Source organism: Hemibagrus wyckioides, linkage group LG11, assembly GCF_019097595.1.
Source record: "Hemibagrus wyckioides isolate EC202008001 linkage group LG11, SWU_Hwy_1.0, whole genome shotgun sequence".
NCBI classification, from domain to species: domain Eukaryota; kingdom Metazoa; phylum Chordata; class Actinopteri; order Siluriformes; family Bagridae; genus Hemibagrus; species Hemibagrus wyckioides.
The window spans coordinates 16,169,985-16,414,330 of NC_080720.1; the positions used below are offsets into that span (position 1 = coordinate 16,169,985).

Here is a 244,346-nt window from a genome sequence, read left to right on the forward strand (position 1 = left end):
TTATGCTCACAGAGGTATCTGGGAGTAACTTTGAGCAGACTGTCCAGCAGACACGCATTCTAGACACAGAGAAAATTACATTAAAGTTGACATTTTACCTTGCAATCAAGTCGATAGCAACATATGTAACAACAATAACAACAGCTACATTTGTTCCATTAGCTATAGTAGTGTGGATAAAGATAAACATGGAATTTCTTAATGTCCACAAATGTTCTAGCAGGCCTTATAGGTTCCCTTCTGTGTAAATATGATTAACTGCAAACAAAGAACAGATTTAGCAGTAAATAAGAACATCCGCTCCATAGCACAAGGTTCTAATGAGACAGAAAATCCATTTGGATGGCACAATTTTGTGCCATTGTGCTTTTAATATCCAGTGATCCTAAAGCTATGGTTCTCAAAGTATACTGATGTGTAACCAGAGGGTCACAGATTATACAGGCATTTAAAAATATTATATGATGATAGCTTAGTGGTTAGCACATCTGCCCCCAGGGTTGGGGGTTCGATTCCAACCTCCGCCCTAGTTGTGTGGAGATTGCATGGGGGTTTCTTGTGTGTGCGATTGTGCCCTGCATTGGATTGTGTTTCAGGCCCCTGGCTCCAGGTTCCCTATGACCCTGTGTCAGATAAATGGTTCAGAAAATGGATGGATATACTATAAATTACTCCATAAAGGCACATTTTAGGGAAATCCATATGCTTTAATGCAATATGAATAAGATAAAATCCCAGAATAGGTTCTTAATGACTTCATTTTAGTCATAAGCAAATGATGCTTTGCAGCATTGGCAATTAAATAGCTGTGGTAGTAATATTAGTTTTAGTAATGAAACTCATTTCACACAGTTGATGTGTAGTGGGGCTCCTGGCTACAATCTGACCACTGAGAATGGAAGAGAATGAAAAGGGCATAAAATACCAACAAGCAATTTTAGATGGATCCATTTAGTGTGTTTACATGCAGACTAATAATTTGATCATAATCCAATATTGGCTGTTATTAGATTATTGTGATATTATGTTATTAGATAAGTGGTCATGTGAACATCATAGTCTGATGTCAAATTAAGGCTGTAATTAGATTTCAAGTATTGGGTTATTCATGTATCCTATTAATCAGATTTCTTTCATTTTTCTACATCTGTGCATGTGTGGAAACGTTGATGGAGGTGGTTAATTGGAAAATGGCTTTTATTTGAGTTATTATTTTTTGGGAATACTGAAAGAAATCTGACTGAGGCACTCATCTCGACTGTTTTCCTGTTATCAGATTATTGGTGTGCTTGTAACGACAATGATTGGATTTCCTGCAGTTATATTCATGGTGTGCTGGAGGAATTAGGCTACTTTGGACTCACTGTCATCCTTTGATTTTATCTCTGGGTGGAAGGTTAGACATTTTGCATACATTAGGACTAAATTAATGTTTTACACGCCTAATAGATGTTACTTTGTGAATATTGCAATATATGGTATTTGTCAGTCAGATTAAAAAAACGTCATTTTAGCAGGCTGTTTTTACCTTCATGTGGGCTATCAGTTAAAAAGATGCCATGGTACAAAATATTATTAATTTATTTACATTTTGGAAATTAGAACCTTCTAAATTGGTTAGAAAATTGTGCGAGCAAAAAATAACATGAAACAACAAGTGCAGGAGTGGGCGAGAGTGGGCGAGAGTGTTTGTGGAATTTGGTGGGATCAATTAAACTTTCTGTTTGAGTGGGTGGGATTGGTTAGAATTGCTGCAGGAGCCTGTGGGTATGGTCAGGAATAGCTGTAGGGGCACGCAGGATTAGGTCATGGGCGTGTGATCGGTCAAGAGTGTCTGTGGAAGCGATCGGGATTAGTAAAGTACATCTGAAAGAGTGTGCAGGACTGCTCAGAATTCCTCCTGGAGACAGCGGGAAGGGTGGGTTTTATTTTGAGTTTGGAAACAAACTAATTTTAATTGGCAGAGGTTGTTTTTGGGATAGTTTGGAATATCAACTGGGCACATTCCAGATTGAAAAACTGGCAAACCTGGTCTACCCTGCATCTACATTTGTTCACTTATTACTTTGTGGAGAGATAACGGAGAATAGACTGTGCTGTATCATGAAGGCTCACAGTGCCATCATTACTGTCAGATCGCACATAAGCATGCACAGTTCCACCCAGCAGAGCTCCAAGTCAGCAGAGGGGAGTTTACAAACAAACACGCCACACTAGCTGCCTTTTCATGCCGCTTAATTAGACCACTTCCCACCCACCCACTGATGCTTTATTTCATATTGTAGCCAAGGGGGTACTGTTCGAAAATAGCTACAGTAATTAATATCTCACTCTATTTTACCCAAGATGAGTTTGTATTATATATATATATATATATATATATATATATATATATATATATATATATATATATATATATATAGGCATGATTTGCACTTTTATGCTGTTAATCTCTCATTTTACAACATCCTAAAGGTGTTCCACTTGATTCAGACCACTAAAGAACACTGAACTCATTCTCCTGTTCATTAAAACCAGTCTGAGACAACTTTTGCTAAGATGACTTCTGGGACATGGTGCATTATCATGCTGAACCCTTTAAAAGACGGGTAAATTGTTGCCATAAAGGGATGCACATGTGCATACTCAAATAGGCTGTGGCACTCAGGTGATGATTGATGGTAGAACTTTTTGGCCCTATTACCTGTGTGCCTCAGCAGAAATTAGGCTACGTTTTTCCCATCTTTAGCTGTCCTGTTTTGGTGAGTCTGTGCCCACTGCAGTCTCAGCTTTCTGTTCTTGGCTGACAGATGTGGAACCCAACATGGTCATCTGCTCTTGTAGCTCATCTGCCTCAAGGTTTGAGTTGTTATTTACATTTCGGTCAGCTCTAACTAGTTTGGCCATTCTCTATTGACTTCTCTCATCAACAAGGCACTGGATGTTTTCTCTTTACTTCGTCAGAGACTATCGGAGATCAGCAGTAACAGAAAAACTCAAACCAACCTGTCTGGCACCAGTAATCATGCTACAAACAAAATCACAACTTTCTCCCTTCTGATGGTCAATGTAAACATTACCTGATGTTGCTGTCTTGCATTTGTATGATTTTATGCCACATGATTGGCTGATTAGATAACTAAGTATGTAAAGGTGTTCCTAATAATGTGCTGATTAATATTTATGCTGATATACACATACATATCCATCCATCCATTTTCTGTACCACTTACCCTATACAATGCAGTGAGGAGCCTAGAGCCTATCCCAAGGGACTCGGGGGATAAGGATATAGTGGGGATACAATCACACACACACACACACACAGCACAGGCAAATTAAAGATGGCAATCAGCCTACAAAGCATGTCTTTTCAACCCAAAGAGGAAACCAGAGTGCCCAGAGGGAACCCCTGAAATGTAAGGAAAACACCATGCACACTAAGACTGGAACCGAACCCCCAACCTCAAGGTGGTGTGAGGCAGATGTGCTAAATATAATGAAGTACAACTTCTCAAGTAATTTCCAGTAATGCTTTTGTATCACTAATATCGTGAATGCTATGAAACTTTATGCTCCTAATAAAATTGCTTTGTGAATGTATATAAACTCACAGCCGCATTAAAACGCATGTGATAACTCATTGCTCATCTTTCTACCATAAGGTGGCAGCGTTGCGCCATAAAATATATTTAGTTGTCCTCAGACATTGCCTGTTGGGCCTCTTTAATCCAACTTCGGTTCTTTGTTATCATTCGATTTAATCGCGTGTCAGTAAGTAATATCAAAGCGTTCTATCTGAAATGCTATTAATAATTTCCTAATATATATTTAGAAATTGCCTGAGTCATGGACGGTATGAAATACGGTCAGGCAGTCGCGATGACGTCATCTTCCCGCTTGATTCGGCAGTGAAGTTTTGGCGCAGCTCGCGCTTTCGCGGGGTTCGTATATATACCGGCGAGCTCGAGACGAGCAGAAGGAGAAAGATGAGCTGTGAAGAGCTATGCGGGAAATAACGAGTATCTATCCGGTAGTTTGCTCGTTTGCTCGTTTTGGTTTTCCTTAGTTGTCTTTTGTTGATTTCAACTAGTTTCAGCTCAGTGTTAGGACGCTGTTTGGCCCCAGTCTGAGTCGGAAGAGTTCGGCAGGAACTTTGCTAGCTACCTTCCCACCTAACTCTGGTCAGCGCTCACGCGCGCGGCTTGTTCCGGTCTAACCATGCCGCCGGTAGAGAATGACAACGCTCAGATTAAAGCTCGACTACAGGAGTTCATCGACAGCAATCTTGTTGTGATTTTCAGCAAATCCTACTGTCCCTACTGTAAAAAGGTAAGTGTATGTTCGCTAGATGTCTGATAAGTGCTCCTGTCGCTAGCTTGGCTAAGTGACTATAATTAGCTTGCAAGAAATGGCGCCGCATAATTCAGCTTAAAGCCGTGTGTAGGGATACACAAAGTTAGGGTTCAACTCTAAGGTGTATTTGCTAGCTAGTTAGATGACACGATCGCTTGTTTACGCATTTACGTACCTGTTATTAACCTGTTACTCATTTGCTAGGTCTGAAAGAAAGGCAGTAGGAGCTCTAGGTCTAGGAGTGTAGATGGTGTAAAGTAACACTGTACCCGGAAATGGAGTTTCTCACTAGGCAGTGTATTAAACAGGAGCTGAATTTAGTATGGTGCTGCATCAGGACCTGACACTAAACTGACTGGAAACTTGTGGTCCTGCTGCTGTAATAAATCCTCACGGACCGTGTTAAATGACATGCCTCCTGTATTACAGTAGTAGGTAGTACAGAGCTGTGTGAGAACTGTTAGTAGTTTTTAGATGGTTGTGGAAATCCACCCCAGTGTCTGTCTTCATTTATGGTTTGCTCATGTCTATTCACGTGTGGAAATGCTTTTGTGGTCGTGAGACAGCTTGCTGCAAGACCCATCCAAATGGAAACAAGAGTAGATTCATCTGGAAACTTCTGTGTGCCAATATTAATATTTCATAACACGATTATTGGCTTACTGTTAATGTAGGTCATTCTATTGTTATGCACAATAAACATTTAGATTTATTTCGCCTGACTTTATGTTGAGAACACTCCTGAACGTCTTGGTGTTTTAATTCCAAATGCAGAGATGGTGGATTTTCTCTTTTTTTTTTTTAGGAAAATAATACACCTCTATAACATGGTATATCCTATAACCTTGCGGTGCTCACAGACTACAGCTACTAATCGAACTTGTTTAACACTTACTGTCCTTCCTTTCGATTATGAGCACACCTGAGAAATTTCATTTACATTTCTGGCATTTGGCAGACTCCCTTATCCATAGTGACTTGCATTTGATCTCATTTTATACAAATGAGTAATTGAGGGCCTTGCTCAGGGGCCCAGCAGTGGCGGTCCTGGGATTCGAACTCGCAACCTTCCAATCAGTAGTCAAACACCTTAACCACTGATCTACCACATAACCGCATTTCAAAATATGTGTATAAACCTTTGTTTGATGCAGATGGTGTTGCCAACAGCCTCTTTTTGGTTTATTTCAGGTGAAGGAGCTCTTTAAAGAGTTGAATGTGGCATGTGAAGCTATGGAACTGGATCTGATTGGTAAGCATGACTTGACGTTCTCAGAATAGCTTTGTAAAAAATATTAGTTTTGCAACATTTATTGGTTTAGGAACACTCCTGCAAACAAATTACTTGTGACTAGCAACAGATAAAAAAGACCGGTGACCGATAAGATATGCATATTACGTTGTTGTCTTTGCTCCTGGCTTACACAGTACTTTCTAAGTTGTTTCTTTTACAAAGCACACAGCATTATTGCACATAATGGCATCAGAATTAATAATAATAATAATAATAATAATAATAGTGAGGAGTGTTGTGTTCTCCATGTGCCTTTGTGATCATGTACAACGAAAGTAAATGTACTAGGGTTCAATAGAATCAAACATGGCCAGTGTGGAGACGTCCTAAATATATTACGCTTACTAGTGGTGTGACATGCTGCAATGTTGTACCAATAGCACACATTTCCCAACCTAGGCTCACACATTGACTGAGCCATGCTCTCATTTTACTAGACTGATTAATTAGCGTGCCTGGATGACCGATTACCTTTCCTGAATCAGGTAGCTGCATGTGTGTGTAAACTAGGACAAAACTCAGCAAAATAAAGTCCAGGGAAAAGATGACCTACAACTAACTCTCCTGCTCATGACGCAGTAGTATGGTAGTTCAGCTGTTACTGCTAGTCGGGCTTGAATAATATCTCAAGAATAGAGTGACGAAACTCGTAGCTGAAATTTCACCAGGGATTATTTGTCAAGGTTAAAACACTACATGCCCATATTAGAAGCTAAAGGCTAATGATCATACAGACTCTGTTTTAAGTCTATATTACTCTGTTGTGTTAATTATAGCTTTGCCATACGTTATTATATTGCATTAGCTGCCACTTTTTATGTGGTGGGAGGGACAGCCTTTCTCTGACTTGGTCATAAAATAAAATAAAAAAATATGACACTCGCAGCATTTGTGCTGAGGTGCAACTTGGTCAATTAATCAATCATTGACAGATATGACCAAGCATCTTGTATTGTATAGTCAGACAGAACCCAGTCAGAATTAGCCAGATCATTGTGAAACCTGCTTTCATGGAGTTGTGGCTTTGTTCTAATTATCATGAATCTTATCCTGCTGCATCTGTGAAATGCCTAGAAGGCATCAAGCCTAGACAGTATTACATTTAAGGTAATTACAGCTTTCATGTCGACAAGTATATTGCGGAATGTTGAAGAGGTTTCTGGAGTTAAACTAGCAATACAGTGTGTGTAACATTCTGTAATACAGCATCATCTCGGCCTCGGATTTTTAGGAGCAGATTTCATATCATTGTCATTTCTGTCTAATACTGTTGGTCCTTACAAAAACCAGCTTGAAATTTGCACATGTGATGTGCAATTGTTTGGGATACAGCACATGTTGGTAAGAACAACACTCCAACCGTAATGCTAGAGGTAATGTTTTTTGTGGAATATGGGTAGAGGAATAAATATACTGAGTTTATAGACAGCATAGTTTCACTTTGTGAATGCTTGTGAGGTGGAGCATACCTCCTGTAGTACATATGAAATGTCATTCTTTGGAGGCAGACTTTATTAGACTTTACAAATAGCTATTGGTGGCTATGTCAAGTAATAAAGTATAATTTGAAAAACATCCATCCCTCATTCGTTCATTCTCTACACAGCTTATTCTATTGGGTTGTGGGGAACCTGGAGCTTATCCCAGGAGACTTAAGGCACAAGGCAGGGTACACCCTGTACACACACACCTATACAATGTGGACAATTTAGAGATGCCGGTCAGTATACAACGCATGTCTTTGTACAATATGCAAACTACACACACACAGCAGAAGTGGGAATCGAACCCCTAACCTTGGACGCAAACTTGAAGCAAACATGCTGATTTAATAAATGTCATTTTTGGGGGGGTCTAATGGCTGATCAAAGTAAACATTTGTTGGTTGCATGAGAATTCAGCTGACAGTTGTGCCCATTCTTAATGACAAAATTAGTCAAGCTTTGTCAGATTGGATGGATGGTATGGATGAACAGCAAAAGTCTTGCTGAAGATTCTCAAGCAGATTGAGGTCTGGACTTAGACAGAGTCATTCTAATACAGAGGTTTTGAACCAGTTCAGTTTGGCTTGGAGAGTAATGATGAAAGTTGTTCTGTTGGAATGTGAATGCCCACTTCAGTCTCAAGTGGGAGAAGTTTTTTCTAGGATTGTGTTGTATTCTGCATCCACCGTGTCCATGCTAAAGAAAAACGTCCCCACGATGTGATTTTCTTCACCACCACACATTTTAGCTTTGGTCTCATCAGAAAGAGAACCTCAGACATGTGATTTCACGTGGCTTTTTTTCCCCGTAATGGCTTTCTTCTCTTTAATCTTACACAAAGCCCAGCTTAGCAGAGTGTCTGGGCTATGGTTGTCCTCTAAACAGCTTTTCTTATATAATATGTGGATATCTCTACCCCTTTCAGAGTTATCCTTGGCCTCTTGGTTGCCTCTGTGACTAATGTCTTTCCTACCCGGTCACTGATTTCTGGTACATGGCTTCCTCTAGGCACTGCTGTACAATAAATAAGTTTGTTAAACATGGTCTTCTTTTCGGATATGGGGCCATCACAGGAAACATGCTTGTGCTGTTTACTCTTCCTAACATTGTTTAGCTTTGCTCTAATGTGATTTAGGCTGCTCTCTACTTCCATTTTGGTAATTGATGTAATTATTGTGTCAAGTTTGCTTGCCTGTTTTGGTTATTTATTTATTTATTTTTTCTAATTGATTCCTTGCCTTTCCCTTGTCTGCTGGCTTGGGAGCAGGCTGGCTGTCTTTTGTATGTTATTTGGAGACACTTGCAGTGCAACCCAGGGATGTGTTTCATTAATGAAACAGCACAAGATCATAGTAGGTTTTGTATGAAATGTAATGCAGTTGTATGGATTGTGTGGTTGATGTTCAGTAGACAACAAACCCATGAGCAGGTTTTTTAATGTGAAATATATATGTATGAAAAGAATATTAATACCCGCACCAGCATGCTAATGATCAACAGTATAGAGTACAGAGTCAGAGTATAGCTGTTTCAGGCAACTTGCAAAACTTGCTGAGTCATTCACCACTGCTCTGCCTCGCTGTGCTTATCTGATCCTGTCTCTCTTTAAACTCTCAAATCGTTTATTACTCTTTCTCTCTTCCTGACTACTCTGTCTCTCTGTATCTGTGTCCTGTTTTCCTTTCTTATATCTTTTATTCATCTTGATTTTCCTTTATATCTCACAACAAATGCATGTGTTGCAATCGTATCACACTTGCAAACCTATTAGAAAGAAACTACCTTGCCTCACATACTGTATATATTATTTTATTTTTATTATATTACTCGTCATAATTTACTAGCTTAAATTCCCAGTAGTTACTTTCAACATGGTTGTTCTGATTTCTTGAACTTGTCCTGTTTTGGTTCAACAAGTTAAACTTGTAACTGTTTAAAAAAACTAAGCTTGTGATAATGTGAGACACCCAAAGCTTGTTGGCTGTAAAAACAGGTAGCTTATCGGCCTGTCCGCTTATTGTTCACCAGGTTGCTTATTGTTCCTATCCTAACCTCATCTTTCCTGGAAGGTGCAAAGAAAAGATCTCGGATCTCAAACAACAAAGTAAAGAGCGGATAGAACAGGAGGTCACTGGATGGCTTACCCAGAGTTGGCACACTAGAGACCCGAAACATGAGCAGCCGTATCACTCTGTCTGTCTGGCATGTTTTTTAGAGAATGGTTCCAGCTACCAGGATGTGCTGATGGAGATGACTGGGCAGAAAACTGTCCCCAATGTCTTTGTCAACAAGACACATGTCGGAGGCTGTGACAAGACCATACAGGTAATGGCTCCTGCCAAACATGAAACCTGAAGTGCTGATATGATTATTTTGTGCAAGGTCTGTAGGATGTAGCACACAAGAGGGACAGAAAATTTGTTTTCTTTTGATTTTTACTAGAAACGAGTTACAGTTTTAATGCATTTCAAGTTTCAACTAAACTTTTTGTGTTCTGGCTACATACAGTTCTTCCTGAGGTCCAGATAAACAAAACAGAATGATGACATTTACATTATAACGTTTAGAATGAATAAAATGATTAGATCATGCTAGAATTAAGAGTTTGAAGTGGTTTTGTTCTGCAGTAGCAACTTATCTTTAGCACCATTGACCTTTTGTTTTGAATTTCTGTCTTCGTTCTGTTTTTGAAGCAATTTTAATGCTTCACTGAGCAGACCAGAAAGGGTAACTGGGAGGGGGAATCCATCAAAGTCTGGTTTTCAAACTGCCTTTACATACATTTATATAAAAGCATGTGAATGGCCACAAGAAGTCACAATGATTCATATAAAACAAAAAAAAAAGAGTCCCTGAACTACTAAGTTAATTGTTGTGTTTATTAATTAATTCCATTTGATCTTCTGAAACGCTTTGCTGGCTTCACACACATCATTTTGAAGCTTTCTTACTACTTTTGAAGCTTTCCAAACTTCCAAATGAACTTTCAAGTTAAAATAAATAATTGGCTGTTTTTTAACAGGGAGCCAAAGCACACCATTTTTCTTCATTAACTTTGCATCGATTAGATAAGTTATGCAGCCTTGTTTGTCAGTGTGCACTGAAAAGCAGGACAAGTACAGTATCAAGCCTTTTCACTGGTAAATCTAGGTTGAAGGTTGATTAACTTGGTTTTGAAAGAACTCCAGATCAAAAGATTAGATTGTAAAATAGCTTCGGTGCATTTAGTTGGACTTGAGCAGGCGGCAGTAGACAGTAGCAATCATGTTGTGTAGGCATCACAATTAAGATCGACAAATATGACAAGGCAGGACCCTTTTTTTTTTTTTTTTATGGCATTCCCTCTGCCGCTTTTATCTCGGTCTTGGTTCCAACAGCTTAATCAGCCAACAGTGCAGATATGTGCCCTTTCAAAATGATTCATTTAAAGAAATGAGGAACAAAAGACCTTTGTAATTGAAATGAATGATACATGAGCACCCTTGTTGTTATTACCTCTTATCACTGTTTTTGTGCCTATGATAATTATTTCTCGGTATCATGGTAACAGGCACATAAAGATGGCTACCTACAGCAGCTGCTGGGAGCGGAGAGCACAGCGTACGACTATGACCTCATTGTGATAGGAGGTGGCTCTGGAGGCCTGGCCTGCTCAAAGGTGACTGCTCACACTGCATTGTTATTAGAACACCATATAGATATACACTAATGTTAATATTTTATTTTTAATATTACGTATCTTTTATGTTTCACGGTGTATAGGAAGCAGCTGCCTTGGGGAAGAAGGTCATGGTTCTGGATTATGTTGTCCCCACACCTTTGGGCACATCTTGGGGTAAATAGTGCTGGCTGTTGTACATTTGGTGCCTAAAGACTGCTGAGTTCTTGAGTGTAACTGAACCTGTCTGTAATAGAATAAGGGAGTTTTTCCTTGCCACAGTCGCCTCAGTCACCTCAGGCTTGCTCACTTGGGATAACATCTAGGACTGTTTGTTTATATGTTTGTTGTTTTATTATGTTGTCTCTCATGTAAAGCTGCTTTGAGACAATGCTCTTTGTTAAAAGCGCTATACAAATAAAATTGAATTGAATAATGTATCCAGGTCTGGGTGGCACGTGTGTGAACGTGGGCTGTATTCCCAAGAAGTTGATGCATCAGACCGCGATGCTGCACACTGCTCTGGAGGATGCCCGCAAATTTGGTTGGGAGTTCAGTGAAGCAGGTGAGAACTGCTGTCAGACCTGTGGTGCTGTGTATTACATGGCCTAGCTACAGTTTTCTCAGAGAGGAGAGGAAGAATGGATAGTTTTGAAGGTGCATTAGATGTCTAAGTATAAACAATGGTGAATTAGTATTATCGTAATAAAATATAGAGCAAATTCATTAAGTTGTGTTGTGGTTTGTCTACAAATCAAATGTTCAACTGTGTTCTCTAAAAGTCAGTTATGATGAAATGTCCTCTAAAATAGGAACTGTTAGATATGATGTTTGTAATCTGTTGACTCACATTTCTGCATAGATTTTGTCTCAAGTACTTTTTACTGAAACATTTTACTACCTTGAGTAAAATTTAATGAATTAATTTAGCAATCAATAAACCTGACCCTTTCTACCATGCAGTAAATCATAACTGGGAAACGATGAAGAGTGCCGTGAATAACTACATCGGCTCTTTGAATTGGGGCTACAGAGTCGCCTTACGTGACAAAAATGTCACCTATATGAATTCTTATGCAGAGTTTGTGGAGCCGCACAAAATCAAGGTTCGTGTCTTGATTAAATTCTTGGATGTAAATAGCGGTTTCCTATTGTGGGTTAAGAACTAACATAGATTTTTTTTTTTTTTTTTGCCTTTACTAATTCACAATGCCTGACATTGTTTTCTGGACTATATCTGACTGATTGTTGTGATTACACTAACTAAAATAATCTTGTGATCTTTCCCATCAGGCCACCACCAAGCGAGGCAAAGAGATGTTCCACACTGCAGCCAAGTTTGTGCTGGCAACAGGAGAGCGGCCTCGCTACCTGGGCATCCCTGGAGACAAAGAATACTGCATCACCAGGTGAGTGTGTTATTAAAGAGCAGAAATGCACAGGAAGGCTCTCGCACGCAGAGATAAACTCTTGTCTCCTGAGAGCCTAGCTTAACATTGAGCATCTCAACATAGAGCTTAGTTAAACTGCCTGGGCCTTGGAGGGGGAATAGATGTGGAAGCTTTATTCCTTGAAGGTGGTTAGGGAATGGGCTTATGGACATGTACATCAACTTTGAATTCTCAATAGTAATCAATAAGCTTTTTTCTTGGCCCTACCTACTCGCTACAGCTGTTAAGGGTTTGTTTTTTTTTTGTTTTTTTACTTTTATATCTTAACATTTTTATAGAACCCAAGACTGAAACCCATGTAGGGGCCATCACACAAACTTACACCACAGAACTGGGCAAAGTAATTTACTGAGTTACTTTTTCAGATTTGTTGCTTTTACCATCTTTTGAGCGTTTTAGATAAAAATGGAAATCTAAACTCTAGCGTTTTTTTGTGATATGCGTTTCTGCTGTTGCTGAAACTGGCTTAGAAAATTAATGATCTTCCAAACTGTCTAGCTGTTGTGAAGTCAGTGTTCAAAAGCTCAAATGAAACCTGTGTAACCATTTGACATGCACTATATGGGCAGAAGTATCCATATAAGTGGACACCTGACCCCTTTTGAACATCCCATTCCACATGTAGTCCCCTGTTTTCTGTTTTTCTGCTTCTCCACTAGGTTTTGGATTGCATCTGTGGAATTTGTCTGTTCAGCTACAAGAACATTAAGTTTGGGTATTGATGACAGATGAGGAAGCCTGGGGCACATTCAGCCCTCCGGTTTATCCCAAAGATGTTTAGTGGGGTTTAGGTCAGGCCTCTTGCACTTCTGGCCTGTATTCAACAGTGTAGTGTCTTCTCACTAGCTTTCTAGTCATTTTATAAAATGAGTATGTTGTCTCATGTTGCACAAGTTCCAGTTTAGTTGATCCCATTTATTTTTCAAAGTAACACTTGCTGAAGATCAGTTAATTCGTTACTGATTTATTAATAATGAATGAACGCATGCAGATTTTTATGTCCTGTACATTCTGATGGTGCGCTTATGCTCACTCACTCGTATGCACGTGTCTTAACCTCTCTTGCAGTGATGATCTCTTCTACCTGTCCTACTGTCCTGGTAAGACGCTAGTGATCGGAGCGTCGTATGTGGCTCTGGAGTGCGGAGGATTCCTGGCCGGACTGGGGCTTGATGTCACCATAATGGTACGCTCCATTCTGCTGAGAGGCTTTGACCAGGACATGGCCAACCGTGCAGGGGACCACATGGAGACATATGGGATCAAATTCATCCGGAAGTTTGTTCCTATTAAGGTATGTTTGTGTGTGTGGGGGGGAAATGGGGTGGATATAAAATGTTCCTGTGGATGTCATGGTTATGTAATAAACCAAGACAAATGTTTTGTCAACTGATTATGAATGAGAGTGCATATTTCTGTCCCTTTCTGTTTTTAAATAAATTGTGTGCGTGTGTCTCAGATAGAGCAACTTGAGGCTGGCACTCCAGGCAGATTGAAAGTGACTGCCAAGTCTACAGAGACTGATGAGATCATTGAAGGAGAGTACAACACTGTGAGTGTGAATCCTGCTGCTTGCTTTATTACTTTTAGCTGTTTATGAAAATTATGTACAATTATTTAAGTCTTGTCTTCTGTCATAGGTGCTGATAGCTGTGGGTCGTGATGCTTGTACAGGAAATATAGGTCTAGACAAAGCTGGAGTGTTTGTCAACCCAAAGTACGCCCCTCTCTCTGTTATCTGATTTTAGTTCTCATAAAAGCTTTGTGGTTGTGGTCCCTCCTTCTATTCAATTTATCTTTTGGGTGGGGGACACTTCACTGTAGTTGCACTGTCGGTGTGATTCAGCACTTTTACTACTTGGGGTGTGTACATGTGAGCAAGGAAATCCTGTCAGACTTCTGAACAAAGTCTGTTTTGACTTAATGGGGTTGTTTAAACAAGGCAGGCATAAAAGAGAAGCAGCTTTTCTTAAAATGTTACTCATCCACACATGATGATGCACAGTTTATCTAACAAAACACATACATCTTTCAAACAAGAAGCCCACTGTGCAGCATGGGGAACAGATTAGCATAAGGCCATGTGACTGTCATATGCCTCTTTATAATCTATGACTCCCTCATGCAACAAGCATGTACTCAGTTATGTTACAGTAATCACCCCGCAACTGTTCCACTAGCAATCTGAAGCTTGATTTCTTCCTCTAATCTTGTTGGATATTAGCAGTATAGTAACATTCTTGTCATTAGTGAGTAATTCCAGCTTAGTCACTGTTCTAAGCTGTGTTTACTTTGGAAACTCATCGTGTGGGGGTGGGCTGTGATTAATTTAGGAATGGGAAGATCCCAGTAAATGATGAAGAGCAGACCAACATTCCACACATCTACGCAATTGGGGATATCCTGGAAGGCAAGTGGGAGCTGACTCCTGTGGCTATTCAGGCTGGGAGACTGTTGGCGCGAAGGCTGTTTGCAGGTTCCTCTGAGAAGGTGCTTACACACAAATAACTGTTATGAGCATTTAGATACTTTTAATTTCATGATGTGTGTGTGTTATTCTTGATGTAATACAGAAATCAATAAACACCCTTGCTAACTTTAGATAAGTTTACATCTGCCATTTCATAGTTGCCTATGGCCAGTTAAATATGAAAGTCCAATTGTGACTTTCCTCAGTTAATTATGATTTACTCAATTTGTCGTTTTTTTTAAAAACACATGATCTGTGATGTTTTTTTGTTTGTGTATTTTGCTAATGTGTGCTTCTATTTGCAGTGTGACTATGTGAATGTTCCTACCACTGTGTTCACCCCTCTGGAGTATGGCAGTTGTGGTCTTTCTGAGGAAAAGGCCATAGAGCTTTACGGAGAGGAAAACCTGGAGGTGTGTGTTAAATTTTTCTCTTCCTCTGGAAGGATTCTGTTCACTATGTATAATGTATAAAAGACTTAAGAGTATGTTCTGTGGTGTGTAGATTTTCCACAGTCTGTTTTGGCCTCTGGAGTACACCATACCAAACAGGGACAACAACAGATGCTATGCCAAGATCATTTGCAACAAGTTGGACAATGTGAGTGGTAACATTTCATTTCCACCTATATAAAGAAAATAGTTGTATTCAGCTTAGAAAATGAGTCACCGAAGTTTCTGCTTATTTTCAGCTTTTTACTAAGGTCTTTTTCTTTAATTATTGGTATTACATTTCTTTATAAAAACTGTATCCATCTTCAAAGCTCAGGCATTCAGTGAATAAACGATCAAAAGTCAGGGCTTGTACAAGCCTGTATCTTGCCTTCATATACCCATGGTGAAATTAGATGCCATGATGAATATATTAATTAACATGTTGATGTTTGATGTAAAGTAAGATGCAAAAATTCAAATCGTGTCACATTGACGAAACATCTTTTCGCACCATCTCTGAGTCCTTACAGCTCTAGTAAAAGTGCTGATTTTGTATGTCTGTGTCTAGGAACGTGTGATTGGTTTTCACTACCTGGGCCCTAACGCTGGAGAGGTGACTCAAGGCTTTGGTGTTGCCATGAAGTGTGGAGCTACTAAGCAGCAGTTAGACAGCACCATTGGGATACATCCTACCTGTGCTGAGGTGTGTCTTAAGATGAAGCTCAAAATTATAGCTTTGGCATTTTTTGTCTTCTGATATGGCCTTTAAAATTAAACAGTGTATTAATGGATGTCTCATCTCTCTCTTCAGATCTTCACCACAATGGAAGTGACTAAGAGGTCAGGTGGTGACATCAAACAAACTGGTTGCTGAGGTTAAACCCTGCTCGTTTAATAGGCTGTCCTAAAAGCATATGAACTGGTTCACACTAGTTTATACTGGCCTCATCCATCCTTTAAAAAGTTTCTCAGCTTTTTTCCTTCTGCATTCAGAATAACTTTTCCACTAGATTCCTAGCTTTTGAGCTTTTAAGATTTACTCAAGGTTAAACTAAGTCTCCATAGACGGTCATCCACAGAGCAATAAAAGAAGGAATTGGATAAAAGCGCAAGCTAGCTTAGAGAGCACTTAAGAGTTTAAATGTAGTAAAGAAACATAGGTTAGCTGTGTGTGTGTGGGATGGGGTTTATGGGGGGTCTCGGTTTGTAGACATTCTTTAAATTCAGCTGCTGGATGCTACTCAGAGCTTTTAGGGGTTCTCCTTAGGAGTGAGTGTCTTTAGTAGTTGCATTTAAGGAAATCCTCAGACCATGGTCCTTCAGGACTGAACTTAACCTGCTGCAGAGGAAAGAAGCTGAAGAAATTAAATTCCTGTAGGACAGCCTGTTAAACAGCGGGGTTACTCTGCTGCTCCAAATCCTCCAAGACTAAGTCAGAGATGCACTGGAGGAAGATGCGTGCTATTGCGCTCACACTCCTAAGTGCTGTGTGACGTTTTGGCCCTTAACCTGAATTCTGAGGTGGGCTAAGACTGATAATGATCTGTGCTTAGACCTAAGAGGTAAACACACTTTCTTGTACAAACACTCTAGTCAACCTCAGCTCCAGGCTTATAAGTAGGACCTGGGGCTATCGATTTCTGAAATACTGCAGTGCTGCACAATCATGACTGTTAGAACTGGGTCTCTGGAAAGGTGGCTAATACATGTAAAAGCCACCTAAAATTACTCTTAATGATTTCATCCACCATCCCCTAGGACGTTACCAAACATATTTAGGATTAATGGATATTAAACATTACAACATTTTTTGGGGAACTCAGGCCAGATTATTTTGTTTACCTTAAAGTTAGTGGTGTTTGGTCTATATTTTGTTTGCCTTCTATTGTTTTGTCATTTATTCTTGTTTCCTTACCAACATTCCGTCCATCGATTTAAAAAAAAAAAATCATTTGTTTGTTGGTTCTTTTTCCTTTTGGCAGTCAAATGTCTATTTGTAAGCTTTTTACTAAACCGCCATTTGAGAAACTAAATTGTGCTCTTAGTAAATATAAAAAAAACCCTATAATATAATTTGGCAAAATATCTATATGTCCATTAAACATAATTAAATATAAATATCTGTGTACATTAAATAGTCATCACTGGTTTTGATTTAAATGCATGCAAATTTCAGAACTATTTAAAAGTTGTTCATATCCTAAACAAATGCCTTGCTTTTCTTTTTTTTTTTTTCCAGTTTGGTTTCACTGTTTTTTGAAATATATCGACCCCCTGGTTGTGTGGACTTTATTATATGTAAAGCCCTGCTGATGTGTTACTTAGCAACAATGCTTGCTAAATGTACAAAGCAGTGTTTCCATGGTATCATTGTTTTCTGAGTAATTGAAAGAACTTTTAATAAAGCTATGTACACTGAACCTTATCTTTTGATTGCATTGGCCTTTTTTTTTTTTTTTAAAGCATAGTGTAGAGAATTAACTCTGACAAAATACCCAGCTTTTAGCATTGTTCTAAAGTATAACAGTAGAAATTAGTGTTGCTGTTAGGAGGAAAGAAAAGCAGAAGGCAAACTGGCTTAGGAAATTTGGGTTTCAACAGAGAGCAAACAGGAAACAGGTAAACAATTTAAAATGATGAAATATACCCTCTTCTGTCAGAGTTAAGATGTGTTACTTAATAAGGGAGCTCAATACTGCTTCCCTTCACAAAACCTGACCCTATTGGGGCTTAAGTGTGGCCTTGGGATTGGTTATAAATATTTGGATTACAACCCTGAAGAAAAAGATGCACTCGTGACACTGGAGGATGTTCACCAGGCTTACAAACAAATGACAATGTTTGTCTGAACTTGTCTTTGTGAAACACAAATGAAATTAAGTTACTGTAATTAATGCCATATTTTTCTGATGAATTTAAAGGAAACATTTCTCACTGGGTTGAGGGGGAGAAAATGGAATTATCAACAAAATATTCAGTAATAATTCACTTGAGCGTTTATGACCGCCTGAATTCTTTGAGGAATCCTTTTCATAGACTTCCATCCACCCGTCCATCCGAGATCTTATCCCAGGGGATTCTGGGCACAAGGTGGGGGACAACCATCACAAGACAGACAATTTAGAGATGCAAATCAGCTTACATGTCTTTTGGAGGAAACCCCCAAAACATGGGATTGAATTGAACCCCCAAATGCTGAGGTGAGACAAATAGGCTAACCCCTATGCCACCATGGGCAAGAAATTTGCCACTTAAAAATGGAGATCTGAACTGATTGCTGACTGTGTCGTTGATCTGATATGCCTTTCCGTAAGAAAGGCTTTAACATTCTGGCAAGATTGTTGAGATAATGACGGTCATTTCCTCTGGTTCTTTAGCTAACAAGAAACCTCATACCATAAATGAGAAGGGGAAGTTGATGTTTGTTCATGTTTATATATTTCATTAGAATAACCACACCAAAGTTTCAGCATCATCTCCTTGGCCAATGCAGATTTATGATTTATCACTGAATATCACTTTCATTCAATTATCCACACTCCATGGTTTAGCCCTCTTTAACATATTTAGGTTTCTGTATAGGTGTCTGTGCTAGTCTTCCTTTGACTTTTCCGTATAATCAATCCCATTTCATTCTCTTATAAACAGCTGACTTCTGTTTCCACCCCATTGTTTTGTTGTGCATTTTCCCTTTTCATGGCAATTTTCAATCCTGACACTTTTTCTTGGTCTACCTATACATTTTCCTTTTTTAAACTTCTCATGTTTATGCGTCAAATTTTAGACTCAGCTGAGTGGAAATGGCCGACACATTTTGCTATACTTGTTGGATTTCCTACTTGAAGGAGTTGTATAATCCTTTCCATTGCTTCAGTTGACAGCTCTCATGTTGGGCAATGCTTCCTTTCAGTTAGCCAAGACATCAACCTGCAACTGTGAGCCCTCTGTTTTGCAGACAAATTGTGCTGGTATTTGTTTTGGACCTGCAAATGACATGATTCCATAATTTTCCCCTGATCTATATAAATTATTTTAATTAATTAAACTAATTTAACTTCATTTTTGCATTCTGTTTCACAAAGCCAAAGCTATAAAACAATTTGTCATAATTGTGACTTGTTTATGTGCTATGAAGAAAGTATGGGTCAACATCCTGTGTGGTTATTCTATATTTTGCAAACAATATTACAAACATAATTTTATTAATGAGGACATAGATGTCAATATTACATACACTATATTGCCAAAAGTATTCACTCACCTGCCTTGACTCGCATATGAACTTAAGTGACATCCCATTCCTAATCCATAGGGTTCAATATGACGTCGGTCCACCCTTAACAGCTGCAACTCTTCTGGGAAGGCTGTCCACAAGGTTTAGGAGTGTGTTTATGGGAATTTTTGACCATTCTTCCAGAAGCGCATTTGTGAGGTCACACACTGATGTTGGACGAGAAGGCCTGGCTCTCAGTCTCCGCTCTAATTCATCCCAAAGGTGTTCTATCGGGTTGAGGTCAGGACTCTGTGCAGGCCAGTCAATTTCATCCACACCAGACTCTGTCATCCATGTCTTTATGGACCTTGCTTTGTGCACTGGTGCACAGTCATGTTGGAAGAGGAAGGGGCCAGCTCCAAACTGTTCCCACAAAGTTGGGAGCATGGAATTGTCCAAAATGTCTTGGTATGCTGAAGCATTCAGAGTTCCTTTCACTGGAACTAAGGGGCCAAGCCCAGCTCCTGAAAAACAACCCCACACCATAATCCCCCCTCCACCAAACTTTACACTTGGCACAATGCAGTCAGACAAGTACCGTTCTCCTGGCAACCGCCAAACCCAGACTCGTCCATCAGATTGCCAGATGGAGAAGCGCGATTCGTCACTCCAGAGAACGCGTCTCCACTGCTCTAGAGTCCAGTGGCGGTGTGCTTTACACCACTGCATCCAACGCTTTGCATTGCACTTGGTGATGTATGGCTTGGATGCAGCACAGGTGGCATCCTATCACAGTTCCACGCTGGAATTCACTGAGCTCCTGAGAGCGACCCATTCTTTCACAAATGTTTGTAAAAACAGTCTGCATGCGTAGGTGCTTGATTTTATACACCTGTGGCCATGGAAGTGATTGGAACACCTGATTCTGATTATTTGGATGGGTGAGCGAATACTTTTGGCAATATAGTGTATAAGGCAGCATATAACACAGAACTAGAATTGTCAATTAGTGAACAGTGGTTTAGATGCAGTACCAGCACAGTATTATAATTATATATTATTATAACACAATAATTGCTGTGGCATAGATTATAAATAGGGAAAAACCTGGCCATTGTTCAGTGATTTTTTTTTTGTTGAACAGAAGCTATTTCAGCTTCTGTAGAGTATACTTGGATTTTCTGGTCAGCTTTTTTTCCTTAAAACTGAGCGGATTTCAGGAAAAAATGAGAGAGATGAGCAGTTCGAGTTTAAAACAAATGTCTCATCTGGTGCTAGTCAAATGTAGGAACATGAAGTGCTTCTGTGAATTAACTCAAGCTGATGTCTTATTTATAGCCATGAACTAATCATACTGATCCATAAAATCTAACTGTTGTCACCCCTTGGACCTTATTAAAGCAAAGCAGAATTGCATTTACCTGGAACTCTGCAAATTTTAGCAGAATACCCCTGACTTAGAGGATTTGTTAACAGAAGCATATTCATCATAAATCCAGCCTTTTGTGACCACAAATGAATATTAATACACCTCCAATTATACTCACAGATCCAAAACACTTCAATTCCTGGACAGTAACAAAGCAGCCCACACCTGTCCCTGTGAAGTAGGCTCTGTGTTCATTGATATACATCAGAGAAGACCTGGCAGTCTAATAATATATCGCCTCCTTTTAATCTGCTCTTATTCAATGGGTTAATTGTGGTGGTACTTACAGGCTTGAAGATCAGACGTGGTTTGACTGGTGTGAAGCTTTTGTGTGTCTGTGTGTTTGTGTTCTGTCTGTTTTTCTCTGTCTGGGTGGTCATTTAATATTGGACAGGAAAATGTAGGAACCTTGACTTTGGGAGCATGCTTTACTGCTCTTAGTTTTATCCTTACCAAACAGTGAAGGTGGGTGTATTATTATATAAGGGAGGCTACAATCTAATATCTATCAAATAACTTTACAGTGGAACTATTAAAGTTTAGTGATGTACTCTATCACAAGGTCTCATCAATGTAGCAAACTATGACACAAAAATATATATTTATATTCTATATATATATATATTCTATATATATATATTATATATATATACTACCGCTGAAAAGTTTGGAATCACTTGCATATTTCACCTTGATTGGGGTGAAATCTCATGACTGCCAAACTCCACTAGATCCATGAAGGTGTGCAGTGGTATCTGGGACCAAGATGTTAGCAGCAGATCCTTTAAGTCTTGTAAGTTGTGAGGTGAGGCCTCCATGGATTGGACTTGTTTGTACAGCACATCCCACAGATGCTGGATTGGATTGGATTGCATCTGGGGAATTTGGAGGCCATGTCAACACCTCAAACTCATTGTGCTCATCAAACCATTCCTGAACCATTTTTGCTTCGTGGCACAGTGCATTATCCTGTTTAAAGAGGCCACAGCCATCAGAGAATACAGTTTCCATGAAAGGGTGTACATGGTCTGCAACAATGCTTAGGTAGGTGGTACATGTCAAAGTAACATCACATAGATGGCAGGACCCAAAGTTTCCCAGCAGAACATTGCAAAAGGCCTTCTTCCCATAGTGCATCCTGGTGCCATGTGTTCCCCAGGTGAGTGACGCACACGCACCCGGCCATCCATGTAAACAAAAATGTGATTCATCAGACCAGGCCACCTTCTTCCATTGCTCCGTGGTCCAGTTCTGATGCTCACATGCCCATTGTTGGTGCTTTATACATATACTTTATATGTATTAAATACATATATGTATTTATATATATATACAGACTTACAGTTTGTATTTTATCTAGTAATTACTTTCAGTTTCTCTTCCAAAAGCATTTTTTGGGGAAAAGGGAATGACAGTATAATTTGTTCACATTCATTACACCACTGACTGTATTTCTCCCATGCGCCCTCTCAATCACTGATAATGACATGTTATGGATGTGTCAGAGAAGCAGATTGTAGAATCTAGGCAGCTTTTCTCTCTGTATATATGCCTGATTTGACTGTCACTTATAGAGTCGCTGTATGAGTCTTTTCAACTAGCTCATTTATCCCAGCAGACCTTGCTCCTAACCCTGCACTCCCAAACTGAGGAAAACAGCAAAACATGTTTGAGTATTTTAGAATATGTTTAAGTGGGTATAATAAAAAAATATCAGACACATTGTACTTCAGTATTATTAAAGTCAAAAGTATTATTTTGACAGATTTGCACTTTTGAGTGTTCTTGAAATTGAATACCTGTACTTTATTGTACTTTATTGCTTTTTTTAAAAGGTCAGAAGTAATTGAACAATTGGATACTAGACTGTTCTATTGCCAGTTGTATGTTATTTCCTCATTATTTCACTTACAGGAAGAAAATAATAGATGTAAGTTTTGATTTCAGGTGTAGGATTTGCATATGTTGCTGTTACCTCTAAATATAATGTCCAAAGAGTTGTAGCAAGTGAAGCAAAATCAATACAACCCCATCAGAGAGACAGGAGAAACTTTAGGTATGTGGATCTCAGTGACTTTGACCACATTGTGATGGGTGGGTGGCTGGGTCAGAGCATCCCCAAAACTGCAGGTCCTGTGGAGTGTGGATGATCTCCAGCTATGCAGTGGTTAGTACCTATTAAAAGTGGTCCAAGGAAGGACAATAGGTGAAATGGTGAGAGGGTCATGAGAGCTCAAAGGCCCATTGATGCGCATGAGGAGTGACGAATAGCCCATCTGGTCCAATCCCACAGAAGAGCTACTGTAGCACAATTTGCGGAAAAAGTTCATGCTGGCTATAATAGAGAGGTGTCAGAACACACAGTGCATCACCCTGCTGTGTTTGCGGCTGTGTAGCCACAGACCGGTCAGTGGACTCATGCTGACTCCTGTCCACCACCAAAAGTGCCTACAATGGGTATGTGAGCATCAAAACTTGACCATGGGGCAATGAAAGAAGGTGGTCTGAGTCACATTCATTTATATCATATGCATGACTGAGAGCATGTGTGTTGCTTACCTGGGGAAGAGTTGGCACCAGGACTATGGGCAGAAGGCAAGCTGGTGGATGCACTGTGATGCTCTGGGCAATATTCTGCTAGGAAACCTTGGGTCCTGGCAATCATGTGGATGTTATTTTAACACGTATTACCTACCTAAACATTGCTGCAGACCGAGTACTCCCCTTCAAAGCAACAGTATTCGCTAATGTTTGTGGCCTCTTTTAGCAGCATAGTGCATCCTTGAGGAATATGACAAATAGTTCAAGGTTTTGACTCCAAATTCCCCAGATTTCAGTTCTATCGAGCATCTGTAGGATGTGCTGGACAAACAAGTCACATCCATGGAGGCTCCACCTCACAACTTCCAGGTTTTAAAGGATCTGCTGCTAAATTCTTGGTGTCAGATACCACAGCACACCTTCATAGCTCTTATGGAGTCCATGCCTCGACTTGTCAGAGCTGTTTTGGCAGCAAAAGGGGAACCTATAAAATATTAATCAGGTGGTTTTATTATTGTGCCACAATGTTCTTACAAATAAAGTTATTTTAGCTTATGGTTGTGAAATATGTAAATAAAAAGCAACTGATAGCCATAGTTTTGTGGCTGGTTGGCTCTAGTCACATATTTCCTATTACATTTGCCTTATTGATATTCCTTAACTGAAACTGGCCTGCTGTGTGTGTGTGTGCGTGTGTGTGTGTGTGTTGTAGGGTAGGGTTGGGGGGTTTTGTTTGCATAGGTTGGTAAATATTTACATTTTTAAATGAAAAGGAAATAATAGTCTTGACTCTTTTTTTTTTGTCATTCTCATTTGTGTACCTTGTCTTCCTACTCCCACACCAATCCTACTAGTGTCACACTCAGATTACTGTATGCTTTGTCATCATGAGAAGTGCAGTCTGAGTTTCATAGAAAAAGGATTTAGAACAATCATATCATAATAATAATGTACTCAATATAGGGCTTGGGTTTTTTTTTTTCTGCTGAAGAGTGTGTTGACACTAAGAGACCAGACAGAGATTTTAAGATGACAGAGATAATAGCTGTGTGTGCTTTAGGCGTCATAGTAGACTATTCATTCAACTGAAAGTATGAAGTTCCTTTTAAGTTTGCAATCGGGGAAATTTGCATTGGTGACATTGCAGTTTGAATGTTAAAAAGGATGTGTGATTTCCCAATATTTCACCCCTATAGAACAGATAGGAACTGGGTTTGAGTTGACTCACAGTTTTCTATTACGTCCATTCAGTCCCCTCCTTCAAATTCAGCATGCCTGAGTGTCTGTCTCCACCTGCTGATCTAGACAGGCAGTGTCTACTACTAACTACGAGACTGCAAAACTGTTATTTACTGTTTTGTGCTATCTATCCTTTATTACATTTATTAGCATTATTTTAAGAAGGGTTTAGACCGATGAGACAATAAGACATTTACAAGTAAAGTGTTAAACAGAAACAGAACACCATTGTCATCTAGCGAGGAAGTTCAATAGGGAAGTATGATAATGTTTAATACATGTCTGTGACTCACATCTCACCTGATACTGGAAATCTCCCACTAAAAAAAGGCTTCCTTTACAGCATTGTGTCAGTTAATTCAAAGAATTTGATATGCCAATCTATGTACTTAATAATTCCTGTTTTTAAGAAAATACTATTGCTCAGGGACATTTTGATCACCAAATCTAAAGTGATCTACTAAAGCATGCTTTACACCTGACACTTTGTGTATTCTGTATTAGTAATTCACTAGTTATTACTCATTCACAGAGATTCACAGAACAGGAATTTCACTCCATGGAGTACATCTGTTTCTGTACATATGTCAATATACTTTCGAATATTGAATATCAAGATAAATGTCTCGTCTTCAGATTATTTATATTAGAGAAAATCACATTTCTCATAGTCATACAGTATTTGCATACATTAACAAAATGAATAAACATTTTATTGCCCTGTCTGCTCTATTGCCCACTGTATGTATGTACAGTATATGTGTTCCAAATACTTTATCAATCTTTTAGTGTAACTTTCAGCATGTAAAACCCAAGCTGAGGATTTACCTCAGGATACTGTGCACTTTACGTGGCTAAGACAAACTTCTGTCCTAGCTCTGTGGTGGTGTTTTTTTGTTTTGAACTCTTTGTTGTTGTATGTTTATGTAGCACCAGGTCCTGGAGAAACGTTTCATTTCACTATGTACTGCGTCTGCTATATGTGGTTGAAATGACAATAAAGCTTCTTGAATCTTGACAAGCTTTAGCTATCTTGGAACCCTAGACTTGGCAAGGCTTCATTCCTTTATTCATCTTCAGTAACCTGGTCAGGTTCACAGTGGATCTGGAGCCTATCCCAGGAAAACTGGGCAAAGGAAATTGTGGTCAGCTAGAGTGGCCAATCCATCTGTTTTTGAGAGGTGGGAGGAAATTGGAAAAAACCTGAATGAAACCCACATGGGCACAGGGTGAAAATGTGATACGTAGCTCAGTGGTGATATGGCAAACGTCAGTGGTAACTAAGTGGTTAAGATGTTGGACTCCTGACTGGAAGGGTGTGAGTTCAAATTCCAGCATTGTCAAGCTGCTACTTGAGCAAGATCCTTAACCCTCAATTGCTTAGTTGTGTAAATGAGATGTAAATCAGTCTGGACAAGGCTGTCTTCCAAATTTCGTAAACAGTTTTCCGTTCCCAACCTGACTGGTTTGCCATCGTTACATGATGACAGGCACGTAACCTGCCATTTTTTTTTTTTTGCAAGCTGACTTTCGCAACATTATGGTTGTAACCACACAGGTGTCAGGGCCCTATGCTGCTTGTAGCATATGTTACTTATTAAGTGAGTCAGCTCTGAAGTTAGGAACAGTACAATCTGTTGCTGTAAGAAATTCTCAAGTTCTACAAGTTCTCAAGTTTCATTCCTTTTCCTTAGAACTATATAGAATTTTTAAATGTTTGGAATTTCACTACTGACTACAGTAACTACTACAGTGCTTCAGCTTAGTCTCCTCTGTCAGAAGTGTTTACACTGCTGAATGCACATTCCTAATTCTTTAATGATGCAACACAGTTGTTTTTGTTGTGGCAATGAACTATTTGGTTTTTTTCAGCCTTACTTTTAAATAAAAAAACGCAACTTCTCATCTCACCTACGTCTTGAGGACTGAACCACATCAAAATGAACACTCCAGATACACAAAAGGTTGATGCACCAACTGTTAAAAGCTTCAGGACAGCAAAATTTTAAGTAATATTCACACAGTATTTACTCGGATGCTCCGCTATTTGTGCTGCAGGGCTTCCCAGTACTTTTGTGGAATTGTTGACTCCTGAGCCATTTGATCCATTTAGTTGTACAGATTCCACCTAGTTTAAACCTTGTTGTGAAGTGTTTGTAATCCTTATAAAAAGCAAGAATGTGTGGTGCATTGTAAAATTGCATAATATTAGTGTTCAGCTATTTTTTCAGCAGGTGGCAGCAGAGTATTTAATAAAATAACTTAAATATTGCTTCTAAAGGCCCAGTTTCTATGGTATGACTATATAGCTACAAGCCCTTCTGTAAAGGCTTCAAGAGCAGCGTGGTCAGCATGTGATTAGCTGAAGTCAAGAAAAAAAATGTAACTTGAGCAAATAAGCTTGAGATTTACTGCATCGAGAGTGTGTGTGAGAAAACAGGGTGAGGGGGGAAAGCTGTGTTTGAAGAGATCCAGGGAAAGGGAGGAGGTACCTGGGTTTGGTGATCTAATCTCTTGGAGCTAGAAGTGGGCAAGTGTTAGGAACATGAACACGCACACTCAGAACACAGAGAACCTACACACAAAAAACAACTCCATGATAAAATGGAGGTTCTGCTTTAACCTTCAAATGTCAATTTTGCGAATAAATTATTTACCACTTAATAAATTAGTACCAAACTATGATCTGCAGTTGTCATTTACAATTAACTGTATTGGTTCTTCCACCAAATGTAGGAAGGCCTCAAAAGCTTTGAGAAAGGGGCAAATTCTGAATTTAAATGATTGAATAAGATTATGATGAAAATTATGAGGAAAATATGGAATGAATGGCATCCCAAACCTGGCCCACCTGTCTGATAATTGTCAGATCTAAAATGATGTATTAGAAGTAGATATTTGCAGAATTAAGTGCTAAAATAAAAAAAAAACGATTTGACTGACAGAGCAAACTAGATGTCATTTAGTCATTGTAATGGCTATAAATTAAAGACAAAATGTCTCTTTTCAATATTGAATCCAAGAAAGCATGCGCTTAACCTTCCAAAATTTTATAATTGCCACATTTTGCATATAAGTGAGTAGGAAAAGTTGTGGTGTTATTAGCAAACACACACAAAAAAAATAGTTAACTGGAATCAATCTAGAAGGATCCTGTTAATAATTTCGGTGGTTCTTTTAACGCTTATCATGTTTACGTCATACCTCCAGGATTGGGGATTCAATTTCCACCTCCACCCTGTGTGTGAAGTTTGCATGTTTTCACTGTGCTTCAGGGGTTTCCTCCTCCAGTCCAAAGACATGTGTTGTAGGCTGATTGCCCTCTCTAAACTGTCTGGAGTGTGTGTATGTGTGTGTGTGTGTGTGATTGTGCCCTGCAGTGGGTTGGCACACTATCTAAGGTGTCTCCTGCCCTGTGCCCTGATTTCCCTAGGATAGGCCCAACTTCCCCGTGACCCTGTGGAGGATAAGTGGTACAGAAAATTGGTGGGTGGAATGAATCATTTACTTTCTGTTTGTGCGATGTAATATATATTATACACAATGAGCTTTTCTTCTTCCCACATGTTCAGACGTATGCAGCTTGATTTAGTGATTTGTGAATTATTCCAAATAGTTCATTGGGGTTTAAGTCTTAGTTATGTGAGTAAACATTACTAAAAGCTACCATTTGCATAACATATGCAAACATGGATGAAACGATGTGTCAATGAGTTTCTTGTATTTCAAGGTAAAGTTTAGTAGTGGACCAGGGCAGAGAAAAAATGCTATTTTATGTGGTTTTGTTTTTGTTAATATAAAAAAAAAATTAAAGATTTATATGAAATATTCATTTAGGCTGTTGTGAAGGACATGATACAAGTCAAATGTTTGCCTATTCTTTAAAACTGTTCAATGTAATAACAGCAGGCTTGATACAAATTAGCAGTAGCCCAGAGTAATCCAGGGACTGAAATGGAGAGGTAGGTAAGTCCAGGCTGCTGGCCAATAAAAGCTATTCTGACAGGATTTCTGGGTGGACGTTTAGCTGGTGTGTACCTAATTACTGTCTGAATATAGCATATAATACTGCCAGAGCTACCCCTTTTTATATTTCTGGCCCAAACATAATGTCTTAGGCCTACAAATATTTAAGGGAGTAGCCTACTAATGGAAACGTTGGCTACCATCGTCTTTTATACATATGACCACTCCGTCCTGTCTGCCACATTCTCTCACCGACTTCCATCCCTGCTGATGGAGCGGTAACTGCACGCGACCGGCGGAAGCGCGTTGGCTGCCATGTCAGGACGGGCTTTAGCCAACTCCTACTTTTCCCTTTCCTAACAGCGTCCAGCTGATTAGTTGGCAGCTGCTAAGTAAGAAGAGGCTCTCCCTCCTCCAGCGCTTTCACATTCGGACTATTTCTACTCCATACCGGTTCGGGACACACACACACACACACACACACACACACATGATCACACACCGTGATGAAGAACTGGCCGAGTGAGGAGCGACTGCTGGCTTTCCAGGGGATCCGGGTGGGTTTTCTGTGCGACTCACGGAGCTCAGCGGCTCACTGAAAGCAACGCAAAGCCTTTACACAGTGTTTCTCTATGAAGTACAGAGCCACAGACACTGAGCAACATGAGAAAACCGAAAATCAACCGCATGGTGCTTGCTATGTGCCTGGGGTCCTTCATAATGCTCATATTCTATTTTCAGAGTCACTTGAAACCAGGTGAGTGAACTGATCTGTCCTGTTCACGTTCTGCACGGTATCGATTCCGCTTTGTTAAGATTCTGTCCGGTACTTTTCTGTTCTGACTCGATTCCGTTTTGTTCGGTTCACTTTACTAACAAAACCTCTGATACGCTTCCACGATTATCCTGAGGCTAAATGCCCAAGGTTCAAACTAAAGATGGCATTGTTCTCTCATTAGGCTGTGTTTAAGACATATGTGTTTGAGGGGGTGGACTCTTTGAGTACCCCAAATTCTGTATGTTTCTTCTGATCATTCGTAAGATAATTCATATATACTATAAAGTAAAAGCATGGAAAGTTATGCCATTTATTGGATTTTCTACTCACATTATTATTACCATCATAATAGTGCTGCATATTTGAGATTGAGGTATATGTTGTATAGACACATGCTTTCCCAGGAAATAGACTGAATTAAGAAAACTAGACACTGCCAACACATCAGTGGAACATTTCCCATGTGGAAACTGCTGAGGTCTGTTTAATGAGTGTTTAATTCATCAAACAGTGTGTGTGTGTGTGTGTGTGTGTGTGTGTGTGAGAGAGAGAGAGAGAGAGAGAGAGAGAGACTGTGAAAGTAAACTAATTGTAAAATAATAAATAATTGTAAAAAAAAAAAAAATTGTAAAAAAGTTTGAACTCTCTCAACTCATCTTTCTTTCCCTTCTCTCAGCCCTCACCCATCTGCAGTCCTCTTGCCCACAATGAGAGCTTTCAGACAGACTAAAAGTGTTTAGATTTGCCAGCAGGATAGTTGTGCATGTAGAGTCAAAATTTTATTCTAGTTGCCTGTAAAGACGATGATGGCTTTAAGATGGATTCAAATTGTTTCTAGACTACATGATCAGAAATGAGGATTTGTTATACTGATTTGATTTTGCACACCGTTAATCATGCTCCATAATGGCTTCGGGTAAATTGATGATTCTGGTGTCAGCCACATCAACACGTGTAGCCAATTGGTAATGTGAATTACTAGTAACCAGTGTAATAAGTTTATTATAACTATATATATAAGTTTTGTAGTTATGTTTAGTCATTTCAAGCTTGAAATAGTCTTGTTGCTAGATCATTTTGCCAAATATATATCCAGAAAGAAGCAAAAATGAACTGCCAATAAAACAGAAAATGTTAAAACTAGAAATAAAAAAAATGTCTAGAAATTGACCTTATTACAAAATATAGACTTTTGGTTTATTACAATCTGGTTGTAGGAAATACTAGATGCATTTGAATATATTCAGGATATCTTCACCTGTTACTTTGGCATATTTTTTGCCATGCAGGAAGAAGGAGGGACTTCAGCTGTGGTCTTTCTTGAGTTATTCCCTATCTCCACTGAACTGTAAATGGACAAGAAATTAGCATTAAAATATATTTTTGATATAATGACATTTAAATGTATTATGAATTATGTATATATGCTGGGAAATATAAAATGCTGGCAATACACAAAGCTTTCAGGCACCTTTGAGTAATCTTTGTGTTTCTAAGCTGAACTCCCAGCATGACTGGTCTTTTCATCCTCCCCCTTTACCTGAACTAGGGCACTGTGAGGTGAGGAATGTTGTTATTAGTCAGTGTTGTCTAATGCTTTGTACACAGTCTGGTGTGCTAAAATAGCTGTAATAGCTGACTTATTGTTTTATTTAGCTGTTGATAGAAAAAGCTTTTTTATTTCAACATTATATCTCATGTTAAAGAATTTATAGCCTTATGTCTAAAAGAAAGTTGTTTTGAAAGGCAGTAAAAAATACATTCAGCAGTCCTTGACTGAATTTTTCAAATCAGACTAGGAAATAAAACATGTTTTATGGCCTTCTTTGATTCGATCTTTGTTGGCATTCAAAATAAACTAACATTCAGAAAAAAATCTTTTTGGTACTGGATATAGAGCAGCCCTCAGCCCAACACTAGCTGTTATACGTTTGCAGAAGTCCTTCATTCCCTGAAGGGTCTCCATACAGAACTCCCTTCATAGCCAGCACAGGGACCCACATTATCCTCCTCAAACTGCCTGAAAAAAAGAGAGAGAGGGGGAGAGAGAGAGAGAGAGAGAGAGAGAGAGAGGGAGAGAGAAGGAGGGGGGGCAGGATGTTGGTGGGGTGAGGCCACAGTGAATCTAGAATTCTCTTTCTGTGAATAAGCTGGGCCTCAGTGAACATGGCAAAGATTTCTAACAACAGCTAAAACATGCAGCTATATCAACTGCCATGTACAGACTCAGAGGAATGTTATTTCAGCTAAAGTGAAATTCTCGAGGGAAATAATGCCACAGTGGTCAGTTCTCTTTCTTACATACACTACTGCTATTCAGCATCACAACTTCTAGTTTGTCCTGTGTGTTTGTTCCTCTGCCGCAGTGCTGGATACTGCTTAATCAGGGAATTTATATATAGTGCTGACACTGATGTATGAAATCTACTTGTGGAAGGATTCGGTAAAACACGCACACAGTAAAGGTTCACAGTGACACGGCCCACTTGGCACCAAGCCAAATGACCAGACCCCCAAGAAAGTGTCATGGGTTAAAAGCATGGTGTAGAAAGGTGTATAGGATCGTTATGGATTTAGGTGAAGTGAAGCTGACAGACTGAAATACTGTCTTATGGTGGGCTGGTTATCAGTAGAGTTGTGTGTTAAAAGAGAGACTATTTTCTGTAGTCATAGTTCAAATATTTGCTCTTTTCCCCCATTTTATATTATGGTTGGAATGCTGTGGATTAGAGACACTTTGTTGTTCTCATGTGGCTTAAAGCCATGCTCTGATAACTGTCTCATACCTGCAAATTATAGCTGTAACCCAAGCCAACCTGCTCACATAAAACCCATGATTCACCCTGCACTCAGTCATCCACATGGAGATTATTTTTCTCATTAGGCGTGATGGGTTTAAAGATATATTAATGATCTTGGATCAATAGCTTTTCTCTGTGTTGATATTCTGTCATTTGTTGGCTTCACATTGCCTGCTGTTAAGTCTGTGTTTCTACATCACTAATGCAACTTCTAACCTTTAACGGATGAAATCTCTAAGAGCATCTTTAACTTAAAATTCAGAGACCTTGATTATGAGCTTTTAGGTCTTTAATAAGTATGCTTTGTCCAATGTAGTGCTCTTTGATTGTTTGTTTTACAGGATAATATAACGCTTTCCAGATGTTCAGACTCTGTCTACTTTTGGGTGGAGGCTGCTTTTTCAGACAGTGTTAAGAGCTGATCATTTTTTACGTGACGTACATTCACCAGCCACTCTATTAAGAACATCTGTACACTTGCACATTCGTGCAATTATCCAATCAACAAAATCATGTGGCAGTGGCGCAATTCAGAGAATCATGCAGATACAGGTCTAGAGCTTCTGTTAATGCTCACATCAGACATGAGAACGAGGAAAATCTGGTGGTATCTGGTTAGCCTTGAGTATTTCAGACAACTCCTGGGGTTTTCACACACAGCAGTCTCTAGAGTTTACACAGAATGGTGTGAAAAACAAAAACATCCAGCGAGCAGTAGTTCTGTGGGTGGAAACACCTTGCTGATGAGAAAGGTCAGAGGAGAATGAACAGATGGTTTCCACTCAAAAAGCCATTCTTTACAACTGCGGTGAGCAGAAACACACCTCAGAACGGCCAAGTAGAGGAATCGGAGGCTACAGTGGACACAAGTTCACTATTACTATTACAAAGTTTGGAAAAATGTCATTGGTTTGATGAATCTTGATTTTTGCTGCAACATGCCGATTGTAGGGTCAGAAGTTGGCATGAATTCATGGACTCAACCTGCCTTGTGTCAACAGTTCATTGATGGTAGTGGTGGTGTAATGGTGTATTGGTGCGGGGAATGTTTTCCTGGCATAGATTAGGCTTCTTAAAACCATTGAGCATTGTTTGAATGTCACAGCCTACGTCAGTATTGCTGCTAATCGCATGCATCCCTTTGTAGCACAATATAGGTGTGTGTATTTGCAGGTACTATGTCATATAAGTGTGGCACGTTGATTTGGTGCAGTGAATGTAATTTTTTAAATGACACTTTGCAAGTCTTTTTCTCATTACGTGTTTCAGGCTATCATTGGTGTGGACAGGGTGAGTGGGTTCAGTGTTCACAGACAAGTGCAGTACTGCTTTGCCAAGTCTCACTGGAGCGTGGACACACACACACACAGAGTAAAAGAGCTAGAACCAAAAAGAGACCACTTTTCTTCTAATCCACTTTCCTAACTTTGACGTTCTCTTGGCTGCTTCACATTTTCTCACATTCACCCAGTTTCCAGAAACTCATTCATTATGATAAATTCTTCAATACCTAAATGTATAGTATACTGATTTATATAGCAATGAGTATAGTAAGTAATATTTCAAACAGGATTTAGAAGAGTGTAAAAAAAAAAAAAGGTTGAAATATTTGGATTCTGTGGAAGCCGGAAACATTGATCATAATTAATAGACGTGAACTATTTTGATAGTGATAATTTGGCTGACGGTTAATATGCTACATATTAAGTGTGAAAAGTTAATATGCTCCATATTAAGTGTGCATTGTTTTGCTATAACCATCTGTATGTTCCCACATATATGAAGATACCTGGCATAGGAGTAGATCTCATGGCAACTTAGTGAATTTAAATACATAGATTCTTGTAAATGTTGCAGCATGGTGAATTTCACTTCGACTGAGACATGATTAGATGCCTTATTTAATGATATTGAAATTATTTAGATATTGCTCTGCATTCTAAACAAACGTATGAAGAGTAGGAAGGAAGCATCACCTCAATCCCGTACAGATGCTCCTGATTGGTGGAGTACATCTTCAGAAAACCCTGCTCCAGCTCATGGTTCCTCTCCAGCAGAGGTTTTTATCTGTTATGTGACTGGAATATGGGTCTGGATGTGCCACAATAACCACAATTTGCAGTCTCTTCATCCAACAATTTGCAAATTTCTACAAATACAAATCTACATTGAATGAATTTGTGTCGAGATACTTCTGGGTTTATAGTACAGTGATATTTGATTCATTTGTTTACATTCAACACTGTAAATATATGGATGCTGCTAGTTAAGTTACAATGGTGTTTAATACGAGAAAAGTGAATCAGTGATCTTAAACATAAGAGACAGCAGTCAGGTTTTGCTGTTAGCACTATTGGTTTCCTATGTCACTTAGAACATCCTGGACAGGAAACAATTGAGCACACACTCTGGACAATTTAGAGATGCCAGTCAGCCTACAATGCATGTCTTTGGATTTTGGGGAGGAAACCGGAGTACCCAGAAAAAAAATCCTGAAGCACAAGGGGGGAAAATGCAAACTGCACCAGGGAGGAGGCAGCAGTCGGATCCCTAAGGAGAATTCGCTAACCAATAAGCCTCCATACACCTTGCTGTTAGTTCCAAAACATCTTTGATTTTCCCGACAGTATTCAATGCGATATTAATGAGAAATCCAGTGGAGAAGTAGTAGATAACAAAACGTTAGAGGTTCCAGAATGCAATGCAGTCATGCTACACAGTTGCAGCAGAGACGTGGCTGGTTAGTGAGCCATGAGATGACGAACGATGGCACAGATGGTGATATTATTAGCATGAAAGTTGAAGCCTTGGATTCTTATCTGTGTGGCCAGAATGTATAGATGAGGAGGTGAGAGAGCTGGATAGATTAAAGGATTAAAGCACTGCTGCATCAGTCTTTTTAGGTCGAGTTGAAACGGGAGCTAAAAAAGACAGCAACATGTTAAATGAAGTTTCAGCTGAAAAATACAACTTCATAAAAAATTTTGTACATTAATTTTCAAGACTAATTGTTTAAGGCAGAGACTTCCTTGAGTTGTATGTTTTTGTCAAACTTTGTCATCGATTTGACTGAGCACTGTAACTAGATTAATGAACATTTTAGCATGTGAGACCTCCAGGTGAGTTGAAGAGTGTAGTGTGTGTGCTCAGTGTGTGAGTGTGGTGTACACAGGGTCGAGGCCAAGCCTTGGAAGGAATCCATTTACCCTGCAATCCATCAAAATTCAATCTACACCCTGCACCATAAAATACTCGCTGTAAGCATACGGTACTTGGCACAGACACAAATACATGCTGGTATGGAAGGAATGTAGGCAGTGTTTCATTTCTGAAGCTGGTTGAAAGTAAATGTGAGTGGCCAGTCAAGCCAAACTCTCCCAGAATACATATTGTTTCAGGCTGAGGATTTTTCTTGAGGTCATCCTGGGATTTGTATGATTAAAGCCTCTGAACTATAAGAACTCTAATATTAGGTCAGCACCTGGACATCTCTATGGATACCGACCTTGTTTTGCTCTTTTATCTATCCTCAGTTCCCCATTCAATCTTAATAGACTCATTGTAAAACACTTGAGCGACTGTATCTCACCCTAAACACAGTCTGGACTACTAACCTATTTAATGCTTAAAACTCTATTTTCTACCTCTAACTACAGATACATTATTAGGTTTGCTAATAATCTTAGCTGTTTAGGTTGACATTTTCAATACACTGGAAATGATGCCTGGAAACCATGTATGTGTAGGTAAAGCTTAGACAATAGCCCCTGAAAATCATGTTTGTTTTTAGCCAAAATGATTGCCCTTACTAGAATGAATCATAAGAGCCTGTTAACAGCCACAATCAAATCAGTTCTCATGGACACATGTATTAAATGTATTACAGAAAAGCGACCTCATCATATTCACTTATATTAGACACAAGAATTTAAAATAAACAGATAACATGTTTCTGGCATTTGGCAGACACCCTTATCCAGGGCAACTTACATTTATCTCATTTATACAACTGAGCAGTTGAGGTTTAAGGGCCACTTCCAAGCAACAGTCTAACATCTTAACCACTGAACTACCAGCAACTATAAATAGTTGCACTGGACACTTAAAGGATTTGCCCACCTCAACCAATTATTGGGTTTTTAATTACAGTTACATTTATATTTACAACATTTAACAGATGCCCATTTCCTGAGCTACCTACTGAGGTGCTTTGTAGTCTCCATCAAAAAACAAATCTCATGCTAATTCAATAGGTCAGGGTCTAATTCTGGCTCAAATAAAGCTCCTAACTTACAGTGTCAAAGCTCCAACTAGGAAAAACAACAATAAAATGCCCTGGAATTCGTACTTAGAGCTCAGCATATGATGTCATGTCAATAAACAGCACTAAATAAAGCTTCATGTCACTATTCTGTATTGTAGTATTTGGTTTAGAGCAATCAGCATGGACACATTAATTAGATAATTATTGGTATGCTACAGGATTTTAGTTAAGAAAGCACTTCATCTGATCCTTGATGTTAAACCCATCTGCTTTCGATAAAGTCAGTGTTAAAGCTGGGTTGTATTGCAGAGGAAGGATGTGGCAGTGAATAGGTTATATACACATATTTATGGGCTGTTGCAGATGTTCACAAATGAAAATCGTGAAAGCAAACCTAGACTCGTTCTGTTGCAATGTGACTGATTTGGCTGACCGTGGTATCTATCTGTCTATCTGTCTGTCTGTCTGTCTGTCTGTATGAGTGTGTGATTCAGCGGGTACACTGTTTCTGTGTGTGGATGATGCACAGATAAGTCAGAGAGTATCTGTGGTCAGTCTGTGGCATAGTAACCTCTTACTCACGCAGCACACATTCAGACAGTGCCAGTTATTGTCATTTGCTAAAAGAGAAACAGCATTACTTTTAAGAAAAGTTAAAATCATTTGTAAGCTTCTCTGGATAAATGCTTTTAAATCAAGTGGCTTTATTTTTGTGTATCAATCTTTATCAGTAATATTACCACGATTTTCTGGTCTGTTGTAGCACCAGTATTTGTATTTGTTTTAAAAGTCTTGTTTCTCTGTCTTTGCCACCAGCACAGGACAGTGGGCAGGCCAGAGGAGGCAGGAAATCAGTGAGGAGTCCACTCCAAGCCCTTTATACTACTGACCCTGTGAGTATCAATCACAGAACACAGCTGTCTCACGTGGCACTTTATCATCTACTTCACAGAGACATATTAAATCCAAGAGACATGAAACAAAGGTGGTAAATCCAGTGCTATCTAAATTGAGTCTGTGAAAATGTATTCACTTTAGTAATGCAGAAGACACACAGAGAGACGGGGAATAGTAATAATAGTAATAGTAATAATTTCCAACTCTAAGATGAATCGTTATTTTGAACTGATTGTTTCCACTGAATCAGTCAAACCAAACTTTCCCTCCTGTCTATTTTTAACACGCAATCTACGGTATTAGAACTATTCTTTTGAATTTGCTTCTATTTTTTATCTGAATGATGATTTTTAATCTACCGGCTTAGCTTCCTTTTTGTGCTATGTATATACCAGTCTGCATGATAGCTGAGCGGTGATTAGCCAAGACAAAAATGCACACAGGACAGATTGAATAGGCAGTTAGTCAGTAAACCAAATGTTAATGATTTGTTTAGCAGCCATATTTGTCTAAAGAGAAACTAAAATTTGCCAATTCCACGATCCACAAAAATCATCAGAAAGAAGCTGAGTAGTTTTTTGTCTGTCATGTTTTACTTGAATTCCTCTGATTAACACAAAAGAACCCAGTCTATTCTATAAAATCCAATTCTATAAAGTAATGTAAGTCATGTTTGGTTCCACAGTGCCTGGCCAATAGGTATATTGTAGCCTATGCCAGTTTAAAAATCTAGACAATATGTAAGAAAGACCTTTTTTCACTTATTTGTTGTTTATCACACGTTTGTATCTTGAATTCATGAATATGGATCATAGTGGGAAATTTCGTATGTACTAAAGATGCATGCATAAAATTATAAAATTAATCCCCTAAAATGAAATGCACACACTATTAAATGTCTTATTCTATTGGTTGGCAATTTTGCTTTTTCTAGAAATAAAATAATAATAATAATAATAATAATAATATTCATCATCATCATCTTATTTTTGGTTTATGGTAATCTTATAATAGGAAATACTAGCTGTGACAAGATATTTTACTTGCTAAGATATAATTTTTGCAGTGTTTATATGCTTCAGTCCAAATTTAATTAATCAAGTCAGTTGTTTGATTTATTGAAATCAACACAGTCGGCTCAGGAAATTGGTTCAAATTGACCATTTCTAACAGAGAACCCAGACATAATAACAGGGAACTCAGCTATAATATATTTTTTCTTTTTTTCTTCCAGGCAAAAAAAACATTAAAAAAAGATCCAGTTAGGAACAAAACAAGAGTATCACATTTTTTATTCTTATTGCTTTCATAAGCCAGTTATAGGGAGCCAAATACAACAAAGATTAGAAAGTTAAGGATATGCTTAAATTTAACTGCGTTTAACAGTTTGTAATTCTTTATGTCTATCTATGAATTGTAAAATGTAAACAAAAACTGTTGCATTCAACAATTTAATCAGCTTTAACTGCAGCCCATTTTCATGCTTGCCAATTTTATAACACCTTGCCCTAACCCTGAAAAAACCTCTCTTTCTCAGTTCTATAAAGTTCTGTCAGTAGCATTCATTAGCCTCTACCGTGTCATTGATTTTTCTGGTTTTTAATGTAATTTGCGAAGCTGGCTTGGTTTCTTCTTCTCCTCTCTCTTTATCCAGACTGCTTCATTTGGGTGGGAGCTGTGCTGCGTTCTCGGGTTTCTCACTAATAGCTAATAAATGTCTTTTAACAGCGAGCTCATCTGTATGTTCAGGCCAGACGGCGCGTGAGGGAAATGCTTTTTCCACGTGGCCACATTTTTTTCCCCTCTACCTTCACACAGGGAATGAACAGTTCTTTCACATCACAGCACACACTGTTGAGAGGCATGGATGTGTGCAAGGGTCACTGAGACAGCGTATGTGTGTAAGGCTTTTGTAGGCTCCGAATAACTAGAAAGAAAGAGAGCTGGAGTGAAGAAGAGAGAGCGTAATCTGTTTTGACTTAAACCCACCAAGTCCAGGAAAACACCTCCACTTCAAAAGATTAGGCATATCTCAGATGTAATGATAGACCCAGTTGATTTTCAGTTTGTTGCTGTTTTTCAGTATAATTTATAGATTGCTCTCCTACAGAAAGACCTGTGTTGAGGTTATAACTGTGTACAGGCTGAGCTTGCTGCTAACCTAGGAATTTCCCAGCAATTAAGTCTGTCACCACATTTCAGCTTATGAAATGTTTTCAGTTTACTGCAATACAGACAGCTGCACGGTAAATAACAGCCTCAGGATAGTTTTCCCGTCTTTGCTTAAAAAGACAGGTAAATATGTGCTCCCAGTGTGCATCTGGTACTGAGGAAAAACACATCTGACTCAGTGGGTAAACGGAAAATTACTCAGCGCATGACTTTAATTGGAAGACATTGGTGCCTCGTACTGTGACACAGTGTTGAGAGAGAGGGCTTTCTCTGCTGTCTATGCTGCTACAGATTTAGAGCTAAACAATCAGATACAAACGCTCATGCACATCAATTACCCTGACAAGTTTGTCATACTAGGCAAAAATGATCAAACTGAATGTGAAAGATTTGACAAGCAATTTAGCACAGATTGAAGAGATGTCAGGGAGAAATGATGAAACACACAAATGTGGTTGAGCTTGCAGGGCGCTCTGTATTACAGCTGAAACCCAAAAAGATGAAGAAAAACTACAAGTTGTTATAAATTCATAGGTCATAATAGCCTCCACTCTTCTGATAAGGCTTTCCACTAGATTTTGGAGAGTGGTTGTGGAGATTTGCTCATTCAGCTGCAAGAGCATTAGTGAAGTCAGGGACTGATGTTTGGTGTGGAGGCCTGGGGTGCAGCTGGCGATCCAGTTCATCCAATTCATCATGGCAAAGCATGCCTTCATGGAGCCCACTTTGGACACAGGGGCAATGCCATGCTGCAACATGTTTGGGCCTGTTAGTTCCAGTGAAATGAAATCTACAGCATACAAAGACACTCTTTGCAAATTTGTGGCAGCACAGAAGAACCACATATGTGTGTAATGGTCAGGTGTCCACATACTTTTTGCCATATAGTGTAATATTTGATTTTAAAACTTGTGTGAGGATATTTCAAGGATATTGCTTTAAAAATGTCACAGATGGTTAAAAACCTTTACAGATTTATAGGCTTTATAGATTATGGAAACATTATTTGTCCTTCTCTTTCACAGACAGAACTGTCTCCACTTCAGCTGATGCATCAAAGTCGACGTGACCTCCTGGAGGATGTGTGCCACTCTTACACTCACAAACGTCGTGTCCTGATCCCAGAGGATCTCAAGCACCTGATTGTGGATGATCGTCATGGCCTGCTTTATTGCTACGTGCCCAAAGTCGCTTGCACAAATTGGAAGCGTGTCCTGATGGTCCTGACAGGTGACACGCAAAGAGACCCCCTTCAGATTCCAGCCAATGAGGCACATGTCCCAGGCACGCTGCGCACTCTGTCTGAGTATTCTACCTCTGAAATCAACCAGCGTCTACGCACCTACCTAAAGTTTGTGTTTGTGCGTGAACCCTTTGAGCGGCTTGTTTCAGCATACCGCAACAAGTTCACGCGCAGCTACAACACAGCCTTTCACAAGCGGTACGGCACTAAGATAATCCAGCGACACCGTGCTGAGGCAAGTCCCGAGGCTCTGGAGCGTGGAGATGATGTCTCATTCTCGGAGTTTGTGCGCTACCTGGTGGACCCGGGCACGCAGCGTGAAGAGCCCTTCAACGAGCACTGGGAGCGTGTGCACTCTCTCTGTCACCCCTGCCTCATACACTACAACATTCTAGGCAAGTACGAGACGCTGCAGCAGGACTCCAGCTACGTGCTCAAACTGTCCGGAGTGGACGACAAGGTCACATTTCCCACCTCGGCCAAAAGTACACGCACCACGGCAGACATGGTCGCCAGCTACTTTAAGGATATCAGCTCAGCCTATCAGAAAAAGCTGTACAACCTGTACAAGATGGACTTTCTGCTTTTTAATTATTCCATGCCCGCCTACCTGAAGTTCAAATAAGGCCTGGTGCCTTTAACTAATATTTAGAGAAAATAAAGAGTTTTATTTTTGTTCGCACAAGTTCATCTGTGAGTACTGAAACTGTTTTGGTGGTTACTGTATGGTCCTTTCAGCGCTGAATGCAGTGGAACTGCAGTTATCGATTTGCACAAAGAGCAATTTGACTCAAAGAGACTCACTTTGAACGATCTGGAAGTTCTAGTTCTTTCAAGCTGAGGTTTCATCTTTGCTTGTCTCCTCAGCCTTTTTTGCCTTTCAGTTTAATTAAGGTTGAATTGAGAGAACACATTACAGTGCTGTCATTTGAGTTGCAGATAAAACAGGGTTCATGTTAGGCATCTATCAAGATGAGGTTTCTGAGAAGACTGTGTTCTGTTCTTTCTTATTTCCTCGTGAATACTGACTTTGCCTTCCCAGGTGTCTGTCCTCTGTGGAGAATTTGTTGGAAACATACCAACTGAGCTGGAGGTGATGTATATATATATCGTGTTACCGATATTAATCGTCTCGGAAAAAGCGTACTGACTTCTGCTTGTGCCTTGAGAACGAGGATTGTAAGGAATCAAAAAAAGTGAGGGAGAACTGTCACTGTTTGCCAGAGCAGTATTAGAAACATGTCATATTCACTTTGATACAAAGCATGAATTTTACAGTTATTTATTACGGCATTTAATACTGGAGAATCTCTCCACTCGGCACAGTTTAGACTAAACAGCTCTGTTTTTACAGATAATAACTCAAATAAAGCAGAAAATCAGACCTCTTTTTGCCCACTTTTGGGATGGAACCATTGTATTGTGTGTGTTTCAATTACATGTGTTTTATGGAAATATTTACTTATCAAATACATCAGTAAATCCCAAAACATATATATTTATACAAGACATTAAACAATATTTCAGAATATTTCAGGAGCTGGATGCAGGATGCAGCTGGTACTCTCTACAAGTCTGGACTTTAATCCTAACCTCTGGTTACTGCCTTGGTGAAGTTTAACACCTTGTCCCTGTGTAAACACTCTATTTTTCTCCCTCCACCTAAAAACACACCAGCTACTTTAAATCGCCCCTAGGTGTGAAAGTGTGTGTCCTGTATTCTGCCTTGCCCCCAGTGTTCTCAGGAATAGACTTCAGATCCACCAGTTGGAGATAATAATAATAATAATAATAATAATAGTAATAATAATAATAATAATGATGATGGAATAATACAATGGTTCACTTGTTCTAAATTACAGAAGGATCAAGACTTTTTGGGGAGTTTTAATGGACTTGACTGTGAATACAGCTTTGTGCAATCTATTTGTAACCTGAGGCAGATACCAGGCTTGATGAGAAAATTGAAGTTCAGCAGTGCAAAACATATCAGTGCAGCTGTTGGCTATGATTCGTAGGATATTACAAAGCCAGCTGAGCTCATGATTAGTTTGAATACCATTTCAGTACACTTAAGACTGTTAAGACAGCTTTTATTGGATGGCTACACTGGAAGGCTCTGCCTTTTGAGACTGTGGAAGACACTGCAGCATATAGGACAAAGACATTTAAGTATAAAAAATGCAACAATATAATTTCTTTTGCATAGTCTATGACAGGCAACTCAATTTGTACAATCAATAAATACACCATAGTGCACAGAAGTAGCTTGGGTTTTTCAATTCACAAGGTTAATACTAAAGGCCACATTCATTACACACATTCTCTATCTGCATAATGGAAAACGTTGCACTGTTTAATCAAAAAGTCTACATCCTCACAGCAATATAGTGCTATGTTCTAGATAAGAACTGGTACAACACAGAATAAAGCATCTATTTTGCTCACAACATTAGCCTGGTAGTGTTAGATTACGTCTAAGACATGTTAATAACACCGTATGATGCATTTATTGCCTTCATTGGTGAGGTGAAAGAACTTTGTCACTTTTGGGATTTGTCTGCAGTAAATGGCCTCCATAAAACACAGTCACATGACAATAACACACTTCAATCTGTAATTTATAGGACATAGACAATATTCCTCTTCACTGGATCTAAAAGAAAACAATGATGTTGAAGTTAAAGTACAGACATTCTGCTTTAATTAGATCTCAAGCTTTAAAACTGTACTGTAAAACCATGGATCCCCTTAGTACAGATTATGTGAATGTGTACAGTAATATTTATTAGGGTCAGGAGGGTTGATGGGGATACAGATAGGCTTCTACTGCTATATAATCTGCCTTTTACCTCTTTTTTTTATGGAAGTACAAAGGAACACTGGACTGTATATATGCTATGTGCCATTTGTTCTCATATAGGTGTACTTGTCTGTTTAGGAGAAGCACCTAGAAACTACCAATAAGGCAATCAACTATGAAATAAAATGATATTTTTGAACTGCAGACATTCATCCATCCATCCTCTACACAGTTTATCCGACTGAGTCACATGGAACCTGGAACCTATCCCAGGAGACTCGGGGCACAAGGCAGGTTACACCCTGTACAGGATGCCAGTCTGTTGCAGGGCACAATCACACACACACACACACACACACACACACATTCACACACTATGGACAATTTCGAGATGCCAATCAGCCTACAACGTATGTTTTTGGACTGTGGGAGAAAACTAGAGTACCCAAAGGATGGCCCCAGGCCACAAGGAGAGCATGCACACACATGGCGGAGGCAGAAATTAATCCCCCAATCCTGGATGTGTGAGCCAAACATGCTAGACACCAAGCCACCACACAGAAATTCTAAATAATGTATCACAGTGGTCTGCAAAATCTGTCTAGTTGGTCTAATACATTTTTCATGATAAGCCACTTACAGTGAAATGTAAAAAAAAAAAAAAAAACCTACTTACTTTTATTTTTGACCTATTTCTGTTTCTCGTTAACTTGTATATGTTAAACAAATCTAAAACCAGGGAACTGATCTGATCTCAGGTTGCTCTGAAAGTGAGGGCGAGGAGGCCGGTGCCCAGCAGGTCCCCCAGTGCAGTCAGGTACGGGATGGAGTAATTATCAGGGTCCAGACCACGTCGCCAGAGCAGCCACACCAACACATCTGCCACGTACAGCAGTATTAGTACCTGCAGTGAGAGGGAACGAGACAGAGGAGAGCTGTGTGCTACAAGCCTCTAGTTTACATATGTCTCAGGTTTGGAGCTGGGTGTGAGCCAGCTTTAGTAATAATAACAACTTTTTTTACACATGGTATAGTATAGTATACTTTACTATGAATAGTATACAAATCAAAAAGGGAATGGCATTTTCTTCAGAATCAATTGCAACATTCAGTTCCTGCCAAGATTTGAAAATCTGACTTAAAGCCACGTTTTGGGTCTGCTGTTCATCCAAAGTGATAAACTGTCCTCAGGTAGAGTGTGTTTACAGATTGAAGATGCTGCTACAGTTATTTAGCTGTAAAAAAATAATAATTTAATGATAGTAATATTAATGTAATAATAATAATAATAATAATAATAATAATAATGATAATAATAATTTAACAATAATAATAATAATTCCCCCATTTTCACCCCAATTTGGTTATGGTAATTCATATCCATTAGTTAAATACTTATTAAGTAAGGAAGCAAATTCATGCTTCCTGTGAGTCACAGGGCAGCGTAATAAAATTCAGAGGAAAGTGTTATCTCCCCTGTTGCGCAAACATCAGCTCACAGACACCTGTGATTAGCTACAGTAGTGTCACTTTGATTGACAAGGGAGAGAGCAAGTATAAACATTCATCCAATCTCTCTTGACTCCTGAGCTCCTGAAGACAGTCAGACAAAAGACTCTTTTTAAAATGTATATATAGCTAACAATGTTGCAAAGTGGCAGAAAGCACAAGGAAAATATAATCATCACTATGTTTTTATACAGATTTAAGCATGTATATGACACTTCAGGCATGTTGTAGCAAAATAACTTAGTAACCATTGAAATCTTCTCCTAAAGGTATACCCTTAATTGAGTGTGTGTTTGTGTTTGCTTCAGTGGCCCCAAACCTGCAGGAGTGCAGCACACAGGTAGCAGCAGACAAATGCAGCTGTCATGGCAGTATGTCCACCCTGTAGCAGCCGGACAGTGTAAAGGAAAAGCAGGTGACCTGGAACCACCAGCAGCGAGAGAACTCTAGCAGATCTGGAGTTCACTGTTAAAAGAGTGAACATAGACGTATAATTTAATAATCCTGTTTCCTGACATTGATTATTCAATCCCTGGGCATTTGACTAGAGTCTGACCTGAGGAGCAGAAAGTCATGCCAGGATGAGGGCAGCGTGTTTTAATGTGTCGGGATGTGACTCCAGGAACACTGATGCAGTGCAGGTAGGTGGAGATGCGGCTGGCCTGAATGCCCACCAGATTCCCACCTACACCTGAGACAGAAACAACAATGAGTACAATAAATGAGTAAACAATAAATAGTGCTTCTAACATTGTCTCAAAGCAGCTTTACAGAAATATAAAAATATAGAGAGTTCAAAATTAAATGAATATTTATCTCTAATGCCAGACAAAATCCTGTTCACATAAATCCTGAACATTATCCTACTTCAGAGTGTTTAAGGCTGAATAAAATTGTGAAGTAGCTGTTCTGTTATCTAACCTGAAATTAGATCCCTCTGGTTCTGAAACATATTTCGGTTTTCCCGGTTTAATACATCTGATCCATTTAATCTGCTAATTAACACACCATAAATTGGCATAGGTGTGTCAGAGCAGGAAAAATCACAAAACATGCATGTTTCAAGCAGATTAGAATCAATCACTTCCAGCATTATCCATGAGACGGTCTGTCTCTGGGCGAACTCCAAGCTAATCTGGGGATCCTAGTTTTTGTTTCTTTTAATCACATTTACCCCATTCCAAAATAAGACTGGCTATAATCATCAGTCATATAGCCCCAAGATTTAAGTGTGCAGATTTACAGCCATTTAAAAAGAGCAGCATTGTGTTCATTTCTGAAGATGATCTTGAAGGCTGCAGGCTAGGAAATGAAGCTTACTCAAAGTGGATAATTATAGGCTAGAAAGAACAAACAAAGCTAACATTTTTTACATGATTGTGTACAGCTGCATCTCCTGGCATTTTATAACCGTCAGGGTTGGCATATTGCACCTGCCTCTGAGACAGCTGACAATAAGAATGTTAACGCTGATCTGATCAAATCAAGTGGAACAAAAGAAGAAATACTGTGTGCGTAACTGAGTAAGAGAGATGTTAAATAAGAGAAATGGAATGTGAGAGCCAGAAAAAGAGATAGGATAGAGAGGATAAAGCCAAAGCAATGAGCTGGATCAGTGGATAAGAGGAAGTGCTGTGAAGAAAGATTACATGGTGGAAAATGGGATAAGGATGTGGGCACAGTGCACTACAATAAAGCATATCTTAGCAAGAGAAAATATTTTGAGTAAAGGCAAATGCTACTAAAATTTCTTGTTTTCAAATCTAGGATTATTGAGCTTATTTCTAGATAATTGTACTCATTCAAAACTCTAAATCGTATTCTAATAACAGATACTTGTGCTCATTATAAGCAATCATTACTAAAAATAAGAAAATGGTCTGCCAAAAGTACTAAAACATTCTAAGAATCAGTAATCATGTCTTGATGCTTGAGGCTTAATGACTTTATATTGTTAGAACAATCTCATAATGAGAAATATGATAGAAGTCTTCCTTTATTCAGGATCTCTTCATGTGATAAAAAGGCAGTGTGGAAGAATGATAAAGAACTTTTTGAAGACAAACACTTTTGCATGCAGGTATCATTATATTATATTAAAGATTATTTTATCATTTTAATCCCATAAGCAGAGTGGAGAAAGTTTAATAAAATGGGACATGGTTGGTTAGGAAATTACATCAGATAGTGGGTGGAAAGAGTGATAAAATATGAACAAATAAATTGCTTATGGTGCCAAATGTCACTGAATGAGTGTTAGGAGGCTTTGAGAAATGTGGTAGCATTTGGTTGAAAGGTGAATGAGTAGGAGGAGGTTGGAAAATGAACTGAGGTGAATATAAGGATGTCAGAACAGACTGAGAAATAGAAAATGGAGAGAAAGAATATAAATAACTGAGACAGAATCACTGAACCATTATCTGATATTCACCAGTGCAAACCTATAACCTAAACTGACACAATAACAGAAAGGAAGCAGATTCTTGTTTATAATCACACTTTTCAGTGTCACCTAGATGAGGGTGGCTTCCCATTTGAGTTTGGTTCCTCGCAAGGTTTCTTCCTCATATTGTCTCAGGGAGTTTTAAGGAGTACATTTAAATTTAAAGTGCAATTTTTAAGATATTTTTATATTATTTAAGTTTATATTATTTAAGCTTTGTGACAAAACACACTGTTAAAAGCATTATATAAAATAAAATTTTATTGAAAACAACCTTATTATTGAAAACCCAGAATCTATGCTCTGTAAACACACTGTAACCTAGTTTGTTGCAAATAAATAATCTTTCACAGTTCATTTTAGTAGCTGAGAGTTAAATTAAAAGAAAGGAAAAAGCATCACATGGAGTCTAGCCTCACTGTACTTAATTAATTGATAGTTTTAATTAATTATTGGTCTTTATTGTAGATTTATACAAAAAATATTTCCTTTTACACTGACCAGGCTCTACTTGGACACTTTTGTACTTGTTTTGCTGCAAAATGATGTTTACAGTTCACAGTGCTTACAGGAAACGTAGCCCAGGGCTGGTGGACCTACCGTTAATGATGGGTGTGAACACAGCCATGCCTTCAAACCGAGAGTCACTTACAGTCTTATCCAGAATCAGTCCTCCTGCACTGTAAACACACCAGAGAACCAGAGGTTTACTAAGACAGCCTGGTTTCTGATTCATCTCAAATTTGCACAGTTTAACAATATACTTATGGATTATTACCAGACTCACTCAAATATTTTCACAGGCCAAAGTGACTACCTCCTTTTTCTTTTCTTTTTTTTTTTACTATTACACAGTATTTGTACAAATACGTTAAAAAGAAAGGCAATAACCCAAGAAGGGTAAAATACATGGACACCAACAGCAAATGCAACATTTGCATTTATCGACACCCACAAAACTCCATAAAAGGTAAAGATCACAGAGTGCTGCATAAAATGAGTACATGATGGCTAAACAAAAGGAATTTTTCTGAAGCAGATTTGGAAGTCATTTTGACTTACGTCTACTTATTTAGTAGAAAATCAGCACTTGAAAAGTAAAAGCTGGACACAATTTACAAAAGGTGAAGGTTTGAATTATGAAGTGTTTTCAGTGATTATCAGCCAGAAGTCTCTGACATTGCTCCTCTCTTTACTGACACCCTCTCTCTCTCTCTCTCCCTAATGGATTTGTATTGGCTTCTTTTCTTTAATTATATTAAATATTTAATTTAACAATATTTAATGCTTCTTTAATTAATGGCAATGACATAAAACAACTAAGTTTCACAAGATTCATTAAATTGATTATGTTAAATATGTAATTTATGATCAATGTATAAAATAATTCACACACACACACTTTACATTAATGGGTCTCATACCCAGAGTTCTGGTAAGATGCTTACCAGAAATTTATTAATGCCATATTTCTTTGTAATTTCACCTATGCACAATTAATAAATACATTTATTTTGTGTGTAACTTGATAAATGAGCCACTTTGTTGCAAAATAGAAATTATTATTCTTGCTTCAAGTTTTACCTGCTGATTAGCATAGCAGTGATAACCGGTTGCCAACCTGACTTTAGCACCTCTCTGACTGGTGGACTGCGGCGAGCAATGATCACCCAGAGAGGAATAAGCAACAGGAACACAGCACATATCAGCAGAAGTAAATACCACATCTCTGAAGCTAAGGAAACAAGAACAAGAAATTAGCAGGTCCAAAGACAAGCAACAAACAATTAGCATGTTTTATAATTCTAAACACAATGTCCAGGGAGCCGTGTAACCATGTTCCACTTCCCTGTAATGTAAACACAGTTGTGAAATTTTCCAAAACCCTATAAACCTTTTTTTTTTGACATTTTTAACCAGTGTTGCAATAACATGGGCCATACAGGATACAGTGCAAAACTTTTGTCATCCTCTGCTGTCCTCTAGTGGTAAATGGGCATTAATACTGCATTAGTTAGAAGAAAAAAACCTCTTAGGTTTGTCATCCCTTAAAGTCAGTGAGTATTACTCAAATATTCTCTACTGCTAACTACTGAATAACCATAGGTAACAGAAAAAATATGTAGTTAAGACAATTCACCAAAACCCAAGTGTGACAACACTGGATAATATAAATTCTGACTCTACATGTCAATAAAAGTCACCCACATTCCCATTTCTGACAGTGTTGCAGCCACTAAATTAATTTGAAAACCTACATCAGTGAGTGATTTATACTGTGCCAGGCAGCTGAATGGATTTGGTTGGTTTTATTATGTAAATCAATATTGCACCAAGCTGAGATGCCCACAAATCTTGAGTCAAAGTAAAGAGCCAAGGCTGCATTAATATTTATTAGCAAGACAACAAAACTAAAACTAGCACCGATAGCTTTGTCAGAAAATATAAATCTGAAAGCTTGCAGTTATGGAACATGGCTTGGCAGCCAGATGAAACTGTCCCTGCTTGCACTCTGCACACAAGGTACATTGTCCTTGACCATTACGTGAGCACAAGCATACCTAATATCCTATGCTTCTCTCTCTCTATCTATCTATCACACTACATCTGAGATACCACCGCTTCTGCTCTCTGGACTTGCCTGCTTCCTTCTCATGCACTTCCTGTTGGAGTTCTCGTCATGTGTAAACTGTTCACTGCTTTTGAGGCCAAACATGAACAGCCTACTGATACCACTTGTAAACCATCATCAATTGATGGTTATACAATTGGACTTTTAATTTTTAATAATCACAATATCTGGTGTCACCCTTTTGAGTCTGGTTCCTCTCAGTGTTTCTTTTTCACAACTAGTTTTTTCCTGACCGCCGTCATCTCTGGTTTGCTCATTAGGGAATAAATTTAATTTTAAAATATAGAATTTATATCCCTAATAAATATATTTCTGTAAAATTGTTCTGATGTTAATGTCCATTAAAAGAAAAAGTAAAATGCACTATTCAAACAAAACTGAATTGAATCAAATTAAACTTATCATTTTTTGAAAGCTAAATAAGTTTAAAGAGCCTGGTTTTCTGGAACTTAGCTCTATAACATGCTTAGATGTCAGGATGTTAATCATTTTGCTCCAATAATGATTCAATGATACTACAATGCATTGTAGCTAACGCATGGAGAAATGCTTATTCACTCTGATCCAGCAACCAAACCATGTCCCTGTAGGACAACAGGTGTATAAACAGATACCTCTTAACTGTAAGAAGAAGCTGCCGATCCCTGCCAGCAGTGAGAGGGTAATGAGGTCACCGAGACTGGCAGCTATGGGGGTCGCTACATTATCAGGGTTAATGCCCAGCTTTCGAGATCCAATGATCACCCCCACCATCAGCAACCCTGTATAGAGAAAAAAGTAACTGAATCTGTGTTCTATATAAAGTATGACCTATGAGGTTTAACACTTGAGAGTAACTGCTAAAGTGACTGTGTAAAAAAACACACACACACACAGATCACTTATTCCAGCAGCGGAAAATGTTTGCATAGAGGCACAGAAAGAAGATTAAGTCACACTGTGAGCTGACCCAAAGTGAGAGCAGAGATGAAAGCTGTGGTCACACTGCTAACAGAAAGTATAGCAGCCTGAGGAAGGTCCACACGGCCCTTAATCAAGCCTCCCAAGCCTACTGCAGCCAGTGCAGCCAGAAAACCAACCACTATGGCCTGCACCTGTGAGAGAGAGAGAGAGAGAGAGAGAGAGAGAGAGAGACAGTAGAAGAAACATGTCAGTCATAGATGGGGTCAGAAAATGAGTATGTGTTTTTATATGTGCATTTGTAAGTGTACAGCGTGAAAGACCTGCACTAAAGCTAGATTGGTGTACAACATCAATTTCCGCTGCCTGGGGTTGTCTAACTGCCCAGTGTTGGCCTGGATGAACAGGAGATAAAAATGCAACAGGTAAAAGTTCATTTGTGAGTTTATTTATGTATTTTTTTCATATACCATCAAATATTAAATCCAAATTCTTAGGTTGTAAATTGACTTATAAAATTACACATATTGTATATATACTGAATCTCGGCAACTCAACTATTCATTATAAATTATGTTAATAGTATAATATATAATCTAATTAATGTACTGTTAATGATCTTATTTGAAAATAATCATACACACACACACACACACACACACATATATATATATATATATATATATATATATATATATATATATATATATATATATATATATAAATAAAATATATATATAAGATACAGTCACTTGCTGCATTCACTTTGCATTGTATTTGTTCTTTGTTTGTTTACTAAACCAGTGATATTTTTTTTGCCTTGTGTATGTGTCTGTGCTCACTGCTGTGGAAAGTCTGGATGCTAAAGTCATCTCCAGATTTCCTTTCAAGCCCACTAGTGCAGGAACCAAGATAAACACTTCTGAGATTTCTTTAAACATTTCCCAGTGCTGAAACAAACAAAGACTAAGAATCAGTGCAAAAAAGGAACAAAACAATTTAATCTATAATTAAACCATGCACCTTTTTGCACACACACACACACACACACACACATACATACTTGTACTGTATTCATGATCATTCCTGCAAACACCAGACTGAGGCCTGACAGAAGGTACGGCAGCAGTACATGAGCAGCGATTCGTGTGGAACTCTCTGGAAGGTAGCCACTGGCTGAATGTGTCAGCCTACAGGTGAACCCTCGCAGCTTCTGTCCCACAAATGATCCAACAAAAGCTCCAGGTGCACAAAAACTACCATAAATTCGGACATGCAGCTCGTCCCGAGTCTGACACAGAGTGTATAGTGCTTAGCATTGTGTCCTTCAATATTCTCCCAAAGCTTTATGAGATAAAATTCTAGAAGAATGAAACATGGAGGACTGTGGGGCCGTGTAGTAGAGAAAACAAATAAACATTGTCTTTTACAGGTGGCATATTTTCAACGATCAGCAAGAACTCTGAGGATCCCAAAACAAATGCATTGTTCTGATGTAAAGATGATGAGATGAGATGATACACTTGTTGATTCCCTGTCCTTTACTCGTTTTACTGTCCTGTTGCTCAGCCATTTTCCATCACTTCCTGGATCAATGTCATTGTATTTGAAGGGCAGATTTGGTCTTGATCTCGAGGGGTCATCTCTATGCATACAAATGTACAAATGTCTAAACTTAAAAATGTATCGTTCTCTCTCTCATACACACACACGCACGCACACACACACTCTTACACTTCACTCCTTAGCAGCCCTGCTACAGACGGACTCCTGTGGAAGCCACTGCGTTGTCCGAGTCTAAAGAGCATTCTGGTGCGCTGGGAGAGAGAGACCCAGAAGGCAGCCAGCTTCTTCTCTGACGAGTGTGTTCTCCGTTGCTCGGCGGTCACATTTTGCAGCAGCAGGTCCCCCCTCATCATCTCTCACACACGGACACCAGGTGCAGGCAGCTCACAATCCTGCAGATTTTTAATACAGGCTCCTCTTCAAGCACGGTCTATTCATCTAAGGTCCTTGTCTCTGCAGAGTGGGTATCCTCTGATCAGTGCAGTCTGTTCTGTGGCATAGTCGTGAGTCCTAAAGTGACGCAGGTATGAGGATGCTGGGTGGTTGTGTCCTCCAGAGGCAAGCTCTCTCTCTCTCTCTTTCTCTTTCTCTCTCTCACACTCTCTCTCTTGTTCTTTCAGGAGTGAGTAGGGGAGAGACAGGCAAATTCCAGCCTATGGTTCTTTGTTCTTTCTCATTTTTTCTGCTCAATCTATTAAAAGCCTCCACTCCTCCCCTCTTATAAATCAATTTAATATCTTCTTGTCCTTCCCCATCCTCTTCATTTTACTGCAGAAAGGTGTGAAACTGCATGTGCATACACATACATTATTATCTCAATTCTCCTTCCGTAACCTCTACACTTTAATCACTTCCCCTGGGCACATTAAATAGATTCATTTTGTTAAATACTAACAGTGGTTGGTCTCTGTCTCGTAAATTCAGAGGACAACCAGAGGACAGCCGGTGAGTCAGCAAATATGTCATGAGGTATATGGGCCAATAACTGGCAGGCTTCTCTCCACCCTCTGCAGACATGACGATGCTGTGATAACAGATTTTCTAAACAGTTCCTTTGCATAGCAGTGAAATCATTCATCTAAAAATTCTAGCTGAATGCTATGGCAGTTAATGTGGCCTAAGTGCGTCTATTAATGTCAGGATGCATTATGTATTAAGGCACCTATAACAACATTGATGTATCTGGGTAATCCCCGGTACATTCATAATTCTTTCATCGTCCGCACTCTGGCACACACAGTACTCTACATAGCTACTAACTTTTTCACATAACTCAGTCTCATAAATAAATTCGGACTAGTGACTTGTTTCACAGTGTGTGTGTCAGTGAATATCTGTGAATATTCAAATATCTGTTAGTGTTAAAAATCTATGATGCTAGAGATGCATAAAAAGACTTAACAAACAGACCGAGAAGCCTGACTCAGCCTTGGGCTGCTCTCTGGATGGTTTTGAGGTGGTGGTAGAAAAGAGGAGGCTCAATAAACTCACAGCTATTCCGGACAATAAACAGCATCCCCTCCATGACCTACTGGTTAAATCTCAGAGCTGTCGTCTGCTGTAGAAAGGAGCAGCGCAGGAGGTCATTTGTACTAACAGCAATCACACTGTACAACATTTCCTCTCTGTGCTGGGACACTGTTTTGCACTGAGCCACAGTCTCAGGATAAGAATATGGAACAATAGAGGAATTTTTCCACCATTTTCATTCCATCCATTGTTCATAACCATAAGCACTGTGAGTGTACTTCTTTTCATATTTCTTTTTTCTTTCTTTTTCTTGCATCCACTCTATACAATGCTGTATATCCAATCGATCACTGTTCATTTTTACACTGCACTGCCGGTTTAATTCCATTTAAATCTGATGCTTGTTTCTACAATGTTTGCACCCTACTGCACTACCACACTGCAGTGGTTTCAACTAATGAAACCCTGTGTAATTTATAACGTTAAATTACTTTTAGTATACTTCTAACTCTCTGTGCTGCAGTAATAGGTAATAGTAAAATGTACCACAAGGAAGAATTAAGTGAACATTTGTTCAGTCAAAAGTCTATCTATCTATCTATCTATCTATCTATCTATCTATCTATCTATCTATCTATCTATCTATCTATCTATCTATCTATCTATCTATCAATCATATTTACAGTTCAGAGTCCAGTTCTAACATGGAACAGATCTACCTTTCCAGAAAGCTAGTTATTAGGTTAACTGTTAGCACCAAGTATCCAAACTTCTTTATACATATATAAGTAGAAAACAAATTCATAAAATGGTTAAGACTGTTCCATTTAAATTAAGGACTGAAATAACAAGCTTTGTATGATTCCTGCAGCTTGGACATGACTTTTGTAGTATATGTCTTACTTGGCCGGAGAAAAACGTATATAACATTTTACTATACAAAAGTTAAAGTGATTTCAAATAGCATTTTATCTCCAATGCCAATGAGCCTAAAAACCAGCTGCTAAAACAGAGAGCAACTTGGTTAAACTGATAGCTCAGGTTTATCAGCTGTTACATTATTTTTCAGCTTCCATATTATTTAAATTGCAAAATAAAATAAATCTGAGTAAATAGTAAAATAAATGGCTTTAATATTATAGTCTGGGACAGTTTGGTTTCTAACCAGGCATATGCTATAGTTCTTTAAGCACTGACAACTTGTGATGAATGGAAAATGTTCATTAGAGACTTAAACCTATCAGGAATAGATAATAGGCCTATGTTTAGTGAGCTGTGCAAACAAAAAGCTGTAATAGAAGTTAATTTCATGGTCCAGTGTAGACTTTTAGAGTCACAATAAACTGGGTCAGGGTGATCAAGACATCTAGTGATGTTGAACAACTCTGACATGCTAACATCTAGTGTCAACATACTGTAGCTAAACTAAGCATTTCTGTCTTTTCCAAACTATGCATTTCATAGGATGTTAACAAGATGTAAATTCATGAAAATAGAAAAAAAACAAACAGATAAAACAGGATATAAATTCAAACAGAGATGATTAAGCACATATACAGTGTCAGCACTAACCTGTATTTCATCCAGCACCATTCCAGCTGTGACTGTTCCTAGTCCTGCAAGCCAGAAAGGAACCAGCACCTGCTGAAAAATGACTAAAGAAGACTCTGCAGTCATTAGGCTCATCTTCACACCAAAACCAGCTGTGTCCTAAATTCCAGTTGTTGGAGTATGCAGCTAGGTGGTTCCTGTTCATTTAAAGATTGTTCTAAAGTTTAGAAATATGCACAGAGCTTGATCATTTAGCTTACAGAACTGCTCAGATTTCCATAGCTTCCATTAATGTCTTATTCTGTAATCCTGTAATCCATTGATGAAGCTTGGGCAGTAAAACACCTGGAGTGCCTTGCCCTTGTGAACTGGACAGCAGCCTCATGGTGCACTGGGAAGAGCATTGTACATGTCCTGTCCTTTTGCACACACATTGGTCAGTAATCTGTTTGGCATGGTTTATATACCAGATTATGGACATCAAGAAAACTAACAATTATTTACAAGAAAAACATCAAGACACTTGATCTATCAAGACACTTCTATCTATCTATCTATCTATCTATCTATCTATCTATCTATCTATCTATCTATCTATCTATCTATCTATCTATCTAAATTATATGGAAACATATATACAGTAGAAATATATATAGATATTCTATAGAAACTATTTTCCCCACTTAACCAACTAGAGAAATTAACTATGCTTCCTCGATTTACTCTAACCTCTAATAAAATGATACTTGATTTTCTTGATATAAGAAAGAAAGAAAGAAAGAAAGAAAGAAAGAAAGAAAAGCATTTTCTCTCAAAGCCAAAATTCTCTCAAATATCAAAATTATTGGCATTGCCTAAAAAATATTACACTGAAAACCATCCAAAAATAAAAATCTGGGACAGTCAAAAGTAGACGCATGAGCATGCTGCTGCAGTGTACACTGAGTAAGAGAGAGGCAAAGAAGTACACAGTTTCCATTTAAGACCAAGACTTTTTGTTTTGCGGCATGAAGCCTTTAGCTTTAAAGAGAGCCATAAATACTCTTCAGTAATGGGTTCAGCAGATATTAATTATATGGGGTGCTCATTATTAAAAACATAAAAATGTTTTGCAGAAAAATATTGCACCAAATAAAACTTTTTTTAAAAAAAGAGTTATGACTCATTACTTAAAAAGTTTTATTTCTTGCACTCCCAATACTTAATACTGAAAGCCAGCCTTTATGTGGAAGCTCAAAACAACACTCATTGCATTTTTTTTAATACAAATTTTTGACTTATATTTATGAAGTTAAAAAGTGATAGAGTTGTCAGTATTATTAATATTGCTATCAATTCAGGTGCAATTTCTTTCTCTTATAATAAATTTATTTATGTGGGAGGCTCATGAGTGAGGCAGGATCCCGTCCATGGAAATAGCAGATTAAGTAGATGATACAATTGAAAAGGCTGTTTGTACTAATAACACCAACAATTACAACAATACCAACCGTAAAATCACCATACAAACGACCGAGTGAGAAAATATTAGATTCAATTTATTTCTGTGTGGCCTAAGACTAAAATACATCAATTCATTTACAAAAAGCAGTGATAATTATAAATGATAAAAACTATTGAACATTAATAACCATTCTTGCAATATAAATACGTGAATGTCCTTTTTCAGTATTCTCATTGTTCTCCTCAGAATATAGTTTAAAAAATTAAAATCATGTCTGAATCGTTGGTAAAATGAGTGAAAAATAAGGAGAAATATCAAAGGCTTTGTTACAACAAAGGTGTAATATTCTTTAAAATAGCTATGCATTTCATTTTAACAGTTTGTCCCTTTTTTCTCTGAAATAATTAAGTACACTCTTACAATTTTCTGATGTTTCATCTAGACAATTCAGTACTCTATTGTTACAGCTTTCGTCTTCAGATATTCATTGAGAGCTTCTTGACCTGTTGGGAAGAAAAAACAGAGAAAATGTCATTTTAAAACATGAAGGGCAGATATACATACACACACATATACACACACACACACTTCAGTCTTACCCAGATCTTTGCCAAAACCAGACTGCTTGAAACCTCCAAAGGGAGCTGCCACATCAGTCTTGTTATAGGTGTTGACAAACACTGTTCCAGCTTGAAGCCTCTCACTTACATACAGAGCCTTACTGATGTCCCTCGTGAACACTCCTGATGCCAAACCATATTCGGTAGCATTCGCCCTTTGCAGCACCCCATCCACATCACTGAGAGAGAGAGAGAGAGAGATTTAGTAGAGTTCAAGTCAGCAGTGTAAAGATAGAAGCTTATGATTAGTTCTTACCCTTCCTTAAACCTGGAGATGATCATGACAGGGCCGAAGGACTCCTCAATAGCGATGTACATGTGGTCCTGCACATCAGTGAACACAGTGGGCTCAAAGAAAAAACCTGAGAGAGGAGAAATGTCAAAAGATTTCTTCACCATCTAACTGCCAAACACAGTAGATTTCAAAATCTATCTAAGCACCAGTGTGACCGGATCTCTTTTTTTTTGTGACCTGAAAACCTCTGCTGGTCTTGGACATAAATTGCCATAATAATATATGTTTAAGAGTCACAGATTTATTGGCAGATTTTACAGTCAATGTCCGAAAAAGGTTTCCTTCTTACACTAATTTGATCACTCTTCTATTCAGGCAGTTTGTGATGCAAGCTTTGTTTCAATGACTAACGAAACATTCTATGGTCCTGCTGTGTTTATGTTATTTAGAGGACTGTAAAGCTTGGGAGTGCTATATGCAGCATGAGAAAGCATGTATAGTCCTTGAGACCGGTTGCTCTCACACTCTGGATGAGACATGAGGTGAGGCAATTCTTGGAGCTGACAAGATATCTTATCATTGATGTCTATCACAGGCTAGAAAGCAGCAGTAATGTTGTTACTGACTACAGTGCCAGTGGCATGAGCCCAAATAAAATTCTTACTTGTTTTTATTCTGGGTCTGCTGTGATCACTAAGCACTATTACATTTAAAATGCAGCTTGTCTAGGAGTCTGTACATGTCATAGTTTAGCTACATTGGGGGTAAATGAAAAATTCTCATACATTTTGGACTTGGCTGTGATTAGCACGTGTCTCTGTCTCTCTCTCTCTCTCTCTCCCGCACACACACACAATTTTCACCTGGTCGGTTGACTTGTTTCCCCCCACACACAAGTGTGGCTCCCTCTTTGACTCCCCTCTCACAGTATTCTACTAGTTTGTCCATGTGAGCTTTGTGGTTCTGGGGCCCGTGATCAGTGGAGCGGTCCAGAGGGTCACCAATCTTCATCTTCTTTACCTCTTCAACCTACAAACATACAGTACTCTGTTGCAGTCAGAACCATCAAAAGCTGCCATTGATTCAAATCATACACCACTGACAGGAGGCTCCACCCTGTTACTGGTTCACCAGTTGGACTTTATTGGAACATTTTTTTAAAACTATAATTAAGTTAATAATTATATTATATTTATTAACTATAATAATTATAATTAAAACTTTTTTTTAAAGCAGTTTTCACCAAGGGTGCCAATAATTCTGGAGCTGATGCTGTTATACAACTTATACAAGCTAATACAACAAAATATATACAACAGATACAAGTTAAGACTTGTTAAACTTTAGGGAAAAAATGTTCACTTCTATCTTACCACTCTTTGGACAAATGTATCATGCAGGGATTCTTCTATAAACAGTCTGCCTGCAGCGATGCAATTCTCCCCCTTGTTAAAGAACACTGAACTCATCCCCTGTACATACAAAGAGACAGTGACTGTGTTAAGCCTTTTGTTCTTAACAACAGGCCTTCACAACATTGCATATATCCTTATAACCACTTTCATAACTCTAAGCAGAGAGGCTCTCTGACCATTCTGACTGCTTTGTCCAGGTCACAGTCACTGAAAATAATCAGAGGAGATTTACCACCCAGCTCCAGAGAGACCTTCTTCACATTACTGATCGCACAGCTGCAAGACACAAACACACAAACTGACAAACTTCGCAACTACCAAAATCATAAACTCAGCATTGTGAACTGTGCTGTTTGTAGCTGAGGGTCAGAGTTCACTGACCTCTTCATGATCTGTTTGCCGATCTCAGTGGAACCAGTGAAGCCCAGTTTGCGCACGTCAGGGTGGTCTGACAAACGTTGACCAACCAGAGAGCCTGAAAGATGCGTGTATGTGTGGAGAGGATTACGTTCTTTGAGACATGTTCTTTGCATTCAGCAATTTTAGACAGACATTAAGATATACAATATACAATACAACTGGAAAACCAAATCCTATTTCTAACCTACAATTACTCAATCCCACATAGTTTAAGGGTTGTGGAGTACCCAGTGTTAGCACACTCATAACCAATACTTATGAAAAACATGAGCTCTGCTCAGCGATAGCAAAAACAAACATGGTTTGCAGTTGTATGCAACACTGTGCGTGTCGACACACACACACACACAAGAAAAGAGAAAGAAAAGAACTGATAAAATCAAGTGGGTGAGGTTATGGGTGGAGAGAGGTGTTGCACAGATGTGTACAGTACAGGCATCCAATACCCTGCTAAAACTTTGCAGTTAATAAGTCATCTATTCAGGAGTTCTGAATCATGCTTGTTCACCATTACATAAAATATAACAATCTTCTCTCTCTCTCTCTCTCTCTCTCTATCTCTATACATATGTAGAGATAGATAGATCTGGTAAAAAAAAATAAAAAAAAAATCAAACATGCCTGTTATACAACTCATACCAACTGGCCTGAAATTAGATCTGGAGGCAAGAAGCTGGACTGTGGATATAATTATGAATTGTAAATGTAATCAGGATAACACTCGTTTTATACAACAGCTTATCTAGATTTAACAATGCTTATAAAGACCTTTAGCTCAATCTGGTGTCTTGAGACTGTAAATTCCCAAAGACAGAAGCAATATAGAGACTGGATTAGTTTTACAGTATATGAGCCAATGATGGTGTGTGTCATTTTGAAATCTGAAGGCCATAAAACAAGTGAAAAACATTTCAATTGTTTCAGTTCATTTCAGACTACTTCTAGAGAGCCCATTTATTTGACCTTGGCTGTGTAGCGTACATGAGGCAAATTAATAATATATATTCACTCCCTGTCCAGGACCACCGTAAAGCATACCTGATCCAGGCAGGATGTTGATTACTCCTTTAGGAAAACCTGCCCTTGCGCTCAATTCTGCAAACTTCACAGCAGTCAATGGGGTCACCTAGGCACACACACACACACACACACACACACACACACACACACATACATACATACTCAGTAAACAAGACTAAACAGTTTTACCAGTCAACCTCTGCCATAATAAAAAAAAATGACACTGTTTCCACAGGCCATCACAAGCCCCTCACCTGTGCAGGTTTCAGTACCACAGTGTTTCCAGCTGCCAGACAGGCTGCGGTTTTCCAGGCCAACATCATCAGAGGATAGTTCCAAGGAATTACAATGCCACACACTCTAAACACATACAAACACACCATTTAACTATCTAACTGCTAAAGCACTTCCTAAATGGGTTGCCATAGTGTTTTAAATTCAGTACAACAAAATTAGCACATATACTGTATATGTGGAATAGTGAGTTCGAGACTTTACCCAATTGGCTCTTTTTTAGTAAAGGTGAGGTTGCGATTGGGCCGAGCTTGATTGATTGGAATAGTGCAACCCTAAAGAAGAAAAAGTAAGATGGTTAAACACAGTAATGTGTTATAAACAAGAAAATCAGGGTTAAATAGAGATCTCCTTACAGAAAACATCATTATATTTGACAATTAGAGATTTGTGTTTGATTAGTCTTTTTATTAATGGTCTTACATCAATAAGACAGTTACTACTGAAGCAATTCTTTTCACAATGTTTAAACATTAAACACTGACATAAAATGCTCTTCTTACATGTAATTACGCAGTTATACACACTCTTCTCTAAAACGTCATAAAGCGCTGTCTCAGTGATTACACTTCAGAACAAATAATCAGAAAGCAGCGTACTTGACTGTCTATTCCTCAGCATTATGCTAATTGTATCCTGTCTAATATGCAGATTTCTGGCAAATGTAATAATACTTATTTTCTTTTCATGGGCAGTCCCCCATTAAAAGTATACATATATTCTAAACATAGCCAAAAAGGCCTGCAATATTTGGTAGTTTTGGTAGACACACTTTAAATAAAACACACACACACACACACCTGTATCTTGTCACACCACCCGGCAAAGTATCTGAATGTCTGAATGGACATTCCAACGTGAGTTTTGAGGGCCAGTGTGTAAACAGCTCCTGAATCTATCGACTCGATTGTGGCCAACTCTTCCTGATGCTGTTCCATCAAATCTGCCAATCTGGAATAGAAAGCACACACACAAAACACAAACACACATGCTTTGTAACACTAATATAAGAAAACCTGTTCCTCTATATGAATATTCGCTCATATGGACATTCCTATTCACTTGCAGTTAACAGTGAGATTTCACTGCGTTTTGGATTTTTATATTTATCTCACTTGTAGATGAGTCTGCCCCTGTCTCTGGGGTTCATTTTGCCCCATTCACCATCCTCAAATGCCTCTTTAGCAGCTGCCACAGCTTTCTCCACATCTGAGATCTGAGCTAGAGATACATCACAGATCGGCTACAGAGAATAAAGCAGAAGAGAGACAGAGAACAAAAGGGAGAGAGGGCACAGTTATTAAATATGCACTGTGACAATGTGAGAAAAATGAGTGAGAGGTAAGGTTTGAAAAATTCAATAAAGGACCATATTTAAGAGAAATAAAAGAAGAATTTGCTGAATAGGACATATCGATTTAAATCACCTAAATGGAGGCTGAAAAGCAGCTTATTACCAAAAAACAAGGCTGGGACATTGAGCATATTATCACAATAGAGGTGTTATGAAGAAGTCCTATTCAGAGGGAAAAGAGCTGCAGGCCCTTTGCACAGCAGCTCCCTTATGTCTTCCACTATGGACCTTTAATAAAGAACATAACATCTTCACACTCAACCTGTGCAGTTGTAGGGTTAATGGTCTTGTAGGTTTTTCCTCCTTCAGCATCCACAAACTCTCCATTTATAAAGAGTTGGTGGGGCATTCGGATAGTCATGTTGTTGATATTCATCTCTACCTGCAATATAATAGTTAAAATACAGTTTTACAGTGTGGCTTTCATGGAAATCGATTATGAAATGAGAAGAAAGTGATTAAACTCTACAAAAATGTGAGACCCTCACATAGTCTACAGCTAGTTCTTCCTCAGCATCCTCTCCTCTCAGCTTCCTCACACACATCTGGATGAATTCCTGAAAGGTTGTGGCCATGTAAACATCCTCATTCTGTAGCTGTAGCTGACTCGCCCTCAACTTCACCTCCTCCACCAGCCTGCAGGAGAAAAACAGATAAATATCCGGCTAGAAAAGAGTTTATTACAGATGGAAACATGTACAACAGCAATAATATTAATAATAATTTACATAACGAATAACAAATCATAAAATATGTTTACCTGACTACATCCATCGAAGCAGCACCAGACTTAAAGAAATCAGTGGAGTCGTCAATCATTTCAACATTAGTCAAAATGCTCTTCCAGACCACCTGGATGAACACACACACACACACAAACATAAACACACACACACTTTGCTCCTCCTTCTTACATCATCACATCTGTACTTCATTCTAAACTCTGTGTTGCAAGCCTATGTGGGTTAATGATATCATATTTTATTCATCTGGCAACAAGGTATCATACTTCTATCATATTTCTATTCTGATAGGAGACACGAATAACACAGATTACTGAACTTTAATCACTAATCTGTGTTATCGGTGCCTCCTATCAGAATAGAAATATGATAGATGTATGTTTATGTTAAAAGTGACTATTATAATATGGCATCATTTACAACAGAACAATCTATTTCATCAGCTCTTCAGAATGAAATGCCAGTCATTTTGTTTTGCCCAGTAGTTGCAGAGTGAACTGTGCTTCAGTGTCTCACCCTCATCTGCTCAGCAAAGTTCTTCTCCTCCTCTGTGAGCTCCACTGCAGTGCTGGATGCAGCCTTGAAATACTGAGCAGCTGCAATCATCTTCCCATCATCAAACTGCAGGTTCTTCACCAGCAGCTATAAACACACAAACACATACACACCGTGTGCAACTATGCAAATATCAAGTGCAAAACTGGGTAGTACTCAATGTGTACTGCATAATGCATGTGCTTTAACTCCATCTTCTGTGCTGCCACTCACTCTGTTATTCAGGTTTTCCTTTATTTCTCTCTACTTTGTACTTGCCTTCTGTTCTCTAACTATATTCACTATTCATCCCCCTTCTCTCTCTTTCACTGGGTGATTTTGGGAGTTAAAAACAAAGAGCTTTTTCAGCACAAGCAGGAATTAATTCCAGCTCATGTAGTGACTCACTGCAGTTAGCCAATATGGTCAAGATGAGCTGACTGCAGCTTTATTTTGGACTGATGAGCTGAGATAATTGTGTTCAGTGCTGCTTTAAGGAAAAATGAGCATAATGTCCTTTTATGGCTAAGGTTGCATTTATAGACTAGGCTAACTGAAATATGCCCATTTTTGATTTTTCAAATTTTCCATGTGCGTGCTTTGATTGTACCCAAAATTACAAACAAACAAAACAAACAAAGGTCTTCAGAGATGACTGGATTGAAAGTGTGAAGAGCTCTGCCTTTAATCATTACGGGCAGACTACTTTAAATTCTACTAGCATTGTAGCATGTTCTCACCGCTTTGCCGTCGCTGCCAAAAAGAATCAAGCCGTTCTTGCTGACCAGACCTGGTCGACTCGCTCCGGGGATCTCTAAAGGCTGCCCTTTAGCTGTGGATCCATTATCCACTAATGTAGAACCATAAAATGTCACATTCTATAAGGCGGGAAACAGAGCATAGACAATCCTGCTAATTAACCATTACTCAGCATACTTGCAAATGAAGAATTTGATTTTTGTTCAGTGTGTGGGTGCGGTTTTATTTAACAGGATTTTCTACAATGCTTTTTTTTTTTTTGGTAGACAAAGCCATGCACAAAGAAGCTTCTGGTACATTACTACTAAAGCGTGGCTCAATAAAAGCATAAAATGTGCATGACAAACCTTTCCATCAACTTCTGCCCAGGCTCCAGGGACTTTATCATTTCCTCGGATCCAGTTATGAATAGCTTCTGCAGGCTGGTTCCAATCAATCTACACACACACACACACACACACAGTATGCCTTTGTTCAACACACAAGCACTCTACTGAATTTGCTTAAGGGTTGAGTTGTGGGTATTAAATATGTTCTCTATAATTTAAAAAGAAACCAAATTTGACACCCTAAACAAACATGAGCTTGTCTACCTTTGCATTGTCCTTCTTCTGAATGCACTCATATGTGGCTCCTTCCTCCGGCTGCTTAATTTTAGGAGCTTTACCTTCAGCAATTAACTTCACTGCCTCCACCTTAAACATATACAAATGGTCACAAAAAGTATCATCAGCACATACAAAGAGAACAAGCAAGAGTGTGAAGAGCAAGTATATGCCTAAAAACAATGGATACATTCCATTAGGACATACCAAGAGTAAGTGGTTGGGCTGAGCACAAGAAAATATGTGTTACCAGGATATACACTCGTTTGATCCCATATTGCTAGTGAAACTTTACCATTATACTATTATACATGTCTTATATTTCGAGTATAATGATGACATGATATCTTCGATCCATATTGAGTTTAAGAGTTAAAAACAGTTGCAGTATCTTCTGGCACTGTTTCTCACCATCCCATTGACTCCCTCTGGAAACAGAAAGCGTTTATAGATGGTATTCACTGTGTCATCAGGCTCAACATCACACTCTTTCTGCAACAGGATTGGCCCAGTGTCCAGTCCGTCATCGGCCCAAAACACTGTAAATCCACCCTTTTTGTCACCATGAATGAGAGTCCTATAAACAATGCAAGAATGACTTTTTGATACTGACAAAATGTCCTGTGGATGTGCAGTAAGCAAAGAACATGTTAACTCACACACATACACACACACACACACACACATACACACACTGACCAGTTAATGGCCGAGGCGCCTCTATGGCGGGGCAGCAGTGAGGGATGGTAGATGATGGAACCGTGCTTTGGATGGTCGATCACCTCCATCGGGATGAATTGAGAGCAGAAGGGCAGTACATTGAGTTCAGCTCCCACGGCCTTATACTGTGCCACCACTTCATCAATGGCTTTGCCCTTTACCCTCCAGCGTGGAAACTTAAACACCGCCACGCCATCCTTCTCTGCTTCAGCACCTGAGATGTTCCACATTCAATCCATTTTATTTCATACATGATGTTGAAAAGTTTATTTCACTGCAGAAGTGCACTAACAGATTTGGAAACTAATCAGCTTAAATAACGTCTTAGCGGCACCCTATAAATAACAGTCAGCAGCAAGATTACAACTGAAATAATACTCAAATGCAAGGTGGTGTTATACAATATCCCTTTATTTCACTGGGATGTCACACTGATTAATCACTGCCATTTTTAAGGTGATTTACTTTTATTTATACTGATTTATAAACTTCACTACATGCAGTACAACAAGCATGAGGGCTCTTAACAGTCTAATCTTAACTGTCATGCTGCTTTCTAGCTACTGATACAGAACAACTTTCAGAAGTGATTTGAAGTCTCGAATTGGTACTTGTTCACTAGGTCACAGACTTAGAATACAGTCAATATCAGTCTAAAACTGTGTTTTTGAGTAATACAGCCAGAAGAACTTTATTTACTTTTCAGACAGTTTTTAAGCTAGCTACCTTACAGGACAACTAGAAAGCTTATCTTAGTAGCAGGTATTGCTAACATTACCAAAAGATAGCAAATAGCTAGCAGATATCAAAATATACGCTCCTTATACTGACAAAGGGTATTTTTCTTTCAAAATTGTGTGGTGAAGCCAGAAAGTCAGCCCCAATAAGGGTGACTGCCATATTTGTCATGAGACCAATATGCTAGGAATGTTTTCTTTGAGATTTCACTGAGATTCAGGTGTGCTGGGAGATATGTCCAAAGCTGGACTTTGTGCATCTATGGATCTCTAGCCTGTCAGTAGAGCTGTATGTTAAAAGCTTTCAGTCATTCAAGCTACGAAATTAGATTATATAATTCTGCAGTTCTCAATTTGTACCTATGCCAAACACACCTGATCCAGCTCCTGAAACACTTAATAAGTAACTAACTGCCTGGTTGAAACAAGTGTATGCATGTCAGGGGGTACAAATACACAGCTGCTGAGCTCCTGCACACACCATGAGAAGAGGAAAAGAGAGGAATTAGTCTCACCTAGTGGATCAGCCTTGCCATCTTTGTCAGGTATAGTAAACACCCCAACTATAATGTGGCCCTCCTTCCTCAGCTCTTTATACACTTCTTGTCCAAAAAGGCTCTGGCCGATCACAGCGATCTTCATCCTGAACCCAAACTGAACCCTAGGTAAAAAAGCAGAATCAAACTGAACAGGATATTTATGCACAGAAAGACTACAACCACTGACACCGAGCAGAAAGTTTGGAAATATTTACAGCTGCTCTGAAACACACCCTTTCTGCACTTTAGTGTCACACTTGCATAATCTGACTGATACAGATGGACCAACAGGAGTGCAGACTGGAGCTATTTAGGTCGAGCGCTTCTTTATTTCTCTATTTTGAAAGAATAAGTAAAAGAAGTGGTATTTAAATGCTTCTTGTACTACCTGTTGTCTCAGCTGAAGTGTAAAAATTTGCATGTGAACTGCGGTGATAATTATTGTGTCACTGACATAGAAACCAAACTAAGAACCAAATTTAGTCAAATTTAGATTTAGATCTCACTAACTCTAAAAGAACTTCCTTCTGGTTGATTATACCATGGAAATCAAAATCTAATCAACTCTTCAGATAAAAAAATTCTCACCTATATGTAAAGTTGTAATCTCCTAGATTGCTGTTTACAGACAAAATTCTGGTACCATGCCTGATCCTCCCTAACATCAATACCAGCCATTTTCAATAACACACCCTGTCTCCGTCTCATTAAATAAAATACATGACATGTCATTTTTTTTCATCCTTACAAGCACGCCAAGATATAAATCAATACGTTTTAATACACTGGAAAAAACACTCAGCATTTGATATTCACCAGACATTGAAAGATGTGTAAAGATCCACATCTGGTCCACAAGCACTTTTGAACTCTAAAGACATTTCTAAATAAAGGTCATACATCCCAATGCCATGCTACACAAATTAACACATTTATTGCATTACTAGCCTACAGAGGATGGGCAAAGCTTTCAAAAACATACAGCTGAGACACCTATTTCAGTAACCTGTTGAAAAACACATAAGGAGAAATATATGAGAAATATGTTGAGAAATGTGTGAAGATTTTCGCATATTTTACATTATTGACGTGTTGTAAAAAGAAGGGCTTCAAAAAAACTATTTTTTTTCAGCTCATGGTACAGATTCAGGTTCCACAAGAAAAATGTCTGTCAGTGACAGCTGATGATTAATGAGAGACAAAAACAGAGGAGAAAAAGAGCAGCGTCATCCACACTGCCTTGAACGTGGTGAAATGTGAAACACAAGAAGGTTAGCTTTTGTAAAAGCTGTAAACATTACGCTTTACTTGTCAGAATTTCTTTACCGGATATTATCATTTATTTAAATCATATTTTGTGGATTTATTTACAGCATCTTTACTTTTCCGCAAACGCTGTGTGCTTTTCTTAAAAAGCAAAAGATTTATACAGTTAGCAGTCACTGTAAATGAAATAAGGGAATGGAGGGGGTATCAGGGGGTTTCCCTCAGATAGATATCTAACAATACTCATTTTCTGCAGGCCACAACTTCCTACCCACACATTGTCATAAATCACATGTTCAGTTACACATGATGTAAGGCAGAAATAAGTTGCCTCAGTCACAGATATTTTGCAAAATATGGTATCACACATTCAGTTACACATGAATTGTATTTCTACTTTCTTCAGAGGACTTTAACAGGTTTATTAATGTGTAGTGTTGCGTGACCTTTATTTTGAAAAGTCTTCACGGCGCAGAACCGCTTGCACTTATATGATTTACATGTAAAGCAGACAGATCACTTCTACACATCTGCTAATGTTGAAACTATAGCTTTGCTCGTAGAGGGCGAATGTAGCGTTTCAAACGTAGAGTCTTTATCTTCTTGCAAGAAAACAAGTCAGCTTTTCTCCAGGCTGCAACAATGTAATTATCACTGTTTGGCTGATTTAAAGGGACTTGTTTACAGCGTCTGAATCTCTAAAGTTTTGGAGGTTCGCCATCAGCGTCTCCATCACTATCCCGTGAGTAAGTGAGTTATTTTAGGAGTGAAGTTAGCCTGTCATTGCTCGACATGGTACGCCATGTCCATGGAGCTAATTCATGCATCAACAATAAAAGACGAATCGTTTCACTGTGTTATTGTGACTGATCGTTAACTCGACCTGCAAACCTGTCAAAGTTCCCTTTCTCTAAAGATTCCTGCAATCCCCACAGCTGTTACTGACCCACAATGCACTTAGCACAATATACAGTACTCCAGGCTGCATATGATCAGTTAATCAAGCACGGGTTTGGTTTTGTGCAAAACAACAACAACTTGACTTTAGATAAGAGAAGTGAATACCTTTGCAAGTCTTGAAGACCCTCCTCGTGTGTGCAACAGCGATCCAATGGGAGCGGTTGAAATTTATTTCTGCGCCTGGTCGGACAACCTGAACAACCAATCAGATTAAAGTAAATCTCTCAGCAGCCAATGAGAGGAGGCGAGAAGAGCCACGTCCTAAAAACACATACTAACGGTAAAGAAGAAGATTAAAGTACAGTAATGTCTCCATACTCCATAAGCAGTATGGGGGTTTAGATGTCGCCGGTTTTCTCTTTCCATGCCTCCGCCGCTAGGGGGTGTTTTTGAGTTGGTCAAAACATGGGTCAAGGCCACAGTGAGGTCAAATGCCTGGAAGAAATTTTCTTCAACAGCCTTCTTCCTGTTTGTCCTGCAGAGCTGTTACTTCCACCTGCATGTTCAAGAATAAAGCACTCATTTCCTGCCATAATGAGATTTTATCTTATTCTTATCTAAAGAATAAGCGCTTAAATGTAGGATTTTGACTTATCCTTGCTACAGATCCAAACATGCTCAAGGTATACTGAAACATATTAATAAACACATTAGTAACAAGTCAGACTAGATCTGCTTGTGGAGCAGGTGTCCATGTAAACATCAACGTCTGCTTGTTTTACTTATTTCTCGTACTTCTGCTGCGGTCAAAACAGAACCTGTGTTCACCGAATTATGTTGCAGTTTACAGCTTAGTCTAGTTTAATAGTAAAAAGGACATCCCAGCCCATCTTAGTTTGACCCACCGTGTAGACCTCCCCCAGCTGGAAACCATGACTTTATTATGGTACATTGTAAAGTTATTTTTAATGAAGGGTAATGATAAATAAGTCTCAAACCTTCGTTGATGAATTTGGTCAAATAAAATAAATAGTGGAAGGAAGAAATAGCTTACCAGCTGGAAAAGATGGTCTACTAGCTTGACCTGTGTTTTGGTAGTAACCGCAACCCCACCGAACACCTTTGGGATGAACTGGAACAGAGATTGCGAGCTAGGCCAACATCAGTGCCAAAGCTCAGAAATGCTCTGCTGGATAAATCAGGCAAAAATGACCACAGAAACACTCCAAAATCTTGTGGAAAGCCTGCTCGGAAGAGTAGAAGCTGTTATAGCTGCAAAGGGGAACCAACTACATATTAACATCTATGTATTTAGAATGTGATGTCATTAAAATCCCTGTTGGTGTAATGTTCAGGTGTCCCAATACTTTTGTCCATATAGTGTATGTTGCTTCATCAGACTGAGTAAGAAAGATATTTCATTGCTTTATACATCACCACACAAATCCGTCTATAATTCATTTCTTACATCATCCCATATTTAACTAGTTTACTATTAATAGAGTGTGTTTTGATTTGCCAGGGGTGTGGAATATCTCAGTAAAGATACTGGCTGTGGTGGAAGTCAATCAAGCAGTTCCTGTTTCAGAAGGAAATACTTCAAATTATAGTATCAAGTCACAGCTAATAAGCCATTTCATGTGAAATTTAACTATGATGCTGCATATATTTACTTTTCTACACTTGTTATACTCTTTTATAACATGACTTGGAGTTTTACTGTGGTACTTTTGTTACATGGTATGCCAGTAATGATAAAACTTTTCTTAGTTCTTACTGGTAATTAAGTGTTAATTCATCAACAGATTTTTTATGCTCCCAGTTTAATATCTCAGCATTTATTTATTCTATTTTATATAACGGTGTATATATTTCTATCAACTGTAACATGGCAAAGAAATTTCCCCCTGGGATTCATAAAGTTCTTTGAATGTTGAATCTTGAATATGCTTGTAAATCTATAACAGCACATAAGTGCTCTAACACATACCAAAAAAGTAGATTTTAAATGTGGGGAATTGTTTTTATGGTGGGGATTTATCTGAGTTGATGTTTATAAGCCATTTTTAGGAGAATCTCTAGTGTCTCTGGAACTTTATAACAGAAATAATGTTTTAACCTAAAGTTTTCTGACACTGGAGAATCTCAGTTTTTGAGAGGAAGAAAAATAATAAAGGCTAGTGAAGGAATGATTGTCCATAGTTACTTTAACATGAATGATAACATGACCTAGCTTCTTGGATATTGCACAATATGAAATGTAACTATAAACAGATAAAAAAAATGTAACATGCTGTGTTAAATAAACGGAAAATGTTGCTATAATTGCTGCGCTATATGAGGTATAAAATATTTTGTGACATGCTGTTATAGGTTAAATGATTAACTTTGGGATGGTAATGGCATCTTACCTCTGCACTGTTGATTCATTTGCTTGAACAGCACCCTCTATTGTGTTTCATTAATTACATGGTCGATTCTCCATAAATATTGTGCATTTTATGTATGATTTCTTATAAGTGTAATATGAGGATATTTCCAAAAAAGTAATAGAGAACCCTTTACTGCAATGACTTTATGGTCATTTGAGTGACCTGCAGTAACCTGCTCAGTAGACAGTCAGACCAGGTAAAGACACTGCAGGATTTACTTTGATCTGGTGATCCAGTACAAATTTTGATATTGCCTAATATTTAAAGAAAATTATACTGAGTTGCTCAACACAGCTGTCTGTGCCAGTGCGGCAGATGACCTGAATAAATTTATCCAGTGTTTGATGATACTGCCGTTACTGCCATCATAAACCAGGTTTAGGATCAGAGATAATGCAGTTAATGTTTTGGGAGAGAGAAAGCACTAATTGAACGAAGGTCATGAACCCGCTCTGTTTCCACACATATAATAAGGAAGAAGGAATAAGCAGAAAGCTCTTGCAGTTTTTTTTTTTTTGCTTCCACATGATGACTATGAGCGAGTATCTTTCAAATTGGTCCCCAGTTTCATGACTGTTTAGACTTTGTACTATTATTTTAGCTCCAAATACACTTTCAGGAACCTTGAGTATGTGGTCATAAAAAATATATATAAGTCAAAAAATATATATAACTATATATATATATATATATATATATATATATATATATATAATATATATATATATACACTATATTGCCAAAAGTATTCGCTCACCCATCCAAATAATCAGAATCAGGTGTTCCAATCACTTCCACGGCCACAGGTGTATAAAATCAAGCACCTAGGCATGCAGACTGTTTTTACAAACATTTGTGAAAGAATGGGTCGCTCTCAGGAGCTCAGTGAATTCCAGCGTGGAACTGTGATAGGATGCCACCTGTGCAACAAATCCAGTCGTGAAATTTCCTCGCTCCTAAATATTCCACAGTCAACTGTCAGCTGTATTATAAGAACGTGGAAGTGTTTGGGAACAACGGCAACTCAGCCACGAAGTGGTAGGCCACGTAAACTGACGGAGCGGGGTCAGCGGATGCTGAGGCACATAGTGCGAAGAGGTCGCCAACTTTCTGCAGAGTCAATCGCTACAGACCTCCAAACTTCATGTGGCCTTCAGATTAGCTCAAGAACAGTGCGCAGAGAGCTTCATGGAATGGGTTTCCATGGCCGAGCAGCTGCATCCAAGCCATACATCACCAAGTGCAATGCAAAGCGTCGGATGCAGTGGTGTAAAGCACGCCGCCACTGGACTCTAGAGCAGTGGAGACGCGTTCTCTGGAGTGACGAATCGCACTTCTCCATCTGGCAATCTGATGGACGAGTCTGGGTTTGGTGGTTGCCAGGAGAACGGTACTTGTCTGACTGCATTGTGCCAAGTGTAAAGTTTGGTGGAGGGGGATTATGGTGTGGGGTTGTTTTTCAGGAGCTGGGCTTGGCCCCTTAGTTCCAGTGAAAGGAACTCTGAATGCTTCAGCATACCAAGACATTTTGGACAATTCCATGCTCCCAACTTTGTGGGAACAGTTTGGAGCTGGCCCCTTCCTCTTCCAACATGACTGTGCACCAGTGCACAAAGCAAGGTCCATAAAGACATGGATGACAGAGTCTGGTGTGGATGAACTTGACTGGCCTGCACAAAGTCCTGACCTCAACCCGATAGAACACCTTTGGGATGAATTAGAGCGGAGACTGAGAGCCAGACCTTCTCGTCCAACATCAGTGTGTGACCTCACAAATGCGCTTCTGGAAGAATGGTCAAAAATTCCCATAAACACACTCCTAAACCTTGTGGACAGCCTTCCCAGAAGAGTTGAAGCTGTTATAGCTGCAAAGGGTGGACCGACATCATATTGAACCCTATGGATTAGGAATGGTGAGTCACTTAAGTTCATATGCGAGTCAAGGCAGGTGAGCGAATACTTTTGGCAATATAGTGTATATATATATATATATATGTCTGTAAGTACAGAAAATAACACAAAACCTGCTGTTAAACAGTTTGCATTTCCCTTTCTAAAAGTGATGTTCATAAAATAAATTTTACATACCCTTTCACTTGAAAAAAACAAAACAAACAAATCCTATCTGCTTTCATAGTCTCTGGGGTTGGGATTCTTTCAGTTGTATAATATTTGATCCCTTATAACCCAGCCAGTGCCTATTTTATCTGACATCTCTGTTCTCACCTTTACAGATAGCTTGTAATTTCTTTTGGTATATCTGTAGTAACACTGCTGTATTTATTACACTTATTTTCTATTGTTCTCTTGTTGTATGTCAAATCCATATTTCATTTTTTTTTAACATAGTGGAATTAATTGGGGGTCATTTTTATAGAACAGGTACAAGCCACATTACACTTTCATACTCAAACTTTTGCACTTGGAAAATAAGCTACTCTTATTTTTTCCCCATTGTGGATATGCAAGAGCAAATCACAGAGGAAAGAAACTTCTATCCTCTCTTTCAGTATATTCTGTCCTTTACTGTTTAATTGACTGCCATGTCTGCGAATCATACCCGCAAAGCAACGGAAAATAATTACATCTTCGTAGGTCAAAAGAAGTCGAACAAGAAGCAAGATCACTTTAAACAAATCTAAAAAAAAAAAAAAAAAAAAAAAAAAAAAAAAAAAAGAGGGATAAAGACACTCCATTCCAAGATGACTATTTAATACTGCTCATTATTTAGTAACTCATATTACAGAAATCATGCTCTTTGTGCTTTGTGCTTAGTGCCGCATATTCACTATTTCTGTGAGAATATGTATTTTGGTTGACCTTGACATTTCAGATCAAACATTTCTAAAGGACTTTGCTCCACATCTACACCCGTCATTGACTAGAGAAAGATTAACCATGTAGCAAAGCATATTGCAAAAGCTGACCTCAGTAATTGGACTAATCGTTTAGAGACACACAGCATCTTTACTATCTCACTAAGTACATATCAAATTTCAGCAATTTTGGCATAGCTTCACCAAATTTTGAAATGTGTAATTGGTTATAAATTAATAATCCATTCATTTTTGCAAAATTTGCACTGCTTTCCCCTGTGTCTGTTTTCCATAACTCAGATCTGGCCACAAGTTACTGATTGACAGCTCTGATGTCAGCTGGACTTAAGCAGACAAACACGTTTAAACTAATTGATTCTATGACTTTGCATGCGATTTTGGTTAGACTATGAAGCAATATGTAAAATTAAAGAGGTATTACTAGGTGCTAGCCCTGCACACCTCAGGAGATAACATCCATAATGTTGTATGTTTATTCACTTATCACTGGTTGAAGGAAATGTATGGAAGAACAGCTGCATTACTCTTTCTGACCACATGCCGGTGCTACTGCTACACAAATAGCACTAACTCACTCACACCCCTCCCACGTTACACAAAGTGTGAGATTAGTGGACTGCAAGGAGCAGACTTCACATGGACTCAGTATAATGATACTTAATTTACATTTATATGAACAGACCCACACCTACATAAAGTTCCAAAAGGTGTAGAAAGATGTAGAAAATGTGCAATGATAATAAGTACAAAGAGAATCGGTATTTCAGGGTTTGGATCCTAAAAGAAAAGAGAATATTGTGAGTTTATACCCGTGCTGTAATGTTTAACTGAAAAGAAGACATTTAAATAAGTTCATAAACATTAAAAGCTCATTCATAACTATTAGCCTTTCTACATCTGGTTTAAACTAACCACGGGCTCAAATCTGATACATCCGATCAGCAAGCACCTTACTGTGTTCCAACCTTCTGCAGTCTAAACCAGAACTCGGCCATAAAGGACTGATTTGAAAGGAACAGTCAAAGCGATGCCAGGAAACACACACACACACACACAAACTGCTGCGTAATTTCCATTGAATGTTAACCCTACTAGGTTTTGAATGCTAGTCACATGTGAGTATTTGTTGCTGTGTGAAATATGTAGTAAAGAAAGTCATAAAAATGTTTCAGTGTGGTGTTTAGTGATGTCAGTGATGAAGTATTAATCTTGTATAAGAAGGTTTCACCTTGTAGTTTGCTGCTAACACACACACAAACACAAATACCACACAGCTCCCACTTCCACACAAGTGAATGATAAAAATATTAAGTCACTCTCTCCACAAGTTCCATAAAACATCAAAAAACAGTCCTGTTTGAAAATCAAGCATGGGGAAATAAAACTAAGTGCACGTTTCCATCTGACACTCGATTCCTCTCCGTGCCTTCCATGACTGGTTGGTGCCGGTAAGGCATCACCCGATACAGGGCCCACTGTTGGCAGGGGCAGCATTGCAGCCTGACGTCTTTACTGGTATAAAAATAATACCCACAGTCATTAGGAATGATCTGAGATCAGAGCCTGGGAGCAAAACCAAACAAACTGGCTTATGTAAGAGGGTTAACATCAATTACTGGGGAGAAAAAGAAGAGAGGGGAGAAAGAGATCATAAGTGAAGTCTGAATTCAAACAAAGAAACAAAATAAACATTAGTGAACAAAATAGGATGTGATCAGACTTGGAGTTTGGAGGACCCAAAGGTAAACAATCTTCCACTCTGTCTACACACCTCTGAGTGTGCTTCCCAGCATTTCTGAATGCCTCTCATCTACAGACTGAAATAAAACCCATCGTTACTTCACCACATGTTCAGCCACAACGGGCATTTCAGAACCAGTTTGTTCTGCCTCATTCTGCTCTCAGTGTGCTTGTATATGTGTGTGTTTTGTGTGTGTGTGTGTGTGGGTGTGTGTGCACGTGTGTGGGCATGTTTTTATATCTTGGTGGGGACCAAACCTTCCCTATAAGGACAGGAATATAGGAGTTCTTGTGGTGACATCTGGCTGGTTAAACTATTTAATTTTTTTAAACGTTACGGTTAGATTTAGGTGTAAATATAGTGATCTACATTAATAATTCTGTCAGTGAAAAAGCTCCTCACAAGAACATTAATACAATAGTATGCGTCTTAAAATTTATGACCTCATCTTTGGCCCACTACAGACAAATACACACCCCAGCTCTGAGTGCTATTTATTGTGTGATAGTTTATGTAAAACTGAGGATGAGGAATTTGGAAATGTGCTGCAGTGTCTTCTAAACACTGCTTTACACACTTATTTCTAATCTATTACCCATTTCTAATGAACATTACTGATTTGTTTTGCTAGACAGACACTGTTTTTCTACCTTCCTCATTCCATCTGGCTGACAGTAGTGTTTAAAATTCGTTATGACATTAAAACCCTGAGTTTCACAATAAACTGAGCAGGCCTGTTCTCCAGAAAGCGAAAGATTGAGATGAGCTGAACATAGTGTGGTTCAGTCTGGACACAGATGTTTGTTTGAGTAAATGCAAAATGCATAATCCTGGGAAGCTGCAAGGACATCTACATGACACCACCCTTAACACACAGTCTACGAGTGTTACTCATACACTGAGGGGGCCAAGCACGCTAGGTCTATTTAGAGTCTTCTGGTCAACGTCTGTCCACCTCTGCCCACAGACTGGCTATAAAAGTGTTCTTTCCCTTAAATTCTTTCATGTTTGGTGTTTTGACTGACTATGTCCAAGAACTGCATATGGCCATACTAAATAGCAAAGTCAAAATAGAGACAGAGAAGTATTTTGACATGCAGTAAATTTGGACATTGTATGGTGTGTGGTTTTGGGATTTACAGCATATCAAGTACCACATACTTTTAAATACACACCTTATCACTGTAGAGGTGCAAACATGTTAATGTGTATTATCTTCATGGCTGAAAACATTCTACATGTGAATTATGTGTATTATTAGCTGTAATTCCACGTTTCTCTGCTAACTTGCTACATTCTGAATTTAACATGATCATTTTTTTAGATTTTACTTGTGTAACTCTCACCTCTGCTTGAGAAGTATGTGTGTGTGTGTGTGTGTGAACATTAATCTAATCACACACAGATGTCAGTGCTATATTTAAAGATTCTCTATCCCCTTTCCCCTGTGATGAAGCTCTTGTGTCATGTCACATATCATCCTGGAGTGTTAAGTTTCAACCTTAAAACACACATGCAACTGAGACACAGCTGTTCCCTATTTTCACATAGTTTTTTGCATTTCATTTACAGTCAGGTTCTAAATAACAACTAATTTCAGTAATTGTACTATACTTAGGTTATGAAAATCTGTGTGTGAGCTTTGGGTATTTTAGATTCTTCTGTTTTAGCAAATTAATATGGATAAGAAAGCACTGTGGATTTGCATTCTAGAAATATTTTCACAAGAGAAACTTAGCTTTGAAACCCTTTTGTGGCTGCAAAAGCTTCAGTGGCTCCAAATTTGGTGTCTTCATACTGTATAACCAGCTTCACTCTGAAAGATTGGAGTCACTGTGCTCAGAATTAAAAGCACATTTCCCTGCCTTCACCACACTAATGTTACCTTGTTCACAAGCTATAAAATATATCACAGCCTGCCTATTTGATTTAGTTCCACTTCTGCTCAAAGTGAAAGAAAAACGATGAAAGTGTTTAAAAGCAGCATCAGTATGAATTAGTTTCAATCTTGTCATCAGCTGTGGCTTTTGTATCACGGCTTCCTTCAACACCCGTCACTAATATGTGTGAGACATCAGCTGTGGTGTAATAAGACCTATTACAGTGGCTAAGAACTTGGATTGTGCAAAAACACAACTTCTATGTGTACTGTACACTGAAAACTGTACAAATTTTAAATAGATTCGTTTGGAGTCTTGTTTGTGTTAAAACGTATGCGTCAAACTGATTCATAATCAATGAGATAAAGCAGAAGCATTGAGGTTTATAGTGTGGATGGCAGACATTGGCACAAAACTGCTTTTAATTCTAAAATGTGAAAATTTTTTAGCACATTTTTTGGTATTCATAGAGTATCTCTTCCTTAATGAGCACAAGGTGTCACATTGTGAGCAGAAAACATTGCTGAGATAATGAGATTACGGACAAGAACCTGGCTATTTTTGGTAATGATATGAAAAAGATAGCTTCCTGGTCAGGCCATAATTTTTCTTTGACACTGAGTCCGTTGTATACACATTGCTGAGTCATGGTTGCCAAATGCTGGTTGTGCCACAGGGAAAAGACTGCATGCAGGTCAGAGTGCGATGAACAGAACCCAGGACGGTTACTCTTTAAAAAACCAGAACAGCTGATGTAATCATTTTGCCTTTTCAAATAACCTGCATCTGTATTTGAGGACATAGTTCAACTGTGAAACTGACACACGCATACACACACACACACACAGGCACAAAGCAGCATTTTAATCAAGTTAATCAAGATAAACATAACCACATTGTGTGAATTGAACATGACTGTAACACACACACACATCACACATTCTCTCTCTCTCTCTCTCACACACACACACACACCAGACATGATGGAATGAAGGATGCATTTGAAATCAGCTTTTTATAGCAGCTCTGGTATGCGGTCAAAACAGAAAGCTCACTAAATACATACACATACATACTGCAAGACAACTAATAAGAATCTCTCTCTCTCTCTGTTTCTCTCTCTCTCTCTAGTTATATAGATATCTCAATCACTCCCTCTCATCTTCTGAAAGAAGAGGCATGCTCCTGGATCATGTTCTGCTAGTGTAAGTTCACTGGTTGTGTTTCTTTGCCTAGCAACAAGCATAACACACACCTCACTCTTGGGTCCTAAATCCTTAACATATGAGCCTCATTTGCTCCAGAAACACAGAATCTCTCTCTCTCTCTCTCTCTCTCTCTCTCTCTCTCTCACACACACAGACACACACACACACACACTCAGCTGTACTAAGTGTAATTGTAATATAAAGACATTAATTTGATATGTACTGTATTTATAGCGTTACAGAAATATAAAGAACCAAAAAAGGAAGCAATGAACTGCACAGCATTAATTTACTCATTTTGTAAGAGTTTTTGTTCTATTTTTTAATTTTTTTGTGTGTGTGTTTAATGAGAATTTTCTCATTATTTATATGGCGTAGCTGAAGGAAATGATTTTCTTTGGAGGTGTTTTGGAAAGAAGAGAAGAAAGAAAGGCTTGTTTGGTGAGATGTGGCAGAGACTTTCAGACTTTTCTGTCTCTTTTTTGCTTATCTGAATTATTTGTCCATTGAGTTTAGGTTGTTTACTTCTTCATTCTATTTCTTTGTCTATTTCTAAAGTCTGGGAAGCTCTGTTTGGAAACCCTTGGCCTGTTCTCTCAGATTTTATGCACTACACTTCCAGGTGCATTTATAGTGTCATAATGGCATGCTGCTATTTTGTTGGATGCAAGCCAATTTGATCCTGTTCCTGCTCAGTTGCAGTTTTTGACAAAAAAATCAACTGTGCAGCATATTAGAGGTAGTGACATGTGAAATCTGCTGCAGCAGGCCTGGTATTGTCCAGCTTTTAAATCCAAATCCTGTTTAAGCAACTAAGTTGAATGTGAATCAGATAGAATATCACATAGAGAATATAATATTGGCAAACCAATAAAATGTCTGACAAACTAAGACTAAAAACTTTACACACACACACACACAGAGCAAACTGACTGATTCTGCATAAAACATACAGATACCACAATCTAAGAACCAGACTAGAAGCAAAAACTGACACTAACCACATCACACCTCTAATGTGACATAATCTCTCTCTCTGTCTCTCGCTCTCTCTCTCTCTCTCTCTCTCTCTCTTTTGCTCACTTGCTCAGGAAGCTTTTTATGCAGCAAAAAGAGGAGCTTAACATTTGTGTTCAATTTAGTCCTGTTGGCCTGTCTGAGACCCAAAGGCAAGATTTACATCCGACCCCAAAAGGAAGCAATCTGCTTCTGTGTGTGTGTGTGTGTGTGTGAACAGGAAGAGAGTAAGAAAAGTGTGATGGCAAGAGTCTGCTTTGCATGTACCCCATATTTCAGCTGAAGGCAGCAATATGGTAGTTCAAGCTAAACAACAGGACAAAGACCTTTTAAATAATTGAATACAGGCACACACACACACCCACACACACACCACACGCACACTATAGTTTCTTACACTGTCATTTCTGTTTCACACTGGAGTCCTCCTACTTCATGATTTGTTCAGCCAAAAGAATCTGCAAAAGAAAGAAGAGCATTCAAAGAATTCGCAGAAATGGTTTGTGCAGAACGAACTCATTTCTGTTGATTTAGTCTCAAATTTGTACAGACAGGCACATACATGGTACTGGTTTTGAAACTAGGGCAAAACCATATAAACATGGCCTTTTTATGGGTCTTGGACCCAGCACAAGTGGTTTTAGTTTTGATGTATGATCTGTGACAAGACCACAGTGGTCAATGCTGCTTTGAAAATTTCATGGGGTAATTATTTCTCTGTAAAGCTAAATGTTCTGTTGTCAATATGTGTAAAAAAGTCCTATACTGTGCCTTTGCCTTGTCTTGACGGTCTACTCCTTTAGTGGCAAAAAGCTCACTAAACTACATTGCACCTTATTGTGCTACAACTTTAGTGTACATGCAGCTAGACTATCAACAAATACATTGAAAGTGTGTTATTACACAACAACTACTGCACAAAGCTAGTATTCTGTATTAATTGTGTATTTATTCTGGCTAAAATGTAAATGTATGCCTTATAGTGTTATTTAGAGTTACTTTGTATTTCCAGTATACTTGAATTGTGATAGTAATACTTATTACTATATATTATATATATTTATATACTTATAACTATATTTATTATATTATTATATTTATTATATATATTATTATTATATATTATTATTATATTTCATATTAAGAAAAGAGAAAGAACAGAAGTATGTGGAAAAATTATATATATATATATATATATATATATATATATATATATATATATATATATATTTGAATGCAGATCAGTGGTTGAGTAGTATAACTATTATGAATAAAGTTAAGATGTGGCAGTGTGTCTAACTGTAGTGCAATATATGTAGTAAATATATTTACTATGAGAAAAAAAAAGCCCAGAAGAGATTTGTTGTTTTGTGTAGACAAGTCCAGAAAAGTCCAGGTTCTTTGTACTGTCCTGGTTGAGGTCCCGAATGGAAACTTTCAAGCAGCACTTTTACTTGACCACAACAGAGAGAAGAGTCCATTGTTCAGATGGTTCAGTTCTTTTACTGTCTTTCGGGCTTTGATACAGCACCACTTGCTGTAGATAAACTGCAGGTGAGGAAACTCAGTGTGGATGATACAGTCAGCTGATCACACCACCTCTGGAGAGCTGCCTATTCTGCTTAGTGCTGTTCCTGGACTGTTCTGTGGTGCTTTCTATCAGCACATTAACACCTTAGAGGGCAGTCTGAAGTCCCTTAAGCATCTAAGGTGGTAAAGAGGCTGACAGGATTTCCAGGGTGTTGATGTGACAGGACCGTGACAGGTCCGGCATAATGTGAACACCCAGGTACCTGAATCTGTCCACTCTCTCTACTGAAGTCCTGGTGACATTAAGTGGCTGGTAACTCCTCTCCTGCTTCATGCTGAAGTCCACTATCAGATCCTTTGTCTTATTTATGTTGAAGAGGTTGTTCTCCAGGTTTTTAATCTCCTCCAGGTAGGCCATTGTCAGAGATCAAGTGTCCTTAACAAACAAGGCACACAACTGTATAGAATGTCTTTGTATGCTATAACATTGTAGTTTTCCCTCATGACAATGATGCTGTGTACAAAATAAGGTCCATGGTTTGCTATGGTTAAAGTGGAACAACTTGAGTGGCCTTCACAGAGCCCTGACCTTGACCCCACTGAACACCTGTGGGATGAACTGAAACACTGACTGTACACCAGGCCTCTTCACCCAACATCTGTGCTAATGCAAATCCTATTGTGGCTGAATGACACCACTGAATTTCACTGAACAGTATAACTGCATGTTTTATTATACACAGTGGTGGGCTGTCAGAGCCAGCAAGGCCTTCTCTGTTGGCCTAAACAGCAGTGATCTGAATCACTGGCTTAATATAGCAGTTTAATATACTTAATATATTTTTCCATGAATGTGTATTAAATTATTCCCAATAGTCTATTCTCTACATTTCATAGCTTTTCTCTCAGTTGTGCTGCTTCCAGTAGTGTATATTTATGATAAGAGTATTTATCCAATCATATTTCAGCCAGTAGCTGACATCATGTGTTGCCAGGGAAAAGAAATCTGCCTTAAGGCCTTCAGAATCAATAGTGCAAGGCGCCCGTAGCTTAAAATAAGTGGCAATGAAATTGTTACCTTAACCAATCAGATTTTGAGTTGGCGTCACTGGGGCCATCTAGCAGGCATACAATTACGTCAGCAATTTCCCGCCCTTTGATTGGATAATTAGTGTAGTCAGAGGCAGCGAACCGCACAAACTAAATAATATATATATATTTTAACTCACAATGGCCGACAGAGGAGAAGAAATCGATTTGGTTGCTGACGTCCTTACAAATGCATTTTCAAGGCGGACTGTAATAAAATTGACTATTCCTTGTGAGGTGTGAAATACTGTAGCCTAATTTCTTTATTACTTTGCTATTTAACGGTTGATTAGTATCTATTGCCGTGGCGTCATAATGATGGTATAGAGATGGATTAATTCAGGAAGGACACCAGTGAAGGCCTAGGTGTGAAATGGAAGGCCTGCCACTGATTATACATATACATATCACACTCTTCAGTCTTGAATATGGTTCAGTCTATTGATGAAACTCAGGATAAGAAAGTAGGAACATTTTTATTTTATACACTTAGAAATCTTTTACCTTTGGGATGATTAAACATAGTCAAATCTTTTGTTACATTTTCACAATTTTACTTAATTAATTAAGTAAAATTGTGAATTAATTACTTAAATGTAATTTAAGTATTGAATGAATGAATTTTTATCAATACATTGAAATGGGGAAAAAGATACTAAACTCATATGATAGTCATACTCTTACACATTTTCAGCACAATTACATAAACATTTAAATAATCTAGTTATTTTCAAAAATAAAATAGGCAACTATTTGTACAAGGTCAAAACTCTCAGCTTTTCCTTATCCTTTGGAACATTTTGTCTCCAGAAAGATGTAAAAACATGGTGAAACACACATGGAGTAGCTCACAAAGCACTTCCTGTACTAACATATAATTAAGTTTGTTTATCATTCTCCACGGTTACTGTGTGTGTCTGTGTGTGTGTGTATGCGTGCATGTATGTGTGTGTGTGTGTGTGTGTGTATGCGTGCATGTATGTGTGTGTGTGTGTGTGTGTGTGTGTATGCGTGCATGTATGCGTGCATGTATGTGTGTGTGTGTGTGTGTATGCGCGTGCATGTATGTGTGTGTGTGCAGGCTTTTGGCACTTTGCAAGCACTAATGTGACACATTGTGATAACAATTTTTGTGTAGATTTTTAATGCTTGTATTTATGTAATAGAACTTTTTATGAAAAGACTTTTCCAATTTTTCTGCCCTGGAAAAAGGTGTTTCATGAAAAAGTCAGCCTTATTATTACTGAATAAACAAAACTACTTCAGACATTCCTAGAAGTGTAAAGGCTTAAAGTTGAAAGTTGCTGCTGCTGACTCTCTTGTGCGTGTCAGGATGCCTTCTCCGTTAGATCATACTGATATCCAGTTTTACACAGAGTAGTATCTGCAGCTAGAGCAGCATCTGAGACCAGAATGCAAATGAGTCAATTAGAAAAACGAATTTTATAAGGCTGGAAAAAAAATAGTTGATTTAAAATGCATGTGTTTCATATTAATGTAATCTTTCAGATTATATTGAATTCTTATTTTAAATGAACCTTTTCCCCAGATTGCAGGAGTTAATTGCTTGAATCTTTTTTTGTCTCATGAAATGATTTTGCGTTAGGTCAGGGAATAAAAAGTGCAGTATAATATAATGTTCCTGCGATGCTTTGTGTTACCCTGACATCCTGTAATAATAATTCACAGTCTGAGCTGTGTCAGGTGTGTCAGGTGAAAATTGATGGGAAATTTGTATGCAGACATCATTATATGCCAGCTCAGATATGTTAAAAGTCACCATTTCCTAACTTTAGACACAAAAGAAGTCTGCATACACAGTGACAGGCTGAATCATTAGCCAATCACGAGTAAACAAACAGTAAACAAACAGTACACAGTGTGATATTAAATGAGATGGAAAATAATTCAGGACTGACAGAGTTGTAGCTTTTTTCTTACAGAGGAGGTAAGACATTTATTTATACTTTAATTTGGTGGGAAACTTGTGGAACTTATCTTTGTTGTGGAACTCTTATCCATTTGTGCGGTAGTTTTAGCTTAGAACTCACAATAGGCAGCTAGCGCCTAATAGGGTGTGTTTGTATTTCTGTAGATTTTTGTATTTCAAACTCATTTATATCAGGCGAGAGTGAGTTATTCAAGCTGGCTGCTCGCCCTTGGTCTGTGTTTATTACTCTGTGTTTTGACTGGCATAGTAAGGTTTGTGCCTACTGTGTACAATATACACAGATAAGATAATAAAATACATGAGGAATATGGACTGAGTAATAAAATACAACAGTGAGTCAAATGAAAATCTTGCATATAGGTGTCACAAGTATACATATCAATGTACTGTAAAACAATGGCCCCGGGGGCGTGTTGGATTTTTCCTTGTTGCTGTGATAACCACATTGATGTGCACAGTAAAGGTTTTTTCCTAATTATGCTTCTGTAATATTGTGGAAAGCATCAGATTATTATATCCTCAGAGCTGTGAACAACTGGGCCAGATCTTAAATCATAGCACTACCATACTAAATAGCTGGTCAGTATGCCTGGGGTGCCATTACTATTTCAACATACTACTTTGTGCACTTTGTATCACACAGTCCTGAATCTGTATCCTGAAAGTGTGTTGATTTTGCAGTGTGTGTTGGCACTGACAAACAAGTTCCTATTTTCTGCCTTTTAATAACACCATTGTTGGAACATTTTCAGTCCAAGATATTTACACTACATTGGCCTGTTTTAAATTGAACACGAAATAAATGAGTCACTATAAAACTAGTTATATACAGAATTTTAAAAGGTGGATTTTAAAACCAATCATTTTAATTAACATATTTAATTATTGTATATGTTTAAGGTTTTGTTCTTGAACTGTTTTAAATATTGTTCATTAACTCAAAGGAAAGCTGTTAAATACTTTCAAGATGCCCTTAATTGGGCTTGTAAATGTGCTTTCACTGCACACACACACACACACACACGTATTTTGCACCCACAAACAGCTTGCAGTTTCAGTTTTAGAGAGAGAACATGCTAATTCACTGACTACTTAAGCTTCCATAAACATGTGACTTCACACATATCTTAGTGATGCCAGACACGGCAGCTTCCTTCCCAATCAAAATGCAGAATCCTGTGTTTCCATGGAAAGCCAAACACATAAACAGCAGTGCATTGAGTGGCCTTTAAAGAATCTATTCATCAGCCAACAGAACTAACACACAATTAGACAGCCGATGGAGGAATGGACCACTGCTTTCACAAGAAGCCATCTGTGCCATGTGTTTGTGAGTGTGTATTTGCTTTATGAGTAAAAAGGTTGGATCACAGAGTTTGCATAGGTGTTGGTGTTTGTTTAGGGCCAGAAATCAGAACAGATCAGAACAGAGCGAATGCTGTGGATGGGTCAAAACGAAAGTAAATGCGAATTAAAGAAGCTATAAGCATTTAAACCATCTCTCTCTCTCTCTCTCTCTCTCTCTCTCTCTTTCTCTCAAAACTGCTCTGTAGACCAGACAAGCAAAAATAATAGAGGAATAAATGCTGGTTAGTTAGAGCTTGTCACAAAAGAGCTTTTTCTCATTCCCACATTCTCATATCTATCTATCTATCTATCTATCTATCTATCTATCTATCTATCTATCTATCTATCTATATGTATGTATATATATATATATATATATATATATATATATATATATATAGGACTTTGAACTTTACCATCCTGCCTGATGGAAGAGTCCAGCATCAATCCTCAGTTTGGCTAATGGGCTGTTATTAGACCTCCCTTCCTGGTGTGGTAAAAAAACAGACTGCAACTTGAACAGAAATCTGAGAGCTCCCTGTTTAATTCATTTTTAGAACTGACTGGTTGTTTTTGTAAGTGAGACCACATGGCTAGATATATCACATTATGCCCTATTTATCTGATTAAGCCCTGAGTAAGCAGCAGTTTGTGCAATAAGTCAAAACAGAGTTACTCAAAATTGGATGGAAAAGTAAAACCAAAGTGAGGCCAAGGATTCCAGAGATACAGAAACTGAGCTACTGCTGTTCTCCGTAATTACACAAGGCATTTAGAAAATGTTAGACTGTCTGTCTTACACACACACACACACACACACACACACATTAACCAGATTGTTCCAGCCAGTTCCAAACCAATATGCTCTTCAACATTATTAATCAGAAGATCTTTAAAAGTTTGAACACTGCTGATTGCATCCAAGTCTCCAACCCCTTATTAATGGTTGGTTGAACCATCTTTTGTTGCAATAACACCTAGCACAGTGTTTTAGAGTGATTTTCATCCATTCCTTCTGGCAGATTTGAGGCAGGTTCTTCATACTGCAATTTTTTTAAACAATGCTACAGGTTCTCATTAGGATTCAGATCTGTATTTTGACTATAAAATGGTCAGCCTTTTGTTTTAATCAGTCCTGTTTTGCTTTGGCCTTGTGTTTGGTTTCATTGTACTGCTGATTGGTTAACTTTCTATTGTAATATTCCCCTGTATTTTGCTTCATCCATTCTACTATCCTTCAACTTTGGCACACAGCCCGGTTGTGAGCATGAAAAGCATGGTATGGTCTGCATTAGGTTTGTAACACTCACATCGCTTTGAAACTAGCCCAAATACAGTATAACAATCTTGGGCTCATCGCACAACAAAAAGACATCTTTTCTGGTTCACTCTAGTGCTTTCATATGGCTATTTATGAGCAGCGGTTTCTTTCTAAGCCACACACCCACCCATACAGTCCTCAGTCATGCAGAGCCCTTGAAATGGTTGTCTGAAGTATCTTCTCTCCACTGTCAGCCACTGTACTTTGTAATTCCAAATGAGTGTTGGTTTCAATGTGGTTTCTTTCACCAGCCTCTTTCATATTTTGAGGGACCGCCTTGTCAAGGTAGTGCTTGGGTTGTGTGATGCAGTTTCCACTTCGTCACGATTGATCCAGCAGTATTTACTGGGATGTCCAACCTCTTAGATGTAATTTATACCCTATTTATACCCTCACTCCTTTTATTCAGACTGATAGTCTCTTCAATAACAGTTAACTAAAAGTTTTTATAACAAACAAACAAATAAACAAAAAAACAATGTTTTAATATTTATAAGTCTCAGTATATTTCAATAAAAGACAATATATCTTAGACTTATGCAAACAGCATTTTTGACTTTGAAATAGCAGTGCAGTTGCAGTGTCTTTATCATTAATTATTCAGATAAATTTGATCTGTTCCACTGAAAAACTTTTCAAAGTCACTATATATACACTCACTTTATATCTTCTCAGCCACATGTACATATACAGTAGGTACCTTTATGTGTACAACTGCTCATTTAGTATAAGAAGTCCACAGTGTACCTCATCTGTTGCTATGTTTCTCAGCCCATTCATTACTGGAATTGGACCACTACAGGGCCACCACAGAGCAGATATTAATGGAATGGTGGGATATTTTCAGCACAGCAGTGACATTGGTCTAGTAATGTCTTTTCTGGTGGTTTGAGTGTCAGGCACAGGAGTGATGCTTGTGTTGTGAAACACCTCACCAGAAACAGTCTTCCAACCAACAACGTCCAAAAAAACACCAGTGTTGTGCTCAGTCAGTGACACTGAGGTTCATTAAGAAAAATGTTCAGTGCAAAATAATGAAAGAAAAGAGCTATAGACTGAATCTGTACACATATAAGGCATACTAAATAGGTCCATTAGATGGAGAATGTAGATGGCCTCTGCTTTGATCTGAATAACATGAATGTCTACATTTACATTCTCAAGTTAAATTCCTTTCAAGATGCTGAATTACATCAGAGTGAAGAAATAAGAAGTACTGGGAGTTCAGATATTTCTCTCTTTTAACCAACAGCAGTTGAAAAGTTGATATTTTTATAATATAATATAATATAATATAATATAATATAATATAATATAATATAATATAATATAATATAATATAATATAATATAAAATAATAATTAAATAATAATAATAATATTTGCGTGTGTGTGTGTGTGTGTGTTAATTCCTTATAAAACTATATAAACCTATGGGTGCTTTCTAAAGGACAGAAATAAAAGCCTAGTCAGATATATGCAGTCTAAGCTGGCAGTTTAAGTAGTTTAGCCAAAACACTGATTCCACAAACACTCCTCCCTCCTCTGCTAATTCAGTTCTGTTTAATAACATCCAACTCCCCCGAAAAAAAAAGGAAAAAGATACTTATTCACAATTGATGCCCTTCTTCTTTAGTTTAGTGTTTTCCTTCAACTGCCTTTAGCAAGGTTTGACCCTTGACCTGTAAGGAAGCTCGTTTTGTGCCACTGCTGGGAAGTTAGGTATGGGGAGTTTACTGCATCCTATGTAAGCTTGTTATTCCTGTCATACAGACCGAAGCTTTTTGACTGGCAACTGGTGTGTGTATGCTCCAGTGTGTGCACAGCGCACAAAAACAGCCTGTGTTGGCAGAGTCTATTTAAATAAATGTATGATCCAATTTAAATAAAATCAGACGTATACAAGACTGGTGATAAAGTGCAATGCAAATAAAGAAGTGGCACAGTACAAAGATAAACTGGCAACAAATTTATAAATGTTTTTCAAGGGGAGTTTGGAGTTGGGTGGGGAAGTACATTGGTATTTGTGCTCAGAACAGATTTGGACATTCATCTACATTTATTTTTTTCAAACATTAGCAGAAGGAAAATGGACTAGAAGCAGAAACTAAGAAGAAATGATCATGCTGAACATTTAAGAGCAGCTAGTAAAGTTTTAACATACATCAAGACAAACAGTAATGATGTAAATGATCTTTAATCAGGCCATAGCACCTTTCACAGCTCTGACATCTAAGGTGTTTCTTATAATAGGCTATGTTTACAGTAACATTCTAACAGATTTTATTTACCATCTTCCTATATCAGAAATATTACATTGATTTTAAGCTAAAAGTTTCAGTTTTGATTATTTGTGACAGGTTTAAACTTAACTGACCGGCATCCACATTTCTGTTTATGAACTTAAAGGGAGCCTCATATCATTTGCCTCCACCTTCAGGTTTATAGCTCATACCACAATCTGTGAATCACTCTGTAAAGGATGGGTTTGCTTGTTTGAAACTCGACTCCTCTTCTTCCTTATTTCAACTCAGGAAGTTTTTCCTTACTGCTGTCACTACATTGGATTTCTGTAAAGCTGGTCTGTGACAATGTCTATTGTGCTATATACCTGAAAATAAGTTACATTTGAGTTAAATTTTTGCTGTCCCAAATATGTCCAGCTATTCCTGTCAGCGACTTTCAGGCTTTCCTCTGTAAGTTACTTCTTGTTTGAAATATCATAGCTGCATAGCTGTGATGCCTTAGTTTTAGACAGGTTTGTCTAGATGCATTAGTGTGGTTCTGTGACTGACACACCTGCAGTACTGAAATATTTGTTTATTTTCTAACATGATACACCTTTAGTGGCTAATTTTTGAGGTACGTTGAACATATAGAGTCATATAATTATGAGCTGTAGTCCATCTATTGCTCATCATGATTTGTCAGAAACATGTCTTTGCCACTGCTGAGAAACGGGACAATGAGCGAAAATTATCCAGTTCTGTGGTCAGAAACTGGCACTACTGAAAGGCTTAGTAATAATTATAGCTATATTATTCAACTTTACACCTACAAGGGGGTCTTTAGCATATCTAAAACACTGGCTAGTAAGTACACAGGTTTCAAATCCCAGTGATGCACCAGCTCCATACACATTAAGTTGTCTTTATTTGTCACATACATTACTGCCCAGTGAAATTCTTTCTTAGCATATCCCATCCTTGGGAGTTTGGGGTCAGAGCGCAGGGTCAGCCATGATGCAGTGCCCCTGGAGCAGGGCAGTTAGGGGACTTGCTCAAGGGCCCAACGGTGGCAGCTTGGCAGTACTGGGGCTTGAAACCCAATCTTCTAGTCAACGACCAAGAGCCTTAACTACTTGAGCTACTACCGGCCCAATGGACATTACAGTATCAATGTCTAATAGCCTAATTGCTTTTGGTCAGTGGTGCTTCTAAGATCGCTGACAAAATGTGCAGAGCAACAGAACAGTCAGTAAAGTTCTACCCATATATTTCTATCTGATAGTATGACAAGTGCATGTATAAAAGTAATAAGAAACCCATTTGTATTATTTTTATGTAATATAAGTCCTTATAAATAACGATCAACTGGGCTACAAATATATTAGATTTCCTTTGTTGTTATTCTGAGATTTTTGCTTTGACATTCGGTTCTGTGTTTCCTAAAAACTTTCTCTTCTAGCCAAGACAGAGATGAATGTGTAAGGACCATTTAGGTCTATGAGTGAAAAAATAAACACAATACAAAAGTGCACAATATGGTGTTGTGTTCAGCCTGGCTGCGCTCTGACCGCACACACACACACACACAGATAGCTTTCCCAGAAAAGAGCACAAAAGAATCGCACTACAAGCTTTGTTGCTACTGGCGAGCAAAAGAAGTATCCTATTGCTACTCTCTTCTCCTAAAGTGAAATATCATATGCTGGCTCAATAAAGATATGCACAGTGGGCAGAAAATGAGAGAACACATCTACTGAAAGCACTTAGGCATCAAAGCACACACTGAGCAAACAGTGATATCATTTAAGTAAAAAAAAAAAAAAACCTTTTTTTTTTTTTTACAAGAGATGTGTTGCACTACTGGATCTGTGTGAGGCACTGATGAGAAAAGAGAGAGAGAGAGGACAAAGTATTTCTTTATAATCCTTTATAATCTGACCATCAGGAAATCCTATTTCAGCCAAAACAGCACAAACTGTATACACGATAGTGATTCTGCTCCGTCCTTTGCAAAGGGGCAGAGAGATAGAATGAGAGGATGAGGCAAAAGGGAAAGAGGAAAAAGGGCTGACTAACATTCTGTCACTGGCCCCATCATCAACTGACCATGGCATCAGCACAGGCACATGGCTCAGTTTCCATCATGCCACAGTCTAGAGGGGATCAACGGAGGGGCAGTGTATGATATTTTCCATCTTAACTTTCTTACCAACACACACACACACACACACACACACACATAGTAAGACACTTTGTCTTACTATTCTTGTGAGGATCATCCATTTACATGGAAGCCTTTTGGCTCTTGTTTGTTTTTAATAAAGGCGGTTTTCGTCATGAGGGCCAGCCAAATGCCATAGAGCCACAAGGTCAAAGCTGTCAGATACTCTGGTCCTTCTGGGGACACACACATATACACACACACACACAAATTGAGCAACCTAAGCCTAAAGTAGGGGCTTGCTCTCTGGTCTTTATGCCCATATACCCTTATACAGTTCATTTAAAAGTGTTACAGAGGTATTAGAGAGAGAGAGATAGTAGAAGATGAGAGCAAGATCTTGTTAAATGTAAGGTTGGGAGAGATATTTTGATATATTGATATATAATAAGTATTTATTAGCTACATAATGATGCTGTTCTGCGCTAAACAGGAAAGAATCCACATAATGTTTATACGCATACATTGTTATGTTAGCTCAAAAAAAAAAAAAAAACAGCTGGTTCCCATTCCAAACACAATCGTGTTCTCTCTCTTTTTCTTGCCTTCTCTCCAGAGCTGTTTTAAAGCACATTCCATATGTCATTTTTGAAACACACACACACACACACAAAAAAAAAATACACACACACAGGCTAATCATATTTATGTGATGCAGTAATGAGATTTCTCATGGCGGTTTTTTAAGAAAGCCCCTGAACAGCTTTCTGACAAAACCATTCTCTCAGTGTCTCAGTGGCCACTCAGGTTTCTCTCATGGATCAACATTCATAGTGCACGGTGGGTTGAGATTTGGTGTTGAAGAGAGCATTGCAATGGGGTGCAAAAGAGTGAAACCACTCTCAAAAAGCACAGAAATGCTTTAAACTATGACTTTTAGATTCTAATCCTTCCAGTTTTTAAACTATTAAACTTTATTATGTTTATATATTATTATATATATTTATATATTATGTCTAATTTATTTCAGAACTAGATGGTGCAACAGCCTGGGTTGTGTGTCACTGCTGAACAAATTCAATTCAATTCAATTCATTTTTTTCAATATAGAGCTTTTAACAATGGACAATGTCACAAAGCAGCTTTATACCTAATGAGTAAGCCAGAGACGATATGGTGAGGAAAAACGTCCTGAGATGATATGAGGAAAAAACTCAAAAGGGAATGTATCCTCATCTGGGTGACACCAGATTATTAACAATTTCCTACTATAAAAGAATTTTAAAACATTTTTAAAGTATATAACCTGAAAATGCATTGTACTTTTAACATAAAATATATTTTTTTTAAATTAACTGTTGACTGATGGACTTCAGAAGGAGTTTCTCAATCTTATCATACTTGTCAGGACTATAGTATGTGAATACCTTTAAATTCCTTTTGTAATATTCATATAGCTACAAGTTCATCTAAGTACTTTGCCAGTAAAGCACAGTTCTGAATTTGATAACATAGAGCATATGATTGTTCACTATAGTACAGTGCAGTGCATAGCTAAAAGTGCACCCCATAAACGAATTAGTAGGCTGGTTACTTTTGCAGCACCTGCTTGAGTACCATTTTAACCTAATTTAATGAGTTTATCTTCAAATGAACTGCCAGAAGGTCTCTTTATCTGCAGTACCCCAATAACAACAAGTAACTTTCCATTTCTGCTGAAGCTCACCGGAGTATACACCAATCAGGCATAACATTATGTCCACTTTTTTTTATCAGAACCAGCATTAACCTCTTCAGCAATTTGAGCAACAGTAGCTCGTCTGTTGGATCGGATCACACGGGCAAGACTTCGCTCCCCACATGCATCAGTGAGCCTTGGCTGCCCATGACCCTGTCGTCGGTTCACCACTGTTCCTTCTTTTGATAGATACTGACCACTGCAGCCTAATATATCCCACCCACTAACAGGTGCCATGATGAGGAGATAATCAGTGTTATTCACTTCACCTGTCAGTGCTCATAATGTTATGGCTGATCGCTGTATTTCTCAAAAAGTGAACTCAAAAAGCACCCTTTACTATTTAAAATTGTACTTTTGTATTCAAGTAAGATTGGGGGGGGCATCAGTTGTAAGTTGGAGGGGTATCACTAGACCCTTTTAACTCAGGCACAAGCCCCAGTAAAAGTTTCCTTAATTTATAGTTTTCCTTATACTGTTATACTGTAAGTTGTCTGGTGGGAAGATTACAATAGAGACGTCTGAAAATAGGCTTTCTTATTAAAAATCAAGTATTATTAAAAAGTCTTATTAAAAATGATCATTTACATCATTTGAACTTGAACATTAACTTAAAACATAAAGGCTGTTTGAAGAGGATGCACAGAATATTTTAACTTTCATCAGTCATACGCCTATATTGTTTGGGTCATACCCCACCATACACACCCCCCACCCACAAAAAAGATAATGAAGCTAATTACAGTGTTATAAAAAATAATAATAATGTATTTCAAAGGATTCCCAACATTCAGTGGGAGGCCATTACATTACAGTGAATGAAAGGTGTAATTAGACGTGCATTTTTACACAAAGGTTCAACCAAATAGAAAGTGTGGTGGAAAATTTGTAAGGGTAAAAAGTAATCCCTACTAAAATCTATTCATATAGGTAATGTAATTATAAAGCTACCACTACTTTTGTCACATTTTACACAAAACCTGGAGCTGACAATTGAAACAGAAATGCTTACAGAGATGTGTCTATACAGTTCATAACCAATTTCTCCTCACTTACCTCCTTTCTCTTCACTATTTGCCCCACTCTTGGCATAATACCTCATTTTTTTCAGGCTAATAGCTAATAACAGTGCGGGAACCAGCCAAACGTCCCCACATGTTCATAACTCTCAGATATTCCTGTGAATGTTTAGACATTTGACTGGTCCCTAGTGCAGCCTTTGATTAAAAAAACAACAACAACAACTAATAAACACACACAGAGCACAGAAATATTACCCACATCTACTTATACATGTAAATGGGTCTTTATGGTAGGACATTATTCAATACTTTATTACCCATTTTTATCGATTCCACATAATTTTAATGTGGAAGTTTAATGTGGCTGGAGCCAGAGAAAACTCACTGACCAGAACTGGCTACAGGTCACCATTTGATGAACCTGGACCTATAGGAAACATGTTTAAGCACATTTATTTCATTATTATATCCCTCCATACTGTATATGGCTTTTTGATGGTGTAAGATGTAAAGGCGGTATGTAAAGTTTGAATGATGCTAAAATTTCTTTTAGGTTTTGGCCAGCATGAAAGCAATACAGGTACATGCTAGACAATCAAACTTCACTAAACTCCAGCAACCCACCAGCTGACATTGTTCAACAACACTGTGCAGAGATCTCAGATCAGTCTCAGATCAGCTGTGAACAATTTAAATGTCATGTCCTCAAAGTAGATCCATGTATCCATGAGTATGCATAAGCTACGCACTATTTAAAAGTTATTTATAACTTGGCAGGAGGTATGAGGATGACAATGGCAATGTACTCTGCATGGTAACTATTTTCTTTAGTCTTTATAAAACAACAATGATGTGGTTTTATGCATAGGTTTTGGTTGTTCATTTTCCTTTAGCAGCATTCCTTCACACTTTCTCTAGAAATGGACCCCCATGTTATTTCCCTTCCACAGGGAAGTTGTGTGGGATTATGCAACCACTATAATTACCACACTCCTTTGAAGTGTGGGTGTGGAGGTGGGGGGGGGGCTTGCCCCAAACAAAGAGCACTGCTTTTTTCCCCCTGACACTCTTGAAAGTTGTGATGGTGGTGTTTTAAGGTGGCTGCCTTCAGGCTACTTCCAAACAGCTTTACAGTGCAGTTAGTACAAGTTACCTGATCATTAAACACAGACTATGTCGTCGTCACTCACTGACACAAACACACCCCTCTTTTGCCTCTAAACATATTAATTATTATGACAAAACACTTTCAAGATTCAAGATTCAAGAGGCTTTACTGACATTTCAACCACATATAGCTGACGCAGTACATAGTGAAATGAAACAACGTTTCTCTAGGATCTGGTGCTACATAAACATACAACATAAAGATCAAATACGAAAAAAAAACAACACAGCGCTAGGACCAAAGTTCTTTAAAACCTGTCCAATATTCCTATTGTTGCAGGACATTTTGTCCCTACCATGATATCAAAACATGCCTCCAAATTTACACACAGAATCTCTCTACAAGGAAGTGGAAACCTTGTTGTCCTTGGTGCCACGATGTCCCCTATAACTCACTCAGTGTACTTCCAGTCCATGTGAGGCCCCCGGAATTCCAGAACAGCTTCGGATCACATGACGTTTTTATGTGGGCACACAAAGGCACAACATTGTACCACACTGGAAAGTGCTGGGTGAGGAGAGGAAAGGAAAGGAGAGTGCTAATAAGAACCTACTGCAACACTCAGGCTTGCTCAAAATACAGTGCATCTGTTAGAGGTTTTATGAGCTGAGAACAAGTTCTTTGACTTGAATAGTCTTAAAGCCCCAAGAATAAACTGCAGCATGAGAGACACATGATCTGCCTGGAAACATCAGCATTAGTAGATGGCATGAGTGCGTTGACCTGTGAGTGTGGTGTGAGCATGAGGCACACTGTCGCAATGTCACCTCTGAGCAGGAGCATTAACCTTGGTAACAGATATACTGGGCATTACTGCTTGATAAACTAATATATTAAATGAAAGGTTGCATTTCTCTTTGGCAAAAGTAGTAAAAATAATAACTTCAAGATCTATTTAAGATTTGAGATAAAGAATAGATAACACACTGTAGAAGGTACTACAGAGTAATGGTGTGTCACAGTTCAAAGCCGGATGAGCCAGGAAAAAACCCTGAACTGGCAACAGTCTTACAACTATTGCACAAAGATAGCAATAGAGATTGAAATGAAAGTTTGCTAAATGAGGCAGTGTGTTAATATCTATTTTAAACCTTGTCAAGCCAGGATTTCTTATGTCTAGATATAAAGTGAGCCCATGGATGGGAGGGGGACTCTCTGACTGAAGCTTCAAAGCATTCTTCCTGTTAAGGGTCATGTGCTACGTAACTAGGGACCAGTTTGTTAGCCAGATGACCCTGCAGGGATAAGCAGCCCTCACTAAAGTCCAAATCAGGAACCTAACTGGAATTGGAAGACCTTAATGATTTACTAAGGATTTTCTTTGTAGCTAAGTGCATTATCCCTGTTAAACTTGTAAAAAATACCATTTAAAGGATAAAACTAAACTCTTCTCACACAAGCAGTTTTTTTTTCATAGTTGTTCTGGCTGAACCTGAGCTGGACTTGAAACGACAGAAAAGTTGCCAGGCAGTTTGCCAGAACCAGACCTAATAAAAGCTCCAGTAATGTTCTTGGTACGCTTGAGTGTGAACAAATGCCAGAGCATTACATCTTAATCTTATGGCTGTGATGATTTTAGTTGATGATGATGATGATGATGATGATGACATGCTTTTAATCATCAGATTCAAACATACACCTAAAGCTAGTAAACCAGTTGAGTAGTACTGCACAAAATGCAGTGTTAGATGTCTCATTATTGAGATTTTTGTGTAAAAAAAAAGAAGAAGAAATGGCTACAAATGTGAAAATCAGCTAAATGTATGTTTTAAGTAATTCATCATGTTTTGAGTGTGAAATTCCTATTATTTGCTTGAATTTAGCACAATCACCCTTAGATAGAACTGGATAGTGTACTTGTTCCCCTCACTATGCACTTAGCATAGTATCTTGATCTTCAGTAGCAGTCAGCATGTTTCCATATCGTGTAAAGTCACTGTGAGCTCTAATTCTGCTCACTTCCCTCTTGCCATGTGAGAGGAGCAGCAGCTGCATGCTCAGTCACGCCACCACATATGTATTCCCATCAGTCATCACTCACGCCTCTTCATCCAACCCTTCCCACTTTTGTCTCTCGCTTTGCTTGTCATGCCTCTTTTCATCTACTGCCATGATCTAATACCAACTGTCATATAACCATGTTGGCAAAAGCCACAGTTTTCACTGTCTCTGTCTATTGTTCTGTTTCTCACTATCAGGAGGTTACCTGTCTGAGAAAGTTAATAGGTGTGATATTTTTCTTCTCATGTGTTGAGCTTTTAGGTGGAATGTGTTAAACTCTTGGATTCAGCTGCATTGCACTACAGATGGATACCACACCAGTGTGAAATAATATTCAAATCCTAGATCCTTTTCTAAAACAAATCATAATTGTTGAATTATACGACACATTTGGGCTGTTGAGCTTTATTTGTGGTGCTTGACCACAGTGAAATAGTGAACAGATAAAAGTGGCACAGATGAATGTTGGCTGCTCTTCCTATACAACCAACAGTACAAAACACTAGGATGTTAGAAAAAAAGGAAAGGCTATAACAACTCTACAGAGTGACCTGATATAAAACTTGAGCACAATAAAACATACTTTTCTCTCACCTGGTCTGGAAGGAAACAAAGTGAAAGTTCAAGGTTAAGGTGTTCAACCAGTGATCCAAACACATGAGAAGTGTCAAGCATAACACAAGAACAACCAAACCTTTTTTGGTTTATGTCTCACATATTTATACTTGCAATTTATACATGTTTTTTTTTTGAAAACAGATCTATAACATTCATATTCAAAAATATTTTGAAAAGCTGGATGTCCTAAATTTTTGTGTTCAGTAATTCCCACTGTTCGGTTCCCTGTAAAATGCAGTGGCTGGTCTGTGTTAAGTCAGTTGTATGGAATGCTGAGTATTGAAAGAAGTAATTACAAAGAATGCCTCAAATTATACACAATTACGGTACACACGAAACATAACACACATTTAGGGGTGGCATTACATGGTGAGTCAAAAGCACACCATGCACCATGCACTACATGCACACAGAATTAACTGCAGGGCTGAGGAATACTAATTTAAAAAATAAAATAATAAAAAAATAAAATTAATACCTGACCTGTGTTGGTTGTGGATTTAAGGAAATGAATAAACAAACAAACAAATAAATAAATACCTTGCTGCACACTTAAGAGAACAGGAAAATTCTTTATTACACATCATACACAGTGAAACTCAGACCAGCTTGGGCTACCAGTGTATTTCTCGGTTCTACTTTATTTCTAGTTTATTATTCATTTATTCATTGTGAAGAATATTATTCAGTAATGTGAACTGGCCAATTGGCACAGGAAGTTGTGAAGCCATGGTTTCACATGGACCAAAACATGCTGGCTACTCTAAATGTCACCAAGTACTGAATAATATAAGTGAAATCTGTGTGTGGTGTCCTGATATTGATGTGTGTCCTGTCTGGGTATATACCTGCAATCTGTGTTCCTGAGATAAACTTGGGATCTTCCCTGACTCTGAATAGGATAAAGTGCCTACAGACGATGCTGAATGAATCGATGTTATGAATTATTCGGGCTCTCCAGTGTAACTAACAGGGAAGGTACGAAAATTCTAATTCAAATTTTAGTTGTCATATACACAGCATACACAATACAAGGTGCTTTTCAACTCATGTCATAAAATGTAGAATAAAAACAGAAATAGAATAAGAAGGCAGTTATAAAAGAAAATAACGTCCATACACACTAGGAGTTTAAAGTCTTACATCTGTAAGGCAGTACAGATTAATCACACCATCACTAAGACAACCTGAAAATGGATAATGGAGCAGGAAGCAGACCTCATGTATATCATAATGCATATGACTGAGAAGAGATAGAGAAATGTACAATCTATAGGATCAAGTCACCACCATGTCACAGTTTACTCTGCATTTGTAAGGACTTGCATCCCCATGGGAAGCCTCATCAGTATTCTGAGGACAGAGCACTTCAGCTACACCTCAACCTCATCTCCCAATTTGAGCGAAAGTGTCAGAGAAAACAATTCAGTCAGCCACAAACGCTCCAATAGATGAGGTAAAATGGTGAGTGGATGTGTTTCCACTCCCAATCACCAAAAAAAAAAAAGCTTTGGTTTGACACTAATCCGCCTGAATTTATGAGCAAACATTCTGTATGTGTAGTCACGCATGATCTTTTTTCATTAAAAGTCCATTATTTTTCATTATTGCCTCCCATCCTTTTATAAAGCGTAATTCTGAATCAGCAACTACAATACAGCAAATGGTTTCCATACAAAAACATCAACATAGACCACAATTTTACCTTTCACCCGGAATGTACTGTCAGCTCTTTCTTTACCCTTCGCCTCACATTTCACCACTAACACCTCACTTATTCACATTGCTTTAAGCCAGAAGTGAACAAGCATCAGAGAATGCCACACTACACCACTAATCTCCCTATTCTGTCTCTGTGCGCTTTAATCTTTCTATGTGCTTGGTTGTCATTGGAGTTCTTGACTCTCTGTTTACCCGTGGGAGTGGAAGTGAGATCATGTAAAGCCATCTTCTATTTTTTCCTTACTTTTTTTGTCAGTGCTTCCTTATTATTATTATTCCTTCAGCTCCTACCGTCTCAGATCTACACATCTTTTGTTTTTGTTCAGTGTAAAATCCTTCAAAACTGCACTGTGTGTGTGTGTGTGTGTGTGTGTGTAGTCATAGTAGTAATAGTAGTAGTAATAGTAGTAGTAGTAGTAGTTTGTTTATACAAACAACTTCAGGTAACTGGATCCCCAATGTCACTGTCAATTAGCATTAAATTAAATGAAGGCTTTTGGCACAGTTAACAGTCCTTGACTGTGCACTTGGGTGTCATTTATTCCAGGACAGTTTAAAGATTGTTTTGGGTTTAAGGGTGTAAAACTGACACTGTGGAACATTTACAGAAATATGTCCACCTGGACGGGCAGAATCTTCTAGCAGTTTTCAGTAGGAACTTAATCTCTCTCTCTCTCTCTCTCTCTCTCTCTCTCACTCTCTCTCTCTCTCTCTCTCTCTCTCTCTATCTTGCTTTCTCCTTAAGGGAAAAGTTTAGTGTCATTCCAACATAAAGGTCTATACTGTATATTGTATTTGCAGTTACTATGGCTTAGAATTACATAAATGGAGAGATTTGTAAATTCAGCTTTAAATCCAGAATTATGGGACTACATTTTTTTGTAGTAGAAAGAATTTGTGGTTGTGCCTCTACCGATGGACACATGGAAACAGGAAGGTGCCACATGTATAGCATAAAGCTGTAGGACTGCAACAAACCATACTGATGTAGAATGACTAATACAATCAAGGCTGACAGAAAGCTGCCTCTTGTGTCTTCTGTGAGAAGTTGCACAGTACAGACTACACCTGATTAGAAACATTCACATACATTCTGTACCAGTTTGATAACTTGCCATACCAGTAGAGGGCAGGAGTCTGTATCCTGTATCATGAGTCTGTGTGCATTTGCAGTCTCTTTTTTGTAAGCATTAGCACTGAAAATAACCTGAGTTAGAGTAGCACATTTATAAAATTAGAGTGAATGAATACACTACCGAGGTTACAGCAGTTATGTAATCAAATCACCTCTTCTAATAAATGCTCTGCTCTGGCATTTTTGTTGTTAAAAAAAAATAGTGTGTAGATGGATAGATAGCTATAGCCAATGAGATTATGGAATAATTTGGAATTATTGCACAGAGGAGCAAAGTTGAAAAGGTAATATGTTGTGAGTGTTTTCTCTCAGGAGTGATTGCTTGCTTTTCATTGATTCATTATATACTAAACAGACAATCAGAGAACTATCTCCCACTGGCCTTTGACTTTGACGCATCATGCTCAGTTGACAATGATTCCTGCTGACAAGGGCCAACTGGTAGGAGATAACTGGCCACTAACACTGGATGGTTTCTAACAGCTGAGGGTCATCATGATAAACATAGTTATCAAGGTCCAAAATTTCCCTTTATTACACACGTTTGCAACATCATAATACATTGATGTTTAGAGTGTAACAATTGTTTGTTACCAATTAGTTTTGAATTTGCGTTATATAGTTATATATTTTATTAAGTGCCGGTATATGTGAGTTTCAAACAAACAGCTTCTTTGTTCATTTCTTAATACAAAAACATTTGGCAAAATTGTTGTTACAGCACATATCTGGTAGACATCTGATTAGGCTGAATTTAATATTAAAAAAACAAAATATTCATCACCTTCCAGTTGAATGTTGGGGCATTTTTAGCAGGTCAAAACCATTCACGTACTGTCAATGATCACAACACATTCTAATATGCATAAAGAATCAAGTAATGGTAAAATATCCATACTTTGGCAGAGAATAGTCCAAGAAAAATATAAATTTGGGGCAATTCTGATAGTTATGACATTAGGTTACCTTTGCAGATAACTGTTTCCAGCTGCATAACATCAACATGCTGTTAACCTACGTACCTATCCAAGGACAACTCCATATATCTACGACCGTGCAACAGAAGAAGGTGAAAATATATCATTTTCATCCAAAATCAGGAAATGAATTTGCTTTTACTGTGGTGAAAGAAAAAACAGGCCTTAGCATAAGGGGTAATTGGGAGAACTATCACACCTCTTATATTATATAATATCTGAGGATTCATTACATCCCAAAAGCGAAATACAAGAGAAAAGAATTAAAATGGGTCTTGAAAGCAATTACTTTTCAAAAAAAAAAAAAAAAAAAAAAAGCTAAAGCTGCTATGGGGGCTTCATTCTGTCTTATCAGTTCTTCTGGCCAAAGCGCAAGAAGCCTTATTACAGACAGTGTGTTTTTAAAAGAACTCATGACTGTCACATAGCTGACGCATTATTCACAGACTTTAAAAACAAAGAAGAAGACATAAAAAACAGCAATTAACAATGTGCAATTTAGTCCAGCAGCAGTAATGAGAAGATTGGAGTTGTTAACTCAAGATATTTCTGATCTGATCAAGTATTTGTAAATACTTTTTTACAAATGAAAATTATTGAATCCATGCACATGTGATAGGTGCCTGAATGACTGCATAACACTGACAGTCTCAACCTATGCTCCAAATTACAAGGCACTGACTGAGAGTTCAGGCACAACCATCTAAATAGATGGAAGATTATTAACACTGTGGCCCAGGCCCATATCATATCAACTGTGCATGTTGTATTAACGGTATTAACATGTTTCTATACCTATTGTTGCTTATGGATATTAAAATGGTATTACTGTGTGACAGTAATGATCGAATCCTGTATTGGTAGATTAACTGCTTTACTGTGAAGTAAAATGGCATTACTCATAGTAGGATTTTGGCTAGTTAGAAAGATCACAGTTCAAATTTTGACTTCCAATGTGACCAGGTGCTCGGAAAGGTTAAGATCACTGTCATAGACAATCACAAAGTAAATTAAACAGAGTGTGTTGGCAGTGTTTCATGATATAAGCTGAAATGAGGTTTAGCTTTTAAATACAAATCTTTTACCATACACCCTGTAACACCAGCTTAGGTGCAACATCTGACCCCTGGTCTCTTTCCTGTTCACTTCACCATTTCACATGTATAAGCTCTTGCCTGTCCTGTGCCCTGTTTATCCCTGTTTATTCCTGCAAGCCTTGAATGAGTCTAGACCATTTGGATTATCCTCTGGTCCTGCTGTTTGAGGCCAGAGTGTCTTTTAACCCTTACCTTTATGGTTTTGGATTTTGGACTGGTTTCTGTCAATAAAGCCCTCCTGCAAAGGGCTCATAAACCTTCTCCTGGGTCCAATGTGTTACACACCACTATCTTGCCCTAAGACTAATCCCCATCACAGCTGTAGTGCGGTTTACCTCTGTGAAATACTGACCAGGTAAAATTGTCCCAGATGTGTGCCTGCTTGTATTTTGCAGAGGAGGGTTCCTTTTGCAGAGGAGCCTCAGGGCTCCTCTACAGAAGGGAATGGAATATGTCTTTAGTGGGAACTATTTTCCTTTTAACAGATCTTTAGCACAGATCTTTAGCAGAGAAAAACAGATCCTCTCTTATGTAGTGGTGTACAGAGTGTGTATGTGTTGCACTATACATCACTGCCTGTCTAACAGGCCACTAGTCCTCTTCTAGGATATGTTTACTGTGATCTCATATCAAATAACCATGTCTGTTCAAGCTATACTGTAGATTCATGTTCATTTCACTTAAGGAGGTACACACATGCTTTCTTACATGTAGAAATGCACACATCTGTACCACATACGTGTTGTCGTTCTTTTGTTTGTCCTTCTTTTGCTACTGAAAATGTGTGTGTGTGTGTTTTTTTTTTAATAGAAAAGCCTCATGATATAATCAAGGATGAATTACAAACCAAAATCCCTTGCATGGAGTTAGCTATTATAGTGTTCATTTGTGTCAGGAAGGCCCAAATATAAACTGTATTGATGGAACAATAGGGATTTTGTCCTGTACTTTGGCCAGGTTCCTGTGGGGCCTTGTTTCATTTCCAAAATAGGCGGTAAGGATAAATTAGAGTTTTGTTCTCTCCTCACTTCTACAGTTGTTATTAAACACAACTGACTGTCATTCACTTCCAGTCATTGTGGGTAAGTTTAATGTGTTTTTGGGCAAAAATGGAGAGAATTCAGTTGGAGGTCGTTTGATTTTTGTTTTTGTTAATGACAGAGAGGTTTGCAGGACGCTGACAAAATGGTTGGATTGAAAATTATTGCAGCATCTAATAGTACACAATAAAGTATGTCTCCAAGGCCATTTAAAAAGACAAATGTTTGTGGTTACTTGTGTTGTGGTTACTGAATATGATATTAACGATTGTCCAACAATATCTGGTTCACTTGCAACCTGCTCATCTTGCTACCTGCTGGCTTGTTAGTTAATTAGCATTAGAATAGTTCATTGCGCTCTTGTTCATCTGCACATTTTGGGACTATATTCCCCCCAAATCTGATATTCTCAGTGGTACTATGTTAGGTAATCACTAAACCCGAACTCATTTTCCCAGCTACCACTGCAGCCTACAGACATGGCCACCATAGGCTACATTCCTCGTCACACACACTCTCACTCACACACACACACACTCACACACACACACACACACTGCCTTGTTCACAGTCATGAGACTTTCATTCTCAAACATACTGCAATGTATACGCTCTGTGTATCTTACCAATCTTTACCACGCCTTTGGAGTTTTCATTGTCTGTATGGTTTTGACTCAATTTTTAGTTGACTCCTTTTCTCTTGCCTGTCCTAGTTCACATTTTTTGCTGCTCATCTGTGCCTTTCTTATGATATTGAGTTTGCTTATTGCTTTGGATTATTGCCTTTTTATTAAACTTCCAAACCTGCACTTGCATCTGTCTCAGTGTCAGTGTCAGTGCCTGACATAGAAAAATACAAAGAAAATACTTTCCAAGACAGAAATGTTACTAATACTACTACTACTGCTGCTACTACTACTAATAATAATAATGGAATAAATGTTGAAGAAAAAGTAATCATGGAAATATGCCAGTCAAGTATTTATTACCTTCTTGATTACAGCTCCAGTGATACAACAGAGATGAATAGGTCTGTGTGTTTAATAGAGAATGAAGGACATAAAAGGGGGAGAATAGAGGAACAGGGTTATTGTCTAGTAAAGAGGACACTGCTCAGGAATTCCTTGTCCTCTTCTCTGCACACACACAATAACAGAAGTTATACACATTTATACACATGTATGCGAACTCATGCATGCGAACTCATGCATGTCCACAAGCCTGTACACACACACACACACACACACACACAGGCTTTCTCTCTTATTCTCTCTCTCTCTCTTAGATACTGATAGAGTGTACTGTCTGCCTGTTTGCCCACAAGCATTAACAGGGTTAGCAGGAAAATAGGTCATAGTGCTCTGGAAAAGGAGGTTTGTTGGTTTGTACCATATTACCCTCTCAGTCCTGTATGTGTATTGGGGAAAAATATCACACAGTTTCTGGCACATGAAGACACAGGAAAAAGTTGACTTCAGATCCCAGGGTCCAGGCCGTTAATCGCGTAGCTTAATCACTGAATTCAGAAAATTCAAGAAATCAGTAAATAAAAGGCCAAATTTCATTTGATATCATGCCACTAGGATGGCTCTTTTTCAATTTTTTGTTATTGTTTTTATTTTTTGTGTATTTTTATGTTTTTTGCAATGCCCACTGAAACAGGGCCTTTGTATTTTAAATGCTTTTTAGCATAAACAAGTGCAATAAAATGCACATAGAATGCAGGAATGTATATTAAAAAAAAATAGAATAAATGCCTGTAACCCTCTATTGCATGGGCTTGGACAATCTCCCTGATTCTGAGGTCTCAAGATTGGCAAGTATATTTCTGCTGTAAATCACATGGCCAACCAAATGCAGGCCATTCGATTTCATTAAATCCACACCTTAATCCAAACTGTAATGTTGATATCTAAATGAATGCATTAATAGCTTTAAAAGCAAGACATATGGTTGCATGTGGTAAAATGAGCATGACAATTCACTCCTGTGAGCCACAAGCTTGTTGGTGGTTCATTTTCCACACAAATATTTTCCACCACTATGCTGCAAATGTGTTTTGAGCCAGACAGGATTTGAGGCAAACACCCTTAAGCCTCATCAACAGTTATAATGGAAAGAGTTACAGGAATGCAAGAATACATACAAACACACACCACATGCTCCCACATATGACGGTAGCCTAGAGGAATATATTTACACTTTGTCATGGATCAGAGTACGGACAGAATGTATGAAGTTCATTTTATCCAAAGCAATTGTGGCACTAAAGGAATTACTTGACCTTGATCTGATAATCAATAATAATGTTTAAAATAAGAAAAATGAACTTTATATGTCTGTGAAACTTAACTAAAACCAGGAAGTATAATATAAATAAAGTAACTAATATAAATAAAGGATATTCTTTGTTTACTGTGATCTTCCAGAGATCAGAAGCTCCAGTTTCATAATCAGTGTCTAGAATAATGAAGAGTACAGCAGTAGGCAGTTGAACTTTTTCCATCTAAGCATCCCAGGTATGGAATAGCCTTCCTGCTACTATTCAAGTTTCAGGCACAGTCTCAATATTTAGGCTGAAAGACAACTTAGTTACTGAGGCATTCTTTTAAGCTCCTCAGATAAAGGTGTATTATGGAATGTGCATGGACACGGACAGTTATGGTAACTGTCATCATGTTGGTGCTGTCGCCCACATTCTCTCACATGATCACTCTGGTTTGTTGACGGTTCAGTGACAGGATGCTTATTGTCAGCTCTAGACCTGCCACAGTCTCTGTCTGCACTGTGATCACCATATACACCATTTTAAAAGTGCACTCCCATTGATGCTTTTCCTGTAGTGTTTTCTCTCACCCTAAGTGATACTCTCCTTCTGCTTCTGTTCATCCTGCTTCTCCATCTTGGGGCCATATAAACATGATTTGGCTTAACATGTTCATATTAAGATTCCTATTCACATGTGCTATTACTTTACTTATTGATTTATTTTTTGCCCCTGTTACTTTTAGCTTGCTCATTCTGGTTGTAATCAAGATTTCAGTAAAAGTGCTTTGTTGAAATGTTAAATATGCTACACAGAATGTAACTGAAGCTGAACTGAATTAAACATGAAATATGAACACTGCTACAGAGCTCTTGTCTTTGTTAAAACTGTTAAGCAACACTTTTAGTTCACATGATGTACACATATAATCTTTATATAAGAATAGTGAAGCGAATAGTAACTAGCTAATAAGCAACCTGTTGCCTTCCTGACCAAAGTCTGTTTTAAAGCAAATGTCCACTCTGACATCACACTGGCAATGTTCCCAGACAGGTATTTTGAGCCAAATATGACCTCTATTTATGTGAATTATTATATAAAGGATATGTTTAGAGTATGAGTTCTTGGCTTTAACATTTCCATAAACCAAAGGGCAGAAGATTAAGAAGTTACATATAATGAAGCATTAGAACGCTGTTCTTTTCATCCAGCATTGTTATCAGTACAAACAATAATAATTGTTTAATACAGTACATATTGCGTTATTTAGAAGGAATAAAAATTCTGTTCTACTGCCTGTTAAAACCCTAACGAAGAGAAAACGAAGCTTCTGTGATTCTTTCTTCTTATGTGAAATTTACAAACAGTACCCAAGGTACCCATCGGTATTTTAGATTAAAAGAACTTGCCAGAAAAGATCATTTAAAGAGCGTGAGTTATGAGATCGTTTAGTTATGACCTAAGGGCTGTGCCTTAAAAAGTGGAGTAATGAGCACTTGAGCACCAAAATGGTTCAGAGCAAGTTCACTTTCAGCATAACCTTCTGAAATTAAAGTGAGTAAAGTAAACTATTGCTATAGTGAGTTACAGTGTGTGCTTATGGCTAGTGTAATTGTTTTGCTGTGTCCTAGTCATTTGATGCATGTTAGTGCCTATACAAACAGACTGAACCTGGAGTTCATGGCCAGCACTGGCTGCTGCTTTCAACCACAAACATTTACAGACACTTAGCTGTCAGTGATAAGAACTGGGTCAGTAGCATGTGGTTCATTGAGAAAAAGCAGGATGTTTTTCATTGGCAAAGAGTTGAAGACTGCACCATGGTTGTAAAACTCAGAATGAAAAATTCTTCCTGAAGGACATAGTTTAATATATTTCAACCATCAAAAAGAAAAAACAATCCTTGAGGAGCACATAAAAATCATTTTCAGAAGTTACTAATGTCCTGAAAGATATACTTAATGCAAATCATTTGAAACAACTGGTTCCTAAACCTGATTTTCAGATTTTTTTTAAACCAACCATTCCCATGAATCAATCATTTTTATTATGCATCACACACTAGTTCCATAAAGCTTCATTGTCAGACCTGTCACTAGTCTACAGATGACTGCACATTATCTTTACAGCTGAGATGTATTGGCTGCTTTAATGCCCCCCCCCCCCCGTTATAACTCTGCTTGACTATCTTTACTGGGTATGTTTTAAAAACCACTTAAAGGCAACATACTGAGCCCAGAATGCATATTCATTCACATATGGAGTTCTTTTAAATCCCTGTTTAGTGTTTTGGCTTTTGCTAGTTCTTCAGTGCATAATAAAAAACATAAGCCAAAGAAGACATGCTTTATTTTGAGTCTCAGGGCTGCCTATCAGAAACACATGCAATTCTTTCTGTACATTTTCTGCATACGTGCTTTAACTTGCTCTTCTGCATTTAAATGATTGCAGGCTCAAGTGAGAATTTGTCTCACGCAATGTTATATGCACAGAAAACCCTTCTCCTACCATCCAACCCCCAACACACACACACACACACTCACACACACACTCACACACACACACACACACACAAATATACTGACCACAAAGTAATTCTTAACATAATACTGTCAAAGTAACACAGACATACAGAAAACAGACTAAGATTTATTAAGTAACAGCTCTCACTTGAGCAACACTTTCCAGTTACTCAACAGAGTGCTGAATTCAGCTGCTTTTTTGCTCAGTACTGTCTTGCCTTCAGCACAGTCCTAGAGTCACATCTTTTCCAGCTTTTCTGTCATCTTTAACTGGAGAACGTCACTGCACAACAACCTTTCAAAATAAGATTTCTTGGCAGTGACTGGGAAGGATATTATAACATTTTGCTGAAAATTCATTTTGGGAAGACCCTGTCTGACATAAGACATCTGTCATAGAAACTCCATCTGTACATCTGTCCAGCCAAATGATGGTGATGATAGTGCTCAGCCAGATGCCTTCAGTAATATAAATGAATATGTTGAGCCTAAGATGATAGTGATTTAAACATTTTCCCTGTTATATGTTATAACAGAAATCTTCTTTTTAGGTTTTTGTCTAGCAGAAATATTTACACTTGTGTCTCTGTGATGCAGTGCTTTTGAGTGTATTTAACTAAGAGACTTCTGCAAATAATTACAGTGGACTCTAATCCAAGATTTGTTTTACAACGCACCATATAGCCATATTTGCTTAACCTGCACTTTAATGGAAAACTAAACAGGATTACTTAATAAGGAATAAATTCAAAGGTCAGCTAAAGATTAGACATTCAATATTGTCTGTACATTCAGCAACTGCACTGCTGCTATGGAATGACATGATTAAACAACTGGTCAAGAGACAACTTTATAATTATTTGTGAAAATAAAACAATGAAGAGATTCAAAAGTGGAGATTGGGGAGCTGGAGACAGGTACAATGAAAGTTATTTACAATGTCCAGTACTGCAGATATTATCTTAGGGTTAATGTTTTAATCTGATATTATTTCATGTTGGCCCTGTGCACTTCTAAATAAAGTACAGCAAAAAAAAAAAATTATTTATTACACATGTATCCTAGAGATAAGTGACAAGAGTTTATCTCTGAATCTATTTATATTGACCTATTCTTTTTTCACACTTATGCACCTGTGCAGCAATATGCAAATGATGCAAATGCTCCAACACAATGATTCAGAGAGATAAATTCAGAACAAAAATACACACAAGCACACCTGTCCAGGTCTAACCGATCATCCGATTATCCTGCAGGACCACTCATAGCTGAGCAAAACTAAATTTCCAACATCTGAATGCAAGACATAAAGCCTGACACACACACACACACACACACACACAAACATGCACATGTATGTGCACCCACGCATACACAAACATCTTGCATATGCCCAGTTTTCCACAAAGCTGAATCAGAGAAACATGGGCAAAATTTAAAACATGCGCAAATGACTGTGATACTAATCCTGTGAGGTTGTAGATGCTGAAATAGTCTCTATAGTAAATTATTTCAAGTCTTAAAGGGAGGTAGCTGGCCACTCTGGACAGCCTTATGCAATTTCAGCCATCTTGTTTTAATAAACCTAAATAGATTTCTAACGATGGCCCCAGGATGGTTTTGATGAAAGTTGTACAAGTTGCATGTTTATATCATAACAGTCCATCTGGCACGTCAAAAAATGAAATAGCCAAAGATCAGCACTTTGGGGTAAATATTGCATAGTTCAGTGTTTAAGTCTTGGCACTGTAAATCATATTGCGGTGTTCTAGATTAGGAAACCCCAGATATATTTCCATGGATAATGTATGGCCATGCAGCCTGAAACAATTCCCCAAAACCATCTGTATACTACATCTATAACAGTGTATTTGTAATAGAACACTATTATAAAACCAGAAGGCATGCCTTAACCTTCCAGACTATTACAGTTAATCATTTATACATATTTGTGTATTTCTTTCTTCCATCCTGCCCCCAACATTCCTCTCATTTTTGCCTCTTAGACAAAGACTTAAATAAGCCTTGTCAAGTGACTTGAAATGACTTGAGATTTGGCTGAGACATGAGCTTAATTTTTTTTTTCCAATATTACCTTCATTACTCAACCAGGGCTATTCATGTATGCTATATGGCCAAAAATTTGTAGACCTCTGACCTTCACACTTATTTGTGTTTCTTCTCCAGACTGTTGTCACAAAGTTGGGATTACCCAATTGTATAAGATGTCTTTAAATACTGTAGCATTACAATTGCCTGCTCCAGCATGACAGTGCCCCTGTGCACAAAGCAAGCTCCATAAGGACATGATTTGCCAAGGGTGAAGCGGAAGAACTCGAGTCAACCCCAGTGAACATCTTTGAGATGAACTGCTCCACAGTTTAATGAAAAGACTTCCCAGAAGAGTGGACCTTATTAAATTCAACAACAATAAGATATATTGTATATGTTAATATATAACATTAACATTTCAGTAACAATGGTAGGGAATCTAGAGACCTATGAGACACAGGGAACTCAGGAGGGAATTAGCCAACCATTTCCTATCTCTAATATGATCTAATAGACTGAGTGCACACTGTAATTTATTGCCAGACGTAGCCGGTAATGTACTTTAGTTGCTACACTTCACTCTTATATGACATTTTGTGAATTGTTCTTTTAATTTCCTAAAATTTTAGTTTATTACTGGCTACTGATGAAATTTCTAAGGGAAATTTAGAAGCTAAAGTTATTTTACTTTTAAATTAGTTTGCATTTTATTATGTTTATTTATTACTTTTTTCTGTATCAAAGGTACTATAATATATATATTTATTTCCATTATCCTATACCTCAAACTGAAACTGTACACATTCAAAGAAATCATAATGTACATACAAATACCCAGAATTGTTCCCTCTGCTGAATGGAAGATTTGTTGTGCCTACAGCCTCATACCAGCCTCAATGGTAAACCATCATGGCTAACTACTTTTTCCTTCTTCTTTTTTTTCCTTTTTTTTCCTTAGCAAAGCAGCTCAGCTGCATGCATGCAAAGCAAATGCGTATCTTTCCTTCCCCTATACACACAGCCCCTATACTAGCATCCACAAAACATGAAACAGTTCTCTGTAATCATGCCATGTGTTCATGATAAGCTGTAAACAAGCCTTTCCTAGTTCACATATGACTTTGACTCTCTCCTTATGGTCAATGACTAAGCATTTTTACACACATTGGAAGTACTGCATTTGATATGGGGGGGGAAGCAAACACAAGGCAACAAATTCTCTGAAATGTTATGTACACTCTGATGTATAGTCATTTTTCCTCTAACAGTTACAAAATTCTCCAGGATTTTAATGTGGGCAGAGTGAGTTGTTCATGTTCATAATGTAGCTGGTGGCTATCATGTGAAACCTCTCATCATCTGTGAATGTTTAGCAACAATTAATGTTTTTGCTCATGTGAGTGTACAGTTCTTGTTTAATTCCAATAGCGCTTTGTATGGTCACATTCCATGTGTCTTTTTAATGCCTATGAATGATGTTAGACTAGCAGCTCATTATTCTTATTAACCTGACAACAATGAACAATGGTTAAAACTATAAATGAATCTTTTGGTTTTAAAAAATGGCATATTGGAATGACTCTCATTTTCTAAAAGAAGATGTCAGCACTGTCTTTATGATGATGCCTTATCACTACACTGCTTTTTTTTTTTTTACCTCAGACTCAACAGACAGTCAAGTAATTATCAAGACCCTGAAGATTTAGAAAGAGTTAGAATTTTAGAAAGAGTTAAATATATATATATATATATATATATATATATATATATATATATATATATATATATATATATATATATATATATCACACATTTTACCGAATAGTCTCCACAGTTTTTAGTTATTTTGAGGAAAGGTAAATCTAGGTAAATCTACTTGGACACAGACTCTAGACATTTTTTTTAAAATGTATTCTTTTATATTTTACAATGTAGACACAACCACAAAACACATATCTACATTTAATTGTTTTATTTGTAAATGAATTCAGTGTACAAGGGGGAAAAATATATATATATATATTTATATACTTATATGTATGGAAACACTTATGTACACTTATAGGATTACACTAAAAATCTTAACCACAAACAACGATTTCCCTTTGTTTCATTTGCATCTCAGCTTCCCCACCCTTAAAATCATACAGGTTTTATTTACATACATTCATAGGATGTGGCTAAAAAGACCTGTGTGTTAACAAGTATTCATAAAATTCATTCTATGAATGAAAGGAATGCCATTATATATGTACAGTGGGCCCTTTGATCAGAAAGAGAACACACATAAAAACAGATAAGGAAGTAAGTCTTCCCACTTCCAGAAGTGCCCAAAAGTAATAATAAACACTAAATAAAACATGGCACCAACACCACTGTGTTTGGCCTACTTCAGCCACAAGCACCTCGGAAAGTCCACACTATTACCCTTCCTTCTTAACAAACACGAACAAACCCAAACATACAGATGTATAACCGTTGAAAAGTTACAGTAAGTAAGCTTCGAACTGTAACAAAACCATTTTATTTTGACCGCTTTCGGTTCACTAAAAGTAACAGCTACAGTGTTTTGTTCGTGCCCATGGTTCTCTAAAGGGAGAAGGGGGGATTGAAGTAGACGGTTATAGCACCAGCATTAGTATCGCAATGATCTGTAGGCAATCCAGTAACACTTTGGAGTTTGGAGGCATATTCTGTGTCACAGGAAATAAAAGAATGAAACGGAAAGAGAAGACACTTGGTTCCAAATACTCCAAAAGTCAGTCTCATTTAGTGTCATTGCTGCTTAGTGCTAAATAAGAGTAAAAATGATTAACACTCTCATTTATTACTCTAAGTTGTTGGATCCTGTCACATTCCCTTGAACCTCATTAGTTGTTTTGACATGCTGAGACTGGGTTTCCAGTGTCCCCAGCACCCAAGTCAGACCTGAGATAAGAGCTTTGTGGTTGACTAAGGCCAAAAAACACAGCAGAGCCATTACAAGGCGACAGTAATAAAAATACAAACACCTTTTACAAAACCAGCTTGCCTTAAAAGCAAAAATGAGATATTCAACACTGATTGAAGGTGTACATATTAAACATGTACAATTGACACTGTGCTTCTTCGTTGCATTTCTATTGTCATTCCGCACTCACATAAAAATGATGTGGTTTCTGAACTTGTCCCCGTAGCTTATTCACATTGACTGATCCCCATTAGCACAGTCTGTATTAATGCCGGTCTGCTCTTCTTAGTAATCCATACAGAATGTAGCACCAAAGATGACAATACAGTTTGCCTATGCTCTGCCACTGAGATTTAATTTAAAACACTATAAATATGATTGGCAAAGCAGCAAAGCTCAGACATGATACTTCTTATGAGTCCACTGGTTTCTTCTCACTTATTCACACATATCAAATGCGTTGTGGTTCAGTGAGTGCAACTGGGGTGGGATCAGGCAGCAGTACGGACTGTCCGGCTGTTCCTGGGAAAGCGGTGGACTTTGATGTGCTTTGACAGGTGATCGCTGCGGGCAAACTTCTTCTCACAGACAGGACACTGGTATGGCTTCACCCCAGAGTGGGACCGCCGGTGACGGGACAGCTCATCTGAGCGGGAAAACCTGGGACACACACACACAGAGTTCAGTCATGCAGGCAAGGCAGTGGCAAACCACTGATATGATTTATTTAAGCCTAATTGTTCTCAGATCATCCCCAAAAGAACATCTGCCTCCCATTTGCCAATCCTCTGCACAGTAAATAAAGTCAGTGTCAAGATTTTGCTATGATTACAGCATACATATTAGACACAGATACACAGATTGCATTAGAAGTATTCTTATAGGCCTAATAATTAATCATCTGCATACATATTCAGCAAGTGTGCATGATCTCTGTTCATCAGCTCTGTTAGATCTCAGATCCAAACAGGCTGATAAAGTGCTATAGCCTCAAGGTGTGTGACAAGACAATATACTTTAAAGTTTATTGCAGGGCTGGGTTGCTTTGCTCTTGTGTAATCACAATAGAGAACTAAGGCAAAGTACCATAGCGAACACAAACATGAACTAAGTGCAAGTCTGACTGTTGTAATAGGATAAGTAATGATTCTTCGTAAAACAAAGAAGAGGATTCCTATGCAAGATCACTACTATCACTTATACTACAAAAACATGTCTTAACCATCCAGAAAGGCATGCCTTAATTATCCAGATTATTACAGATAATCATTTATACATATTTTATGTATTTCCTTCCTTCATCCTGCCCCCAACATTCCTCTCATTTTTGCCTCCAAGACAAAGACTTAAGTAAGCCTTGTCAAGTGACTTGTAATGACTTGAGATTTGGCCGGGATATGAGCTTGACTTTTTTCTAATATGAAATATATTACTCAAACTAAGCAACTATGGTCTGTATGTATGGTCATATACAATATATGGCCAAAGGTTGGTGGACATCTGACCATCACACACATGTGGTTCTTCCCCCAAACTGTTGCCACAAAGTTGGAAGCACACAACTGTGTAGAATGTCTTTGTATGCTTTAGTATTACAATTTCTATTCACAGTAACTAAGCAGCCCAAACCTGTTTCAGCATGACAATGCCCCTGAGCACAATGTAAGCTCCATGAAGACATGGTTTGCCAAAAATGGAGTGGAAGAAATCAAGTGTTCTGCACAGAGCCATACCTCAACCTTACCAAACACCTTTGAAATGACTTAGAACACAGGTTATGCACCAGACCTCCTTGCCTGATATCAGTGCCTGAATTCACTAATGCTCTTGTGGACAGACCCCCACAGCCATGATCCAAAATGTAGTGGAAAGCCTTCACAGAAGAGTGAAGGTTATAATTACAGCAAAGGCAGACCACATCTGGAATGGGATGTTCAACAAGCACATAATGGCATGATGGTCAGGTGTCCACAAACTATTTGCCACATAGTGTAAGTTGGTCTGAAAAAAAATGTAGATTGATATGGTGATGACACCACTTTTCCTTGGACCCTGTTCAGAACGTGACTTGCAAAAGCCATTTAGAGACTTTGGACTTGGATGTAAGAGTGAAATTATTCAACTTGAACCTGAATTGACCACAACTCTGCAATAGCTTCATTGAAAGAATTTTCTTGATATTCCTGCAAAAACCCCAAAACCCACAAAAGTCCATCATACTATGGGATTTTGGGCCAAGCCTCAGCTGTGGCTAGTATGAAGGCAGCTCTCAGAAGAAAGTTGTGTTATGTGTTACACACAGTGTACACTAAAGAGTTCTCCAGTTTGAAACTCTGAGGGGTCACCATGAAAGAGAAACAATAGAACAATGTCCTGTCCTAAAATCCCTTTTTAAAAGCTAAAATCATAAACCACATATGAACCTTGATCCTGAGACTGCAACTTGTTACGGGAACTTCAATCCCAAAAACAAATTTCTGTGCATAGTATGCAGAATAAGATTCTGATAATGGAAGTCTCAAAGTTAGTCGTAGTCTTGAAAGAGCTACCCGCGTCTACTGGCAGTAAACTGTTAAAGCTCTTCGGAGAGCTCTGATTTTATAGTGTGGCCTTCTAAAAAATTCTTTCTTCGAAAGCAAAGAGGAATGTCCTGTTTTAGAACTCCTGTGGATGCCAAGAGGCCCTCTCACTTGCTGTTATAGAAATGTGTGTGTGTGTGTGTGTGTGTGAGAGAGTGAAAGAGAGCTTCATTACAGAGTAGAAGCAATTCCTAGAAAGAACACAGTCATGTGTGTTCACGTGTTTCTTTTTTCAGGTTTGCGACATCCTCCCCAGAGCTTGGTAACTCCAATAAAAGATGCCTCAGTGTAAACCATATGCTAATTGCCAAAGCATATGCTAATACACCAGGGGCATGCACACACACACACACACACATACACACAGCCTTTGTCAGAACTTTGGTACATAACTTCCAGCAATACAAATGTTACATAAAAATTACATCAACACATGTCTCCCAGTGAAACCTTAATCTGAGATCCTCCAATCACCATCTGGTTCTTCAATAACCCCCACCCCCATGTCAACCCTTAAAGGTTCTCTATTCATATTCTGCATAGGACTTAAAAAGCTTAAACCTTTAACCATACTGGGAATGCATGATGAACCCTTTTTTTCTCTGTTCTCTCTCTGTTCTACCCTCTTTCTGTTTGTGGTGTGTGTGTGTGTGTGTGTGTGTGTGTGTGTGTGGGCCTTGTGAGAAGCAGTGCACTGCAGGAGAGTGTAGTGCAGAAAAGAAACTTGTCTTTCTCACTCACTGAGATCTCTTAATACAGACACAGTGAGCATGAGGAGAGATCATACTTTCTATGACTGTGAGAGACATATGTAGCTGTGTGTTTGTGTTTGTGTGTGTGTGTGTGTGTATGTATGTGTGTGTGTGTGGTGTGTAAAGGATCAGGAGGCGTTCCACTCTCACAGTCATGGTAACTATTCAGCACAGCATTTGACCTGAAACAGTCCCCTCTCTCAAAGGCTCCCTCTCACAGTCTCACTGTATTACACAGAGAGAGAGAGAGACTGAGAGAGAGAGATGATTCATTCCCCTAACAACTACCAGCTGTGAAGTTTGTTAGTTAACTAGATCTAATTATGCAAGTTCATAAAATATTGACAATAAGTGATGTGATACCTATTAACAGAAAAACAGGCCTGGCATGTGTGTGGGTGTATGTTGAAATTGTGTTTGAGTTCTCATGGTTGGTTCTTGTCAGACCAGGCTTGCTGCCAGGTTGCTACTGTAGCATAAGAAGGGAGTGAAAGAGAGAGAGAGAGAGAGAGAGAGAGAGAGAGAGAGACAGAGACAGAGAGAGATAATGCTGTTGAGTTCCTATTGTTCCAGCACTCAGGTTGAGCATTCTAAAAGACTCACTTTCCTCTTGTTGTATTGAAAGAGGAAGAGCCTTGGGACAGTTTCTGCCACACTCCCCAAATTGTGTCTGAGCTTGTCCCTGTTTCTAAGTCAAAATAATCAGAGATCCACATTGAACAACAATGCACTCCTTCTACAGTGCTAGATTTCTATCAAACAAATCGAGAGAAAAACTTATCTGAAAATTGAACATTTATATTTAGCCACTAACTGAAACCAAACACTTTGCCAGTTCCTCTATCCAAAAATATTTCAGTTCATGCATTTTTTACATATTATGGTCTGTTTCAGATTGCACAATGTAATTTCAGTGTACTAAGATTGGCAAACAGATGTGGTTAGTAATCAGAGATTAGACAGATGAAGGTGTTGTCTACTACAGAAACCTGTAGAACTTTCTAACACAGGTTGGAATGCATCGCTAAGAAAACAAGCCTCTGGCTATCATGCTGTATAGAGGGATGGGGGTTTTATTTCTGGTACAACATGTTTTGCTTTCTTCAAAGTTTGTGTACAATGAGCAGTATTTAGCAAACCTAAGACTGGCAGTGGTATTATTCCTGAAGATAGTTATACCATTTATTCTCTTTCTTTATGGTACTGGTCAAATTCAACTTTATTTGTGTAGTGCTTTTAACAATGGACACTATCTCAAAGCAGTTTTAGAGAAAAATAAAAAAAAAAGTTTACAAATATAAAATAATATAGTTAAAAAATTAGAATGTTTAAAGTTTAGAATTTATATATAATCACTAATGAGCAAGCCAAAGGCAACAGTGGCAAGAAGAAACTCACTGAACCCATAAGAAAGGCATTAGGCGATGACTGCATCAGATTCTGCTATAGGTTTGAGGATTCTTTGAGGATTCTTGCACTGATCTTCATAGGATTTCTTAGACTTTCTCAAAAATACCTGTCTAAATATGGTCTTCAGTTTATGACCTATAACGTTTTTTCCCATGGTTCTCTGAAATCTGTTTAGACCTTTTTAACTACAACTGTAATTTTGAAGAAAATAGCAGATAAATTCCAAGTGAACTGCTATCCCTACAGGGATATGTCACTGACTGATTTTTAATAACATTTTTGATTAAGATATTATTATAAAATATTGTGTGCATGTTGTTTGATAAATTGGGCTGTGTTTTTCTTTTAGGGCTCACAAAGCATTCTCACTACTGTAGTCCTCTTGCATGGGATTGGGTGTAACTCCACTCTAGCTTGTCTATATTACTGTTTCAACAACACACCCTGACCCTGAACACATGGACAACAACAAAGACAATAGATCTATTACACACGAGGCATAGCTGTTCGTTTTTGGCAAGACTCAAAATCACATGTGACTTGGAACCACATGCTGTGTGTCCTGTTTCATTTTACACTCTGTGAGGAAGTACCTGTCAGTGTCATATCATATTTCACTTTTGCACTTCACACTACATTTGTCTATCTTTATACATATCTTTCCATCAATCTAGTCATACCCTCCCACCTCATAGATCTAGATTTAATACAAATGTCTGTATATTTGTTTCTGTTGCATTTGCATCAACAAGGAAAGCAGATGATTATTGAAGTAGATCTAATTCAGTGCCTGTGTTTGTCAACTAACACTTAACTACTAACTATTATGACAGTAATTACAATAGCATCTGCCTCCATTTCAGAACTGCAATAAATCTCAAGCAGCAACCCATTTCTTTACCCCACTTCTGGCCTTAAGGGACCAAACTGTGAAAATAAACACACTCACTTCCATACACAGCCAGGCCAGTTACAGGCAAATGGCTTCTCTCCAGTATGTCTCCTCAGGTGAGCTTTAAGATGGCTACTCTTGGTGTACATCTTGGCACAGCCTGGAAAGTTGCACTTGTGCATTTTGATGAGATCTGCCACTGGATTCTTCTGGAATTTCTGTGTTCCTCCGACTAGGAGACCACCTTGGAATCCACCCAAACCAAGACCATCCCCTCCACTACCCACGGGTTTTGCTGCAATGGGTACAGGTGCTATCCGCACAAATTTAGAGGTGCTACTGGGCCTGGCAGATGATGTAGATGAATTGGGGGCAGAGGGTACAAACTGAGGAACTAGTGCAAAGGTCTGTCCTTGGATGTTCAGCAGAAGTTGGGCAATTTTGATGTCTGTGCCTGGGGTGGGGGGCTGAGTTGTTGAAGGAGGACTTGCAGCCTCACTGGGGCCCTGATTTTCCTGTTTGACCGAAATTGGTTGGATTTGAAGAATAACAGGCATCCCATTGTTACCACTGCTGGCAGTGGAGGTACTGCTGTTCTCAGTGGAGACAGGTCTACTTTGGGTCTCCTTCTTTATTGCATCTTCTGCCTGCATGGTTGGGTCTTGATTACTTGGAATACTATCTGTGCTTTTGGTCTCATGATCAACTCTGAAGTTTGATGGAAGCTTAGCCATTGACAAAGTTTGATTTGAATGATGCTGAGATCCAATGGTGCTCGTCTCTGGCACCCTAGATGAGGTCTCTTCCATGACCACCACTCCTGTCCCCAATCCTAGGTCCAGCTCCAGCTCCACTCCTAGATGTGAGGTCCCCTCATGCTTGAGAGACACCAAACCGTTCATGTTTTCTTCTAGAAACTCTTCAATTTCCTCTAGAGTGGGCTGGAAAGGTTCAGCAGGTGCCTCTTCCATGTTTGACGGGGACCAGATCGGTAAATCAAAGTTCTCTTCCTTCATGCTGTCCCTTTGTGAGTTCCAAAGGATGCCTGCCAAAGGAGTTGAGGTTACAGTGCTAACCTCAGCACTGCTGCCACCTCCACCACCAAGGGAAGTATGGGATAGTAGGAAGTTGAGGATGCTATCCTGGCTCTCAGTGCTTGATGTACTTCCATAGCTTGAGCTAAGGACTTGGGAATCTGGGGAAGAGCAAGAACGCAGGCTCGACGCATCACTGAGGTCGTCTTCTGAGAACGGTGAAGGCATCACCTTATAGCTCACCGAGTCTGATACCATATCCGATAGGTGGTACACCACAGGCGAGGCAGGGTCTATACCACTGTAGGAAAGGAAGTTCTCTTCAGTTGACAAGAAATGATCCACCATTCCCTAGATCTTCCCTTTTATTCAAATTTATAAACAACTCCTGTTTTTGACGAAAAGTAAATTCCTATTCCTCAGGCTAGGGGGAACTGATGGAGTCCATGTAAACTGAGAATGTTGTTTTTGCTCACAGCAAGAAAGAAATATTGTGATTCACTCATACACCTAAAGCTCCAGGGTGCACCTACACCAAGAGAGAAGAAAGGATCAGATGTCAATATTACTTTGATAATGTTTCATTTTTTACTACATGCAGTTTTGAGTTAGTGTTTAAATAATGTTAAAAAAAATAAATAAATCCATAAATCCATTCAACTTTCAATGACAATCTCGTGTAATTGCCACTCAGATATGTGCAAGTCTGCCATGTTTTACTTAAGTAAACAATACATTTTCAGTTACTCACTTAGTTATTATTCCTGCCGCTAGATGGCAAACAAGCTCAATGGTTTGAGAATTTCATTCCGTTACTATCAGAGAACCTACATAAAGTTTACACCAAAGACCTATTACATGTCCCAGGCTAGTTTACACACTCAAATAATAACGTTGTCACTTCGTTGCATAGCAACAAGCCTTTGTGCTAGAAGAAATTGTGATAAACGATCTAAATTGTGTAATATCTGAATTCTGATGTCTACTTTGATTGGCAAATTGTTGCATAAAAGCAATAGAATTGCTATGATTTGTATGATGTTATAAATTACAGTGATATGTGGCTATTTGCCACAACAAATCCCCTATTATGTTTTATTGTTCAAGCAATTTCTTAGTTAATGTTTTTCTAAGATTAGAATTTGGGATAGATGAAAACAGGCTAGAATTGTTGATTTGATTAAAAGTACACATTTGTGGTACACATGCGCCCCTTAGTTTGTTTTGCCTCTGCCTAGCTGTGTGACCGACAGTAACCTCAACAAACTGTCAACACGTTTGAGGAGCGAGAGCGCAGCACTTTTAATAGAGCTTCAGTCATCCGCGTGGGCTGCACTCACCTTATATGCAACAAATTAACTTCAATCAGCAGCCATGCGAGAGGTAGCAGATTACACACACTAATCACCAGCTCATATGCCCTCTTCCTAGTTCCACCCAATAACAGTCTGCAGTTGAAAATCATCCTAATCCAAGTGCGCGTATTTCCACTCACCAGCCTGCACAGGACCGCATGGTCTGGAAACAACCGTCCTACATTCGTGCATATTAGAACGCTTTAAGTATTGAATTCAACAGATTTGTCGTTTTAAAACATGCGCCCGTGTAAAGGTTTATATAGAAATGCACGTGCAAATATCGATTGTTCACACTTGGAAATGTATGTAATTTGTTGTGGAAATGTATGTCATTTAAATTAAGATCTACTTAAAGAAACTGCGCTGAACATAAATCGATAATCTAATTATAAAGAAATGTGAACTGTTAGTTCCACGAGACGAAACCGTCCCCCACGCCTCGAGCTCTTCAACGTAAACATGTTTTCGTCCGAGCCAGCGCACGCGTGCTGCAGCATTCGAAGCAGAAATCACACACACACACACACACACACACACAACCACACACGCACACATATGTATTATACAAAGAAACAAAAGTAAGTATTCGGTAGCCTCTTACCCGTTTATTCCCAGCAGTCGTTAATAAATCCAACGATATTTTTTGTTCTTTTCCTCTACTCCTATGTATAAGAATGGTTGAATCGGTGCACTTGCCCTTGAAGCCCTCCGCGCGGTGTTGCTACACACTACTGGCCAGATACGCGGCACTGTAGTTGTACTATGTCTGGGACACGTGACCGTAGAGCGCGCTACAGGGGCGAGAATGAGAGGCAGGGCGCGAGGGCTCGTCTCGTGCGCGCGTGCTGGTTGGTTGGGAGCGACGCAAGGAGGAGCTCGGTGGGCTTCGTCACCGCGCGAGAGCTGCTTGTGTTTTGGATGTCAGCGCGTGGACGCTGGAGAAGCGGAAAATGCAATTTCCATCTCTTCCTTCCCGTCTTTATCTAAACGATGCCGTAGGAAAAGCTACTGACAGCGGGGCAGAAAGGTGTGCAAAAGCCCCGGTGCTACATATATGCAACATACAGTTACAGTACATTAACACGGGCACATGAAAAGGAACAAATGGGCAACCTTCATGACAGTGTGTGGTGCGCCTTTCTCAAAAATGATCAAAAGTACCTCCACTATTAATATAAGATGTATAAAATAAAAAGAATGTAACAGCAAAGAATCTTTCTCTGTAATGCCTTAAAGGGTTGGACCACTTGCAGAAAATCTTACATGCAGAATATTTTAAACTCATTTCTGTTCATTAGGTTTGTCCATTCAGACTTAGACCCCAGTTTACAATCATTTTTATTCAAGGACTGCATGGAAAACCGATGGAAAATGTTCAACAGTTTTGAATAAAACAAAGAATATGGCTTATTTAAGTATGATTATAAATGTTGTGAAGGTCAACAGCCTTCTTTCTTATTTGTATTGAAAATTCTTTTGTTTACTCTCATGTGTGTAAATTAGCCAGAGAAACAGGTAAAGGTCAATTTGGAAAATAGAGTTCCTGGAGACAGAAAGTAATTTTAAGTAAGAAATGTCTCCCGAGACCTGATGTCTCCAATTTCATTTCACAAAAGTATTATCAGTGTAGAAGGGCAAAAGCTGCACATGCTTGCTCTGAGACAATATGTGGTCTTTGACCTCCACCTGTCTCTCTGTCTCTCTGCTGTCACCACAGGGTCACCAGCTTGTCTCGTTGCAGCACAGCACTGCAACAGCACTTATTTCATATACATGATACTGTATTTAGTAGTGAATAAGAAAATGACCGACATCAGATATAATTATCCTGATCTCCTAGACAGGAACTTTGGACAACTTTCCCTAGAGCTGATAATTTAGAGAATAAAGCAGTGATTAAATAATAAATATATGATAAGTAGCAGGATTACACTTGGCACAGACAGTACTGTTGTCAAAATGGCAGAGAGAGGCAGACACTGTGCAGTAGTAACCTGCCACCCAGGTGAAAGAAGAATGGTCAGAGCATGTGGGGAGGTAAACACAGGTCAACCTTTTCAATAAGGCTATAACAATGCATGTGCACAAATTGCTTGTTTTGCCATTCTCAGTGATATAAAGGCATCCCATCTCAAAGTTATTCTGGGTAAAGCTGTTAATTAAGCATATCCACATAATTATCCAGGAGGGTGTTTTAATTTAGACCTTTGCTTCCTCCACACCATACAAAAATATACACTACTGTGCATAGTAGCTTAGCGAGGGAAGAACGTTATTGTTGTACTCTGTGTCTGGATGCAACACTTGCTTGTTTAGAATCTGAGGGAATTTCAGAATTTGTAATGCTGATAATACACTTATAATGGACACAAACAGCCCAGAATGAAATGCACACACACAAAAAGGAGCTGTTTTGTGCATTGCAGCTACAGTACAGTTTTCTGTGACCTGCTGTAACCTTCTAATAAACCAATCACGCTGCTGTACTCTGGATTGTGTTGAGCTGTGGGACTCTGATGGAGGGATTACAGTGGTCAGATGCTAAAGGCCCCTTACTCGAACACTGCAATCACAGACTGTCTATCTCAGGGATTAAACGGTTGCCTTTTGCCCTAGTTACACACAGATGCGCGCACACACAGAAAGACACTGTATAATGCTTTTAATCATAGTGAAGCAATGATAGAGACTGGCACAGAGAGAAGAAATGCTGTTTCAACATGGAAAGAGTGGCAAAGGCACTTTAAAATCAATTTTGGCAATGTTTTAAGCAGTTTTACAAGGCTACACAAATACAAAGAGCATTTCAAAGATTTCAGTTTCAAAATTCTCAAACTAAACAAAAAAGCTATGATTTGGCTATTTCAGGAGGTATAACTGTTCAAGGCCTTGTAGCCACCAGGCTCGTTCATTAGGAAAAGATCCCTTCTCTTTCTTGTGAGTAAGCAAACAACGTATTGCCTGTTTATCTAAGTGTAATGATGCATGATGATTTTGAAGCATGTTGCTGTGCTTGTCAATTAGCTGAAGTTGGATTTAGTGAAGGAAAACACCTGACACATTGTTGGAAGCATTTGCTTAATCTGCAGCACATTATGCACTAAGTAATCCCATGTGAGAAACATTAATACATGAAACAAATGCAGTGCAACAAATGCAAACTCATTTTTGTGATCATATGAAGTAAACAGTCATTTTACTTTAGCCCACACAATCTCAGAGATAAACACTTCACAACAAGCCCCTTGTAGGTTGCTTTACTAGCCAAAAGGCATAAAAATGCTGCCTATAATCACCGTTATTTCTGCACACATCCATCACACACATTCCCTGTTTAGATTATTATAGATATTCACAGGAGGCTAAAACAGTAAGCCACCTACAAGGCTACAGTTTGCATGAAATTACTGCAACAGGAATACACTGGAACTTGGCAATGTGTGAAACATTTGCACGAAAAATAGCGTCTGAAAAGTTTATTATTTAGTGAGGCTTTGGGGACCGACACATCCATGGACAATAACAGGCCAGGAATGTTAGATACAGTAACAGTAAAACTTTGGGATATAGACCAAGTCTGTTTTACTCAAAATACATTTCAAATATAAAGTATAAAGTTTTTGTCGGGTTCTAATAAGTTTCAATGTAATTACTGATACACTAATAACCGATAAGATAAATTTGACATCTATAAAAAGTGGAAAAAGAAATTCAGTCCTCAGTCATCAATGGTCTTTAGTCATCAGTCAACCTTGGCCTTGTACTGTGTGCCTTTAAATGGCTGCTTTCTAAATCAGTATTGCTTAAATCAGTATATGGTTAGTGGAGCAATCCTCACTCAGTCCTCACTGCACGGGAGGGGTAGACTCATAAACCGTCTTGTATTTGTGAATGTTTGCATATGTGCTTGAGGGTATACCAAAAATGCACATGAGCATATGTGTATTTTGCAGTAAATATAGCTGTGAGCCTCTATTTAATAAAAAAAAAAAAAGGCATCAAAGCAGCATGGCAAGGCTATCAAATCAAATATGACAGTGAGACAGGCAGCGTTGGTGTGTATGGTGTTGCATATTAATTATTAATATGTGACAGGTTTTCCTGCATGTACATGGCAAAAATATAACTTGTGTTATTATTACAGGTATTACCGTGTACTAGGTTTACTGTACCAATGTTCAGTCAGTGATCAGTAACAGTAAGGCATTATTACTGTTTCAGTTATTTATGTATGGGAATCATCCACTGTGATCACATACACTACTATCTCAAACTCCAGAACAAGGAAACTGCCAAGGATAGAGGATGGGAGGTGCAGTGGGAAAAAGGGGGGTTTTCTATTTCTATCCAACACCCTTTGGCTTTACATTTAACAATTTTATTTTACATTGCATATAAAGTAAATATGGAGTGTTGTGTTAAAGGGAACAGTGACATACACCGACAGCAGACATACTGCCTACAGATATTAAAGAAGACGTGACAATAAACTTCAAGACGACATTTAGAGTATGTTAATGAACGGATCTGTGCACAAATGGACAACATCTGTGACTGCTTTCTTCTAGCACTAAGAGGAAACTGGAGTCTCTACACTCTGAAGACTGAATAGCTCTGTGTCTTAGGACACAGTACCACCTGCTGGTGGAAGGAAAAACCCAGGTTGCTATGGTAACGGAAGGCAAACGCGGAAGTGATCTCAGTCGCTTGAAAAGAAAAGAGTAGGAAAATGCAGAGTGAAGGATTTTAAGGATCAAATCCAACGCAATACTAAGAGCTCCTTCATCGTCTTTCAGTCTCCCATCATAGCAGCTATACTGACTTACTGAAGGTAAGTGCTCAGAGTGAAATGGAGGCTTGTACTCATGCACTGCATTTCAATCAGCCTTAATAAATCCTTTTGTTATTTGCAATGCTTGTGATGTTGTGTATCTTTACATTTTATAGCTGTAAGCTATTGTCAATTCTCCATCTCAATGATGATTCAATTAAACAGTAGACCTATTGGGGGAAAAAAATAAATAAATAACCCAAATCCCCTTCCTATGCTTCACCAATCTGTCCTTTAACTTTATCTTAAAGTTATTAAGACTAAAATGCAAAGCCCCTCTGTGCTGATGCACCTGTATCATAAACGAGCTTTGTCTCACTGTTACTTGCTAAATAACCATCTCTTCACAGAAAGGTTATCAAACATAATCATGTTTTTAACCCATTCATGAGGAGTGCCCACCATACATGTGTCTCAAGTCAAGAAGCTTTTATTGTCATTTCAACCATATATAGCTGGCACAGTACATAGTGAAATGAGACAACGTTTCTCCAGGACCCTGGTGCTACACAAGACAACATAACAACATAGAGCTACAGAACAAAAACAACAAAAGCTAAGGACAGAAAGTAGTTGTCCTAGCTACATCAAAGTGCAACGTGTGCAAAAAATGCAAGACAGGAGACCGTGCAGAAACAGAAAATACAAAAACAACACAAACTGTATACGTTTTCTTTATTATTATTATTATTGTTGTTGTTGTTGTTGTTGTTGTTGTTTTGTTAATAATATTTTGTATTTATGAATGGACTTTTGTTTTTACTGTGAAGATTTTAAGGGACTTTTATTTTGCTGAAATATATTGAGCAGTGACTTTTGGGGGGTCAGTGTAATTAGGGGGAGAAGAGAAAATAAATTAAGAAGAAACCTATGAATGAAGAGCTTGTCATGGTGTCTGTGTTTTATTATTGTTATTAAGCCCCCGAACACCCACACCTCAACTGTTATATTTTTATTATTATTTTCATTATTATTATTAGTAGTAGTAGTAGTAGTTGTAGTAGTAGTAGTAGAGAAAGGATATTATATTAGAAATAGCACATACTGGTTGCCTCTGGAATTACTGTCAGAGCTGTTGTCAGAAAATTAGTTAACAACTTCTGACTGATTAAAAGCAAGCATTCTACAGGGCTGCAGTATAAATACACATCATGTACACTCACAATTCTGCAGATTCGTTTGTAGGAGGAATATAATACACTACTCCTTTATCATTCCTTTTTGTTAGATTGACCGTTTGATAATCTAGCTCACATTAAATATAGGTATATCTCTAGATTTTTGTTTTTACTCAAAAGTTGTGATAGAAGTTCAGAATGAAGGAGTGTCTTCATTGTATAAGATTTTCATAAAATGTTATCCTTATACCTCTATGTTTTTTATAATTATTATCTTTTTAATTATTATTTAGTGCCACTTTAAATATGTGAAGTTCAATCACACTGTCTGTATATGCCATATAACGTATCTATGTTTGTGGACTAAAATGAGCTTTAACTAATCAGTAAGTATAACTATCTACTAGTGACACCTTGCCTGTTCATTAGAATTTTGTGTGTTAGAGAAGTGTTCTAATGTTTGTCAAGGGCAAAGACTAACACATGTTTATTCTAAATCTAGATACAGCTCTGTCTTGCAGAATGCTATCAGCAGTACCTTCACTGAAAGGTAAGAATTCTGATGACTGTATTATTGCCTGTATTATTGTACACAAGTAACACAAGTAGTATTGATCTGGAAAGCTAATAATAAGGTAAGTTATATCATTACATTTACTAGCCCTGGGACAAGTGATACTACCTTAACTTTGATTAACTTACCTTAAGTTGATTAACTTAATAATGCAGTTGTTTTGTGTTCAGTATGAATGTCATGACTTATTTTTGTTGTGTTTTGTTTTTGTAGAGGATGGCTGTGAAGGGAACAAGACAGAACAGAACCCCTTTAAGATGCCTGAAGATAACACCATCTTCCACTTCAGAAAGACAGAGAAAGCTCACAAAAAACTAGTATGTGACCCAACAGCAAACACACGGAAATAACTTTTTTTGTTTTGTGTTGGTTTTTTAAGTCTTATTTAGTCTTAATGTTGTCTTGAAGGTAGTGTAGATGTTTACCTCAGAATCTGTTAGTTAAGCTACTTCAGAAGACTTTCATATCATTTTTATATGTACATTTTAAAGGCATATGTGTTCATATATGTCATAGTTATATAAATATGAATGTTATTTACCTTGTCATGACCTTTGAACTAGTAAGGCTGTCCTTTAGAGAACGCTCTGTGGCAATACCATAATACTCTGCAGCTCAGTGATTCCTATTTAAAATGTAATAGGGCGTGAAAAAGGAGCCACAAAATATTATTAGCCGATAACTCATAAATGTCACAGTAAATGACTTTTTTTCACTACGAATGGATATAAATGAAATTAAATTTAACAAGTGTATAAAAAAACTGACACAGTATTGGAAATCTTTGCGTGCTTAACTGGTTGCAGTACAGGGTGTCCCAAATTTCTCCACACACAGGGGAAACTACCATCACCCCTGCCCCCTTTTTATGTAACTTTATGGGCAGACCATCCTCTAAATTATTGCAAGTTCTTTGTAAATACACACAGAATCATCTTTGCATCTTGTGCATATAATTGCACTTTGAAGGCTACAAAGTGTTTGTTTCCTCTGTGTATGGAGACTTTTTGCACACCCTGTACATTCCATAAGACAAGACAGCAACATGTTACAGCCTCGCTGCCTATTCCTTGAGTAGATTATTAATTTTCTGAAAATGTTTCTATTTAATTAAACTAGAACAGAACATTCTTAATCACTTAATACAAAACCTAAATTTCCAATATTACCACAGCACTGTTCTCTAACAGGCTCCAACAAGGAATGTTGTGAAGAGCAAAGCTTCGAAGGCCTTTGCCAACCCTTGTGAGTTGGGTCAAAAGAGAACTATGTGTTTATTAGTATGTATAGTAAGTTGGTCCTTGTGTTTAGGAATACCAGAGAGATCTGAGTCTGTCTGTCCATGAGAAGAAGACATACTCAGGCAAAATAAAAGCAAGACAGTTAGAGCTGAGGAAAAAACTGAGAGATGGCCTGGATGAAGAGGAAGCCGGCACCACAAATCGCTCACAGTCTGAGGACTTCCTTCACAAAAATGTCCCTTCATCCAAAATGATCATGATCAAAGGTGAGCCTAAAAAGAAAGAAACACATGCCCGAGGAAGAGCACAAAACTACTTTCTTTACTCCCATATCCATTAAAATATTCTATATTCTATAATATTCTGTATTCTACCACAGACCGTAACATTGAAAAAGAGAGCATACGGGAGTTTATTAACAAGAAACGAGAGATGTTCTACCTTGAGGTACAGTTTGTGTTCACACAACACTTAGAAATGCTCAGTATGTTTACTTACATTTTTGTCCCTTTTAATCCTTCTTCTCTCTCCATCTTCAAGTATGCTCTGGCAGTAAAGAGAGAAGAGATTGCACAGCTAGAGGAGCGGGCAAGTCGTGAAGAGAAAAAGTTGGCTAAAGCTGAAAAGCTTCTGGAGGATGATGCTGCATTGTTTGACACATTTCTAAAAGAAAATGACAAGAACTCAGTGGAAGCCATCAGAATGTAATGGCATCACATAAAACACACAGACATCCATATCCAACAATCCAAGTCACCTTGAGTTATACACAACATATAAAAGACAATGTCTGTTTGCCAAAACCTGCAGAATAAAATCTAATAATTAAATAGATCTTACACTCTGATTCCTGGAAAAATTAACAGGTTATTTAGGGATATAAAAACATCTGATGTGGCAGATCCCTTAATAACTGTCATACGTTGTTATAAAATGTACGTAATTAGACAGCAATCACCTCTAACCTGTACAGAGAACCAGATCTAGTAAAGCATATTACATTGAAGATCAGTGAATGTTATGTTATGTTCATGTATTTGTAATGATGATGTTTGTGCTCTCATGTATAGTGCTGAGCAAGAGAGCAAAGCAAAACTGGAGAAAGTTGCTGAGATCAAGAGGGTCACCTCTAAGATGGTGGCCATTAAAAGGTACATATAATAGTAACATTCTATGAAACCTAAAACCGCTAAATGAATACATTTCACAAATTATTGTTTATTGTACATTTTTGCTTACTAAACTTGTAGAAGCAAGTGAGCTCAATTCAACATTGCAACATTAACCAGCTTTCATTCTTGTTCTGGTTGATCCTTCAGTTTTATTCACATCTGATCTTCCGTCTTTCACTCAGCAATATTTCTAAGCTTGAGGACACACTGCAGGAATACAAACTCTACAGGGACTTTTTGTTTAAGCTTTCTCCTCCAGATTGGCAGGAGAAACAGAGAACAAAGAAAAAAAGTAAGAAAACTAAAGCCACCTCTGCCATCAATAATGGAGAGCATGAGGGAAAGAGCAGAGAGACAGACAGAGGGAAAAAGACCCGGCAATCTGATAGGCGTAAGTATACATTACTGAATATTCTGGTTTTGTGGACAAATATCATATTGTGATTGCAGTTGGCCCTATTAGTTATGCACCAAAATGAAAATGCTTGGTAAAAATAAATAAATAAATAAATAAATAAATAAATAAATCAGGGCACAGACTACAATTTTAAACCAGAAGCGTTTTCTTTTTAAAAAAAATTAATTTAAGTACACTTTTTCTGTTTTAATTGAAATTGAAGAACACTTACTGAAGAACTACAAGGCAATATAATGCTTTAATGCTTTCAGTTTGCCACTATTCAAGAAAGCTATGCTGACAATAAATTGAACAAAGTTGAGCAGTTGAGCAATTATATGTAGCCTAAATTGTCGCTGTAAATTGACAGTAAAATATAGGGAGCTGGGTTGCCAGTCACAGGACTACTACTGTTACTTCATGTCTCGAACACCAAACGTGTCAGGATTTCAGTGCAATTTAAAACATATGAGTAAACAAAGTGATGTGATAAAATTTTGGTGAGCCAGTATTTTGGAAAATTTTATGTTATATGAACAAACCCTGGTTTGAGCTGGAATGCTTATTTGCATTCTCTATATTGTATATTGTATATTTCAGCCCTGATAACTGTAGTGCATTTCGGATATCAGTATCACAATGGGAAAAAAAAAATTCATTATTACACAGACTTAATTTTTTCTTTGTGACATATTTTGACGTTCATTTGCATAACTGGGTTCCCTTCAAGATTTTTCAGGGTATCTCAGGAAATATCACGTTTAAGAATAATCACAATATTATAATAATATGAACAATCTTAAGGTCATCAGGGTAGCTGGAGAGATTTTTCTCTTGGATGATGCAGTTCAATTCAATTTTATTTGTATAGAGCTTTTAACATTGGACATTGTTAGTCACAAAGCAGCGCTACAGAAATATATCAGTTTAGAATATAAATATGAAATGTATACATTTATCCCTAATGAGCAACCCAGAGCAAGAAAGAACAGCCTGGGAAGATATTAGGAGGAAACTTTAAGAGGAACCAGACTCAAAGACTCAGAGTGTTTAGGATATGTGACAGTACTATTGAACCCACTCTTTCTCTGTCTGATACACAGATACAGGTAGAGAGAAGAGGAGCCCTGTTCCACGAGAGCTGCCTCCTCTTCGTGGGGCCAGAGTTTCTTCTGGACAGAGCGTCAAGTCAACTTCTCAGAACAGCAAAATGTTTGTACAGTACACACACACACACACACACACATACACATGCACATACATTCTGTGTGAGGTAAATGAGTTTAACTAATAATGTTTTCTGTGTTTGTAGAAGCTCTGCATCTGACAGTGATAGCTCAGAAGACGAGGTAAGTGTGAATTATATCCAGACTAACAGCTTATTTATTTATAATGCATGCTTAAAGGAAATTGTATCCACAACACTATAATATTTGAATTAATTAGAATCAATTCAACACATTTCAACATTTGTATTTAATCTGCATTGATTAATTTTACATTTAAAAAAGAATAATAATTAGTTAGTCTTGTAAATATACAGGGCTTAAATAACTGTAAAATTTATAAGTGCTGTTTCTAAAAGTTATAAAACATATTAAAACATTAATAGGATGTCTTTTACACTGTAGCCCAACATGAAGCAAAGTTGATTCATTTCCAGGAACATCATATCTTGGAATATATTTATTATTATTATTATTATTATTATTATTATTATTATTATTATTATTATTATTATTTGTTACTTATCTTGAACTTATCTCTTATACCAAAGCAATTTGCTGCTGATTATTATTTTATTTTTTTTATTAACTAAAGTAACTAACTACACTAATCAGGCATAACATTATGACCGCCTACCTAATATTGTGTTAGCCCCCTTTTTGCTGCCAAAACAGTAGTCACAACTTACAGAGCTTAAAGGACTTACAGGGCTTGAAATAATTCAAATCAAAGGATACGTTTGATAGATACTGACCACTGCAGACCGGTTACACCCCACAAGTGCTGCAGTTTTGGAGATGCTCTGATCCAGTCGTCTAGTCATCACAATTTGTCCCTCATCAAACTCGCTCAAATCCTTACACCTGCCCATTTTTCCTGCTTCTAACACATCAACACTGAGGACAAAATGTTCACTTGCTGCCTGATATATCCCACCCACTAACAGGTGCCATGATGAGGAGATACTCAGTGTTATTCACTTCACCTCTCAGTGCTCATAATGTTATGGCAGATCAGTGTACATTTCAGCACTTCCAAACATTCCCCCGCCAGGCTCTCTGTTCTCTCTTGAAGTTAATATGACAAAAAAAAACTGTGTAGCTTGTCAATCTACAAAGCCCTCTGTTCTGAACACTTTCCAATGTTACAGCTTAACTTCTGACAAATACAAAGCACTCCCAATGCTGACTCCAAAAATGTTACATAAATGTCTCCTGTGAGAATAATTCATGTTAAGATGCTGCATATCTGACTAATTTCTCATCGTGAACTGCCCACATAACAGTTGATGTTTGTCACTTCCCCACCGTAGGAGGATCCAGAGCTGTACTTCACAGAGCCTAAGCAGCTGCTGGATCTGCTCAGTGAACTGGAAGAACAGAACCTCTCTCTGATACAAAACTCTCAGGAGACTGAAGAGAGCCTGGAGAAGTTCAAACAGACCATGAAACAGACTCGCAATAACATGTGAGCATGTTGGATGGTTTATTTTAGCTGTATTAAAGTAAACCAGTATTAAAAACCTCATTAGAAGCTTGTTGAACCTTAGACTTCTGTGTAAATAATTATATGCATATAGTGAGCAAGAGGCCAACCACCTGAACCAGCAGATTGATGCCATGACAGTAGCGCTTAAGAGAGAAGAAGAGAAAACTGCAGAACTGGAGCTTAGTTCCAGGTTCTTTGACTTTGGAAAGAGCAAAGCAGAGGAGGTGAGGAAAATCATGGCGTTATCTTTGATTTTATTTTGCTTCTAAAAATAACTGGGTAGTAAGAATTGACTGATGTTAAGGTTTACTTCAGTGATTTAGAGTACAATCTTTAGGATGTTACTGGCTATATTTGTATAACTGCACTGTATATCTGGATTTTCTTTGTCATTTGTTCTGTTTTATTTTACATTGCATTAATACATTTACATTGATGACGTTTAGTATTATTGTTATATAATGTTTTCTCAATAATACAAAAGTGCAAGAAGTTAAGACATGGTGTAAACAATTACAGACTTCAGATTAATAGTAAAACCTTTAACAAACTTTTAACATCTTTCGCATAAAATCTGTAACTGCTTTTGTTTCCTGCATCCTTTCATCTCTTGTCCATTTTTATGTCTCAGGAGAGCACTCTGAATGCTCTGGGCCAGAAGGTAGAGGAGGTCTACCGGAGCTGTATTGGAGACAGTGAAGCCAACCTGAGCACGTTACAGATGCTGATGGCAATAGAGAGGCGACTGGGTGATCTGCTGGAGAGCATGGAGCTGATTCCTGCTGACCGTCTCGCTATGGCTGAGAGAGCCAAGGAAAAGGAGAGGAGAATCAGGTCTGACTAATAAATATTCGAATTCTCTGTTTACTAAGTTAATCAGCTTCATACTATCTACATGCCAGTATTTTTGTGTTCTTCTAGACTGCGAGATGAGAAGCTCACTCTGCAGAAGCAGCACCAGGAAGAGAGAATTAAAAAAGCCACTGAAAGAGCTCAGGCTGAGATCAAGCAAGCGGTAAGACAAAGGCCTAATTATTTAGATATAGAGTTTTTTTTAAAAAAAAAAAAGATATGAATGACAAGGAGCTGATTTAACAATATGAATATGCCCTTATAAAATCTAACCCTCCCTGTACACCTTTTCTAGTCTGGAAGGAAGCTGATGCCTCGTTCCCAGCCTCCTGTTCGTAAACTCAAGAACAAAGAGCACAAGGATATCACAGACAAGGAAAAGGAGGAATATCTTTACTTTTTCACATAAAGCAGTGTCTGTTTACTAATGACTCCATCAGCATGCCACCCTCCCAGTCAGAGACAGATTATTATATCCTTGCTCCTGGGAGTCAAAGACTTTCTATATTGATCGTTAAAAGGACTTAGCAGAAAGATATTTTCAGTATAATGTAGCTAACGTAGGTATGTAATGCATTGACAAATCTAAAAAGAACAATAATAAATGAATTCATGAGTAACACATACAGTACAATTGCTGTTTACTAATGCCTCATGACTATACACTCTCCCACTCACAAAATAACTTGCATATAGTCAGATTTTTTTTTAAGTAGAGCAACATTTAATCAATTATCTCATACACACAAATGAATAAGTACATCTTCATGTTTATACAAAACCATACAAAAATAAGCAAACAAAAACCTTTTATGATTGTAAAAGCTGTTCAGGACTTGAACAGAAACTCAGGACAATGTAGTCATTTTGATGGGTATGCTGCTACATAAATAATAATTAATCTTACCATTATACTATATTGTGCTGTTTCACAACCTAATTAATTCATAGCCCTGCTTTAATATAGGCTTAACAAAATATACCAGATTTATCAAGCAGCTCTCATGAGCTGATGGTCCCCAATACAAAGTATTTTCTTAAAATTGAAATAGTATATATTAAGGTTTATGCGCAAATCATTGCTGTTCATTAACACTTTAATGACAATATAATTGGCTTATAAGTACTCTTATCAGTAACAGCTCATGTTCTCTACAATGGAAAGTTAACACATAAAAGAACTTTACTTCTGGTCAAATACATTTTATCCTGGAAATGTGGAATTAGGCAGTCTAAATATGCTATTTTAAATAAAAATTGCTGCACTAGTATGTTCAGAAAGATCTCCTAGAAAACACGTAGTGTAGACACACAAATGCCCTGACAGCAGACACATTGAAAACAGATGTCCTCTGTGAAGGTAAGAAAGAGAAAAAAAATGGTCTGTACATCTGCAAGGAGCTCCTGTCTCTCAGGTGAGTCTTTTATTCCAGGTCCTGTAGGTTAATGGTACTGCCAGTGAACTGAGAGTTATCAGAGCCATTATCATCCTCAGCCATGGCAGAAGGCTCCTGATGGAAAACACAAACATGTCTCAGTGATTTCATTATTCATCTAGAGAGTATTATTATTATTCAATAGTTAACAAATCAAAGTCTACTACAGGGCACCATCAAAATAAAACTAGCCATTTACTACAAAAATATCTAGGAAGAGAGGAGTCTGAAAAATAAACCATCACAAAAGATGCTTTAAATCATCCTAAATAGAGCTTTTGTTCCATAGACAGTTTTACTGACTACCCTCAAATTCTTTATTATAAAGGAAACCAGTCCTAACGCATCTAATACTAAACATTTATTTTATTGACGAAATAATTTTGAGTTATGAGGCTGAACCTGCAAGATGTTGACAGGTAGGTCAACTGTTAGCTGGGAATGAGAACTGGAGGTCTGTGAACTGAGCTGGAAAGCCAAATCTCCATCTGTGGCAGGGTCATCCTGAAATACACCAACACAAAATATTTTAGCACACTGCACACTTCCAAGTAAAGTCAAACGAATAAAACATTCCCAACTCTACTCACCTGCAATAGCTGAATCTGTACATACTGTACTCCAGTCACTGGGTCTCGGATAGTGAGACCTGCCGTGGTTGTTGATGCAGTTCCTTCTCCAAATCGACCACTGCCTGAAGCCAGTGTCCCAGAAGTACTGGAATTCTTCACCCCCTTTGTCTTTCGCTGAGTTACCCCTGCAGAAGATGGACTTGCAACAGGGCCTTTCTGCTTCTTCCGCTTTGCGAGCTGGATGGCCCTGTAGTCTGTACGGGCGGAACCACTGCTCTCCTTCAGGAATGGGAAAGAGAAATGCACTGTTATAGCAAGGTCCATATAAATAAAATTTATAACTTAAGTATAACAACTGGTACAAAAAAACGGAAAATGGCAGTGGCCTTTTAAATAAATCTTTAAACGTTAAAACACATTTTTGAGCAATTTATACTAACAATACCCTAGCGGACAAATACAGCACCCTCATACAACAGTCTGTGTTTTGCAGATGTAGAAGTGTAAACCTGCCCATTATACTTACAATAAAAGCACAAGGAGCAGCTGAAGGTAGCTCTGTCTCTTTCTGCCCACTGTAGGATGTGTTATGGCTAGGGAAAACAAACTGACTTAGAGCCTTATTGCTCTCTGACTGGCTCAGGACTTCCACTCCACTTAGTAACGGCCCCACAGCAGCTTCACTGCCCCCCATATCAGCCTTTACCTGGGGAGAAAGCAGCTCTGGTACTGTGGAAGAAGCCAGAGGGGGAACAAGGGAGGAGGTGAGAGTTGGAGCAAGAGATGACGACAGTGACGATGTGAGAGAGGAAGAGAGGGAGGGAGTAAGGGATGGGGTCAGAGAGGAGGAAGGTGAATCTACTGTTAAAGCACTAGAGGAGCTCAGAGCTTGGAGCTGCTCTGCAGTTGAGGTGGTCTGAATAGCCAAGGCCGTTAACGCTCCGAGTGCCTCAGGGTTCACCGTCTGTACATCCTCCAACTGCAGTGCGGCTTGCTGTAAGACCCCACCCCCTCCCCCGGCATCCAGGACATGTACCCCCATGTCCCCACTTGCAGCCAAGATCAGAGGGTCCACTGGTTTGGCTCCTCCCAAAGCCGAGCCCACTGAGGCTGGATCAATGGTAAGAATCCCACTGCTTGCTAATGCCAAGTCCATGGTGAAGGAAGCAGGGCCTGACTGAGGGGTAGGACCTGTAGGTACAGTGGAGGCTCCTGAAGGAACATTTGAGAAAAGGGAGGAGAGATCCAGGCTGCTGAGCTCCGTTCCCACAGAGCCAGGAGTGGTGGCGCTCTGAGCAGCACTGGTGAGCTCGCAGCTGGGCGTCAGAGTGGCCGTGTTTTCCAGTTGACTCAACACATCTGGAAGGAAAACAAGAAAGAGTTGAGAGAGACAATGTTGTTAGTATGTGGACACTTCTGAATTTCAAATGTCCTGTGATAAAGCCCTACAAGTCCACGATGTACAAGATTAAGCCAGTTTCATTGTCTGCAAACTAACAGCCTTAAGTTTGCAAACTTGTTAGGTGTGCGCATACCTGGGCTGAGGTTGTGGTGTTTAAGCATATGGCTCTTGAGGCTGCTGCGAGATGAGAAGTGCTTGGTGCATCCTGCTACAGGGCACCTGCTCCTCAGACACACCCCATCCTGTCGGTGTTTCTTAGAGTGGATGTACAGGCTACTCCGTGCTGAGAACTTGGCATTACATCCTGCACACAGTGTGACATATCTACAATGACTGTCCACAATTTTAGACACTTTTTGTTCAAATTTATGCACCTTTATCACAAATGGTAAAGTGTTACAAACCAAATGAGTGCACAGAGATAATTACCTGTCAAAAGTATAATGAATTTGAAAAGCTTAAATGAATTTTATGAACATTCATGTTTTTGGTTCATAATGAAACCATGGACATCGTAAAGCAAGATAATGTCAGAGGTCACTATGTAGCCAAGCATAAAAATAAAAGATTTAAAAAAATGGAAAAAAAAGATAAGTCATTATTCATTATTTTGAACTTCATGAGTTGCATGGAATTGGATGGGGAATTCAAGTATTTGTTCGCTATTTGTTCAGTTCTGTGAAAATTGGATAGGTTTATATTTGAGTGCCTCGATTTATGAGACAGGTACTTAATAGCAATCATGCATGTATGCAATACCACCAGCAAATATGTACAAGACACCAACCTTCTACTGGGCATTCGAATGGCTTAGTGCCCAGGTGGGTGATACTGTGGCCTTTCAGATGCTCTGCACGAGTAAAGGACTTCCCACAGCCTTCTTCTGTACAGGTGAACCGTCGATCATCATCATGCTTTCTGAAAGACAGAAAACGAATAAGAACCGTAACAGACAGAAAGCTATAAGAGGGTGAAAGAATACATGGAAAAAAAATGTCCTAAAACAAACTGACCAGCATTATCCTTTTATTCTTAGAATCATGGGTGGATTCTTACCTTTTATGGCGCAGCAGCTTAGACATGCTAGTGAAAGTCCATCCACAAGATTCTGAGTCACAGACAAAAGGCCTCTCACCTGAAATCAACAAGAGGAACAGAGAAAATGAGAAATTGGTCAGCTGTTCTAAAGAATTCTGTTATTTTTTTGCATATATATCCATGAGTGAGTACCTGTGTGACTACGAAGATGGATCTTAAGGCGGCAGGCCTTGTCATAGCGCTTGTCACAGCCTGGGTATGTACAGGTGAACTGGCTTGTCTCTCTGAAGTGTGTTCTGTTGTGGGAGAACAGGGCACTGAAGGTGATGAAGGCCTTCTCACATCCTGGGGAGCAGAACACACACACACACTTGTGCTTTTATTTCTAATTTAACTTGCTCCAGATTGTAGAGTATTATAATCTAATCAAATTCTGATTATCCTTGTGATATAGAATGTTTCAGAAATCTGTAGGAATAAAGATAATTATTACAGCCACTGCACAGTATTATAGTTCCCCATTCAGAAAACAAAGAGCTCCATCAATCCCTTCACTAAAACAAATGGTAGGTCAGACTGACAAGTATACACATGACCTACCCACAATACTTAAATTAATTGTTTGTAGCAAATTAAAAAAAAAACATATGTTTAGTTAAATTATAGATAGTTATAATAAAACCATGAGTCATTTGTTCACAAAACAGGAATATAACATTAACACTACGTGTTAAAATAAGTGGTCCTGATTTTTGCTCTACTATAAGGGCAGAGGAATATTTTCAGTTCAATTAAATTGAAGAAAGTCTGAGAAGCTGGACACCACAGTGACTTGCACTGAAGACATGGTGCATATGTATTTCTTGGACACGGCACAGAGGTTCTGATGATTATGACTATTTTGTCCAGCTGCGTATTTAACTGGACAGGATGTAAAAGGTGAGACTGGGCAGTTCTTTCTCACCTGGGAACTCGCACTTGTGCGGCCGTTCGGGCTCAAAGTGCGTCCTCTGATGGTTGGCGAGGCGCGTGGCACTGCGGAACCTTTCACCGCACAGTTCGCACGCAAACGCGTCCTCTTGCTCGTGCGCTCGCGCGTGAGCCTTCAGGTTATAAATGGTGGTGAAGCGGCGGCCGCAGTTTTCATGCTCGCACTCGTATGGTCGCACTTTGTCGTGCGACTGCAAGTGGCGCTTCAGCTTGTATGAGGTGGTGAAAGACCAGTCGCAGCCATCCACTGTGCATTTGAAGGGCCTCTGGTCTTCAGCGTGAATCACCAAGTGCATCTTGAGCTTCTGGCGGCTTTCGAAAGCGTCTGAGCAGCCAGGCTGCGGACACCGGTACGACACCGCAACACCTTTCTTAGCTAAGACGGCTTGGGAGACGAGGTTTGAGGGCTGCAGATCATCTTCAGTAGGACCTCTGGGGTTCTGAGCTGTGGAGTCCGAGTCGCACAGTGTCCCTTCTTCGCGTTTAACGGACGGACAGTTGTCCAGAGCGCCTAGTTCAGATAGTGAGCAGTCATCGGTCAGCGTCAGTTCCTCCGAGTCGCTCACAGCGCCGCCCTCGTCCTCGGCCATCTTCCCCAGAGATTTCGTGCCACCTTCGTAATTCAGGAGGACGATGTCTTCGTGCTCCTTCATGCCCAAATGCTCTTTGAGACTCACCACTGCATCCTCCTTGTATGTGTAGCCCTCCGGTGGGGCAGCCAGAGTTAAAACCCCGTTCTCAATAGTCACGATAATGCTCTGGTTGTTGATCATGATGGTACCGGAGAAAGTCTCGGGCGGCCCGTCAATGGCGGAGTCTCCGTTACCGCTGCCTGACAAATTCACGTAGTCCGCCATCAAAGCCGGGCTGTTATTGTCCGCCAGCATATCAGTGGTATCTTGTTTAGTTTCACACCCCGTTAAGTGTCCTGAAGCCTGGTCCACCGATACTAAATCACCACAGCTCATCACACCGGACAGTCTCTCATCAGATCTCTTAACACTGTCCTCTCTCAGCGCCATGGTGCGCTTCTCAGCTTCCTGCTTTCCGCCCGTTTCATTTCCTAGCTTGGAACTGGTTGACAAACTATCAACACTGCATGTGGAAGGTGGTTTAGGTTTGATTGTCAAATTGCTGTCTTGTGATTGTGGGTAAACTGGGGTGTGCTGCACCTCTGATGGGCCGTAACTGGATTTGGAGCACTTCTCTTCGTCTTCATGCACTTTGTTGAAAACAACGTAAAACTCCTTAGGGTTTTTGGCCTCGGATGACCGGGTCGTACCGTCGCTTGCAGATGGACACGCGTCTCCTCTCATCCCCGGCTCCCGGTGCTGTTTTCGCTGCTCACACTGCGCAGTATATCCGTCTTCCTCCCCGTCGAAAAGCGGCAGCGCCATTTGCAGCACCCCGTCCTCATTCTCCTCTCCGTACTTCAGCTCGGCCCTCACGAAGTCAGGCGGCAGATCTAAATCACCGTACTCTTTCTCCTTCATCACGTTCAGGTTACAGAGCTCAATATGAGCCACCTGGACATCCTCTGGTAGCGTACTGCTGCTTTCGCCCTGTTTCTGTTGTACACAGAGTCGAGCGCCGCTGCCATTTTGTGCCAGCAGACGAAGCGGAGCAGACGAGGGCCGGTTATTGTTGTTGTTGTTGTCGCTTTGCGATCCAAAGCTGTTATCGTTTTCGTGTGAAGTCTGTCTAGAAATATTCCCCGTTGTCGTTCCCGACGACGACATACCACTCTCAGGCGGGACGCCATGTTGGTAGTGAGTGTTTTGGGCATTAGAAAGCCCCTGGATTTCCATCTTGGTATCCCTGTAGCAGCGGCGACTTAAAGTCCCGCCCTACGCGGTCCCGCCGAGCCACTACGCGCTTTATGGCGAGCCATTCAGTCAAACCGAGTCCGGAACTGGACTCTGTCGAGCGCGGAGCGGACTGAAAGATTCATGCTGCAATTACTTAGAATTTTGACCAGGCACTATAGCGCGCTTTGACCAGTGGCCCATTTATTACATACCGTAGAGGGTCCTAAGTCATATAAAGTATGTATGAAAAAAACCTTTTTCCTCTTAATTATGAGGGACGCCATGTTGGCAGCGAGTGCTAGATGGCGGTACAGGACAGCTGTTTGTTTTGCGCGCGCTGTGTAGGGTCTCGATGCCGATTTTGAGTCCATATATGGAAATGTGGGCGTGTCATTGACCCTATATAGGGAAATCGCAGAGGCTCTATGCGTGCTTGTTGCCAAAAATGGGAATGTGGGCGTGTGTTTGAGGCGATATTTGGGAAGTAGGATTCATTTAAACTAGTCACTGGGTGTTAGCCAGCTATATAGCATAGACGTGCAATAGAGAGAGAGAGAGAATAACCTGACAGAATAAAAATAATCAGCTGTAATACTTCCTATATAGCAAACATCAGCATCAATCTGAATCATATTAAAATATTTATATCATATGAAAACTGATAACATACTACTACTACTAATAATATCTGATATTATAGGGTATTTTATTGTGGCATAGCAAGAAAACTGCTAGACAAACAGATGTTTAGTGACGAAAGTAAATGCTATAAAAGGAATAATTAATAAATAAATAAATATTATGCACTCCTGTCTTGAATAGCACTGGATTTGGGAGTTATGTTCTGTGCATGCCTTATTATGCTCCCAGACAAGATGCACAAAAGGAACAATGAACTACTATTGTAATGCATACATGAGAATATATTCTGATAGTCATGCAAAAATAGAAAATGTGGGATACAAATTAAAATTACTACACTTTGATCAATGCCGCTAAAGCTGCATGCTAACGCTTTAACAAATGAAGTCAATTAATTCATTTAGTAAGTAAATATCTAGAGAAATATATTACATCTCCTGCAAGCTACATTGTATTTTGTGCCATATTCTATAATATTCTGCATATGAAAACTGTTAATATACTATGATTAATAATAATAATAATAATAATAATAATATCTGATATTAATAAAATAAAATAATAAAATATAATATCTGAAAAAATCATACCTCTACTCATAAAACTGCTTTTGAGACCCGGTTGCCAAAGGTTGCGTTTTATATACAATTTACATCAATAACAATTAACAAACAATATACATTAACAAACAAGATACATAGAGATGTAACTGGTAACTGGCTTGTAAAAGACTTGTTTCACTTAAAAACATTTTTAAGTAAGGCATAAATGCTGCTTAGCAAGACTACCACTGGAGGGTAGTCTGCCTCTGCAAACTTACAAAATGCAAAATGGCTATTAAACATGACACCCCTGATCTTATGTATTTCTGCTAGATTAAATGTTTATTTTTACCTCATGATTTGACCTGGTGGTCATATGGCAATTTACAACACATGACTACTGATGAGACTGGCTTCAAGTGTGTTAATTACCTGTGGAATTAAAGAGTTAGGCATATAAATGAACACTAATATTAACAGGGTGCTGTGATAGTCTCTGTGTTGAGAATAACAAGAAATGTTGTGGAACGTTTTATATTTAACATTTTTGCCCAACAATATAGTAGTCATATAATAATTATAATTTTTTATAACAATATTGCTGTAGAAGTAAATATTATGTATTATTATGATAATTATCATGATATTCCAACACAACCTATATTGTATAGAGTAAGTCCTGATTGAAAGGTACTATTTTATTATGTACTGTGCCAAAAAACTGTACTGAACTGTATGTTAAAAAAAAAAAAATCAGAATGTGGCGGTTCGAGTAAAGAAGCAGAGAGTGATAAGAGCCAGTTGACGGGGAAAGGAGAAAAATGAGAGCTAAGACAGCAGAGAGAGTGAGAGAGCTGACTGATGGAAGAAGGAATAACAGAGAATAAAGAAATAAGACATGACATTTAAAAGGATTAGACCTATTTTTGATGCTTGGGATGAACAACATTTCTTAATAAATTTGAATTATTAATATCACATCTGAATACAAAATATTATGAGACTAACTCTGCTTCTGTAAACGTAATTCCATATTCTAAGAGTATATGAATTTTAATTTTAACATTTGGAAGCCAAACATCAAAACGGACTGGAAGGCTCAAAACTATAGAGCTGTAGAGAAATAGAAGCAATTACAAGTGCATTTTATCCATATCCAGTGAGGTCATTTGTTTATACAAACTACCTCTGCACACATTCATTATCTACCTTATTCTTTAGGATATTAAAGCATCTGCGTTATGAAAGGTGTAAAATATAATCTAATTATAATAAGTTAATGGATCTTCAGCAACAAAAGGAGAACTGTTTTTGCAAAGTGTGCTTAACAGAAGGAGTGACTGGTGTGATGTTCACTAAAGTTCTTGATGCTCACATAGGCCTTAGTAGTTGGTAGTTCTTCTCCATTTGGAGGTGCTATTTTAGATATATATATATAAATTTTAAACCAGGACAAATATGGCTTCCCACTAGAATTATGCAACTGGTATGATGAGTGTCTGGCGCACAATATTCCAACAAACAAAACTGTTCATATGCTTTTGTCAGGGTAAGCATATTTTATTGTGGCATAGCAAGAAAACTGCTAGACAAACATATGTTTAGTGACAAAAGTAAATGCTGTAAAAGGAATAAAAATAAATAAATAAATAAACATTATGCACTCCTGTCTTGAATAGCACTGGATTTGGGAGTTATGTTCTGTGCATGCCTTATTATGCTCCCAGACAAGGTGCACAAAAGGAACAATGAACTACTATTGTAATGCATACATGAGAATATTCTGATAGTCATGCAAAAATAGAAAATGTGGGATACAAATTAAAATTACTACACTTTGATCAATGCCGCTAAAGCTGCATGCTAACGCTTTAACAAATGAAGTCAATTAATTCATTTAGTAAGTAAATATCTAGAGAAATATATTATATCTCCTGCAAGCTACATTGTATTTTGTGCCATATTCTACAATATTCTGCATTTTCCACAGAATATGTATTGTACACAATTAAAATCAAGGACAAAATATACAGAAACAAACTCGCATAAAAAACCAACACAGTGTGCTAGCTAGTGTGTGTGTGTGTGTCTATTATATATATTAATTCTCTGATCAGCCATAACATTAAAACCACTGAAAGGAGATGACACTGAATTGATCATCTCATTTCAGTGGCACCTGTCAAAGCGTGGGATATATTGGGCAGCAAGTAAACAATCAGCTCTCAAAGGTGATGTGAAAAATTGCCAAGTGTTAGGATCTGAGCACAGCTGCCAAATTGTGATGCCTAGATGCCTTTACCAGAGCATCTCCAAATCACCAGGTCTTTTGGGTGTTCCCGGTATACACTGGAGCTTTTAGTCACGGGTGCCGAGAGCTGTCACTGCACACAGTGCATCTCAGCTTGCTGTGCATGGGGCTGCATAGCCACAGCCTGTTCAGAGTGCCAGTGTTGATCCCTGTCCATTGTTGAAAGTGTCTACAATGGGCACGTGAGCATCAGAACTGGACTATGAAGCAATGGAAGACGTTGGCCTGATGAACCACATTTCTTTTAAATCATGTTGGAAGGCCAGGTACATGTGCTTCACTTAGCTGGGGAGATGGCACCAGGATGCACTATAGAAAGAAAGCAGTCATGTAGATGTTACTTTGGCACATACCTAAAATTGTTGCAGACCAAGTACACCCCTATATAGCAACAGTATTTCCTAATAGCAGTGGCCTCTTTCAGTGGGATCATGCACCCCACCATTGTGTTCAGGAATAGTTTGTTGAAGAACCTGACAATGAGCTCGGACACCAAATTCCCCAGATTTCAGTCCTATCAAGCATCTGTGGGATCTGCTGGACAAATGAATCAGTTCCATGGTGCCAAGATTCAGAGGTCTTGTGGAGTCCATGCCTCAACTGGTCAGAGCTGTTTTAGCCCCGCAATGGGAACCTGCCCAATATTAAATAGGTGTTTTTAATGTTATGGCTGATCAGTGATTATATATATATAAACATCTGTAACAACAACAAAAACTAGCATTAATGGTCCCCTTTGATACCATGCAATATCATAAACTGCAACATATTACAACTAGTTACAAAGTCAGATGTTACCCCCTACTCAGACACAGAAACACACTCAATTCATTCTGTAATTAATTCTCTGTTTACAGGTCAAATAATAAAATGTTCTATAACATAGAAGACAATTTATGTATAATTTATCTGAGTTCATCAAATAAATATGGTTAATTAATTTTAAACTTAAAAAAAAAGAAAGAATATTATCTAAAAATTAATTCTGCTTTTCTGGGGAGCTAATAAACTACAGCATCATTTCTAGATCATTTGTATTAATTTCCCAAAAAGAAACTTGAAAATAAAGACACCCTTGGAGACACTGAATCTGCTGATATGAAATGTCTTATCACAGAAATGGCTGAAGCTTGGTTTATAAAAGCACTCTACATTCACCTGGGACGGTCTGGTGGAGCTATCTTTTAACTAATCAGGATCTCTGCAGGTCATGCAGTCTTACTAACTTGCTAGTTAATCAGTTAAGATCAGGATGGTGCAGAAAACAAAAACATCCAGTAAGCAGACAGTTTTGTGGACAGAAACATCTTGGCAGAGCTCAGAGGAGGGTGGCCAAACCTGCATAAGCTGACAGGAAGACTACAGTAATTCAAAAAAACACTCTTTACAAACATGGTAAGCAGAAAATTATTTCAAAATGCAAAAAGACAGATAGGCTGCAACAAGAGAAGATCATATCATGGCACCAATCTTGTCAGCCAAGAACAGGAATCTGAGGCTACATGTGCACAGATTCAATGAAACTGGACAGCTGAAGATTGGAAAAATCTCCTGGGCTTTTTCAAATCTTCAAATTCCAGTTCTGGTAAGACTTTTATAAAGCTCACATAATTATAGGACTGTTGGTGCTATACAGGATCTTTCTATTTGGCCAGATGTTCAGAAGACTCATTAGCATTCCTGTGCTTCTCTCCAACCAGGACTTCCAAAACTGTTGGAGTATTCAAATACTGCCCAAGAATGCTGTCTATCTAGGCAGCCACAATCAATTAGCATCAAATTTGGCCTATGATCAGACACTCTGTAATGCAGTAAGAGGCAAAGCAGCATCAGCAGCCAGAGACAGAACAGCCAACAGATTTAGGGCATGAACTATTACATGCATCTAGAGCAGGAGTCAGTGACATGGAGCTAGAGAAAGAGTAGAATAATTTTGCATTCATTTGCAAAGGAGAAGCGGCGTATTCTGTATCCCTCGGAATTAGCATAATAGCCCTGTGCTACATTTTCAAGTGGTAGTTGTGATCACATTCTCTTTTCCCTCACCTTTATTCACTCTCTGATTTCTTTCAATATGGAAAAGAAATAATGTTTGAAGGTGCCCTTGCAGTCTAGACTAAGGCTTGTGTATTTGGCCCTTGTGTATTCTGTTGTGTAACATGGAATGTTTTTTACTCTAAACAGCCAACAGAGACACTCCAAGCTCTTAAAGACCAGGGGGATTTGATCCTTCAGAGCTAATGCCAAAATACATTATTCATCTGGTAAAATCTCCCAGGTTATGGCTGAAAGGAAGGTCAACCAAAAAAGAAAAAAAGAATTCATTCATATGAAGTGAGGTGCTGAAGATTATAAGCAGGGAGTGTAACAATAGAGAGATAAAGTGAATAGAAACACTGACATCTTGGTAAAAACGAAATACAGTCACTTGATGGCTGTAGGAGTCTGCCGAAAACCAAACACTAAAGTTGGACATGGACAATCAGAGTGTGGAGGTTTGCAGCTGTGAAGTCTGGGAGATAAATCTGGGTTGATGAAGCTAAGAAGAATGAAATATATGAATCAGGTTTAGGGTGGTGGCGCATTAGTCAGTGACAGCGGGTGTGTAGTCTGCATGTTCTCTCTCTCTCTCTTTTTTTTCCTTAAAACTCCCTGTCAATTATCCAACACCCTGAGACAAATTCAAGATCCAATGATTAATCATCAAAACAGTTCTATATTTAAGAAATAAGAAGGGCTTTGTTAAGGTTCTCAAAGTGTGGTATAGGGTGCAACTATAACATTTTGCAAATACTATCCCCTAAATACCCTAAAATACATTAAGAATTTTCTTAGGACACCTAAAGACATCGCGTCTTTAATTTATCATTCGTTCATAATACACAAATGTACACACACAGACTATCCAGTTATTAAGAATTACAAACATCTCTGGTGACATGGTACAATAGTTCATGCTCTTCTCTTGGTCTCTCTGGGTTCATAAAGAATGGTTAACTACTGGGTGCCTTTTGCCATCCTTGGCATATTTGGGGTCATCTTTGTTTGGGACAGAACATGAGTTCATGCCCTTTCACTCCAGACTGCGTCAGTCATTCTCTCTCATGCTTACTCTCTCTCCTGACTTTGTCATCTCCTTGCTCTATTTTTTCTTTCTAGTTTTATTACACTCATTGTCTCTCTGTAGAATATAGTAGAAACATAAAAGTCTCATATTTAAGTTAAAAAGAATATACATCTCTGTAGATAATGGAACTTAATGGGTGCACAAAGCCGTGTTCATTGCCAAGCATTTACCGGTGCTAACATTTGTCAGACGGGAAAATGCGCAGATGTTCAGATGCGCATGTTGACAGAGGGTTTGTTGGGCATGCTGGAGGCAGGGGGGGCAGGACGAGGTTTGATCTCTTTGCTCTTCATGAAGGACAACAGCTGGTCAGGGATCTCAGCAAGAACATCTTTAGCCAGCCGAGCCATACTCAGGATCTGGTTTCCAGAGCGGTCGATGTAGTCACGAAACGGAACAAACTGGTTGAGGAAACACGGAGAGAAAATGAAGACAGACATATGTTCAATACCAGAATTATCAGCACCCCACTTGAAAAAACCTAATTATAAAATGATGTTCAATATTATATTTTATTTCATTATAAAAGTTTTCTTCTGGTGCAATAAAACACTGGCTCCAAAATTACCAGCATCCCCACAATTCATATTTAGTGCAACTTCTCCTGGAAAGCACTGAACCTTTTAGTGCAATATATAACTAATGTAACTAGCTTGCAGATTAAAAAGTAATTCTGAACCATCACACCTGTTCCTGCAGATTTATTGATTTATTTATTGGACATGCTCATCATATTATTTAATAAAAATTAGTTGGTTCTGCTTTCTAAAAAATATAAACAATTTTCTAAAGATAACATTTTTTAAAAATACCCTGACTGGCATAAAGCATTTACAGGAGAAAATAGAAATGAAAGTAAAAGCCGCCCTCTCCTTCAACTGTTTGTTGAGTCCTACTGAGTCTTTTTTAGCATTTTTAGTTTTAAGCTTCTTTATATCCTTAGATTCTGCCATGTATAACACAGAACTAAGAACTAAGTGAAAACTAACACAGTTTCACATAAAGTTCATGTGTGTCATGTGTGCAAAAGAGATGACCACTCTAAAACAAATTTCCAAATATTTCTGTATAGATTTGGGTGTATGTGTGTGGTTATTATCTTGTTTCATTTGTGTCCAAGTCTTAACAGCCTGACAGAGGCAACTATCCTGGTGCTTTTCAGGTTTCATGATGGCATTAAGCCCTCCTGGAAGACCAGACAAAAACCAGCTCCAAATCACCAGTGATACACCACCATATTTCACAAGTGGGTATCAGGTGCTTTTCTTTGCATGCAGTTTCCATTTATAAGCCAAACATGGCACTGGCATGTATGCACAAACAATTTGATTTTGGTCTCATCTGACCACACCACAAACAATTCTAATTATAGTTCAAATGACACTTGGCATAGTTCAGTAGACTGTTTTCAGGAAGGGTTACTTTTGCCAACCCCAAGAAATCCAATGGACTCTGCAGTCCTAAAACTGTAATCTTTGTAAATATACTACATATTTCAAGAGTGTGACAATATGGGGTGTACAATGTAAAAGCAACATTTACATTTCTGGCATTTGGCAGATGCTCTTATCAAGAGTGCTTTGAAGCATCTATCAATGAATACATTAACACTGGTTCAATAGGTCACAGACTTAGGATACCATCAAAACTGTTTTTCCCCCCACAACATACAACAATACAACAATACATAAAACAAACAGGGAAATTAAGTGCTAATTTTTGTTTCAGGAAGAGGAAGATATTCATTCTTCATTTGAAAATGGCCAGTGACTCAGCTGTTTGGACATCCAGGGGAACTTCATTCCACCACCTCGGTTCCAGAACAGAGTCTTGTACCTTGTACCCTGAGAGCTGGTAGGACCAGTTGAGCAGTGCTAGCAGATCTGAGAGAGCATGGTGCAGTGAGAGGGGTGATAAGAGCTTTGAGGTAAGAGGGTGCTGGTCCACTCTTGGTTTTGTAAACAAGCATCAGAGTTTTGAATCCAATGTGTGCAGCTACCGAAAGCCAGTGGAGGGAACACAGCAGGGGGTGGTGTGGGAGAACTTAGGCAGGTTGAAAATAAGTCGCGCAGCTGCATTTTGGATCATTTGCCAAAACAGACCCGCCAGTAGAGAGATGCAACATGTAGACTAACCAGTTTTCAAGTTTTAGAAACATCTCTTGTGCTATGGAACAATATTTCATGCTATTCTCTCTGGCTTCATAAAGAAAGGTCTATGGTTAATTACAGATTGGATTCTGCTGTCCTTGGCATGTTTAGGGCGTGAAGGAAACTCTCCTGCCTGTTCACCTGCCTAAGTTCATAAATGTACTGATATAGGGTGTAACGATACATCTGCATTCCCAATAAAACATTCAACAGAGTGCAGGCAATTCATCATAAAATACCACATATATTATGGGTCCAAACTCCCTTCTTTCCCTAAGCACACTTTGTTTCCCGAGCTAATATGCTAGCAAAACAGTGTACTAGAATATTAGCTTGGGAGAGGCAGCAAAGGCATCAATCAAGAAGTCGAGGATTCTCCTAAAACATTACAGTCTGGCGAATTGAAACATTTATACTTCTGACAGCCAGCAAGTAAAGGTACCATATATCAGCTTTAATACCACAGACATGTCTTCACATCTGCTCTGGTACTCAGGCAGCCTTTTTTCTCTGATTTAGTCTGGACTGAAGAAATCCCCATGGCGATTCAGAGGTTCATATCTGAAGCCGGCAGATATGAGACTGTACTCGAAGGTGAAGAATGCAGGATTCAAAAACATGTCTAGGACTACAGAGAGTAAAGTGTCTTTAACAGCACACCTGCCTCAGCAGAATGGGAAATTAAAAGCCCCTTGATTCAGACACACCCTCTTGAGGATCACAACAGAGAGCTAATTGATTAATTAGCCTTGTTTAATTTTGCTACATTCTAATGCACAGCTTTTCTTTCATTATATGCTGCTAGTATGAATAGATCGCACCAACACAGTGTCATTTATACATTACCGTTAGGGTATTATTATTTTTTTGAATGTTTGAATCAAATGAAAATTGAAACCTAGCACATATTCAGTGACACATGAAAAATATACACCACGATATTTTATCGTATTGAATCTGAATTACATATTTGTTACACCGCTAATATGTACAAGTATGTTGTTTAACTGATTGAGTGGAAAATTTTAAATGATTGAACTATTGTGTATAATGTTTATTTTATTCTGTTTTGCCTTTTTATTGAAAAGGTGCCATTAACTCTGGTGTTATGAAAGGGCATTGGTACAATAGAAAGGAGAAAGGAGAGAGGGGAAATTACCTGAACGATGTCTCTTTCCGCGAAGCGTCCTCTAGATGACACTCTGACCTCATCACCATCCAACTCCTCCATAGCTGCCGGTGAGAAGACACACTTGTTAGATCTTCACACACTTTGTCACCATCATCCTTTCCCACACTCTATCATTCTCACAGTGTATTGAAACGGTGCGGATATCAGCGCCGTCTGTCAGTGTTGGAGATTGTTTACTCTTTTTATAGTGATTGCTATAATTCTGTGTGTTTTTCTGCCAGAGAGAGGGAGCATCTGTTTGTGCGCGTGTGTGCGTGTGTGTGTGTGTGTAGGCTGGAGGCAGATGTCAGTTAGCTCAGACTCTGGAGGTGGCACAGGCTTAAGCACTGCTTCTCCAGGGAGGAGAGGGTACTTATGCTGTGTGTGTTGTGTGCTTAGGATGTGTGTGACAATGCGTGTGTGTTATGTGTTTGGAGTGTGTGAGTATGTTTGTGTGCATGCCTCAGAGAGCATAGTATCGATCCTGGAGATCCAAGTGTGTATGTAAATGAGACAGTTGGGTACTATGGGGCTTTGAGTGGTGGGTGACAGATGGCAGCTGAGGACATAGAGACAGGGACAAGATGAGGAGAAGCAGAGAAACAAGGGCGATGATGCAGTACAAGAGGACAAACGATCAAGGACACAATGCAATCATGGCGACTCGAAACATTTCAGATACATACACAAGACATATTTCAGAGGATTCAAATTAAAATTGAAATTAAAGGCACAACTCCATTCCAATGTTTTCTGACCTAGTGTCTATTCATCACACCTGTACCGGCTATGCCATTACCACTGACAAAAAAAATTGGCATATTTCCCAGTACTGAGAAAAGAAGAAAAAAACAATTTACTTAAAATTCACTTATTATTCATTGGATTTCTTAAAAAAAAAAAAAAACAATAACATTGCTAGGATGGAAGAGACATGATAAATTTGTTAACACGGCAGAAAAACAGTACGTTTTTTCGTATCCGTGCTTGGATACGAAAAAACGTACTGTTTTTCTGCCGTGTTAACAAATGCTAACTTAAATGTTAACTAAGTGGAAAATAAATGCTTCCATGTGTACGCTGATTATGTGGATTCTGTCATTAAGGCATAATTGTAAATGTGTTTAAAGATGAAGATTTACAGTAAAGCAAAATGTGAAACTGAACCGACTGAAAAATTCCTAATAGCATTCTATAAAAATATGTTTCATATAAACCATTTTGTTCAGTGCTATTAAACTTTAGAAGTAAGAAAATAAAGTTTCAAGGTTGTATGTTTGTTTAATCTCAGTTACTTAATTTCACCAAAATCTGTTGTGTTGAGAAAAGTCATTGGTTTTTTGTTCTCCTGCTTTGTAAACTCTCCTCTACAGATACTGTACCTAGGGATTACACTGAAAAGCAGCTGACAGTCTCACAGGCACATAAAAGTTTAAGTAAAGGTCTAGAAATTATTAATGCTGAAGTCCTTTTATTGTGTCTCTGTGTGACAATAGGCTTTTCAAACAAATAATTCATGCCATGTGTCTGAGTATATCACAGATAGCACTCAAAGGTGTTAAGATGTAGAATTTGCATTGTGTACTGCACTTAAGGCTATGCAGCATAACTTAGATGTAATAAGTCAGAAAGGAAACCTGATGTTCTGATGCAGGCTCCTAAGCTGGACACTGTGCAAGAAATTGTGCAATAGGCTTATTAATCTTGCTATGAACAAAGGGCATACCAGGCATCTCTCTCTCTTATACACACGCAGACACACAGACACACACACACACACACACCACAAACTTACCATCAAATTCAGCCGGACCCACACCCACAATGATGATGGACATGGGTAGAGAAGAAGCCTGAAGAAAAGACAACCACATATACATAATTATTACAAGCAATTTTCAAGTGCAGCTGAAGAAAGCATACAGATTGAAATGCTTCAGAAATGGTATGAACATTATGTCAACCTACAAAACTGAAAAGGCCATTCAAATGTGAGTACCAATTTAGAAATCCCACAGCAATTATTTTATATTTCACATAGCTAATGGTGCCTCTTAGTTGCTTGCAGTACGTACACTACCAGTAAAAAAAACTGAGCACATTATGCACATTAAGGTTTATGGTTGAAATTTGTTTTTAACATGAAATTCTAAAAGACCTTTAGATGTAGTGACTATTTTTCTTAGCGTATATTCATTGTTCAGAATATATTGCACATGTATATACAGGTTTTACTTTGTAGCATATTCCATTATTGTGGTTTTATTAGAATTTAAATGGTCTTACATTGACAACAGCTTCTTTGGTCTGCACCATGTCTGAAATGACTCCGTCTGTGATCATCAACAGCACAAAATACTGGGAGCCATCAGTCACATCCTGCGCTGCCCTGCAACAGATACGGACAGAGCGAAGAGACATAAGTATGGAAGACATTTCTGCACTATATTCATTTACCGAGATATTCTTTTACAGAAAGCTTTTATAAAAACTAAAATAATAAGTAAGATAAATCTGTCTGAGTTCATATAAGCAATTCTAACATCTTCTCTACACCCATATACTATAACAGGAAATGCAGCATTCTGCAAGAATAATATGCAGTTCCAGGAATCCTTATTACACCCATTACGCCCTACAGACAAGCAATGTACAAATGTCACTTTGACCTTTCGAAATATCGCTCTCTCCCATGTAACTGAATACTATAAATATAGAATGCTTGAATAAAAAAAATCTGCATATATTTGTTTTGTTTTTTTGCCTAAATATTTTTATTCGGCAGAGCAATTAGTAACTGCGTTCCATCAATTCAGATGCACTACATTATTAACTAATTTTATCTGCTAAATATTTACAGTTAACTTTGTACCTCCTCCAATAAGCACCTGCTGACAGATTCAGTTTAATCAGTTCTTTAGGGAAACGGGATCAATTTTACATAAGGTGATTTAAATTAAAAAAAAGGGTTTTCTGCTGATATTTATATTAGGAAATGTAAATAGGGCTTGACTTTTCTACTGGAAGTTTGTGTCTAATTGTCAGCACAGCAGACAGTAAGGAGTCCCACTAGTTGTGTGTCTGATTGGCTCAGCATCACTGTGTAGCCACAGGGCAAAAATGCAAAATCTTCCACCAACTAAATGGCTCTCTATTCTCGGGTCCAAACACACACACACACACACACACACACAAACACACACAAAAACCTTACCTTGCTACCTGGTTAATGACCGGGGCAAAGTTGGTTGGTCCATAAAGCTGGACTTTTCGGAGACTTTGGAAATAAGACTCCAGCACCTCCTCTATCCCTACACAGTTTGGGTTCTCACTGTTACCATTCTGAAACAAATATATATACACAGAACACTAAGGCCAGAGATTTCACAATTTTAATCTGCTCTTTAAAGTTGTGTGAGTTCCTCATGACACTGTGGGATACACAGGCCACCAGCCGTCACTAAAGTGCCTCATATGCTTCTAGTTATTAGACTGCTAGACTGCTCAATAGTGGGAATGAACTCCTGACCCTGCATGGGCAAAGAGCAGAAGGAAGTAAGATTGAATGTTGCTAAAAGTGAATCACATATCAAAGGAGCCTTTTCAGATTTTGAATATTTCTTAGGCTGCAATGCATAAAACATTCAGGCACAATGAAACACTGAGCAGCAAGTCTTCAAGGTCAGTACATGGGTCCTTCTTCTGTATTCTGTATGAATGCTTTGTTTCTGTCCTAATATGGAATTAACCCAGAAAAAAAGGAAAGAGAGGGAGCATAAAAGTGTTTAATAAATTCAAATACATGAACAGTGGGAGTGAGGAAGACAGGGTTTGTTACATAATATGTCATTCTTGTAATTAAATTTGCTTTAGCATGACACAGTTTAAGCACTGTCACGCTAAGGTGGCCTCTAATTTAAGAAAAGCGATTACAGCCTAAAGTTAATGGGGAAAGTTATAGACAGTTCTTAACTAAATTAAATCATGCAAAGTATCTCATTACACCTCTGACTATTTTAGCCCTGTGGCTGTGGTAGACGTTAGATCAGAGGGCTGCTGGTTCCCCAGCATTTGGGATTTCTTAGCTTGCATTGTAAATACATGTTTTATTTAATTAAACATATCATATCATTATATTGATTCATTTCAATTTTATTTGTATTGCACTTTTAACAATGGACACAGTCTCAAAGCAGCTTTACAGGAATATGAAAATTGCAAAACTGTAAATTTTTAATTTTTAATTTATATTTAACCCTCATGAGCAAGCCAGAGGCAATGGTGGCAAGGAAAAACCAGACTCAAAGGAGAACTCATCCTCATCTGGGTGACACCCAAGACTGTGATTAAATAATTTTCTTTCTACAACTGTATATATTCAAGCAGAATTGTATAACCAGAAGGATATATTTATGACTTCATTTATCAGCCCTCACAAAGTAAAAATGATATTGTTTCCTTGTCATTCCCCTCACACTTCACTCTTTTTCTTATTGTTTTCTCTGGTTTATCCACTCCTAATTCCTTCTTTGCTCCTCTGCTCATGCATAGAGACAAGGCACATACAAAGCTCAAGGATAACTCTTTATTTCAATGCTTTCATTTTTGTCTGAGTCTCTCCTTCAGCCCATCAATTTGTCTTTTATACTGTGGCTTTATTAAAAAAAAAAAAAGAGCAGCTCTTCAGCCTTGGAAAGAAGGCTGGCTGGTTTTGAGCTTCAGTTTGTTCTTAAACCATTTTCAGCACCTCTCTCTCCCCTCCTCTGCCTCTCTTGCCTCTGGGCTTATGCAGACTCCTCTGTTACCTTAGTGTGTATCTCTTCATATTTCACAGAGGGTTTTTTATTTTTCATAAGGCCTTTCTCATACTCTCAAAATAACAAGGGTGGGTTTGTGTGATTAATTACAATGGAGAAGAACTGAGCACCTGACCACGTCTGAGGACTTGAGCTGTGTTTCATTCTGATTCATATACAAAACCCTGTGAAGTGTTTACTTATCACTATATTAGGACTTGATAGTCAAATTCATGTGGTATAATGGAGGTTGTTGCTAATCATTTCAGATTCATAATAGTGATCCCACCAGAGGAAAGGCATGGGAGATTTTGCCATCCGGAGGCAGCTTGGCTCCAAATCCATAGGCTGGGAAGAGCTTGTCACTGTCATAGTCCTGAATAATCTCTCCTACTGCCTTCAGTGCCATAGCGTAGGCGTTCATCTGATAGGGACTCATGTAATGCAGGGAAGTTGGCTGAGCCGGGTTACCTGAGATCACAGGAAAAAAATCATAGCTAAGCATATGTAACAAAGTTTTTCCCCAAACATATTACTCTATCATTTACAATTAAGCACTGATATTTCGAGCTGCTTAGAAAACTCTTAAAGGGTTGCATGAAAGGGGACAGTGCCAGGTTTTGTTAGAATGTGAAATTTTATATTAAACTTCTATATTTAATGCTTAATGAATTCATTACTGCTTAATCAACGAAGCACCTTCCAGGTCTTAATGAAAATGATTTAGAAATGAGAATATTAATGTTCAAGAAAGAAAGGAGTTGAGTTAGTTAAACCCCATGTCATTGCTTAGCAAGTATTTCAGTTCACTGTGTACAGTTTACTTTCTTTTAGTTTCTTGGCTAAATTTACAGCTAAACATACTCATCATTCCTTAGATATATGAATTGTAACAGTTTTACCGTGTTAATTTTAACATTGTCAGTCATTTCAGCTTTAATATTTTAATATAATGCTTAGTGTTAATAGACACTTACCATTTGATGCTGTGAAATCTATGGCCACAGTGAAGTTGAGTTGTGTCCTGTTGTGAGGAAAAACAGTACAGTTTATCACAAAAGACTGGCAACAGGTTTCTGAAAACCCCTCCCTAAGAGACACAGCTTCTCACATGAAGTATTCTCATTCATTACATTACATTTACAGCATTTGGCAGATGCCCTCATGCAGAACGACTAGCATTTATCTCTTTTATACAACTGAGTAGGGTGAGGGTTAAGGGCCTTGCTCAAGGGCCCAGCAGTGGCAGCTTGGTGGTCCTGGGATTTGAACTGCCATAAGCAGGTAAGCAAGCAATCACACAACAGGCTTTTTGGAATAATCCAACTTTCTAGCCAAATAGCATAAGGGTGAAAATCTTTTTGGATTAACCAACATTATGTAATCATATACATTGATAATACATGTTTACAATGCTCTGATGATCAATACAAACCTTTCCACAATATATCTACTAAACCAGTGAAAGAAATCTAAGAAATTGCCATCCTGAATACTGGACATATGGACCACTGTAGGATATTATGCTCAAGAAAACTAGTCATATTAAATGTTGCTGTACTTTGCTAGAACTTTTGTGAAACAGGAGTCAGAGCCCTTGTATAACTCACTACTAACAACTCCAAAGTTCTGCTTGAGTGAACACTGGAGTATGTGTTTGCTGCTGCTCTCTGCTGTGTGTTTGTCCAGGTGTTTGTGTTAATCAAATCCGGGGAGAACATGGAAAAGTAAAGTCTGTGAGGTAGATTACCACTCTGAAGGTTCCTTGAAGTTATCTGCTTCAGTTATGTCACCAGTCTAACACAAACCCTTGCTGCCTGTTCGACATCCCCATCATCTGGTCATCTTCACATCGATGCCCAGCAAGACATCTTCCATCGACTGCAACGTTCTTCATTCTGACATTCCGTCTTTTTAACGCATGATTTGTAGTGAAAAAAAAACTTTTGTTTTTTATTCTTTTATTCCCCCTTGCTTGGAGTTTGTGAATCTGATTATTTAAGACCTCTTGTTGAATTCTCTTTCCCTGACTATAACTTTTTTTGTGCTCCTTTGTCCATGGCTAGAGGTGGGTGTGGCAGTGTAGGTATGGGCTGTGAAATGAGGATAAAGACATTTAAAATGAGTTGGTAATGAATGAGTGAACCTGTGTGTGATTAATAGGATGCTGAATTTATTCCCTGTTTATTTTGCAGTGAGCTGCTGACACCAGACAGAGAATCAGTGCATGGTGGGGGAAAAAAAACACTTGCAGCTTCCTGCTGAGCCATATGTCAAGTGTGCTTTATTGAGGTCTGCCCTGTTTATTTTCATTTTCTGTGAAGAAAGTACCCACACTGAAAAGCACAAAGCCAAAGTAAAAAAAACAAAAAAAACAATAATAATATTTGCCTGCTTCCCGGGTCCTCAATTTCTGTCACACTTGCCATAGGGTGATTTAGCAATAATTTGAGTCACCTTTTAAACTGTTTACTGTAAGAAAGTATTCAAGGTCGTAAATGTCGAAATGTCTAGCTGTGCGCGCTGTGCTCTTACGTATAGACCACCTAAATTTAAAAAGTTCAGAAAGTTTAGAAAGTGATCTCGTCTGATCTGATCCAGTCGTCTAGCCATTACTATTTGGCCCTTTGTCAAACTCACATAAATCCTTACGCTTGCCCATTTTTCCTGCTTCTAACGTCAACTATTAAGGACCAAATGTTCACTTGCTGCGTAATATATCCCACCCACTAACAAGTTCCATGATAAGGAGATAATCAGCGTTATTTATACATATATTTACATTCAAGCCTCTTGAATAATTATTGGTTCTACAGATGGGTTTTGCAAGCATTGGATTTTGCTTTATCATTTGTTTTCACTGTCAGTATTGTTTAGATAGCAAATATCTGCTTGCCTAATTATCAGCCTATGTTATTTGTCACAGCCATTCATGTCTCATGTAGCCAAGGGATAAAAATTAGCTGTAGCTATCTGGAAGGGATGGCATATTCTCTCTCTCCCCTGTCAATTCGGGCAACAATAGTCAATTGCAGGAGTCTGTGTATGTGGAAGAGAGCAGATTTCCCTCAAGTGTGTTATGCTGCTCTGTGATCCAGCATACAGCAAAACCATGGTTGGTGGAATTCATCGTTTTTGGGGCAAAATCTCCGAACAGTTTTCAAAAGAAACTTTAGCTGCATATCACTGCTCTTTTAATACTTCTGTGGCATTTTCATCCAAAAGATTTGTATAGTTCCAAAGCTCTGTTCAGCAAAATTAACATAGTACTGAATCATGTTTTCACAACCTTTCCAGAAGCTACTGTTAAAACTAGTGAAGGTTTTTGTTTCCACCTTTTTTTTTTAGCTTTCACGTCTGGCCCATGATCTCACTGACTTACCTATAAGTCTTAAAGCAATTTGAGCCTGTATCACTGTTCTGTCTGACAGATTCAGTCTTGCATATGACCTGACTACTTGGTCCCTTGGATACAGTCCCTGCACATTAAACCTGAGACGTGTCACATGCTGTCAGTCTTAGTATTCTATCCATAATAACAGCTGCCTTGCCAGTGGCACCATTCCTTTATATTTTAAAAATGCAGTCATTCTGAATTTTATCTTTTCTTAACTTGCCCCATTTCAAGGTGAAAATAATATTTTGAAGAAATTCCAGCCCAGGTTCTAGTCAGACCAAAAGACAGAACCCATTCTCCCCAAGGTAATTTTACTGGACCCTAGTGGGTTTAATGTGTTTATTATATACAGTATATCTTGATCATTTATCTGATCCAAGATGCTATTTGAAAAAATATATAAGTTTACTTTTAAAATTATTTGTTAAGGTGTACTTATTTCATAGGCTTTAAAACACCGGGTGAGATTCAGAACCATGTCAGATATGAAGAACCGAGACTTCTAAATAACAAAGGATGCATCCTTGGCATAAAACCTCCTTAGATGCCCATATCAGCAAAGATTTATTTTGCATTTCAATTTTCACTCCTGCTTTCATAACAAAAAAAAAAAGAAAAGAAAAGGCACCATGCAAACACAGCTAAATAAAAATTTAGTAGAGTGCCAAGTAACAGAAAATGAACCTTAAGTGCAAGCATGTGCAATTGTTATGCACAAACAAATTAGTGACACTTCATGGATTTACAGGACCTGAGACAGGCTGTAAACAAATCATGAGATATGAGTGTTCTGCTTACCCTCCTCTGATGAAGTCTACAAATGTGTATTCAGATTCGACTTTAAAGGAAAGCAATGTCACCTTCAGAGAGAGAAAGAAAATTGTATTGAGCCACAGACACACACACACCCCTTTGTACACTCACTCCGAATGAAAGCAGACCCAAAATCAAAGTTCAAGCAGGTACTTACCGTGCCAGAATTGACATATTTTTTCTTCTTTCCTTTCTTTTTAGGATTTAAAACCTATACATAAGTAATAAGAGATATCTATCACTGCACCATCCTTATAAATGGCATCACAGTATGTTACAACAAATGCATGCAATGTGTGACTAGAAGATATTACAACGGGTAGCAAAACCTGCCTAACACATCATTGGAAAACATGCATGATATCAAGGACACCTTCAATGAAAAACAATGAAGTGTTTGTACATCACCCATCAGGAAAATGCAACAGAAGTCTGCACTATCACACAAATGGTCTCATGAACAGCTTTGTCACTTCAGCTGCCCTAATGCTGAACTCATGATTCCACCTGATAGCTAAACATCAGTATTAGACACCATACTAAACTTCACTAAAAGTTACTGCTATTATCTGCCATTATTTGTACTTTTTCTTTACTGCAATTATCTGTCATCACTACAATGATTCATTTAAGACTGACATCTGACATTACTGTAATCACTTCACATAGTGTTTCATACTGCATGCATCATGCTCTTTACCTCTACCTGTATACTGTTTATCTCAAAATATTGCTCCATAAGTTATTTCATTTAACTTAATTGCGATTTGCATCACCAGTAAGCAACATACTGTTCACCTTTACCTGTAGACTGTTACCTTAACTTACTGCACCTTATATTTTACATTTAACTTGACTGCCATTTTAGAAAAAAGTCTTTTTAGAAAAAGTCTTTATTTGTCACATACTGTATATATTACAGCACAAATTCTTTTCTTTGCATATCCCAGCTTAGGGGTCACAGTACAGGGTCAGCCATGATACAGTGCTCCTGGAGCAGAGAGAGTTACAGGCTTTCAACAGTGAGAGTTTGGTGGTGCTGGGGCTTGAACCCCCCCAGACCTTCTGATCAACAACCCAGAGCCTTAACCATTTGAGCCACCAATGCCCTAATTTGCGCTACTGGTTGGGTAACTATTTCTGTGCCCCTGTACACATACGTGGACATTAACATAATAATAAATTTGAATCTAACCAAATATAACCTAATATGTATTCACATATCAATAAATGACACAACCCCAAGTGCAAAACTATCCAGAAAGCCATTTAATCACATTAATCCAAGTTAATCCATCTTCATGTCACAAATTCATATTTTTGGCTATAAGAGGGATTTTGTGCTAGAAAATTAATATGTAATAATTTGCTAGGGGTTATAAGTAATCAGTTGCTGTTGGAAAGTGAGTGCTTGGCACTTCCATTATGATTCTGAGTTTATAATATGACTGAGAGAGAATAATAATGTGTAGCCTGTGGCCAGCATTTTGCCCACACTTACCTCATACACATTAAACTGGCTTTGACCTCGGGATAGCTCTCTGTAGCTAGTGGTGAACTCACCAATAAAGTCATGACTGCAGGAAGGAAAAAGAGAGAGAGATTTTCAATGTTATGCTGAAACACGATCATGTTCAATTTTACATTTGTTTTAAAGCATGTTGTCAGAATATTAAAAAATACATTGCCATCCATCATTAAAATAGCCCTAGACTATTCAAATCTCTTGGCTGGACCTCACATTTTATAAAAGGAAATATATAAAGATTTTATATTTAAAACTAAAAGAGCCAGAAGGTTACAGATAGGTTTGGATGCAGGCATAGCCTTAATTAGCATAATTATTAATTATGTCAGTAGATAGTAAGTGTGTGTGTGTGTGTGCATGTGTGTATGTGTGTACACCAGGCATCAACATCAGTTCCTACCCACTCACTGGCCCCTGCCTTTCTTTGATGTCACACACAACTTTCCTTCCAGTAACTCTAACCTGAGTATAGTCCTACACTTCCTGCCCTCCTTCTTCTTTACAGAAAGACATGTAAAGTGATCACTCATCTATGTCAAGCACTGATGCCCTCATGCTGGCATTTCTCAGACTTTAGGTTATCCTGGCTGTAGAGGGAAGTCTGTGTGAGTGATATCTGTTATAGAGTAAATGAAATGTACCTTCCATCTCGATCCCAGTCATACACATCTACCTTAACAGTTCTGCAGGAAGATAAGAGACATGAGCGAGGATGGGGATGAAGAAAAGGAAAGGAAAGACAAGAAAAGGAAAGAAAAGAAAGATAGAGATAGAGGAAGTGAAAGGTTGCAATCACTGAAAGCTAACAGCTGTTTTCAGCCTCTTTAAAAGCCTATGCTAATAATGAAAACAGACAAGCTGCCATATTTAGAGCATTCTGTGTTGGTTATTTCAATGCCACTCACATTTGTTCTGGGTAAAAATGATAACTATAGGAAATGACAGAGAAATCACTGAGGTACTCATACAAACACCCCTCCCCCCTCTATAGCCAATATTTTGTCATTATGTGGATATTATCCAGTATGACTGCACAGCAGCAGCTTTCAAGGTCATTCTGAACAATTTGGCATAATTTAGTTTTGCATCTGAAAAGTACAAACACTACAAAGATACACAGGAGAGATTGATAACCTTGGCTGCATGCATTTTTTCTACATATTTCACAGAGATTTCACTCAATAGAGTTTTTTCACTTTGCTTGTATATATACTCACTGTCCACTTTAATAGAAATACTAGTCTACCTGAACGTTCATGCAGTTATCTAATCAGCCTTCAATCTTGTAGCAGCTGTGCTATGAAAAAAATCTTGTAGATAAACGTCAAGAACTTCGGGTAATGTTCACATCAAACATCAGAATGAAGAAGAAATCTGATCTCTGTGACTTTACTCATGGCATCATGGTTGGTACCAGATGGGCTGGTTTGAGTATTTCAGACACTGCTGATCTCCTGGGATTTTTACACACAACAGTCTCTAGAGTTTACACAGAACCGTGCAAAAAAAAAAAAACAACAAAAAAAAGAGTGAGTGAGCAACAGTTCTGTGGGTGTAAATGCCTTGTTGATGCGAGAGGTCAGAGGAAAATAGCTAGATTGGTTTGAGCTGCCAGGAAGAATATAGTAACTCACTCTTTACAACTTTGGTGAGCAGAAAAGCATCTCAGCATGCACAAAACTTTGAACCTTGAGTGGATTTGCTACAACAACAGAATATCACATCAGATTCTTCTCCTGTCTGCCAAGAACAGGAATCATTTACAGCATTTGGCAGACACCCTTATCCAAAGCAACTTACGTTTTTATCTCATTTTAGACAACTGAGGGTTAAGGGCCTTGCTCACAGGCCCAGCAGTAACAGCTTGGTGGTCCTGAGATTCAAACTCACAACCTTCCAAACACCTTGACCCACTAAAGCTACCACATCCCTCATCCAAATCATGTGCACAGACTCATCAGAATGGGACAGTTGATGCTAAGTTTTGATAAGTCTGCACCCATTATAGCCTCAGATTCCTGTTCATTGCTGGTAGGAGTAGAACCTGATGTGGACTTCTACTCTTGTACAGCAGCCTATCCACATCAAGATTTGACGAGTTGTGAGTTCTGAGATGCTTTTCTTCTCACCACGGTTGTAAAATGTGCTTATTTAAGTTACTATAGACTTCCTGTCACCTCAGAATAATCTGATCATTCTCTCACCAACAATTTCTTTCAACCCGCAGACCCTCAGCTCACAGGATGTGTTTTGTTTTTCGCATCATTCTGAGTAACATCTAGATTTGTTTTGTGGGAAATTCCCAGAACATGAACAGTACTTAATCCAGACCATCTGGCACCATTAGCCATGCCACAGTTAAAGTCATAGAGTTAAGTTCACTTTTTCCCCATTCTGATGTTTGATGTCAACATTAACTGAAGCTCTTGAACTGTATCTGCATAATTCTAGCTACTGCACTGCTGCCACATGATTGGCTGATTAGATAACTGCATAAATGTGCAGATGTACAATACAGAGATGCCAGTCTGCCTATAACTCATGTCTTCGGACTGGCAGAGAAAACAAACAACTCCGCACCACCACAATAAATCTGACTGTGACCGTGTCATTGTAAATCTAAAACAAAAATGTTGTCTTGGTCACATGACATCCATGTCTTATTTACAACACAGACTAACACGCACCAGCCATCACAAAGATCCCCAATCATGTGAAGAGGTTTTATTAATAACTGCTATAAAGATATAAGATATATTAGTTTATTAAAATGCACACTATAACTAGTTGTTTTGCTATGAAACTAAAATAAATAGGATTTGGTGAACAGCTCGAGGACATGAGGCTTAACCTACAGCAGCTCACCTGTCATAGTCACCATTACACAGCGCACGCACGGGGATGGTGAAGGGCTGCCACACCGGGTTCAGAGTGTTCTTGATCACCTCTGTCTTATGACAGATAGTAAACCTGTGACGCATGACACAGAATATTCCTTAAATATGACTGGCTTCAATACTCATGTCAAATAATCTGAAATGGCATTTTCACATTTTTAAGACAAATGCAATTCAACTGTTGCAGAAAATCAGAATATGAGAGAGAGAGAGAGAGAGAGAGAGAGAGAGAGAGGGAGGTCTCCCTTTGCACATCTTACTTACGTTCCGTCCTCGTTGCTGCGGTAAAACACCAAAAATGGATCTGATTTGCCAAAGAAGTCTTTCTTGTCCAGTTTATTGGCGCACAGCTGCATAGTAGCAATATCCTGAAGTTACAGAAAGACAGGACACACAGATGACACATACAAAAACACACACTTGTATACTAACAAGCTGAAGGGTTTTCTATTTTTTTTTCTGAAACAATTTCTCAGCAGACTACACAAACAAGAGAAATGACCTCTAGTCAAACTCAGCCAAGAAGCCAGGACTATAAAGCCGATATGAGCACAATATGAAGACACATTAGGGAATGGATGTTGGGTTTTTTTCACAAGGTATATAACAAAAAAAAATTACACCACACACACACACACACACACACACACACACACATGCAGAGAGCTGTGAATAAAACTGTGAAATAAAACACCTAATCTGCTTGTGCAAATATTCTGTAATGAAAGTTTTATCCTGTTGGAAGCGCAGGCAGAGAAATCACTGCCAAAGAAAAAAAACTCTCATTTTTCCCTGATTATCTTTATTCGAGCTGCACACTTTTTCATATTCTTAAGACATCACCTACTTCCTACCTCTGGCTTTAAGCTTCTTAGGGTTGTTAAAATTTGGGAGATGAATCTGTTGTGTGGGGATCATAAAGACCTGTTGGGTGTTTACAGAGATCTTTTGTGGTTAATTCTTGCATGCTTGAAAGCCTGCTTTTTAAACTAATGTCATTAAATGAAGATTACCAAAATGGTTAAGAGCACAACAGTACGCTCTAATTATACTGTACACACAGAACTTTGCTGCCTCAAGTAGGAGGTTTAGCAGTGATGAGTAATCATGCGAGCAACTTTGCTGATGGTGATTACTGTTGTTAAATAATATTAACAATGTTATTTGGTGCCTCGGTTAAAGCAAGAAACAAAAAACTTGGATTCTGAGCCTTGTCAATAGCAGACAACTTTTGTTTTGCTGTTAAGTGTTGAGTGTTTGATAATGAAAACATTTTACAGTGATGTCCTTTGTTTATCCTCACAAGCAAATGGTCAGCAATCAAGCCACAGGTTTTCCTTTACACCCTACAGTATAAGAGGTGTGAGATTCCCAAAGACCAGAGGCCAGCTATGCCAGTTAAACATAAGCTAGTTTGTAAGTCAGGGAGTAAAATCAACCATAAACCATTGAAAGTAGGTCAGTTAGAATATCATTTGCATCACAAATACTTAAAATATGTCGTAATTAATAGTGTGTAAAATGATTATAGATCATCTGACATAAACAACAAAACATTCATAATGGAGACACGGGGCAGTGGTTAGAGTCTGATTAATTTAGACTGTGCACAAGTCTAATGCAAACGTACATGCAATGCAATGCTGTAAAGGACAGATGCTTTCAAATTAAAGAAATGAAGCATTTCTACATATAAAATGCTATTAAAAAGCAGTAAACAGTAAACTAGTCAGTAGCTGGTGTGACAAAGAAAAACAATATCAGGTACATTTTGTGAAATTAGCTGCTAAGTTTTAATGAGCATCTTGGAGAATCTGCCACAGTTCTTCTGACTGCCTGTTTCTTTTCCTGCATGGAAAACTCAGCAGCCTTCATTACGTTTTTTTTTATTTATTATTTTTGTCTGATAAGTGGTCTGTTACATAACATGTTGCTTTCTTTACCAACATACAAACATTTTTCTGTAACTTTTCTTTTTTTAAAAGAATGTTTGGAAACCTAAAATGTTTTTGCCCGGACTCAATAATGCATAAATAAGTCATAAAATAAATCTATAACAGCAAAAAAAAACAGTGCCTAAGACTTTTCCATAGTACTGCAGGTCTCTCTCGAGTTAGTATTTTTAGGAAAATAAAGTGGTTTTGTATCTTTTGTATTTGTATTTTATGTACTTGTTACACTAGGGCTCTTATAAAATAAGTAGGTTTAAAAGGCAGTAGTTGCATCTGCTAGAGGGTGTCTTTTTTAAATTATATTTTAAGCCTTTAATATCAAGGTGCAACTATTAATTTTTAGTAGTCTATAAACTCCAAAATAGTGGCAATTTGCATTCATATTAGGCTACAGTAGAGCTTACGTTGGACTTGTACAACCAGCTGAAGAGCACTAAGAGTACAGCATAAGTAGGAACCTTTAGCAGGCTGTAAAAAGCACTAGTCTGCCACAGTTGACTGCTTACTAAGCTGCACAATAAAGTGATACAAGGAACGCGTAGTCCTTTTCTATTGAAAAGAAAACCAATTTTGTTCTCAGGGAGCATCTGTGACAAATAGCGAATGACTCACAATGGATTTTAAACCATAATTCCAGCTGAGCACTTACTATTACACGCAACTAGTCATTAGTTCTACAAGGCTCACGAATAATTTTTGACCTTTCTAACGGAAAAAATGTCCATAGAAAAAGCTAACTCATTTAGCTCAGTTCAATGTTCCCTGAGACAATTAAAAAACAATGAAAAGTACAAATGGATTACAGTTAAAAACTGGGTACCGAAACCTTATTTTATATGCACAGTAGGATCTGTGTGGAATGCCGTCTCTCTCTCTCTCTCTCTGTCTCTCTCTCTGTCTCTCTCATTATTTAGGTCTTTAAGATTGGCTGAATGCAAGAACATGCAATCATCATCTCCCCCATCCATTTCTGCTAATTGCTGCTTCTAATTATTCCAGGAGAGAAATATGAACTCTGAGATAAATAATTCTGTTTAAAAAAAGACAAACTTTATGGCATTAATACCCTTCGCTCTTCATTTATTTGATGAATATATTAGTCCCCTTTCATTTGCTAGAACTGTTAACTGCATGTATTTAAATCATATTTATTATCATATGAAAAGATGCACCAGCATTCAGATTAAAACATGTGCTTGTGGATGAATAATGGTGATCATGTATTAAACAGTTGATACTAATTAAGGGTAAAACATTTGGTCCAATTTTAACTCAACAAGCAATAACTGTCAATTTTGTATTCAGTGACCCAGTTCTGTTTTCTATGCACATGTTTTCCTTTCTGTGGCAAATGACAAATGTTCTTATAATGATAATCTCATTGTAATTTCATTCAGAGTAATTTAACGTGTCATGAGTAATCTAACTAGTGTTCCTGAAACTCTGAAACTAAATTTGTGGCTCTGAATTTGTGTGTGCTTATATGCAAATGACTGTGTGGTTGCTGAACTGACCCTGCAGTTGCTGAGTTCCTCAGCATTTAAGATGATGGTGCCGCACTTCTTCCCTGGAATCCCGCTGGAAGGAAGAAAGAGGGAGAAAGAGAACCCACAGCGAGTCATTAGAGACAGAGTCAGTCACAATAAAAAAAAATTCGCTGCTAGTCTATGTATAGTTCTGTGGTAAGGAATGTGTGTGTGAGTGAGTGTGTGTGTGTGTGTGCACTGAGAGTGAATTACAGTGTGCAATGAGACAGAGCCTAAGTTGGTGTGACAGAGTGAGAGGTGTAAAGGGTGAAAGTGTGAGCTGCAGACACAATTGCCCAACACTATCAACCCACAGGAGGATTCTCATCATTCAGTACCTCAATGCTACATACAAACCCCACACCTCTCAGCCAGGATCAGCAAATAATATCAGATATTAGAAAATAATGGAGGGACTGAAATTTTTTGTGTAGTTAAGAAAAAGAAATAAGGTAAAGAAGGAAAACAATAATGTAAATAAGGACACAAAAACGTCAAGAATCATACAATTTAATGATCAAAATCATGAACACAAATGGTTAATATCAGCTGTTTTTTATTCTGGTGCATTAAATCAGCCACACAGTCCCTGCTTCCCAAACATGGTGAGACTTCAGACAAACACTCTTTAATTCGGCTCCACAGGCAAAAGTAATGTAGACTCATGATACTAATGACTACAAACTGTGGTAACAAATTCATTTATTGATCGATTGATTTTGAGTCTCGTCGTATTTATACTAAGTGTTTTAATGAGACACTCTGGATCTAGTTATAAGCAGTTAATTATGGTACTCATGCTACAAGGATCCACAGAACAAATGCCAGATTTAAAATAATTCATGTTGCCAAGAAGCCCCAAAGGGTCAGAAACTGTTGCTTTAGAGCCCCCACAGGTTCAGAAATAGCCCTGGAGACACTTGTGTAAATAAGACGAAGTCGAATTTTGAGATTTACACAGTTGTAGCAATACAGGTCTTTATCATACACGATGTAGAAAAGCTTTGATATTTTATTTTCAAGAAAAGAACAATAGCAGGTAATGTTATTCTCAGAGCTGTCTCAGAGCTTCCTTAGAACAGATTATCAGACTGCACCTTCAGAAATTGTCACCATTCTACACATGCAGAAAGCATAATATAACCAGTGATGAATGAGGCAATCAATGCCAATGTCATCTCATTAAACAGGAGGTGTAGAGAAGATGAGAGAAATGGGCAATCGGAAATCCCTTCATTATAAACGTCTATTGTAATGCTGCCTTGTGACCGGCTGTCAAGTTGAGGTGAGCAAGTACTTTATAATGAATGGAGAAAAGGCCTGACAAATCACAGCAGAATGCAGGATTACTGTTAATCACAATGGTTACATTCACTGAAAGTTTTTGAATGTCAAAGAAGTGAGTTGACTTTTAAATTCTATTATAAATCCTGAATAAAAGTAATCCTGAGATTGATGTGGAGCATCCATTCACACACACACACACACACACACTCGCACACACACACCTAGGGGCAAGTTGGCATAGCCAATCCATCTAAAGCCATGTTTTGGGGATGCGGATGAAAACCCAGAGGAAACCCACTCAGACACAAGGACAACACATAGAATGCCACACAGACCGTAATCCAAGCTCAGGACTGATCTGAGCAACTCAAAGCAGTGAGGCTGCACTGATAACCTGCTGAGTCACCATGCCACAAATGCACACGAATCAATCTATTCAATTAATTATTACATTATTACAACTTGTGTTTATATCATGTTGTGCACATATAGACTTAGCCACTACAAAAACTGTGAAGATATTCTGTAAAGTGATGCTTTAAAAACATGAAAAGCAAACTAAATCAAATATTTTGGGTAATCATCTTTTGCCTTTAAAATTGCATCGTTCTTCTGAGGTACACTGTTGTGAAGAAAATTGGCTGTTCAGCAAGGATACAGCAATGTTGTCTGGCTTGCCTTGATGATTTTGATCTGAGTAGTCTCCTATTACTTAATATGATACTTTGTTCAGTGACAAATATTTCTCTAAGAGTGAAACAGTGAAACAGTGAAACAGTCACATAGCAGATTACTGGGAAGTACATAATGTGCATCAGATGAGACAAAGCCAGACACATAGCAAGACACTCAAGTGCTACTGAGCAGCTGTGTACTGTATCACGTATGTCAAATATTTATACAGTGACTTTTTATTCTCTACTTGAAATTGCTGATTTTTTTTCAACCAACAAAATATTGAAGTAGCACCAGAAGGTGAACTGCTGCACTGAAATCTGGACATTCTATGTTTTAAGGGAATACTGAGAAATAGACACATTGTGTCTTACCATCAGATGGTCATATAGGTGAAGCTTGTAGGTTTAGGTGAAATTATAATGACCTCAATGCTTTGGGTGTTCACAGTGGAAATAGACTCAAAAGGGGACTCAGTTCTCTTTAGCACTGATTAGATCTCAGACCACTTGCTGATCACACCATATCTCCTGTGCCATACTGTGTATAACAGCCATGTAACACTGAATTATGGACAGCAACATTTGAAAACAGTTACTTTACAAGATTAGCTGTAGATAAAAAAAAGTGAAATAACAGAAGCATCTGAAGGAATATTAAGACTGTGGATGACTCCATCAATACCAAATTTTGCTTAATGCCAAAGAGCTGCTAAAGGGTTTGTGTAGACAAAATACATGCATACACCACATACACTCACTAAGCACTTTTGACCATGGCATAATTGTTGGTACCAGATGGGTACCAGGTTCTGTAACTGCTTATTTCCTGGGATTTTCACACACAACAGCCTCTAGTGTTTACTCAGAATGGCTGAAAAAAGAAAAAAACATACAGAAAGTGGCAGTTCTGCAGACAGAAACACCTTGTGGATGAGAGAGGTCAATGGGGAATGGTCAGACAAGGTTGAGCTGACAAAAAGGCTACAGTAACTCAGATAACCACTTTTGTGTGCATCCTTTCATGGCCTCAGTTTACACTTTTTCTAATGGCTACTTTCAACATGTCACAAATAAACCGCTTTCATGAACAAGACAATGAGTTCTTCATTGATCTTTCTAGTTTCCGAATCTGAATCCAGTAGAACAACATTGGGATGTGGTAGAACAGGAGATGCACCTGAATAATCTGCAGGAATTTTGTGAGGCAGTGATGTCAAAATGGACTAGAATCTTTCCATCATCTTGTTAAATGCATGCCATGAAGAATTGAAGCTGTTTTGAAAACAAAGGGAGACCCTAACCAGAATTATTACAATGTTCCTTATTAAATGCTCAGAGAGTTAATATTACAATAGTCTATTATAATAGTCTGCTCTACAGCAATGCCTCTATTAGCTTATCGGTCATATTGCTAGCTAACAGTGCTGACGTTGTTGTGGGACCACACAACCCCACAGAAATCCGTTTGATTTTTTTTTTCTTTCTTTTCTTTAATTTCTCTAAGGTGATAGAATACTGGAGTTGTGTAAGTACACCAACCCACAAGTTTCTACAGAGGTGGTCTGAGTACAGTTCCCTTTAGGGGTCTGAGTTCATCTGTCGTGTTCATATGTGCGTCATCAATCTGAGAATACTAGGGACGCAGAAATGAACCACACTGCTACATGTGAGTAATGCATAGATACTATATCTCCGGCCAGGAAAAACCAAAGAAAACTCAGGAATCCCTACTCAGGAAGTTCAGCAAATCACACAATGTACAAGCAAACAAAGTAGTGTTTCCTTGAAATAATTTATGAAGAAGAAGCAGCAGCAAAAGAAGCCTTTCTGTCACATATACATTGCTGCACAGTGAATTCCTTTTTATTTGCGTATCCCAGCTTAGAGAGTAGGGGTCAAAATGCAGGCTCAGCCATGATACAGTGCCCCTGGATCAGAGAGGGTTGGTGGTCAACAACCCAGTTTTTGAGTTTTTGTTACAAAACTCATCACAATTAACTGACTAAACCGTGGGTAACAAAAATATGGAGGAATCTGTGTTTTTTCCCCACTTTGCAGCTCAAAATCATGAAGATTAAAAATGACATTATGGTCCGAATTCCAAAATTGGATGTCTTTATCTCTTTAATTAAGGAAACACCTCAAACATCACATACATGACATAAGCTGTGAAGTCTTGTCACTGGTTTTGAAATGATTTTTACTTTCTTTATGGCAAACTGATTGGACATATTCTACAACTTTACTAACAAGCGAAGGTGAGCAATGGAGTTGGAGTTAGCACAAGCGACAGGCTCAAGATAGGTGTACAGAATGAAGACTAGACACATAATGATGCCAGCAGGCTATTCGGTTCCGGACAAGTTTTGTGAATTTCTTTTCTCATGCCTGGATTGCCTCAGCAGGTTGCATCACTTTGCCAATACAGATAAAAGCACACCATATAAGCTCTCCCGTGGTACTGATGCACTTTCTACAATTCAGTATAATGAAATTGAAATAGGCTAGAATGAGAATCAGTGACTTGATTGCTACGTTGCCGGGTTATTACCTCTCTCACACTTGCGCACACACTTATCCAAACATTCCTCGCCCCAGTTCTTCCTCTGCTGCACTGGGTCTGAACTATAAAACAAGTTAAAACTCACTTTGCCAATTTTGACATAATTAAGCCTTATGGGTTTCCATGCGATGCTTAAATACTAATAAAACACCGTTTTAACTGCATTTGAGAAATGAGTCCTTATTAATGTTTAGTTCTTAATAATCTTTTTTTTTTTTTTTGCTTAACTACAGCCTTTGCATAACTCGCAAAACATGTCTTTAGTCAAACACTAACTCCATAAAAGGTCCATACAAGAAGCAACTACAGTTTGACAGTAATTATGGAAAGAAGAATTACTTAAATCCAAGATAGAAACTTGGGAAGGAAGCTGAGCTTTCAAGTGGAACAAAAACTCTTAAGGTCACTGGTATAAACTCGACAGAAATGTGTGCTACAGGAAAAAAGACTAATTGTAGGCAAATTGTTCAAGACTACCAGCAGGAGATCTGAATGTTACTGTGTCTAACTGTGGGCGACTAGAACATTCCGCATGACTGTAGGTGACTGAACTGTCTGCTGCTTCTGAGGGAATCTCCTGTCATATCTCCCCTGCCTACCACTCATCCATTTCTTTCAGTGGGAACACATTTTAGAAGATGAGGGATGAGACACTAACATGCTATCACAGTCAAATGTGACTAGTAATAAAAGACCACACATACACGCACACACACACACGCATACACACACACATACAGAAAAGAGAGGCACATAAGGACTCCATCTCCCCCACATAGGTTATACAATCAGAAACATAGACTCCCTTATGCAACAGAGCTAAACACACACACACACACACACACCTACACAGAAACAACACACGCACACACTCATACTTTATATTACAGACACATATAGCACATGTAAAAAAAAAAAAGACATATTCTCTCTCTCTCTCTCTCTCTCTCTCTCTCTCTCTCACACACACACACACACACACACAAACGATCTTTCCAAGCGCACACAACAAATGCAAATGTAATGCCTTCACTAGATATGCATTATCTGTACTCCTATGCTAAAACACAAATCATTCTAAAACCTCCTAGGAACCTGAAGGCAACTCTGGCCAAGCTCAATTGCCAACACTCCACTAATGTGACCTCCTGCTCTTTAACTCATCCTATCTATTTCAATTTAGTAAATAGGTATTGAGTCATAGTGTGAGTGGGATGGCACACCCCACGAACAGGCAAATGTATATTGATAATAGAAGAATATAGCTTCAGAAATTAGCACCTCCCAAGCTGAACCACACACATTCAAAGCCAAAAACAAACCTATAACATTCCTTTTAAAGTCTGTTTTATTTCTTAATGTGCATTAGACTATGGTTCATTATAGGATGAAGGTTTACTAAATGAAACTTTCACCCACATCATGAATGACCACATTATTACAGTCAAGTCAAAAAGTCCAGAACAGATAATGTATTCTGTAACTTTAGTTTGACACTCGGCAATACCACAGCTTTCCGGTTCTGGGAGTCCACAAGAGCACAATTAGCAACGCTCTTAGGATGGATAGGATGGCTAATGAGGTATCCCTCATTCACACATATAAAATTAAGCTGCTTTCCCCACAAGGTGTTTTCCCAGCTCATTTAGCTATCCTCCAATCTCGTATTTAGTAACAGCGCCATAAAATGCAAACGACTGGCTGCACTTGATAGAGGTAGCACATGTTAGCCCTCACTCTCACAGTTTGGTAGCTCAGCTCTGGTCTCTCCCCAGCAGTGGCTTTGCTTTTTGAAGGCCTTTGTTGTTGCAGTAGCACAAACGGCAGCCCCGCTGTAGCAAGTCCTCACTGTGACTTTCAACTTCAATGATTCAGCTGCTCTGTGGAAACTGAAATCTTTCAGCCTCACAGCACTCATATGCATGCATGACAAAACAAAAAAAGAAAGGGATACACAATCAAACCTTGCTAAACATCTAAATGACTTGTCCAAAGTCTATAATAAGATAAACTGAATAAAACATCCAAAGCCATTAGCAAAAGTGTCTGTGTTCTCAGGGAGTTAGGGGTGGAATACTCTCTTCTCCCTATCAGTCACAGTGACACTGACCAATAATGGACTCATGCATGTAGAAGAGATGAGATTACACTGTCCTCCAAGTGTGTTCCTCTGCTTCTTGATGTTACAAGAGCAGCAGTCTGAAAAGATGTATTCAGCTGGCTTCATGTGCCTCGGAGGAAGCATGCAATAGCCTTCGTCCTACCTGGATGGTAGTTGTTATATGATTGGCCAGAGCTAATGAAGAGGCAGGAATTGGCCATGACCGAATTATGGAAAATTTGTCATTTGTTCACAATGAGTTCACTTCAGCAAATGCATGGTCTGATCACACAACATGAACATCTCTCTGTTTGAAAATTAGATATATGTTTATTTCAATTAGTTGCACATTCTTAAGTGAAAAAAAAAAAATTGAGCTAGGGAAATGAAGAACCAGTGGCTGGCAATTATTTAAAGATTTCAAAGAAATGACAGGGCATGCTGTTATTTTCCAATAACAGCACATCATGAAATAATTTATTTCTCTTATATCACAACAATTTGTCAATGATTATGACAGATTACGTCTCAATAAATATTTGTATTGATTAAAAAGGGACATGGTCATATATATATATTTTTTAAACCAGTCGTAACATCTCTAAGTTAGTTACTGTGATCACTTATATTACAACAGTTACAAGCAATCATCTCTTCACCAGCTTCTTTCTTTAAATTAGGACACTTAATGCAGCTTTTCATGTTACACTGAAACAGGAAAGTGCAAAGTTTCTCTATCCAGTGAAGACTTACTAACCACTGCAAAGAAGTGACACTAAATTACAGCCCTTTCTTTTTAAACTCGATGTGACAGGTGGAGGTGTGGTTTAGCAGGAGTCTGCAGTGGAAGCATGGGGGATTGAGCCATTAAAGTGGCACACCTGTTGCTTATCTGCGTGGGTTATATTAGCAAGCTGTTTTTTACATGGTGTTTCTGTGAAATCTAAGCAACAGGTGTGCCATGTTAATTGCCCACTGCCCCATTATGCCCATTGCACACTCCTGCTAAACCACACCCACACCTGCCACACTCTACTTATTACTTAATTTAGATACAGAACGTCCACCATGCAAGTCTCTGTAAATAAGCTGTTACTATAGAAACAATAATGTATTAGAGCTCGAACATTAATATAAACCTGTGATTTGAATATCACCTGGCAATACTGCTGTTATAGATAATAATTCAACAACTCATACTGCACTCCTATAATATATTATTGTAAAGAAATAAGCAGGGTTTAATGTGTATATGGGAGTATTGGTGGTGTGTATAGAAATTAATATAGTGTCTTAATTTTTATTGAACAGCTCTCTTCTCCTGTACTGATTTTTTTTAAAAAGACTGAGGAGACACTGATGCTTTTCAGATACTTATTAGACTTTTCATACTATACTGATACACAGCAGACCAGACCAACATATGAACCTAAAAACATAAAATATTCAGTTCTCAAAAGAAATCAACAAAAATGAGTATTTCATCTGAGAAAAAAATTTGTATTTCACCCTTAGCCCTAATAGCTAGTGTTTCCCCCATTGGCTGAAATAACCTGAATGAGACGTTTCTTCGATGCCAGTTTCTGACATCGGAAGGAAGTTTCTGACATCCTGGAAGAAAGTTTCCACCACTCCTCAATGCAGAATTCTTTCAGATGTGTGATGTTTGGGGGGGTTTCTTGCATGCACAGTCTGTTTGAAATCACCCCACAGGATTTCAATAGGATTTAGATCTGGGCTTTGACTTGACTATTCCTGAATTCTCAATTTTTTACTTTTCAGCCAGTCCTTGGTGGATTTACTGGTATGTTTTGGGTCATTGTCATGTTGCAAGGTTCAGTTCTGCTTTTGCTTCAATTTCTTTGACAGATGGTCTTCCATGTTCCTCAAGCATCTTCTGATCCGATATAGTATTCATAATGGATTCTATGATGGTGATATGGCCAGGTCCTGCTGCAGCAAAGCATCCCCAAACCATAACACTTCCACCTCCATGTTTCATAGTTGGAATGAGGTTCATTTGCTGAAATGCTGTATTTGGTTTACACCAAACATGCCTGGTTATGGTGTCCAAATAATTGAATTTTAGACTCATCTGTCCGAAGCATATTATTCCAGAAGTCTTGGCCTTAGTGTTCTCTGTGTTCTTTGGGAAACTTCAGTCTTGCAAAACCTCATGTTTTTTAGACAGCAAAGTTCTTCTTGCACACCTCCCATAATAATTAAAGTTGTGTAGACTCTTTCTGATTGTAGATTCATGCACTTTGGCATAAATTGTAAAAGCATGCTGTAGGCCCCGTGATGATATTTTAGGGATTTGGGAGACATCTTTAAGCATCTTGTCTGCTTGTCTTGGTCTGCTCTTGGGGTGAATTTGCTTGGACGGCCTGACCTGGTCAAATGCCCATAAGTTTAGCTATGTTAAAAAAAAACACAGGCTTTCATGGGGTGTCCTAATTTTTTCACACACACACACACACACACACACATATATAGGTGTGTGTGTACTTCTATACCAGCCACCTGCTCGTTCTCTATTAAAAAACCACCAGCTGCCACTGGTCTACTCTGTAACACCAACTCAGTGTTTGAGCTGCCAGCAAACATGTTTTTAGCTGTCACAATGGAACAATAAGAAAAGCTTTTCTACATAGTTTTACAAAGTGCCTTTGTTGCTTATAACAAAATAATAAGGCTTTCACTGAAAATTTTCAGTCATGACACAGCATTCAGAAATGTAAGCGTCTGTAATTAGATTCACTGCACTGCCTGTGACACCAGGTCTAATGTCCAGACTGACTGGAGACCCTTACACTTCCTCAAAAGCAGAGTGAAATGACAGGCTAGTCCCTGCAGGATCCTGACCTCCAGCATACCTCAGGGATGGCCACAGAGTCTGCAGTTACCACGGCAACCTGAAGATCCTGAAATACTAGACTGTGGTTGTATGTGCCATGGAAACAGTGCAGTAAATTGTATAATATACATCCTCAGTATTAATATTAGCAGCAGGAGCTGGGACAACTTCATCATCTGTGAATGGAAAGCTACATACTGGACACTGAATGACATTCAGCTGAGTCAGTGACAGTGTGGAACAATGCAATATTCAAATGAGATAATCATCAATAAATAATTAAGAACAGGGTGTGTTTGTTGGGGGAGGCTTGTTTTTATACCCTAATACAAGAATATCAACTTTATGGGCACATTTTAATGGACCACATGAGGAAAACTACTTGGTTTTCCAGTTTATCAGCAGCCTTTATTTTATATAAATAAAAAAAGATTTTGAAAAAAGGTTTTTGCTTACTGAAAAAAGGTTAGCATTGGAATTAGGTGTAGGCATAGCTTTAATGATGAATAATTATGTCAGTGCATGGTTCTCTAGGATAGTTATTTAGCCTGTGATTATACATTTAATTTTTTGTGGGCCAAATTTTCGCAATATTGGAGCACTCCCTATGAAGAATCTTTTAACCAAAAATGTTTTGGTTAAAAGTTTTTATTTCATGTACTTTGTATAATATTTTCTGGCAGGAGAATTACACAAGACAGTGAAAATAACTCACAAAATTGTAATTCAAGTCTGTGTGTGTGTGTGTGTGTGTGTGTGTATGTATGTGGGTGGGTGGGTAAGGGCAATTCTGAAGGCATTTAACATTTAGGGTCATGCTGATTTGATTTCTCAGAATGATGGGCCTCTGACAGGAAGAGAGAAATACAGCTTAGTGTTCCAAAACAAAACTCTCCCTGTGTACTGCTTTTTTCAATATAAATTACAGTCTCTGTCCACCCATCGGAGGTGGGGTGGAACCCAAAAAGAAGAGTGACATTACTAAAAGCTTATTCAGTTACACCACTGTAAGAAAAAAACATGAGGGAGTGAAAGCCTGAGGAAGAGAGACAGATGTCAAATAGCGCTTCAGCAATGTTTCTCTTGTTCGCTTCCAATTAGTCACTGAGAAGCAACAGTATTCCGAGCCTTTCACAACCAAGCACACACAAACCTGGCCACTAATATGCACTTTGTGATATAAAGGATGGGCTTAAAAGATGTGAAATAGATAAACAATCCATTATAAAGGCATGAAATGCATTTTACTTAATAAGCAGCATTCTTACTGTGTGAATTGACTGACCTGAACCCCCCAATTAACCTAGCAAGTCCCAGTATTACTAGCATCCGTGGCCTCTGTACCTGGGCACCTGGTTTAGTAGAAACATGATTTGAGTGCTCCTTCAGGAAGCTCATTCATTCATTCAAGCACCAAGAACAGCTGCATAATCATATCTGGAGCCTAATGTTTCTCAGAGGGAGAAATCAGCAAGATAGAGAAAGACTTTTTCACAATCTTTTATTCAGGCCAGGTAGCATCTGAATCACTCAGCAGACACAAGGGACTGTATATAAGGAGAGGAACCAAGGTGCATACTTCATCAGATACTTGAGTCTAAACACGCAATCAGCGACACTCTATGAAAGATTCTTAACAAGAAGCAGATATTCTCTCTCTCTCTCTCTCTCTCTCTCTCACACACACACACACACACACAAACACACACACAATCCAAATGTTTCCACACTGATTGCCTGACAGATAAAGCTCATAACATGATGAATGATACCCTCTGTAAAATCCAAAGAATCAATAATACATGTTTGTTTTTCTGCTTAATGAGTAATGCAGCCATGATGCCTTTGATTTAATACATCACAGGTTTGGCTTTATTAATCAATATTTCACTACCTGACAGGAAATATGGGTTGTTTGGTATAGCAATAGATGGAAAAAAATCTCGGGCCTCGTTTCTAAAACAATTCGATTGGATCCTAAATTTCACAGGTTTGAGGGGGAAAACTGGAATCTATGAAAGATAAAACTCATAAAATTGTCATTATACATTAAACTATTATCTAGCCCACGCAAACTGAAAGACTTGCCTACAAACTTTCTTACATTAGTGTGTGCTGACGGCAAAGCGTTTAGTCATACTAGTGTAACACAAGTCATTGAGATGTGTAAGTAATAAAGGTTGCATTATGTAATTTAGCATTATATTGGTTCAAGCAAACGATTTATACAGAGCAGTAAAGCAAAGCTGATTAAATATACTGAGATTTTATACACAGTTTATTAGTTACACCGACATTGTATCAATCAGTTAATGTCTCCACTGTGCTGAGCATAATACTATTCATATCCAGCATGTAGACATATCTAGTATCTAGTAATATTTAGTATCTACTAATAACCAGTGTGCTATGATCATATGGGTAGAGTAGAGGATGACTGACAAGCTGTGCATAGCAACAAGTCTGCTACAGTCAGTAATTTTATACCTATATAAAGTGCATCTATAAGGTAGGTTCATATACAGTAAATATTCCTATAATGATTTTACATTTAAACTAATCTAGGAAACCATTCAGCAGGTTGCAGCTCATATTGGATAGCTCGTGTTGCCATAGAAAAGCAACAGTTTATTAAATCAGAGTTTAATAAAGCATTGTTTGTGTCATCAAATAAAGAATAAGTATAAACCTCTTCAATTTCTTTTCTCCCAAGTATAGAAATGCCCCTAAAAGTCAGTATAATAGTTTCTGACACATAAAGAAATATATATTCTTTATGTAAGAGAAAGAGAGAGACACTCAGACAGAAGAGAGAGAGAGAGAGAGAGAGAGAGAGAGAGAGAGAGAGAGAGAGATTTACCCCTCTAATGAAAACATTAGTCATTCTGGAAAATTTCCTCACCATGAGACTAAGGGCTTCTATTTATAGTTTGTCTATTTATTTAGTACAGACAATTTGAATACATGCAAGCTAATTATTAATTATGAGTTCATTATTAATTATCAAGTGGCACCCAGTCATCTTGATGAGCTGAGAAAGTCACTGAACCATTTAATATGAGCTCCAGGCTCTAAATGAATGCAAGAATTCAAATGAAGGCAAGTAGTTCCATCCATATTAGATACACAAATCAGCCATAACATAAAAACCACCTGTCGAGTATTGTATAGGTTCCCCTTGTGCCACCAGGACTGCTCTGACCCATTGAGGTATGGACTCCACAAGACCACAAAAGGTGTGCTGCATGTTGTTAAGGGATTTTGAGATTAGATTAGATTAGATTAGATTAGATTAGATTAGATTAGATTAGATTAGATTAGATTAGATTAGATTAGATTAGATTAGATTAGATTAGATTAGATTAGATTAGATTAGATTCAACTTCATTGTCATTGTACAGAGTACATGTACAGAGCCAATGAAATGCAGTTAGCATCCAACCAAAAGTGCATAAGTGGCATATTTACAATAAATTACAATAAGGATATACAGCTATGGGGGTGATATGTACAGGAGAATGAAAGAATTAGGTAGTTTAGTGGTTAAGGTTTTGGACTGCTGATTGGAAGGTTGTGAGTTCAAATCTCAGACCCACCAAAGCTGCCACTGCTGGGCCCTTGAGCAAGGCCCTTAACCCTCAATTGCTCAGTTGTATAAAAAGAGATAAAATGTAAGTTGCTCTGAATATTCTAGTCTAAATATGACACATGTTTTATATCACTTCTATTGTTTTTAACTGTCTACCTTTCAAAGTCCTGTTACCTTTAACACCCTTTTTTCTCCCTGTCCTTGCTGTCACTTTCTATTTTTTTCTATTTCTCAATAGTACTGACCTCTGCTGACTCTCCTTCTCACCATATTCGTCTCTATCACTTCTTCTCTGTCTGTGAAACAAGTCTCATGAGAGCAGGTTTTTGTCAGTAGCCCACCCATCCATCCTGATTATCCCATCAAACCAAAATAGCTCTCGACAGCATCATCCTCTTAGCAGAACCATTTTCCCCTCTCTGTCTCCCCCCATCAGCCCACATTCACTCCCCCACATCTTCTTCCTCTGCTAACAGGAGGGACTAAGCATATTTACTGACAATACTGATTAATACTGGGAAGGACTCACAGAAGAGCCTCAGTTCTTCAAGGAATGGATGTGCCAATTTGTTGGAAACATTCTGTAGAGATACTGCACATAAGTAACAAGACTGCATCATAAGATACTTTTTTTTTGGGACATTGTCATACTGGAGGTATCCATGATCATAAAGAGAAGCACATGGTCAACAGCAATACTCTAATAGGCTGTGTCATTGAAACAATGCTTGATTAATATTAAGAGCCCAGTGTGTGTAAAAAAAAAAAAAAAAAAACATTCCTCACACCATTACAAAAAGACCTACAGCCTAAACTCTAAGGAAATTTATGTCCATGGATTCATGCTTCATGTTCATGCCAAATTCTGACTGTACATCATTCATATAGATGTCGCAACAGAAATTGAGCTTCATCAGGCCAGGTGATGTCTTTAGCTGCCCAGTTTTGATTAGTCTGTGCAAACTATGGCCTCAGATTCCTGTTCTTGGCTGACAGGAGTGGAACCAGATATGGTCTTGTGCTGTTGGAGGCATGGTTGTAAAGAGTAGTTAGTAGAGATAGCTCAAAATTGTCAGAAATGACTGGCATACAAGCAAGCCACAGTCACAAAAATCACATTTTCCCATTTCAAATGTCTGATATGAACATTAACTGAAGCTCTTGACATGTACTCTTGCTAGCATCCTTTACTATGAACAGCCTCTACCCTCTCCCTCAATGAGAAAAGAAATGGCATAGGATCAAGAGTGATGACCAGGTATTATTTGTGGGCTGGATGATTCTCAGCACAGCAGTGACACTGAAATGTATGTGGGTGTTACATTCTTACATCAGGTACAGCAGGCTTACAGTGAGTTTTAAAGACTGTGTACACGTACTGGTCACTTTATTAGACACTTCTTCCTTGTTAGTCCACCTTGTAGGTGTGCAGTTAGACACTACAGCCCACATTGTCCATGCTCAGTTTGTGTTCATCATCTATAGCCCTTCATCAATGTCAGCTTCTGACCACAGAATTGCTTTTGGTTGGATATTTTTGTCTAGTAGGTTTTCACTGTTCCCAACCTAGTAATGGCACTGGGGTGTTATACAATGCCCACAAGAAAACACACACCAACCTGATACTATGTTGAGAAGTATGTTGAGAATGATCGACTACCCAAATGCTTTCTGGTCAACTGGTAAACAGATTAGAAAGGAGCTTATGGGCCACAGTTAGTAAGTCTATCCAAACTAAGTGAGATGTATGGACTCTCATTACTTCCTTATGTACCTACAGCTTATATACTTCAGTTCTTTCACAGAAAATTCAAAAGTTTTGCCTTCACATTGACTATTTGAGCTATGCTATTTCCTGTTTGTTTGCTTTGAACATTGGATTGTCTTTCATTTCAAATTTAGACTAGTCCTCTTGCTTTGTTTGCCAATCTGTCTCACTTTCTGGTATTGAGTGTTTGTTTGGTTTATGACCAGTAATTGCAAATTTCCCTATTTTGGGGGGAAAAAATGCTGAACATGTATCCGAATAACTACACTGTCATTGTAGATGTTTTTGTTAAAAAGGCTAATGTGTATCTAAAAGGTATTCATGCCTAATAACCTTGTAAATGTATAGATGCTGTCAAACTAATATTAAGCCTTTACAGATAACACACCAACCCATAAGGTAGATGCAATAAAGTAGAGGTATAACTAAGATCCTATTTCCCAACCACAGATTAGCCCCAGGCTTGACACATTTTCCTACATGCTTGTGAGATGTGATTAATTGTAAATAGTTCAATATAATATAACAGACACTTCAGTGATGTTTTCCTGTTGTTTTTTATTTAGATTAAAAAAAATACTTGAGTTGTGGCAGCTTTGTTGCCCTACACTAGGCATCTGTTTGAAATGTGTGTCCACAAAATTCCTATTTTGTAGAGAACTAATTTAAAACTGGAATTCAGTAGCATGCTGATAGCTTGTGTTTATCCATGAGACAGATAGATAGATAGATAGATAGATAGATAGATAGATAGATAGATAGATAGATAGATAGATAGATAGATAGATAGATAGATAGATAGATAGATAGATAGATAGATAGATAGATAGATCTGCAGGTATGTAACCTAGCCTTTCTTTATTTTATAAAAGCATATGGTTTTTGTCATTACTGTGAGCATACAGAAATAAAAACAGACCCTTTAGTATTCAATGATATAATACTCGTTTCTGTATAATAAAAAGTGACGGAGTAGTCAGTCGATTTAACGTAGCTGCTATGTGGAAAAAATCCACCAAAACTCACAAGCGCGTTCATCGACCCCATAGTGTATTCAAGAGCTGTATTCAAAACGTTCATAACAAATTAGCTAGTCTGCTAGCTACCTTTACCAGGTACACCTCTATTTATGAACTCTTTGACAGAAAATATATATAGCTCACATTTTTCCTCCTTGAAAATGCGTTGGTAATGTCAGATCTAATATAACTTAGCATTATAGCGTTATGATTACTCTTTTCAGATTATGTTTTTTTTAAGGCATTGTTACTTGCCAGTGTGTCCTGTCATAGCTAGGCAAAGATTTGATTCCTATAACAGTATTAAACAATGTTTGTTATGAAGTCTGGTTTTGTGGTGGCTGTGCTTAAAATTAAATCAATATAATCTTAATTCAAGTGATGAAAGATTTTGAAATTCTAACAGTAAACAGAGTTGAGTACTACTGTAAGGTTAATCCTGCCTGGTATAAATGTTTGGAAATGATTTAGTTGAAAATATCCATTAGAAACCTAAAAGTAATCAAAAAGTAATCAAATGTAATCAGTTACTTTACTTTTATGAAGTAATTGAAAAGTTACACTACTTGTTACATTTTAAATAGGGTAATTTGTAATCTGTAACCTATTACATTTCCAAAGTAACCTTCCCAACACTGCAAATATCCAATATACTCAATCTATCTGTAGAGCTGCTTCATTAACACCTATCAGGTTCTAATCTGACCTGGCAATGATCAAGTGATATTTCAATAATTATATCTTGATAAATGCTTTATTAAAATGCAGCACAAGCCTCTTCTGTTTGTCTACACTCATGCAAGGTCAAAAGCACATAACTAAAAAAGAAACACTTTTGATTTTGAAATACTCCCATGTTCACATCCCATGAACGTGTTTTCATGTGCAACTGTCCAATATAAGTCAATAGTTATAACTGAGAACTGATTGATGATGTGTTGGCAACTTCAATATGAAGTCTTTAATACAAATTTGTAGTGCAGAAATTTTTCTCCCCCAAAATATGAGTGTGTGTGTGTGTGTGTGTGTGTGTGTGAACACAAAAATGGAGGACATCTGTGGGTGGCAAGTGAAGGCTTTTCAAGCTAATTATCTATTTGGACAAAGATCAAACACCTCACAGTGGGAAATTCATGCTCAATGTGCCTGTCAAACAGGTCTCTCTTTGCGAGATGAACTCTCTCTCTGTTGGTGACCGATGGAAAAAAAAACGAAGAGAAGACTAAATGAATACCAGAACATGAGCAGAAAATGTTGACAACAACAAATAATTCTAGTGGCCTTAGCCTATTGCCAGAACCAGTGTTACTACGTTGTATCAATACATGAATGAAATATAACTACAATTTATTAAATGTGGAAATAGTTAATTACACACCGAAACTCCACACCCTAACTGCTGTTAAATAAATGAAATACGATAAAATCCTCCTCAATGCTCTAACTGATTTAAAAATGATCATTTTAATTATTACATCCAATTAATATTAAAATGTATTAGAATAAAAATAAAAAGTTAATACAAAACAAAAATGTATAATTAAATGTAAAGCTTGAGGCAAGGTTGGAGTATTGTCTGTTAGTTATATGCATGCTAAATAAATATATTTCTTTCCTGCGTGCTTGGGTCTGACCCTTATAACCTTTTGTAGGTTAATTAGACTTACTGGCATGCGTCCAGTGAAAAACGTGAATGTGCATTAATTAATGTCAATATAAAGGACTAATGTATTTTAAAGGAATAAATACATGTAGAGCTTACATAATATATAGCTAAACATAATGCACATATGACTCATAATTCAAACGTATGACTCATAATTCATTTGCCATAAAATTTCATTGAAAGCAAAGCAAAAGAAAAAACCCAAATTAAATAGAATATATATTCACTGTCCTTCCCACGTCTGGTTTGACCAAGCCCAAACATGCTCACCACCCGGATTGTTCTGCATACCCAAAGTGAAGCACATGGGTGTATCAGTGAAGGTTTGGGCTTCAATATCATGGCAATTTCCTAGGACCACCCGAGTAAATGCCAAGGACTACTGAACCGTGTGCACCTAATGGCTCAAACAGTGTACCCTGAAGGTGGTGCCGTGTATCAGGATGATAGGATAATGCACTAATACACACAGCAAGACTGGTTACAGAGAGGTTTGATGAACATGAAAGTGAACTTGAACATCTCCCATGGCCTAACAAACTAATTTTCAGGGTGTTTTGAACGAGTGGATCGGGAAACTCTTTCATCCACCAGCATCACATAGTGACCTGGCCACTGTTCTATTACAAGGAATGACAGCACTTGTATCTGTCATTCCCTAAGAAAGAACTGGTGCTGTACTGGCCTCAAAAGGCGGCCATACACTATACCAATAAATTACTCTTGTCTAAAACCAGGTGTTTTCTTACAAAATGTACAATACAAATAACAATTACAGAGGGGAACATTGTCTTTTTAAATTAACTGGCATTAATGTATTGCACACCATTGCAATAAAGCAGAACACTGTGTCCTGCCCAGTACAGAAGCAAGGTAGAAGAGAGGAAAAACTGCTGCTGCTACACACACCCAGTGCTACTGTATTTCACAGGTGGCATGCTTTGGGTCATAAGCAGTTCCTGACTAGAATTACAACCAGCCCTTTGTTTTTCAAGGGAATACTCTAGTGTTTTTCCACCTAATCTCTATCTGCTCTGCCTGTAGCATATGTGTATAAGTATTTAGTTTCTATGTACAAAGAGCCTAGACAGGTCTGTCCCATCCTAAAGGCTTTAATAAAATGTTGGCTCTTCAATTTGTTATAGTCATATGTATATTCTCTTTCTAACCTAGACTTAATGCAAGCAAAGTATGAGTCAAATCGCTCTACAATGAGCTAAAAAGTTTAAAAGTAATTGTCAATCTACTTGTGCAAATCTACTTGTACTTTGCACCTCATGATGATTCTCTATTGACGTCATCTTCTCTAGTGCTGTACAAAGTTCCCAAGTCATACTTAAATAAATGTTATAAAAATATCCCTTGGAAATAGCAAATGTAAAAGCTTAACAGAAAATCACTCCATGTAAAAGTTTTAAAGTATTTGCTATTATCTTTATGATCTATTAGCTGTGATGAAATATACCTCAGTATAAAAAATAGTAAGATGTTTTATTAAAAGGATTTCATTTACAAAATGTTACTATGTGACCAGATTTCCAGCTTCTTTGTACCAAACAATAAAGTGTAGCACTAAAAGATGAGCTCTGTATACTGAATTCAATATGCATGTGAAAACAGAAACCATTTTGAGAATTAAATTATTCTGACTGTATCAGAGTGACTTTATTTAAACAGCAGCTTTATTAGTCATAGACAAAAGCATAGACAAAAATTACTCCAGCTTTGCCAGATATACAGGGCTGAAATGATGACAGTTATTCACATATATTCCGTGCACTGCAAACTCCTCATAACCATGCTAATGTTCAGTCCAGATTCACAGAAGAAAACATTCACAGGCAACTTATATGCAGCACCATCTATCCACTGAATATCAACATTCAGGCACAAGCATACATTGTGTGGTAAAGCAGAAAAGCAATGTGGCAATTTTCTAAATGTGGAAGCTCTCTCTATTCTCAGTGTACCAAGCAAAAACAATCCACATTTTGAAAATAGATCTGGCAAAGTGGTACAGCCTGACTGTCTTTGTAGATAAGAGCAAAAGCCTAAAATTTACAGATGAAGGGCTACACTCAATATGTCTTTAAAAGGGGGAGATTTTTTTTTTTTTTTACATATCTATCTCATATAAATAGCGTAATGGTAGAGTGTAGCTTGGTTAAAATATGTTGTTGCAGGAAATAACATACAGAGCATTTGAGTGAAGGTCTGATAGATTGATATGCTTGTGCCAGAATAGTGATATTCATTGTATTTAAGGTGTGGCAAATATGTTAGATGTAAACTTCTGTAAGACTGCTTTTAATGTTTGAAGGACATTTCTAACTAGCATGTCTCTAATTATTAAAAGATTCAATGATTCAAGAAATGTATTCATATAAAATGTGTGTATATGTAAATGGCTGAATTCTGCTGAATTCTGCCAAAGCTGGAAACTTTTATACACTTATAACACAAGCTGGAAACTTTTATACACTTTAACAACCATCAGTCACTTCACTGCAACCTTCGGTGGCTAGTTAACACAAGCTAGCATGTCAGGTTAACTCTGCCATTGGAACATTACATAACATTGAAAATAGCTCAACAGGCTTCTTCTTCTTCTTCTTCTTTCGGTTTTTCCCTTCGGGGTCACCACAGCAAATCATCTCTCTCCACCTATCCCTATCTTCTGCATCCTCATCACTTGCACCCACTAGCTTCATATCCTTATTTATTACATCCATATACCTCCTCTTTGGCCTTCCTCTTTGCCTCCTGCCTGGAAGCTCCATTCTCCTACCAATATATTCAAAATAGCTATAGGCTATATGGCTAAACATTATGCTAATAACTTATTTGATAGTAATCTATTTTTGCTAATTAGGTAAAAAAAAAAAAAGTGATATGACAATTCAGAATAAGCTGGAACTTTACATTTTTGAATCACTTTTGAACTGCCCATCATTCTCCCCTGTCAATCAGAGCAACACTCGCCAATCATAGGCATCGGTGAGATTATGTATGTGGAAGAAGGCAGAGAGTGCTTTCCTCAGAGTTTGTTGCACTGCCTTGTGGTGCAGCATGAGCAACAGTTTGAATAGAAAGAGTTGACTCGTGTTACATGCTTCAGAGGTAGCACCAGTTAGCTTTCCCCTCCCTGGATGGTAGTTGTTGTGTGGTAGGAGAGAACTGGCCAGTGGGTGAACAACAAGAGGGTGAGCAACAAGAGGGGAAAATAGAGGTGAAAAAAAATCCCAACCTTTTATTTTCTTTTGTGTGTGTGTGTGTGTGTGCGTGCATGTGTAAATGAATAAGAGGTTCAGTGGCACCTCTAAATATCTAATTTCACTGGATTTCTGGCTCATACATATCAATAAGACTCTGTGGCAGCTTAGACAGGTCCCTTTATAAATAGCAGTTGTAATTTAACTTAATTCATTCAGCAATATGCTACAATCATCTCTGGTCTGAATTTAATTACTATGAATAGATCGGTGTAATTTAGAGTGCAAAAGCTAACCAATCAACGCAAATTAAACAGGGGACAGTGTGTACGTTTGTTCTAAGAGAGATAACTATGTTATGCATTATATAATTACATTTCATGTGAGATTAGTGCTTCATTTGACATGTATTCCATAAAGTTTGCAAACGGTCCAAAATACTCCAGTGTTGAAAAAAGTCCACATAGAATAGAGGATGCCACACAGTTCAGTGTTTTTTGGAGCTACTCTATAAAAGTTTTGCAGCATAAAAATTAGTTAACCCTTTTCTTCTTTCTTGTCATAGTCTTGCTATATGTGTGTATTAGTCGTCTAAACATGATACAGCTCACAGAGCAGAAAAGCAACCAAAGGCTCCAACATACATATGCAAACAAATCTAAATGAAATCACACACACACACATAAACTCTCTCTCTCTCTTTCTCTCTCTCCATGGCAACGCACAAGAATATCCTGAAATAAGACAGAGAGACAAAAAACTGCATAATCTGAAATAAAAAGGTATAGAAAGTCTCTACATTAACAAACAAACTGCTGATTTCAGACAACTCCAGTAACAGCTGACAGCAAAGAAAATTATTTGATAGTAGTATATTTAACCATCAAACAGCAGAAACTCGGACTGCTCTGGTTCATTTAGTGGTCTAATCAAAATGTAAGAAAGAGCGTTATAAGAGGAAACAAGGAACATGTTTAGACAGTGTTCGTGTCTGGTGTAAAGTCTTTCCCGCTCTCTTTCCCTCTCTGACGCTGGAGTTAGATCAAACATCTGACACTGTGCCAGTTACTACAGTATCAGTCAAACTCCACAGAGGCACATCAAGCATGGCTACATATGGCCTTTTAATATTTCATCAGTCATCTTAGAATTCCTTACGACTTGCCTATGAGACACAACGCACTGAGCACCATTTAGGGCACAAACAAACCATGCTGGGCTTTGAGACAGGGACTGGGATTGGGCAACTGTGACTGAGATAAAAATAAAACTGGAAAAAAAGACACAAATTGCATAAACTAGATCAGTAATAGTTGGTTCAGTATTATCAGGGTTAATGTAAAACAGGAATAGTGTTTGCTGTTTGGAAAGAAAAGCTACTCTATAAGCAGAGAGGTGCTCCAAAAAGCAGCCTCCATCTCCACCTCCTGCTTCAGGACTGTTTCAGTTAAGGAAGGTGCAGCTGGATTTTCATGCAAAACATTGTGAATTTCTAATCTTCTAGGTGGGGGTGGGAGAGGGAAGGAGGGAGAGAGAGAGAGAGAGAGAGAGATGTTCCTTATGCTGATGTCATTAAAATGGAGGAGGAGATGAAAATAAATTAAAGTTTTAAAAAAATGCTTTCATTTTATGTAGGTCAGAGGCTGCTACCTGTTAAATAATGAAAAAGGGTGTGATGTGTAGGACAGTGTGTGTGTGTGTGTGTGTGTGTGTGAGTGTGTGTGTGTGTGTGAGAGAGAGAGTGTGTGTCCATGCATGTGCATGTGTGTGCATCATAAATGTGTTGAATCAAATATGAATAGTGTAATTCCTGCTGCTGCTGCGGTCAGGGTGGACCTAAATCTGTCAAATCTAGATTTCTCATTTCCTGTTTAGTTTCACTAGCAAAGACCTATCAGGTTCGATCATTCCAGTTTTCAGCCTGTGTTAGAGTGACACTTAAACATATGTATTATATAGAGTATATGAAAAATCACATAATACTGAGCAGAGTATACATGTGTGTAATATTCTACACTGTAAGAGTATTAATTAAATCTGCTTTATTTTACTGTTCATAAATACAGTGAACCAGAATTCTGACATCAAAATAAACCATTTAGATATACTACACTATATGTTCAAAAGTATGTGGACACCCAACCATCACACCATTATGGGTTTTTTCCCCAAACTGTTGTCACAAATCACACAATTGCAAAGAATATTGCTGTATGCTGAAGCATTATGGTTTACCTCCGCTGGAACTAAGTGGCTCACAGTGCATAAAATGAAGTCTATAAAAAACATGATTAGCCTGAGGTTTGTGTGAAAAATTGCAAGTGACCTGCTTTAAGCCTCAACTAAACTGAAGAAATTTGGGATGAATTGGAATGCCACCCTAATGGCTAATACTAATAGTGATCCACACTAATGTCTGATTGAGCCACGCTCTCATCAGCCACACTCCAAAAGCCGTCCCAGAAAATTGAAGGTTGTTATAACAGCAAAGTGGCACTTAATCTTGGAATGGGATGTGGGATGTTCAGCAAGCACATCTGGGTCTTCAGGTGTCCACATACTTTTGGTCATATAGTGTATGTTATTTCAAGTTCAGACAAATAATGTTGTTCATGAACAAACATGGCTACAATCCATGTAAATTCAATGAAATAAGGGCTTTCTATTTCTTTTTAAAGACATAATGAAAACCATCAGCATGGCTGAAATGAGATATGCACAAGACTGCCATAAAAACAGAACTGCTGAAAGTGTCTTGGGAGTTAGATATACATACCCTCCAGGCTGACCTACCATTGGCTTACTGAGCTTTAAAATGAAAACCCTATATCTATATATATAAAACAAATCTATATCATTACTATATTGCTACACAAACCAGCCCAACATTCACTAGAGAATTCTGCTCTTATTTATAGAGCCCACTCTGTGTTCCAGGCAACATATCTCCATTTTAACCTTTCACTGTTATTTCAGTGTTCACTCTGCATGTTGTTTCTCTATTTAAAATGAACAATCTCAATAATTACTAATAGAAAACGCTGCTAAAATACCATAATGATGAAATGGCATTTAAAGAAGCAAAGCTGCATCACAATGTCTCAGTTTCAGAGTATATTCAATAAAAAAAATCTTCATCATTCTTGAATGTAAGAAACATTAAAGTATTAACGTAATTCTGATAAAATATTGGCTATTATTGGCAATTACAAAACACAGTTCCTAGATTTGGGGTAAAGACAAAGTGTGTTATTTTCGGTACTTGAGAGACAAATCTGAGGTTGAGGAGTTTAGGAGTTTAATAATTCTGTAATCTGCTATTTGTTTTATTTTGTCAATGAGAAATGAAAAATGTGTGTGATACATTTGCTTTGTCAACTTTATCAAGATTCTCAACAATTAATTCTTGCCAATGAAAAAATAGATATATTTCAATGAGAATTCAGATTTCACTTAAATTAAAAGAGGCAGATATTAAGTGAGGGAGAGAAACAGAATGAGAATTCAAAGCAGGCACAAAGCAGTCACAGGTGACGTTTTGTTCTACTGTACATAATCATGTACTCTTCGGAGACCTGAGTGCATAAGCAGTACATCAGTGTGTCTGTGTGAGCGTGACTGACAGTAGTAATACAGCTCAACACTAATACAGCTGTACTAGGCACTTTTTCTCTTCAACCACCTGATCTGTTGTTGGGAACAAAAGATATAGCAACACAAGGAAACAATTCGTAAAAAGGATGACGAAAAATATTCACTCAACTTAAACTACAGTAGAGATGGGGATATTCTTAGTTACCATAGAAACATGCCCATCAAGTCAGTGGAGTATATTGTGTTTTTGAGTTCATATAAAAGAAGTAGAGGTGGGGAGAGAGAGAGAGAGAGAGAGAGAGAGAGAGAGAGAGAAAGAGAGAGAGAGAGAGAGAGAGAGAGAGAGAGATATATATTGCTCAGATGCACTTATATTTAATATTTAATTTCTCTTTATTTGTGGTCAATTACAGAGAAAATATTATAGTCTCTCTCTCTCTCTCTCTCTCTCTCTCTCTCTCTCTCTCTCTCTTTCTCTCTCTCTCTCTCTCTCTCTCTCTCTCCCCACCTCTACTTCTTGAATTATATATATATATAATTCTGTATGTAAGGTGTGTACAATGTAATATAAACCAAAAACTGAAGAATGGATGCTTTGATGCTTTGCTAATTAGGCACACAAGTGGAAAATCTTTTCACAGTTTGTGTTTAATTGTTTTTGCCATATGAGGTTTGATCATGCATTAAATAGATCTGAATATGAAGCTTGACAAACCATCTAATCAGTAAAACCTTGTACATGCTGTACATTTGTCTCACCTACCAAAAAAGGCCTCCTTAAACACAGTATTATTTAATTTTACTTTTGTGCATACAATTGCTATTACCAAACAGGATTTCAGTCTTAGTAAATCACATTACAGTTACTAAATTAATCTGTTTGCTCTGATTCCACCCTGTATTTTGTTTTATTAAGTAGAGGTGTGTATTCATTAAGGCAGAAATCCTCTAAGACACTGTTAATACATAAATCAGCTTACACATTTTCTGTGATCAAGATTGTGCATGTTTTACACAAAAAAGCATTAAGCAAATCAGGGTTTTATGAAACTGCAACAGGTTCTCGAAATCTCGAGTTGACGGCAATAAAAACAGAGCCGTCTCTGCAATCATTTCATTATATAATCTACCCACCATAGCTGCAGTTGGACAACTGGTTCAGTACCACTGACTAGCTTTGTCACCACGCATTGTTGGTTCTCAGTTGTCACATCCATACATAAAAAAATAGATGGCTTTTAATATCTGTTTTCAAAGACTCCGAGTCTGGTATGTTATCTGAGCGATGTAAAAAATTGTGAAAAATACAATCAATAATGAGAAGACTGAGATGATGATAATATGACACAGCAGATACACAGTCAAAATAATGAGGGTATGATCATTTTGCACATTCTGAAATTTTAGGAGAAGTGTAAGTACTCCTGGAATAGGATATTCCTAAAATAAGTAGAATTGAACTTAATCAATTATTAAGACTAAACGGCAATCCACAGGTATCCAAAGTATTAAATACAACCTAAAAAGCATGTTTTAATATTTCAATCCTATTAATACCCAGGAACTGTTGCTAAAAACTCTGAAAAGTTCACTACTAAATCCCTCTGAATGAATATTAATTAAGTCCAACTGCAATATGTGTAATGAGGAAACTGCTTATTAACTGCACAGTGCATGGAGAAGGGTCAGCGGTGTTTGGTCTCTGGTGTGCTGACCTACAGCTAAAGGACAACAGGTTGATCTCTTTGGGATCTGATCCAGTCACACACAGTCAGTATGGTCTTAAATTTGCAACAATTAAAACATTACGCACAGGTTAATATTGCAGAGTATCTTGAATTAGAAAGAGCACGAGCAATGCCATCATTAATGAGAGTGCGAAAAGAAATGGAGTTCTAACATTCTAGGATTTTTTTACCGAAAAAAAAAAAGGAATTTTTTTTAGGAATTTTTTACCGAAAGACTCTATCTACTTCTCCAAGAATCCTGTATACAGACAATGTACCTCTATCAATATTCTTTTTTTTTAGAGAGTAACATGTAATCTGTGTGACTACCATTAAAGAGCAGCAGTTTCATGGGAGATTTCACTAATCTAACTGACTCAGATATAGCATGCAAAGCTGAAGGTCCATTCCCATTTAGATAAACAGGAATACTGTATTATAAACTTTCTTCATGCATACACAAAGAACAATTACTCAGTGCCTGATATACTAAAAAAATTCCAAGAGGGCCAGCATGTCTATGTCATAAAGCTTATGTGAAACCCCAACCTAAACAAATCTGGAAGACATGAGTCTGACATCTTGGATCAGAGGTTTTGTAAGTAATCAAGGGTCACGTGAGAAAAATATCTCCCCAGCTATAGCTTTAACATTTTGCATATGATGCAACACAAATATTGCAGTATTTCATATGTGAAATCATACCTAAAGGACACGTCATAGGTTTGTGTAAACTAGTTGAGAATAAATAAAGGAGAAGAGAAACATAATTGTTATGAGACATTAGAGTCCCAAATTGTTTTATAACAAATGTAAGAACTCACTCACTGAATAACTGCTGATCCACAATGACTTTAACCAAATTATCACCATACTGAGTCTAATTTTAAGGAAGTGCCTTTCGAATTCAGGGTTAATGAATATAATGAATCAAAAAGACTGGACTCACGATAGTGTTCTTTCCATGCGGCTGCCTGTGGAGCCAATAATCTCTCCAAGTGTGCAAAATGTCTGGCCCAGGAAATCCTAAAACCATAGGGACACATTAACTGGGTGTACAGCACTTTTAGTGATGGACTATACAGTACAGTACTGTGCAAATGTCTTCATAAAGAGCAGCAAACAGTAATAAACTAAACAATGTCAATATTTGTTGACAACCCTTTGCTTTTTAAAAATGCATTAGTCTTGTCAGGTACACTTTGTGCAGTTTTTTAAAGGAAACAAGCTGTTACATTTTTCTGCGTATTTTAGAGAAAATCTTCTGGAAACTCTGAGTAGCTTTTGTTTCTGCAGATAATCCCTCAGAGACTTCATTATGTTTTTTTGTCTGAAAAGTGGTGTATTATGTGACATTCTTCCCTGACGTACAGAATTTTTCTAATGTTTTAATTTTTGTTGAAAATGTTTTTTACTGACTCAGTAATGTAAAAGTCATAAAAGAAAAAATCGACAACAAATTTAGATTAAAACATTAGGGTTTCATTCGAATAGTACTGTATATGAAGAGGCAAATGGCTAAAAAGGAAAATGATGGCAATGTGGAATATAGAGAATTACATCATGATAAACTGTTCACTGTATAAACTGTATTTCACCCAGTCAAATAATGAACCATTCTCCCAATGGTGTATGCTGTCACTTTCTAGATGTATTGCATTAAAACTGCTATATGCTGTCCTTTGTATATCTGTAAATATTTTCAGTCATCCATATCATTTTAAAAATGTTGTAAGGTAAGTCAAATCGAATCTGATTGGCCAGAAGATATTGATTAATTTTCGATAACAGCATGACTCAGTACCAGTGAAAATTCACAGTAGCAGGTATACATATGCAGTTTCATCTCCTGCATGTACGCATTGCCTGCCAAAGCATTAATGGAGCACTGTGTAAACATTACAAAACAGCTTTCTATTAACATCTATAGCATTTATAAAATTGCACCTGCACACGAATAAACATTGCAAAAGTTTATTTAGCCCAGGAGTTCCTGCTCTAATGTACAGGATTAGCTACATTAGTTTATTCATGAAAGTTATTTTAACACAGTTTTCACCACTTATGCCCTACACGCTAATAATTTCAGCCCTGTTCATATTTACTTGGCTGAGTTCTCCGCATTTCAGATGAGAGCTTTAATGAATTTCTTAAGCTAATTAACGCTATGTTCGGAGATGGAAATCCCAGGAGTGTCATGTTATTTCTGTACCCTTGCTTTGATTAAGCTCACACACACCAATGTAGCTGTTTTTGTAGGACTACTCACTTTCTGCTCATCCACGAAAGGCAAAAAAATAAAAGATCAAAAGAGAGAAGGATGTCAAATAAATATGTCACAAGCAGGTCAGCTGTCAGGCAGAACAATGTTTACAGCTTTTTCTTTTATGTAATTCTCATTAGACAGATATTAATTCAAAACAAAGCTAAATAACAAAGCCAGAAGAAATGAGCTTACATGCTTTGAGATGTTTGAACTTCTTGTGTCCACATTGTACCTGGAACATAGGAAAAATAAAAAAATGAAATGAAGAAGGAATATAGTCATGAAGGTTCAGAAAAATAATGTTATATATTATATAATATATATATATATATACTACACTTTAGTCTTGAAGGGTAATAATTTTGGCTTAATTCTGTTATATTTTATCAGCAGTAATTACAGCAGGAGAATAAAATGACCCATTGGGATGTGTGCCATGTTCAGCGAGACTGAAATGTGCTCACAGATTTCACTCATTGCTTTTCTTTGAACATACTCCATTTTCCTCCAGGCCACAGTTTACCTGAGGGAACCCTTATGATCTGACATAAATGAGACTTTCAGATTATTTTTAATCATGTTGGAAAAAGTGAATCGTCTTTTTTTCTGTTCTTGGTATCACTGCTCAGTATTTATTCTTAAGATCTTTTTCACTTTTACTACTTTTACTGATCTGTTCTGATTCAGTGAACATAAACATGCATACGGACCCTTAATCCATTTTGGAAAGGCGACGCTTCTCTGGTCCAGGGATATTTCCCTGCATTGAAATTCATCCTCTCTTTCTGTCTGTGTTTCTGTCTCTGTGGTCTGGCTGTGCTGATGGACATGTGAAAGCTCCACTAGGCTGAGATGCAGTGAGTAGTGTGACAGCTCCAGGTCCCCAAGGGCCATGATTGATGGCTATGTGGTACGCCACCTCACTTCCTGAACTCTACAGGGAATGTAAAGGAATGGGCTAGCATGTTTAATGGGCAAGTGGAAGTTCACTTGTTCATTTGCTGGTATGAAAAGAAAGCATGAATATTCAACCTCTCTTTTGACTTTTAATACTCGAATTTCAAGACGTTGAACTCTTACTAAAGAGTCGTCCCTGCAATACCACGCCATCTACACTACACTTTTCATCTGCTCCTTTATTTCTTTCTCGTTCCTTTTACTGTTTCTCCACCTCCTTCCTTTTTTTCATTCTTCAATCTTTTCAATCACCTTAACAACACTTCCATTCAGCCAATGAGAGCTCTCCTGATGTGTGCCTGTATCAAAATGAAATTACAGCACAGTGTGTAGGCCTGCGAGCGCTTGCAGAAATGAGATTTTATTGCACAGGAATGCTAAACTCACTCCAAGAAACGTAGTGGCGCACCTTTACATACAACGAGGAACAATATAGCAGAGATGAGTGCGGCAACCTTGACGGAATGCTTCCATTAAAATGTCCTGTTGCACATGGGAGAATAATCACTGTAAATAAGTTACAGCATGTGACAAGCAATGTTTCTCCATTCCAATTTAAAGCACTGCTACAAAAGCATGAGATAATATTAGATCACAGCTACTTTTTTGGCTTTATTTATGGAAATGGTAATGGTACTTCATACAAGTTCTTTAATCAAAATGATAAGAAAACCATTTTTCTAAACGTCTCTCATCTCTTTGTCAGTGCAGTAGCCATTATTGCACCCGGTGTCCTCTCAGCATGGAGTCAGTGCTTCATATTTTTTAAAAGATGTGACTGACTCACTTCCTCTCTGACCTGTTATTGCAGCTACACTGCTGGATAGCTCCTTATCTCCACAAGCCTGATTGATAGACTGAAATATTGCTTTGATATGACCTTTGGAAGAAATTGAGAAGAACAACTTTACAAGAAAGAGAAAGATCAACAGGGATGAGTGTTCATTATAAATGGTATAAGTGACAATCCATTCAAAATATGTGAAACTGCTATTTTACATGAGGGAACGTGTGAGCCGTCATATGGATAATAATATCTGTGTCTATGTCAATCAAACGCCTTTTGAGTTATCATAATGGATAATACATCTTCTCATCACTAACACTCCATTATGCACTACAGTGTGAACCATTACTGGTTGCTACTATTTACTAAAAAGAAATATTTTAAAGAGAATTATGATGTGCTGCATCTACAGTTTCCTGCAAGTCTCTGAAATGAGTTATTAGGTTAGGCTATTAATCTATTATATAGAAAGCACAAGTCACGTTAAAAGCAAGATTATGCTACAGAGATACTTTCTCCTGCATATAAGACCAATGAGGTATGAAATGCACAAATGAGCTTTAAGCGCACTTCAATTGCAGCTATTATGAACAGAACATAAATCGCTCACATAATACGCCGGTCAAAATAACTCGTAACAGCACATAAGGTAACCTTAAATCCATCACATTTCTTTAGGTGAAAAGCACACACTATGGAAACGTGGGAGTGACATTATTATTATTTTCTTATTTTTCCTTCACCTTATTAGATTGATATGAATACATTTCGTGCACATTTTTGTTTATTTACCAGGACTTCTCTGTAGGAGCACACACTAATCTATGCAAATCTCGGAACGCAAGCCATGCATGTGAATAGCAATCAAGTGACTGGTAATGGCATACCTGTTATGTGCTCGTTCATGCTTACAGAAATAGACAGCTTACTAAAAATAACCTCAGTAAAGGCCATGCAATAATATCTCATCATTTTACCAGTTCTGCTCTATTCCAGCAGGCAATATTTTTTCATCTAGGTCTGCCAAAATGATCGAATAAACTGCAATGTTAAATTTTACTATGTTAAAACAGACAACAGTAAATCAAATAAACTGAATTCAGCAGCTGTGCTATGAAAACATGCTTTACCACTGGCTACAAATTCATATTGTATAAGAAAATATGGGCTAAGAAATGTGCCATCATATTAAAAAACAGCTCTTACAAACTGGTATTCAAGTAAAACTGGCTAGATATGAAGCTGAAACTCTAGAGGCTGAAAATAAACACAGACACCTGCAGACGTTTTTCCAATGGCACAATATCGACTGGTAATTTAAACGGTATGTTGTGTGTGTGTGTGTGTGTGTGTCATTGTGTTTGTCTTCAGCTGAGGTAAAGCCTCATGTCTAGCCAATTTTAATTAAAAACTGTTTTTAAGAGCTGTTTAGTGATATGATGCTAGTGATGGAATGGTACAACAAAAATCCTAAAGATCCTACTTCTCTCCCCCATTTATCACAGTGACACTAGCACAATCTGTGAGCTCTGTGAGGATGAAGGCAAATAACACTTTTCTTCTGAATGTCTTACACTGCCTTGTGATGCAGCATGAGCAGCAGCTCGAAAAGATGAGTCTAGCTGGATGGATGGATGGATGGATGGATGAATGGATTGATGGGTGTGCCTCAGAGGATGTTAGCCCTCACCACCACCACCCCACCCCCCTGTTGATAGCTGTCATATGACAGGTAAGAGGTGGGTGAAAATTGGTAACTGATTTGGATAAATATTTATACTGTATTCATAATTATGTCAATGGAAGATCCTAACAAAAATATGTGAAATTGTATGTGAGAGAGTCATAAATGTGTTGAATCAAATATGGAAGGTGCAGTTGCTGCTCTGGAGATCAGGGTGGCCCTAAATCTGTCAGATTTCTCATTTTCTGTTTGGTCTCAGTGGCATACACATACAACATTCAATAATTCATGTATAACAACATGTATACCGAGCATTTTCAGCCTGTATAAGGAAGTACACTTAAATGTGAGTGGTTTATATGAATAATATGAATATGAATAATACTAAAGAGTGTATATTATTTGTAATTATATTTGTAGGTTATGCATGTATGTTAAATTTAATACGCCAAAGTTTATTGTTTAGAAAACAAATACAGTGTATAAGAATTGACCAGCATGACAATGCCGCTGTGCAAAAACGAGGTTTGCCAAAAGATTGGAACGGAAGAACACAAGAGTCCTGCACAGATCCCTGACCTCAACCCCACTGAACACTCCAGGTGAATTCAAATGCAGACTCCACCACACAAATCGCTGAATTGGAAAAAATCCCAAGAGCCACACTCCAAACCCTAGTAGAAAGGAGTTTATTATGACAGCAAAGGGGAACTAAGTCTAAAATGTGTGTGTGTGTGTGTCTGTGTGTGTATATATATGTGTATGGGGGGGGCGGTCACATGATGGTAAACTGGACATGGGGTGATGCATTTTAAACAAAAACTAAAGTAAATGGTGTTATTGCCATTCAGCAAGAAAGCATAAAGAGACTGAGACTGGCAGCATATTTTAGACAAGGACACAGTAAACATAAGAGATATCAATAATTCAGCCCTTAATGAGTTTCCGTGGGGATTAGCTTAGCATCAAAATTACACTATATTATGCAACAGTATGCTAAAAAAAACACACTGTCTCTAATAATAAAACAGAAACAGAAGTCAAATATTTCTTTTGATGAGTATTTTTGTTTTTTGTATTTATTTTATCTTTCTATTTGAATTAAAGATCTGAAACAATAGATGCACACTAATAAGTAACTACTTAGTACTAACTACTATATATATATATATATATATATATATATATATATATATATATATATAGATAGATAGATAGATAGATAGATAGATAGATAGATAGATAGATAGATAGATAGATAGATAGATTCTGAGAAGAGTTCCTTTCTCTTAAAGCTCTCTCTCATCTCACATGCACACACACACACACACACACGCACTAGACCCCCTACACACATGGTTAAAGAGACAGATGATGCCATGCTCCATCTGTTTATTGACATCCAGATGGCTGGGGACTTCAGCTCTCTGCTGACCCCTTCTCAGGGCCAGGTATGTGGGCATCCTTCCAAATGAACCATGACACATAAACTCACAGATCAAATGAAATCTTCATATCATATGAAATCGAATGCTATGATGCATAAATGTGTAAAAACATATCCAGATTCTTTACTTAAAATGAAATATATTGTTCTAAAAGAAATTCTAACATATCCCTGATATTAAAAAGAAAATGGGTTGTCCATGGGTAGGAATGATAATCCAAATAATACATAGTTGTACCACAATTGGCAGTGTTCATTGGAGTCACAAAAATAGTTTTCCCTAATTTAGTCTTTTGTATAGAAAGTTGGTAAAGATACCAGAGACATGCTGTGAATAGCACATAGTCTAGAGGGCAACAGAAATCAGGATAATGCTTGATGTTTTAGTAATAGTCTCATGTGATTTGGAGGTGATCTACATTAAATTAATATATTACATTGACTCTTTATTACATTAAAGTGATTACTCTGCTTGAAAGGGTTACACCCATACACTCTATTTGTACACTTTATCTTTAACACTCTCGCTTACTAAAACACAGCCTATAAACAGTGTCTTCCCCTCAAAAAGAGGAAAGCTGTGTTGGAGTTGCTATTGATTATTACAAGAGAGAAACAAAGAGCATGAAGGTGGTGGTGGGAATAAAACAGGACTCTTGCTCTGCAAGGGGAAACTGAAGATAAAGAGAGCGGTACATATAGCTATGACACGGAATAGATGAAATAGGCAATTATTTGATCAAATAAGGTGTATTAGTATTACAGACAGGTAGTAAGAGAGAAGGGCGTGAGAAGTTTAGCTTAGGAATGACAGAAGATCTGAAAAGTAGGGGGATGTTGTGTTCATCGATACAGTCAGATGCTGTTTGTGGGTAAATATGGAAGGCTGTCAAATCCTGATCTATGTGAATGATCTGAGTTAGAGTTTGCTGCGAGCGGCACCTGATCTACCCTGAGCACTCTCCCAATCCCCCACTGAGGACATCGATCACCTCTCCAGGGAGTCCAGAGAGTGAGATGGACAAAGAGATGGAGAGTGAGAGTGATGGAGGGGAAGCTGCAGTTTAAAAGTGATTTTTTTTTTTTTTAGAATAGATTAAAAACTCACCAGGAAAAACCCACTTACTCATCATCATACTCTATCCTACTGAAGATTATATTCTCACTGTGTAGCAATTACACAAAACTACTATACAAAAATACTTAACATATAGATTTGACATAAATCCATACTCACACATCAAATCGAAGATTCTGCTTTTCCTCGAAGAAGAAATCCAAAACAAATTTCCGCACAAAGTCTGGATTCAGCGTGTTGTCAATCACCTCTGTCCTGCCATACTGAGAAAGAGGAAAAAACAACTGGATAAGAAAAAATAGCTCAGGGTGTGTTGTTTCTATTCACATCTATCAGATGTATGTTACATTTTACAATGTAATATATACCATATTATTCTGTAAAAGAGTCTCCGAAAACATTTCATTTTATATCTTACTTCAAGTCACCATGGTAACTTTAAGCCCCAAACTCAGATTCCCATCAAACAGTGGGCTTCCTGCTCCTTAAGAGGCAGTGATGAGCTATTGATCGCTTGCTGTATCTGGGAAGACCTAAACCCGCTATAGCCTCAAAGTCAAACCCAGTGCCCTAACAGTCGAACTCGAAATTACAGACCGAGCTTTAATCTAGGCAATACTGTGAACATGCATTTAATCTTATCTGGTATTGTTTTTACCTCCAAGTTAGCTTAATAAAATAAATATTTGGCCTATTAGGCTTTCTGGGTTGTTATTATAATCAAAGTACTTAACATTTAATGTTTTTTCAGTTTTTTTCAACTAGTGAAAACGGCCTTCTTTTGACTGGTAAACCTTCTGTATTTCTTCATCTTTTCTTCATTGATTTTACTGATACAGGGATTTACAGAGTAAGCTTGTAAAGGAAAATGAGAATGCGTTTTCTTGTCTTACTCAATCCCTTTCTTCCTAAATCCCCTCTTACTATTCACCCCTATCTGGTCTTCCTGCCCCCGCAAAAATCATCTCCTGGACCTCCTGCTGAGTGAAGCCTGGCAGGCAGAGGCAGGGTCTCTCAGCAGGCTACCTTTCTGTGACAGTTACCTCTGGAAAGAAACTGTGAGGCTTCCGTTGAGAGTTAAAGGTATCTGCACAGCTATCAAATGCATTTCATTGTCTCAAGAGCTATTAATACTGCCTGATTCATCATGTCTGGTTCAAAGGATACTTAAGTGACGACGACTCAAGATTCATAATATGTGTGTGTGTGTGTCACTTCCAAGTACTACTTTCAACAAAATCCACTTTAACATGTTCACTTTTAGGGCAATTAAATGGGAAGAGATTCAATTTACACAATCAAGATTTAAAAACTCAGGTCAGTTGGTTCAGGTCATTTTTGGAAGGCTCAAAACAAGTCAAATAAATCAAAACATTACAGGAAATGTAATGTGAAAGCCTGAAATAGCTGAGGATACATGAGAGATTAGTTCCTCAGTAGGAGGCAAGTTGATTATCTTATTAAATGATATTAGTTTGGTTTAATGATAAAAGTATATCAGTCTCATTAACATATACTATTCTTTTGACTTTTATTTAGTTGACAATTTATTTGACACCAGCAGAGCATTAGATCCAAGTTAGCTCCGGTACACATAGGCCAATTTGTTTTGGAGTTTGGACAAAACCCATCAAAATTCAAGTGACTGACCAAACAGACTTGTGTGTATAAAATCTCAATAATAAATATATTAAACTGAATAATGTTGGGTTATGATTTCCACCTTGGTAATGAAATTAATAAATCGCTGACTAAGTTTTTCTGTCCCCTGGGGGTCCTCAGGCCCCAGACAGAATGGACAGACCTATAGCACACGTCTCTTTCAGAATCCTTTTCCTAAGTCATATAATACTGGTTTAATTGAACCTGATATTACATTGTAAGTGAGGATCATGAAGGTAAATATTTGTTGTTTATTTGCTTTGTATGGACCCACCTCACACATATCAGATGTGCCACCCTCTTAATGTAACACTTCTTGTAAGCCCTGCCCCTGTGTGTGTGTTTGTGTGTGCACATGAGAGAGAGCAAGTAAGACAGAGAGAGAGAGAGAAAGAGAGAGTGAGAGAGTTAGTGAGTGAGCAAGAGAATAAATGAGAGGAAGAAATGTCTAAATTACAGAAGTATAATCATCTGATTGCTTACCGCAATACAGAACAAATGAAAGTGATTGAGTATATAAACACGTAGAGAATGCACTTCTGGAAGTGATTTTTCAAATCAGCTCTTTATACACACCTCTAAAGTAAATGAAGTGGGAACATTTGAATGAAGAAGGAATTTCTAACTCTGTGAACAAGTGACCCCAGCTTTGTGCAGACATAAAAGTAATTTCAGAGGATTGCAAACTTGATTTGATAAAATCTGATACCTGTTTAGGCTCAGTTGTTTTTTGGCCAGTGTAATATCCTGTGACCACCAAAACATTTTTATAGACCACCTTTATTCATGTCTATTTTATTATTTAGCCTATGATGCTAAGTGGATTAAATGTTAAAACACTGATGTCTTGCCACATTAATCCTGAATTTCTGTACTTCATCCAAACTAAACAGAAATGAAATTAAAGCGAAAGACTGAATGCTGAACAAATAAGGACAAACAACTCATTAATGTCACCGAAATGTCCATTACTTGATACATTATTATGAACTGAATGTAATATTACTAAGTCACTACGATATCCCTCAGCCATAAAAATCGGTAATGTGGTCAGGTATCAGGTATGTTGGCACTTTCTGATGACTGATGGCTCTCAGTCAATAACAGACATAAGGGACATCAGATATAAGCCTTCAAGAGCCTCGGCAAGACACTTCAACTGGGGATTAGCATTAATAGCGTTTTATATTCATGCCTAAAAAGTTTTTTACAGGGCTCTTGAAAATTTAATGCACTCTATCTGAGCTGTGAGTGTACTTTCTGAATGTTTTTACAACCCTCCTGCTGTATCATAGTAGAGCTAAAAAAAAGAAAAAGGATCCAGTTAACAGCCCAGTGCTACAATAGCTGTTGCTTGAATGGCTTTTACAAAAATGGTTAAATTGAGGAATCAAATTGTTATGAGACCTAAAAAACCTAGTGGTCCATTTGCTTTATCTTTATCAATGTGTATTTTTGTGTGTGGGAGAAAAATCTATAGCTAAACACACACATACACACGCACACACTATACACTATATATTGTCATGCCCTAAGGGTTTGTGGACTTTGAGAAAACATGGGACAGAAACATATGGGACAGTCCAAACAGTGCTCCTTTCTGGCATTCACAGAGCGTGGGAGACAACTGGCAGCTCTCTGATCTGGCAGCAAAGCAAAGCTCCAATTTCATTCAATAAGTCTCTTTGAAATAAATACGGTGTAAGTAAGGTAAAAATGGTATAAATATCTTAAAATTGATCGTGTTCAATTATGCTCAAGGTTCACCTCTACTAAGGGAGCTTTCAAAATATTACCCCTTGATGACCCCTTGATTCCTCTACCATACCACCTTGCTTAGATCTTTAAATATGTACCAATTCTAAAAATGCTGTAAAGGAATGAAGCAGAGGGGAAATAGGAGACATGTTTTTCATCCTGAAATATTGTTTTTTGTAGCGTGTGAAGGAAGTATATGGCAGGGGTGTCCTTTCTTGTCTCCAAAGGTCCAATGTAGGTGCAGGATTTCAATCCAATCGAGCTGAAGCCACACCTGATTCCACCAGTTTAATTAGCTGATCTTGTCTTTCAGACTACTATGAGATGTAGCTTCTGCTTGGTTGGAATGAAAACATGCCTCCACACTGGCCCTTTCTGGATAATAAACCTGGTCTATGATACAAATGCTCCTCCTTTCCTAGTAAACAAATGTGCAATAATACACAATGGGTACACATAAGATCCTTGCATGTAGGTCAATTTATATGCCTTGCTTTAAAAAAATGCTGAAGTCAGGTTATTGATGTTTTATCTGTTATACAGATGGGAAATCTGTTATACAGCTGGGAAACATATCAATAACTGAATACATGAAAGTTGCTTTAATTGGTACCTCAGTGTGTGAGGATAACTCATTTGTTAAATGATTTTTTTCTGTCCTTGTTTCCTTTGCTTTCACTTTTTTCCTTGCTTCCTCGGAGGGAGGAGGGAAGAAGCGAGGAAGGGACACGAGGAAAAGCTCCCTAGGTATTGCTTCTCATGTCAACATTAGTCCGAAGACAAATAAAAGTGATTTTGAAGTGATCCGGCAGACATCTTACAAAAAAATGCAGAAGCCATGTTCTTAACACACAACTACAAATGATTCACTCTGAAACCATAGCTCATATCTGACATGATATATTAAGCTACATTCATGTGGTGCCTAATTTAAAAAATGTTTGACTATAACATTTATTAAATGTTTCAACAATTGCTCCTAGAATTTCTTTAGAAGTGAGTTTCAGTTAAGCAAATTTTCTTTTCTAACCAGGAAAAATACCTGTTCATGGTCCTTGTTTATACTGTATATGCTACAGCAACAAACTGGGATTAGGTTGAAACAACGTTAATTTTTGTTATTGTAATAAGTGAAATAAATAAATGAGGATTTAGGTCCGACGTTTTGATGTTAACCTCACTGAAATTTACATTAACTCTGGACTATGACTGAATGGGTTCTTTCAAACATAGTAACTACCAGGCTGGAAGGTATGTGTCTGTAAATAGCCAGTGTTGGAAAAGCTCTTCAGTCAATCATTTTATTGATGAGAGTGAGGTCTTGTATACTGATGTAGTAACTGAGACTCACTGAGACTGACTGACTCCCTGCAGACTTCTCCACGGAGAGTCTTTGATTGTTGTACAAAGTGCAAATGAAACGCAAGAACCCTGACGTGTGTGCAAGTATAAGAGAGAGACTGATTAGCAGAAAGATACCATCTCCAATCTCAAGGAAACTATTCTATTCCCCAGCCACAACATAGATGGGCTGATGGAAAAAGCACATCCTTTGTCCATTAAGAATTCTGATTAACTTTCTCCTGATTCATTCCATCCCTGAGACACAGCATGAAACATTTCTGACAGTCTCAGAGTAAATGACCTTGAGAAAAATGAATAGTTCGACTCACCTCTCTCCATTCCTTTGTTCCTATGCCTTGTATGTACAACACGACAACTGTGAGAAAAAGAGAGCGGGAGACAGACAGTGAGGAAGAACATAAGATTAAAGAGATCAAGAGGCAATGCAAAATGAAATGCCACTGCAAATTAAACGCAGTCAAATATCTTCTATCTGACCTTTTCAAACACTTTCCACCTCCATAAGAGTCAACACAATTAGGGAGTAAAAACCAATGAAACAACGTGAATGCAGTAAAATATTTACACAAACTCATTACTCTTATAACACTAACATTCATTCCCTAAAGTGTATTATTGTATAATTAGAAAGAATTACGGTGTATCCAAGAAGACCACTTTAAGTTTACTTTTAAGTGCTAGCTTACTGTGCTCCTGAGTGGAGCAACATAACAGTGTCTGCCCTTGTCTTGAGATTGTGAGGTCAAATCCTGACAAGGTCACAGCCATCCGTGGTCAGTAGTCCAAAGTACAAAATTGGCTCTGCTCTCAGGGTGGGAGGGATGACATTCTCTCTCTGTCCTGTCAGTCACAGCCACAATAGCCAATCGTGGGTGTCTAAAAGCTCATCAAGTGTGGAGAAGTGGACAGCATGAGCAGCCATTTGAAGAAAGATGTGGTTGGCTGGCTGGGGTGTCTCAGAGGAAGTAGCTGTTCATTTCACTGTCCTCAACTGGAAGCTGTCATATGATAGACAAGACCTGGCTGGTGGGTTGGAATTGGCTGGTGACCAAATTAAAGGGAAAAGGTGGAGGAATAGCCAATCATCCAACCTGCACGTTTTTGGACAGAGGAAGGAAACTGAAGAACCCAGAGAAAATCCACTTAACTGTACACTGACAGTACCCTGAGCTTAGGATTAAACCAGGAACCCTAGAGCTGTAAGGAATAATTCTACACTTGTTCTATTTAATATAAAGGTAATTAGAGCTTATTAAGAAATTAGTTATATATACTGATACACAAACATTTTGTGAAAAGTAAAAAGGTTCCACATGTATCAAATGGGATCTATAAATATTTTTAATTGTAGAAAAACAAGTCAAAAATATTTTCTTTGAATCACTCCTCCATCCTTGTGCTCTCCATGTGGCTCTCCATCGCAATAATGCTACATCAAAGCTGGGTGTGAGACTGGAAAGAACGCAATCAGCATAATGCTGGCACTGCGGGATCCAACCAAGCGTGAACGCCACAGCTCAGTCTCCCACTACTCCCTTCTATCTCTTCAAAAGAAATCGTAAGCAGGTCCTTTGTAAATTAATAAATACAGAAATGGATGAAGGGGGGGAAGAGGGATGGAGGACAAAGAAAAGAGGTCAGACTGTCCAGTGGGATATGCAGAATTGTGGGTAACAGCAGTAATGATGACATAAACTTCACATCTTCACATAAACCAACATCTAGATGTGGGAGATTTGGCAAAAATAAAAATTTTAAAAATTTAGGTGCATATGCATAATACACTCAATGGCCATTTATTTATTTATTTATTTATTTATTTATTTATTTATTTATTTCATTTTATTTACTTTTATTATTAACACCAGATAGAGCCTCTCTTTGCTCTAAAATTCTTCATGGCATGGATTCCACAAGGTGGATTCCACAAGAAACATTACTCAGAGATTCTGGTCCATGTAGACATGATTGTATTATATTTTGACAGCTTTTGACCATATCCCAAGGTTCTTTTATAGATTTCGATTTAGATTAGGTGACTGGGAAGACAACAATTGTATTAGACTCAAGAACTCAATGGCACGTTCAACTAGTTTGAGCAGACTTATGTGTAATATTTTGCATTATCATGCTGAAAGTAGCCTTGATAAGATGTGGGCATAAAGAATTGAACATGCTCAATGACAACACTCAGGCTCTGCATTCAAATGACACTCAATTAGATTAGATTAGATTAGATTAGATTAGATTAGATTAGATTAGATTAGATTAGATTAGATTAGATTAGATTAGATTAGATTAGATTAGATTCAACTTTATTGTCACTGCACATGTGGGTACAAGGCAAGGCAAGTCAAGGCTCTTAATTAGTATTAAGAGGCCCAATGTGTGCAAGGAAATATTGGCCACACCATTACACCACCAGAAGCAACCAGAACTGTTGGCACAGTACAGGTTGTGTCCATGGATTCATGCTGTTTATGCCAAATTCTGACCCTTCCACATGCATGTTACTGCAGCACTTCAGGTCAACCAAGGTGACGTTTTTCCAATCTTCCAAGCCTGTGCTCACTAAAGCCTCAGATTCCTGTTGTTTGGTTATATGCATAGAACTCGATGTGGTCTAGGGCACCAGGAAGCACTGATATTTATGCTAGTTGTTTCATTGCAACCTTTCAAATGAGGTGAAATGATTTTCTCCCACCAGTACAACTGGCCAAGTAATGTTTCAAATTTTAAAGTTGTCTAAAAACAACTTCCAATCAATATCAAGGATAAGACTTTTCTGTACTGGCATTTATTATTTACATGCTCTGGAGTTTGATATTTTAGCTGCTAGTTGCTATAATAAGAGTATACACACTGTAGCTAAATTAACAATGGCTTTCAAAATTGCACAAAAAGTTCAGAGGACAAAACTGATGTTGTACTGGTTTGTGCCAAATCATTGATATCTATATGCCTTTATTATAACCTCTGATATTATTTGAATTCTTGTTGTCATGTTTGATTCTTCCATTTCCTCATTTTTTAAACATTGCATGTCTTCACTTTTGACATAGTTCTACTTTTAATAAAACACTGGTCCGTGTTCTTGTTGCAGTTTGCCTACTGAGCCAATAGATCACACTGTCAGTCTGGTGCTTCTTGACAATCTTCAACATCTGGAACCTCTTAACAACTACCCCTGTTCACTCGACATTTAGCACAGCCCTAGCAGCTGTTTTTTTAAAAGGTGAACTCATCACTGATCTGTTGGATATTTGAATGTTTGAGCAAAGAAACAAACAGGTTATGAAAGTACAACTGCACCTTAGCACTGTGTTTTCTCCTGCTTCTGTTCTTACACTGCACAAACAGATTCTCCAGGTTCTTCAAATATGCTTGATGATACCTCTATTACTGGATTAATCTCAACAACCTCATCCTCAACACTCCAAATCCAATGAACTGATATCCAGAACTGTAGATTTCCAGCAACAGCCAAATTATAGAGATGCTGGAAATTTGGCAACCATACAATAGCCATTTCATATTCATTCAGCCCCGACAAAGGTTGCAACGAATGAGGACACTTATGGCCAGGGATTGCTCTTATTTGCTTAACTGTGTAAAGAACTCTGGCTCTACCTTCTAAACACCTAAATAACATACTGTGCATTGCATTTAAGAACATGCCTTTAAATAATTGTTAAATCCAGTAATGTAAGCATCCCTGCATTAGTGTTATTGTGCTTGGTGGGGCTTTGATTCATTAAGAGGCATCATGTTTATAGGTTTCCACTTATCCAGGTAACTGGTCACCTCTGCTGTTATGCTGACTACAAACAGCACATCTACCACAGAAGTGCGTACCCTCTCTGTCATGTTGCCTCAAACACGCAGCAGACTGTCAAACACACGTCTCACTATTCACAGTAATGAGCAGCTCAGATGTGAAAAAGAGGTTTCCATGGAAGCATTTTGATTGAATTAGACAGCAGGACTAACGCAACTGTCTACATCTTAAGAAAGAAAGAAAGAAAGAAAGAAAGAAAGAAAGAAAGAAAGAAAGAAAGAAAGAAAACACAAACAGATCTCAACACAAACCTGAAAGAGCCAAATTGCTTGCAGCAACACATTACTAGCATGTATCTTCCTTAAATAATTTTAAAAACACCATTTTCTGTTTAAAAGCAAGGTAGAAAGCTATAATCTGGACAGGTGCATTACTAGTATTGAATGCCATAATTCTTATATGCTATAGGAATTACACCAATCAGGCATAACATTATGACCACCTGCCCAATACTGTGTTGGTCCCCTTTTTGCTCCCAAAACAGCCCTGATCCATTGAGTCAAGAACTCCAGAAGAATCTTCTCCATAGTTGTGTGACAGTAAAAGCATCCTGAATCAACTCCTATACACTCAATCATATTTTCTACCCACCATATAGGCAGCATGTGGAACCTGAACACCACTAACAAAAGTGAGAAGACTCAAAATAGTTTCCACTGCCTGAGACAAATGAAGAAGTAAAGAAGTAAAGTTAGAGTAAAGAAGTGACTACTGATACAGTTCTACTCTGCAATCATCCAGTGCAGCCTGACATCATCCGCCATCTGGTACGGAAATACTGACTCTCACACCAAGAGGAAAGCTGAATGTATTGAGATATAGTCAGAGTTGGCACAGGAAAAAAGTAACTATGAAATATACTTTTAGGTCATATTAAATTATAATAAAAATAAACTTGGTATCTACTTGTTTCACTGTACTGAAGACGCATGATTAAAATAATCCTGTTTATGGTTTTGGCATTGCGTTATCTAATAATCTTTTGGCACGTTCTACATTTGTGTGTGTGTAACAATGTATTTAATTTAATCTAATAAAAATAAGCACACACTATCAATGATTTCATATTAAGACTGATTCAGTAGTGAAAGTAGTAGTACCTTTCTGGATAAATCCACTCATCTCTATTAAAATCATAAGTACTTATTGCCAATCATGAGTAGTGAAGGGAATTCCAGTTATTTTTTCAGTGATTCAGATCATTTGGCTTCGCTCACCAATAAGAGCTGAGTCTTCCAGCGATCAAATGACTCATTGCCATTTTCTCTAAACCAGTCAAAGGTCACAATAATTTAACCAGTGACTGTTCTTCAGTGCCTAATGAGTCACGGCTGAGTGCATGCATGTTAAACAAGTGAAATGTACAAATACTAGTTATGATTTCTCAGGATTGGATGTCTTCTTTTTTTAGAAACACATTCTCACTTTTTTTTATAGTGTGTTTCTCATACAGGAAGGAGGGCTAGAGAGAGAGAAATGGGAGACAGACAGGGCAGTGAGAGATGAAAGAGAAGCACACTCATATGGTTTTTCCTTTACACTCAGTGTGATCACGGTTTGAAGTGCAGGACATCCTCTCTGGCCGATCATTACCTCCTCCCACATATGCACACAAACACACATTGACACACACTGATACTCTCTCCCTCTTTCTCTTTCTCTCTCTCTCTCCCTCACACACACACACACACACCTTATAGTTGTAACCTCACAGATTCACTATTTTTAACTGTGTGTATCTGTGTGTGTGTGTGTGTGTGTGTGTGTGTATAAGGGGTATTTATCAGTATCTATCAGGTGTCCTGTGTCTGTGAGGGCAGCACTGTAAGAAAGCAGCAGCTCTTAACACCAACTACAGGCTAATCTCATCCCATCTACAGGCTCCCTCATTCTGTGTGGCAGACTACAGAATCTCTCTCTCTCTTTGTGTGTGTGTGTGTGCGCGTGTCTGTCGTATCCAAATAAAGGTGTGCAAAAACAGATGCCAAAAGAAACAGGTCCACAAATTTCTTTAAGCATTTCAAACTGATGAAGTGTGGTGTGTCCATTCATTTAATTCAAGTATCAGTTGTCAATTAAGTTCAGTGTAGAAACACTGTATCTTACTGCCAACTATATGTCTAAAGATATTAGGTTGATATAATCATTAAATGGATAGAGGTGGTAAATAAAGTACAGTGCACCTCAAAAGAGCACAAGGTACAGCTTAATGTAATTCAGTCAACCTGTTAATAAATGCGTAGATAGATATATGGTTAAATAATGTGATATGATAAGAGAATCAAGAGATACTTACTATCTTACTGTGCTAACAGTAACTCTCTGTGAAAAGCATTCAGTAAATACCATCCCAGTAACACTGGTCTGAACGGCCTTATTAAAATAAACCTGACATTTTTGGAGCATCATTACAGATATTTGGGTCATTCATAAATAAATGAAAACCCAGGAGGTGTTCTAAACAAGTCACATTCAAGACTGAGCTGCAAACACAGAAATGTACAATCACATTAAATATTAGTTAATGTATATAATAATATTGTTCTGCCGGATTATGAGTTTAATACCGATATAACCAGGTCTGGATATATTTACTGATAATGGGGCTTATTAAAATTAAAATTTCTACTAAAAGTTTTACTAAGAATTTTCAAGATTCATACATTTTTGGAAAACACCTTAAAAGGTAAAACAAACAGAGAGCTGGAAACACTCAATGACTTTTAAACTGTGAAAGGGATTTTCAACAGAGGAAATGTGTTGTGGAAATGCTCCTACAAAAGAGGTCCAGTACACAACTTATATGGTTCAAACTCAAACTGGACGATCAAAAATATGTAATATTTTAAAAATTAGAGATATCTATTCAGTTACAATTCTTGATCATGGAGATTATAAGATTATTAGTTATGCCAATTAAACAGTTTGTTTATTAATAAATTAATAAACAAAACATAGTTACATACTTACAGGTAATCACATGAGTAATTTACTAATGCTCAGTGGTTACAGCGTCTTCCATCTACAAAAACTATAAGCAAACAATTATACGCCTACTATAAAATAAGTATAAAAACATTTTTTTTAAATAATTACAAAAAATTACAAAATATTTTCAAAAAAGCACAACAAACAAAAGAATTCTTTAAAATTTCAATACAAAACAATATTATCAAAAAAAAAAAAAAAGATTTGTAAATCTCAACCCTTCTAGGTACGTATGATTTGCTTTAAGCTTTTAGTTACATAATACTTTGTTCAAAATTACCTGACAAGAGAAATCCCAATATTCAAGTTTTCTTAGATAAAGCAATCTTTTCTTGTCAAAGATACAAAAGTGACTTGGTGAAAAGGGTAAAAACTCTAATTGCATTAGCAATAATAATGATTAAGGAGATGTGGGAGGCTGTCGAGGAGAGAGGTTTTTCAGGGAGACAGTCTGTTCACACAGAAACTCTGATGAAAGAGCAAGACTAATTGGGCTCCTATCAACCCAAGTGGAGAAATCTTTAATTACTTTTGTATTGGTGGAGACGCCAAGAGTCCCTGGGCACTCATGCTTCTCAGCATAATGTAATAACACACAGTGAGCACACACATATCTGCTTTGCCAGCATTGGGCTCAGGCCACACAGAGCTAAAGCAGTCTAAAATTACTCCATATAATCCTTCATTATAAAAAGGCGTCAGGTCCTTACACATATAAGCAGTGGTCCTCGGATAACAAGTCAACCTCCTACAAACACTCTCTCTCTCTCTCTCTCTCTCTCTCTCTCGGAAAACAGCGTATGAATTCATACCACACCTCGTGTTTATAAACCTACACCCTCACACAAACAAAAAAAAGCCAAAGATTACACAATTTATATATAACATAACACCTATTAGCAGTTTATATCTAATCAGTACAGCTGTCATAATATTTTAATTATATTTTAAGCCAGAAAGCAGACATGATTTACACTGCTGTGTCATTTAACCATAAATATACCTATTTGTTATAGTTAGTTTATTATTAAAATCTATTCATTCTAGGAAATTCTGAAAAATCATACTTTGGTAGCTGGGATCATATTAACTAAAGGTGACACTGATAGAGTTATTCTTAGCACCATCATTAAAATCCTACTGGATTCTTGGTGAAGCCACATGTGTTTTTCTTCATATTCCAACAGACATTTTACATTAGCATAATGCTTTCTGTGAATAACAGGGTTTGGGCTTGACTTGACTGGCAACTTCGACCAGGTGATTAAATCATATTCAGAACTGAATTTGCACAATCATTATTTATCAGCTAATAATTTCGTTTCAAGACTCAATTTCAAATGACCTCATTTTTCATTGAAGGACAAACAGGGGCACAAAGATTTTAGATAATGCATTTAATATATTCAGAAGGAAATTATGATTACCTCTAGTAATTACACACTTGTGGTACAGAGCAAAATGCTTTAGGACGCTGTAGAAATATTGCTCATTATAAAACTCTTCAATAATCTGAAAAGTCCATACGCTCCTGTTAAAATTGTACATATTTGTTTTATATAAAACTCAAATTAAACCAAGATAAATCACATTAAATCTTTTTCCAACTTCAATGTAATATATCATTCAACAAAATTCAAGTGAAAAACAGAGAAATGCTTTAGAAAAACGAAAATGAAAAAATAAAATAAAATAAACTTCAAATAGCCTGGTTGCACACATCCCTTAACCAATACTTTGTTAAAGCATCTTTGGCTTGATGCAGAATTCTAATCATCTACAAACTACCAACTATTTATTCTGCTCTTCCTTACAAAAAAAGCTCCAGATCTATCAAATTGTTATCTTCTTAATACGTCAAATCTTCTGAAGCAATTCCTTTATTGAATTGGACTGATGTTCTGGGCTGTTATCATTCTGGAATATGATTTTTTCTTCATCATTAGCTGCCTAACAGAAATCTATTCATGACTTCCTCTATCTGGATGATAGCATAAGGCTGCCATTGTACCCAAAAAGTTCTACTGTTCTCTAATAAGACCATAACACATTTTGCAACATGGTTTAGAGGATTACAGCCAAATGGGTTAAATTGACAGCCCATCTTTGTTAGGTCATTTTTAATGTTGAAATCTTTTAACATATTTTAGCTTTCACATATCTTTCACATGTTGGGGCAGCATTGCATTAGCCAGTGTGCCTACCAGCATGTACTAGGCAGTAGGAGCAAACTGGACAAAATCTGAACAGACAGTAACCTGAGCTCCAGGTGCTGCCCAGGAGCCTCCCAGGGGGGAAGAGTGCTGTTCATCACCAAAAACCTTTCAGTCAGTCCTAAGATGGGTCAGTTTCTGATTATTTGATGAAATAGCAAAACACATGGCAGGATACACCAGGAGCCTTGGTGCTGATCAGTGGAAAAGCATGAATAGCCCTTCATCTGTCACCTCAAATGCCCTTAAGGGCAGCAATGATGTTTATGATGCTTATGCTGATTCTTTTAAAAAGAAATGGTAATATTACCATAAAGAATTATTTAATGATTAGAAGATTTGAGATAAGACACTTATTTGCCATTTTACCATATGGCATGACCACAGAACATGAAGACCTTACTGATGAGCTATACATGTATGTTTGGTCTGTGTGCTTTGTTTTTTTTAGAGGTATTTCATACTATACTAAAGAATCAAAACAATCCACCTACCTGGATCTGATTTAGAAAAAGTGTCCATGTCCAGTAGATTCCTGCCCAAATTAACAAGAGAGAAATACACATTACACACTGACACAATTATAAGCATTTCACCAGACACTGCTTCAATAACGTATTTATGTTGTTCTTTACCATATAAGACAACCCTGTTGTTGAGATGACAATGTTCAAGAAGAGAAGTGTTATTTTTTTATTTTTTTTAAGCTGACCAATTAAAATAACCTTTTCACAAACAAGAGTTATATTCAGAAATAGAAACAAACCCTCAGTGATGGTGGGTATAAGCTAGAAGAGAACTAAAGGTTCATGAATGTGCAATTATGAGAACATGTTGACTTCCCTGTGCAGTGTTGCCACATTAATGTAAAAATAGGTAACACATAATTATAGCGTATAGCTTGTTATGTAATAACAGCAACTTGTAAGTGTATTCATACCCTTGACTAACTCTCTCACTTTCAGCAGCCGATTTATTCTTCTTAGGGTCACAGTGACTCCAGTAACAATTAGTAGCAATTACTAATCGCTCATTATTATAAATTATGATTATTGCTAATAAGGTATTCACAAAATTTGTCATATAATTAAATATAAAAAAAATCACCATTTACATAAGTATTCTTAGAATTCATAAATATTCAATTGAAGTAGTGACTGGTCCTTCCTCTCCAGTCTTCTTGGGTACAAATGCCAAGATGGTTCAGCTGGATTTTAGGGTCTTTTCCCATTTATCTCTGCAGGGCCTCTCACGATCTTCAAGACTGGAATTGGAAGCATCTCTTGTCTCTCCAGGGAGGTTCAATTAGATTCAAGTTGAGGCAGAAAATGGGTCCATTCATCATGAACATTCACAGATTTATACTGATGCCACTCCTGCTGAGTGTTTCAGGTCATTATCATTTTAGAATGGGAATCATCACTCCAATCTGAGGTTCTAAGGGCTCTTGAGCAGGTTTGATCAAGACGTCAAGCTGTACGCTGTTCAACATTCCCTCTATCTTCCTAATTCCAAATTCCTACAGCTGAAAAACCTTCCCACAACATGACGCTGCCACCAGCATGCGTTACCGTGTGGACAGAATTGCTTGGTTTTGTCTGGTATTCTTCAGGCTGAGTTATGTGTAAAGCTTGGCATTTGGGCCAAATAAATCAATCCTGGTTTTATTATATCATGAATCCATTGCTTCCAATATCCTGAAGGTCTTTTTGGTGTATTTTGGCCAACTCCACTAAGGACATTGAGGCTTCCACAGCATGTTTGCACAATAAACCTGATAAAGTGCTGAAGAGATGCGTGTCCTTCTGGGTTTCATTGCCAACTTTAATGTTCTTGTTCACCTTCCTGGCTGAAGCCCTTCTTCTCTGTTTGCTCAGTTTGCTGGGAAGCCAAATATAAACCTTCTACTTAAGAATGACGTTCTGATTGAGTCACTGTGATCCCAATGACAGAAGAACCTTAGGTATGAAAGAAATTTTCAGGCCTGTGCCTCAACTCATGCCTCTCATAGCTTGTTAGACTTCATGGCTTGTTTTTGGGAGTTTTTTGGAGACACGAGTGTGTCTTTCCAAATATCAGATTAATTTACCACAGGTAAACTTTAGTCCATTTGTAGAAAGGTCTCAGGGACATCTCAGTGGACAGGGAGCGTGTGTCTGAGTACAATTTCGAGTATAAACACAAAGCATCTGATCACTTATATAAATAGATATAGATTCATAAGAAAAAAATTAATCAAATTGAGTATAAAGTTGTTTTGCAACAAATTGAGGAAAAGATGAAGAAATCTGGAAAATTAGAAAAGCACTGTATACAATATCCCCTTATTATTAAGGAGAATTACCCAGAAAATTAGTCCAACAGTCCAATCATATTTAAATTAAGCAGCAGCATCAATCAGCTGTCATTAAAAATCAAATGTCTTCAAACCCATTTGATAAGAAAGGTTAAAAAAATCAGCTGCACACAAAACCATTTCTGGAGCCGCTGTATCCCAGCAGGTCATTTCCTTTATGAATGATACAGAGCCACAGCGGCCCAGCCCCATGAATATTCAGTTTCCATCAGCTTTCACCTCACCTCGTAGATGATTTTACAGCTTATTAAAGCTAAAAGAAGCCATTTACAAAAGAAAATAAAATAATAAGTACTAGTGTGTCCGGGTGAAATTCAGAGAAACATTCAGAGAACTGCATGTAAATGTGTGTTTTGAGGCAATCATACATACATATATGTGACACAGGCTTACATGCCTGTCACATTTTCAAAGCAAAAAACACACATCACTTATTCTGGTAACAAATATGTACACACAGGAGAGATAATCAGACAGAGAGAGATAATAATACATTCAGAGACATAATAATTAACATTCAGTTATTATGCGAGAGAATAAGAGCTTGGCCATTTAAAAAAAAATAATTATCCATCCATCCATCCATTGTCTATACCCGCTTTATTCCTAATTAGGGTCACGGGGGTCTGCTGGAGCCTATCCCAGCACACATTGGGTGAAAGGCAGGGGTACACCCTGGACAGGTCGCCAGGCCATCGCAAGGCCACATATAGACAGACAATAATAATTATAAATCTGTCAATCAATTCAAATAGTTACTGATTGAACCAGATTACACAATTTTATATCCAGCATTAAGTATTTTGTCATTTTTCATAAAGATAAACTGGAATAAGTACTGATATTTGAGCTATAAATGATAGACTTCTTATATAAACAAAATCTTTTTTGGTTAGTTTTCCTCTTTCACGAGGTTTTTGACCATCTCTGAAATCACACCCTTTGTTTTGCTAATGCTAGACCAAATCTAATTTTCAGCAGTCGTTCTTGTTAACAGGAATTCTTGTTGTTTAGAGTATGACTAATTTCATTTAGTCCTTCTTTCTCACAAAATAGTCATTTTAATTGTGCAACATATGTGTGAGCCTGGGGTCCATCTGTTGCGTAGATGCTGGGGCTTAGTGCACACTTGGTGTACATAGCTGGTCGAAATAAAATATAACAGATGTCCCAAAAGTCTCCGTACATAGGGGAAATTAACACTTTTTAACAAAATGTCTTGCAAAATCTGTCTTCCAACTATTTTTTCCCAGATAGCCTTTAAAAATGCCTTTGACAAAAGACGAACATATTGAAATCGTTCTCATGGCTGGATCAGGAAGCTGTCACCAGGTTGAACTGGAATTTTACAGCGAATATGGCACGCACATCACACACAACTGCTGCCAGACTGGGTTACCAAACTGTTGCCATAGTTGGAAAAGACAAATCTGTTTGTGCTTTTACAAAAAAAAAGCAATCGAATAAAGGATGCTATGTAAACATTGTGCTTTAAAAAAAGGTCTAAGGAGACTTTTGGGGCACCCTGTACACATGATCCAGTATTGTTTATTCAGAGAAATAAAACAAAAAAAGCATTATTAAATTTTATAAATTACGATTTTATATTTTAGGCACATTTAATAAATTAATTAATAAAAGAACTAATCTAACACTTTCACATTTAGTGACACAAATCAGAGACAAATAGTATCTCAATGACTATAGACAAGACAAAAGAGTTAAATACAATAGAATCACTTTAATGCTCTGTTTCACTTTCGAGACAATGTTTTCAAGAAACTGTGACACTCACCAGCACTTTTGATTTATTGTAAGGCTTATGCAGTGACGTTTCATTTAATTTCTTACTGCTCGATTTCCGCATTGCACGAGGGCAGTATTTGACATGGTGATGAAAATGTGAAAGGAAACTAGATAGATGTCCTGCAAAGCACTGGTGTCCATGTAAACGTACAGTCCTCTTGTTTCTTATCAAACATACATCAACCAGAATGCAATGGCACTAAATCCCACTGAGACTGAATGACAGAAAGGAAATCTGTCTAAAACTGATGGATGGCATCTGTCCAGAAGATGAGGAAACATAAGTCTCCACCAGGCAATGGAAAAAATACATAGATATCTGCCCAGCTTGAGAAATCTGACAGCAGTGTGCAACAACCTGCCATTGGCTAAAAGTGGATACAGTTCCCTTTTAAGGTGTGTGTGTGTGTGTGTGTGTGTGTGTAGACAAACATGGTTTAGAAATCCTACCATGCCCATGAGACATGATGAAATCTTGAACTGTGCTTTGGTAGCACTTTATTAGGAACACCTGTGCACCTACTCATTCATGCAATTATCTGATCAGCCAATTGTGTAGATTCAGTGCAATGTATAATCATGGAGATACAGGCCAGCAGCTTTCGTTACTGTTCACATCAACCATCAAATCAGAATAGCAGAAAACCTGATCTCAGTTATTTTGACCATGTCATGATTGGTGGCACTAAATGGACTGGTTTGAGTGTTTCTATAACTGCTGATCTGGGATTTTCACAAACAACGGTCTCTAGAGTTCAGTCAGAATGGTGCAATACAGAAAAAAAACATCCAGTGAGCAGCAGCTCTGCAGAGAGAAACACCTTGTTGATGAGACAGATCAGTGCAGAAAATCAGGTGCTTGCTTAGTGGTTGAGGCCTTGGACTGATGGTACTGATCAGAAGGTTGAGAGTTCAAATCCCAAAACCACCAAACTGCCACTGCTGGACCCTTGACAGAGACCCTCAACCATCAGTTGCATAAATAAGACAAATGTAACCTGCTCTGTATAATGGCACCTGTAAATGCTTAAAAAAAGAAACCCCGGACTGGTTTGAGTGGACAGAATGGATCCAGTAACTCAGATAACCACTCTGTACAATTGTGATGAGCAGAAAAGCAGAATGCACAACATGTCAAAACCTGAGGACACCAGGTACTACTTCTGAACAGAACAATGGGCCCAGACTGCACAAAACTGGACAGTAGCCTGGACTTATAAATCTCCATTTCTGCTGGGGCACACAGATGGTAGGGTCATCTGTTTGGTGCCAACATCATGAACCCACAGACTCAACCTACCTTGAGGTGGTGGGGCACATTTTGGGCCCATAAATACCAATCAATCATCACTCAAATCCCACAGCTACTGTACCATGAAATATAGTAAATTGGAAGAGAAAACATTTACTTGTCACATATCTGGATAGATAGCACAGTGAATTTTTTTTGCTTCACATAACCAAAGCTTAGGAAGTTAGGAATGATACAGCACCCATGGGGGTAAAAGGCTTTTCTCAAGGGCCCAACAGTGGCAATGTGCCAGTCACAGAATGTGAATCCAGTAGAACACCTTTGGGATGTGATAGAACATGAGATTTACACCTGATAAAATCTACAGGAATTGCACAATGCAGTCGTGTCCACATGGACCAGAATCTCAAAGAAATCTTTCCAACATATCTTGTGAATCCATGCCATTAATATTTGAGGATGATTTGAGAGCAAAGGGAGATCCTACCCAGTATTAGTATAGTGTACTCTGTGAGTGTATGTGTGGATGTAAATGTTAAAAAATAACAAATTCAGTAGGACATTCCTTTCCACTACAGGCAGGCGGCCACACGTGCACGCCCAAACATACAAACACACACCTGATGCCCTGTTGTCAAGCAGCGTTAGCCGAATCGAATCTGTCATGGGAGGAAGTGTGTGTGTGTGTGTGTGTTTGTGTGTGTGTGTGCGTGTGTGTGTGAGTGTGTGTGTGTGTGTGCACATGCTTTATGCAGCCTTCTCCAGCCTTCAGAGACTCTTCAGTCTCATAAAAAAAGGCACAAATCTGGATCACTGGGGTGCATCATTTGTATCTTTAATAGGTCCTTCACCTGATAGCATGGATATACACTGTAGTGTACCATTCAAAATATTTAAGATACAATACTGTAAATGGATCATCATTGCCTTTTTCTTACTTTTCTATTTTAAAGCTGTGTGCTTCAGGGTAACACTCCTGCGTCAAGGGATGGTTGCATTACCCCATTTCTGATAGTGTTTACTTAAAGAACCTTCCAGAGGGCATCAGAAACTCGTAAAAAATAATAAAGTTTTCACATGCGGAATGGACTGTACTTGTAAGTGTTTGTGAGAAATATATTTCATTACTTTTAAGTATAGAATCATCCTCCACTCACTGAGTACAGGCATGTTTGTGTGTGTGTGTGTGTGTGTGTGTGTGTGGAGTAAGCGCGTGGCGAGGAAAGCGGGCGCACCCCCTCAAACACCTACACCAAATGCAAATTTGGCTCGAGGTGGGGAATATCACAGCAAAAATACTTCCAACAAAAACACTCGCTCTCTGAACTAGAAGTAAATATATATATATATATATATATATATATATATATATATATATATATATATATATATATACAGCCCTTAGTCAGAGATTAACACGTTCATATATCTTCGTCTCTCTCTCAGGTGGCATCAAGTTAAGAAATTATGGGTCAAAACATTTAGGTCGAAATCCATGTTGTCTGTATTATAGTGCATTAAAGGATAGACTATTATCCTGTTGATTGTAAGAGAATTACATGCTGAATATTTACTGTGAAGTATGCGTGGACTCACCTGCACGAGACAGTAACTTCAATCTTAGTTGCCGGTACCGTAGAATGGAGCGGGTCGAAGTCCCCAATAGAGGCCATGGTGACGCTCGAGATGTTCAATATTTTCCAAACAAAATCCTAAGTTTTCAGTTTTCCATCCGACACTGTGTTTTTGTCCTAAATGTAACGAGGGGAAACGCGCTACCTGTGTGACGCGCCGCCCCGCACCACAGCGTCCATGTGTCTCCTCTCGCGCGCTGCCTGAGGGAAGGCGCACTCACACCGTCACTCAGACCTGGGCTGCGTCCCGCACCGCACGCTGACCAGTGCACACTCACTCAGGTGAAATGACCAGCGCTTTCACTCAGCGGAAACTCTCAACGACCTGGCCTATGTCCAACACAACACACTTTAGTACTGAGGAGTTATAGTATGCCTCTGATACTACGCCTTTAAAAAAAAAAAATACTGCTGCAGTTCACCTTGTCAGCCAGCAGGTGGAGACAGAACATAAAAAGTTCACTCAAAGATGCATTTGTGAGGTTTGTGTTGTGTGCAGTTTCAGGCCGCAGCTTCTCTCCCCCCAAAAAAACACAAACAGCCCAATGAGGCAGGATACTACTGAGCATCAGTTCAGGGTCCCAGGTGAGGGTCTTGCTGAGGACCCAAACAATATCTCAAATTACACTGATCAGGTATAACATTGTGTTGGTCCCCTTTTTGATGCAAAAAAAGCCATGACCCGTCATGCACTGTGTATTCTGACACCTTTCTATCAGAACCAGCATTTACTTCTTCAACAATTTCAGCAACAGTAGCTCATCTATTGGTTCGGATCACACGGGCCAGCCTTCACTCCCCACGTACATTAATGAGCCTTGGCCGCCCATGACCCTGTCACCGGTTCACCACTGTTCCTTCCTTGGACCACTTTTGATAGATACTGACCACTGCAGACCGGGAACACCCCACAAGAGCTGCAGTTTTGGACATGCTCTGATCCAGTCATCTAGATATCACAATTTGGCCCTTGTCAAAAGTGTATATATTTCTTTCTTTCTTTCTCTATTTTTATTAGAGCAACTGTAACATAGCAAAGAAATTTCCCTTGAAACTCACTCAAATCCTTACTCTTGCCCATTTTTCCTGCTTCTAACACATCAACTTTGAGGACAAAATGTTCACTTGCTGCCTAATATATCCCACCCACTAACAGGTGCCATGATGATGAGATAATCAGAGTTATTCACTTCACCTGTCAGTGCTCATAATGTTATGGCTGATCGGTGTATATACTAATAACTAATTTCTTTTCATAAAATTTCATTCAGAGTTCACAAAGAAAATACACAGAACATGTTTTTTTTTAATTGTTTTTCTTTTATTTTCACTGGAAGAGCATCTGTCCCATATCTCCTCGGCCACTGTAATGAGATATTCAGGAATCAATATAATTAAAACAAACAAAAACACTGTACAAAGACAAAGAATGCACCATTCTCTCTAAATAGGGCAGAATGAGTGCAAATGAAAATTTCATTAAAACGTGGTCAAAGAAAAGACAAAATCATTGAAAGTTAAATTTCCAAATTGAAACATTTAACCCACTGGGATTTTCATGTGAAAAAAAAATCTGAGAATTCTGGATCATGTGGAGGAAAAAATAATCAGTAATAAAAACAAAACAAAACATGCAAGGTGCTTGACTGCTATTGCTATAGTCGTTTCAATGGCAGATGTCTATTTTAGTGATCTTGACAAATGTTTATGTGGAATCTATGAACAACAGTTTCATATGATTTGAATGGACCACTTTGGGCAAACAAAACAAAACAAATCCATATTGATCAGTTACACTAAAGCGCTTACGTTGATAATTCCAAAGGTCTGTGTGATTTAGATAAAGTCTGCCTGAATAACATGGGGTGGGGGGGCGCATATGTCTTAAAAACCAAAAACCATTGCCAGGTTTGCAACATGCCCATCTGGAAATGTATTTAAATATATAGAAGACTGAAGACTCTGAGAAAATAAAAATAATGTTTTAAAATCAAAAAGATCCACACCACAATTTCCAGGTAGAAATAATCTAAAACTGACCCCAATATTAACAGAAAGAAAGGCACAACAACATGGTGGTCCTGAGGTAAAAAGGCCATCAAAACCATTTGGCATTAAGAACATAAATCCCTAGTGTTAGATGCTAATTTTTAAGTGCTGCCTTAATTTCATATTCAGCATGTAACCAGTCACCACCAAGCAACACTTTACATATTCAAAATCTCTTGTTTGAACAGCTTCAGTAGCTGAAACTCAAGACATTGTAGGTAAGGTGTGGTGATTACACTTCACTGCCTGGAACAGCCACAACATAGCCAAGAGGTATAACAGATGGAAATGAAAGCAAACATTCGTTCACTCTAATCATTTCACTGCAAATGGATTTGAAGATTCAATAAATTGTGAATGGTTTGATTATAAGCAGTAGTAGTTCTGAATTCACAAACAATGTTATAAATTATTTTGACAGATGCACCAAAACTTATAAGGCTATACAGTGGGCCTCCGGCTGAAGTGTAACCGAACACACACACACCGTTACAGAGCCAGAAGTAAGGGCATCATTTTACATAAAAAAATGAGACAAACTGTGCTGTTAAAATAGCTTAATGAATAAATCTGGAAACTATACTGCTATATTAATGCCGAAACCTTTATCTCCTGGAAGAAAAACAGCCAACTCTTTCTCCCAGATTCATACATGCTGCAGTTTTTACTTATTACTTACACATCATAATGCTTTATGTATCCAAGTGTTTAAGTAAATCTTAAGACATCATAAATAAGCATTAAACTCAAAGACAATTTACAAAATATGTTCATAGGTTGGATGCCCCAAAAGAAGCACAGCCTTTGAGGTCCATTTAGAAATTATATTTTAAGAATTTTTTCATTACTGCATACCCTTGTAGCAGCAATACAGCTACAGCAATAGCAAGAGTTCAAAGACGCCGTTTCCCTTTGTTGTGTTCAGGCTCTCATTTCATCATGCTATTCACTATAAATGTAATATACATAAAAGTAGAAACTATGAGGGACAAATTAAAAAAAAAGAAAGAAAGAAAGAAAGAAAGAAAGAAACGTGGAAATTCACTAGAGTCGACAGTCAAATTCAGTGTGTAAAAACAATTAAAAACAAACAAAGAAATAAAACGTAGCCCCAAGGTTTAAGTTTGGCACTTGGAATGGTGTGCACAGAGTGTAGGAAAACATGGGGCAATGAAAAATGAACAGGAAGAAAAAAAAAAAAAAAAAAAAAACCAGAGATGGGTTGAATTTTACAGATCTACTTGGAAAACCTAGTGTAATGAGACTCAGGAGCAATATGGTGCTTCTGATTTTAGAGGAACTATTTTAGATATATATATATGGAGTAACTGAAACTTGGATTGCTAGATGATAAGTCACATCAAACGGAGGGCTCAGATATGAAAATGATGTAAATTGTCAGACTAAGGAGACCGGTAAGAATAGGAAACATTCTCTTGGTGATTCATTGCTACTAAGCACAAGATGGAGAGTCGGAAATAACCGAGGGAAAGAGGACAGAACAGAAGGGGAAGTTGAGTTCAAACAATTGTGTTGGTGCCTCGAAGGCCAACACCACGAGCAAACTGCTCCAGTAGACCAGAGATGGCTCCAGATGGACTTGGAAAGGACGATTTCAGTCCCACTGTGGAGCTGTAAGCCGCCAGGAACAACTCCCTTACTGCTTCCAGCCGAGCCTGCCTCTCGGATCCAAACGTACACCTACAGATGAATGGGGAGAGAACCAAAGAGTGAGAGATGCACCATAATTTAAAAGTGAATTAAAGGAAGAGAACAACCGCAGAGTTTGCTTTTCCATTATATACTCATTGCCATCATGAGAGAGTTTTATTACAGAGCTGTTAATGTGGTAACAAAAGTTAAATTGCATTTGGTAATTAACAAATAACAGGAAGCATCTCTTAAACATTCCGGTCCTTACCACAATCTATTGTGTGGAGAGAGGGCTGGATGTTATTTGCACACTCTATATGCCCTGTTGAGGAGATACATTCAATTTGTCTGCCTGATTGAGCAGAAAGTGTAGCAGGAGAAATAAGCGAGAGATGGAGAGAGAAACTGCTTGTTCGGATCTTTCCTCATTACCCCATTCCAAAGGCCAATTATTTTGGATAATGCCTTTCTATCAGGTCTTTGGCATTTTACTTTACACATTAGTTACACAATTGCAATCCCATAAACATGATGAAAACATGAAAAACCTTTTGTACCTAGTGCTGAAGAACTAACAAATCCAACCACCAATAACCACATACACACAAGGTCACGCAATTCAGTTGTTGCAGCAGCCCTCTCACTCGCTCAGCCCTGTGCTGCTAGGCCAATAGAAGAGGGAAAGCAAAAGAATGGGGAGGGAAATAAAAGGAATGGTCAAAAGAAGGAGAGTGGGGTAGGACAGAGGAAGCATGTGAGACTCACATGCGGCCGCTGGGCCCCTCATCTTGGAAGCTGAAGGGAAGGGGTGACTCCAAAGGGAGAGGAGCTGCATCGTGGATGCTTCCACAGCCTGAGACAATCTGCCAGCTACCATACTCTGTAGAGATAGAAGAGCCCGAACGAGCACACTCCACCATGGACCTTAGAGAGAGAAAGAAAGGCACAGAAACACACAAAAAGCCTCACTCGCAGTTACATGATTGCTAAGGAACATCAAAACAAGAAAGAGAGTAAGATAAGGGCTAAATTGCAGCAGATGGATCAAAGATGGAGTAGAGAGACATAATTAGAGAGATAAGGGGAAGTAAAAAAACAGGGTGAATGGATGCAAGGGAAGGAAATGAGGGCTGTAGCACTAGCAGGGCAATGAGAAGAGTGAAAGGGCTCCAAATTCTAGCCAGCAGAAGTCAGAAGTCTGTCATACAGAGACATCCATATGTACATTGTTATTTGAGTAATTATTGTTTAAGACACAAAAAACTCAATGTACGAGCAAACTATTCAGTCATACACTCTGTTCTTTTTTTAGTGTTTTTATCAAACAATTAACACCATTTTTTCATTCCACAGTAAATGATTTATCCATGTTAAAGCAAATACACCTGGACGCAACAACAGTCCACCACAAGGCATCTCATGCACACACACACTCACACATGTAAGGCTTATTTACCCCTAATAGCATGTTTTGGGATGTGGAAGGAAACCAGAGAAAACCCACATGGACATGGGGATAACATGCAAAACTCCACACAGGACAGTAAGCCAAACTCAGGACTGAAACCAGGACCCAGAAGTTCTGAGGCAGCAAAGCTGTGCCACTATGCCACTCTAATTACCATGTGTGGCAATAAAGCATTGCTGCTTTAAATGTGTCTAGTTCTTGGTCAGTTTTTTAATAAAAAAAGTAGCCTGAACAAATTAACTATCCAACTAGCCTCTTTCCCCACTCACTATGTCAACCAGTCCACTGACCAGTTTATTTGTCTGAGCAGATCACAAAAAGGTTTTTTTTTTTTTGTTTTAAAAATGACGATCAAACCCACATGTCAATTTTAGTTTCATTTTACAACACAACCATGTATCTGCACAAACCCCTGAGGTTGTGGAGGCCTCTGCTGGTTACGAGCAGCCCTTACAGTGATAGTTGTTTAAATCTGCCAAGCCAGATCACATTAGAATCTGAACGTTTAGTAGCACTGGTAAAGCATGGGTAGAGGAAGAAAACTGTTAAAACATTAATAAACTGCGGAAACTGTATTTCATTCGAGGCAGCTGTTGCACAGAATAAAAACAACTCTGTCCTAAAAGTCTCTATACATAGGGGAAATGAACACTTTAGCAAAATGTCTTCCAAAAATACTAGCTTTATATCTTTTTTTCCCCCTTCGGACAGCCTTTAAGCATTCCTTTGACAAAAGAAGAACATACTGAAATCATTCTCATGGCCTCAGGAAGCGGTCACAAAGTTGCAATGGACTTAGGAAACATAGCAAGCACATCACACACAACACTGCAGCTGTTAAATTGGGGAGAAACGGCTAACTGTGTTTTTACAAAGAAATGCTGCATTCTGCTAAAAAGGTGTTAATTTCTCTATTGTACAGAGACTTTTGGGACACCCTGTATTATATTATTGCATATGTCTGTCAATTGGCATCACGAAAACAAGCAGGTAATAATTTAAAAAATGAGAAGTGTTTATACAGTTAACACTTCTTCATATTGAGACACACTCACCTTCTCCCCGGCACAGCCAACGGGCTGCTCCCTGTACGGATATAGCCCTGCTCTGATTGGTTGGAGGATGAGGAGCTTGAGGATCTGCCCTCTGTAAGTGGATGAGGTAGTCGCTCCTCAATTGGGACCGAGCGGTTCCAAAGCACGGTCTGAGGAGACGAGGTCATAGCTTTTCTTCTGAGAAAGGCAAATGCAAATAAGTATCATTCAAAGCTTAAAAACAGGCAGAACAACACCTGATGGTCCTTCAAAGCATATAAACTAGAAGTTTTAACTTAAAGTGCTATTGAAAAATAAAAAAGTAAATCATTTGTTTGTTCATTTATACCCGCTAGAGATCAGGTCCACAGGCTCAGCAGACAGACTGGAGGGAGCAGCTGTATCCTCAGTGATTAAAGAGAAATCACTACTCAAACTGGTCATACTACCCCTGTCTCTGGACTCTGAGAGAAAGCGAACGAGGGGAATTTTTTTAAAGAAAGGCTTGTTATACCATTTAATAACGATTTATTCAACAGCTCACTCAGCAATTTCTACAGTTTTCCTCAGTGTACGTTCCTGCCAAGGTTTTTATGCAAGCGGATATTCTCAATTGAAATGACAGAGCATCTTATCAATTAAAAAAAGTAGAAGAAATCTCTGCTAGAATAAGTGGTTGAAAGGAAGGAATTAGACGTACGTAACTGGCAGAGGTCATCCACTGTGAAATCAGTGTCTTTGAAGTGAGAGTTTTTCCTCCTGTAAGATTACGAGAGAGAGAGAGAGAGAGAGAGAGAGAGAGAGAAAGATGTGATAAAGTGATAAATGAATAAAACTCATAGGGCTTACAGCAAAGCAGTGACTAACACAAAGCAGACTCAGCCTTATTCATCTAAGTTGTATAGTTGTATGTAAAAAAAACACATACTTGAGTGTGCAGAATGATGTACAAACAGATCTGTGTCTAATTCACAAAGCTATCATCAGAACCATTTGGAAATCAAAACGAGCGTGATCTGAGCTCATATGATGAATTGGCTTCAGCTGCATGGGCACAAGATCCATCCCAGTAATGTCATACACACACAACACACCCCGAGTTTTCCTTACCCATATCCCTCAGTTACATACAGTAAAGCAAGCTGTAATTTATGCAGCTATTGCATTACTGATGACTCAGAAAAAAGACAAACAATAAGCACTATATCCCAAAGTCTGAGGAAGAACTGACGAAAGTAGTAAATGGACAGGGGAAAATGGATTCTGGTAAAGCAGAGGGTTTTTCTTGCTGAAAATAAAGAAGCGGTTTGCTCCAATTTGTTTCAAAAAGGCAGTTTCTTTCTCCATTTGTTTTAAGCTGTTTAAAGAAATAATCAAGTAGGAAATTGAACCAGAAGAAATTCAATTTACTGCTTTTATTTATAAACACAAAACGGTCAGATTGAATCTGATTTATAAATATAGGTGAGCCAGATTTCCACTGGTGTTAGAATGACATGTAGGTTCATTTTACGATCAGATTTGAAAACAAGCAGCTTTAATGAACAATCTGCTACGCTATTAACATATTGCCCTAACTTGATTTTTTTTTTTTAATGGGAACGTCACAAGATCACGAATCATTGCTTATTAGATGCTAAAATTTAGAGACGGTGATTAACATTGCATCAACAACAACAACAAAACACAGTAGTGTTAAAAACTCACCTCGGCTTCCTAATGACTGAGAAATTCTCAGACACAATGTGCTTCAAAAAATTGAAGCAAAAAAAGAAAATCTGCCAGAAAAACAAACAATGAGTCAAATCTATCAGAATGCCTCGTAATGAATGAGACTACAGAGAAGTATAATGAACAGGTATAACGATGTTATCATATGTTCAGACTTACTTCCTCTCCTTTAGAGAGACGATCAGGCAGCATGTGACTGCAGAGAAATTAAAAACAGCAGTAATATTGACTCAATTAATATAAAGTTGATTTTTTTCAGAAACACATTAGTATTAACAGCATGGGATGACATCTTATATTTGTCTTGCAGCAATATGTCAGGCATTATCAGTTCACAAGGAAGCACAGGAAGAATATAACTGGAGGTTATTAAAAAAAACCTCAAGAGACTCATGATTTCTCTCTAACACTAGTTTTAAATTTATTTACAAAGATGGTTTGGACATGTTCAGAGGAGGGAGAGTGAGTATATTGGTAGGAGAATGTTGGACATGGAGCTGCCAGGCAGAAGGCAAAGAAGAAGGCCAAAGAGGAGGTATATGGATGTAATAAATGAGGATATGAAGCTAGTGGGTGCAAGTGTTGAGGATGCAGAAGATAGGGATAGGTGGAGAGAGATGATTCGCTGTGGTGACCCCGAAGGGAAAAGCCGAAAGAAGAAGAAAACAGAATTTGTTCTTTAGCCTGTCCTATCCTTTTTCCTTTTTCCCTTTAATTGCTAAATCTGTCAAGAGTCCTGGAGGGTTGGCTGAGATCAGTGTAGTGCAGTTACTGTGTTGTGGTCAGACGAGCGGCCCCCGATTACTGGTTAAGATTAAATTAGTTCAAATGGCATCCTATCTCCAATTATGAAGATTTTTGAGATTTTTCTTGCTTGAAGCTGAACATAAGTGACCTGAAGCTGAACACAAAACTCTCTAAGTAAGGTTTTACACAAAACAAACAAAATATAGCAATGAAAATGATGCCATATGTCAGGCTAGTTTACGAGGCTTGCACCATTTTCATACTGATATCAAGGACTAAGCCTCAGCTAATGTTTACATGTGTCTATTATCATCACCACATTTTGAAAAAAAAAGAAGCATGGATAGAAGTCTCACCCAAAGAGAAACCAGTCATAAGCGATGGTCAGATACAGTATCTCAGCTGGCTCCAGGCTTGCATGAACAGCACCATCCTGTGTATGGTACAAAAGATTAATCTATCTGTTCATCACATTTCCTTGAGACTGACAAATAATAATAAAATGTCTATACACAACAACAAAAGAACAGGATGGTGAAAAAGTGGATACGAGTTAAATACCCACTATCCACACAAAGAGAGACAGTAGCGTGACAAACAAAAGGAGAGAGAGAGAGAGAGCGGGAGAGAGGAAGAAGAAGAAGAAGAAGAAGAACAGGATAGAGAAGTTGAGAAATAAATACTCACAGCCCACAGTGAGAGTCTGAGGAGTGACACAAAGAGTGGAGTTCTGTCCCACCCTGATATACAATGCACCAACAAACCACTTTCATCTGCAAAACACACACACATGCACACGTACACTCATAAACATGACACGCGCATATCTAGTGAACTTAGTATTTGTTTAAGACATGTACTTTTGAATTCTGCTCAGACAGCATGTACACAGTAACACAGATAAGATAAGGATCCTGTAAAATAGTTGCAGATATAGCAGATGTTTAGATACCATCACTGTTGATGATGTGCAGAAGCAGCTTCAGATAATTCTGTGTCTGTTGTACCAGATCCCATGACTGAAAACAGAAGAGAAACCTTAACACTATGCAAAAAAAAAACAAACATAAGGTACACAAAAACTCAAACGCACTCTATCTGCCAGCTAGCTAAACAGCTTAACAACTGGCTAACAAAACAAATGTCCCAACATGAACAAACTGTCTCACCATGATTTACTATTTTATCACCGTATTATAGAACTAATAAATCTTTTATATGTCCGTGAAGAAAAAAGCGAAAACCCATAGTCCTGAATTGCTTTTAATCTTAACAATATTGTATGCTTATTTCCATTTGGATTGTTTACAATTCACATTTACCTTTCTGGCATTTGGCAGGCACCCTATCCAGAGCGGCTTACAATTTATCTCATTTTATACACAACCTTCTGTTCAGTAGTCACAACACCTTAACCACTGTGCTACCACTTTCCATACTGACAAGGCCAAATACATAGACTAAACCATTTCATGATTATTTTAAACAAAAAATAAACAATAAACACTTAAAAAACACGAGTTTTCAACATGAATTAAATTCCAAATATAGCTCTACCCCATTTAATTTCTTCTTCATATACTTTTTCTGTCTCCTACATTTCTGGCATCTGGCAGACACCCTTATCCAGAGCAACATATATTTTTATCTCATTTTATTCAACTGAGCAATTGAGGGTTAAGGGCCTTAATCAGGGGCCCAGCAGTGGCAGTTTGGTGGACATGAGGTTTGAACTCACAACCTTATGATCATTAGTCCAATCCTTTAACCACTAAGCAACCAAACCTACATGATGTGTGTTTGAGTACTGAATAAATTAACAGATAAAACCAACATAATTGCTTCTCACTGCTAGTAATCTTATCCATCTTACAACACGGTGATATCAAAGCACAGGTTAACTCTGACTACAGGCACAACCTATGGAGAGATCTATGCCAAGTGAAATAAGTCTGGCAGCCATTTTGCAATATCCGTGTCTCATTTGCATAAAGCTGAGAGGTTTTTAGCATTTCTCTATTTTTTCCCCCACATTGCTTCTACTTCTGCATTTGATCTACTTCTGTATATCTATTCACCGGTTTAGAAAGGCAGTGGTGGCTCATAGCTTAAAGCTTTAGTCACTTCACAAAGCCTCAGCACCAAATAGCTGTCATGGCTGGATCCTTTAGCAAGTTCCACAATACTCCAGTACTCATGTGTGTGTGTCAATACTGGTTATCTTTGCTTAAACATAAAAGAAGATTTGCAGATCATTAATATTACAGTAATTTTAAGTCAATTTGCTAAACAGACTTCATTACGTGATGTTGGATGCATTTCTTGTGCTTGTGTCTTGAAATTTGCATGCCATAATTTAAAACTCAAAGGCTCTCTGCAAACACATGAAGTACGTGGAAATATCTCAGATAGCAATTAGTGCTAGCACATTCATAATCTTCCAGCAGATGGCAGTACGTTTAAATAAATAAATAAAAGCTGTGTGTGCTGATGCTGCAGAGAAACCAGTCATGAATGCATTATGATTGTGGCACTTAATAAATTGTGCAGACGAATTTTGATATTACTTCCTTCTTTTCAGCTGTAGTTTAATTACACTAAGTGTGTGCTTACCTGATATTCACTCCAGTCAATGTTCAGGTTCTTCGTAAAGCATGCAGGGATTGTCAAGGGAGCATCCACAAAGTCCTGGTGACCAAAAAAAAAATATATATATATATACTGCACATGAACACAGTACTGCTAATAGAAAATACAAAACTATAAATCATCCTCAGCAGGAGGAACTTAACTTTTCCATCTGCTGTTCGGTAATTATGTAAAACTGCAACTCGGCTTACTCGTTACTATACGAGTTTATTGCCTGAAGTGCATATACATATTTCATATAAATGAAATTCCTAGAGGACATACTCTACCTGATTCCAGTTAAAGACAAGCCCCTCTGCTGTATAGTCTCTTTCTTTGTAGTCCTTAAAGAACTCACACCCTGAAATCAATTCAGAATACAGAAAAGCACTCTTTACTGAGAACTCAAAACATTCCTATAAAACTTAACTATCACAGCTATACACAAAGTATAATATGGTTTCTATTTGATTTCTAAACACTGTGTTTCAGAACTTCATGTGGAGACAGAGACAGCATGTACCTGGGTAAGGCACAGAGAGCAAGGTGAAGTCTGCATAACGCTGGGCCTTGTCCACCTTCTCAGAGGAGGTGACACTGTACACAGAAAACAAAAAGGGGTGGGGGGTTGTACCAAAATAAACCAGGTCAATTTACTACATTTGTATGTTCCCGTTAAAAGATAAACATCGGTCATTGTGCTCGTGAATGAAACTGCCACTCAGTCATAGCCAACTTCCACCTTTTTTTTTATAGGTCTATTCAAAGAGCAGAAGTGACAGTGAGTCATCAGGTTTCTGTGTGTGTCTGTGAGTGTGTGTGTGTGTGTGTGTGTGTGTGTGTGTGTGTGTGTGTGTGTGTTTGATAATGTGGGGTCATGAGAAGCCACTTAGACCTGTACTTACTTGAGGCCAAACTTGACCTTCTTATTCTCCACCATGAGGTCACAGATGTAGCGTACAGACAGGTACTTCAGGAGCTTAATGTCTGAACCCCTCACTTTATCAAACAGCTGTGAGTCTCCATTCCTGCATGTAGACACAATTCATTAATTAAGGCATTAATCAAGAGTGAAACCAGATGTATAGAGGACAAAGAGTTAAAACTAATCAAATATTTGGTGAACTGAAATCCAAAAAAAGTCACAGCAGATAACAAGAAGTCCAAAGGGGAAATGTTGTGTCATGGCAGTGCATGCATCTCACAATATCAAAAGATAGATACACTTATTCACTTATTCTTTTTATGCTTACAGTAGCATCCATGATATATTTAGTAGCTTTGACCTTTTTCCAATAAATGAGAAATGCACACTACACTACAACACCAAATCCAATCAGAATTTATGACTAAGACTTCTTAGTAAAAATGTAAACACTGTATTAACATTTGTGTATCTTTAGTGTAGTTATATTTACATGCATCTTTTAGAAAAATCTAAACCAATAAGTTTTTTCTTGAAAAAAAAAAATATTTTGATTAGCGGTTTTGTTAATGCAATGAATCTGGCCTGGTCAATCACTTCTATGAACTGATATGTGGACAGTTTAGTCTGAGTGTGACACTGCTCTGTGATGCAGAATGTAGGTGGGAAAAGGGAGAAGACCTAATTAAATGAAGAAAAATGATAAAATATAAATAAATAAACAAACAAGTCATTCACAATGCATATGTCATTTCAGTAGAGGGGAGGGGGTCAGCTAGTGGGAAAAGGATGCCAGTGTTTTCAGTGCAAGGTTCAAGTCAACATGCAACTCAGATACAGCTATAAGAAAAATGACTCACTTCTCCTTTCACTTATTATGTTATTGAAAATGTGAATTCAGAAAAAGCTCAAGTACACCAGCAATACGTCCTTTTACATGAAACAGGTGTGAATAAATAGGGGAAATGAATCTTGCCTCTTTTCATCCATTTTCTAACTGCTAAATAAAAATATCCTCAGCATAACGAACAAATACATGGTTTGTGCTCCTACCGGACAGCAGAATCATCCTCTGGGACTTCTTCGGATTCTGCCCATGTGTCATCAGAGCCCCCTGTGGAAAAAAGCATGGAACATATGCATAGTCATCTTGTGACTTTGTAAATTGCCCACAATTTTCAGTTCCCCAACACAGTGCTGTTCAGAGACCAGGGCATCATGTGATGTCCAAGCAACATGAAGATAATGGAAACATTAACACAGAAAATTTATAACCGCAATTCTCTCAATGACTGATTCATTTCTATACTGCTTTCAACTGCCACCTACACATTACCCACTAAAACCAGACCAAGAATAATTATTTCATTTTTTGATTATACTCCAATTATTTTAAGTTAAGTAAAGAAGTGTCAGCGCCTAGGCAGGTTTCTTGTACTAAATGAAATGCAAAGAGTAGGCAGCTGGAAGATGAAAATGAAAAGTGAGAAATGAAGAGGATCATACTCCACAGGAGTCACAGAGAAGACTGGTGTAGTGATACTGTACCTGAGAAGATGTAGTTGTAGCCAGTGCGTCCATATAATTCGCCCCAGCCTGCCAGCGTGGATGACCGGCACACATGCTATAACAGAGCCCAAATATACATTTCTACTCAACAGCTAAATTAAGTACGAAAGACTACATCCACCTTAGTTTGTGTGCTCAGCCAACACCATTTAAGCATATCTATGCTAGATAGGCTTTTCCTTTTTAGGAGAATTGCCTTTTAGGAACAGGAAGCTGTACCTTGCCATTGTAGAGGATGACTGGACAGACAAATCTCCCCCTACAGCGGGCCATCTTACTGCGGTTGACCAGATCCTGCAACTTGTTGATCTGCACTGTACTTTCAAAACTAGAAATAAAAGAAGTGAGATTAGAGGGAGGTTTAATTTGTGATATTAAAAGCATGCGTTATAAAGAGAAGGAAACCTGTCAAGTACATATTTGTACTTAGACTGACCTCACTGACCATGTGCACAAGCAACACCTAGCCAGCAGCCAAGCCAAGCACACAACAAAGCAGTCAACAGCCGGCAACCTTTGTAAGTAGGTTCTCAAAGATTTCTAGGAAAATAAACTGTAAGCAAAACACAGCAATTTCACTACCTTTGGTCCTCAGTCTATGTATAATAAAAGTTTCCCCATGTTTCAACTAAGATAAAAGTAGTTTATAAAATAATATCCAAGCAACAATACTTGAAACTTGATTTGTACTTTAACATATAATACTTTTCCAACAAAACCAATCTGAAACTTAACTGTGTGATTTCTTTATTTCTGACTAATGTTAGATAGCCAACTTTCTAATTTCTTACACATCCAGGTCTTAAAAGGTACTGACTTGACATATTTTTGGCTAGTTTACTTCATGTCATCTAATGAAAATGTCCAATCAATTAGTTACATTAGGATAGCTCTGACCTTTACAAAATATAGCTGTAGGTTCCATTGTATTTAACTGGGCTAAATAATGTTAAAACATAAGGGGGAAACATAAGAGACATCACAGCATTCATTAGTTATGGATATGGGATTTTCCATTCCCTAAAGTCGTGCTGATACAAAACTAATTTTGAGAGCATTTTAATTGATCTAACTGAACAGTTAAATGTGTTAAAATACATGTGCACATAAACTGTTACTGAATAGAAACTTTAATTGTAGAAGAAATGCCTAAGGGAAAGACATATGAATCTGTTATTTTATTTCAAATAGATGTTCAGCTCAGAAAAAGTCATAGAATCAGTTAAAAGTAACAAGTAAAGGGTTTCATTACATGTATTTGTTTAGCGATACTGTATACTACTGTTGTGAAATAAGAGAGTCCAATGACCAACAGCCAGTCCTGGGTGACATCTAAAACCAGATGTTACTGAAGCTGTACTGTGGCTCCCACCTAGAATTATGAAAATGCAACTTGTTCAGAGCCACAAGCCCTGGCAATACACATCAGTCCCTTTAACACTGCACTAATAGCGATATAGATTTTCCAAGCCGCAGTGTCTATTAAGTTTAACAGAACAGCAATATTATGCTGCAACAATATATTAAAAAGTTAGAAAGCCCTGGTCGCTCTGAAGCAGTGTTTCCTTATCATAGGTGATACTTTGGCTGTGTGCTTGTGCATACTGACAAGCACATTTCATTCCATTTCAAAAGCGATGGATATATAATAATCCATGTTGAGAAAGCAAGATGTTTTGTCAGAAATACAGCTCTTGGGATCAGAAGAGAGAGACTGCCAAATCCACCCAGAAAAGCTTTCTATTATTATTAACAATTCATATAATATATAACTATTAGCATTATTTGGGGCTGATATTATTTACTTTTATATTATTGCTTCTGTTAATATTAATAGCAGCAGTACTGATATTTCTATTGTTATTTTGTCATTATTACTTATTTATTACTATTGCAATAATATTGGTGTTATTAACATTTTCTGTCCTTTTTGTTCATTCTTACAATTCTTATTGTCTTACCAAAGCTATGTCAAAAAAGCTACTTGAATTGAATGGAAGTTAACTGAACAGTGGCAACATACAGTACTGGGCATAGGGGATGGAGTGAGAGCGAGAGTGAGATCGAGAGAAAGGAACCAGACAGAACTTGTAAAACATTATTCTTTCCCATAAAGTTTGGATGTTAATTAACCTATGAGTTTGGTTGCCAGCTGTTAACGTTCTACGTATTTGTCAAGAAGCCAACAAACTCCAGCCAACAAGTCAGTTCATGCAAATTTATGGTACAGCTCCAGTCAGATAAGCTCCTAATGTTTGCACTCACTTCAACTTCCACACACACACACACATCCAAGCATACAACCATCGCCAACAAAATCAACAGTACTCCTAAACACAGTAACAGTGTTTATAAAAACGTAACATGGACTTGTGCTAAATAAAACAGTTACTACATATAACAGTCTATCATTTTTACTATCATACGTTGTCATATCCATCATATCCTAAAAATATCTGCAAAACATAAATAAAACAAACTAGGATTAAGTAACTGACAGTCATCATTGTATAATGGTTACTCGTTAAATAGGAGAGTCTGAGGCTTTGTTACCTTTCTTTATTGGCCTCAGTGCATTCATACTCCAAGTAAACAATTTGGCGAGGGTAGTGGCCGCACACCTCGCCATTGCTGTTCTGGATCACACAGTACTTGTAGTCACGGCCGAACAGTTCCAGACATCGCGTCTCTATTCTCTCCACCTGTGGACAGCACTAGGATTAGACACAGTACACGCTCTGGGAATAGCAAAGGAGTGCCATGTCATACGTTTATTGTACAGCATTTACAATGCAACTTCTACTTAACATTTCTAAATCATATTCTTTCATCAAAAAGCAAAGAGGACAGATTTGGCACAATTAATTGGAGAATTTCAGGCAAGTGCATTTAATCTACAATAATTCTGTAATGTCATGAAACACAGACAACATGATTTTGTAACCTATATAAAACAGTATATTATTTATATTATTTATTTAGGTAGTTGCTATGGTCTGTTATTTACTGTCCAGTTACCTGGAATTACATTTATTATTTGTGTTTTATTTGTCTTAATGTCAAACAGAACACAGCTCAATTTTATGTTATATTTTATGTAGTTTATTTATTTATTTATTTATTACAGTTATGATTAAAAATAGGGAATGAAATAAACAGAAAATACATTCATCTTAATTAAATGAACAACTGCCAGCTCATGAGAGGCCTAGGGTGCTAGTCGGTTAATAAAACAGTGCAAACAAAACCTTCATCTGTATGAGGCTGGTAAAAGCTTAATGTCCCTGCCAAAGATGGAAAGTGACCACATGATTACCATGCCTTATTCTTCACTAAGAAAATGTTTACTTGTTGCTAACCATGTGTCATGTGATTCTGAACACTCGTGGGAAAACACATGGGATGGTATCAAGTGTGTATCGGGTGATCTTTAGACTTGGCATTAAGTGTGCCATTTACAGACTGTAGATATCTTTGTGCCTGGTATTAAGTGTCATCAACAAGCTGTATATATCTTTAGGATTTGTATTAAATGTGTGTGTGTGTTCTACAGACTGTATATATATCTTTAGGATTTGTATTTTGTGTGTGTGCGTGTTCTACAGATTGTATATATATATATATATATTTAGGATTTGTATACTGTCTGTCTGTGTGTGTGTGTTCTACAGACTGTATATATCTTTAGACTCGGTACTGAGTGTGTAAATGTTATATAATAATAATAATAATAATAATAATAATAATAATAATAAAAACTCCACAAAACATTATGCATCTTGGTCTATATCTTACCCGTGGAGTAACCTCCTTCGCTCTGTACTGAGTCTTGGAAAACAGGTCAATCAGATCTGCTATGTCCTCGCTTTTCCGCGACGTTGACCCAGAAGCACTCAGGCTGCCGGTGGCCATCATCGCCCCGCGGCCCGTCGACTCGTGCTCGATGCGAACTCGACCTCCGTCAAACAGCGCCGCTCCGTGAGGCCGGGAGCCGCCTCCAGGCCATCCCTTCCCGGCCAGCTTCTTCCTCACCGCCCGCTTCAGGGGGCCGGGGAGACGTCGAGAGTTCAGGGTACCGGCGAGCTGAACCCTCCTCTACGCTACTGGTCTGTTAACTAGCCGAGCGAGCTAGTTAACTCCTCACTCTCGGTGACAGGGAGCAATCGCAAAAACACCAGACAACACAATCTAGCTAACGAGCTAAAGTCTTACATAGGCTCTCTTTACAACAACAGTCCGGCAAAAGCAAAGCTAGCAGGCGGTCAGATCTGTCCCTTCACAGCAGAAGACAGCGGCTTTCCTGCAGCACGACGCTTCTCCTCGTCCACAGATCAGTTTCATAGTCTCTTAGGAAATACAGTGGACTCCCGGCCTAGTCACGTTCTTTAATGTCACGTCTTCATTTTTCAATGAAAAACTAAATGACGTAGGCTATTCAAGACTCTTAACCATGGCAAAGTTGTCACTCGTGCGAAAAACACAGCAGCAGAGTAATTTGGGACTCCTGTAGTTAAATCCGAGGTGTTGCAATCCGAGTAGCAGACATGGAACAGCAGCGAGTAGTAAACAGGAAACCGACACGGTCACGTGATCGGCACTTCCTCATATTGGCGTCATACTGTCAATCACACGCGCTTGTTTAAATTTCAGATTCATGGCCTAGCAAAGGTAATATTCATTTAAAGGTATGGATGAGATGTAGGTAAAAATTAAATGTCGGACAATCGTACCAAGGGACAAACACAGACAATGGCACAGTGACAAAGTAGCACCTTCATTAGGAAGTATAAAATAAATAATCCTGCACTGATGTGGATATGTAGACAGTCAGGTTGAATTTATTATGAACTGTGTGATATATACACAAAAGCATTTAGTTACATTGCAGAGCATGTTTTCGTTGCTTACACTTCATTTAGTTTTACTCAAATATATAATCTACTGTCTTAAATTATGTAGACCAAGTGGTATCCTTTGGTCTAGTATTGATGTGTTCCAATAATGATAATGGAGGCTTAAATCAAACTGTGAAAAAAGACTAGGATGTTTGCGCTGGCAGGTCAGCTCTGAGAAATAACAAGAAAGGCCAGATGAGGAGGGTTGATGACATTCGTTGATGTCACTCCGAAATTCTTATTAGCAGGATATCTCAAGAAGAAGTGGTTGGATGTTTGTATGATATATATATATATATATATATATATATATATATATATATATATATATATATATATATATATATATATATATATATATGGAATTGTCAATGTGTCCAGTAGATAAGCTGGATCCAAATTACATTACATTGATCCAAATGATCAATGAACTGATCCAAACAGGATCATGGTCAAAAGTCTGAAATAGTCATTATTAGTCTTCAATATAATATCCTTTTTCTTGTTGCTTTGATTTGTTAAAGCGTTTTCTAGTTACAGATCACTGTATGTTGGACATCATATGCACATTGGAGCTATCTGCATAAAAACTGGAGCTAAGGTAACCTGCCCTTAAAAGCTGACAGGAGACTCATACTGTCTTCCCTCATTATCTCCTTTTATTGATTCAAGGCTGCTAAAGAGTGTATTTCTTACTGCCTGAAATCATTTAGAACTCCATGTCTACTAGTTTCAGTGGTCACTCCTACACTGTCCACTTAGCTACAAACTACTTCTGTTGTAACCACCTCTCAGTCCCTTCCCTCAGCAGTCTGAGATTATTTTATCTCCCATCTGGAGACTAGGGTGGTTGAGTGGACATCCTGTCTCTACCTTCATCAGTGGACTCAGAGGCATGTTTAAACATTATTGGGCTGATCGTAGCATCAATAATCTGCATGTATTCCTAATGAATAAAAGACATATTTTAAAACAGTAAGCATAACTGCAAACTTGTCAGTTTTCAGCAAAATCTCTGATATTGAAATAGGCCATTTATGTGATGAATCCAAAGCTGAGGAGTATTTTCTGGGGAAGGGTGCAGGTGTTGGTAATGAGCTTAAATATACAGTTCAAGATGAATAGGTCACAGGCGTCAGACTTGCAATTGATGCAAGTTTTTTTAATGTTGCTTACATCACAGCACCTCGCACCCTCTGTTAACGAGCACGCGCTGAAACTGTTCTGTGCGCTCATATCATCCGCCCTTGGCGCT

General features: G+C 38.0%; 8 protein-coding genes and 1 pseudogene across 9 annotated transcripts; 3 read left to right on the top strand and 6 right to left on the bottom strand.

Moving 5' to 3' along the window:
* The first annotated feature begins 3,909 nt into the window (after positions 1-3,909).
* Positions 3,910-17,572, top strand: txnrd3 (thioredoxin reductase 3). Its single transcript, XM_058403267.1, has 16 exons — positions 3,910-4,332; positions 5,548-5,608; positions 9,350-9,459; positions 10,685-10,792; positions 10,897-10,969; positions 11,238-11,357; positions 11,756-11,898; positions 12,086-12,201; positions 13,312-13,537; positions 13,703-13,795; positions 13,884-13,960; positions 14,577-14,733; positions 15,019-15,126; positions 15,218-15,313; positions 15,716-15,850; positions 15,959-17,572. Exons 1-16 carry the CDS (start codon positions 4,222-4,224, stop codon positions 16,019-16,021), a joined length of 1,797 nt encoding a protein of 598 aa, XP_058259250.1. The 5' UTR covers positions 3,910-4,221; the 3' UTR covers positions 16,022-17,572.
* Positions 17,573-28,788: 11,216 nt separating this feature from the next.
* On the top strand, positions 28,789-42,515 carry LOC131361922 (carbohydrate sulfotransferase 11-like). The gene is made up of 3 exons (XM_058403551.1): positions 28,789-29,292; positions 37,195-37,271; positions 40,473-42,515. Exons 1-3 carry the CDS (start codon positions 29,199-29,201, stop codon positions 41,313-41,315), a joined length of 1,014 nt encoding a protein of 337 aa, XP_058259534.1. The 5' UTR covers positions 28,789-29,198; the 3' UTR covers positions 41,316-42,515.
* A 138-nt stretch (positions 42,516-42,653) lies between these two features.
* On the bottom strand, positions 42,654-53,119 carry LOC131361921 (solute carrier family 41 member 1-like; annotated as a pseudogene).
* A 3,962-nt stretch (positions 53,120-57,081) lies between these two features.
* aldh1l1 (aldehyde dehydrogenase 1 family, member L1) lies at positions 57,082-69,585 on the bottom strand. Its single transcript, XM_058403549.1, has 23 exons — positions 69,335-69,585; positions 66,980-67,125; positions 65,707-65,941; positions 65,419-65,584; positions 64,996-65,097; positions 64,750-64,839; positions 64,384-64,521; positions 63,626-63,751; positions 63,127-63,218; positions 62,855-63,002; positions 62,629-62,748; positions 62,128-62,255; positions 61,813-61,963; positions 61,217-61,287; positions 60,973-61,078; positions 60,737-60,824; positions 59,660-59,753; positions 59,455-59,554; positions 59,237-59,335; positions 58,727-58,892; positions 57,885-57,990; positions 57,608-57,807; positions 57,082-57,511 (listed from the first exon to the last, which is right to left on the bottom strand). Exons 2-23 carry the CDS (start codon positions 67,104-67,106, stop codon positions 57,456-57,458), a joined length of 2,709 nt encoding a protein of 902 aa, XP_058259532.1. The 5' UTR covers positions 67,107-67,125; positions 69,335-69,585; the 3' UTR covers positions 57,082-57,455.
* Positions 69,586-84,782: 15,197 nt separating this feature from the next.
* cfap100 (cilia and flagella associated protein 100) lies at positions 84,783-135,767 on the top strand. Its single transcript, XM_058402558.1, has 16 exons — positions 84,783-84,851; positions 126,812-127,074; positions 128,695-128,742; positions 128,980-129,083; positions 130,078-130,273; positions 130,387-130,454; positions 130,548-130,711; positions 131,078-131,158; positions 131,362-131,570; positions 132,680-132,788; positions 132,889-132,925; positions 134,116-134,270; positions 134,383-134,515; positions 134,923-135,125; positions 135,213-135,306; positions 135,439-135,767. The coding sequence occupies exons 3-16, from the start codon at positions 128,715-128,717 to the stop codon at positions 135,550-135,552; spliced, it is 1,695 nt and encodes a 564-aa protein (XP_058258541.1). The 5' UTR covers positions 84,783-84,851; positions 126,812-127,074; positions 128,695-128,714; the 3' UTR covers positions 135,553-135,767.
* On the bottom strand, positions 113,226-123,002 carry LOC131361474 (Krueppel-like factor 15). Its single transcript, XM_058402559.1, has 3 exons — positions 122,845-123,002; positions 119,909-121,414; positions 113,226-114,878 (listed from the first exon to the last, which is right to left on the bottom strand). The coding sequence occupies exons 2-3, from the start codon at positions 121,231-121,233 to the stop codon at positions 114,710-114,712; spliced, it is 1,494 nt and encodes a 497-aa protein (XP_058258542.1). The 5' UTR covers positions 121,234-121,414; positions 122,845-123,002; the 3' UTR covers positions 113,226-114,709.
* A 74-nt stretch (positions 135,768-135,841) lies between the features above and the next one.
* Positions 135,842-142,439, bottom strand: si:dkey-156n14.3 (zinc finger protein ZXDC). Its single transcript, XM_058402557.1, has 9 exons — positions 140,556-142,439; positions 139,784-139,936; positions 139,610-139,688; positions 139,341-139,471; positions 138,687-138,857; positions 137,678-138,510; positions 137,170-137,430; positions 136,982-137,083; positions 135,842-136,654 (listed from the first exon to the last, which is right to left on the bottom strand). Exons 1-9 carry the CDS (start codon positions 142,387-142,389, stop codon positions 136,568-136,570), a joined length of 3,651 nt encoding a protein of 1,216 aa, XP_058258540.1. The 5' UTR covers positions 142,390-142,439; the 3' UTR covers positions 135,842-136,567.
* A 2,245-nt stretch (positions 142,440-144,684) lies between these two features.
* Positions 144,685-224,452, bottom strand: LOC131361129 (copine-9-like). Its single transcript, XM_058402052.1, has 20 exons — positions 224,355-224,452; positions 217,839-217,879; positions 208,614-208,660; positions 203,680-203,783; positions 197,760-197,799; positions 196,251-196,327; positions 169,230-169,293; positions 166,028-166,131; positions 165,732-165,836; positions 163,508-163,549; positions 162,840-162,915; positions 161,496-161,549; positions 161,324-161,385; positions 158,106-158,152; positions 157,418-157,599; positions 155,547-155,674; positions 154,619-154,721; positions 154,128-154,185; positions 152,321-152,394; positions 144,685-149,412 (listed from the first exon to the last, which is right to left on the bottom strand). Exons 1-20 carry the CDS (start codon positions 224,429-224,431, stop codon positions 149,221-149,223), a joined length of 1,677 nt encoding a protein of 558 aa, XP_058258035.1. The 5' UTR covers positions 224,432-224,452; the 3' UTR covers positions 144,685-149,220.
* Positions 224,453-225,691: 1,239 nt separating this feature from the next.
* mtmr14 (myotubularin related protein 14) lies at positions 225,692-242,789 on the bottom strand. 2 transcript variants are annotated; one of them, XM_058402509.1, is made up of 19 exons: positions 241,992-242,786; positions 240,750-240,898; positions 238,416-238,524; positions 238,176-238,251; positions 237,681-237,741; positions 236,608-236,730; positions 236,226-236,299; positions 235,993-236,063; positions 235,688-235,762; positions 234,027-234,093; positions 233,762-233,847; positions 233,431-233,507; positions 232,487-232,523; positions 232,304-232,374; positions 231,297-231,355; positions 230,946-231,060; positions 230,618-230,794; positions 228,860-229,018; positions 225,692-228,142 (listed from the first exon to the last, which is right to left on the bottom strand). In XM_058402509.1, the coding sequence occupies exons 1-19, from the start codon at positions 242,109-242,111 to the stop codon at positions 227,962-227,964; spliced, it is 1,887 nt and encodes a 628-aa protein (XP_058258492.1). In that variant the 5' UTR covers positions 242,112-242,786; the 3' UTR covers positions 225,692-227,961. The 2 variants fall into 2 exon arrangements, with proteins under 2 accessions (XP_058258492.1, XP_058258493.1); XM_058402510.1 differs by lacking the exon at positions 228,860-229,018 and having other exon boundaries at positions 241,992-242,789.
* Positions 242,790-244,346: the final 1,557 nt, after the last annotated feature.

Coding starts and splice junctions, on each gene's coding strand:
- LOC131361474 (XM_058402559.1), bottom strand. CDS start 121,233: ATGGTGGATCATTTCTTGTCAACTGAAGAGAACTTCCTTTCCTACAGT. Junction 114,879..119,908: donor TGGCCTGGCTGTGTATGGAA/GTGAGTGTGTTT, acceptor TGTGTGTCCCAG/GTTTTCCCGCTCAGATGAGC.
- aldh1l1 (XM_058403549.1), bottom strand. CDS start 67,106: ATGAAGATCGCTGTGATCGGCCAGAGCCTTTTTGGACAAGAAGTGTAT. Junction 59,555..59,659: donor GGCAAACAGATCATGAAGAG/GTCAGTGAACTC, acceptor TGTGTCTTGCAG/CTGTGCGATCAGTAATGTGA. Junction 57,512..57,607: donor TGGTTTTGGCAAAGATCTGG/GTAAGACTGAAG, acceptor TCTTCCCAACAG/GTCAAGAAGCTCTCAATGAA.
- cfap100 (XM_058402558.1), top strand. CDS start 128,715: ATGCTATCAGCAGTACCTTCACTGAAAG. Junction 130,455..130,547: donor GAGAGATGTTCTACCTTGAG/GTACAGTTTGTG, acceptor TCCATCTTCAAG/TATGCTCTGGCAGTAAAGAG. Junction 134,271..134,382: donor AAACAGACTCGCAATAACAT/GTGAGCATGTTG, acceptor ATATGCATATAG/TGAGCAAGAGGCCAACCACC.
- LOC131361129 (XM_058402052.1), bottom strand. CDS start 224,431: ATGGCCTCTATTGGGGACTTCGACCCGCTCCATTCTACGGTACCGGCA. Junction 154,722..155,546: donor GTCATTAACCAGGTAGCAAG/GTAAGGTTTTTG, acceptor TATCTGTTGCAG/GGCAGCGCAGGATGTGACTG. Junction 152,395..154,127: donor GGGTCCGGCTGAATTTGATG/GTAAGTTTGTGG, acceptor TCTCACCGGCAG/CTATGGAGGAGTTGGATGGT.
- mtmr14 (XM_058402509.1), bottom strand. CDS start 242,111: ATGATGGCCACCGGCAGCCTGAGTGCTTCTGGGTCAACGTCGCGGAAA. Junction 234,094..235,687: donor TTGACTGGAGTGAATATCAG/GTAAGCACACAC, acceptor TTCTGTTTTCAG/TCATGGGATCTGGTACAACA. Junction 233,848..234,026: donor GCACATCATCAACAGTGATG/GTATCTAAACAT, acceptor TGTGTTTTGCAG/ATGAAAGTGGTTTGTTGGTG.
- LOC131361922 (XM_058403551.1), top strand. CDS start 29,199: ATGAGAAAACCGAAAATCAACCGCATGGTGCTTGCTATGTGCCTGGGG. Junction 29,293..37,194: donor TCAGAGTCACTTGAAACCAG/GTGAGTGAACTG, acceptor CTTTGCCACCAG/CACAGGACAGTGGGCAGGCC. Junction 37,272..40,472: donor CCCTTTATACTACTGACCCT/GTGAGTATCAAT, acceptor TCTCTTTCACAG/ACAGAACTGTCTCCACTTCA.
- txnrd3 (XM_058403267.1), top strand. CDS start 4,222: ATGCCGCCGGTAGAGAATGACAACGCTCAGATTAAAGCTCGACTACAG. Junction 13,961..14,576: donor GGAGTGTTTGTCAACCCAAA/GTACGCCCCTCT, acceptor TGATTAATTTAG/GAATGGGAAGATCCCAGTAA. Junction 15,314..15,715: donor TTTGCAACAAGTTGGACAAT/GTGAGTGGTAAC, acceptor GTCTGTGTCTAG/GAACGTGTGATTGGTTTTCA.
- si:dkey-156n14.3 (XM_058402557.1), bottom strand. CDS start 142,389: ATGGAAATCCAGGGGCTTTCTAATGCCCAAAACACTCACTACCAACAT. Junction 137,084..137,169: donor TACAGATTCAGCTATTGCAG/GTGAGTAGAGTT, acceptor GGTGTATTTCAG/GATGACCCTGCCACAGATGG. Junction 136,655..136,981: donor TACCTGTCAACATCTTGCAG/GTTCAGCCTCAT, acceptor GTTTTCCATCAG/GAGCCTTCTGCCATGGCTGA.